This window comes from Lichenostomus cassidix, chromosome 2 (genome assembly GCF_008360975.1).
Source record: "Lichenostomus cassidix isolate B80296 chromosome 2, HeHo_3.0, whole genome shotgun sequence".
Lineage (NCBI taxonomy): Eukaryota > Metazoa > Chordata > Aves > Passeriformes > Meliphagidae > Lichenostomus > Lichenostomus cassidix.
Window position 1 is genome coordinate 45,080,518 of NC_139482.1, and position 288,358 is coordinate 45,368,875.

The window sequence follows — 288,358 nt, forward strand, 5'->3', positions numbered from 1 at the left end:
TTAGAAGGAGATGAGTTGTTTTTTTCAAACCAACAGAAGCTCCAGGCTAGTGATGAACTCTGCCATTTCAGCAAACACCTCTGAACTGAAGTCCATCTTTCACTCAACATTAGCATTTTCCCCTCTCCTTCCACTTGTTACAGCAGCCACTTGAGTCAGTGAATGTTAGACCATTTCACATCTCTGGGCCTGACTCTGGTCATGTGTTAGAATAGATTATTACAAAGATAGGAACAATCACTACAAAGAAAATAAGCTTTCCATTTCTTGGAAACCCTCTTCTGTGATAGGTTGTAAATCAAATGGTATCAGAAGTAAATGTTTTTCTACAGAAAGGGAGAAAAGGACAAGGCCTCTGCACTTTCTTATTTGGGATAGGGTTGGGTGGAAGAGCAGGAAAACTGGAACTGGAAAGTAACCAGCCACCCACAAAGGCAAAACTATATGTCTTTGTGGAGAGAGGAACTATGTCAGATCCATCCCAGAGGTCAAGCTTGGGAGAAGAAATGGAAGATGAGGCAGAAAGACTAGCTCTGTTTTTCAAGAGCATCTAAAGCTTTCCTGGAAGGGCGCCTCTGATGAGAGAAGTGTCCTACTCAGACTGCCCCATTCAAGGGAAGTTGCCACAGGCAGGAAATGTGGTCAGGAAAAAAATCTTCTTCAGCACTGGAACACAATCAAGACATGAAATTAAGGGGAAGCTATTTGCATTTGGTAAACAGGTTGTACTAGTGTAACAAAACCCCACAGTTAGACTAAATGTCGTGGACATCACCCACTGATGACGTCTCTGCTGTTCCTTATGAATAATAAAAACATATGGTCATAAAAAGCACTCATTTAATAGCACCTTCAGACCAGTTTGAGGGTGTTTGTTTTGTAGTCACTCCTGGAAAGACTGGGCTCTGAGTCAGATCATAACAAGGTCACTACTCTGTAACAGGTTAAAAGCACCTCTCTTTCTTAGCAGCACTCCCTTAGGTCTCAACGTTATGATTCAGGTCATGAGAGCAAGGTGATCAGTTATTAACAGACATCACATCTAGCTGGAAGATGGAAAGTTGAGCACACACATGAATGTCTCCCTTGAGTGAGTTTTGTCTGTGAGCTTGGTGAAAGGACTGAAGTGCAAGCGAAAGAAAGTCATTCTCATTTCCAGTAATATTTTATTGATTTACTTCACATAATGCAATTCAATAACTCATCCCCCAAATAGATGAAACTTCAGCTCCATATAAATAGGTATTAATCTCATGTAAATTACTGACAAGACTTAATTAAGCAATAAGATGGAACAGCCCATATAATCTGATTAATAGCACACCTAGGACATGCACCAGGGCACAGGGAGGCACAGGGCAAAATAAAGGGCTTCCTGTCCACTAGTGGCATGAAATCAATCTGCAGAACAGTAAACCCAAACACATCTTCCAGGTATTGGTATAGTCAAGGGCTTGACTGTTGCTCCAGCCTTGACCATGCAACTTCCAGCAGTTTGTTTAAAAGAAAACACGGCAGAAAATGTCTCACAGAAACTGAGTCTCACAGATTCCTCCAAAGCAGCAGGCTATGTGATTGCATTGTTGTTTGTATCTTTCTTACCCATCCAAATAAAACATGCCAGTAATAGCAGCAGAAGCATGGGAGAAGGTCTATAATGCAAGAAACTCACTAAGCAGAGAGATGCCTTTGCAAATCCCTGGAATAGGCTGTGTTCCTCAGCGCAAGCCGAAAACAATTCAGCACATTTTAGGGGGAATTGTTCCCATTTTGTTTATGGTGCTGTAAATTAGGAGGAACTCCATGGAGGTCAACAGAACTAAAAGACTGTGAAATTGATGTGAGGGGAAGAAAGTGGGAAAAAAAGCTCCATATGTTTCTCTCCCTGCACACTAGTGTCAGAGTCTGCTTCCTGGTTTATCAAAGCATGCTATAGCTCTTTCTATTTCCCACTAGAGAAGTAGACTATTAGCATACAGCTGCACCTCTAAGGAGAGCAAAGCCAGAAAGAACCAGAGTTCTGGTGGAGTGGGGTTTTTCTGTTGTTCTGTGGGGCTTTTTTCACAACAGGCAATACAAAATACACAGAAGAGTGAGACATGACAAAGCCAGTTCTCAGCTACAGTAATTCAGTTCATTTAGTCAGTGGAATTACACTGACTTACTGTAGAGGATCAATTCACCTCATTCTGCCCCCACTCCTCTTTCTCTCTGGGTCTAGTGAGGTTGAAAACAAGCACCGAAGAGAAATCAACACACAGGGCCAAAGAAACTCAAGTGGCAGACAACTTTGTGGAATGACAATGCATCAATATTTAACAATGCAAAGACAATGTGCCAGAAAGGGAAAAGGGAGACAGAGGACATTCCCTCAGAATTTGGATAAGTTTCCAGCAAAAAAGGCACTGCAGCTGAACAGTCTTGAACTGCTGCAGTCATCTATGAGCTTCTTCTGAGAAGGGGAAAAAGTAGGTTTAAGTGAGTAAATGAGGGAGTCCCACTCTATTCTACATGCTGAGATTATGGGTTCATAATTATATGAGCCCATTGATCACAGGTTCCCATTCCCTCCTTGCTCAGGGTCTTTGTGGTCTTCTGCATCCTGGGGCTCTGCATGCCTTCATTCCTGCTGCTGTCCCTCTGGCTAAACAGGATCCCTCCCTCCCACCACCACAGGGGCTGCCTGGCACATCCTTTTGGTTTTTGTTCCTTTCCTCCAATGTCCCTTCACCACTAATTTTGTGGGCTTTGCTTTATTAAGGCAGGAGGAAGAAAAGAGCCATTGGCCATTGATTATTGTCACCAAGCACTTCAGTCCCAAGGATAACTGTCCTTGCTGATTAAAGTACTGGCTGTGGCCATCAAATCACTTTCTAGCTTAATAGTACTCTTCCTGTGTGCTCTGTCCACCCTTCTAATCCATTTGAAAAAGTCCAGTGCAGGCAGGAAGCTTTGCCATTGAAAATCAGATCTTTTACAGTTACAAGTAAAGCATTTATTTGGAACAATTTCTGTGAATCAAATATGGTTGGTTGTTACTTGGGCAGCCGAAGGCACAACCAGGTCAGTGGTTCCATCGCAGCCTGCCTCCCACAGCGGTAAGCTCTGGCTGGGGTGAGGTGAGCAGGCAGAAGTCAGCAACCTCTTCAGCAACCTCCACCAAATCCAACAGACAGCACAAGTCAGCGGGTCTTGAACATGTCAGGATGCCCTGTTAATTTTTCTTCTTACTTCAGCACTTCGGGGGTTTTCACCCAAACACCAGAATAATTAGAACTACTTTTACTTTCACTATTCACTCTGCACTTGAGCTACCTTCCCTGCCCACATGCACAGATACACCACATCCCCATTCTCCATCTGAGCTACTGGCAGCCCAGTTATGTCCCTCCTGGCAAAGCTCTCCAGGGCAGATATAAGTAAAAGCAGCCAAAAGTGGTAGTGCACCTACCTTTGGGTAGTGCACCTTTTAGTCTGGTTCAGTGATATAAATAAACTCTGTCAGAAAAAAAGTGCTTGTTTTCATGCTTCATGTTGGTTTAACTGCAGCTAGCATAAAAACGTAACTGGAAATGTCACAGCAGAATCACACCCTGACTGACAATGAAATACCAACCAATCTCTCTAGCATAAATCTTGCATAAAGTACCAAGGTTTAATTGCCAGGGCAAAAGGAAGCAGGCAGATCTAGCAGGCAAGAATTTAAAGGAAAAGAAAGAAGAAAGGTACCTTAAAGAGAAAACAATTATATTATTAAACAGATATTCATTCATATATATTAGCAGATAGTGCTGCATCCCATTAGCAGTCACTCCTAAAACAGTAAGAATTTTTCTGTTTAAGGCCTCTGGATAAAGCTGCCAATTGTTGAATGGAAAAAGCTCCAATGAAAATATTTCATTTTGGCAGAGACAAGGCCACCTATGAGGCTTTCCATTTCCATTTTTTCTCCTCGTTCTCCCTCTTCCAACCCCCTTGCAGCCATTAATTTACTAGCAGCAGCTGTGATTGTCTGAGATATGCAGAGAAGCATAAGACCATTCTGTGCCTCATGCCAATGCTGTTAGTTCAGGAATATTACGGGATTATTTTTAAGATGTTCCTCCTCTTGTATGCAAGGATGGAATTGAAAAAAAGGAACTTAAGAGGATTTTCATGCAGTGTGTTTGTTATTCATTTTGTTGTTGCCACAGCATGTGGGATTTGTGTGCATTTAAGATATCAACTTAACTGTGTTCCCTTCATTTCATTACTTGTGTTTGCCAGCTGATGGGATGCCAAGGTGAAGAAACTGAATCAAAGAAGATTTAAAGTAAATACCATTTAGAATATAGGGCAAACAGTGTAATACTAGTGATGTGGCTAGGGAAGAGGGAGAGGAGGGGAAGAAAAGGGTATCATGTACTGTTGTAATAGAGGGTGCCTCTATAAAAGACTAATGTTGAGACAAGCCAGCTGTCCTGACAAAAATCATCACAAACGTTGCCAGAGACTTCTGTTGTCATCAGTCCCTCTTTTCAAAGGACTGCTGCACTCAAGTTTTATTTGGTTGTATCTTTTATTGTGTTCTGAAAGACATTCCAATCATTAGTTTTCCTTAGGAGGATTACTGAAATAAACTACTGCATTGTGCTGTAGATTTTTTTTTTATCCCATTTGCTTTTTCTCTTTACCAGACAGGCCTTATCAGTGCATGACCTTGAGATTTTGGCTTTCATCTTCTCAGATTTTTTCTTTACAGCTACAAGGAATGTAAAAACTAGATGCTTGGTATATAAGCACTCTAGGGCTTATATAGGGCTTACCTCCTTGTTTTGGAGAGCCCTATTAAGACCATTCATTATTCACACGGGGCAGGCATGGGAGATTACTGTCACTGTTTTCTAGCCAGGTAGGTAAAACCTACTATCACACACCTATCTAAAACTTCAGTATTTAAGGAGAGTGCTCAGTAGTAAAAGTTTCATAGAAGGGAATGAGATACCCTCTTCCAGAAAACATTGAAATAATTTGGATCTTGAAGAGCTGATTTCTATCAGGACTTGTCACTAAACTGCATTTTAGGCACTTTAAGGCCACAGCCAATTATTATCACTCTTTTAAATAATAAAACAATATTTCGCCTGGGAAACACACTACTGTGGAGAATTCAGAAAAAATAACTCTTTATAGCTCACTCCCTTCTCCATCCATATTTTGGAAATGAGAATATTTATTAACAGTGGCAAATTGGAAAAGACACGGCCCGGTGAAGGGGAAAAGTCATTGTTACTCCTTGCAAAAATCTTTCTCAAACAGTTTCAAAACTCATGGACCTGCCAAGACAGTATTAATTTGAAAGGAAAGGAACTGCAACTTCTGGAATCAGATAAATGTCCTGTAAAGCTTGAAGAGCTGAGTTACCATGCAAAGGCCTGATTTCAAAATGGCTCACTCAGTGCCATCCAAACCTTGCTACCTTCTGAGTTGCTGCTCCTAATATTGGATTTAGCCTTAAAATGGCATCAAAGAGCTGTGATTCCCATATTTCAGCTGGGGGGGCAGCACGAAGGCTGAGAGCAGGGAGGAGATGGAGGGAGATCTCCCAAGTGCTAAGTTGATGTCTCAACATGAGTAAAACTGCTCCTCCAAGCCCCTCTGAGCGGCACGTGCCACCCGATTGTCCCAGCTGTCACGGTGCCAGCATGCCACCGGCTGTGCCCAGACTGCAGCTGTGCCAGTGTACCTGACCTCTGGCAGCGAGGGAAACCACAGCAGGGAAAACGGGGGCAGCAGGGGCTTCGGCACATCGTAGGAGTCAAACCACACAACCAGAATCCCCAGAGTGTTTGCATGTTGGTTGCTAGCAAATGTTTGAGTCCCAGCAGTCCCAGGCACAGCTGCTGTCGCCCACACCGCTCAGGGAAATGTAGACCATGAAACAATCCCACCTGTGCTTTTCTCTGAGGCTTCTGGCCATCACTCTTGAGTCACAGCCCAGGGGCACTGGACAACATATTGGAGACCTGGCTGCACACGGTTTGAGACAGGTCATTCCACTTCTGTGCTTCTATTTTTCAAGTTTTTACAGCTCTAATAATTATTCCTACATTATCACTGAATCTTTTTGTTCTCCTGTTTACAGTACAGCTTACAGGGATGCTGTGTATCTTTCTCAAGTAGTTTTACTTTTTTAACCTCTACTGTTTATAAAACCCCACTTTAAAAGCTGAAAATAAAATTTCTTTATTGATTTCTTTTCTTTTTCTATTTGGTGAACATTGATTTTTTTTCCTTGTGTTTTTAATGGAGCTTGAAATTAACATGAATCTGTTTGTTCAGATCCCTGTTTGAATTAGTGCAATTTTAGTAATAAAGTTAGGTAGCTGTTACCTTGGAAACAGAGCTCTCTTTTAGCAAACACTTTAACTAACATTAGGCCCTACACAAACAGAAGCAGTAAAACCAAATTCCTCAGAAAGAGATTGCTAGATGTTGCTATCAGTATTTACCTTCAGCCCAGAACATGCCACCTGCCTGATGGTGATTGTATGAAGAAAGCATTAACTCAGGGGCTTTGGCTGTTTCACAATGTTCGAGTTTTTGCAAGTGCTTCTTTTCCCTTCCCATCGACTAGTGCCATGTTGTCAGTCAGTATTAAGGATTCCCTGCTTCTCACTATCCCTTAATTGCCAAGCTAATCTGAACTACTTGGCTTAGCTGTGTGATCCTGTAAAGGTGCAGGCATACTCTGATTCCACAGCAGTATAATATCCAAGGTACTGGGCACAACTGTCACGGCAAGGTGGCCACAAGGAGCTGATGATTAGCTGCAGGGATATACTATGCTACTACAAATACGCAGGTTTGAACAGTGGACCACATACTCAGAAATGTATTAGGCCTTATCGTCTGCAGAAGTGCAGGAGAGAGACTCAGATACTGAAGTCTCTGAGATACTGAAATGTATGTGACACTTCAGGGAGCAGTCATACAAACACAGAGGCAGAAGATGTCCCAAAACACAAAAGCAGTTGTCCATATACAACAACTTCACTGGACAAAACAAGAGATAGATCAGACTGAGCCAGCTGTGTTAAGCTTTATCACCTGAAAATTGCTATTTACACCAGTTAGATAACACTCAGTTTTCTCAATTTCTTTAGCTTCCAGTAACATTCAGTTGGTGCACCAGGATAGGACTACTCCTTTTCCTTCGCTCTCCTGAACGAAAAACTATTTAACAAAGACTAAAAATCCTCCAGAAGAGCAGAATTGTTTCTACTCCTCCTTCAGAGGTATGATTCGTGTACATGTGACTTTCTTTGACCATGAGGCTAAAGGTGTCTCAGATATGCTTGCTCAGATTCCAATTAAAAATAAATAAAAATAAAATGTTGAAGGAGACATGACATGCTGTTCTGCTGAGGTTTGTTGTTTTATGATTGTTTCTGGCTTCCAACATCACCTTCAAAAAATCCAAAACTTGTAGCTCTGCAAAAACACCAACTGGCAGGTTACTTTTTTAGCTCCATATATCTCTTGTGGACAGGCAGCAGAACAATGAAGAAGAAAAGATAATGCTTAGTGTAACCTCAGCATTAACATATGCAGCATAATAGATGAGTAGCCGCCACATTTGAAGAGCAGTTCATGAAGCAAAGTAGAAATGATGTGTGTGCAGGATATAATTACTGCAGTAACGTAATAACATTCCATGTTAGATTATTAGGGGTCTATTCTGCCCTTGACATGCCTACATAACTCTCATTAATGTTAATTGAGGTTATGCACGTGAATCAGCAACTGAGCAAATCACTAAATTAATTACATGTAAAGTACCTGTTTCATTTTTTTAAACCTGCTGATATGTTTGGTTGGTGCAAATGCTTATAGTCCAGAAATGAACTACCATAGGGTGGAGGAGAAGGCATGTGGGAAAGACTGCCCAGATTTTAAAACCCCATTAAATGAAATTAAGTTTTGAAAAATAGGCAAGTGATAGTGGGAATGTTAATTCCTAGACAGGCCTCCCTGTACATTCTTCAGAAACCCTGGGACTCTGAATAAGCTAGGATAGATTCTTGATTTTCTGTAGCACCTCCTGCAGAGAACTGGAGCTTTGGTTATCTGGAACTTTCATAAACAAAGGTGTTAAACACTGGCTCTGCAGGCAAAGGCAGCTGCTTTTGTGAGTGCAGCCATAAGAGCAACGACAGACTTGGATAAGGCATACAGCTACTTTTTTTTTTTTTTTTCTGCTTGGCAGTCACAACCCCCACTTTCTGTCCAGGAACGCTTTGATCAAGCAGATGTGATGACAAGGATCTGTGTGATGACAAAATCTTTGCATATGGTGGGAGAAGTTTGGACTTGAAATTCAAAGCGGGTGTTTCACTGAAGGGTCTCATTCTGCAAACATTTATCCCAGAGTTTGAAGGGTGGAGATTGTTATACAAGAAACTGAATTAACCTTCTCTCATTCTGTCTTTGTTTCATTTTTGGTTTAAGCACCAAGAGCTCTTGGGATTTCAGTAGTCCTGAGCTGCTAAAACTGGGTGCAAAGAACAGAAACGACTTCATGGAGAAAGGAGGGGAGTAGTAAATACCCTGCATCATCTGCACCTTTAGTATTGCCCCCTTCTAATGCTGCAATTAGAGCAGAGCTGGGTTGTCAGCCTTTTCCACAGCAGGGACTCCCCTGGAATGCCCTTCTCAGCTGGGCAGGATCTAGAAGGGATTCCCCCACCCATTTAGCAACCTGAGAAGGCCCAGATGGTCATAAAACTGCCACCTGTTTGTGGTCCCCCACTGGGAGGGAGGACAACTGCCCCTCACTCAGACTTCCTGAAATAGAGCAACATCCACAACACAACCAAGAGAGCCCCCCTTGCTCAAGATTAGAAAGGGTGCCTGAGCTTTTAAACCTTTATTTCACATGAAGTAAACAGCCTCTCTGGTTTCATCTGGACCACTCTGCAACAGCAGCTTCTGGAGTGGCTTTAGTTACTGGGAGCTCCGCTGCCCCCACAGATAGTTTGTGGCCCAGTTCCCTGTGTGTACAGGGTGGCACTGGAGCATGTTGGACGTGCTTAGCCATGTAAAGACGCCTGCCTTCAAAGAGTTACCCTCTACAGGATCAGCGCCTGCCAGACAGCCAACCAGGAACTTAAGTTTCACCTCAAGACAGTGTGGACACAGCTGCCAAAGCAGCGAAGCTAACCCTGGTCAGCTGCACAGCAGATGGGGTTGCCAATTTAATTATCAGTAGCATTACTTTCTGTAATTCTTAATAGATATTTATGCCCATTCATTTTCAATAATTTGCACTTCAGGAGTACCTTGTAATCACTGGGGATATAAAGAGGGCCAACCAGAAGTATATGTGAGGTGGGCAGTTGCCCAGGTTGGGAGAGAAACAGAATGGTAAAACTCCAGCTTTAAGTGAGATCTCAACTCAGTGAGATCATCCCTGTGGCATCATCCCTGGCCTGCACTGGTTCAGTGGCAATGGCATTGCTAGTCCCACAGGTCTGATTCTTCATGGGAAGTGAGGAGCAGTGATGGCTCTGCTGTCTTGGTGTCTGGCTTACCGCTGTCTCCCCCTTCTCCCAGACGAAGACAAACAGCCTATACAGAAATTATGCTTCCCAGTGGCAGGGAAATAAAGGTGGAACTGAAAAAAAGGTATCTAGAGACATGACCATATTTTTTCCTCCTCTCTCCCTGCTCTTTTGTATGTATCTCAATGTTGTCTGGATGGAACCCCATCAGCAGGACTATAGCAGCCAACCGTGGGGCTGAGGAAGCTGTGCTCAATGCCTCGAAATGCTCAAGAGACATGGTGCTTAAAGAAAGTGCTCTGCAGAAGCAATTGGAGGTTGTCATGGAGAAAGGACTGGTCTTTGCCACAGAAAGATACCTAAAAAACCAGTGAGAGTACGGAGAACAGATACTCAGACACCAGAAAAGATTTTTGATGCTTAACTTCAGACAGTCATCTTTAATAATACCAGATATATTTATTTGCTTGGGAAGCAAAATGTCTTGTTCATCGCTTGCTTTCATTCAGTTAAGGCTAAGATGTCTCCAAAAAGCATTCAAGGTTATGGCATTGATATTTTAAGAAAGAAAGGGGGACCTTGTGGACACAGGACTCAGCTTTCTACCTATGTCTACATTCCTAAGCATTCGGCTCAAAATCTCAGTGGCTGCTCACTTCTATTTAAAAATACAATTACAAAACAAAGAGAACAGCATATGAAAATGCTCACTGGCAGGTTTCATCATGTTTTGCAGAGAAGGACAGCTATCTTACTGTTCTCATTTCAAAAAAGAGGGGACTGGCACTCAAGAGAAGCTGTGAGTAGTCAGGCAGCCACCAAATGGCAGATTCATTTAAATGAGTTCCTGTTCCATATCATGTTGTGCAAGTTTCATCACCTGATGTGTGCATGGATCCTATTCCTGTAAGAGGTCAGATTCAGAGATACTAAAAAATCTTATCACCTCCAGATTTTATGTCTCCAGCAGGGCTTTATGTCTCCAGCACTGCCTTTTTAAGACGGCACCTATGCATACAGCCTCAGAAAGTATACATGGTCTAATGATTAAACATCCAGGTATCAACCATCCAGTAGCTTAAAATTTTACTCTGCAATTCCACAAATATTGATTAATTGACCTGAACTCTGCTGCACTTTATGGCATATTAGAAATCACACCTTACTAGGGTCACTGCTTTTGCATTACCAGTTGCACTTCAGCTTAAATATTCAACTACAGTTTGTTCTGCTTAATAAAATTCTGGGCACATCTGCGCTGGGAGATAAGTGATAAATAATGTGTACAGATAACAGGTCAAGACACTGCAAACAGAGCCAGCCAAATCAAAGAGAACTTGCAAGATTCAGATATTGATGATACTAAAGTTTCAATGGTAGCACACAGGATTGTGCTATGGCTCCCTCTCACCCATGAGGCTGTTACAGAGGCTCCCACTGCAGCCAACGGACACTTTTCACTTAACAAAGTTTTCAACTGTGTGTATAATGATTGCAAAATTATTACCTGCACGATTAGTACCCTACATCAGAAAGGAGTATCTTTTCCACTATGGTTTTTCTTCATTGAATTTTAAGTCTGTCTTGCTCAGCTTAATTTTTGGCCTTTTTACTGTGTGCTCCACAGACAGCCCCATATTCTTTGCAATTAATCTCCCACCCATCCGTAACCAACACAAGGGGCCTGACTCTGCCTTACCATCAGTTAGGTCACTAATCCTGGGTCGTGGTGCTCAGCGGCCAGAGCAGTGTGCAAGCCCTGGTGTGCCTCATCCCTGTCCCCATCCTGGCCCTGGAGCTCGCCAGCCTTGAGGCCCTGACACACTCAGTGAGGCACCCTGGGCTCCAGCTCCAACTCACCCATGGTGACACAGTGCACGGCAAGAACCAACAAAGGTAGAACAGTGAGAACTGGTGCAGCAGGTGCCCCACGGCGCAGCCATCAACAAGCAGCCACTGCTGGCAACCGGTGACAGGACCCGAGGGAATGGCCTGAAGCTATCAGGGAGGTTTAGGCTGGATATTAGAAAAAGATTCTTCACTCAGAGAGTGCTTGGGCATTGGAACAGGCTTCCCCAGGGAAGTCGTCAGAGCACCAAACTTGGCAGAGTTCAGGAAGCATTTGGGCAATGCTTTTGGGTACATGGTGTGACTCCTGGGGTGTTCTGTGCAGGGGCAGGAGCTTGACTCGATGATCCTTCCAACACAGAATGTTCTGTGCTGCTCTAATTCTGTGGAATACAAGAATACAGCTTCCTGACCGGAGGAAAGCATCACTCTATCTTGCCCCTTGCAGCACTCTGCTCCTCACTCATCCCAAATCAAATACAAACCCGAGCAGTAGGTGTTAACCTAGATACATATGAGTGAAGGGAGGGATGGAGAAAAAGGGAAGGCGGGAGAAAATAGAGAAACCCATGCAGAATAACCCCACCAACCCCCAGCCCCGCGCTGTGCGCTGACAGGGCAGGATAGGGCAGGATAGTGCAGGGCAGGGCAGTGTGGGGCAGGGCAGGACAGGGCAATGCGGGGCAGGACAGGACAGGGCCATGCGGGGCGGGGCAGGGCAGTGCGGGGCAGGACAGGACAGGGCAGTGCGGGGCAGGGCAGGGCCATGTGGGGTGGGGCAGGACAGGACAGGGCAGTGCGGCCGGCGCGGTGTCGCGGGCGGGCAGCGCCGCCGAGCGCTCCCGGAGCCGGCGGAGCCCGCGGGACAGGCCCGGCCCCGCTGCCGAGCCTGAGGCGCGGCCGCCACCTGCTGCCGGCCGGAGGCAGCGCCGGGCAGCAGCGGCCCGGCTGTGCGGGAGCGGGGCTAGCCCGGGGCGGCTGCGCGGCCTTCCTCACACACCGGCATGGCCTTGGCGAATTCGGGAAGGGTTTGCAAAATCCATCTCTGACGCTCTGTTCGCCTCCGATGGATTTCAGGCTTAAATGAAGGCTGAATGTGGCTACAAGCGAGCGCGAATCTCCTGGGTGCCTCTAGGCTAGGAAAACCTGAAACACCCAAACGGCACCAGCGACTGGTCAGGAGCAGCTGGAACTGGCCACTGGAGTATGCCAGGAACAGGGCAAACCCCACCACTTTTTGCTATTTCCCCCCTTTTCTTTTGCTTTTTACTTGCTAATAACGCTCGTTTCACAGAACAGATCCCAGGCTGAAGTACATAACACTACATCATAATATCCCCTCACATGCTCTCTCTGAAATGCTGTGGCTTCAGACTACTGCCTGCTATTCCCAAGGCTTAAATGAAGGCTGAAGCGTTCAGGCATCAAGGCACTTCAAGCAGGGATTTATTTCTTCTCCACTGTGTTGGAGGTAATAAATTGATGATGGACAAATAATTATCACTGTGGCAGCCAAAGAGCAGTCACAGGCTATTATGAGTGAGTGACTGATGAGCTGGACTATGGGAAGAGCCAAGACCAGAAGTTTTTCCTGATCCTCCTTTGGTAATGAGATGTAAATGCTATTGCCTCTCACTGCTTTGTTCACATACACAGGAGCCAGCATAGAGTCCCGAGGGCTTTACAAAAACAAAACAAGGCTGGAGAGGATGCTTACTTGATTTGAAAATATTTATTCCTCTGTACCAGTATTGATTACCTTTAGGTATGAATAGCAATGGCATTCTTATCCTCCAAATGTTCATTCTAGTCAATAACAAAATTAATTTGTATACCAAGAAATCCACACCTGTCCAGTGGGCAAATGAGCTCAATACACAATAGAGAGGAGAATTTTGGCAAAAGGGAGAGGGTAGAAAGAAGACTGCTCATAAGAATTATTGATAAAATAATTGTATGTTTAGAGAATCCAATTCTCTGTTTTGAAGCATTTTATACATTCAGTCCTCAGCGATAACTGCAACCATTTCAATAATCACTGTTTGCTGAAGAAAATTGATTTTAAAATCTCCCTGATTCATTTACAAGTTACTATTATTTTTTTGTACTAAAGTAGCACCCCAGAGTCTGTGGCTCAGATTAGGGCTCCCCTAGGGTAGGTGCTGTGCCAAACTCATGATGCATCACCAAGAAACTGGCTTTCTAAACCTCATAGTTCAACAAGATTCATGGGTATGCATTTGTGCATGTGGTACTGAATGACTGCACTGAAGTCAACACCTGAGACAAAAGCATTTATTTATTGGAACCTACATAGGCTCTTAAACACTGAAAGGTGCCTTAAGAAAAATTGCATCCACACATAAAAGTCTCTAACTCATTCAAACCCCAAATTCAGCTGGTGTTGCAGCCACCATGGACTTTCTGAACTCCCTAGAGGTGCAGAGGAGCTGGGGAGATTGGTAGAGAGCAATTCACAGGCACGTTTGGCCTCTGTCTGTGCCAACCCAAACCTGAAGGCAAAGAGGGCAACACAGGAGGTTTGCAGAGGCACGACAGGATGTAAGCACCTCAGACGAATGAGTTTGAGAAGCAGTCGTACATTGCAAATACTCACACTGGTTCTGCACAGGAGGTGCAGTGAACAGATCCCTTCATTCCTTGCAAGGCAGATTTGCTGGATGATGTGTTAGCCTTAGCGCTGGGGCTGCAGGAAGTAAGAAGAACTAAAGAGCAAACAGCCCAAGAAGTACAGGAAAAATGCATTGGGGCAGTCACAATTCAAAAAACATTGCAACCAAAAAGTGCCAATATGGAAAAACAGTAAGAAACAGTATTGCACAGGAAATATCTGATAGGAGCAGGAAACATCTGATAGGAGCAGGAAACGATCCCAGCTACTGTGTCTAAATAACAAGATTTACCTTCCTCTCAATTTCAATGTTATGTAGTGGGCAAAATGAATTAAACTGTCTTTCAAGGTCAAGTTATCCCTTACCACAGACTGTACCCACGGGGAAGAGAAAAGGAGTGTTTTGAGCAGTGCAAAGCACAAAGTAGAAGCAAGTGACATGGGGGAAATCTGCCCTCAGACAAAAGCCTGTGCTGAGCCAATGCACCTCAAGTTGAAACTCTGGGGGCACATAGGTTCTGGAGCACTGACCTGGAGGTGCACTTTATCCCACACATATACAACCACACCAGAAGCTGGGGAATACACACTCAGAATGCACAACAAGAAGGACCTGGGTGCACCAGAATATTTGTGTTTGTCCATCTACCTCCAAAATATGTCAAGGACATGTCTTGAGCAAAACAGATGAACAAATATGGCAGAAGGTACTCTGGGCTCTGATCCAAAGCCCAAGGCAATCAAGAGAAGGCCTCTATGGCAAACCACATGCAGTACCCACAACTGCAGTGCATATGATAGTCTATAACAAAGAAATATCAAAGATAGAGTAATGGGTGTCTCGAAGCATCCTGACGAACAGTTCACCATTATGAAAAATAACTGATAACATCCTTCTCTCTGGAGGATGCAATAAAACAATTTAATGGCCAAACATCCAGTTATAGCACTACGAGATTTCATGATATATGCTGAAGTTTTTCATCTCTCAGCTTCTGGAAGCATTATGTGAGTGTGCAAAAAGCCCAGCTTTATTCTGGTTTTGTTTTTATTTTTACTTCAGTTTTTATTCTCCATATAGCTGTAGAGAAAAACTCAAAAGCTATGCATGCTGAAAGGCCAAATTCAAACTCAAATATATAGTACATACATACATACATACAAACATACATGAATATATATATGTGCGTTTACATACATGAATATATATATGTGCATGTGTGCATATCTCTATCATCTATATATCTATACACACACACACACATGTTTACATACTACTTCATGGTAGTATGACATTGAATTCATTTGACATTGAGTTTTTTAGAATCCAAGGGCTTAGCAATACTGTGATCATCAATGGCCAGGCATGGCCTGTGGGGATAAAAACACATATGGTTATTTAGCTGAACACGAAGGTACTACCAGTCACAAAAGTGACAGCAACAAATTCTTGGCTGTGAGAAACTGGCATGGTTCCACAGAGTTTCATAGATCAGCAGCTGCGTCATGAACTAAATCCAGAAATCAGGAAAAATAGAAAATCCTGGGAATGCAGACTTTTCAGCTTGCTTCACACCCCTCCATCTTTTGTTAAGCTGCTTTTTTTTTTTTTTTGGCATTTGCACAGAAAACATGTCAGTGTGTCTTTTACAGCACTCCAAGGAAGAAAATTCAAGCTGCTCTGCCTGATATTAAAAGATGTGGCATTTGGTAATATTTGGATGCAATCCAACTGCTAAACTGCTGAACTGCAGTTTGTAACGCAAGCACTTCTTGAAGGGAAAGCAGCAAAAGAGATGAAAATGAAACTTATCAACAGGAATAAAAGAACATATGAGCAGAAAGCAGCAGGAGGGATATCCAGTGTCTGAGAATGGAAAGGACACCAAGCACATTAGCAGTGGTATTAGTTTATTTAAACACAGCCACATAATGAAGCTCAGCATTAGCATCATGATAAATTGGAGCAGAGGAATGAGCTTTGGAGTGAGCATTGCATGAGCCAAATGTGCCATGGCATGCAGAGTGAGAGCGACCCACCTGGAATGGGTTAAATGCTGAAGACCATTGCCCTCTACCTACTCAAGTGATAAAAAGGAAGTTGCAATATATAAGATTAATGCACATTGCAAAAAACAAATTCTCATGCTATTAAAAAGATCATAGTGTAGTCACAAAAAAACTCATAGTAAATACCCACAAGTATTTAGCTGTTGAACAAGTCCATCTGTGTTACATGTATTCAAGTGTTAGTAATTAAGGGTGGGATATCAACCTTAAGCTGATACCTTTTCTCAGACACTGTCAGTTTAAATCTTACTCTTGCCATCGCTCTAGCATGTTTTTTGCTTTTGAAAGGAATGGTGAGGTCCTAGGAATATGACATCAGCCTTCCTAATGAGAGAACCATAGAAAATAGGGCTGGAAGGGACCTTGCGAGGTCATCTAGTCCAGCCCTCTGCCCTAAGGCAGGATCAATTATATCCAAATCATTCCTGACAGAAGTTTGTCTAACCTGTTCTTAAAAATGTCTGGCAATGAAGATCCCACAACCTCCCCGGGCAATCTGTTTCAATATTTCACTACAGTTACAGATGGAAAGCCTGTCCTAATGTCTTCCTTAAATCTCCCTGGCTACAATTTAAATCCATTAGTTCTTTTTGTATTCCCAGTGGACATAGAGAACAATTTTACTACTTTCTCTTTGCAGCCAGCTTTACAAGTCTGAACACTGGTATCACAGTCATATTCCTTTCCCTTCATCTCCTTTCTCTAGGTGTACTACCCACTTCTTTCAGTCTTGCAGTTCATGTTTTCTAGACTCCTGATCAATACTGTTAATTTCTTCTGGAATTTCCAGTTGGACTGTATCTTTCTTTGTTGAAGTACAGTGCACAAAGAAAGTAGACACATCACTCTAGCTAAGGTCTGAAGCAGAGAATAAACAGGGAAAGATTATTTCATATTTCTTCTCCATGACATATTAATTTATAGAGCTGAAATTGCATTAGCTTTCCTCACACCATGGCCTATGTTCAGTGTTTAATTCACAGCAGTCACAAATTCCTTCCTGCAGAATAATGACTACAGAGTCAGAAGCTCCTGTTATTTATGTATATTGTTGGCTATAGGAATTCAGTGGCAGGATCCTAGAATGTCCAACACTTCTTTTAACCTCAGACTACCTTGTTCAGGTTTCGTAAGGAGCTCACGTATCTGTCAGTGTCATTTCGCTGAGAGAAATGCAGTAATATCAGTAAATAATTTATCCCAAGTTGCCCATCCAGTTCAGAGGAATTCAGAATGGGTCTTCCCATTAGTACCATGTTTAGTATTTTCATTGTGAAATAATCTGAAACACAATGATGTCAGTTTAGAGGAGCTGGAGCAGCTTAAAATACAGAAAATTATACATGAAACATTATAGCTCAGAGGTGTCCCAATTACATGAAAGGTCTCCAACCTACCCTGATGACCATAATGCCCAGGGAGTGGAAGGCTCTTTCAATCACCAATAATACCCAAATTAGGATGAAGTGGGAATTGCCCCCTATAATCTCTTTGTTACTTGTCCAGAAGGGAGGTTCAGTCTCTACTCATATCTGTAATGTATGGAAATATATTTGTCCCATTATATAATCTTGAAATATGCTATAAGGAACCAGCTACAGTTTCCCTTTCTGCTCTACAGGCAGATCCTTCTCTTTAGTAGCTGCAGTCATATTTGCAGATACAGTCTCAAGCAGACAGAACAAGGTTCATCAGTAATGGGGCATAAACAACAAAAGACACACTGCCATAAGAGAAGGGTTAACTCTACATGTGCCAAATTGTTTTGTCACTTGAAATAGAATTACGTTACCCATCCACTGTTTAAAAGCATATTAAGCATTTAAATGAAATTTCAAAATTGCTCTGAAATTGACCCCCCTCTAATTTTGATTTTTACTAAGTATTTTAAGCAATTTGGAATGATTAAAAATTTATATTGGAATACTAAGTAGCTCAAAGGAACAAATCTTCTAACTCCCATCAAATTCAGATACATAATTTCCACAGGTGCCTTTGAAAATCCCTATTTTCAGTGCTGTTGTCCATTGAATAAAGAGCTCAAACATCACTGGCTTTTTGCACAAACTTCATCTGCCTGAAATAATTTATAAAAATCATAAAATTGATTTAAGCTCTTCTTAGCGCTCCATAAATTTTATGTAGCCCTTAAATTATAGAGCTGCTGCTGGTGTGGCACTCATCAGAACAATGCTTAATCTCTTTTCTCAAGATAGTTGGCATGTCAGAGGAGAAAAGAAGGGACTTGAGCAGCTGAATTGTTTGTTTCAATTTAACAGGGCAGAATAAAACAGCCTAGATGCCAGGGCTCTAGTCCCAATGAGACTGTGTGCATCAAGGTTTTATTGCAAAAATAAGTTGTTCTAACCTTCCCCTGCCTTTCCTTGATTTTAAACCAGAAAATAGCTTTCATTGATTTCACAGGGACTGTGCAAAAAGCATACATCATCAGGTTTGTGATACTTGAGATGTTCCCTGCCTAATTTATAATCAGTGTGTTCTTGTTCTGATATACACCGATAAAATTCTGCATCTGTCCAATTACACATCGGTGTAAAAATGCTCTGCAAACCTCACTTCATCCTTATCAGATAGTGTCTCTCAGCCCAAAGCTGTATCAGAACAGGTAGGGTTTTTTCCTTTTACTAAAATCAGTTTTTAGGACTGTTCAGTTTATTTCTTTTTTAACTCTCTTACCTTCTTCAGCAAAGATTGAAGGCACTTTTGGAACTGTATATAACAGGGTGAAAATAAAGGCCTAACATAGAGAAACTATCTGAATTGACTCCTTTATCTCAAATTTGGCCTGGTAACATGTTTAAAATGAAGGCTGCTTTATTAAGATTTTGGCTTGTGCTAGCTAACTCAGAATAAGAGTATGCTGGTTTTTTTCTGGTGAAGTCTCATCTGGAGTAGCCTGATCTTCAGAGGCAGAGTGGTCTAGACTTTATTAGACTCACTCTTTTCAGTGTTTCATCCTGGGGATCCAAAGTCAGCAGCTAGAGTCTTTTCCTTAGCACTGACTTTCCAGCTCTTTCCACTCTCCTACTAACATTTCCTAGTCTGTCATTCAGACAGTCGTCATCTTTAAGGGATGCATTTCAACCTTTCTATACTCACGCTTTTCTCCCACGTAACCCTGTGAGTTTCATCCTTCCTCATAGGCTGTTTTTGCTCAGAGGTATACAAATCATCTGTGCCTCTAATACAATGTTCTTAAATAGCCTCCAGGCAGATCTCTATGGTTTTTAAGTACTTCTCTTTGCCCTTCAGCCTGCTGTTAACCATTTTCCTCGTAGTTTTATAATCTGCCTTTTAAAGTTCGTTGTTACTGTGTTGTCCCTAAGGGAACAACTCTTTCATGGTATCAAAACTGAAAGTGTGCAGTGATCACCGTTACCCCACAGAGGCTTGACAACACCTTCCTCTAGTAACTTCTGCTGCTTACAAGGTAGCTCCCTCTTGCCCATGGCCTTAACTAATCCGGCATGGCACTGAGGACTGCCACCAGAGTCAAGGAAAAGGAATCCTTTGCCATATGGATTGGAATGGCACCAAAACCACTTCACATCTCCTCAAAAGAGGGAAAAAACTGCTTTTACCAGCTGTCGCTTTACCTTCAACAGAAATGAAGAAGTTAACAGTGAGGTAAACAACAGTAAAATTCAGTCTTGTGTGATTTTTGTGACTGGTCCCATTCATTTTCCCCTAGAGCAATTTACTTCCCAGAGGCTGGCTCTGAGATTTTATAGGTTCTCAAAATCTTGAGGAAGCCTACAGGAGGTTGCAGTCACATAAAACCCTGTGGTGTGTCTCCCCTGGCTTTAATGGCTATCTTTGTGACTGCTGCCTGTGAAATGCTCTCAAGAAAGTGGGGTGGAAGGGAAGGTCTACAACATGAAAAATGTCTTTGCAGATTAATACCTTGCTCTAGGAATGGGAATAAAAGGATGATACTGAAGAGGCAGCTGATACACCAGCCTTTCTGTTTGCTGAATGCACAAAGGATTGATTTATGGCATCTTGCCACATGAGAGACCTATAGGTTATTAACCAACTTCAATGGACAAACACTTGCTGAGACTGCACATCATACCTCTTGTGCTGCACAAAAGGTAATGACTCATCTGCAGGCAAGCCTGATGTCCTTGAGAACACAATTGGCTCTGCACAGCCAAGTGAAGCATTACTTAGTTAATACACTACAGCATAAGGGAAACAATCAGCTGAAACGATGACATTGCTACTTCCTGCTTCATTTTAAATCTGCAGCTTCCTAACAGGATTATATACTGAAGCACTGTAAAAAAAGGACATTAAGTCCTGTGATGAAACCTAAAAAATGTGTAATTGAAACAGCTAAATACAGGCTTCTTGTGCTCAGTGTCTGCAAAACACAGCCTTTGATCCTCCAAACGATATTTCTTGGAAGTGCTAGACAAAAAAAAACCCTATCAGAATAGCATTCTGACTCATCCCTTCCTCTTTAGGCCAATGATATGAACATTTGCAGTACAACAAATTTGCTTTTATTTCAGAAATACAACCAAGGATATGAACTCCTGGGCCATCTGCCCACATGTGCATTTTCTTGCTCATTCTGTCCATCAAGAATGCAGCATTCTTGATGATTCACCTTAATTCCTATCATTTAGAGAAAGATCCTGGTTTTTTAAAAGAAATGACGGCGACAGAGCATCGCATATCTCCTAACATCCAAGCACCTTTGCAGTGTAAAAAGCCTCCACTATAAATGTCTATTGCTGCAATGCGACTACAGTTCACCAGATTTGTTGCACGTCACTGCTCAGCTCACACCATCAATAAAGGTTTTAGTCTTAATTAACTGGAAAATTTCAACTATTTTATTAATAAACTGTACAAGACTAGCATGTGAGGTAACAGCCCACATCTGACCAAGCGTTCTTCCTGTACTGTGTAACAAGCCTCAGCTACTCTCACCTTGCTCCTCCAGTACTTCTCTCATATTTAGCTGGGCAAGTTCCATGAGAAAATAAATACATACACATTCTCCACTACAGGAGGGGAAAAGGACTGGGAATGGGGGTAAGGAATAGCAAGAGAGAAGGAAAACTCAGGAAAATTGTCCTTTCCTCTCCTAGCCTCATGTTCCATGTACTTAACTTTGGCCTCCCCTTTATTAGAAAGTTGCAATTATTATTTTCCCATGGCCCACTAAGACAGGTGATTGCTTAAGAGTTTCATATTTCTTTCCTAACTGAACAAGTAATTGTTCTCTTTAGTCACAGGTTTCATGGGGAGTTGATGGTGTGTGTGATTTTTCCGGTGCGTCACAGTAAGAACACTGAATTTTCACGATTACCTGATTAAAATGCTTTTGTGCATCACTCACACTTCTTAATAAATATATCCCATTAGTTATTGTTAGGTGAACTGAAAATGAAATACAATGAATACAAAGATCTCCTCCTGGTCAGAGCACTACAAATCAGTTGGAATAAAGGAAAGAACTTGGGTTTCCGTATCCACCTTTCTTTCTCTTGCTGTGTTGCCTGAAGAACATACCTTTCGATATATTATTTCCAACTAAGCTCTATCAATTTATTTGCATTCCAGACATCTATAATCAAGTTGTAGAGCAAGAAGCATGATTAAGCAGAAGTACTGCACTCAATACTTTAAAGTAACCCTCTTTTTACTGGACTTCAGTCTCCCAAGTCTTTCACTAAAAGTGATGCTAACTTTTGTTTAAATACAATTACTAACCAGACTCAAAACAAGATCTCAATCTTACTTTGAACAAGTCGGATCAACTGCATACTTGTGAGGCCCCCTCTAATTTTAAGGTAAAACCAAATTCCCTCTGGTCCTTGGCAGATTTATCTTTATAACCATGTCTCCTAAACTGCCTCACAGCTCAAGTGAAGAACTTCCAGGCACTGCAAGAAAAAATGTGAGCAAGTGTATTTCTGTGCTGACAAACAGAGTTTAAGACAGGAGTCAATGCTTAATTCATTCTTTCAGATGAGACTCAGCAAGTCAGAGTATTTACTCAATTGTTGACAGATGCACAAATACTCCTTTTGTATGCTGGAATCCTAGATGATTACTCATGGGTGAGCATGTATATATATAGATATGTATATAAATAATGGATTTAAACAAGATTTAAGTATACAAAATAAATGGAAATACTGATCCCTGGGAAGCTTTGGTCCTGGTATTTATTCCTTCTAAATTTGTTCTTTTTTTATGTACAGAGAATACAGACAAATTACATATTTACAAATGTAACATGTCCTCATGGGAATAATCAAATTGTCATACAGCACCTCTCTTGCAATTCTGATATGAGACCAGTACAACAAGAAGACCCATTTATAGGTCTGATTTCAATTTTCTGAAAGGACAACAGATCTATTCATTTTTAAAAGCAGGGTAACATGTACTCACACAAACTGTGAAACAGTGTGCAGACTTGCATCTGATGTTATGCTGCAGGAAGCTGGTATGTAGGGAGACAGGCAGCAGGTACAGGAAGCTCCAATATCATGTGGCAAAAAAAAAATCTTATTTCATGTACTTAACTTTTCATTAAAATAACTTTGGACCACTTAAAAGAAAACATAATTTATTGTTTATTACCACATGAACAAACTAAAACCAGCTGTTTCACACAGCAACTTGAAATTTGCTCCTCGATGAAGCTTTACAGGCCAAATAATTTCCAATGTCCTGTCACACAGCAGAACTGGTTTCATATGGTTACAGAACACATCATACATCCAAATCATTTCGAAGTCACTAGTCACATTTACACCACCTAGTTCTCCCAAATCCCATCAGCTCTCAACGTCATTTTGAATTTCAGCACACCCTGTTACATAAAAGGTGCTGAAATGGTCACTTTCCTTCTACACCCATCTGCCCAAGATTGTTACTCTCCCTTTAAGACCTGCAGGTCAGAAGCAGAACTGGAAGGTCTTGCCCGGGTTTGCAGAGGCAGGAAGTGCCATGATTCCTTTAGAAGTAGCACAACACTCACACAGGCCTTTCTTGTGCTCCCACTGGCTACTGAGAAGCTGAGGCAGCACAAGGCAGAAGCTCCCCTTGGTTTTGGTCTCTGGGCCAGAGAGGATGTTTTCTTCAGGCCTTTTTTCCTTCCTTTCTTTTTCATTACTGTCACCCAGGACGGGCAGCCATGGAACCAAAATGGGAAAAACAGAACAGCCCCCACTCTGTATGGTCACTCCAGCCCACCAGCAGCGCTCAGCTGAAGCAGGAGGGCGCAGAGTCCAGGTTGCCCCAGCCATGTGCCTGTGATCTTCTCCTGAGGCAGAGGCCAAGTCCCTCCATGAGTTCCAGCTGCTGACCAATTCCAGCTGCCACTGTCGATGGAGCTGCTGCCACTGGGAGAGAGACCCTGTCAGGTGATGTGGAGCAAATGGCTTGGCAGTGTTTGACTGGTTTTGGAGTCCAGGTTTCTTTATGTTTTGTCCTTGTTCCCTGTTGGTTATTGTTTAAGGGAAGAGGGAATTTTATAGTAACAGAGTTTCAGATGCTGTGAGGTTTTTTTTCCCCTTTGGTCTCTCTCTCCACCACATGACTGGGAGAAGGGGCTTCTCTGCCAGCTTGTCTTTGTCCCCTGGCCTCTTCTATGGAGGCCACTATTTTTAGGGAGGGGCTTCTCTGCCATCTTGTTTTCTTTGTTCCCAGGCAGTCCATGGGATTCTACACCTTTGCATCTAGTGATTAGTACTGTTATCTTGCCTGTTGCTGTTTCATTTTTTAGTAAACTGTTACTTTTTCACTTTTATTTTCTTGTATTCATCTCTCCCTATTGGTGAAAGGGGCGTGGTTAAAACTAAAAGGGGCAGTAACTCATTTTGGAGTGTCTGCCCTGGAAATTGCCTTAAACCAAGACACACACAGCTATAGTGTGTGACTTGACTAGTCTTGACTTAAATTTCCTGTTTACAGCTTTGTACTTGAAGAAAACCAAAATAATAGTTTTCCACAGTGTAAATATTAAATACATTTTTAAAGCAAGCTGTCTGAGATCCCAAATAATTACAAACACATAGGTAGCTAATTGGAACAAATATACTTAAGAAAACCCCAAATACCACAAAACCACTGAGCTCATCAGTGCCAAAACCAAAGTGCACAATCTCCAATGATTTAGGCTTGTTTTGCATTAGTTGATACGATCAACTAGAATCAAAATTTTTATACCTTGCTATCACAACCAATTCAAATGAATTTGATGTTTCTTAGACTGCATTCACCAAAGACAGGATCAAGACTACATGACTTTAGCAACTGCAGCCTAATTTACTGCAAGGCTCTGCAAAGAGCTAATCTTGCAAACTACAAATGCAAAGGTTGTGCAAACTTTTGTTAAGCTGTGAGACAGAAAACTCCAGTCTCTGTTCCACACCAATGAAGTGTCTCTGTTTTGAATTTCACCACTAAGAGGTAAAAACCACACAACTGTCAACTAAGCCTACTGAATTATAGGGGAAATACATTTTACTAATGGAGGGCATTTCAAAATGTATTAACTGAAAATTTATAAACTGAATATATACAGGTATATTTTGGTACTCATTTGTGACCTCAAATAGCTTTTACATACACGGTTAAATTCTCTTTTAAAATAAAGACATGACATACAGTTCCAACTAACTGCAAAGACTTAGCTCTTGCTAATTTTATACTATATTTCTCTAGTTGGATTATAACAAAGTAAGAGAAGACTCAGACATCATGCTTCAATTTCTGTGAAAGCCCTCAATGCTATTCAGGTCTCTAGAAGGGCAAGTAAAATACAAAAAATACAACCCCTAATCATCATTTTCCTCATCATCAAATGAGAGAAGACTGCTGTTTTTTACTTGCTTAGCTGTACTCTGAGTAGCTGCTTCCTTCTTAATATTCTTTGCTTCTTTCATCTTCTTACTTGAACTTACGTTGAAGTCCAAACACTTCTCTGATGAACGTTTGGCTGGTTTCCTGAACATAATTTTGCCATCAGCAGGTTCTGGTTCATCATCTATAACAAAGACAGTGAAGTCAGAACTCATCTGCACATGTTCACAAACAAGTACAGACCTTCACTATTATCTTGAATCACCATGATCTTGAACCAGTATCAGTGAACCAGGATTCTGAGATAATAAAACAATCATGAAAATGTACTTTTTGGCCATAAACTCTGTATCAATAAACATCCTTCATGCACACACACTTACTCCATGGCAGCCAGCCCTTGAAGACAATCCTCCTGCAGTTCCTATTAGAAATGGGGTTTCACTAACCAGAGCTCTAACTTAGAAGAGACTGTGAGCAGTACAACTTTTCCCACACATTCCATTCATACCCACTTACCAAAATGGAGAGGACAACTTCATAGGATCCTCTCACTCCAAGTATTTGTAAAATTCACGACAACAAATACACTTATTTCAGAATTATGGTATCTCTTCAAATAACAAAATAGCACATATACAAGGAAAACTTTTTTTCCTTAATATATTCTGTCCTGCTGAGACAGCTGAAAAAGATCACATGGTAATAAACCTCCCCTTTATTACCATAACGCATGAAAGTCTTTCATACATTTCAGGGTCTCTCTGTATCTGCAAAATCACCAAAGCATGCCAGCTGACTAATTTTGCTCTAGTACATGCAGAGGAGCAGACAACAATCTTGAAAACAGAAGTCCCTTCCATGATTATCAGGCAGAGTGGGAAAGCTACTGCATAAGTAACAGCATCAGGGCAGTATTTCTGGAAGAGAAAGTGTAATTGTAAAGTCATGAATCAGACACAAAGGCTCATGCTGCAGTAGTTTGCAATTTTTATAATGCATATGTGACAGAATGTTAAGGAGCCATAGGTTCTGTGCAAGATATTTTTCCTAAATTACTTTTGTGAAATTCATTACTCAACAGAAATGTGTTTGACAAGATTATGTGCTAATTAATTATAACCAATAAATAACTTCTCTTTCAGACAAATTCTTTCCTCAGTATATCAGCACTATGGCAGAAGACTTAACATTTCAGTGTTATCTACACAGCACTGGCTGAAACTCTCTTCAGTGCATACGCAAAACAATACAGCTAATAAATCTGGTGTCTTAAGGGTGCTGTGGTACAAATGAAGACATCAACTTCAGCAGGAAATGTCACTTAGAATTCCTTAAGTTTCAGAGACCTTTTTTAAGAAGAAACCTAGCTTGAAAAACTAAGCACCAATTCTGTCAATGGCTTCTAAAGAATGCATACTCCCAAAAGGGGCATACAGTGATGAGCTGGAGCACAGGTCTTATTGAGTAGCAGCTGAGGGACCTGAGGCTGTCCAGTCTAGAGCAAAGGAGCTCAAGGGACACCTCATCTCTCTCTGCAGCTACCTGAAAGGAGGTTGTACTGAGGTAGGCATCAGCCTCTTCTCCAAGTAACAAGCAGTAAGACAAGAAATGGCTGCATGGGGAAATTTAGATTGCATACCAGTACAAGTTTCTTCACTGTGAAGGTGGTCAGGCATTGGAATGAGTTGTCCAGCGAAGTAATAGAAACACCATCCCTGGCAGTGTTCAAAAAATATATGGTAACTGGGGACATGGTTTAGTGGCAAAATGGCATTGCTAGGTTAGTAAGTGGGACTCAATGGGTCTTAGAGGTCTTTTCCAATCCTAACAATTCCTTGATCCTATGATTTTACACTAGTTTATGAGAAAATACTACTATGCAGAAAATAACTAACCAGGTTTGGGGAAAAATATTTCAGTCTTGGTGCATTAGAAAAGCACTACAGTTACAAGGAACTACCCACAACAATAAATTGTAGATATGAAAAGCATACTTCTCAATGGATCCATTGTGAACTCTGCATAGAGACTTTAGGTGTTTAGATGCTGTACATGTGATACAGAAGTTTAGGAAGTGCCTACAATAAATTCTGGGAGCAAAACAGAACTGAAAGCATATGACACCTTATGAATCAGAATACACTATGCATCGTTTTTCACAGAAGCTGGGCCCCCTTACTAATTGGTGCATAACTGCAATGTTTATTTGGAAACACAGATCTTCTAGTTTAAACAACATCTGAGGCACAATATAAGCCACATTCTGAAAAAAAAAAATCTGTAAGAAAAGCTTCCCTTATGTGCAGATACAACTGTCTATGTACTGCAGCCAGTCAGAGCGCCAAGTGTATACAGTACCTGTACAGCTGTGGAAATGGAACAACCAGCAACTGCATAAGCATGAGGAGCAAAAACACTAAACCTCATTGGACACTCTTTAAATAAATAATTTTTTTATTTTCTTAGAGTGGTAAATTTAAAGACCTAACCCCTAAAAATGTGACCAAAGCATATCCACAAAAGAAAACAGATAAACAGCTATGTATTTGTTACCCATCGAAAAACAGAGGACAAAAATTTTAATTTTACTCACAACTGCCCTGCTACCCACATTGTGAACTGTACTACATTATTCTGTTTTGCTAACCAGATAGAGGAACTGTTAAGTATCTTTGCAATATGAATTTAAACATCTAATACGCTAAGGGCACAAACAGCAAAGCTCAAAAACTCCTCCAAAATAGCAACTAGCTCAGCTTTGACCTCCAAGGCCACGATTCTATTTGCAGGTCATTCTGCATCAAAGGAAATTATTTTAGCTCTTGGCCTGGTTAAACACTATCAAAATTGCATTATGTGCTCAAGGACATTCCCTTCAGCAGGAAGCCCAGGCCAGTTTCAGAGAGTATGTGTTGGCAGTGCTTGCCAAAGAATGAAGCAGATGAGGAAACACAGTAGGCCTGGCCTTACCTTACCAACACGTGGAGAGAGTGAGGACAGATTATGCTTTTTGAAAGAATTTGATGTAGCAGTTCAAGAAATTTGTGTTGATTTGCTAAGATTGTCTTTTCCAGCTGGCAAAATGACTTCACTCTAGCCTTTGTAATTTTACCAGGTTCTTATTTGTCAGCTATCTTTTTTGTTTGTGTCAAAAAACTGACTTGTATTAAGCAATGCAAAAAAAAAAAAAACCAGACAAAAGAAATCATCTCAGTGTTGATAGCTTTTAAAACAGAGTCCCAGTAAAAGACTCTGTTAGTATTATAAATAATAGAAAGCAGGATTTCTGGTAAATACACCAAAATATACAAAGTAAAATACATAAAAGCACTACAGGAGAAATAATAAAATCCACTTCTGACAAATGAGTCAAAAACTACACTAGCAGTTCAAATTCCCACCGTTCTTAGTCATTGTTGATTTCTACCTGAATCACAACTTTTACACTGGTTGACCAAGACGAGCACAGTCAGATGTTGAGCTGAAAATTCACTTCACAAATGACATCAACTTAAGAAGCCACAAAGTCAGAAATTTCTTCTTTTCTTTTAGGTTATATATAACAACAAAAGTAGAAAAGAGTGTCCGAAAAATAAACACCGCTCTTCAGTTTACAGGGTTTTTTTTTTATTTAGTAGTCATATGTGCAGTTGGCAGCACCACTTTTCAGCAGTTTCTGTCCACATAGGTCAATGAAGCAAAAGGAAATACAAATGCCACAAAAACTGTCAGGAATAACAGAAGGAACAGTGGAAACCATATACGTCTATTCAAAGATAGAAGGTTGAGAAAAAAAATTACAATAACCTGGCATATTTCTTAATGGTTTCTAAGGTCAGAAGTTCAGGTCAACTGTTTCAGATGCTTGTTCCACTGCTTTCTGGCCACCCGTTTTCTATGCATGCCTTTGGAAGCATTTTCTCTAGGAACTAGGCACACTGGTGGTATGAAGACAAGAAGGCCATTTTTGCTCTGGTAGTCAGTCTCAATCGTTAATAAGAACACTTGGGAAAGTTTTCCTTACTTAAACACTGCAAAGTTAGCTTTGATTTAGGTTCCTGCTATTTCATGTGATGAAGAGCAGCATTAACTCTGTGAGATGTATCTGATGTAACAGCTGCTCTATCAGAACAGCTTGTGCTTAATCGGAAAGAGCTCCAATAGCCAAGACAGTACACACTGTATTCTCCTTGTCTCTTCCCCTTCCCATCCTTTTCCAGAACCCAGCATATTGAATGAAACAAGAATAATATTATTAGGCTTTAAACAAGAAAGGACACCTTTTGCCAGATTTGGTCATCTGTGTATGTCAGTGTCCCAGAGGCCAAATGAACTAGAAGAGCCTTAGGAAAAAAACCCTGATTTCAGAGACTATAACAAATGTTGGGACAAAATATCTTGCAGTAATTGACATATTTTCTTTTGTGCAAATTTAATTTTTCACAAGACCATTTTTCTTTGTCTCTGAACCAACAGGAACAATTTATAAAATGATGCATAAAACATTAAGCAAAATCACTGCTCATGAACAAAATATTTCTTTTTAAAAAGCCTCTAAGTCTTTGCTCCATGGAAAAAAATGTTTCAAAACAGAAGAGCATTTTCTCATGGAAGAAAGGTTTGGTCCTAAATAAAAAAGATCTCTATGACTCTACTTGCAAAAGCCAACAGAAAACTTCACTAGGATTTGTTCTGCCTTAGGAGGCAACTACAGGCAACTAGGACATTAATCAGCTGGTTTTACCAAATTAATGCAGAAGTGTTATTCATCTGTAAAAGAAAATGCAAGTCATGGGAACATCTGGTGTCTAAAATTAAAAAAAAAAAAAAACCCAAACCAAACAAAAACAAAACAAAAAAATTTTTAAAAAAAACCAAACCAAAACAAACAAACAAAACTGAAACAATCTTAAAAAACTGTAGCCTCGTCAAAATAGTTATAATGAGATATGGAAAATTCTACAGTAATATCCCAATCCAAAGCCTGAAGACAAGGTCCTTCAAATGAAGACAACCACTACAGATAAAAAAGAGAAGAGGGCAGAACCTCAAAACTGAGTACTTTGTGTGTTTTGAACAACTGTTTGTATTCACAACAGATAGTTGCACATTTCTTAGGGTCTATCAAAGTGTCTCAGCTTTGATGCCTGCTGGAAAGGAAGATTATCAGTTGGGAAATTTACTTCCCTATTACCTTTCCAGCTTCATGTAATTTCACTAATGATGTGATTTGGGGCTATACATTACTGTCTAGTAGCCATTATATTAATTTGACTTTCAACTCTGGGATAAAAATCAAAGCAACATGAAATGCAATGAAGTCATGCAGCACCAAACTTCCTTTATACTTCCCATTTTCAAAACTGACAACTTAAAAAATAAAAGAAATTCACATGTTACTCAAAACTCTCTTTATTAAACTAGAAGTAACCAAGTGTCTAAATAGCTGCCTCAGACTAGAAATCAGAATTTAAATCTAGAGGTCACACTGACAGTTCAAAAATGGCCCAAAACACAAAAAAGCCTTCAGCAAGCTGTAGCATAGTCATACACACCTCCCGTCGCTGAAAATTGCACACTGTGTTCTCTCCATAGCAGAGGAACACAGTAGCACAGTAGCATAAGTAGTAAAACTTATCCTGTTTATTCCCATAAGCCATAAAAAGGAAAAGGACACGAAGACCTCACAATAACTGCAAAGGCAGATGAATGAGTAGTAACACAATAATGCAGAACAGAGGGCAGCAGTCCCCAACACTCCTGCTACCTACTTCTGTGGATTTTTCCCTCCAAATGCAAGTTATTACTGAAGGGCTGAAGGGGTAATAAGCAGAGGTGACAAAGTCCTACAGGGACTCAATACTGCCATCCTCACTACATACAATTATGTCTTAGGAATGTCTTTTTCCACCAAATAAGTTCACTCACTCTATTCAAATACACTTCCATTTCACACTGTGTATTCAGCTTGGTAGCTCTTTTGGACTTTTTTCACAGCATGGACTCCACCTCAATAGATTCTAATGGACAACTACTTCTTTTTGCCCAGCCTTACAAAATCATTTTTCCTCCTACTGTGATCATTCAAAGTTCAAGTTGCTTATATGAAAAGGAAGTCAATGCTCAGAAAGAACCATGACATTTCTTTCCAATAAGTTGAAACTTCTCCCAATACTAGGAGGGTGAAAAGAAATTTTGTGATGACTTTAGAAACTGCAACACCAAGTATCTATATGCACTACACTTCAATAACAAGACACCAGGAAGTAAACCCAAAACTTCCAAAAGAGGAGTTCAAGTCACATAAATACTGTCCGAGTCCTCTACCTGCTTAGACCTAACAAATACATATCTACCTGCAGAAACAAATAGGACACAGTTTTAGTTAGTTTCAAGCTAACTTACATTATTAAAAATCAAGATTACTCATCAGTCTGCCTTTCAAAAAATGTAAGATTCTCAACATACTTTCTCCCACTACTGTTACTGACTTCTACATTTATACCATTTAAATTTTAACACATACATCTACACAGAGGCATCACAAACTTGAATTTTCAAATCCAAATGGCAAACAAAGAAGCTAAGGATGTCACATTGATAGCCTTTTGCTAGGCTTCACAATGTGCTCTAAATCCAATTAGCAGCTTTTGTAAATAGCCATAATGGCTAACCACAGAAGACGTCCAGTTTCTATGATTCACCTTTCCATTTTATACTTGTGAGGTTCCAGTCCTGTATTCTTAATTGTCAAGACATTTCCACTAGAGATAGTAGTAGTTACATTCAATCTGTCAAGTCTTCTGTCAGCAAAAGATAAAGCTACATTTCATTACACCCTGTGTGATGATTGAAGTTTCTGGACTCTCAAAGCACTTATGTCAATCATATCTGAATGATGAATACTGAGAGAAATTCCTAACATAACTGTATCCATCAGCTGTAGTTTCACTTTGTTATTGTCAAACTGCAGCAGCCCCTCCCACACCACTTCCATCTTTCCATTCTGTCTAATTCTTTGTACCAAAGAAACATTTTCTCTGTACCTTCCTAGTTTTTGGCACTATTGCATCATCTGTTTAGCTTTGCTTAATGTATTTGCAAGTCACAACACATCCTGGGATTGATTTTAAGCAAGTAAATATATGGGCCAGTCAGCAAAATGAACGGGTTCCCAAGTCACATATCTGCCATTCTTTCCGCTGAAGAACAGAACTGAGTCCTTCTGCCCTGACACTCTCTTTCATGAACTCATACAATTACCTTTAAAACATCCACTCCACTGTCAAATCTGGCTGAACTAATTAATGAGTTCAAAAATTATCACAGGTGATGTCAAAAGACTGTGCACTGGGATAATGACATGCCATTACATCAAAAAAAAATTAATTTGAGGTGGTATTTGGAGGTAGGATGGTGCACAATCAAGAGGCACAGAACAGCATCATTATAAAAAGCCAGACAGTCTGAATATGTACTTAATGACTTGAGATTAGGAACCACAAGTGCAAATTATTTAGGTGAAAAATTCAGAACTAATCAAAGGTAGTATTAAAAGGCAGAAAACTGAGCAAATATCAGGGCCCCTTTTATTGGCTATCTCTTTGATTACACAAAGCAAGAAATTAGTAGTTTGAAATTCACCTGATTCATTTGACTTTAAGGCCTCTTTGATTTGCTGTTTAATTTTCATTGCTTCTTCAGCAGTCAAGTCCCCTTCTTTCAGCGTCACCACTTGAGGCTGCTCATCTTCCTTGTCACTGCCGTTGTCACTGTCATCATCTGCAAGGGGAAGCTGCTCTCTCTGGACAAGAGAGAAATAAAAGCCATTCTGATCATCACTCCAGTTGTGGGCCAGTTCTCTTTGGTTTCACTTTTGCAGAAGGGTTACTGAGGAGACTTGGCACAGCTGCCAGAGCTGGGCCCTCCCAACAGACGTTGTCCAAAGGACAATCCAAATTTGAGACACGGCTTCCCATTGAAGGAAACAGCGAGCGAGTATGGGCTCCTTCAACTAGAGACCAGAACAGCAGGAACTTGGAAAGCAATTAATTCATTCATTTTGTTCACCACCTTGACTGCTGCCTGCCATGCAACACTATGAAGTTCAAATGCATGGGTCCAAATCTGAACTTGCTAAGCTGTACTCAAAACAGCATAAAGGGAAATGTGGGTCCATGGTGGCTGGGTTATTAAACTGCCTAAACAAATCACTGCAAGCAGCACTGACACAAGGAAGATCATGCTCCCGTTTCCCCTCTCTCAAACTTGTGCACTGAGACAGAAGAATCATTTCAGATAATTTTATTTACGAAATAAACCTGGCATGGAAACCTCAGTGCAGCAACCTGAAATTTGGCAATATTACAGGAACTGAAAACTTCGTTTTGTAAGGAAAAGTATAAGACAGTATTACTGTAATCTACTGAATTTACCAAGAGATAGACAAAACACAGTCTTTCTTGTGAAGTGAAACAGTTTGTACTAGACTCATTAAAGACACAGTTTATCTAAAATTCCAACTCGTGAAGTGGGTTCTTTTTAAACAAATAATTGTGACTGTTACTTTACTGACCACACTGGAGAGGTCAGGTGGTAATGGCTTCTTTAGGTCAAGATCCACCATAGATCTGAACTGAACCTTAAAAGGCAGTACAGGCAAATGGAGGCAGTGGTTAAAGTCAATACTTTGTTTGCAATAAAAGGTATTTTCACAGGTAACTTGTATATCCACAGTGGCATAAGTACAAATCCAGGTCATAACAATGGGCCAGTGGGAAGTGGGGGCTTTCTTCACTAGGTTCATCTTTGGCAACATACAGGTCAGGGTGGGATCATCCAAATGTTTGTTCAAGTAAAATTAGGTAACAACATAACTGCACAAATAGCACTACCATAGCTTAAGTTTAAATTTTCCTAGTCATCAAAGGGTTTTACATGTGCTTTACCATAACAATGATGGGCTCATTTCTTAAGGTATCCTGTAAAACCCCACTTAGAGGAAAACATATGCAAAAGCACACTGGAAGCAGAAAAAATCCTGTGCCTCAGGAAAGTTTGCCTTTTAACAAGTTGGCTCTGACCTACTGCCCCTGCCCTGCCTTCCCAGCCATCACAACACAGTTCATGACCACTGACCTACAGCAAGATGGTTTGTACTGGGAGGGAACCTAAGATCATTCTGCCATGGCCAGAAACACCTCCCACTGGACCAGGCTGCTCAGAGCTCCACCCAGCCTGGCCCTGCAGAGATCCAGGGATGGGGCATCCACAATCTCCCTGGGCAACTGTCTCACCACCCTCACAGTCAAGTATTTTTCATACATCTACCCTAAATTTCCCCTCTTTCAGTTCGAACCCATGTTAACTCCTTTCCGATCATTATTTTTACTGTATTTTTAGAACACTTTGCCCACACCGCCTCCCTCGCGCCTGGGCATTTCAAAGGCGAGCTCAGCTGGCCCATGGCCGCTGTTCCCGCGGTGTCCCCACAGCCCCTCGGCAGGCTGAAGCGGCTGCTCCGCCAGCCCACCGCAGCAGCCACGGGCAGGGGCACTGCGACTTGGCGCGGTTGTTTGCATCCAACACAGAAGCAGAAACAAGTTACACAGGCGATTTCAGTCAGTTTCAAGCGGGTAACTACGGCTCCCCCTCGCATTACAAAACCCGGGAGTGCTGCTTCCCCACCGCCCGCTTCGGGAGAAGGCAGGGGGCGGAGCTGGGCGGCATCAAGGCCCGGGAAGCGCCATGAAGCGGGCGCTGCCCCTTCCCACCCCCGGGCCAGGGCGTTACCTTGGTGTCCACCGTGGGGCCCTCCCGATACCCGACCCGCCGCTTGAAGCGGCTGAGGAAGGCGGGCTCGGCCGGCCGCACGTAGGACACCTGGTTCCTCTTGCTCATGGCCGCCCCGCGCCGCGCGCTTCCGGGCGGGACAGGGCAACGCGCGCCTCCTTCCGGAACGCCCGGCACGCGCGGGGGCGGGGCCGCTCTCAGCCAATGGCGAGGGAGGAGGGCGCGGGGGGACATGGCGGCGCCCGCGCTGGCCTCGGGCAGGGGGCGGGGCCGTGCCGCTGAGCGCCAAATTCAAAGGCGCCGCCATTTTGGAGCGGCGGGCGGGCGGGAGCCGCCGGGGCTGCAGCGACCATGGCTCCCGGCGTGAGAGGTGAGCGGGGCCGGCCGGGAAGGGGCTCAGCGGTGTGCCCGCGGTGCGGGGAGCACGCGGGGACCGGGGCGGCTCGGCGACGGAGGGACGGCTCTGCCCGGGGCAGGCGGGCCTCGGCGCGGCATCACCGCCGTGTGAGAGCGGACGGGGCCAGTGCGAGCGTGCTGGGAGGGCTCGGCTCCCCCGGCGGCCGGTGCTGCGGGGGTTCCGCCCTGCGGTGCCCGCGGGTCAGGTGCTGCCCCGGCCGTGTCGGGGTAGCTGAGAGTCTGCCCTTTCCCAGAAACGCCGAACGTGCTGCGTTCGAAGGGATCCGCAAGGATCAGCGAGTGCAGCTCCTGGCCCGGCACAGCACCGTCCCCAGGAGTCACACCATGTGCCCGAGAGCATTGTCTGAACCCTTCCTGAACTCTGTCAGGCTTGGGGCTGTGACTGCCTTCCTGGGGAGCCTGTTCCAGTGCCCTCTGTGTAAAGAACCTTTTTCTAATATCGAACCTAAACCTCCCCTGACACAATTTCAGGCTACTCCCTGGGCTGTGCAAGTACCTATCGGTCTGATTTCAGTTTTTAAAATGCACTCCTTTCCTTGGTAACTTGAGCAATTGAAGAATAAATAACTGAGTTAGAAGCTAAAATGTTTCTCAGATGTTGTGTGAGTCAAAGCAGATATAGGCTCACACAGCAGGATAGTTAGGTAGTATGAGTGTCAATGAGAAGGTTAGCACCTTTGCACATCCTTGTTCATTCTGCTTTTAAAGGCAATCCTCCTATACAAAAGAAACGGTGTCCCTTTAAAGATTTTACCAAGTCTTTGTTATTGGAATATCTTGAGGCATTATTTTTCATTGTTATTTTGCTAATTTTTAAATGGAATTTTGCTGTCTAGTTAATATTTTTACTATATTATGTACTTTCATGTCAGATTCACCCTTAATTAAAAAATAAGTCACTTTACCTACCTATGGGGTAACATGTGCCGTCTCCTTGAAATCTGAAGGTGTGCAAAATGAGGCTCATACCACAGAATCAATGAGGTTGGAAAAGGCCTCTGATATCATGGAGTCCAACCTATGAGTGATCAACACCTAATCAACAAGACCACGGCACTGAATGCTACTCCAAACACCTCTAGGCATGATGAGTCCAGCATCTCCCTGGGCAGCTCATTCCAAAGTCTCATCATCCTTTCAGTGAAGACATCCTCCGGATGTCCAACCCGAATCTCCTCTGGCACAGCTTGAGGCTATGTCCTCTTGCCCTGTCGCCTGGGAGAAGAGTCCGACCCCAGCCTGACTACAATCTCCTTCCAGGCAGTTGTAGAATGATGAGGTCTCCCCGGAGCCTCCTTTTCTCCAGGCTAAACAACCCCAGCTCCTTCAGCTGCTCCTTGTAAGACTTGTGCTCCAGATATGTACAGGACAGCTTTATGCATTACAGGGTGATCAATATTATTTCACAAAAATAAGAGTAATACAGCTACTCAGTTTTGCTCGTTTAAGATATTGAGGTTTTGCAGTCATATCAGGAGAGCTAAGTTGTGCTGTAATGGTTTATCTGTGTTAAGTCTTAAGTGTTTAAAGTATAATGGAATTTTTAATACTATCAAAATGTTTCTAATTCTCTGAAACACTTGCAAAGCCTTATATAGATTAAGAGCCTACTCATTGCACACACATTGACAAGTGTGTGCGTGTTCACATTACAGGAATGGAGCTTTCTCCACCTCTGTAACAAACTGAAATCTTTCTGCCAAAGGAAGATAATTACCAAATATTTTCATGCAGTTCTGGTTCATGCGCAAAACAAATATTTATAAGGCTCTCCATTTATTTCCCTCCGTACTGCTTACAGTATTTTCTATTTAAGTGGGTTTTTTTGAGCAGTTTTTTTATTTTGTGTGTTTCTCTTTTATAGGAGATTCGCGTGACTCTTCAATCTCTCTGTTGAACTCACCCAGGTAAAGCAGTATTGGCCAGTTCCCATATACGAATAATCACATTGCACAAAAAGTGCAAACAAAGCCTAGAATAGCTTTGTGAGATAATTTAAAGCTTTTTCTTTCAGTCTTTTCCTGCCTAAGATTGCTGCCTTTCTTTCTTAATGTCCTTATAGATGTAAAAAAAATTGTTCTCATAATAAAACTGTTGTGCTGACATGTTGGGTTCCTCTTGGAATGCTGCCATGCAATAAGTTCTCATTTGTCCACTAATTCTGTAGCTGGAGTCCAGAATTTATCTGAAGAAATATTCCACTAGGAATTTCAATTCTATGAGGAAGCCCAAAACTAAAACAAGAACCAAAAAGCCCTCCTCCAGCTGTGCCACAACTCAGAATACCGTTATACCATGAAAGCACATTTGGCAAATTAATTTGGTGTGCTTAAACCCAGTATAACATTTTCCCTTTCTCAGCTGCTGCTTGTGTTCTTAGCCCTTTCCTCTGTCACTACTCATTGCATTCATGAAGATGCTTCTCTACTTTTAAAACTGTTCTCTCCCTTTCTCTTGTATACCAAAAGTAAAAATAGCAGTTATAACACCCTGCTGCTAGAACTGCCTTTTGGGAAAGAATGCAGTAAAGTAAATCCAAGTTTGCTACCACTTCATGTAAGAATTTAATTCACTAATATTTTATGGGTGTATTGGTATTTATGGCAGAACTCATCAGAGCCTTAATGTAAGTCATGCACTTATTAAAGCTAAATTTACCTACTGATAAATGTGATGAAGTAGGTTAGGGATGTTTTAGATGCAGGCACTTGCTATGCTTTATTTGATTCATTGATGAGGAATTGATTCTTCTCCTTCTTGTGAGCACCAAAGAAAAATGCTAACAACTCTTTTGGTGGACTGTAGCATTATCTGCTTCATTTGTTTATTAAAACTTCCAGGACTAAGAAGGGCATCTCAAGTTCACTGTGCAATGTGTTGTTTTAGAGCTAAAGTTAGGTGCCACAGCAATAAATTACATGCAACTGCATGTTCTTTGTTTTTTAAATCTCCCACATTTTTACCTTTAACAAATCTTGTAGCAAATTGACATTCATCTACAAGTAGTATGATTTCAGGACAGACCTTTGTAAGACTTCACATGCTTAATGTGATTGCTGTGATTTAATTTTATCATCCAGCTGGTAGATCTATTTTGAAGTAATCTAATGCATAAATATTTATTTAGTGTTGAAGGTGATGCTATCAAAGTTTTTGTAAGGGTACGTCCCCCTTCAGACAGAACCGCATTAACCGATGGAGATCAAGGTCTGTGTTTATCTGTTCTCTCATCAAATACCATCCGCCTGCATTCGAAGCCTGAGCCCAAGATCTTCACTTTTGATTACGTTGCAAATATGGAAACAACACAGGTAATCATTCCAGAATCTCAGAACTACTGCAGTTTTCACCCAAGTTTTGGTAACTACTATGCTAAGCCTTTCTAAAGATATAGTGCCTTGGGTCTAATTTGGTCAGATTGGAAATACGTAGTTATAGTACAGAAATGCTGCACAGAATTTTGCTCTCCAATAGTTCTGATGTAATTTTTTTAGCTGTTAATTTCTTTAATTGGAGTTTAAATTCAAATTGAAAGTTTTGTTTGTAAACATTATGGTAACACCATAGATAGAACATAAATCTGCCTGTTGAGACAAACCTACAAAAATAACTGGCAGTCAGTAGCCAATATTAAGATGTGGTTTCACAGAATTGCAGAATATGCTGAGTTGGAAGGGGCTTACAAGGATCATCAAATCTTGGCCCTGCATTTTGTATTTAAGGCACTTAGGAGTTTATATTCTGTTTACTGTACTTCCTTCTTACACTTTTACCTTTTAAATAGATGCATTGCTCATCTGGGGTAAGTAATACTGGAAAGAAAATCCTTCAATTTAATTTCTGTGATACTGTGTTTGCCTTTGTGGAGATAATTTTAATTCTAAGACTTCAATTCCATTTAATTTCTTTTTTAAAAAACCCAAAATCTCCCAAAAACCTCACCTGCTGTAGGCTGTTATTAGTAGCTAGGCTTTTTGTAGATCTAAGAGAAAAATGTGAAAATAGATGAGACTAAGTTGTGCAGGTCTGTTCAATGTGCCTTTGTGCAGTGGCAAATGTTGAAAGCTCACTAGATTTTATATGTGTCACAGGCATCTGACCTACTGATGGTATAAACTGCATAACATAATCAAAACCACTGGATAAAAATTAATAATATATATTTGGAAGCTGCTACTATGATGCTGAATTTTATTATTTCTCTTCAGGTTTATTAAAGAATACAGTTTTTTTTTCAGAGAGAATGATTTATATCACAAAGACTTAAGATGTATTGTTTTGCTGGGAGAATTCCAGAGGTCGTGGTACATGTCTACCTTAAGGAATGCATCTATTGTAAACATTATAAAGTTATGGCATAGGCACCACTGATGTAAAAGATACTTAAACAGGTAGTGCCAAGTTCCTTCTCTTTCTCTTGTCCCCAGGAGTCTGTGTTCTCAAGTGTGGCTAAAAACATTGTTGAATCTTGTATGAATGGCTACAATGGAACCATCTTTGCATAGTAAGTAATTTCATAGCAATTACAGTAATTTCCTAGCAATGGCAACATTTAAGGAGATTGTGCTAATGAGTAGTTGTGGTTTTAAGAGCCAGGAGCCTGCCTAATGTTACAGTAAACTTTGAAAGTGCTTCCTTACTGCAGCACAGCATAGGGAGTGTTCTTGCAACATTGCATGGTATTCCTTGCTCCTCTTGGAGGAATCTTTTTGTCGGTGTTACGCTTTTAACGCTTAAGGCTAGTAATGTGAATGTAAACTCATTTCAATCTTACTATTATTTCCTTAAAAAGTAGGAGTTGCATTGTACTGTTCAAGAGAAAGCTAGTCGTTTTCAGTATGTCCATAGTAAAATGGAATGAAAATCACTTTAACTTGATATTTGGCCAGCTCAACTCTTGAGTGATTCTTGGCTGCCTGTGGGAAAACTCATGAATGATAATTTTAACTTTTAGAATATTTTCAAAGTAGAAATATATCCATGACTAATACTATAAATATTGTTATATTAACTCAATATTTTTTCATTTTGAAAACTGAGGAAGCACTTTGGTCAGAAAATGCTGACTTAAAGGGCTAATCTAATCAAAACCTTACTGGGTTTTTTTTTAGCATAGCACAACTTTTGCAAAACTATGAAGTCTACTTTGTTACAATATAAAAATGTGGAAAAATTATATTAAACTGCCCTGAAGTTTCTCTAGCGTGATTAATAACTACATTAGGAAAAAAAACTCTGAAAAGAAAAAAATACTTTTAAGTCAAATATATCCTTATGTACATTAGTGAGTAACATAAAACTCAAAAGACTGACCCAAAATTAGTTTTATGTATATATTTGTATATGTTATGTATATATTAGTTTTTGTATTTATTTTAATGCTAATTTCTCTTTTCAACAGAAATAAGGAAGAAAATGGTGGGTGGGTGGGGAGACAAAAGGTGATTTATCTAATGGGCTTTCTTGGTAAAATTTGCTGTTCTATTTTTATATCTCTTTAGCCGACGGATTTCTCAGTGTTCTCCTTATCTTCAGTTTAGAAGAATGTATTTTGTTTGTTTTAAACTTTGATTTCTCCTTAAAAAATGCAGATTAATGAAAAATTCAGAGCCAGAATAAAGTTTTACCTTTTTTTTTTTTCTTAGTGGCCAAACTGGGTCAGGAAAGACCTTTACTATGATGGGTAAGTGCACAAGAGAGATGAATCTTTCAGTGGTCTCTTAATTTTTTTTGTCTTGAGATGTATTCCTCATGTCAGCCACTACTCTTGAGTAGTACTAATTAATTTTTTTTTAATTTAAAAATCTCTTTAGGACCATCTGATTCTGATAATTTCACTCACAGTCTGAAAGGTGTAATTCCACGGAGCTTTGAATACTTATTTTTTCTAATTGAGCGGGAAAAGGAAAAGGTACATTTATTTTATACTTACTATTGCAGTGAAAGTAATGTCTTACAGTAAAAATTAGTTGAGGTTGGTAAACTGGGCGTGCAGCCATTAAGTTACCAAGATTATTGCCATCTTGCATCAAGTTTATTAATGAGAAATGCTTGCATCTCATATGCTGCCAAATTATAGTACAGTTTCTTCAGACACACCTGTGCTTATATTTTGAGTCTAAAAATGCATCTAGATTTCTGGATGTTGGTTGTCAGAAATGTATGGTACGCAGGATATATATGCAAACTAGTAGCTTTAGATACTTGTGAAAAGAGACTTGCCTGCCATACAATGCCAGACTTAATAAAGCAAATGTGTTTATAGTGCAAATTGCTCTGTTTTTCAGGCTGGCAGTGGAAAGAGTTTTCTCTGCAAATGCTCATTTATTGAAATCTACAACGAACAGATATTTGACTTGCTAGACTCTGCTTCAGCTGGACTCTTTCTCAGAGAACACATCAAGAAGGGAGTCTTTGTTGATGGTGCTGTTGAACAGGTGTTGTCATCTGCTGCTGAAGCATACCAGGTATTTTTTGGCACCTTTTAATATTTGGACTATTAATTTTGATGGTTTTTTGGTAAATACTCCTCTTTGATTACAGCACATTTTTTTGCCCATTTTTTGTGTTTGTGATACCTTCTCCACCTATCTCCATACTCCAAAGCACACTGTGAAAAAAGCTGGTTTAAGGCAATGACTGTCTATTTCCTCACTATCCCACACCTGTACAAAATCAAAAAAGTTCTGGAGTTTGGAATATATGATTGGCAATTACAGTAATCCTTCCCTAATGCTTGCCCTATGCATCTCTGAAATAGTAACAGAAAACTACATTTCCTGCTAAGTGGGCAGCACGTGTTCTGTAATTGTCAGGTTTATTTCTCCATGAATGGTACACATGAACATAGTAGTTGAGTGACTTTAAATTCTTTTTTTTATTTTGTGTGCTGCTAACATACACCAGTATGGGATATGTTATGCTTTCAAACAGCAATGGCACTTTTGGAGAAAAGAAGTGAATATTATAACTAGTTCTGCTACGAAGCTTGACTGTAGCTGTATCTTTTTCACTTTTAAAATACTTATGTTGGAAAACAGTAAAAAAGTCCTTGTCCTTGAGATTTTTTAAAAACCTGTAGCATGGAATTGTGCCTAGTGCTGCTTATGTCACCTGCATGTGAAGTACAGTCTGAGATACTTGAAACTGTGATGTCTTTTTCATGCTTAGGTATTGACTACGGGCTGGAGAAACCGTCGTGTAGCATCGACCTCAATGAACAGAGAATCCTCCAGATCACATGCAGTTTTCACTATCACAGTGGAATCCATGGAGAAAAACAATGAGGTTGTTAACATTCGGTCTTCCCTGCTAAACCTGGTAGACTTGGCAGGATCTGAGAGACAGAAAGACACCCATACAGAAGGGCTGAGGTTAAAGGTTAGTTCTGTAGTATCTGTGGCATCTTTCTCCTTTCAGATGCAGTGCCCTTTTCCATCCACCAAATCCATTCATTCTTGTTCCCTCCCTATTTTCAGGAAGCAGGTAACATAAATCGATCATTAAGCTGCCTGGGCCAAGTAATCACAGCACTTGTTGATGTGGGCAATGGCAAGCAGAGACACATTTGCTACAGGGATTCCAAGCTCACTTTTCTGCTACGGGTAATATATGGCCTCTGGATTTTATCTGATACTTGGGACGTAGAAAAAATATTTGGTTGGGGATTTTTACTATAAAAAGCTGAATTCAAGTATATTAAAGTTGTTTCAATATTGGGCAAGAGGAAGAAAGCTTGAAAAGTATCTTTTTAACCTAAACAGACTTCTAATCAATGTATTGCTGTTAACTGAAGACAAATCTATTTATTCACATAAGCGCCTACTCCATATTTGGAAGTTTTAATGAAAAAGAAGTACATATTTTCATCCTTATAACTCTGGAAATAATGTGTATCAAAGTGTAAAATTTAGAGATGTGTTGAAACATCTGGCATGCTTTCCAGAATTATGTGTGCTAAGTGTTGGTTAAGGATTAGATAAATTTACAGGTTCCTACCTGAGAGCTTATAGGCTCTTTTCAAAATGATCAGAAAACAAAGACAGAAGCAGTCAAAGATTTGTTGGATGCCAGCACTCACCAAAATTCTGTGAAGAGTAACATCTGTAATATATTTTTGTTTTGTGTACCAATATATTATAATACAATATTTGCATTACAATACAGTATTGTGATCACAGCAAAACTTCTCAATGGCTTGATCCTAGTTTTAGGTAGATTCCTGAAACTCTGAGGAATTATATTCTTTCAATTCAACCCAGAATACATAGAAATTGGAAGAGAATTATAACTGTATCAGCTGTTACTTTAAGTGGTTATTTTTTTTAAGTGTCTGTACTGTAAAGAAGTCCACAAACTTCACTATGGAGAAAGAGAATGCCATTGAGGCTTGTGGACTATTTTGTAGTACTACACTTTTAGTCTTTTGCTATAACTGCTGCCTTCTCTTGAGATTTGAGAGCTACTTGTTTAACAGCATTGAAATACCTGAAGATATGAACGTAAAAGGGAGATAATCCTTTTATATCCTTGGTCAAGAATCTGTTGGTTTGTGACTTTGTTCATTTGACAATTGCCACCAGAAGGAAGATATGTTGGAACAATCAACAGATGATGTTGAAAGCAGTGTGTGTGACCACTAATCTGCAAATTACTATGATTATTTTTGTGGTTGTTTAGAATTTTTTCCTCTCTGTGCTGTTCAGGTGAAACAAGCATCTCAAATTGTTAAATAAAGTCAGGGTTTTGTTACCCCAAATAAAGGCTTTATTTACAGTCACTTCCTTTATATCCACATTTGAAAAAAATTTGAGAAATTTACTGAGCGTGGATATTTGTTAAATGAAATTCCTTCAGCAATTTGTTCAAAATGACAGACAGTATGTTTTAGGTTACAGCTTCCTGTTGTCACCAAAAACATTCAAATAAAACTAACTTCCATGTTTTTAAATAGGATTCTCTTGGTGGTAATGCAAAAACATGTATAATTGCAAATGTTCATCCAGGATCCAGGTGTTTTGGTGAAACACTGTCCACTCTTAATTTTGCTCAGCGAGCAAAGTTGATTAAAAACAAGGTAAGAGTTACTTAATGTCTTTATTGTAGCAAGAGACAATTTGTTGTCATTTAACTTACATATCTGCAAGCAAGACTGCAGTACTCCTGTACTTTCACTAGTCCAACTTAATTGAGCTTATTTGAAAACACCAAATTTGCTTTCTTTTTTTTTTAAAAGATTAATTATTTGTAAAAAGGGCTTCTTTGCTCTTGGTTAGGAATAAAGGACAACAGCTGGGGACTAAGTAGTGGCTGTTAATAGTATGTATTCATTGCTTGTTTTCAGAGCACTTCATTAGAAAAGTAAAAAGTAAATCTGTACTAAAAATTAAAATGGTCATAAAAAATTCTGATTCAATGTTATTTCTGCTAACTAGTTCTAAATAAACGCTAGTGTCCAAAATGTAATTTCTCATGAGTGGGTTTCTAAAAGCATGTTGGGGAAACTGTCTCTGATGTGTACTGCTTTGTTGGTGAAAAAGCTCCAGACAAAATTCTGCAGAAAATATTACATTTTTAAACCTGTAATTCCATCCGAAGTGCAACTTGCTATTTCTAAGTGAACAGAACTCTGCTTTTCCCATGAGTTCTTCCTTTCCTAAGATGGAAAGGGTTCTCAGTAGTTTTACTGGTTTGCTTCCTTTGAGTTTGCTCTTAGCACTCAGATGTAGTTAGATTTCATTTATACTTTTTCCTAATTTTCTCATATTTATAAAAGGCTGTAGTAAATGAAGACACACAAGGAAATGTGAGCCAGCTGCAAGCTGAGGTCAAGAAGTTGAAAGAGCAGCTTGCTCAACTTACTTCAGTGCCATCTGTGCACAGTATTTCTGTATCACCAGGTAAGAGTTGGAGGTGATGGAGAGGGAATTTGCTACTTCTGAAGCATAGAATGTTGGGGACCTTCATTAAGTTCCTGAACAATTAATATTTTTGTGGGAACTGACCTACAGGGGTCACATTTTCCTTATGGATCCCATTTCCCGTACTTGTATCTGATACCTTGCAGGAATTGTTAATGTGCTTTTATTTTCTTCCTCATAAGTTTGAGTACTGTACTATGGTTTTACTATAGGACACTTAGATATTCTTCCACTTCATTAGAGATATGCTGCCTAATCCTTTAAGTAACCAAAAGTTTTGCTGTGATTCTTTGTACATTTAGGTCAGAGGGAAGGCACAAAGGAGCTAATAATGTTGCATTCTTTTTAAGTTCAGGACTGGATTTTTTTCCCCCCTTCTCTTTTTTGCCCCTTCCAGAAGAACCTAAGAGGAATGCTTACTTTCAATAAAAGTTTGATTTCAATGTAGGTTGGAGATAGAGTTTTTAGGTAATCTTCCATAAGATTCTCACTAGGCCATTTTATCTGCAATACAAATCCCAGCAGAGCTTCCTAGTATGTATGTTTCTCACTGAAACGTGCTACTTGATAATGTTTGATTGCAAGGTGGTAAACTTTGTCTTGTAACTCTTTCTGTTTTCCTGAGTCAACTCTTTCCTGACCTTGCCAAGAAATAGAAGATACAGCAAGAGAAGTCACTACAGAAGTTAGAAAGCCTTGTCTAATATAAAGCATCTGGGGTTGAGTTTTCCTAAGGAAAGAGTACTGCTCTGTTAGCATACATGTTTAAGTAGTAAAAACAAGTCAGTGATGAGCACTAGGACAGTGAATCATGGTTCATAAATGTATGAATATTGACAGAGGGCTCAGTGTTTAGACCCATGACAGAGTTCTGGGGGAAAACAAGTGATGATGCTTAAACACTGAAGAGTTTTGAGCAGAACCTAATATATCAGCTGTGTTTGTTCAGTGCTGTTAAATTATGTTTAATTATTGTAATACTCAATCACGCAAATATGAAATTTGATTTCTAGCTACTTCAGAAACATGATGGCATTATTTTAAAATATATTAAATTACAATAATGTAGTTATCATGCACCTAGATACTATGGTGATTAGTATTCCATAAATAAGTAGACTTGTCTGTGTTAGAATACTCAGAAAAGCTATTTTGAATTAATTTCTAAGTGGCTTATTAAACCCTTTTAATCCCTTGTGTGGACACTTTCCTTCCAGATTAAGCCACTAATTGTCCACATAATTCATGCTTATTTTCCTGAAGTTCTTTCTCATAAACCAGTCAGTCCACTTATAATATGTACAAACTGTACTAATAATGCTAATAATGGCTTAGTGTTATCAAATTAATTTCAGAGGGATTTTGCATTTTATAGATGTGCTTAGCTGAACAGACTGATTCTTTTATTTTAATAAAAGTTCATTGCAAGGCTCTGTAATGCTTGAAAAATTTTGTTAATTATACAATTATGTATATTAGCGCTGTTCTTTATCAGCACTTGCAGGTGACTAGGAATTACTGTCTAAACAGTGTGCTCTGGGTATGGCACATGATCTTTGTGGAAGAATTACACTGTTCAAAGAATTTATTTAAATTTTCTTTACACAATTGTTATGCTATATATGTAGAAAAACCTGGCTAAGTGATATTTTAATAAATATGGCATATTTTTCTTTGACTTCCTCTACATTCCTCTACAGATGCTGTTGAAAAAGGGAAGAACAACATAAATTACATGAACAACTTTCTCGAAGCAATGTTGTTCTGGGAGAAATCAGAAGGTGAAAAGAAGGTAAGAAAGCACTGATATTTCTAAGTGCATTCAGTGTACTTTCTGGTGAAAGACCAGTGAGCATATTGAAACTGACTCTCTTAATGATTTTCCTTGGTTTTGAATAAAAATGCTCTGTCCAAATTTAACAAGGGTTTGTAACAAGGAAACTTAGTCAAATGACATTTAAGATAAAATCTATAGTGCTCAGAAGGACTACAAGAAAACTAGCAGGGCCAAAGTCTAAATCGAACTTAATCTGGCCACTGCCATTAAATGTTTCTATAAATACATCAGCAACAAAAGGAGGGCTAAAGAGAAACTCCATCCTCAATTGGATCTGGGGGAAAACATAGTGACAAAGGGTAAGACAAAGGCTGAGTTACTTTATGCTGCCTTTGCCTTAGCCTTTAATAGAATAAGAACAGTTGTTCTCAGAGTACCCAGCCCCCTGAGCTGTAAGATTGGGATGGAGGAGCAGAATGAAACCCCCATAATCCACGGGGAAATGGTCAGTGCTCTGCTACACCACTTAGACACAAAAGTCTGGATATTGGGCAAAAACTCATCACAGAAAAGGTTGTTAAGCATTGGAATAGGCTGCCCAGGGAAGTGGTTGAGTTGCCATCCCTGAACGCATTTTAAAGACATGTAAATGTGGCACTTGAAGACATGGTTTAGTGGTGGACTTGGCAGTGCTGGATTAATGGTTGGACTTAAAGATCATAAAAGGCTTTTCCAGCCAAAATAATTCTATGCTTCTACTCTGTCTTTCAAATTCCAACAGTCCATAGGATAGTATTTCAATTGTAGGGGGTGAGGTTTTCATTGGGGTTTCCCAATTTAAAAAAATTGAACAGAACAACAAACTTCTGTTTTTCTCAAAATCGAGTGTGGTTTTGAGTGTTTGGATCAACAGCATGTTTTTTGAAGCAAACCTTCCAGTCATTCTCATTTTATTGTTCATCAGTCGTGGCGTAGTACTGAAACAGCCAAAGTGGATTTTTATTTTTTTCTAAAGAAAATAAATTGAAAGAGGCACTCTAGTGGTGTGCATCAGGGGTGCTTAACTGAATACTTAGTCTACCAGATAATAATGGAGTTTCTAAGTGCAATTTTTGTAATATGTTGTACAGTTTGGGTTCTTGGTAGAGCTGTTCTCTCTACACTGCAAATGGTAGTCAGCATATTCACAAAATTACTGTTAAATGAGTTTTTGCATGATTTGTCTGCCTGTACACGTGTATGTAAGATGTGCACCTTAAAAATTCACTAATCTGTATATGTACTGTCTAAGAATTTATTAGAAAAAGTTGCTCAGCTGGAAGAACTGTGTGCCAAGAAGGAAAAATTTGTTCAGTCCAATAAAATGATAGTTAAATTCCGGGAAGACCATATTGCTCGCTTGGAGAGATTACATAAAGAGGCTGGTGGAATTTTATTGCCAAAAGAGCAAGATGATCTCCTCAGTGACTTGAGGGAGGAAGTGCAGATACTCAGAGAACAGGTAAAGTCTTTGTTTTTTTTCTTTTCTGGAACAATTTTGGTTTGTGAGAATAGCTCATGTGTTGTAGTCCTGTGATGGGTGAATACAGGCTTTTTAGGAACAATAGGCAGAAAAAAGAGTATGGGTGGTGGGTTCTGTTATCAAAGCATCTCAAATCCAAGGAGTTTCCCTATGGAAGGGACAATGGCTGGATTTAGAGCTTGAGTTTGCATAAGAGGAGAGTTTAGTAAGGATGATGTCATGCTGGGAGCTTGCTACAGGCCACCTGATCTGGGTTAGGTAGAGGACCAAGTCTCTTTTCAGCGACTCAAGGAAGTCTCCAAATCACAAATCCTCATTCATATGGCAGACTTCAAGCTCTGTGATATCAGCTGAAAGGGAAGGACAGTACGATGCAAATAATGCAATAGGTTTCTGAAGGATAATAACACAGATGCCAGATGGACCAATAAGGGGTGATGTGGTCCTGGAGCTGTTTGAAGAACAGCTTTGGGTTATTCAGGTATCTGGTCGGTGTGATAGCATTTGTGAGGCAGTTTTGAAGAGCAAAGAAGCTCAAGAGAGAAGGCAAATTCTTGAAAAACAACTTCCTCCAAGCACAAGTAGGGAAAAGGAGTAAATGTCTTGGCAGAGTAGCATAAATCTGTAGCTCATACTTGAGCTTCCAAAGAAAGGGACGGGGAGAGGAAGTGAAGTCCAGGACAGTCTTGTGTTGACTACAGAAGCATTACAGTGGCATGCACGGATAGTGATAAGAAAGCCAAAGTTCAAAGCTGAAGCTGAATAGAGTATCAAGAGCAGGAAGAAAAGCATCGACAGCTTTATTACCAGTAAAAGAATAAACACATAAGATGTAAACTCACTGACTTATTTTGAGAGTAGATTCCAAGGCAGTATGAAAATCATCCAAAAGAAATTGAGCAGTTTAACCACTGTAGGGAACACCTTTTTTCCTCTTCCATTACAGTTTAATGCTTATTAAAGGTATTAGAGTAACAGCTAGATAGGTATAGCATTGTCTGGAAAATAAAAACTGTTGAGTAAAATATTGCTTACCACAGATGGAACAACACCCACGAATTGCAAAGTATGCCATGGAGAACCATAATCTCAGAGAGGAGAATAAAAAACTTCGTTCTTTACAGTCAGTTAAAAAGGCCCAAGAAATTGATGCTCAGACCATTGCAGAGCTAGAAAAAGCTTTTTTGGAAGCTTCAGCCACAGAGAAAAGTACTGGAGGTAAAAATATACTGATGTTTTTCAGTTAAATATGCTTATTGTATTTCTGTTGTGTGCAGCATAGTGTTGAAAATGTCTGTCTTGATGCATTTTTGCCTTCTTCAAAGTGGTACCTGAAGACTGATAAAACAATTTTACTTAATTTTATTCATGTTGGCCTTCAAGCAACAGGAAGTTTGGATTTGCATCTTGTGAAACCCATCTATAATCTCATCTTGTGCCCCTTGGCTATCATGAAGATTGCAGTAATATTAATTATTTTACTGGTTATCACGTGGACTGTTGCTAATACCTATTTTTGTCAATCTCAGATACTGCTATGCTGTTCAAAAGCCCACAGAATGCTTTCATTTTAGTAAAACTTCAAGTATTTGAGCTACTGTGATTTCAGAGGGTCTGTGTTTGTTCTTTAGGTCACCGCTTATACTCCACCACCATGGCAGGGGAAGGCAACTCGCTGGCATCTGTTGAAAGGCTGAAAGCTCGTCTGCTTCAGACCCAAGCTGAACTGGCAACTTCAAAGCAAGAATACGAAGAATTTAAAGAGCTAACCAAGTGAGACAAAACAGTATTGAAATATCTGTAATTAAATTTCTTTAAGTCATTACTCATATTGATTTTTGAAAGACTCAGATCCTGATTATACCAACTAGGTTTGCTCTTTGCATGTAAGACAGAGCCAGGTTAAGAGCAATGGCATGCACAGAGAGTATGTTCCTGTTGAACTTGGTTATTCCCAGACCAGGGAACAACCATTATTAAATCTGAAGGTATGTCTGCACTGTTGCAGATTTTTGTCTTTTCCAAAGCCCCACTTCATAGTAGGATGTAAAAAAATGCTTCACAACATGCAGGAGATGGACATACCCTTTAATTCTGATAGTTGCTTGCTTAACAGCACTGGGAGAGTTTGGCTTAGTTTCCATGTAGAGCAAATGTTTTTCAGTAACTGAAATATTACAGGGGAAGCACTGACAGGAACTAAGTGTTGATGGGGGTGGGGGAGAATGAGGGGGTATTTGGAGGGTTGTTTTTGTGCAACAGTAGTTTTCAAAATGGTCCCTTATAGTCTGCAAGTTTGTCACCATAAATGTAGAATCCAAGCACCCCAGAAAACTCTAGCTAAGCTGTTGGTTAATTTTTTTATCTCAATTTCAAAGATTTTTAAGAAGGCAATAATACTGCTATCTTGAAGCTTGTTATTGGAACAATGGTTTTTTTATTTCAAATCAGAGCAAAGACATGGTGTTAGTAGTACATTTGTCCATTTGCTTTGGCATCTAAACATGAGATAAGGGTCTACTTTGTCCTTTTTAATGTAGTAAAGAATTCACTGTTATTGTTCTCCTGGAGGGCAGCACAAGATAATGGGAAGGGCCTCACTAATATCTTCAGTGTTCATATGCACATGAATAATACATGACTTCATTTGATTAACCCCATTTCTGAAAAATTCAGATCTTGTTATTGCAGATACAAGAAAAATTGCATTTCCAGCAAATGTAATGCAAACCTGGAAGGCAAAAGGGACCTCATTTTTTAAATTTATTTTAATTTTTAGTTTGTATCAGACATTGTTGCTTTCTATTGATTTGAGTGAATACAGAGTGTAATTGTAAAAGCATCAGGCACAAGATAGTTCCATTTTTGCCTCCCTGCTTCTATTTTTTTCAAGATAGCTTTTACTGTCCTTTTTGCTTACTCAGGCAATTGTACAAATCTGTATTTTTATTGTTAGATTTCTGTGTAGCAAATCCTATGAACTTTATAAATAATAGTGTTAAAATTTACTGACATTATCAATTCAGCAATCCATCAATTGTCCCATACCCTTAATTACAAGAGTCCATTTATATTTTCCTATATTGATTATTTTTCTGCCTATTAGATATGTTGTGTTCCATGTTTTGTGCATGTCTTGCTCTCTTGATAGTACATGTGCATTTTATTGTCAATTACCAACTTTTTTTTAGTGGAGTGCAGTCAAACAGAAATGTGCTTTTCAGCCTCTGGAGTCACTAAATTTCACTAAATTTTAAACTTGTTTCCAGTTTCAGAGTAACTGGATGCTTAATTTTACACGCAGGTGTAATTATATGTAACTGAACAAAAGTAGAGTAAAATAGCAATTTCACAAAAACAACATATGCTAATTTTTCTGCTATGCAATAGCAGTCAGAACTAAAGTTCTATTCTGTTCCCTAAGTTTTGTTGCAGATGCCAAGAGCATGAGGGAAAATGATTGCATTAAACTGTCAAAAGATGAAATAGTATGTTTCCATTTGTCTGTAGGCTTTGACCCTACCATTATGTCAGTAATGCCAACTATCACAGTAACAGCATGTAGCTCTGCAAAATACTTAGTGAAAATTATTCCTAAATTTCTGCTCAACTGTTGGATTTCAGTTAAAGTACTCTTAGAGGGCAAAATAATCTTAACAGAGCAGCACTTTCAAAAAAAAAAAATAAAGTCTTTAAAGGATTTTCTTTAATCCTGGCAAGCTCCAGTTCAGACTTCTCATATAACTGGATAACATTTTTAAAGCTTAAAACCATATTGGGTATGGATGATATCACTTTCTCATAAAAGGAACTGCAGACCTCTCAGCTTATTTCTTACCATGTAATGGATTTTTTTTCTGACATGTTTAGTTATCCATCTGCTTGCTTCATTATGCAGGCACAAATAAGCTGCTTAGCTTTTTAATTTTTTATACGTTATTTTTACTTTTTAATACGGCAGTGGTGGCTTTCTTCTCAAAATAATGCATTTCAGTGCTTGGGTAAAAGTTCAGCTGCAGTTTGCTCATTGGCTATAGTGAAGCTTGTTCTTACTGATGGAAAGGCATACTCATGGAGTAGTTTTGACAGTAGCTATATACTTCCTAAACAGGAAAAAACAGATGGAACTGGAATCAGAGCTTCAATCCCTTCAGAAAGCAAACCAACATCTTGAAAACATTCTGGAGGCAACCAAAGCACACAAGCGCCGGGAAGTCTCTCAGCTACATAAGCTACATAGAGAAAGTCTTAAGGTATGAGAATAAGTTTATTAAAGTCCACACATACTTACTCCTGAGTTGTACGAGAGCACAGACGGTCATTTGTGTGATCCCTTCACCTAACAAGTGTTCTAGAATGTTTTCCATATGCAATAAACCAAATAGGCTACTTTTTGTTCCAGAGTATTAACTGAATGACTTCTACTGTCATCAAATGACAAATCTGAAAAAGCAGTAGTGGTTTAGAAGCCACTTTGAGCATTTTATTTCATTATTCTGCTTACAGAATTAAGAAATACAATACCAAAGTCTTCATTTCATTTTACAGTTAAAATAAAGACTGCTTTGTAATCTTTACAACAGAACATAACCACTCCAACTAAAGCTTACCAGCTAAGGTCTCGCCTTGTGCCACGAATAAGCCCAGACTATAATTCTGAAGATTTTCAGCATTCTGAAGAGATGATGGATGACATTCTGAAAGAGCCAGTTCCTCCAGAGATGAGTGAACAAGCATGTGAAGCCATTGCTGAGGAGCTCAAAGTGGCACAGGTGAATGTTTTGAATAAATACTGAAGTGTATGTTCAACTTTACAATAAAGTGGGCTTTGCCATTAAGTATTTCCCCCTACTACTGTAGTTGGTGAACTGCATTCTAATTTGCATGGGAAACTGAAGCACTTCATGAATGCTTTACACTAAACAGTTCTCTATACATTGTACTTGAAAGATAATTTACAACAAAAATACTGAAAGTGATTTGAGGGTTGGAGATCATAAACAGTTTAATGCAGGGCATTTGTACTTTCTTCTATTTTTACCTGGTAACTTGTCTCTGAGGAGTCCTCTTTATAAGTCATCAGCTACATTGGGAACAACACACCAGGTTAACATATAATATTGCATTATTTGAAGAAACCTGCCAAATAATGCTTGTCCCCCATTATACATTAATTGTCTTGTATCCTTTCTAGTGTGCAGGGAAGCTCTTTTGTCACCTAGAAGAGCACTACAAAGTTACCTGAACTACTCTCTAGTAGCTGGAATTAACTTCAGTGCATGTAAAACCCTGGCACAACTGCCAAAACCCCTCTTTGATGCTTGCCATAGTGCAGAGATCCTGTGAGGAATTTAGCTAGTGTATGTTTTGAATAATTTCTTTTTAAAGCCTTATTTTTCCAAGGTAAACATGTGTCTGAAAACTGTTTATTGGATTCAGTCCTTGTATTCACTGATGGATTTTCTTGTGTTTTGGCAGTTTAGTTAGAAATAGGAGAACTCAGCTACTTAAGATACCAGTTTATTTTTGAGTGTTCTGTTTTCTGTTGGTTCAGGTCATAAAAATAGAAACTTGTTGACGTTTTTATATTTAATATGCACAGACTGCCATATGGCATGTGAGAATAACTGGAAAATGGGTGCTCTAATTTTGAGTGTCTGTTGTGTCACAGGAGCAACTGAGCACAATGCAGACAAAGCTGGATGAAGAGGAAAGCAAGAATATAAAACTGCAGCAGCATATTAATAAACTGGAGCATCATTCTGCGCAAATACAGGAGGTGAGAGAACAATATAACTATAAAACAGTCATACTGCTGTAACTATAATACAGTCATACTGCTGCGTTGTCTGGTGAGGTCTAGCAATGTTACTTCCATTTTGACTTCTGAAAAATCTACGTAGCATCATAACACAGGTCTGTGCAGGAAGACAAGGACTTAAAATCATGGAGTAGTTTGGTTTAAAGGTCATTAATCCAACCTCCCTGGAGTTGGAGTGAGCAGGGAAGGTTCATTTAACATAACACTTCTGTTCTGATTTTGGTTTTGTTGTTTTAAATCTTGGGTTTCTGAGTCTGCTTGATCTTAAATATAAGCAAATAAACACTGTGGTGGTTGGGTTTGGCCGACTTCATGATTTGTAAAAAACAATAGTAACAAGGAAGTTTTAAACTTTGTAATGCTGAAAATGCTAGTCTCAGTTGGAACTACTTATCAAATATTTACAAGTCTTGCTTAATTGCTAGGGTTGATTTATCATAGAAAAGGAAATAAGGCCTGTGTTCTTTCTAGATCAGTCTCACTTCTGATATCTGTGATATCAGCTCCTAAGCTGTGTGTTCCTTTTAAATAAACTTTTTAGATAAGGTAATGTCTTTAGTTACATAAATTATTTTTTTCCTTGGACTTGTGGGGATTTCAGAGTCAACAAACATTGAATTTAAATAAAAATGTGTTTATAATCAGTTGATGAAATGCTTTAATACATCATTGTTACTGTTACAGCTTTGTGACTTAGCCACTCCTACACTTCCTTCTATTTAAAAAACTGTACTTTTCTTTTCAAGCTTCTTTCATCTGAAAGGAATGACTGGAGTAAAGAGCGCCAGGAGCTCCTTGAACAGATAAAATCACTTGAAAAGCAGCTTCAAGACAATCAAAGCAAGGCTGATAGTAAGTCTTTCTAATACTGAAATTTCATTAAAAGTTTTGCGGTGTCTTACTGTTTTAAATCAACAATAGCACACGTTGAGTAGCTATCTAGGTTGACATACTGGTTTGATTTTCTTTTTTTAATAAAGGAATCTTTAATACTTGCAGATTATCTTTGCCTAGTATTGCACAGTATACAATATTCAAAATGGTTCTGTCTTCACTATGAATGTGAAGGACGTACAAGATAAAGTATTTTAAAAGAAAATTTTAAATAAAAATAAAGGATAAAACCTCTATTGTCTATGGAAATTATAGTGATATTGTCTGGAATGTGTTTGATTCACGTTTACTTCAAGTCAGTGTTTCACCGACTTTTTTCCATTCACAAAGTCTTTTTGAATGTGACTTTAGAGATTAATTCCACTGAAAATGTGCAGAGGTTTGTGAGACTTTCCCAGCAGGTTCTGTAGCATTGTGTGTCCTGCATCTAGCACAGTTTTCCAAATAACATGTAAATTATTTTGTGGTTTTTTGACAGTATTAAAAAGTGAAGTCCATGATTTGCGTATTGTCCTACAGTCTGCAGACAAGGAGCTGTCTGCTGTAAAACTAGAATATAATGCCTTTAGGGAAAAGCAAGAGCAAGAAATAAGTCAGCTTTCTGGTAGACATATGGATGTACAGTTCCAGCTGGACAGCGTCAGGTATGTTGGCAGTTTGGTACAATGCCTTATCATCCCTTCGGGATGCATCCACTAATTTAGTCATCCTCTCCTGTATATGAACTTACATTCTATATGTTTTCTTTAAAGTTGTTTTGTGCTTTTCCTTTGCTTTTTTCTTTTTTTTTTTACTCAGTTCTTCTATGCCTATTTCAGGCAACCTCGTGAAATTATTAGAAAGAAAACAAAATGTGGCTGCTGTAATTTTGTTTTGCTGTATCATTTTCCCATTAAATAGGATATATCTATAAACTTGCTGCTCTCCAAAAGTTAAGTGGCTTAAGCGACAGTTTGTCAGTCTGGTCACATGAAGTAGGTGATATATTGATGCTGCTCTAAAAATACAGGCAGAAGGAAATCATAAAAAATAAATTTCAGTTTGAGTATCAAAGCCAGAAAAGCTCATTGCCTTGTCTGCAATAATCGCCATTATTATCAGAAATTGAAAATCAGTAAGGTTTTAAATTATTAATGTGATTTAATTATGTTGGGTTTTGTTAATTTTATTTTGTGGTGCTTTGGTTCTGTTTTGCGTTTGGGTTTTGTTCCTGTAAAACTTTATTACATTTTGCATTATAGCAGGTCTTAGCTGAAGTAATTTTTTGAGTGAGGCATTGTAAGACCAAGAACCTGGAACTGAAATTAAATGCTGTGGTTGCATTGGTTCATTCTGTGTTAGCAGAAATACTGTTTGTTTCTATACTCCCTCCTTTAATAACATGATTCATAACAGTTGTATAACAGCTCTTTTATCCCTCTTTGCTTTTCACTTTTGCAAAAAATTAATTGAAATTAATTTTCAATTTCAACATTCTCAGCAATTTAGAGAGGACTAACCCAAACTTGTCCAGAATACATGAAGATTTATATGGGATAAATAGCCTAAATATCAACTAAGCAGGTGTAGATACTGAGGATCCTTCTAGCCGAGTCTTTTGTCCTACAACTGGCTAAAAACCAATTTTTTTCATAATGATGAACTCCATTATCAGGACACAGGGACTGATATTTCAGAATTTTGTAGGAAGTAAATTATTTCTAGGGACCAGAAAAAGTACTCTGCCTTCTCTGCCAATACCACTTCAACTTCCCATGCACTTCATAAATTTGATGTCTGTGTTTAAAAAAATAAAATACATTTGTCAGTCACTTCTTTCTGTAGCAATTGTACTCTGTATTATTTGAAAATTTTAAAATACAGTCAATTGGATTATTTTTATAATGACACAAACCCTTACCCAAGTATTTGTTTGGGGCTTTTTTTAAGGCTAGAACATGAAAAGATTCTCGAAGAAAAAGCAAGCCTGCAGGATGACTACGACAATTTGCAGGAGGTAGCGAAGTTTGAGACAGACCAGCTGAAGCAACAACTTGAGGACAGGAAGCAAGAAGCAGAAGCAATGAAAACTGAGCTTTGTGTAAGACAGTCAATGATTTTAAAGGACTTTATTATACAGAACCCAGATTGTTTCATTCCTATTATTGTATCACTGATACATTCCACAGTGGTAATAATAGTTTTCTTGGTGATTTCATTTGGAAGATATACCCAAAATCCTTTTCCAAACTTAGTGCAAGCTTATAGCCACAGGCTATAAGAAATATCCAATAGCATTATGAAGTAGAAAGTTTTTAGGCTGAAGAAATTGCTCTGGAAATGTTGGGGGAGATGAGTTAATTAGTAAAGGAATAAGAAACTTCTTTGGAAAAGAATCCTGACATTGAAAGGCTGAGATGACCTTTTATCTCAGGCCTAGCCAAGACTAGCCTAATTATTATATCTTTACAAAGCAGTTTCTTAAAAATTTTCATAGTGGATGTGATCTTGTTAAAATGATCTATGGCTTGTGGTGGATCACTGTCCTGCAGTTTAGTTGATGCTGTCCTTGAAAGCTTGTCAGACTGCTGTGACTGCAAAACAGCAGTAAGGTTGCTCAAGGGCTTTTGCAAATTATTTTGCCCATGTTTCTGTAGGGTACACTGTGCCTGCTCAGGAAGTTTGATATAAATTTTCCTTATTAGTGTTTGAAAGAATGCTGACAGATTTAATATTATTGGTTTAAATTTCTTACCTTTTAATTTTTTAAACACATAAAGAATTTTAAAATGCTCCCAAATTAATCTACATTTGAAAAATCTAATTTTTCCCTTTACAGCCTTGGATAGTGAGGAACATTATAGCTATATGAATTTATTATCAATGGCAGATGAAAAGATATGATTACTTAATATTAGTAAGAGTTTACTTTTGAACTTGTTCATGACAAACTAAAGATCTTTCAGTTTCCGGTTAAGGTTTTGTTGGGTGGTTGGTTTTTTGGGTTTTTTTTTTTCCTGTCATCTTAAGGATTTGTTTTGATTTTTATTTTGTTTTAGATTATTCTTGAGACCTTATATTGTAATGTCTTATACTAAATACATATTTTGATATTCTAGAACCTTTTGCAACTTTTGAAAACAGAAAAAGAACATAATGAAAAACTAACATTACAATTACAAGAAGACAAAGAAAACAATTCAAAGTAAGTTTTAATTAGCAGTGGGATTTATTTTCATCTGACCTGATTGGTGCTATGTTTTGTATTCAGCTGGGGATCCCATTTGTAGAGGTGTTTTTCCCCAGATGGGTTTTTATTTTATCCAAATCAGAACAGCACATCATTTTAATGTAATTTCATTGTAAGTACAGTTTTTCATGCCAAAGATAAAGTTCTGCCACTGACTGCTAGCAGTGTAAGGCTAGTAACTAAACTTTTTGTCTTTTGTGTAGCACTGAGAATGTAATAACTGAAGAACTCTTAAAAAAAATTAAGTGCAAATAGAATAAATTCATTTGACTTTGCTCTTGTCTAAGTCCTCTGATGTTTTGATTATATTGCTCACTAGAAATGTGGTTTTTTTCACCAGGGAGCTCTTGAAAGTACTTGAAAAAGCACAGGTGGAGAAACCATTTTCTGAAACGGTGATAGTGTGTCAGCAGAAGGTACAACAGCAGATTTGAATATCGAAATTGTGTGTTCATGGCTTTGTTTGCACATTAATAACAATTTTATTGATGTACTGACTGTTAGGTTGATTGCCAGCAAAATAAAAGTAGAGTGCTCAGGTTGCATATTGTTTTGTTAAGCTACTGCTTAATTTTTTGGGTAAGGTTAACAACTTCCTTTTTTTTTTTTCATTACTTGATGCTTTATAAAACACACTTCAAAGGTAGGGAAGACTCTCCTTCACAAATATTATTTCCTCTAGGAAGCAAAACTGAGGACATTGGAACAGGAGCTGGCTGCTGCTGAAGAGACTATTGCTTCTTTGAAGAAGACAAACGATACAGATAAGGTTTGGGTTTATTTCTGTTACTGATACACAGTCTCACAGGTAACTATGTTCTGTAGTAAAGTTGAAAGCCCAGAGTCTTCCTGTGCTGCTTAGTAATTCCGTGCTTTTAGGCAATCCTGGCTATATAGCTAGGTAAAATAAATCCTACCTTTTCCTAGCAGGGAGTTAGGAAACTGGTATGCATTGAGAGAAAACACAAGTTAACTGAAAGTTAAACAAGAAAACTGAAGGTAAAGCTGTCTACTGGACAAAACATTCAATGCCTAAACAATGCGTAATTCCCCAGATGATTAACAGACCCTTCCAGTCAGGGCTATGTTGTAATGGGCAAATAGAAGAAGTAAGAAAGGTGATGTAAGAATGTGACTGTGCGGATCTTTATTTATAAAATCAAAGCACTCTATGTAAAGACTGTTGCAGTATGAAAGCTTAAATAGCCAGAGTTCCCCTAGTGCAAGTATATATGCTGTCTGTAAAACAGGCATAAGAAACTGCATGGTGTGTTTTCTACCCAGCATGATGCAATCTTGCTTGTAAGTCTTGCTTTTCCCATACTAAACTCAAAAATCTAACATGTGTAAGGTCAGAGTCATCTGGTATTGTCAGTGTCCTGCTGTTTCTTGAATGTGCCATTGCAAACAAATGTACCCTTAGATTATAGTAATTCTATTCTCCTATTAGAAACCCATTACAGCCTAAAACTAAATCAGTCTTCTCGTTTAATGACCACTGCAGTTTATTTAAGTCTTTAAGTGCTTAGAACAAAAGCTTGTGATTTAACAACAAATTTTCTGTTTATTCTTTACATGTGCAATTTGAGGACTCATTTTCACATGATTGACTGAAATTTGGGATTGACAAATTATACCAAAAAAAGTCCAGTGGTTTTATATGTATTTTATCAGGATTAACTTTTTTTTATGTTGCAGGAAGTTGTAACTGACTTGATGAGACAGATCCAGGAGCTGAGGTCTTCAATTAATCATAAAACTGAGTCCATAGATGGGCTGACAAGAGAGCTCGAGGATATTAATGTATGTTCTGTCATTTTGAAGGACATGGTATCATTCTGTGGAAATGGGAGGCAATGACATGTCTTATCATGGGTCTCAAACAGTATAACTTGCTGTACTATTTTAGAAGGAAACTTCTTTGTTTTGACATGTTGAAATCTTCTGAACATTTTATGCCTAAGGCTGTCTCAAAAACTGAACCCTCTCCACGTGGTGGGTAAAAAGCCATGTCTCTAAAGGGACCTATTCACATCCTGTAAACTCCACTCAGCTGACACTCACATTTAGATTTCCTCAGAAATTGGCAATTTAAGACCTCACCAATTGAAGCTGAATTGTAAATTCATTTTTGATGGAGTGAATTTTTATACTGCTAGTATTAGTATGTTCTACATCTGAAAACAAGTATAAAGAACTAAAACTGTGTATTTTAATAACTATGAATAAATATGATGACTGCTTTATTAAAATAGATTTGTTTTGTAAACTGAGAGCAACCAACAGAATGCTTTAGATATATTATGTGTGAACTATGAATTCAAAAGATTCTATAGAAAAATGTTGATGAGACATTTTTAAATATGGCTCTCTTTTTTTAATAATGGTTTTAGTGGGTAATGTGCATTAATGTGCTAATCCACATTGATGATCTTTTTGTGTCATTCTGACAACTAATCTCAAAAAACAGTTTGTATAATTTAGCAAGTACAATATAGCATTCTGGTTTCAGACACTGACACTGATTTCTAAATGTAGTTGTCATCATAAGATTTGTGATGTACATTTATTTGTCTTATGTTTGCCAACTTTACCTGATAAATTGTTTTTCTAAAGTATTTTAAAATCTAATTTAATGCTTTTTGTAGTGCAAGTATAATATTGTTCTGGCTGCAAAAGAAGAAAGTAAGGCAATCATAGAGGATCAGGAGAAGAAGATTGAAGAACTGAAGGAAGCCTTGGAAGGAAGAGAAATAGCTGATAACATTGAGGTTAAAAAAATTAACGTTGGTGTATTATGATTATTTGTTCAGCCAGACCAATTGGATGTGGTTTTGTTTAAGATGCTCACGTGAAATTTAACCTCATTTTAGTTCAAACTATAGCTAGTTAAGCTGTTCTTAAAAGAATTTTTCATGAGATACCTGACAAATTCTGTTAAATTATCACGTTACTTGACATAAATATTTTATAAGCTACTTCATAAAAGCCTATGCTAAGAGCCTGGTTTAATTTTGTTAAGGCCGCTAAGGAATCATCGGCTGAATTTAATGGCAGCTTTAGATGATGCAGCTGAGAAATTAAAATAGATAGAAGAATATATTATGTTTTACATTCTCTCTTCCCCCACTGCACTATATTCAGTAATATCTCTTCTTTACTCGTAATTTAAACTAAAAGCTCCACCTGCTGGAAACAGATCACACACACTTTTGATTCAGCAATGGTTTTGCTTTTTAATATTGTATCTTTCTTTAACTCCACCTTTTCTATTACTGTTGTCACTATTATTTTATTGAACATGTCCATCAGTCAAAACCAGTAGCACCTCCTTACCTGCAATTTCTGCAAGATCATCTGTGATTAGATTTCCTAGTCCAATCACGTAGCACCAATAAAGTTTTCCAGGGAATGGTGTGTTTCTCAAAGCACATTAAACATACTGGAAATCTGTTTAAAAATAAACAGACTATGTTCATGAATAATCATATCTAAAAGTGACATTCTGAAACCCAAAGCTGAGTTGTCTGGCAAATGGATCACTTTAGAACTTTTTTGTTTGGTTGGTTTTGTTTTTTTTACTGAAGTGCCAGTTCCTGTTTCAATGTTATTCTTGGGTATATCTGGCTCCTGATAAAATTATAGTGTTTCTCCTTGACTTTATACTTCAGTTACTGATTTCTTCATGCTTTCTTAACTGGACAAGAAGAACTAATCTGAGGTGGAATTTAAAATAAATACAGTTTCCCCTTATGGGTTAACACACCTTGTGTAGGTATGATGCCCACCAGACAGGGTGGGAGTATAGATCCTAGAATAAATCCAGAGGTATCTACAGAATATCAGTGCACTAAAAAAGCTGTAATCACTTCAGCACGGATTAAAATCTATGCATTCTCTTCTGGTTTCTTGTTTAGAGAACTGTATATCTTTTAAAGTACATAGTATATTTTAAAACAATGATTAATTCCCAAGATCTTTGACAAGAATCTTAACTGTCACTCTACTGTGGCAAAGTTCTCATTTCTGTTCAGCAACCAAAATCAAGAATATGAAAACATTCTAAAATAGCAATGCTATAGATGAATGCTTGCTACAATTCATGATGAAAATGTGGAAGGAAAAGGGAGATGCTTGTAGCTGTTAACAATCTTGGCACCAATGACAAAACATCTTGAAACTGACTTGCATTAACTTGAACATTTCTTTCTTTGCTCATCCAATGACTTAAAACAGAGGGACCTTCTGTGTGAAGAATTGCGTCATACTGCTGATCAGCTGATAAGTCTGACTGAGGCCTCTAAGAAACATGATGCATTGCTCCAGTGTGCACAGGAAGACATAGCAAAGAAGGAAGCTGTAATCCAGGAACTCAGGGAACAGGTATAGTAAAGAAATTTTCACAGTTAGTTCGTTGAGAGGGAGCTCTGGTTAATTGTAGCTTCTGAAAAAGGTTTCACTTGTCATTTTAGAGCATCTTGTACATAGTACAAAAGTACAAAAAAGAGCAGTGCTTCTTCTTGTAAAAGCAAAGTAGTAGTAGTTCAAAAATTCTGAACAAAGATTAGGTAACTCTTAATGTTTTGGAAATGTTGACTAGAGATCACAAAAATGTTTACTCTGATAGCAGAGTAAAATAATCAGTACCTGTAAGAACAGAGCAACCTGAGGTTATCAGCAGTGTAACCTGAGGGATTACTTTTTCCTCTTCATAACCCTTACCCACAAGCTGTATCATTATGCAATAGAGATAACAGCTGAGCTCTATAAATTATGCAGTGGTTTGGAGCTTCTGCAGACTAAATAGCTAGGTTAAACCTTTGTCCAAATTTTAGCTGTACTTGTCACAGCTATCATGGTGCTAAGTAATATATTTGTGTTGGCAAAAAATCGAATATGTTATTTTTAAAAGAGGAGTTCTTTTGTCCAGTTAGCATATTCTCTTTGGGGAAACTGATCAAATCGTGTTTTGATCAGTAATGTTTCACAACCATGTTCATAATGGCAAGTGCTAGCAAGCCCTTTGAAAGGCAGATCATGTTAGCAAGGCAAGAAAATCAAATACTAACAAGAACAAAATCCAGATTAACTACACAGTAGTTAGATGTACAGATGCTTTCAATAATGCTTATTGCATACAACTATTGAAAGTTTAACAGTGATGGGCTAAATGTAGAAGAGAGTTAAGAAAGTGAAGTCTTTGTTAATCTGAAATAACTTGTGGTGTACTTAAGCTTGCTCAATAGAGATCTGAGTGCTGTTTTGTTTCCTATTTTGTGTGTATTATGAGCTGCTTTTACTGTGTTTCTTATAGTTGGATAAAATGACAGAAGAACTGGAGAACAGAAAGAATGAATATGAACTGAAAATGAAGCAAATAGATTGCTTTGTGGACGCATCTTCAGTAACATTTCCTCAGGTATGGCATTTGAGAGAAATATTTTCACATAGTTTGCAATTATTGATGATTTGTCTGCCAGGAATTTATTAATTTATGTCTCCAATGAAGTATTAAAACATGTGTGGTTTGGTTTTTTTGATTTGCCAGTGTCCAAAAACTCCTCCTAATTTTGATGTGAATTTGGCCAAGATTTTGGAAACTCATGAGCAAGAAATAGCTGATCGAAGGGCCTCTGCAATAAATCTGGAGCACCTTGTGCATGAACTGAATGAAGAACGAAGAGCGAAAAATGATGAAATTCTAAGGCTGAAGGTACTATGAGTTAATCTCTGCTGGCAATTTGTAAGGTTAAAATGAGATAGACTGCAGAGTTCAGGTTTTTTTAATGAGCTTAGCTTATAGTATGTCCATTAAAGCAGGAAGGCAGTTTTTGGTTTTCCCTTTACCTAGGCTGGGAACAAGTGGTGACAACTTGCTTGAGATGTCTAAATCTCATTTTTCCCAAGGACTGTGCTGTTTTGGTGTCACGAATGTCAAATGGTAACATCATTTGATGTTACAAAGGAAACAGTTCTAACCTATTCTCAGTATTTTAATGCAACTGTGGATGGAAGGGTGATGCAGATATTTGCCAAAGAACTGTTCCTGTTTTCTGATAAATAATTTTGTCTTCTATTTTATTCAAAAGTATGTTCAACTGGAAATGAAAACAGGAATTGCAATTTGGTCTTCAAATAAAGTGTTTTAAATTTCACTTGCTTAGGAACAATTAAATGAGTTGGAAAACTTGCGTCTGGAAATGCAGGTATTGGTGGAGAACAACAGGAGTTTACAGAGCCTTGTAGAAGCTCAGAGATCAAACAAGAACAGGTAAAGTAAAATTTAAAAAAAATCTGTCATAACTTGAAATAATTAAGATAAAATTTGCAGTTTTATTTGAAATACAGTCTTACATATTGTTTGGACACCTAGAGACTGACTCAAACTTTTCTATGAAAATTGTTTACTGGCTTGTAAACTTTATGGCCCTTAAATCACAAGTTCTTAAATACAACCAAGTTTTATACAGGGAAAGGAAACAGAACATAAAGTCATTATACACATAGTCATTCCTGGGTATTATAGATCCAGTAGATAAGGAATGTCCAAATGAATGCAATGCAACTTTTAATACAGGCATAAGTGAACCTTTAAAGTCTGCAATATAAAATTAGCCTTTGATCTATTCAAACCATAACTCCTGTCAACTAAAAGGAGCAGAGAATTCTTAGTACATATCCAAATTATAGTTTAATAGGGAAAGCGCAAGCTGTGTACACAAGCAAAGCAAAACAAGGGATTAATTCACCACTTCCCCTGGGCAGGCAGGTGTTCAGCCATTCCCTGGAGAGCAGGGTCCCATCACACACATCAGCTACTTGGGGAGACAAACATCATCACTCCAAACATCCCCCACTTCCACCTTCTTCCCCCCACTTTATTATACACTGAGCATTATGTTATATGGTCTAGAATATCCCATTGTTCAGTTTGGGTCACCTGTCCTGGATGTGTTTCCTCCCAGCTTCCCATGCACTCCCAACTTCCTGGCCAGCATGGCAGTATAGAAAGCAGAAAAGCTGTTGCCTTGACTCTGTGTAAGCCCTGCTCAGCAACAGCAAAAACACCTCTACATTATCAACCCTGTGTTCAGCACAAATCCAAAACACAGCCTCATAATGGCTGCTGTGAAGATGATTAATTCTACCCCAGCCAAAACCTGCACAGCTGTCTAACAAACAGCTGCGTATTTATTACATTTGTAATTGTTGCCATTAAGACCATTAATTTCTCTATACTCTGATGAAAGAAAATCTGTATAAAAGTTTAAACTCTTCCAGAGTTATTTCATGATGCTCAGTATTTTGAGTACGCACATGTGTGAAAACAACCGCACACATTTACTGGTTTAATCTGGATAACATCCATGCTCGTTTAATCTGGATTACAACTGGTTTCCTCTCTTTGTTTTTCTCATTCTTGAATTTTCTAGTGAACAGAAACATCCTGATATCCAGTACCTCAAAGAGAAAGAGAAGGAGATTGCTGAAGAGCGACGTGCCAAGGTATATTATCCTTCTCATGTCAGTTGCTGTTGATCTGCTGTGAAGTACTAATGTGATTTTTTTTGTTGTTGTTTTGGTTTGAATTTTTTGTTTTCATGGCAGCAAAACAAACACTGATTTTTCTAGTAAATTCTAACAGGCACAGCCTGACACTCTGCTCTTAGCATTTCTATCTTGGCCTAACACCAGTGAATTGGGTGTCAAATTGCACAATTAGCAAAACCAGATTCAGATTGCTAAATCTGACTCATCTCCGGTGTCAGAAAGTGAAGATTGGTCACATGCTAATGTCAGGGCTCTGTCAAAGGGAAGTTAATGTCACAGCAGAGGTTGCCATGGATGTCCCAGACAGAAGAGCCCCTTGTTAGAGCTCTGCTGTGTGTGAGTGGGAAGAGAGACACCGCTGTGGGTCAGCTCTGCGTGGCATGAAATGGGAAATAAGTGCCTACAGCAAAGAGATGAACTTACAGTGAATATTGGAGATGTGAGCTACATGGCAGTAGGATGATGCAGAATGAGATATGTAGCATCAATTAAGTGACAAGTAATTGTGTGTGTGTGTGTATATATATATATGTATGTATGTTAAACATTAAGACTAATGTTTTTTAACTTTTACAGAATAAAGCAGTGGAAGAAATGCTGAAAATCAAAGCAGAGTAAGTCTAACTATTGTTCCTTGAACTGGAACTTGTATTAAACTAATTAAAGACAAAACCCCATATATTTAAGCAATAGAAGTTCAAAATCTGAAATTATAAAAGACATGATTTGGAAATGTTTACATTTCTGTAGGATACCCTGAATTCTTACTCTTTCTCATCAGTAGGTGGTAGTAGCACCTATTACTACATAGCATTATATCACTACAATACTCTCATAGGTAGACCTGTAAAAACTTAAATTGGAAGGATGCTTTTAATTGTTTAAAGTTATTTATATGCAGTGAATTCTAAGCACGCTCCTTTCAAATTAAATTGTACTTTTCATTTCTTTATTAATACTGTAAATGTTTTATCATTTTAAATATAATGTAATTATATTTGCTTTTTATGCTATATGTTTAAATTTTTGCCATTCAGCTTGAGTAATGAAAAGCTTTTATTATTAGAGGATTTCTCAATTGTGTTTGCACTACTGGGCAAGTAGTCCTCAAAATTCAAGTGTTTTGTACCTTGGATGGATAATAGCAAAGAAAGAAAATACTGAATTAGCAGATAAAAATTAGTTTGGAGATGTTGGTCCTGCTGTTCTTTTCCTAATCTGCATTGCTTCAGGATTTGTAGTGACTGAATTTCCTAACATGAGTTATTTGCATTTGATGGAATGCTTTCTATATAAGTAACTTCTTCTAAGGAGGAAGATAGTTTTTATGCACATGGTCATTTCAAAAGTAATTTACATTAAATTTTCCAGAAACCCTAGTCTGGAAATTAGGAATTATTTTGGTATTAGATGCATTGATTTTTCATTCCTGTCTGGTCTCTGAAACACGCTTTGTAACAGTGCTACAATGTCTCATACAAGCAAATAATGCACAAAGAGGGAAAAGATTCTTTTCTCATCGAGAAAATGTCTTGAGAAGTGATGCAAATGAATGCTGTTTTCATGGAGCAGGTGTTAAACACCAGGGTTCAGTAAAACAAAACTGATGACAAGAATGTAGTTTATGCAATATTTGAATTGATCTGCAAAATTACTCAAGTTCACATAACAAGTAGATAGGCTGCTAAGTTTGATGGCATCGCTTAATGTCCTGTGAATCTCATCTGCTGAAAATGTATTAATTCTATCCAAAGTGCTGGTCCTTCTATTATCACATCAAATAAGCTCAGACCATCTGAGCTGCTCAGAGATGTTTCTGAGCCACAAGACTACAGGGGGAAAAGCCACAGACAAACAAGAATTTAAGGGAAACTTGAGGAGCAGCTGAGTTTAGCTGTGAAGTTTACATTCCTTAGGTGAATTAACTCAAAGTGTTCTTGTAGGTGAAGCTTCTGTTTTCAATTGTGACTGGAGTTGTATATCCTGGATTGCAAACAGCAGAGTTCCCAAAGAGAAGAGCAACTCCAAAACACTGCCTAGTTGATAGTATCAAACACAAGAACGGTGAAGCAGAATGAAACTTTTCCTTTCCTTAGGGCTAAATTCTAAAGGAAATAGAATATCTCAAAAGAATGCTTTTAAAGGAGGCTCTGTCCATGTCCAAGACTAACTTAGTTATTCAGTTTTATGGCATTTATGTTGGTTTTTAATGTTTTATGATTCTTTTCTATTGGCAGATTAGATGAGACAAAAAATATCCTCAGAATCCAAGAGAATACCTGTCACAGAATGACTCTGGAGATGGAACGAACAAGAACTTTAGAACTCAAAGCATTTCATGAGAAAGAAGAAATTAGATCAAAACTGGAGGAAGCATATGAAGAAAAAGACAGGATTGAAAAGGTTACATATGTATAATTTTTTGTCATCTTTACAGTAGAATCTTATTTAGCAGAGGTACAGCTGTTTTATTTTGCAGTTTAGTTGTATTTGTGATGTTCTCTGCACTAGTGAAAGTCTGGGTGCGGAAATCAATGTTGCAATTCATAGTACAAATCAAATGATGCTCCTTTTTTTGCCCTTCAGAGGGATCTAACATAGTGTCTCAGGAGATATAAGGCAAATATGTATTTCCGGCATGAACCAACTCTTGCATCATATGTTACAACAAACTTAAATGTTAGTCTGTTAATAGCTCTAAGAAGCTATTGCTTCTGAAAAGAGGAGTACTAAGTACACAATGTATTTATCATTACAGGAAATAGAATTGCTGAGGAAGCAAGTTGACTCTCTTGCTGAGGAGAATGGGAAATTACTTGGTCATCAAAACCTAAACCAGAAGATTCAGTATCTTGTGAAACTGAAGAAGGATAATGCTAAACTTACTGAGGTAAGCTGCAGAGAAGATTATAGATGAAGAAATGGTCTGACATAGAAAAGAGCTAAGCTTTGAGAATGAAAAGTAAACTTCTTGCTCTTCTGTTGGAGAGGAATAGAGAGACCTCTGATTTTATGCAGTTGAGTAGGTCATGGCTGGTCTGTCTCCTCACAGGCCCCAGAAAAGGATCACAGTTTTATTTCCTCAAGTATATAGTGCATAAAGCACTTGAACTAGTCTAGATACCATATATTTAGAAATATTTTTAAAGTAAGGATAATTTTCTTAATATACCCATGTTTTTTCTGTTTTACAGGAGACTGAAAAACTTCGAATTGAAAATGCTTTTTTGAAAGAATCAAAAAAATGTGACATTTGTAGACATTATGATCAGCTGTAATGACCCAAATAAAACTGCAGAGCTGTATTTTTAAAGTGTACAGAATAAGCAAAAGCGAGTTGTCAAACCTGACTTTTGCTGTGGTTCTGGAATAATCAAGTATTCTGGTTTGTCGATTTTTTTGCTGGTAGTAACTCTAAGTGAAGATTGTTATTCCAGCTCCATGGGCAGCTTTCAATGACATTTTTTAACACCTTTTTGTAATTTTTCAATTTTAAAAACTGATTTTGTATACGTGCTGGTAGATACTTCCTTGAAACTTTTGTACCTTGCCAAGGAAAAGCTTTCTCACTGGGAACACACCTGGATTTTTGTCTCCTTTTGTGCTTTTATTCAGGTTCCTACCTCTTCTGAAATGCTACATTTTCCACCAGAGCCAAAATTTTAAAAAGCACAATTTCTTTGTGATTATTTCTTTACTTAAACAGAGGATGATTTTCCTGGGTTGCTTAAAAATAATTTTCATATTGAACTTTGTTCAATCAAGCATAAATGTGAATTTAGTAACAGGCTTGTAAATAGTACTATAAATATATTTTCTGTTTCTGTTTTTTATTTGAAAATAAAATGCTTTTTAAGCTTTTTTCTGTTAGTATAGACTTTAGAGTTCTATATTAGCATTGTAGGAAATTCTAAGTATTTTGCAACCATTTTCTTATCCGAGAAGTGAAAAATGTTAGGAAAGAAGATGTGAAAATATGCAGAACATTTTAGGAGTACAGCATAAGTTCATTTAATCGCACTTAAGATTTATTGCAAATAACTGAAATGTTTTAGTGGAACCCAAAACATTGATTTCTCTAGCAATATCAAACTAGCTTTTTTTTTTACAGCCACTAATCCTATAATTCAGGTTTCTGGCTATTTCATACAATTGTAGTTTTGACCACATGTGCTGGGGCAAAAAGGAATAAAGAGGAAAGATGTGCATCTGGTAACGAGCAGGATATACCTAATGACTTTCTACATTACTTGGCTGAGGGGAAGGAGAATTTCTACCTGCTTATCTATGAAATTTCAAGTTGTCTAAACCTGGAGATTTGTTCCCACTTGGGATGTGATGTATAGGAATAAAAAGCTGACTTTAAGGGGGGAGGTGTTGGAATTTGTTTTTTTCTGTAAGCAAGTATGAGAAGAAGTCAGAACTACCACGGCTGAGGAGCACTCAGACCAAGAGGGATTCATCAGGGGTGCTTTTATTTGGACTGCCCTGTTCTACGTTTACAAGTGTTCCTTTCTGTCTGTTTCTGGACTATTTCCATGTAGGCAGAGGTTTCTGCCCTTTTTCTGTGTTGTCTGTGGCTACAGCAGAACCCGCGTTGTCCTGCTCCTCCTTTGCTGTTTCAATAAAGCCTTTGTACATAAGCTAGCTAGCCCCGTGCCTCTCTCCGCTCGTTCCGCCCGGGCGCGGGGCGGCGCTGCCTGCGCGGGGCCGGGAGGGGCTGCCCGGGGCTGAGGCCGTGCGAGCTGCTGCCGGGGCCGGGAGGGGTGCGGCCGGGGCTGAGGCCATGCGGGCTGCCGCCGGGGCGGCGGCGGCGGTCGCGGGGGGCCTGGGGGCAGCGGCGGCAGCCGCGGCGAAGCTGGCGCTGGGCCCGGGCGGGGAGGCGGCCGGCGGCCCGGTAAGGAGGGACGCAGGCGGTGTTGGGCGCCCCGAGTTCCGGGGCGCTGGCGGCACTCGGCGCCAGGGTTGCGCTGCGGATCGCGGCGCTGGGGGCAAGGGGCGCGCCGGTTCTCCCTCCTGCGCTGCCGGGGGCTGCCCTGGATCTGCAGGGAAAGCGGGGCGGTCTCGGAGAGCGGAGCCGTGACTCACCCGGGGGAGCCCAGCCTTGCAGGGCTGACTAATGCGCGGTGCAGACGTAAACAGCGGGGCGAGCGCGGCCAGGCTGTAAGAGAATGAGCGCGGTGCGGGAATGCCCCAGCCAAGCCCAACTCTGCGAGCCCATTTGCAGTGCTTCCGCGTCAGCGTGTCTTTAGAAGCAGGATGTTAGTGTGACTGAGCATTAAACGCTTGTTCTTAGCCTACTGTTTCGCTGATAGCAGCGCCCTTCTTCCTTTTATTCTGTCTCTGCTCGGCCCTGACCAGAGCAGAGAGGTGGAGCCCTTGATTGCCACTCTGCTTCTCACCTGATCCTTGGATGTCCTTTGGTGATGATCTTTATCTCGGTCGTGTTTCTCAAAGCTCCGTGTGCTTGGGTTACATGAGGTTACATGGACTGCTGGCCCTTCACCTCAGAGACAGAGTCCTTACCTGCAGCAGTGACCTCTGGCACAGTCACCACAGAGGTGGGGATGTGCACGAGGTTGTGTGTGAGTGCAGAGGGAAAGGAAGGCAGCATACATGGGGGAGAGTCATTTAGGTATAGCTTGTTATTCACTCGGCAGATGTTTGGATTTGGAAGTCCAAAAGAGAACCCACAAGGGAAACTAGAGCTGAAATAAATCTACTCTTGCACCAGGCAAAAAAAAGAAAATTTACCTGTGTGATTATTAGAGAAGGTTACAGAGGCAAAAACTCAATGCCTGCCAATCCTCTTGATCCTTTCTGATATTTCAGAAAGGGTGGCAGAAAGGAGAACTAAAAAAGAAAATTAAATCCTGATAGTCTTCTCCCGCCACAAAAAACCCCAAATTGTGCTGTGCACTGACAGAATGGCAGAATGTGGAATGGCTGAAAATGTGGACAGCATCTTTTCTGAGTATTTTTCTGTGTTGAAATTTATAAGAATATTGCACGTTTGTTTGGGGGTGGGTTTTGGTGCTTTTTTTTTTTTAAATGTGCGATGACGAGGTGTCATATCATTGATGTGGAGTGTTGCCAGAAGGCCAAGGGAGATGATCATTCCCCTCTACTCAGCCCTCATGAGGCCACACCTGGAGATTTGGGTCCAGTTCTGAGCTCTACACTGCAGAAAAAGAGATGGAGCTACTGGAGAGCCCAGCAGAGGGTCATAAACATGAGAAAGGGACCAGAGCATCTTTCTTGTGAGGAGAGGCTAAGCGAGCTGGAACTGTTCATCCTGGAGAAGAGAAGGTTCAGGGAGATCTTATCAATGTCAGTGTGTCAAAATACGTGCAGGGAAGGTGGACAAAGGATGGAACCAGGCTCATTCCACTGGTTCCCAGTGACCCAGGGACCAGAGGCGATGGGCACAGCCTGAAACATGGGTGGTTCCCTTTGAACATCCAGAAACACTTTTACATTGTGCGGGTGACCAGGCACTGGCACAGCTTGCCCAGGGGTGTGGTGGAGTCTCTGTCTGTGGAGATACTCAAATACTGCCCAGACATGGACCTGGGCAATCTGCTGGATTGATGAGGTTGAACTAGATGAACTCCAGAGGTCCCTTTCAACCTCAACCATGCTGTGATTCTGTGACTGTTTCTTTTTTTCTGGGCAGATTGGTTTCTTTCCATTTTCAGGTCCATTCTAGGTGACAATTACTAATTAATTTTTTTAGTCAGTTTAGTTGTAAAACTAGCCAATTTTAATGCAAATGCCATAATCTTCTTAGTAGCTTAAATTGCACGAGACTGTAGACATTTAAGGGTTTCAGAGAGATCTCTTTGAGTCTTGCATGCATGTGGCAAAGGCATTTCAGCAGAGCAGCCATGAGGCAGCAGAGATTCCAGGGGTTTTGTGTTGGAGGAGGAGCTACAGAAATCCCAAAATAAGAGTAGCCATCACTTATGCAGCATGGAATGCGGCAGCAAAAAGCGTATTGACACTTCTAAAAGCTGATGATGCAGGGTAGCAGGATACTCCTCGGCAGCACAGGAACAGATTTCCTGGCCAGAAGGATGTGTTGTGGTGGCTCAGCCTGAGAGCAACCTGACCAGGAAGGGTCATTGCACTTGAACAAAAGTTTTTCTTTGCTTTCTCCGCTCCCCTGCCAATCTTCATCTAAAATTACTTCTGCCACTTCAGGAGTGATTCTGGATTATCTGAAATGTACACTGAAATTAATCTTTGCTTAGAAAAGCAATCAGAACAGTAATCCTTGACTCATTGGGGTGGCTCACCTGAGCCCTTAGCAGGGGAGGAATTTATATCTCCCTCCTTCCTTGTGGGGAACATGTAGGGATGTTCCTGTCTCTCTGTCTGTGTACCATTGCCATGACCACTCTGCTGCCCAGGGCACAGAGGAACTTGACCTTTCTCTGATAAACTTTCCTTCTGGGCATGTGCCACCTGCAGCTGATTTCCCTGGCTCTGCATTAGGAGATAAGAAGAACCCATGGGTTCAGGGTCACTTTTAAAGGTGACATAGTTTCTGTGATGGTGGGAGCTGGTTTTGCTTCACCACTGGTAGTCTCAGACTAATTCAAGCCAGGCAAAGACCTCTGGAGGTCTGTAGTCCAACCTCTGCTTATACATGACCTTCTCCAGTTAAGTTTTAAATACTTACGAGGTTGGAGAGCCTACAACCTCTGTTCCAGTGCTTGATCACCTTTGCTTTTCATCATAACAGATCAAAATTTCACTTGTTCCAAATTGCCTCTTGTCATATCCAAATGCACCTTGGAGAAGAGCCTGAACTCCATCCTGCTACACTCACGGGGTAATGGTCAAAGGCAGTAACAAGATCTCTTTTTCTTAAGGCTTTTTTTTTTTCTTCCAACAGTGTAGTCTCTTTCTGATCCAGCAATATACTGAATTTAGGTGAAGCACAGAAAATTGTTTTCCCCTTTTATCTCTACTTGTCTGCCTACTCACTAGAGGTGTGTGGATGTACAAAACTGCCTGAGGAAAGTAAAACTGCCTGGTCATGCAGGCAGAGGGTGAAACTGGGTGGCAAACCCCATCCTGTGGTGAGCCCAAACACAGCAGAAGTTCTCTTCCTCAGAGGAGTGGTAGTAGCTGGACATGGTTGTCCCTCTTGCCCATGACCACAGGGTTTGCCAGGGGGTCAGTGGGAAAGCAGTGCTCCACTGGTGGGAATCATTCTGATCATTATTGTTGACCTGATCAAGTTGGAGACCTTTGGCACAAGTGGGGCAAAATGAGGCCACACACCTGCACCATCCCTTACTGGAGTGGGAATAGCCTCAGAGAGCTTGAGCCAGCCATCAAGCATGGATTTGCTTTGCCTTATTTTCCTTTTAACTTTGTACTTGCTACATCACTTGCTTCAGAGAGCTGTGGCCTCCCCCACTGCTTGCAGTTAATTTCTTCTGAGTGGCAGCAGGACGCAGTTGGTGGCCCCCTGTTGATTTGGGCAGCTGGCAGGAGGGCACAGGGCAGCCATTCCCATGGGGCAGGTGCCACCTCTGAGCTGTGTTTGTTGGTGGCTTCACACCTGCATTTCTGTCTGCTTCAACATGGATCCCACCACGGACTGAAAGGTGACAGGCTATGAAACTGTGATTGCTACAGGCTTAGACAAAGCTTTGTTCTCAGTTGTCACTGTGAGAGTTGAGATCTGCCTGCCTGTGATCTCCCTTGGTGTGTTCACATCAACTATGTGGCACTCAGGGGCTGGGGAGATGGGCTCAGCTGCTTAAACTGAGAAGGGGTGGACGACACTCCGAATGTTGAAGGCTTTTTAGGTGCAACTGTGCCCTTTTTTCAGACTGAGGCTGTTATACATCTGGTCAGGTTATCTAAGGAGGGAGATTTTTTTGAGGCCCTTGAATTCAGAAGTGGTTCTGTTGCTGCTAAATGGTAGAGCAGAGACCTCTCAGTAAATCTGTTCTCCAGTGAGTGTGCAAAACAAGGCGTGAAGCCACTCAGCTCTTCCTTTCCTCCCAGAGACCCTTCTCTGCCCTCACTGCAGCAGTGAGGCAGGCCAGATCCTGAGAGCTGGTGAGGACAAGTGCTTGGGGACCATGCAGGTCTTAGCTCAAATTCACAAGAGTTGGGTCCTGGAGCACATGCAGTGCCAGTGTGTACATCCCTGGTATTTGTCAGACTGAATTTGACCCTTTTCCATACATCAAGTGTTAAGTGAAGGGCATTTATGGGCATTGCATGTGCGCTACGTTGTAAGCCGGAGAGCTTTCTGCACATTGGCTTCTGGCGTGGCAGCTGCTGCACATTATCCCAGCATTTTTCAGCTTGTAGTATAAGGCTGGACTTGCAGCAGGACATGGCAGGCTCACAGTATGTCCAGGCCTGTTTCCTCATTTCCATTTCCTTCTGTGATTTAATATATTCATCTTCATGTAATACCAGCTGTAATTCAGCTTTAAAAGCCCATGTCATTGGGTTTGGCACCAAAGTGCCCATGAATTATTGAGGGTGAATGAGTGGAGAGTGAAAATACAGAGACTTTTCCATTTTGTCCTGCAGCTGCCAGTGCTGCTTCGCCTCAGCTGTGTTGGCCTGGTGTTTGTGTGCAATGCAGTGATGTGGACAGTCTTTACAAAAGCCTTACGACTCTCCTCCTCCTCAGCTGCTGCCTCTGTGACAACAACAGCCTCCAACTTCATCTGTTCGGTGAGTAGACCCCTTCCTCAGGCACTGAAGCCTAAGGAGCACAGTGAGGTGGGAATGCCCATGCTGGTTGAAGCTCATCTCCCAGTGCAGCCAGCATCACTGGCCACAACCGGCGAGTTACAGGCAGATGTGAAATGACTGTGTCAAGCCTCAGCTGCTCTGATAGTTGTTCACGGCACAGGCAGTGGAACTTTACTGGGTGGTGCAAGAGGAAGGGTGCTGCTGCCCAGCACGATGCCTTGCAGCAGCAGCGCAGTTTACTGAACTTTTCTAAGTGCCAGAGGGAGCTGGAGCCAGGAGGTTTGCTTCGTTTTGCTTTTACTTTGCAGCAGTTCACTTGTGACAAGCCAGAGCCGCCCTAGCTGGGTATGAAGATGATCACCTCTAGTGACAGCAAAAGCATCTTTGATGTGCAGGTTTTTTCAGCTCGCTTTTCATTCTTGTCCACCTTGTTTCTGTGCTCCAGCTGGCAGACAGCTTATGGTGGTGTCCAAAAATTGACTGTCGTTGCCCAGTCAGCAGGAGATTTGGCTCCCAAGAAGTGCTGGGAAGGCAGCAAAGCACATGCAAATCTGCCAGAATCCAGCTTTGGGACCACAGTATGGCTGTCCTTGCAGGCTGGTGGTGAAGTCGGTCATCTCCAGCATCACTCTCAGCAGTCATTCCTGTTGGTCATCTCAGCAGGAGTTTCCTCAACCAGGTTTTTTCCAGGGCTATCTCTCCCAGCAGAAGTCCTCACATTTCTGGCAGCGCAGGAGGCCTTGGGGCAGCTCGGCCTAGCAAAGATTTGTGTCTCTTTTTTCCTTCAGGCTATCCTGGGAAAATTGCTCTTCGGGGAGACGTGGACGCCTCTGTGGTGGGTCGGCCTTGCCATGACAGTCTGTGGGCTCATGCTGCTGCACACAGCTGCACCCCAGCTGGTGCAGGTCCCAGCAGAGAAGAAGGAATGATAGCTGCTGCAGGGGTCATGGTGCCATGTTGCCCCTCTTCAGCCTTTCCCATGACTGCATCCCCAGTCCCCACTGGCCTCTGAACACATTGGCCACGGAGCTGCTAACCCCTGCTCCCTGCAGATCTGCTGACTTGCAGAGTCATGTTGGTCGCATCATTCCTGGTGGTGGTGTGGTGGCAGTGACAGCCTTAGAGGGAGCTGGTCAACTCTGAGTCAGTATTGTGAAAATCAAGACCAGAAGCTTATCTGCTGTTCCTCCTCTTCACACCCTGTGGCTGTGGAGCTGTCCCAGTTCGGGGAATGCTGAAAGTAAACATGGTGGCTGTGAAGGTACTTGTGCATCAGTATTTTTCCATGAAAGAACCTATCCCAAAATAGAAAAGCAATCCAAATTAGATGCTGAAGGCAGCTGATATTTCTGCTCTGTTGTTCCTGACTTCCTTTTCTGTCTCTTGAAATGGCTCTATGCCCACTGGTACCTGTGGAGCCTTTCATTAATTCCTTCAGCTTCCTCTATTAGTCACATAGACCTTTTAATTTGCCATTTGTATCTGTCATCTTTAATTTTCACTTACCCATTCCTGACATGTTACTCACTGTAAGGTAGCTGCTCTTTCCTTTAAACCCTTACCCAGAATTGGATTTTGATCACCATTCCTGCTTTGTGTAGGTCAATCTGTGATTTCGGGACAATACAACAGGCAGCATATGAACAGTCAGCTGGAATGTCCATGTTCAACACATTCCCCATCCCCACTCAAGGTGACAATTGCTTTAATGTTTGGTAAAAGGGAGTTTCTGTAGGCATGTTTCTTCTACACCTCTGGATGATGCTTATTCCCATTCGTGTGATGTGATCAACCAGATCACTGGTATCCAGGTGTCTGCTAAATTTTGTATCAGTGATTACTCCATGTTCAAGTGTCAGTTTGGTGAATGTGTCACGAATCATCATTTGTAAGGTATCGGCTTCATTCCCCTGGCCACGTTTTCTTTTTTCTTCAAAATTCTTCAGTTGGAATCCTAATTAAGAAATACAGTGATGCCTATAAATGTATGCATCATGCTGGTGATATCACTTGTTTGCTCTGGGCTTGCCAGGTTGTCTCTGTCATCTTGTAATGACAGAAGGTGAGTCATGGTTGTGGCATGTGCAGAAAACCTTAGGACGCATTTCTGTGAACGTCTGTATCAGAACCTGTCAGGTCTGTCATGACTGGCATGACTGCACCGTGTCAAGAGTAAAATAGACTTGTGGATGGAAATGCCACTGGAGTTGGGTTTGTGCCTTTTTATTCTTTGCATCAGAAAGAGGAAAAGTCATTGTCTTCCGGAAGAAGCCAAGAGCTGTTTACTCCATTCCCCAGCATCCTAGTTCACCACACCTGGCAGCCATGTCCCAAGAGGGGCAAAGCCTTTGCCTCTGCCCTCAGTGTGCTCTCAAGTCTTCCCCTCAAAGAGGGGAGCTGCATATGTGGTGGGAGAGAGGGCAGAGTGTTCTGAGTGCCTTTCCTGCTTACCAACATGAGTCTTTGCACCTGGGGAGCTCTCTGGGTGGCAGCAGTGGTAGGATGGGTCACATCCAGTTGCCTGGGAAGCTGGGACTTGACACAGTAACCTGGCATCCATCATAGATCTGCAGATATGACAGCCAGGAACCATGCATTTCTCAGTATATCAGATCTCCTTAGATCTTTGTACATGATGGAAGATGAATAAAGCCTGATCGATTTACCTTTTTATTAACCCTCAGCCAGCTCTAAACCATGTCGCCTTCATGCCAACGGCAGTAGAAAGAGCAGACTCTGGCTAATTTGGCTGTTGCCCCATTTCCTAATAAACCATATGGAAAGCTTTATAACCTGGACTATCCTAAAACTGACGTTTCTCTATTACCGTCATTGTTCGAGGTCAAGGTTTTGGAGGTGTTTGCTTGTGTGGAGAAGGTATGAACTGCACTTTACTTGGAAATGCTCACTTTGAGGTCGATGAATATAAACTAGGGCTGTAAATTCTTTCATAAATACTTGAAGACAGGAACGGAAGCAAGTTTTCCTCCAATTCCCATGGGAAGAAAAGATTGCCAAGCAGGATTCCTTTTATGGCAGAATTCCACTCCTCTTGTGTACACAGGGTTTGGCCCATGTCTGCCAGTGGGGACAGGGCTGCAAGGAAGGCTGCAATCACTGCATGGCAAAGCAGTGCACTTCTGGTAAGCAGTTCATGTGTGATCATCCAAAATGTGGCTGAAGGTAATAAAATTTTAAAAAAAGGAGATGCTAGCATTTCCAAAATAAAACAGTGTTCAAAGCTCAATGGCTGAAATTTTTTATTTAAAGATTTTTCAGACCACACACACACAGACAAAAAGTGATGTGAGACTAATGAGTGAGCGGTGTTTGACAAGTCCATGGTTCAGATGTGGTGAACCTTGTAAGGTGGCTGAAGATCATGGCCAACTCCCAAGACCTTGGTTTATCGGGGTAGAAGGTGGATTACCATTATGTAGTAACTTCAGCAGTGTGCTTGTGTGGAGTTTTTCTCAGTTGAGATGAGTTATTATTAGAGAAGAGTCTTGGCCACATGTTTCCACTCAAATTCCAGCAAAATACACTTCTGTATGCACATCTCATAAGAACATGTTTTTGTTTGCAATGCTGTGTCCACAGCATTGGTGGATAGGGGCAAAGCCATGGACGTTGTCTACCTGGGCTTGTGCAGAGCATTAGACACTGTCCTGCACAACGTCCTTGTGTCTAAATTGGAGAGACATGGATTTGATCCCAGGCACACCTACAAGTTGGGCAGAGACATGATTGACAGCAAGCCCTGTGGAGAAGGATTTATGGGTGGTGGCTGACCAGAAACTCAACATGAGCCAGTGGTGTGGACTGGCAGCCCAGAAAGCCAAACAAATCCTGGGCTGCATCAAGAGAAGCATGGCCAGCAGGTGGAGGGAGGCAATTCTGCCCCTCTGCTCTCATGAAATCCCACTTGGAGTGCTGCATCCAGCTTTGGTGCCCCCAACATAGGAAGAACATGCAACTGTTAGAGCAAGTCCAGAGGAGGCCACAAAATTGATAAGGGGACTGGAGCACCTCCCTTATGAAGACAGGCTTAGAAAGTTGGGGCTGTTCAGCCTGGAGAAGGGATAGTTGCATGGAGACCTCATAGCAACCTTCCAGTATCTGAAGGGGGCCTACAGGGATGCCAGAGAGGGACTTTTCATCAGGAACTGCAGTGATAGGACAAGGAATAATGGGTACAAAATGTGAGAAGGGAAATTCAGGGTAGATAGATGGAAAGAAATCTTTACTGGAACAAGTTGCCCAGAGAAGCTGTGGATGCCTCATCCCTGGCACTATTCAAGGTCAGGTTGGATGGATCTCTGGGCAACCTGGTCTAGTGGAAAGTGTCCCAAGAAGGTTTGGAGGTAGATGATCTTTAAGGTCCCTTTTACCACAAACCATTCTGTGATTTTCTCACCTCCTGAGTGCTGGCTGTAATGAGTCTTTCCTGCACCTACTTCTCAAACACAATACTAATTTTTCAGCATCTTGTTGATCATCAAGCATGGCCATACCATGTCATAGTTGAAAGAGTAGATGGCGGTGCATGGTTAACAGGAAGGCTCACAATGACACTCAGGGAGATGCAAATAAATATACTTGTATCAATCGTGGGAAGCATTAAAAAAATCCGTTGTATAAACAAGGTCCAGGAGTATTGTATTCTAAGGTAAATAATGTCTCGTATACTTTTACAAGGAACAAAGCCAAATGAAATTATAGTTTCAGTGGAACTTTAAAGCATAATTTGACTGATTAGATAAGGAAATACACATAAAAACTTTAAAGTGTCCCTGTTGTCATTGACAAGGAGTTACTGAAACTTGGAAAGTTTGTACAGAATCTCAGTTACAGCATATATTGAAATCACTTGAAGGATGGTATGTTTGCCAGAGCGGTAAGTATTTGAAGTAGATTCAATAAGTTTGGTAGGTTGTTCTGCTGAGTTTGGTGTGTTTAAAATTTTCAAGGAATTTGATTCAGTGTCCTCTGTTGAACCTTCAGAGACCTTAAATGATCACATTGCGAGAGTGTCCCACACACACACATAATTACACGATCTTGCAAGCAGTGGGGTGTTTTCGAAGAAGGAAGTCCTGTGACAAAACATGCCAGAAGTGTGGCTCTGACCTTATCTGGCACAGAAAAAACATTAAATTTAGGAATAAATGGGTACTAATCCTGACATATTCAGGGTGCCAGGTGCACTGCGTGCCTTTTGCAAAAGAGCAGCAACAGCCCTTCATTTTGGGGACCTGAGAGGTGCTCAGGGAAGTCACACAGGATGGGCACTTATCCACAGCAAGTGGTGTGGTACCTGCAGCTTACTTGGTCTTGGAGAAAAATCTGGGGTGAGCTCAGGTCAGTGGTAAAAGCCTTCCCAAGAGACCTAGGGCTTTGCCCCTAAAAATCAAGTGCATGGGGTGTTGTACCACGTGACTTTTTAATGGAAGGGATTGAAGAAGACAACATCCCTGAAAACATTGTCCTTCCTGAGGAAGGAACAAAGTATTTTAGACTGTAAATCAACACCTTCCAGCTTTAAGCAGATGCTTGTTGGGCTGAGTGCTTCAGTGCCCTTTCTAAGGCAAGCCTGTTTCTAGATACTTTAACACCAAAAAACAAAGGTCAGCAACTTGGTTGTAAAATCTGCAATGGGGTCGTGGGCCATGGGCAGGGAGGAGGGAGAAGCCCTGCAGGTCAGGCAGGGGCAGCCAGTCCCAGTGGTGCTCTCACAGTCCTTGCAAAGTCAATGGTTCCACCTGGAGTGTTTTTTCCAGTGCTGGACCCGCACGTTCAGGAGGCATATAGGAAATTTTTCTGGCTCAAGGATTCCAAGATGGGAGGGGCTTGCAAGGAGAGGCTGAAGGATGTGGGTTGGGTGGAGACAGGGAGGCTCCGGGTGACCCCATCAGCATCTGACATGTGCTTGGAAAGGAGTTACAGAGGCAACATAGATGTGGCCAGTACTAAATGAGGCAACAGGCGCAGGTTCTGTCTTGAGACTTTCAGGCTGGCCATCAGAGGCGAAAATGTCACTAGGAGATTAGTTGCCAATACAGGCAGTGGAGTCTCTGACCGTGGAGGTTTTCAAGATTCAGCTAGACAAAATCTCAAATGACTCAATCTAGTGTTGGTGACCATCCCATCTGGGCAGACAGTTGAATTTCCTGTGACCTAGGGGCTGATTTCATGATCAACACCATCTATAACTGGACACTGGTTTGACCTTCTGCCTCCATTTTTAGCAGCTCCTATTAAATCCTGCTGTACCACAGAAAGGAGGTTCCTCCTTGAGTCACCATGCAGACCTAGGCTGCCAGAGGCTTGTAGTCTAACCCCAGAAATAATAATGGACACTTGCATGTGCATTCATAGCCTGAAAACAAATTTATCAAAGGAGAAGGACTCCACAATAGTGAAGTGCTTTGTGAATTTGAGCCTTTGCTGGTTGAGGGGACAGCCAGGTGGGTGCAGTGTTAGCGATGGCTCCCAGGGCAGGGCAGTGCTGACCAGCTGCAGCAGCCCAGCACGGGGTGCCTGGAGCGATGACCAGGAAGCCTGGACCTTGTGGCACTCCGTCCCATAACTGCGTGCAGCACCACAGTGACCCATGTCCAGTAGCAGCAGACACGGGAGAGTCTTTGCCCTGGAGCAGCCAACCAGCCAATGCTGTTCACTCTCCAAAGAATTTTTTTTGGTTTCTGACTCTTTCATAGTGTTTTTAGTTGTTTCAATTTTCCCTTGAGGTTTAAGGAAAGGTGTCTGTGAGTGGCAGTTCTAGTTGTCAAGACTTCCTAAGCAGCTTCTTTCATGCCCTTGAAGTCCCGAGGGATTGCTGGTGCTGAGTTAAAGCCTGGGGAGCTCTGGGTGGGGCCTCCCACTCCCATTTTGCTGGGGGGCGATGATGCATACCCTGCTCAGCCCTGCACAGGTGTTGCGCGACACAGAGGCTCCACTGCACCCTGCGGGGATAAATCCATGACAATGGAAATAAGTGAGAGGGAAGGGCTGCAAAGAGCGGTAATAGGTGGGGTGCGGTAGATGGTACCACCACTTTTTGTACATTTTGAACCTGTTGCTCAGTCTCGCTTGGCTCAGAGGTCACTACGAGCTGTGGTTTCATCCTGCCCATGAGAGTCAGCGCTGGGGATCAGCTGTCTGGGCAGCTCGGGTCTTCCCTTGGCACAAGCGGAGGGAGCTGGTTTTGCAGCAAGAAGTGAGAGTCGGACAGCTCTGCTTGGCACTGTGACCTGCGGTGTGCAATGTCTGAACAGCAGCCAGGGCTTCGACCCTAATTGCTTTCAGTGAGCTAAGGCAACACTTAGGGAGAAATGAGCAGTGCCCCAGGGAAGGATGAGGCATTACGAATACTACATTTTCCGCTGCCAGTCGACTGTTTCCTCATCCACAGAGGAGGTATTTTAAATGACTTGTTCCCTTCAGGACACTCCAGAGTTAGGCAATCACAAGCATGATGCTGCCAGGAGCCAGCGTTGCATGAAAATGCTTCCTAGAAAACCTGGTGGGCAAGGAGTGAGAGCATCATGAGCTGCTGTGAAGGACAACAGCCTGGATGCTGTGACAAGGGGTGGGTGGGAGTATGCTGGCTTGGTTGCTTTTCAGGGTAGTCACAGATCCCTGGTGAGTCAGTCCCACCATAGCTGGAGACTGCCACATGACAGCTGCATTCAGGAGTGGGACAAAACCTTTGCACCTGCCATGCTTTTAGTCTGCTCTGGTGCAGCACATGAGCCAGATCCCCAGCACTGTGCAGCATCATCTCCTTCCTACAAACCTTGGTCTAGGAAGTTTCTCTCTTCCCGCCACATGATAAATTTCATCTGCAGTGCTGGCTGGCGGGAATGCAGCATGGCACAATGTGACCTGTAGTCTGTAGACCGTGTACATCTTGATGTATACAGACACACACACCCACCCACACAGACAGGTGGGAGAAGCTGTTACACCTCCCCTGCAGAAAGAAATGTTACTCGAAGACACTGGCATGCAAGTTTCTGTTTTCTCACTTAGACATTTGCAACCAAACACAAATCCTGTAGGTGGGAAGGTATTTGTTGAGTATTTTCCTTGTTCGCTGGAACTGTTTTTAATACATGGATAAACTATTTTATCCCTGATTCAATATTTGTACTGTTGATTTCCTTGCCCTTACCATTAATTTTTTGCAGCCCTCTTTTGCTTTATCTTTCCTCGTACCTTTTCATATTGTTTGCTTTAGGTGTAGGCTGTGGATTTGTGTTCACACTGCAATCAGTCAGTGTGGTCATACATGCAAGCAAGTTCATGGGTCAGTGGCAGTAGGGTGGATACAGCCCTGGAATAACTACACCCACCCCGTTGGACTCTTTCCAAACAGACACTGTAGGTTATGGGATGGCATGGTGAGAGGGGGTCCTTCTCCCCATTTCGGGTCTCTGGATAGGACGAAGTTGTGAGGAGGGAGTTAGTAGGCTAGAGCCCTTCAGAGCAGAAAAGAGACTGTGGTGGTTTGTAATAGGGGCTGAGAATACCATGAGTTGCATAGAGAAAGAAACCTGGAATAATGAAGAAAGTAAGCTTTCGATTGTCTCCTCTGCCACAAGGATGGGGACCAAAAAGGAAGCCAGGAAGCGTCAAAGCCAGAGGAGCTTCCTCTTCTTGCAGTGTGTCATTCAGCTGAGGAACTCCTGCCCGCAGGAAGTAGCAGAGGCTAGCTGGCTCATCAGGTTCAAAAAGTGGGCAATTATTTTTAAAAAAGCTACTGCCTGGAAAAGGTGACATGATAGAGATCTTTCTTTGTAATTTATTGCACAAAATTCTAAAGTGTTTTGCTGAGAAGCAGAAGTACCTTATGCTGAGTCGGTTTAGACTAATACATAATTTCTCGGCACTGGAGCATGCGTATTTCAGTGTTTCCAGTGCAAGAGTTGTACTAGAACTGAGGGTCAAGAAGTCATGTTAGTGAAAGTCCAAGTTCAACCTTCACACATTGTTGCTCCATATATCTAGACTAATATTGCAATTTTGCCTTTTGCAGTTCAGCAGGAAAGGGATCTTAAAAAAATATTTGAACATCATAGCATTTTGGCTTGCTCTTAAAGCAGATCTCTACTTTTCAATGGCGTCAAACTTCAGTTTTCTGTGATGCCCACAGAACTTCTCTTTCAGGGCATGGAGACCACTACACAAAAGTGTTTTGCCTGAGTAGCCATGAGTCTTCATTTGAAATATGTGTAGGTACGGTCATGGTTTGATCGCTGTCCTTGCTTTCTTCAGGATCAGAGCCCTTGGGTGGCACTGGGTTGGGCACAGAATGATACATTTTCATTCTTTCTGTAGGTAAATGCCCAAAGCCAGTCCCCTATATCCCTAACTTAGTTCCAAAATCCCTCTTTCAAATTTCAGTGGGAAGGAAGGAGCTGGACTTCAATGACCATCGTGGATCCCTTCCAACACAGGATATTCTATGATTTCATGATTCTATGAAACAATGGAATTTCCGTAATAATTATACTGGCATCAATCACTTCTCTGGTATTTGCCTGTGAGAAACTCATTACCAGGTATCTGGGTCCAGATGACTTGGAATCAGTTAAGATCTGGGCTTGGCCATCTTGCATCAACCCCTGACTTCCAAATGCCTGCCACAAGTTGGCTCTTGTTAGGTTAGAAGAGAATCTGCCTGCTGGATACACGGGATGCCCTGTGGGCACAGGCCACTGTCATGATCCATGGTCAATGTATGTGCATGAGAAGTGATCAAATCAATGCTCCTTTCAGACTAACAGAGACACTGGCACATCAGGATCTCTGATGTGGATGTGATGTGTCTCGATACTCGGACATTCCTAAAGACTGAGGTACAGCTTAATGAAATTGTGAGAACAGGACCGATGTAGCACCTCAAATCCAGCCCAAAAGAGATGGACCAGATCCTCAGCTGTTCTCCATCTGTGCTTTTTTGGTCTTTTTATTACTCCAAGACTTCTTACTACCTATCCTTCCCTAGGCTGTGATTCAGGAGGTAGCAGTGGTACATGTGGGAGCAGTCCTGCTGTGGTCAGTGGAGGACATCTTCTCACCATGGTGCCCCTCAGGACCCAGACGGGCTGTGTCCATATGTACTACACCAGATGCACTGCTCACACCTCAGAGCAAGTCTGTGGGAAGGCTGAGGATGAGTTCACCTTTCCAGAGTGCCAAAAAGGAAACTTGTGCTGCTTTTGATCTGTTATTTATTTTGAGTGTTACTCTGACTGGACATAGAAAAAACAAAACCCCGACAAAACAAAAGCAACTTGAAGCCTCAGGTGTTTATAAAATATGTAGCTCAGTAAATTGCTCTCACAAAAGGCAACTTCTTATGGGATTGCAAATGAATGAAAATGTAAAGCTAAGGATTTGTCTTTTCTACTTGACATCAATACTTGTGGTCATGCTCTGGAAGTTAGGCTGGTTTTGTCATTTTTGATACACAAAATAAACAAAACCTGAGACAAAGGGCACGCTTGTAAATAGGGGAGCAGTCACTGGGGAATTTTATTTTATTTGTTTGCATTTTATTACCTTCTGATGCCAGCTAATAAGGTGACCTTGCAACAGACAGATGCAGATAAGGCTGACCCCCTCTGTTGTCTGATTTTGCAAGCTGGGAAGTAGGTTGCTGAAATTCTTGGGAATAGGGAGAATGCCTGTGAAAAAAAATATAATCTCTTCCTTCTGTTAATTAAAAGAGTATAGCTTTATGAGACAGATTGAAGTGATTAACTGTTATTACTATTAGGGGGGAAAAAAGAAATTTAAATGGGCTGGTATTTTTCTTTGCTTCAAGAAGAAAAAAGCCATGGTGCTGAACCATAGCCAGCTGCTCTGACCAGCAAAATCAGAAAGAGGTTAGCCTGTAGAAAGACAGAGATCACCTGCCGACAACATGAAAGAATTTGAAACCATGTCTTTTAAAAACATTCCTGTAGTTTAAGCTGAAATTCCTTTTCTCAGACCTTGCCAACAACTCTTGGAGAGTATTAGAGTTCAATGGCCTTTCCTGGCAGGGCAAGCTTGTACGAGCCAGGGGCGGAAAGTTGTGTTGGGAGTGTGGTACCATGTGCCAAGTTTTGTTGAATTGAGATACTACCAGAGCATAGGGAAAAGATAATGGCAATGGGCAAGAGCAGCAGCTGCACCAAGCAAAAGGAGAACTGAAACCATGCCCCAAAGGTGAGAAAAACCCCTCAAAAAAGGTCTGCCACCTTCCAAGATAGAACAGGTTCATGGCAGGGCAGAACCCACATCCAGGTAATTTTTACGATCTTTCCTTGAACTCTGAGGTTTAAAGTGAGGGGCAGAACATGCACACTGTTGAAATCAAGCTTTTGCAAAACCCCACAGAACTGGAAGTATGACTGTTCCTGGTGAATACATGCCCTGCCTCCCCTGCTCACCCTCCAGCACACATCTACAAAACTACTTTTCAGAAACAAAGTGTTACCAACATCAATCTCTTCCTGTTTGCAAAAATCTGTAATTTTGCTTCAGGACTATTGTGTCAACACAGTTTAAAATGCCTGCAACCAAGCATAGAATAATGTATAGAACAGGTTGAAACTGGATTAGGAAGCTACAGTCAGTGACTTCAGATCACGTGTATTACTCTGTTGCTGCAGTTAAGTGGAAATCAGTAAGATACATCATAAATGTTCAGATTACATGCATTACTGGTTATGTTGTTGTACTGACATTCCATGTATACTTTACTTTATCCCATCCTGCTTCTAAACAAAAATGTCTTTCACCCTCTAGGAGGAAGGAAATGCAGAATAAAAGCAACCCTGAAAGGTAAATCAGGGTTGCAGTGTTTTTGTCAATAATGAAATATGTAGTTGCCAGCACATTGTCTGGTGCTGAATGGTGAGTGATGCTCTGTCTGCTAAGAACCTTGGTGGTTCAGATGTTCTTGTAGATGTCCTGCAAGATTATAGCTGTGTGCTGAACCCTCGGTGCCCTGTGATGCTCTAGTCACGCTCTCAAGTGAGGACACCCAACATACACCTGCCAGCAAGCAGTGACACGCTCAGAGGGTGGCATCTGCTAACTCAGCTCCTCGCATGCACCAAGTGGAACAGTCCTCCCATGTTACTGAATCGATGGAGAAGAGCTTTGAAGGCTTTCACAGGGAGATCCTGTTTAGGGAGAGCCTACATTTATATATGGCAGCCTTGCCAGCAGAATTCTACATTGCTGGACCCTGGGCTGCTGCCATTGAGGGAGGCATCAGGGGCTGAGACTGTTCCCACAGCTGAACCACCTGTACATTTCTGGGTTTCTTGGGACATGTTTGTATCTCTTTCTGGGCACTGTGCCCAGGTTGCTGGTGGCCTGTATACTACTAGCTCTGCCCTCTGTGGGGTAGACTCATCTCTCCATCTTTGGTCACCCCAAAGACCAGGGTGGCAGCGGGGCATGTGGGGTCCAACCACGTCCTGGGCAAAGACCTTTGGCAGAGCTGTCAACAAAGAGCAGCCAGCAAACAGCTCCTGTTCCACCACATTTCATTCTCTTCCTGGACATAACCTTTTTCACCTCTTTCACATTCAGTGTTCTCACTGGGCTGTCTCCCTTGACATCCCCCTCATCCCGTGGTGGGAGGGCCAGTGCTAGGATCCTTCGGGTTTCCAACCCACATGTGTAAATTTTGGATTTTAGCCCCCAACTCCAAGTATTTCTGTCCCAAATCTCATGACGAAAATCTCATTAACTTCAAAGAAAGTTAGACTGGTCCTGATGGGGAACTGTTCCCCTAAGGATTAAATGTTTGTGGGCTTCCTTGTAAAGTTAGCCCTGGATTTGCAGTCCTGGTGACCTGGATATTAGGGCATAGGTGAATTCTTGTTACTCACCTAGCCTGTGATTTTACTGTTTGTCAGTGAAGGGTCTGTCCACTTGTCATATGATTGTGCAAATTCACCTTCCATGTGAGTCGGGATCTAAGTTTCGCTGTTTTTCAGAGTCTGACTATGTGCAGAGGGAGTTGTAGTCATTTTTTTTTTTCCACGGGAACTTCCTTTCTCGAAACACCACCCCTTGGCAGTGGACCTGCTGACACCTCAGAGCAAGACACAGATAAAAGGGGCAGCCTGTCTTCCTTCTCCACACTCAGAGGCAAGTGGCAGAGACTACTCAGGTGCTTGGAAGCTGCTGGCATCGCAGGCATCTCGGGTAGAAACTCTGACAAGAACCATGTTCAGCAACGCTGGTGAGTTTTTAATGCTTGATATGATATGTCAGGTGTGAAATTTGGCAAATCTCCTGCAGGGAGGATGGCAGTTCCAGAGGTTCTCACCCTTCTGATTGCCATGGGTGATACCTTGAGGAAAGAAGTTTTGGTGCCAGTGCTGCTCACAGGGGATCAGTTTGCTCTGGCTGTGCAAATTCTGCTTTTGACAGATTAGTGAACTAACTGCAAAATGCAACTCATTTTTCATCACTTTTCTTCAACCTGTAGACAACCTCTTTCCATCAGTGATAATGGGAATAATAATTCAATGGGAATAATGGGGATAATGCAGCGCTTTTAAACTTGTTCCACGTCAATGTTAAAATAATTTATTTCTTTCAGGCTACTTAATCATACAGGTTATTGCTCTTTAGTAATGTCTGATAGCATCTGATGGAAGTTTCAAAATAACTGAAAGGATTTATTTGGCCTTTAGCTCTGTCCCATGGCTCTCCTGCCTGCCCTGTTGTCAGGAGATCCTCCACCTACCTAGAAATGTGCCTGGATCACTCCTGCAGCAGCTGCTGAACCACCACCTCTGGCCAGCCTAGCCCCAGGATACCCAAAATCCCTGGGATTTGGGATGTAGCTGAGCAGGTGCAGGTGTGGGCTGGGTGGTGCCTGCAGCAGGGTTTAGAGCAGATCTCTACAGCCTTCAGGAGGGGAGGGGTGTTTTGGCACTGCTCTGAGTCCGTCAATTTCATACCTCTGTACTCCGAGTGTGGATGAGCTGAAATTTTCCAGGAAGTCTTGGACAGCAGCATCTTTGGGATGTGATCTCACATCTCTGGGATGTGCGAGAGTGTTTGCCTGGGGGCTGGGCAAGGATCAGGAGTAAATGCAGGTATCCATATTATGTTCTCTCTTAAAAAACTACAGGTCTCATCCCACTTCCCTTCTATCCTTTTGGGCAGCCCTCATTCCCATTGAAGCCAGATATACTATAAATACTGTACTTGTATTAATAGCTTTTTTAAACCCTATCACCTCATCACTATCAAGGAAAAAAGGCCCCAGATACTTACCAGTGCCAAGCCTTCATGTTCCCATTTTTGATCTGGGTGATCACTGTGCTCTTGAAGCTCTGAAGGTATCTGAAAGTATCTTGAAGCTACTTCGGGCAGGTAGTAATGCAATTGGGCTTGTGGGTTAGCTTAGGAAGGAGCTCTGTAAGTGATAAATCATGGAATAAGGCGATAAAATGCTGACTTGAAATTTTTTCTATTTAAAAAGCGAAAGAAATCTGATAGCATTTGAGGTTTGGGTTTGCTTCTGGTCTGGCCCAGGAGCGAGCAGAGACAGGACTGCCTCTCGCAGCCTGAGCCTCTGTCCTGTGAGTGGGCACGGTCTTGGTATGCTCAGCTCCTCTATAGCTCAATAATTTCCATGTTGGCCAACTGAGGTGCCTGCAGGCAGCCGGACACAGGGTGTGTGGGGGCCCAGCTGTGTGCCCGGGGCAGGAGGCAGGGCAGGAAGACAAAAGCAGCAGGTGAGGGCTGCCCAGGGAATATGGGCTGCAGCCAAGCCCCCTCAGATGTGCTGATGGGTGTGCCACTGGCTTGCTCTGAGGCATTCCTTGGCACGGGATACCGTGCCAGTTGGATCAAAGGGTATCACAGGTGTGTTTGCACAGGAATAAATGCAGCATGATTGACAGGCAGCACTGAGTCGAGACAGGTCTTTGGCACCATGCTCAGCATGGTCAGGCCATAGTCCAGGGCAGCTGTTGTCAGTGGGTTTTTCCTGTGCATCCTCAACAGAGGTTGACAACAGTGGTCATGTCCAGAAATGGGATGGAAGTAAAGTCCCTAAGTTAAGAAATGCTGGAAGGATGGATTTCACAGGCTGCTTTCCCATAGCCATCCAATGTGTTCAACTCCCACATCCCTTTGCAACTCTCTCCCAGAGCTGTTTTCTGGTGTCTTCTCAACTCAGTACGGGGGTTTCCATAAAGAAAAAGACTGAGCAACTTTTGTGTTTGGAGATTTCTTAATTCTGAGGAAGATGCACTTCCTCTTTGTCTTCAAGAGGGTTAAGCAGCTAGTTCCAGCTGAAATTTTTTGACATAAATGCACACACACCCCATTGCGCAAAACATCAGCCCGAGGTTGGTTACTGGCATGCAGCAAGCAAACAAGAAGTACTTGAAGATTAAATTGGTTAACAAAAGGTGCTGGTCAATTTTAAGTCTATTTGCTGTGCCATTTATATCAGTTATATAATTAAGATAAATATGGTTTATATAGTTAGTAAGAAGAAACACACAGAGGAAGTAGTCTGGTGGGGATCCATGGGTGATCAGCTGAGTGTACCTGAGGCTGCAGTCACTGCCCAGCACAGATCTCTGTAGGAAGCACGGCACTGATTTCAGCCTGCCCTGGGACCAGCCCTGCATGTGGCATCTCTCACACCACAGCAGCTATCAGCAGATTTCAGCCTCTTTAGTGTCAGGGATGGCTCTTGTTAATACTCAGATTAACATGGTTGCCTGGTACCTTGCAAATCTGTCAAGACATTTGGTGGATTAATCTCTTCAACCATTATTCTTTTGACTTGCTAATTTCAAAGTTACCGTAACCTGCTTTTGCCTCTCCCATGTCTTCATCTGAATCACTCATGAGAAGAGTGCTTATGAGGTATTGTTACTCCCTACTGTTCACACGGAATTCATCCTTTGAGGATATTTAATGGGCAGGTAGAAGACATAAAACGCTCCCGAAGAACTACAGCTCAGCCACATTCCAGCATGCTCTGGCTTTTCCTGTCACAACTGGGCAGCCTGCCAAAGCCTGATGCAGTGACCCCCAAAGTCCCATCATCATTCAAAGCTGAGGGCCTTCTTTTTGCTCAAGTATATTACTGGGTTGTGCCTCTCAAAGCTGCACTCCTATGTCACAGCCCTGAGCCACAAGCCACTGGGTACAGAGATTCTGAGGCTTTTCCTGTCCCTGCTCCCATCAGAGTTGCGGGAGTAAAGGGCAGTTGAGGAGGCAGTCATTTTAAATGCTGTGTCTTAAAAATCAGCCGTTGTGTTGGAACTGAATGGGAGCAAGGTGCTTGCAAGGGATTCTTGCTGGGGTCTAAATCTGTGCTGAAGCCAAATGGGAAGAGCAGCAGTTGGCATGAAGAGGGGCAGTGCTCTGTGGTGAGTGTGCTGCAGCAATCTACCCAGAGTAGGGAGAAGCTCCTGCCTTGCTTTCCAACTATCCAGCCCTGGGCTGCTGCAGCATGATTCTGCCTCCTCCTCTCTGCCCAGGGAATCTGAGGTTCACCTCTAGGTATTTATTTCATTTTACTATCACATTACTTTATATTGTCCTATGCTAGATCACTTGTTACTCTAGATATTTTGGTAGCTCACATGGCTGCATTAAGAAGAAGAAAACTGTCTTTACTGAGCAATTTACCATCAATCTCTTCTTTTTCCTTTCTCCTTTTCTTCTGATGTCTTTCCAGGGACCAGTCTGAAGGTCACTGGGATTGACTTTCTCAAGAGCCAGAACACCCAGCAGCACCACACAGATGGGTACAATATCAAGAACCTGGTGGTGAGGCGTGGGCAGTCCTTCCTGGTGCTGGTCAGCCTCAACAGAGAGCTGAGGTCTGGCGACAAGCTGTCCCTGCGCTTTAGCATCGGTAAGCAGGATCCCCTCTGGGGCCACCAGGCAAAGCCAGAGAGCCCCAGGAGCATGCAGCTGCCTCTTCCTGGCACTGCACAAGCATTGCAGACCTGTGCAACCCTCCAACATATTGTCTTGGGTTTGTTTCTAGGTGAAAATCCAATGAAAAACAGGGGGAGCCTGCTGTCACTGAAACCAGAGCGAGAGGATTTCAATGGGTGGAAAATCTCCATGGTCAAGAAGGATGGCAAAGAGGTACAGCCTGTGAGCTAGGGGCCCAGTGCCCAGCACCAAGCCCATCAGAAGCTACAGAGCAAAGTCCTATGATATCCCTTAGTCCTATGATTTTAGAGGGGTAGCAGCCTTGCCCTGCTTGGTTCATTGCTCCCCCCAAGCACAGGCAGGATTCACCCCATCCCACTGCCCTCCCCTCTTTCCCTGCAGAGACTTCCATGGCCCCCAGCTTTGCCATTCACACCAGTCCTGTGGCACCATGTTTGTGCCATGCCTGTGGCCATGGTGGAGTCACTCATGCCATCTCTCCTTGTTGCCTCCTTAGTGCCTGCTGTCAGTCACCAGTGCTCCCAATGCTGCTGTGGGAAAATACAACCTGCATGTGAAGACTGGGACTAACATTTACAAGCCTGAAAATGGTGTCATCTACCTTTTGTTCAATCCTTGGTGTGAAGGTGAGTGGTCCTGCAACTGGGAATGATAATAACTGCTGCCAGGGATTGCCCCTGGTGGAACTTTTCCTCATATTTTCCCTCCTCTCTTTCTTACATACATTGCTTTTCCCCCATAAAACACTGCAAGCAGCATCCTCATGGAGCCAGTGGTAAGCTGGGCAATAGCAATGAGCCATTTCCTCACTGGACATTCTCCAGTGCTGGGACATAGAGGGAGATCTCTCTATCACATCTGTTTGTACCTCTGTATCACCCCTCTATTTCCCTGAGCCAGCACAAAGATTCACTGAGAGGACTGGGTTGGCTTAAAATCTAGACAAAAAATAACCAGAATAAAAAAATTGTGTAGTTGGTTGGCGTGAGTTCTCCAGTTCTCTCTGCTGTCTACCTAGTACACTACAGTGTTCAGAAATAAGCTTTTTGCTGTAATAAAAGAGTGGTCATGTAGCAATGGACCCACAGGGGGAAACTAAGTCTTATAAGAAATTCTTTCACAACAGGAACAAAAAAATGGGAGTGCTGCGTGGTCATGAATTGGTATGAATATTGCAGACCCTTAGTTACCCCAGTTTAGCTTTCCATGGAGAATTTCATATACTGTGTGCAAACCACCTGACATTTGAGGTTTGTTTTTTTCTCTCCAGATGATGTTGTCTACATGGACAATGAGGCCCAGAGGAACGAGTATGTGCTCAACGACACTGGATACATCTACACTGGGTCTGCATACAGCATATACAGCAAGCCCTGGAATTATGGGCAGGTAAAACACAGCTGTCTTGCCAGCCCTATTACCTTCATCCCTTCAGAATTGAGCCCATGAGTAGCTCAAGGTGCTGGAATGACCCTGCCACTTCACTGGGAGAGCTCCCCTGCTTAAAGTAATGTATGTGCCTACATGTTTTCCCCACCCACAGCTGGAGAATGAGGTTTAGTGTCACATTTATAGTCAGATTATGTGACCCCCTGGCAAAGGATGTGGAATCTGGGGACTGGGTATTTCTGGGTGAAAAAATTCCCAAAGGGGATTCCTGCTCTTATGCAACTGTAGGTGTTGTAAATCAGCTAATGAGACAAGTAGAGGGCCGACAGGGGAAAAAAATTTTATTTACCTATTGCATCATAATCGGGAATAAAAAGGGTAAAATTAGTGGCAGAGGTTATCACCTTTCAAGTGGTGCCGTCACTGACAGCTGTGTGCAGGGCACAATCAGCCATTCTCTCAGGAAGGGTGTTCCTGCATGCTGCCTCTGAGATATCTCCAGAGAGGTGGAATGTCAAATAGCTTGGGCTAGAGATAAGAGGTGGATGCCAGAGCAGATTTATTTGCACCCTGTAGCAAGCACACAGGCACCCAAGCAGAGCATCCTGCACCCTATCCAGAAATCCCCACCAAAAAATGTTTGAATCTGGGGATTTTTTCTGTTTCGTTTTGTTTTGTTTTATAAGTCTGCAATTTTTGCAGGATATCTGCAGAATATATATCTGCAGGATACACATAGCCCAACAAAGGTGCTCACACTGATGCCTTTACACAAAAAGGGCCAAAGGGCATCCTCTGTAGGGCTGTTCCTATCCTAATATTTATTCTGCTGTTAAACAATGAGAATTGATATTGATACTCTGACAAGCTTCATTGAATCAGATGTTTGACGTCTTTCTGAACTGGACCTCAGGGAGCTTTATCAGCAATTGCTAATTCGGAAACTTTGCTGTAATAATTAGCATTTATGTACCTTTCTTTTTTCCAAGGTTCATTTTGTACCTATGTCAACAGACTAAATATCTGCAGAGATCTTAAATTTTCATTACTCTTGAGAGCAATTTGCAGAGTTGTGGGGAGATGACGTTGGTGACTTTGTGCTACTCACTGGAGTAAAGATTGCTGGGTCAGGTTCTAACTGTATTTGCAAAACACATGAGACATGTTTTGTCTTCCAAGACTGGGTTTCATTTTTGCCCTTCTTTGGAAAGAACAGCTTTGGGAAGCCCCGCAGTCTTGAAAATTCATTTTCATAAAGCAAGTTTAGAAGTTAGAGCTAGTCAGACATTTTCCTCCAAGTACATGCTTTACAGTGACATGCAAATTCTGTTTTAGAGTGGCATATGAACATGTCTCCATTTTCTCCCCAAAACAGTTTGAGGAATTCGTCTTGGATGCCTGCATGTATCTGCTGGACAAAAGCAAACTCAGTCTGACTGATAGAAAGAATCCTGCAACTGTGTCCAGAGCAATGTCTGCTTTGGTAAGCCTCTTTCAGTGAAGGGCTTTGCCCCTCCAGTACTCCCTCCTCCTTCTTACTTGCTGTTCTTTCCCTGGGACCATTTCAGGAGGTGTCTGAAACGGATTCCTTTGGCAAGGATCGAGAGACAGAGGCATTTTGGGTGGAGGGAAGAGGTGAACAAAAATACAGCATGTCCCCATCTCCAAAGCTTGCAGCTGCCCCAGTGGTTGTCCTTCCTCATCAGCTGTATTGTCAGAGCCAACATTAGGGTTTTATTTTCAGGGGGTAACTGCTCTCTATGGTGGAGTCTCCTTTTGGAACCCTGTGATTTAGGATACATGATGCAGAGTTAATTTTGTCTGCCCTGAGCAGTGGTGCCACCTCCCTCTAGATATCCAGGTGGAGCCCCCAGACAGCACCAACAGCCTCAATGGGTCCCACAGGGCTGTGGAGCACCTAGGAAGCCGCGGGGTGGGCAGAGACCCCAGGGTTTAAGCCTCATTCAGCCTCATCCCTGTATTTGTCTCCTTTGTGTGTGTGTGGCCACAGGTTAATTCCAATGATGACAGCGGTGTCCTGATGGGGAACTGGTCAGGGAATTATGCTGGTGGAACATCCCCTATGGATTGGATTGGCAGTGTCACGATTTTGCAGAAGTACTACAAAACAAAGAAGCCGGTTCGTTACGGTCAATGCTGGGTCTTCGCAGGAGTTCTCAACACAGGTGAACAGTGAATCATCTCCCTTCTCTGACGCCCCAATTACTGTGCTAGTAAATGAAATTACTGTGCCTCTGAGCAATGGAGGTGGCAGGGTCTGTCTGTAAGGAGAGGCTGAGGGAGCCAGGACTGCTTAGCCAGGAGAAGAGAAGGCTTTAGGGGTCTGATCCTTCCAGCAGGAAGGAGTGGGGCACAGACAGGCTCTTCTAAGTGATGCCCACTGACAAGACCAGAGGTGATAGGCACAGCCTGAAACATGGGCAGTTCTGTCTGAACCTTGAAAAACAGCTTTTTTCACTGTGAGGGTGACCAAGCACTGGCACAGGGTGCCCAGAGAAGTTATCCTTGGAGATGTTCAAAAGCCATCTGGACACAGTCCTGAGCACCTGCTCTAGAGCACCGTGGGTGGGCAGAGGGGTCAGATGACATAATCCCCAGAGATGCCCACCAGTCTGAGTGATTTTGTGACCCTGTTTTTTGTCTGTGTGTGCTGCAGTCATGCGTTGCTTGGGAGTGCCATCCCGCTGTGTGAGTACCTTCAACGCGGCCCATGACACGGATGAGAACCTGAGAGTTGACGTTTACGTGAACGAGAAAGGAGAAAAGCTGAACTCGCTGTCCCTTGACTCTGTCTGGTACTGCCAAATGGGGCTAACGCTTCCTACCCCCTGGGCTGCCTTGCAGTGTCCTATTTCCCAGCCCCAGCAATTCCTTTGAGAATTTCACTACTGCATGGGGTTTGTTGCCCAGGAGAGAGAGAAAAACCCTGGGGTTTCACAGGGCTACCTGCAAATACCCATTAAATCTGCCCTTACTAAAGGATTAAGGGAGGAGATTGTGAGTCTTCAGGCTGTAACAGCTTGCTCCTTTTCTTTCCAATCCAAATGCACACAGGAACTTCCACGTGTGGAATGATGCCTGGATGAAGAGAACAGACATGCCAGCTGGGTTTGATGGCTGGCAGGCAATTGATTCAACCCCTCAGGAGCAAAGTCAAGGTAGGATTTGCCTAGAAAGGCTCTTCTGCAACTCCTGAGGGAGGCAGGGACATTTTGTATGAAAAACATGCTTCCCAGTCAGCAAGGCACATACCCCTCCCACTCATCTTCATGCACTGGGGCAGTGACAATCTAAAGCAGGAGCTCTCACTCCTGCCACCTCAGCCCAGGATGGAAGGAACAGCATTTCTTGGCAGGCAGAAAACCAACATTGTGGGGACACGAATATTGTTTCGGAGGTTAGAGCACATCTAAGTCATTGGGGTCAAGAGCCTGTTCATTGGTAGATGAGAGGAGTAACCACCAAAATTGGTGACTACACTCCTTGCACAGGTTCAGGGAATTTGCAGGTGGAAAAAACCCAAAAGGTTAATCCTCAGGGAAGTGCAGAAAGTGGAATATTGCCTAGAGATCAAACACAGGTGTCTGGACGCAGTTGAGTTCATAACCTGATACTGAAATCAGCTAAGGAAGAAACTTTCTAACACAAATTTGAAACATTAGAAAGCAGGTATTCATTATTGAAGCATGCTGGGATATCTCCTCTAATTGGGTGTATCATGAAACTTTACAACTAGTTATTTATTCCATCATGATCATACATATTCATCAGAGTGCACTTCCTGGCTAATACATAAACATCACTTCTCCTAGAACTAATTTGTATGCATCTTCCTTTTACTGGAAGGCCTTTTATGGTCCTGAAGGGTCATTTGAAGGGGTCTCTGGTGGTCATTCTCACCAAGTGGCCCCAACATTACAGATTACCTTGCCTTCAACTTCTCTTAGGGAACATGCTGTTGCTTCTTGTTAGATAACTTTGCCACAAAAGCCACTATATTCCTCTATCTTTTTATCCACTGGTTCAAGCTATGTTTAGCATCCTGTGTGGCTACTTTTACATTATTTTATCTACTTCTTTAAAACACGTTTTTCCCTTGTTTGGACAAGGCATCGTTATGTTCTGTTCCTTTTATCAAACCGAGCTGTGGCTTTCTAACGGTAAAATTATTTAAATGAGGGGAAACATGCAAAAGCTCCTACCAGACCTTGGTCATCTATAAAAAATTCCCAAGCAGCTGTGGGATAAATGAGAGGGTTTGGAGTTAATTATTGAGTTGGAAGACTATTTACTACTAAGTGTGAACTGCCATCACCACAGATTCCTGCTTGAGTGTGTCTGAGAGTGGAGCAAAAACTGGGGTCACTGCTCACGTTTGGAAAATCAGCTGGTACTGAATGCACTTTCTAGGTCGTTTCCAGTGTGGCCCGAGCCCGGTGAAGGCTGTCCGGGAAGGAGATGTGTATTTGCCCTTCGACAGCAAGTTTGTGTATGCAGAAGTGAACGCTGACAGAGTCTTCTGGATGGTCACCAACGTGAACGGCAAGGAGAAGTACAGCAAGATTGGCACAGAGACCCGAGACATCGGCCAGAACATCAGCACAAAAGCCGTGGGGCAGAACAGGCGGGAAGACATCACCCGGGAGTACAAGTACCCTGAAGGTAATTGCTCCCATCCTCTAACGCAGCGCCAAACAGGAGGCCCCTGACCGTGCAGGTGACCTCACAGCACGGGTTGTTTCCAGGAGAAAACTGCAGGAGTAGCTGCAGTACAAACCCGGTACTTACACGGTGTAAGGCGTGGAGAGCCTCGGGAGGCAGCGCTGCTCCCGAGCATCCTCATGCCCGCAGTGACACCTGTAGGCTGCTCTTCAGGGACACGAGCAAGCTTGCAGACAGTGAATGAAACGGGCTGAGTGATGAACCGAGTCATCAGACTGACCTTTGCTTTATTTCTTCATTCATTTTTGTTTTGTCTTTCCATTCCCCAAACCATATTGGAAAAAATAATCCCACATTTCCTCCCCGCAATTCTCAGATCCAGCCATGTTGTCCTAGACTGTTAAACCCTTCTCAGTGAGGAGGGCAAAAATATCAGGCTGAAAAATTTAAGAGCATCCATCCTCTAAATTGTCTCTTCCAGAAAATCCTTGCAGTCCAGAATGCTACAGTTAGATTTGGTGGTAGCATAAAACAAAAAATTGTCCTGAGCAGAGGCTGGAGGTGCTCTGACATCTTCTCTGCTTATCAGCAAAAGCATAAATAAAGGGAAGATGGCTCTGGGTGAGGGTTCTGAGATACAGCTGTCACCCGTATTTTTCTTTATCCAGGCTCCGTAGAGGAAAGGAAGTCTATGGAAAGAGCTTATAGCTTCATACGCCCTGCAGGAATGACACCTCGTTCAGGCTACGCTTCGACTGTGCAGACGCTGAGCGGGAACACCCAGCCTTTGATCCTGAAGGACCCAGTCACCGAGTCTGGGATCCAGCTTGAGATAAACAATACAGAAGCTTTGCTTCCTGGCAATCCCCTTGAAATGGCCATCACAGTGAAGACCTCTACTCCTGGGAACTGGACCGTTAACCTTATTGGCTCCTGCCAGCTGCAGTACTATACTGGAAAAGTTCAGGCCAATCTTGGAACTGTCAAGGAGACCATCAGTCTTGAAGGCAATTCTGGTGAGCACTAATCTTCTGGTAGACTAATTTTCTGTGTCAGTCTGAAGTTTGTAATGGCTCCACTATAGACCAGTGCATGGCTGTGTACTTTGTGAAGAGCAGAAATTGCCTGCCTGCAGCCTACTGCCCTCATTACTGCATTTGGAAGTCTCAGTTACAGACTGGGATCCCTCTGCAGAAGGGACCAAAACATGAAGGCCCTGCTGCAGCTTCAAGGAGGTGCTTAGAAATACATCATTGTGGGCAGACAGCGGTTTTCATGGTGTAAACAAGGTGTGCTGAAGCATCTCCCTCCTGTCCTCACTGTGTAAACATCAAAGATGTCACCACAGGCTTTGTGTGCATCTATGTGGATCAGATGCCTCACAGGATTTAGATGGCTGGGAATTTCAGCCTTTTTTTGTTCTTGTGTTTGCTGTGCAAATTTGGGTGGTGATGATGCTGGTGAGTGTTATTTTCTGAATTCTTCACCCAAGCAAATTCCCACTTCTCGACTGCCAGCCTGGCTGATCCCTGGAGCTGTTTGCTGCTGTGCTGTGCACATCTTTGAGTAACCTGGGTTGCATTTCTGATCCCCAGCAATGTAACTGAAATTTCCTAAACAAGTGACTAACAAGTGATGAATAATTAACAACCCTTGCTGATTCTAAGCATGAGTCACTCACAAAAAAAAAAAAGAAAAAAAGAAAAAGAAAAAAAAAAATCTTTGCTGTTGATGAGTGCTGAATTTTCACTCACGTACTTTTGCTGTCAAAATGCAGCAGAGTAGGACACAAAGGTAGCCACATATATACATGCATACATATATACATACATACACTTAGGGAAAAGGACAGGCATTTTTGGTTTTATTCTCAGAAGCCAGGAAGCTTTGCAGTTAAAGCAATGCTCAAGCACTAGCACTGCTGAATTTGCGGTTTTTCTGAGCCACTGGAAGGTTGTCCAGGCAATTAAAGATAAAATCTGAAGTGAAAGAAAAGGCAGCAATTTTATAGCAGGCAGAGACACCCTAGGGGGTACAGGCTTAGATGTACCCAACCTCCTGCTCCTCTGCCACCTCCTGAGTGCTGGGACAGCCAGGGATGAGGGCTGCTGAGGTGCTATGTGATGTGAGCCCAAGCCAGTGCTCATCTGAGCAGGGGGATGGTGGGACTCAGCCACCCCTTCTCGTGGGCTGCATGGGCCAAGGCACCAGCCACCCAGCCAGGGCTTCCCCCTGGGCTCCAAGGGGAAGCAGGGATGGTCTCAGCAAATACAGCTCATCCCACACCCTGGGACACCAGCCACCAGAGCTGACTTTGCCACCCAATTCCAGGGCATGTGATGAAGCATCAAGTTGTGTTTTCTTTCCTGCAGAGATGCTGGTTCCTCTGAAAATAGCACCTGATGCATACATGAAGGAACTGGCCTCCCTGGACGGTGAAGTGCTCATCCTTGTCACTGCCATCGCCGAGGTCAAGGAAACAAACGACAAACTCACCAAGGAGACCTCCATGAGATTCGAGTACCCCCCCATCACTGTCCAGGTGAGGCAGCTGCCAGCCAGGCTCCTGGGGGACAAGGGTTAAAGCCAGGCTCACTGCAGCACCGTGGTGGTATTAGCACTTCCAGGGGGATCTCCCAAACAGCTGCCTGCTGGGATGCTCAGTTCTTGGCATCTTATTTGGCTATTCAACCTTTTTTTGAAGGCTGAAACCAGCCATGAAATGCTGGAGGGGAGGTGATGGGAGAGGACAGTTTGTACAGGTCTTATTTCCAATCCCACAGCTCTCCCTCCTGAATGAAAAATGTGTTGAGAAACCAGCTGGAAAAACATAGTGCTTTCTGGAGGGTGGAAAGGATATGAAGGGGTTGTCCCTCACCATGCTGGTGGTGAGGAGCAAACTTGCAGCAACTCTTTATTACCCCTCTGACCCCCAGTCTTTGGGTTTGTTTCTCTCCTTCCTCCTCTGCCAGATGCCAGAAACAGCCACACTGTACAATGACTTCCCCTGTGCATTCATCTTCAAGAACATGCTGAATGTGACCCTGGAAAACTGCAAGCTGCTGGTGGAGGGCTTGGGCATATTTAAGATGACAACATTTGAACAGGGGTAAGGAGATGAGCCAATGAAATGACCATGGCAGGACTCTGCTGTGTTGGGGTTTTTTTTAATATCCTTTAAGAAGCAGTATGGGGTTCTGGAGTAAGAGGGAACTTTGCCAGCCGTGTTTGAAATTGCACCACATTTGGCCAGAAAGACCCAAACAGCATTTGGCAAGCTCAGGGCAGATGGGCATGACATGCTACTGCTGTGCTGCCCAACAAGTGTGAACACAGCTGCTTCCTTCAGAGCTGAATTTAGTGTTTCAGCAGTATGGGGAATTCTGGGGAAGGTCCCCAGGATCACCAGGAGCACCAGGCAGTACCACCATGCCAGGTCCCATTTGCTGCCCATTGGTCATGGGAGAAGGGAAACACCCACCCTAAACACATGTAGCAACTGTTCTTTTAAGTGAAATTATTCAGAAAAGGCAAATAACCCTAATTCATGCTGAGAGTTTGGTTTTTTGTCTTGTCCTTAGGGATATAATGCCTGGCAGGATCATGAAGTCTGAAGTAATATGCACTCCGACAAGACTAGGAGAGAAGAAAATCGTAGCGAAGCTGATCTCAGACCAAATCAAAGGGATCTCCACAGAGAAAGCCATCATCATCACTGAATAGGATCAGTGCCTTTTCGGGGTGCAAATGCTGGCCTTGCTAAATGTACCACATCACTAGACACTTCCTGTCTCGTAGATTGCTGCATAGTACTTTCAATGTAAAGAGCAAAAATGCCATAAAGCTAAGGGAATTACACTGACTTAAGAGGCACAGTTGTATTGATTGCAGTTAACTGTGATTCAATAAAGATTGTTAAAATTGACTGTGTGATTTGGTTTGATGATATCGTCACATTGGGATGGCTCTGAATCCACAAGGGGATGTTCCCATCTCAGACCAGGGATCAGAGCTTGTGTTGGTGCCAGCTGCAGCCTGGGCGGGCCAGTGGTGCTGTGGTCCTACCTGGAAGGACACACAGGGACCTCACTGCACCAAGGTCTGCTGCACAGCTCAAGGAACACTTCAAGCAAATCCCTTCTGGGCAATTCCCTCTTCCTCCCTGCTCATCATCTGAGGAACATACTGGCATGTGCCTTTCCTTGTCTTTAGAGCACAGAAAGAGTCTCCCAGCACAGTCTCCCCAAACACCATTTTTTATACATCTTCCTATCCCACTTCTTTTGGGGGTTTTCAGGCATTTTTGGAAGAAGTACCATCTCCAGCAGCATTATCGATGCTTCCCTAGAAATGTACAACTTCTATTCTTCCCTTTCCACCCTTAATGCTGCTGGACTATAGGTAGAAGAACCTTGATGGCAGTGTACATCTGGAGCTCTTCCAGCCATAGTCACACTGGACAAGACAACATCTGTGCACAGCTGGAGCCCACTGCTGCACAGCACACACCAGCAACTCCTGAGCCCACCTTTAGCAAGGGATTGCTCTGTCCCACAGCATGGCCAGCAGCAGAATGGTGCTGGGGTTTCTAGTGTTTCCACAAGTGAAGAGGAAATTAGGTCACACAGTAGTTTATGGGGTAATTTATTTGTTTATTTAAAAGGCAAATGCTCAAGCATTAAGGCAGTAGAGTGGAAAAAATAAACGGTGATTACATCTGGTTATGTGCCAGCCCATAAAAAGCGGGGGGCGGGGGGGAGGACATAAAAAGGCAGAAACGTTTTAACCACTCTCTTGTGTTTCAAAGATCTGGGGAACTCCCAGAGGAGCACACAGGCAGCTGTCAGGCCACAGAAGGGGGTCAAGGCTGCCCTGACCGCTGCTGCCCCTCTGCCCACTGTGTTCTGTGGTTCTACAGCAGCACTGGGTCCCCGAAAAGCCACCTCCTGTGGTGGCACAGCAGGGAGTGGGAGCTCCTCTCTCCACAGGCAGAGTGGGTGCAGGGTCCATGTGCATCATGTCCACAGGGTAGGGAGGAGCAGGTGATCCTTGGCAGATGGAGTATTAGTTCTTTAGTAAGTACAGCAGCGACCGAAGGCACAAAAAGGAGTTACAAACAGCCAAAAATATATTTTTTCAAGAAATGTAAATTCTCTATTTGCATAGAAAACCTGCTGTAGAAGACACCAGGTAAGAAGTACGAGAACACTTTCCACATTTTCCACGACCCTGTCCATCACATATTAACACCTCATGTCAGAGCAGTGATGGGATCTTCAGCAGACCATGTCCCAATGAGCAGTGCATGGGGAGCATCCTCCCCAGCCCCACACATTTAGGGCACCACAAGCAGGCTCTCCAGGATGCCTTTCCTGGGACCTGCTGAGCCAGCCAGGACCATAGCAGCATGGCCTGAACATGAAGGCATGCTCTAACAAAGGGCAAGAAGTATGTAGAGGGAAGGGAAGGTAAACAATGAGTTTAGTTTCAATTCCATGAAAATAATGTCTGGTCTCAAGCTACCAGTCAATCATTAAAGGAGGTTTATATGACAGCTGTGGATACAACAGATTTTTCCAACAGACTTCTATAATTTCTGACAGTTGTCACACTACATTGAGACAGAAAGGAGATATATCAAGGGGTACTGGAACTTTGGAAGGGGACAAGGGACACTGACAACCAAGAAACACCAGAACTGATTTTCTGGGCATAGGAAGTCACCCTGACACATCCTGGGGGCACCAGAGCTGGAGCTGGCTGTCCATGCTCTGTGTAAGGCACAGGGACACATCCCTGTCTCTCACTCAGACTGTACCTGGAGGAGGTGAGATGACTGTTCTGGCTCTCACCCTCCTCCTCACACTACTTTTCTGTTTCCTCTGTTAAAAAGAACAAACCCAGAAATGCCAGCACCTGAGGAGCAATAGGAGAGGCGGGAAACAAAAGCAAATGACAACTGTTCTCACGATGGAGTGAACCAGGTTTGAGAGCAGAGAAGAAATTAGGCTGCCCCCATCCATGTCTATCCAAAACCATGTTCCAGAGTGGGGTCCCTGCTCTGAGAAGCATCCCTGGAACGCAGCACACAGGGGTCTCTCCCAAGATGACATCCCTATATGCCTGCCTCAAGGTGATTTTCAGCCATGATCTAGTTTCTCCTTGTAGCACCATTCCCACTGCAGACACAGCACCAGAGGCAGGGATGTTAACTGGATGCAGAGGCAGAGCAGAAAGGCAAAATTAGAAAATATGAGCTAAAAAGGGCAGTCTTGCACTTCCTCCTTCAACATCCCCATTGCTCCCTACAGAAAATCCCTTATAGATCTGTGTATGTCCCTGATGTCCCTTTCCTGAGGAATGCTGACAGAGATGAATGTAGGCTAGTGCAGAAAGAGAAGAGCTTCTTCCCTCAGCACCACACTGCTGCACAGGGCAAAGACATTCAAGACCTCGTGTCTAAATGACATGAGAGGATACCTCATTTCCCCTTAACTGTGGGGTGCTTCCCTTTATCCCAAAGATTATAAATACAGTTCCTAATAATGGTTTCTACATCTATTTTTCACTGACTAAGAGAAGAGACATCCAAAGGGAACAGGGGATGGGATAACTATTTGGAAATGCCGCCTGGATGTTAGCCAAGCTCTGCTCCTAACAGTCAAGGCACTCTTGTTTGTTCCCAGTACCTTTGCCAGAAAAAGGGACTGCGGTGGCAGAGGACAAGTCCAGGAGAGAATCTCATCCCTCCACAGTAGGCCTGAATGTCACACCATCAATGTATACTAGAATGCCTTCTGAGGGTTAAAAAAACACAGAAAAAATTTGTGCACAAATTCCATTTCATATTATTCCTATAAATAATAAAAACTTCATATAGGTCTTTCACAACACCATGCTTTCATCCCAAAAACTCCTTTCTCTTACTTTTGAGAGGAAGCAGTTATCTTTGGTCCATGTTACAGGGGAGGGGGAGATAAAAGCAAGCATATTCTGTGGGGAAGAAACCAGGAACCCATCTCTAGTATCCTGCAGATTTAATCACAGTTAATCTAAGGGACATGACAGAATAAAAATTGAAAAAAAAAAAAAAAAGAATAGTTGAAAACCAGTCTAAATTAAAAGTACCGTGACATCTGCAGGATGCCAAAGGACATCTGAATGCAGTGGCTGGCAACACCTCTGTATGGCTTTGCTGCAGCTACTGCCACCTGCAGTGACGCCTGCTTCGAGAGATGAGTGTTCCTTCTACAGGTTCACCAGCATTCCCCAGGAGCTGCCTGCAAAATTAGTGTAAGGAAACCCTGTGTAATGGCACGTGCTAGTAGGACAGTGTTAAACCCCAGCAAGATTAAGAGGCACTATTCATTCTCTACCAACTCTAGCTACCAAGAAAAGAAGAGAGACATCTAAATTAGACAAGTCAAATGGAGAGAGGCAGTACCTCCATCAGCAGGGTGTTCACATCTCCCTCTTTTTGACTGCAGAAACAGCCCTGGACCACTTCCCTGCTCCCTGGGCTGCAGAGCTTGGACAGGCAGCTCCCACTCCACACATCTTACATATGAATGAACCACAGCCCCTGGGCAAAAGCTTTCCCTCATCAGCACCAGCAGCTCGACAACCTGGCTAACATTTGCCCACTCTCGGCTGTGCTGGCCATGGCTGAATGTTCCAGCCAGCCTGGCACCACCACAAACAAACCCACCAGCTCTGACCAGCACCACCAGTCCCGGGCAGTCCCAGATGCACAGAGGGAAAAATTTACACTTGGAGATACTTCAAAGCCCAAAGGAAAGACACCCAGGGTCCATCTGCTGCATCCACAGCCCTCTATCCACCTCTGCTAAGACCCACACGTCAGCAACTTTCATAACCCAGAGGCAGCACCTGTGGGATGAGATGGGCTAAACAGGATGCGTTTTTCACAAAAACCTTCAGAGCTGGCCTAATCTTGCCATCACACATTTAGTTCTCCAAAGGGCTGTAAGAACAAAAGATTAACCAGACTCCCTAGAATGGCACATTTCGGGGAACTGGAACCAATCTATCTGATAATTACAAACTGTCCTTAAAGGCCATGTAAGGAAAGCTCAATAAAGCAGTTGACACAGGTCTGAAAAGGAGCTTATGAACCCCATCACTTATGAAGCTCTCTCTGGAGATTTGCATTGCTTCTGCTAGTGCTGTACTGTCTTTTCCAGACAAATACTCCTGAATTTTTTAATGCACCAGAAAGAATGTTTAAAAACAACCCTTACATCTCCAGCGCAAGTAGTTATTAGAAAAAACCAACACCCAGAAGCTTCTCCTGGCATTGTGAAAGATGTTTTGCTTATTCATGCGACATTTGGATGGCAACATCTCGAGCCAGAAACTGCTCGATTTCTTCTTGTGTCATTATTTCAGAAGCAGGAGCTGCTGCCACTGCTTCAGCCGGCGCTGGGCTCTTGCAGTTCAGGTTTGAGAAAGGGTTGAACCAACCCAGGGAGAAGGCACCACCAAATGCCAGCTTCATTCCTTCCCAGCCGCTGATCTTCTCCCAGGTTGGCTTCTGGTTTTTAAGTCGCTCAATACCCTGCAAGAAGAGAAGAGTTTATGGTCGTCTCATGTTTATAGCAGGTATTTGGGCACCAAGCACTGTAGCACATGCAGAACTGCCTACCTATAGCCAGGCTGATACTATTCCAGTTCAAGTTAACAATGAAGACACATGCCCTGCATCACTGAGAGTTTCATCTGCAAATTCAACAGCAAAACCCTCAAACAAGACCAAATCTGTGGACTATCTGGATCTTGCTGATGTATTTTGGCATCAGCTGCTATTGATTTTTAGGGTACAGAGACGGCTTCTGAAAAGCCAGCCTTTTTTGAAACATGGATCTCTTCTCACAAGGCTTTTTGAATCCCTCCAAGGAGTGACAAAATACAGTCACAACTCAAAGAGTTTTGCTTTCTTTGGCCATTTTTTGCAGACACAGGCAAAATACTGCACCTTTTTTCCAGTGATCAGGAATTGACCACTGCCACACCTAGGCTAGTCACTAGAAGCTCACTCAGTGCCAATTAAGAGCAAATATTTAAGAACATATTGTCCATTTACCAAACTGTCAAAGACAAATCACAATGCAAGCCAGATAACCTGCTGGGAGGTGAGAAAATCTGTATGGGTGCAAGTGAAAGCTTCAAAATGGGACTGGAGCCTTGGTCTGTCAATATTCTGATTCATTCTCCCTCTAAGAACATCACTTATAGTAAAGCAAACACTTTGTTCTTAAAGAACAGATCCATAAAATTTGGGCAGCAACATTTTTTTCCTGGTAGTCTTCTCCATGTAGAAATAAGGAACTAACATTTATTTTCTTGCTGATTTTTTTAAGGCTACCACTGTGTGAAGTAGGGCACAATTTTTTATGCTCATCTTCAGTATCATGTAAGACAAGTCAGATCTGCAGCTGTGTATGATATACTCGTGATGATACACAAGTGACCACACAGAAAGGCTGTTCTGTTCTTAGAGAACACTGGATCCAAGTTTTGAGAAACTCAATGAAAGGAAAAAAGAAAAAAAAAAACCAAATCACAAATTCAGTTAAAACTGTAAGAAAGAAAAGTTTTAGAAGAGCTGGATGAACAGTACACTTGTCACATTCTAGTTCTACAGATTTTCCTGGATGACATAGAAAACATTCAAAGCTTTGCAGTGGGGGAAAGGAATACATGCAGCAGCACAGCAGCACCACAGCTGCACTCACTGTCAGCCTCACAAATACCACAACAGCAGCAGCTCAGTTTGCAGTAACACTGAGTCAGCACGAGAGACCCAGGAGAAAACACACCATAGACCCAGCACTGCGTGCAAAGCTTTTGTGAGCTTCATTCACACCCAGCTTCTCGTGCTGATTTAGGAGAAGCCCAGCAGTGAATGTGCAGAAAGCAATAATGCAACACCAAACAGGAATTCCTCAGGGCTGTAATTTGGGAAAAATTCAAGCCCGGAAAGATTTTGAATGCCTGCAGCACCTCACCCTGCTCCCAGGCTTGCAAATGTACCATTTGAAGTGCTCCAGGGAAAACCCCTTGCAACCTCTAGTCCCTTGGGCTGCCACACTTGGTGTGCCACAGCCAGGGCCTGACCTTACCTCCCTGCTGGGCAAGCTGCAAGAGGAGCAGAGTTCGTGCACAGCACATCCTTGGCAAAGAGCTCTAGCACTACCATGAGCTTTTCCTGCAGGATACTGCATTTCCAGCACCCAGTGGCTCTGCCACCAGTAGGCAGAGGCTTTGGCAGCTTAAAGCAGGAGACCACCTTCGGCTGTGGGCTGCTCCTTAGCGAACTGCAGAGGATTCCCATGGGTTAGTAACAAACTGGCTGGAGCACTGACTGTGCGAGCATCTGGAGAGAAGGAAAACAAGTAGCACAGAGCAGGAGGAGAGAGAGACACCAGGCATTTAAACCCTTCCCTGAGAGCACAAGCTCCAACCCTGCCCTCAGTCATTTGTATAATCCGTTCCAATCCCTGCTGCCATCGAGACTGGGAATACAGATTTGGAACACTTCTGTGCAGCAACCCCTCCTTTCCTCCCCAAAAAAACATTGCTCACCTGCTCCTAGCAGCATCTGCTAATCAAGGCAATAAACAAGGTCAGGGTGAGGTTGTGCTAATACCAATTAGGGAGCAGTTCATCAGAGCAGCCAGGGCCATACTTTCTCTCTCCCAACCTGACCTCACTAATCCCTTTACAGCATGTATTCAAAATAAGCAGAAGTTTTATAATTGTATCTTGATCTATTTTTGGCTGCCAGCCACATGGTCAGTAGGGCATGAGGTTATGCCTTAAAAAGAATCCAAGGGAGATGGAAGGAATGCACAGCTGTTGAAGACATCTCATTACTGTTTAATGAAACTTTAAAAAAAAAAAGTAAAATCTCTCACCATTATTTTAGAAAGTGAGAATTTTGTGTATTGAATTAAATCAACACCTGTTTCTCTTTCCCATCATGCAATTATCCAACTTAAAAAAAAAGTGCTCAGAAAGCACCATCTTTCCCTATTTCAAATGACATAACTTTGAATCAATACTGCAAAGAAAAGACACACACTGAGAAATATAAAATACTGGACACTCCCATTTAAGTAAGAGGCACAACATTGCAAACATGGGGACAGTAAAACAAGGTTGCCCTGTGACCACTGAAATGCTATAGGATATACCCTGTTTCTCCCCCTACTGCCCTCGGGATCTGCTCCTGCCCAGCGCCAGAGGAGGATGGTGGGCTGCATGGTCTGACCCAGAAGTGATCTGCAGGACAGCTCTTGCATGTTAGAAGAAATGCATTAATTTCTTTCAATGCATTTTTAGGATATGAAAGGAAAGAGCAAACCACAAAGACAAGCATTGAGATAAATCGATGGTTAAGGAAAAGACACAGGAAGCATTGCCATTGGAAATCATGATTAAGGCAGACTTTTCTTACAGCAGTTCCTTGCACTCATTTCTGCTTGGAGCACCACTTAGCTCCCAAAACAGAAGTGCTCTGATTGAGTTTGTCTTTCAATGTCTCTTAGCCACACTAAAACAGAACCAGCACCCAAAATCAGGTAGTCCTGACTGAGAAAACACTTTTCATCAGCAAATCAGTATGTCTGCCTTTCTCATATTAATACTGACCCACATTCAGTACCATTCCAATTGCATCAAACTGCACCACTGAGTCGAACAGTGCAAGGAAAGCTGAAGGCCCCCATTAACACCACACACACACACCAGGTACCAATGGCATTCCTGTGATGGTGCCTCATTTGAAAAACAAAACAGTTTGACTGAAAATATCAATACTATATAATGCTGTTTAGCAAGCTGCATTTGGTTTGAAACAAGAAAAACTTAGTAGTTACACATTTTTCCACAATGGCCAAAATGCCAGAAAAACGTAACCAAACTTCCTCCAAAATGCACAGCTAATAAGGGTAATTAAAATAAACCAAACTGGAATGTAGAATTTGCAATCAAAACAATTTTTGAAGTAGTGAACTATATCTAGAGAGATGCATTCATTAGTTAATTGTCTAGGTGAGTAAAGCCTCTCCCCTCGACATACCTGATTTTGCACCCAGGCAGCTTTAGGGCCACATTCTCCACCAGTTCAAATTATCACCTACGTGTGTCTCACTGGCTGGACTGACCATGGCCCAAGATCCAGCTTAACTATTAAGCTGGGAGCATTCTCTGAGAAACACCATCACATACTAAAACCAGAGTTACAGCCTCTCCCAAGTAGTGAAGTAAACCACTGATTAACAGATCAGTAGATTACCAATTAACTCAGTTTTAAACTCAGAAGTTGAACACTTGAGTTAATTAACCTTTATATGCTTCTGCCTGCTTGCATACGGAAGTGAAAGTTCAGAAAACCATTAGAGATTTTTCCCAAGATTTGGAGCAAAGAAAGAAAGAACAGCAAACAAGTTTTTGGAAAAGTTTTATTGCATTTGTTTTCCATATGGAAGCATTGACAGATTGAAAAGATGCAGCATTCACATTACTTCCAAAATGAGACATCCATTAAATTTCTCCTTCCCTGATTTCCCTCCCGTCCCTCGTGGCTTTGAAGCAGTCTAAACAGGTCAGTTTCAAAAAAAAAAAAAAAAAAACATTTTATTTTAAACCAAGGAAAGAAAAGATTCCTTGGAAGTCACAGATGCAGCTGATTTGTATATTTCCTTTGTTTGCACTTCATTTGATGAGCCCATGGGAGTTGTGAATCAAAAATATAATAAAATTCCTGCCTGAACACAAGATGTCAGTTGTAGTTACGAATGGTTTAGCTCTACCAGTTTTTTGGAATGCCTTCTGTCCCTCCCACTTTCATCACCACACAGTTCATAACAGCATGCATGCTCCTTACCATAAATATTTCCCAATTTCAAACCCTTACACATACATGTACATGTGTGTTTACACACATACACGTGTATGCATAAATAGGAGAAAAGATTTACAAAGGTCTAAACCAGGGCAATGCTAACAATATAGAATCAATCACCCTGGAACACTTACACATCCCGTCAATATAAATCTTTATAGTAATCTGGGCATTCATGTCAGTTTTTCACGTTAACACCGTTTAGCAGGCATTGCTCTAACAAGTTATTTACCAAGACAAACACACACAAAAAAAACATGATTCTGCTATTCTAAACACTTGAAAATTAGCTCACTTTCTTTCCTGGAAGTGTAAGGCATGTAATAATCCAAAGAATCTTCTAAATCTGCCACAGTTATCCTAAAAGGGCAACAATTTCCTGCACACAAGGGAGGGAACAGACAAAATAATGCCAGAAAGATGGAATCAGTTCTGTGGCTGGAAGGAAAAAGGAGGGTGGGGTGGGAATTGGTGTTGGCAACGTTTAAGCACTTTAACTGTCTGTGATCACCAGGTCAACTGGCTCTCTTGCTGTGTTGCCTTCTGGTCTTGCACCTTTTGGTACATGAAGTATCTGCTTCCCCATTCAAGTTCACTTATGAAAGAGCAATGTGCTCCTTCAGGAAGTCCAAAGGTGCCTGTGTAGGGCTGTTGGCACTCACATGTCATCCACAGAGCTCATCACAGTCAGGAGACAGCATGAGAATTTACTCAGGAGAGGTGGATCATAACAAAGAAGAGAGGATCCCCTTCACATTAGTTATGCCATACAGAAAGCAGAGAGAAACAAATGCCAGTAAAGTTAATGTGATAAAAAAGAAAAGGAAAAAAAAAAAAAGAAAATGAAAAGGAAAAAAAAAAGCATCAGCAGTTTCAGCCAGAGATACAGAATTATCTAAAATGGTGGAATACAGGGCTTTTTTTTCCTCTGCAATTATCAGCCATTTAATAGACATAAAAAAGTTCATTTTTCTTTTTTGTTTTAAACATTCATGGAAAATTTGTAACAGTAGTGCTGTAATATGTTTGTATTTTAGTGGAAATGCTGGTCAGGAATTCCTCAGACCACATACTGGTACGGGTCTGCTTTTCCTTGGTCTGGTGTTGCGAATGGGCTAAGCCATGCTATAGAGAACGGATGGCCAAATACTGCTTTCATGTTCATCCATTTTGTTTTTTTAGCCCATCTTCTCTCTTCCTTTTTCAACTGTTCTATTCCCTGAAAACAGAAATATCACATTTTCAGTCAAATACTCAGATTCTGTAGTTCTGGATTCGGGGAAAGGTCTACTCTCAGTTACCCCTTATCCAAAGGACAGAGTAAGAAAATGCAAATGCATCTGTACTGCCTTTCCTTTTCTTCTCTTCTAACTGTTCTATATTAATAAATACTGAAGCTAGAAACTGTTCCTTGCAAATAAAATTGCTTTCATTTTGTTCAGACCTACATACTTCAGATACATTTTAAAACCTGCCATCCAATTGCCTCTGATGTAAATAAAAAAACCCCACCACTTAAAACCAAACAAAAAGTATGTGCTTTAATGGCTGAATGCATTATGTGCTAACCAGATGGAAAAGTTTTAGAAGAAACCATTACAAGCTTGCAGACAAAAAAAAATGAAACAAAACCAAACAAAAAAACCCACAAACCCAAAGATAATCTCATTAATGCTCCCAGATTCACCAAGCAAATTCAGGAAGTGCCCATGGCTCAGTGTAGCCAAGTCTACCTGGTGCCTCCTCATGTGTCATTAGAATCCCTGCTAAAACATGCATGGGCTGACAGCAGGGAGACAAGGTTAAATAAGATACTGATTTGAAGAAATCATTGGCATTGTTTAGTAAAGGTTAGGGCAGAACAAAAATAAGCCATCAAGCAATCAGTTGAAACATTCACTAGTCAAACATTAAAAAAAAATACCCATGCTGTGTCTAAAACCCATGAAGTGAATTTGGTCTTTCAGAAAAGCCACATATGCCTGGCTGCCACAGAACAAAACAAGTAAGAGCAGTCACTGGAGAGCATCACTCTCCCACAGGCAGCAGCAGCTGACAGATGACTCTGTTCCTTGACTCTGCATCTTTTGAATGGTAAGGTTTCACCTGACCTACATGTGTCTCCCACACTACACATTAATGCACTGCAATACATCTGTGTGCCTCAAATTACTGATGCTGGGAGCTCTGATGAACACAGCATGGGTCAGCTGCAGGAGCTGTGCTGATCCCTGGTAAATGTCACCTCTAGAGACAACAGCAAAATACCAGGGTTCTGCGTCCCTTCAGGCAGAAAAGAACCATCGTGGTGGGACAGTGTACTCAAGATGAAGAATGCAGTCTCCCAGTAACTGGAACAGAAAGGTGAAAAAAGGGCAAGACACAGCCCTGCTTCTAAAATGTGAATTAAAATACCGCAAGGGAGCACACCAAGAAGCATTTCACCTGGTAATACTCCTCTGCTCAAAACAGATTGCTTTCCAGACAGCTAGCTTAATGCTAGCAAACCAACAATGAGACATTCCATGGAGCAAAGCCCTTAATGATACATATTTAACACCCCTCACCCCCCAAAGAAATAAAAAACCCATAACCCAACAGGGGGAGACCATATTTCTTTTTTTTTTTTTTTTTATTTTAGAATGTGGCATGCCTCCTTTAACATGTACAAGTCCCCAGAATTAGAGGGGAATGGAAAACCTGGGCACTTATTTAGGCGCCCAGCTGTAGGAAGCAGTTCCTAAAAATTCTTGACAGGTTTCAAAAATAGAGAAATTCAAATGATAATTTCATAGGCAGTATTGCTAATTTACACACTTACTGATGAACACAAGCTCAGCAAGATCTGTACCACACTGTATTTCTTCCTGGGGCTCTCCCCATCAGAAAGAACAGTGAAGTCTTCCTCTGAACACAGAAGAGCCACAGGTGGAACATCAGCTTCTTCCAGAAGCCAAGCATGGAAAAAAGCACTCTGCAAACAAAGACTCAGAGCAATGGGCCCTTACAGGATATAATGCCAGCCACAGCTGACAGCAGCAAAAACACCTGTTCTAGCTTCAACTGGCCATGGGCAAACAAGGGGAAAGAAATTTAAAGGAGGCAGGGGAGGAAAGAAGAGTTGTCACTCTTTTAAGACTGTCACTTCTCTCCAACCTCTCCAGTTAATTCAATTACCTGAGCATGCTTGGTGAAGACTGGAAGTATTCACAAGTGTGGGAACACCCCCAGGAGTCACCAGCTCCATCTTTACAGAAGCGGGCAAATACATGGATTTAGAACTGTAATATTACCATATAATCTCTACTATGCCACCTTTGAATTTGGGATGACTTGGTGGATTTGCAGCAGACTGTATCCTGCAGGCTTCAAGTAGCCTACTCCACTCCCTTTCCTTATTCCCTTTGGCAAGAGTTTTTGAACTGATGAACACCTAAGACTGGAAAATCTTCTAGGTTAAAAGAAGTCCTGTGTCTCTGTGTGTGTGTGTATTCCTTCCTCACCTACTCATATTGGCTTTCCAGCACATAAACCTGTGAATAGTGACAACCAGGACACACAGCTGAATTTCAGACAATACCAATGTAAAAGCACTTCATTAAAAGAAAAAAGGTTCTCCAATCCACAAGAACAAATAGTCTCTACAGAGTAATCCCAGTTATCTATGCCTACCTTATAGGAGGTATTGTCAACACAGCACCCCAGCCAACACACAGGTGTACACTACCTCCCACAGTAACCTTCAGAGAGCACCATCCAGCACTGTGCCAGCTCAGCTTTATTACACTGGATTTCTCCTCAAAGGGTACATGGCCTTCCTGTGCCATGAGGTAAAACCCTGTAGCCCATCACTGTTTTTACAAATGGTGACAGACAAGGTAGAGAGTGCAAGACACCCACCGTTTCATCAGTGCAGATGGAGTGTACTTGGGTTCCAAACATAACTGAGGTGAAGATGAGAAACAGGAGAGCCTCAAAACACAAGAGGATGAGGAGAATCACTGTAGTTGGTGGAGAGAAGGAACTGCATTCTGTGAAGACAAAACAACGGAGTTGGAAAGGGAGACATGAAGTAATGCAGCAGCTGCAAAACACCTGCTAAGCCACGAGTTTTCCATACTCAAACTATCAAATAAATTATATAAACAACATTCCCAGAAAGATACACAGGGAAGCTCTGACATTCTTGAGTATATTCAACCACAAAATGATCACTTCCTCATGTTTCAAAAAAACCACCAAAACCCCTGCAACACTTCAAGATTGTAACTTTCTTTTCCACTTCAGCGTTTCCCCAGCACACTGCCTAGGACTCCATTCTACTCCATTTCACCTGGAGCTTCTCTCTTAAACCTTAGCCTTAACAGATTTTCCACAGTGATAAGTCCATGAGAAATCTCAAGCTGGCAGTCAGGACACAAGGATATGTAGCACCAACATAAAACCAGGGTGTGCTTCCTTTCGTAGCTGTTCTAAGCCGTAACTTAAAGAAGGTCAGATAAAGTCAAATTCCTATTTTACCTCATACTCAATAGTGCAAACTCAAGCATGAACTGAAAAAGAAACCTCAAGAAGGTAATAAAAAAGGAGGAGCAGAAGAAAGGAGTGTTATAGAACCAAAGTCATAGCACTGAGTGCTGTAAATGTCAGAGGGTCTCCATATTTTTCTGAAATCTAAGACTCTCATCAAAAGCCTGCATGTTCCTCATGAGATGTTAGGCTTAAACAGACACCATAATCAGGGACTAACACAATCTGCACAAACACAAGGCAGGTGGAACAACATATTCATCTGTCGTAACAGCTCTGTTCTACCACCTAAACCTGGGACAGATAGGAAAGAAACAGAAACAGGCTCTGAGAAAGGATATAAAGGGAACTACCTTTTGATGTATCCTTTCTTTATGGCCCTGGCCACTGCAGTCAAATGCAGATGTTCTCAGTGACAGCTGACAGCTGTTTTAAAGTTTTGAAGTGCAGAACAACCCTGTCAAACTCAATTCATATGTGTTTCCTCTGCAGAATAATAAACTAAAACCAGTCATTATAATGAATAACACAACTGAAGTTCCAAGAATAACAACAAAACTCATCCTTTCAATAAAATGTCACAAGCAGTACACACATCTGCACACTCATTCTTTGTTTGACACTTTGCTGCTCAACTCAGCATTACCTTGAGGATTTCCTATCATCATTTGTGGCTTTAAGAATACAGATAGACTGGCTTTTTGAAAATTTACTCACTGGCTGCTTCCAAGTGAGTGCTGGGGTTTTTGGTTTAGCTTGAGCTGCTTGGGCTCTGGTTTTGGTTTGTTTGGTTTGGATATTTTTTGAGGAAAGGAATTGTTTGTTCTTGTGAGGGTGGATTTTTGGATCTGAGTTAGCATGTTTTCCTGGCAGTCTTGCAAGAATGATTCACATTGCCCTTTTTAAAAAGGCATACACATTCTTCTTATCTTGTGTTGGCATTCAGGAAATTAGTGGTGTGTTCATGCCAACAGTAGGTTACTGTACACATAATCCTGAGGTGTCTTTACATATCAGCTTTCTCCTAGGCACTATCAGGTGTAAGTTAAAACAGGACTTTTCAGGACAGAGATCCCAGCAGATTAAAAAGAATGATGAAGTTCCAGGACTGATCATTAAAAAAAAAAAAAAAGATAGTGTAGCAGAACCCTGATAGCATTCTTCTGAAATAAGCAAACTGCATTGTAAATTCTTATTCAAAGGGTAATCTGTTAATCTGTTATTTTAATGAGGTATTTTGTTTATACTCACTTGTCCAGTCTTCTTCAAAGCAGTACAAGAAGTGAAATCCCACCATGATTAGTGCATGCAGGGAAATCAGTGCTATATACATCTGAAAAATAAAGGATGTAATATACGTACCAAGTGAGTTTAAAGACCAAAATGCTAAATTTTCCCAAAACTTTAAATAAAGCATAGTGCTAAGATATCAAAAGAAAACCAAACCACAAACAATTCCAAAAACCATCAAGCTTTATCATCTCCCCTAAAATAGCACCATGAAGCTGGCAAATGCCAAGACTACACAGACTCATTCTGTCCTTACTAACAGCTCTGAGCAAACACAAGGGAGACTGCTGAATTCAAAGCCAGCTGCATCCAAAACCCAGCCTTCTGTGTCCCAGGGTGGCCTTCCACACAGCCAACTGTCCTTACCTCTGCTGAGTGTTGCAGAGAACACTGATCAAGGTATCATGCTGTCAAAGCTTACATCCTTGCTCTTGGCAGCACTGTAGTTTCCCAAAGAAACAACAGTTAATTTGTTTTACCCAGAAAATGCATTTTATCTGTTTTCCAGTATGAGGTTCAGAAAAATTATATATTTTAACAAGTACTTTTTCCTGAGGCAGACACTGGCATGGAAAGTTTCTCTCAGACTTTAATGCTTCGTACTTACTCATTTTTGGTTCAAACTAGGTCTTAGCTTTGTAATAAAAAGTGTACGTAACAAAAAGTTAGAACAAAAGCTATGTGCAATGCTACACATAGATTCTAATTTGCTAAGACAGGGCTAAAAAAATTACTCTCCTGAACCTACAAACTCTGACAAAGATAGGCAGATACTACAAGTGAGATTTTTTATTCTTTTTTTTACAAGAAACCCCTCTGAAAGCAGTAAAAGGCAATACAGGAGTATTCTGGTTTTCCTTGTAAGCTGAGCATGCTGCCATTCTTTCACTTCCTCCTCACCTGTCAAAAATAATTTCTGAGAACAAAACAAGCAACCCTTATTTTGTTTCACTCAACTAAATTAAGTGTTAAATACAGTCTGCTTGAAAGTGGATATCAAGTTTTAATAAAAACTGAAATCCTTTTGATAGGACTAAAACACCTAGCTCACTTCTCAAGGTAAAATAAAAAAACCCCTTGCTCATAGGAAAGAAATGGGATTCATTTTGTTCTGTAATCCACATCCTTGCAAACCACACCAGAGAACACTAAGCCTTTCCATTTAACTGAAAATCTCCCCCTTTCTGCTTGGTAATATGAGAACATACTTCCTCAAACCTACAGATGTCTCAAAAGATTTATTAATAAAACAGAGCATCACTGAAACTCAGCTTTGTAATGTTCACACTACTCCCACGGGATACTTGCAGTTCACTTTGATGAAACACATTTCAAACCTTCCAGAATATGCAGCATTCAAGTTTGTACTCCTGCTTTTTCTTACTTATGATGCTACAGATATAGTACAAAAAGTCAAACACCTCCTTGGTTTTCAAGTACAAAAATAAACCACTTGCAATTAAAAGGTGGATAATCCTTACCAAAGAGGATGCAGACTTCCCACTCCTTCTTTGAGATGAGGCAACAGCTCCTATTACATGATCCCACACAGTCACTCGTACAACTATAATGTTTAGGAACCCTACATATGGCCTGGGACCCTACCAGCCACTGGATGATGTAAAAGCATTGCCCCTGCCTCAAAGAGCTCAGCACACAATAACCTACTCACATTACAAAACAGGTGCTGAACAACCATCAATACAAACCTCAAAAACCCCTGGAAAATGCATCCTGTGATGCCTTTTCCCACTGCTGTGGACGGATGGGGGGGTGTGTGTGTGTGAGTTCCCTCATTAGTGAAACAGAAGCTGGCAGCAGCTCCCCATAAAGTTCTTCCCAATCACGAAGAAAGAGAAGGCCAGGCTTGGGAGCTGCTTCACAGATTACACACACAGCATTTCAGCACTTCCCACTGGACAACCTCAAGCATCACCTGCAAAATACTTACTGTAAACAGTACAAAGTACTTCTGGTTATTCTCTCCTACACAGTTATTGACCCACGGGCAGTGATGGTCCATTTTCCGAATGCACCTCTTGCAAACACTGAAAGAACACAGGTCTTTATTAACAGCACTTTTCATTCCAGGAATGCAAGATTTCTCAGGGATTTTGGGGACAAAGAAATTAAGGAAAAGTACAAGAGGTAAAATCTGAACCTAAAAGAATTTACTTGTCACCATATTTATGCTTGTGGTTTGCTTACTTGACTAAGCCTGTTCAAAATTAACTATACAATACTAAACCACCACTACAAAAATGCCACACATTAGTGGTTCTTTCCAAAATATGGTTTGAACAATACATTCAGGCAGATGGAAAAAATCTGTGATTTTGTTTCCTTTTAATTTATTTGGCCTGTAAAAATGTCCACAGATTAAAACCAAATGGTAACCACGAAGATATAAAGGCACAATGAATAAAGATACTTTTCAGAGTTGCTAATAACAGACTAAGGTTTATTTGCTAACATGTGCTGGTAGCAGGAACTTGCAAAAAAGGAAAATTAAATAAGGCATTAGAAAAGATTCCTGACATCACGGTAAGCCACACAGTAGCGGAAAATAGCTGTGGCAGTCAGTCAGGAAGATGGTACCACAATATACATTCAAGGTGAAATTAGATGTTAAAGCATTTCACAAAACCAGACTAATAAAATCAAAATTCAAATTCTTGCCAGCATGCACATTGTGGCTGGAAGTCAAATAATTAAAACATTATTACTTCGTCTGAACATCATTCTCTTGCTTAGTCAGTAACTGCTTCAACTCACATAATAAAGGAAGTCTTTTTCTCTGCTGCTTTCTCATATGATAGGAGACGAAAGGCAGTCTCCTGATACCACATTGCACAAACAAGCACAGAAATCAAATATGAAAAAACACAAAACCCCAAAGCAAACAAACAATAGACCCAGAAAGGAAACAGCTATTCCAGAACAATTCTGGCAGCAACGACACAGAAAGGACTGAGCACTCTGCTAATTTTATTTTTCTTCTTATAACAAAAAGCATTTTGACCTTAATATAAATAATAAACTTCAACACCAAAATACTTAAGGGAAACTGAAATGAAAATATAAACATGTTCTTATCAGCATGTATGAACAAATAATACAAAACCTCTCTGTCAGAACAGCCTTTCACTCATTTCACACGGTGGGAGGGGATAATCCCCAAGGGTATGTGCTATGCCTGAAAAACAAATGAGTTGCTAGAGGCCTGATCCCAAATGAAAGTCCAGGCAGGCAGGCTCCAGTCTCCCAGCATGGGGCCAGATCAGGAGCTGCTTGTCCTCAGGCAAGCCTGGGTGCCCTACTACCTGACAACCCCAGGTCCAGTGGGAGACAAGAAAAGGCTCATTTATTTGCCAGAACAATCAGCTTAAAATTATTTTGAGCTATATGGGGTCTAAAATCAGCAGGCACAGTAAAAACAATTTATCTGTCAGATAATGTACTTTGTGTAAGTATCTATCATTGTGATTTAAAAAAAAGGAGGGGGTAAAGGAGGAGGCAGGTGGTAAAGGAGGAGGATGCCTCCCTGTGTGCAGGTGTGCACACACTTCCCTTGGGCTCTGAGAGAGCTGAGTACTCAAGCAACCCTTCAATTGCCCCTGGATACTACTTCTCCAGAGGGACAAGCCTGGAGCAGCCAAGCCACAGATGTGAAAGAGACAGGAGAGAAGGCTGGGAGGAGAGGTTTTACTCCATGAAGACATACCAAAAGCAGTTGGATGACAAGCAGAACAGGATGGTGGAAAAGGAAGCACAAAAACCACAGCTGAACACTACAGGCAGCAGGGACTGCCCATACTCAGACACTTTCCCCCACTCAACCATCCAGCTTCCAAATGCTGGCAGGACTAGTTTACTGGGCACGGGGGACTCACTAAATAGCACATTAATCAAAAACACCCTGGTCCCTCTGGCACACAGCTAGCAGTATCTCCTGCTGACGCATATGCCCAACCTTGATGTGTTAAAGTCTAATAAATCTCTCTAGGCCGCAAAAAAAAAATTTGACTGAAGATTCTCAACAGCATCAGTGCTCAGTGGATCACCTTCCCAAATCTTAATGCCTAAAATCTTATCTTAAAGCATAGAAAACAGGACTATGGTGACAAAGTTCTGTGTTCAGCCAGAGTCTTTTTCGTTTACCTATGCTGCAAGTCATCATCAAGACAGCATTTTAGATGTGAAGTTTCATTCATAATTGAAAAGCTGTCAGAGGGGATTTTACAGTAGCATTAATAAGTGATAGGCATGATCACATTGCTCCTGCTGAATAACCAACTCCTGATTTTCATTAAAATTAAAAAAAAAGAAAAGAAAAACATTTGCAAACTAAAGCTCTGAAAACAAATATGAAAAAAGCAAACAGCAGAATAAGTTTGCTCTGCTCATTAACATGTACCTCCCACCCCACAAAACCGCTGCATGAATCAGCAGTAACCCTGGTATGAGCTCTCTCTGTATTGGTTTTTGAGCAGGTAAGGAAGGAAGTGACACCAGTGCAAACTTATTAACTACTTACTGGAAAGCAGGTTCGCTTGCTTTAAAAGCAGAAGAGAATTTTAGGAAGTAGTTACTTTTTTGCTCACTGCCTTTAGTACTAAAAAGCTCACTACCAGTAACTCTCTTCCGGGAAGTTTATCCTACCAGAAAAAGAAAGGACATGACAGATCAGTGGGCATACTGATCTATCACACAGCACAAAACAAAGTCACAGCACTCAGTGAAAATGTGGAAGTCAGAACTCTTAAAAAATATATACAGTTACCTGCACTTTAGTGTTAACTTAAATACCCCTTCTAAATAGAACATACAGACAAATGGGTTTGTGAATAAAAACAAAAATGGAAAAGACATTGACCCTTTGGGAGGCCAAAATACATTTTAAGGATTTCTGTGCATTCTGTATAGACGGTATGGAACGTCTCTTTTCAAGTCATGTTTACATGAAAATTTATGGAATGTCAGTTAATAGTCTGGAGCCAAGGCAGCACCCAAATATTTTAAGTGTTTCTCAATTTGCACAAAGTAAGCCCCAGCCTCCTATATATGAAAATTTGTCAGAAAACATATAAAATATCTTCCAACAAGCTTAAATGTGCCTGGTACTATTGGAAACAGAATTTGTATGCCAATCTCTCAACTGACCCAGTCCAGTCTCAGAATCCAATAACAAGGCACACTGGTGAATAATTCTTGAGATCTTGATAAAACAGCCATCATCAGAAAAGACTTTACCTGCAGTGATGTGCTCTGTCGGGTTTGATGCTACAACACTTTGGGCACTTGTAAACCACCTGTCCTGGCTTTAGCTGTAAACTCTCGATGAACTCTTTTGTGGCATTACCTTTGGGTACAGCACCCTGCAGGAAAAAAAAACAAACCAGGAGATTACCCTGTGGACATTCCATCTGCTAAGAACAACAGGATGACTTAAAACTATGGGAGGGGAAGGAAGAAAAAGAAATAAAACATTCCCTGAGATCAACAGTGTTTCAAGAAGAGCAAGAAGATTCAGAAAAGAAATTTAGATGTGGTCTTAAAATATGGAACCACATAATTAAACACAATTTTGGTGGGGCTTTTGCTGTTTTTTTTTAACATCAATAAACCTTCACTTAAGCAATTAGTCTTTTGTAATCCTACAGTAACTTTAAAATATTTAAGAATCTTCATCCCCCTTTTCACATGAACAAATTTATCATGGCAATGTTTCGTATCACAAACTGAAAACCACAGATGTTTTATGCCAGTAGAAGCAGCTACTTCTGAAGTATCATTGTGTACACTAAGAGTTGCTGGTAAACAACTCATGTATTTATAGTTATGCTTCCATTGTGTATTTGTTATTTAAATTAGTGTTTAACATTCGAACAGTGAACACTAAGAATCCTCACACCTGAGTAAGACTAAGTAAAACATTCTTTGCTGTGCAATTTCCACTTTAAAGTATATCTTTAAATAGGTAACATATTGCTGCTGCAGGAGTCCAAGTTCATGAATTTCCAGTCTTTATAGGGACATAAATTTGCTCCAAAAAACCCAAAGAAACTCTCTCTGCTCAAAAAAAAAAAAAAAAAGCCACAAAATGCTGTACGAAATCACTGCTGGTACATTGGCACAATTCACCACTGTGAATTTAAGGCTTTTTTTAATTGAAATAAAAACAGACATGCAACATTTCTACAGATTTCTGATGTCTCCTTTTAACACATCTATACAACCTTCTAACAGCAACAAACTGGAATGATACACATCAGTGAGAGGACTGCACATTAATCCAGTATTAAAAGGCTTTTTTAAAAGCAGCCTTTGGGAGTTTTTCCCCCACAAAAACTCCCAACAGGCCTGACTAATTTAAAAATGACCAAAACCAATTTCCACAAAATGCTACAACTCATGTTCTCTCTCTTCAGTATGCAGCAAAGCTCAAAACTTTAGGAATGTTTTTAGAAAGAATCCACTGGAAGCAGTTCCTGAAATGAAGCACACACACTATCAATTGTAAGAACTGAAGTGTTCATTTATTTATAATAAGAATTCTGCTTGTTTGCCTCAGCAGTGCTTTCTGTTTCATTCTGATCCTAGATGTGCCCCTGGTTCCCCATGTCCTGGAAGCTTCTTTAATCCCTGAGTCTCACTGTCTGCCAGATGTTACTGCATCCCTTCTCTGTATCTTCCCTCACGCATTTTATTTAGCTGAATTCCTCATTAAAAAATGAAACAAAGTCCCACTGGCTCTCGCCATCCACATACATAAATCCCACTTCACACCAAGAATTAAGATATTTTTTCCCAGTTACTCTCAACAGAGATTGTATCTGCTTCTCCAACACTGCTTGCCCAGCCTCCTTCAAAATACAGTTTTTGTTTCAGAAGAGCTGCTGCTAACTCTGCAAAATAATTCCAACGACCTGAAGGTCCCAAGGCATAAAAGTCGCACAACATACAATAATTAACAACCACCCGTAGGATACAAACTATCTAACAAACTGCTGCAACCCTCTATTCACCAGTTCAACGAGAAGCTTCAGAGGCTAAACTACTGCTTGCACTTCTGCCCAGCAGCAGTAGAATGCAATTCAACAGTCTTTACCATAAATTGTGAGATTACCCCAAAGCTATTTCTGCAGTGCTGTGGCTTCTGGAAGAGCTGGAATCTAAGAAACAAATATTATACTGCAGTCTTAATGGCACCTAACAAGGTTTCAAGAGGGAAATAACATTTGGAAAGAACAGACTATCAGAGGCACAGCACCACTCCCTACACCAACAAGAACATTTGTGAGGAAGGGGACAGGAGAAGTCTAAGCTTGTCTTCCTTCCACTGACTTGTGGAGATGGGGTTTTGAATTGAGTCTACCATCCAGAGGTTATTAACCAAAACAAACCATCACAGGTCATTCAGAATTAGCAACATGGCACTAAACTTGATCTGGTCACAAACTGAAAGACGAGAAAGCAGCAGATCTGATCTCTCAAAGCAATGTCCTAAGGATACATACAAGGGCATCTTACAACTCTGATGCTTCCCCAACTTGCCTACGAACTGCCAGCTCTTAGCATGCTCAGACAGTATTTATTTCAGCTTGTCCAATACACTCAACAAAATCAGTAGAATGGGAGATGGTAACACGACTTTTCAAAACAATGCATGATCTGCTCTGCTTCTGCTGAAGCAATACTTGCCAAGGCAGACAACCAAAACCAGCTTTTCCAGCTTTCCTGTTTCTCAAGACACAACAAGCCACAAACATGAGATCTGCCATTGGGGAGAAAACAGCATCAGAGAGAAACATTCTCCTTCCCCGTGCAAAAAGAGGAGCTGCTCACACACTGGGAATCTAATGCTGGGTCCTTGACTTTGCATCCGACTTGAGTGGGACGGAAAATTAGCATACCACATCAGCAGCCTCACTCAGCAGGCTGACACACAAAAGTTATTTAAATCTGCCACTCACTCAGCAACTGAGTTACCCAACATCTAGCAGACAAGAAAAACACTGCCTGTTTCTTTCCGAGACACACAGAGAGAGGTGTATACTTACTGGATCTGTCAGCATAGCACGAAAATGTGAAGCCAAAGCGAGGAAAGCCAAGGTGTTGAACAGTGTGCCATTGATGACACTATAAACATAATCTCTCGATGGAACTAGCATGACAAGAAGGACTACAAAGTCGGCATAGAACACCAGCATCCAGGTAACGACAGCACATGCAATACCACAGCCATCTCGAATAAACCACATTGTTCCCAGGGAAGCGCGGCTAGGAGGTGGAACACACTTTTCCGGCTGGAGGTATTCAGGTGTCCTTTCAATATCTCTGAAGCGGTGGACTGGAGTAATCATCATAGGCTATTATGTCCATACTTGCATCTGAAAGAGAGTCAGAAACAGTGCTCACTGCTCTGCCAGACATCCAGACCTCTGTTCGTGTAATGGCCTGGTCATCACATGAGAAAATTGCAGAAAGTGAAATGAAAAAGAAAAAAAGGTAAAAAAAAGCAAACACAAAATAATGGATTGGGAAACCACACTCCTGTGCTTATCGGAACACTCCTTACTCAGAAGACTCTAAGTGCTTTTAAGTGCTTAATTACACACTAGGTCTACCTGTGTGCCACTTCCATCTCCCTAAGTGGAAAGGTAACAAGCATTTTAATGAAGAAAAAGTCATCAGGTAGGAGCCACCAGGAGCTGCCACAACAGGAACTGAAGCAAGAACTTGACGCTGTCATGTGAGGGAAGATAAGAAAGTCCTGGCACAGCTGGCAGGGTCTCTTTTTGCTGCTTCAGATCTGAGGAAGGGAAAGGTCTTTCCTATACATACTGGAAACTTAGCAAGTGGAAGAAATTTCCTTTCTCCTTACCCATTGACTCACAGCTTTGGGGTGAAAGTACAAAACCAAACAGCTGTAAAGTTAGATTTGGAGGAACTGATTAAGAAGCAACCCAGAAAAGATCTTGACAGGAACTTCTAGTCTTGCCTGGATGATGTCATTTCCCAACAACAGCTGTGTCCCACTCTCACCTCCTCTCCTGGCCTTACATCCCTTGGAAGTCTTCTCCTTTGCCATGCTTCTCTCACCAGCTTTGCTCCATCCCTCAATGGCATTTGTTTCGCCTCCCCTTTATCATTTCCAGGCAACTCCACTCTATTGTAGCAAGAGCACCAACACTGACATTGCCCTCTCTCCTCTCCTCTCCTCTCCTCTCCTCTCCTCTCCTCTCCTCTCCTCTCCTCTCCTCTCCTCTCCTCTCCTCTCCTCTCCTCTCCTCTCCTCTCCTCCTCTGCAGACACCTTGTCTATCCAGAGGGTAAGATCTGTCTTGGAACCAGGAACAACAATGCTTCAGGTATGCACCGTGCTTGCTGTAGTTTCACTGTAATTCCCACCAAATGCAGGCATTTGAGAAAACAGGAAAGGTGCTCCTAAGTCTTTGGCAAGGGATCAATCCATCTGCATTGTGAACAAACACCACTCAATGCTGGAGCACCCCTGGAATGCTACACTTTGAAAGCAGCTCTTTACACACCCAGCAACCTCTTCCAAAGACACTTCTTCACAGAGTATTTGCTCAGTGCCCCAAACACTTCATAACACTACACCCTCTAAAAACCCACCTTCTGTAAAAATGGCTACAATAATTCTGTTAACAAATACACTGAATTGCATATACCTGAATGGAAGGGATCAGCCTTCTGCTATTTCAGAATGTAAGGCTTCTTCTCATGGCTTTGCAAAAAAAGTGTTCATTATACCATTTTAACTCAGAGAAAATGTACACCATTAATTATGTTTTCTGCCAAAAAAAGTTCACGCTAAAGCTATTTTTGCCATCAACTATTTAAAAATTGATATTTTTTCAGAAAACACAGTGAGAGAATTGCAGAAGTCTCTAGGACCTCAAACTTTTCTCCAAATTTTATGGCTAAGTTCTACCAAGTACAAGAAGAAAGGTCTACTCTGCCTAACGCCAACCTAAATGGAGATGTTGTTGCCCCTAGCTCAGCAGGGGAGGAGATGATAGTTCATTTTTCAGTTGTGTCCTCAAGATCAAATTCATAAGAAGACAATTGGTCTTTCATGGCCAAAGAATAAAGTTGTTAATGAGCAGAATGATTAAATACATCTAAGCACACAGAAGTGATGAGTTTGTGCACCTTAGTGCGAGTGACATGGAACAGAGGCACTGAAACTGCTATGGCCACAGTGAGAGGCAAAAGCCAGGAGCACCAAGTGCCTAGGTGCACAAAAGCAGATGAATTAGACCATTTACAATGTCTGTTTTCTAACACAACTGGTATAAATAAAGTAGGAGAATCAGGTGTTTTCTTATCTTTCTATTTTGACCATGTAGTATGCTGCCAAGCAAGTTTATGATGGTTTATGGATCTGAAGAAAGTCACGTGGATTAATGTCAAAGCGTATCAGTCTTGTATACATGTCACACAGAACAGACAAATCAAGATAAAAATGTCCTTGTGAGGCTGTCATTTACTTTGGCAAGAAAAAAGCCCGTAACAAAAAGCCCTCTCCTAATTCACAAAATTCAAATAACACGTAATTACTCTGTATTTTAACCACAGCTATAATTTAGCTTCATGATTCCTGATATTTAGGAAGACAAGTGATACAATTTTCGTAAACAGTGATTACTCAAACAATCTGGTGGTCTAAGTTCAGATAAGTCAATACCAACTAGAAAATCCATACCTTTTCTCCAGTTTTTCACAATTTCTGTAAGGACAATTATGTATTCATACATCCACACAGACTTAACAAGTGTTTCTACTTGACTCCATCCTGTCACTCCCTCAAGGAAACAGGTTAACCTTCACTGCAGTGTTTAATAATCTTATTAAAATTGTTATGCTTGTTTACCAGCTCAAAATATAACTGACATAATTAAAGACTCGCGCCTGACAACAGCATTTAGTTGACAAGAACATCATATTACATTAAAAAGTAAGAAATTAAACTGTGATTTAGGTGTTCAGTTTTCAATTGAAAGTTTAGACTTGACACATCAGGTGCAGTAACAAGCTGGGGCAGCCCTGAACAGAGACTCTCAGGATTTTGTGCCTAGACTCTGAGCCTTTTTTTTGCCTAAGGTTTTGTATCCCAAAGCAAAGGAATCAAACAGTCACAGGAAAAGCAAACTCCTATTTAACAGAGGAATTAGTTTGACAAGTCACTTTAAGGTCAGTATTAGCAAAGACTGACTGAAAGCTGAACAAATACACAGTGATTAAAGCTGTGGGTTTAGTCCTGAACAGCACACTTCAGCAGTGAAATAAAAATTAATCTCTCTTGCAAGTGCAGGAAGTGGTTTCACTCCAATAAAATTCTACAGCTCTCTCTCAGAAATATTGAGCTGAACTGGGGGAAAAAATAAGACAAATCTATAGCTGTGTAACTGTCTAAGGAGAAACTGGAGGGAGCCTTCAGCCCCCCTCAGTGTGAAAGTCTGGAGACTCATTTCTGCAGTGAGTTAAGAGGACACAGCACAGATCCCTGATTATGGCCAGCGGACAACTTTGTTATTTAACATACTCTGCCATTTAATGCTTGCTTTAGAGGCCTCATTAGGAAACAAAATTAAAAAATCAGTAACCAGTACATAAACACCACACATTATTTGAGAAACACATATGTGTTTTAGTGTTCATTATCTTAAGAGTCAACTATAGGAGCTTAGAGTCTCAGCATCTCTCCTACATGACCTGGTTAGTGGGGGGTTTTTAATTCCTTGTTCTCCCATACACGAACATCTGGTTTGCTTTATGTTGTCCAACTTTGTATTTTCATATAAATAATACAACAACAAAAAAAAAATAAAAGGTTGTAGGGGCGGAAGCAGTAACTTGCCCTAACTGGTCTGCCCTTCAATCATGCTGCATAGAACTTAATTTATAACACAGATGGAATATGTCAACTCCTCCTGCTCTGAAGCAAACAATATGTAAACAATGTAGGCAGAGGGCTTAAGGACTTAATCTTGGTGTCAGGCTACAAGAGAGGCCACTAGGTAAATGTGAGATACAATGACAATACACACATCAATTCAGCTTAATGACACGACACAGCAAAGACCTTTTTTTTTTTTTAATCTGGAAGGCATTTGGCAGGAACAATCAAAAAACATGTAATAAAAATCAAAAAACAATCAAAAAACATGTAATACATAAATTAGAAATGCAAACAAAACAAATGAAAATCCACTTCCTGCTTCAATGAACACTAAAAATATGCTATTACACCCTATATAAACTGTCTTTTTACCTGCCATAAGACATGTCAAAAAAAAAAAAAAGGTTTTTAATGGCCTGTGACCGCCAAAGAATGTGCCAAGAATGAACAAACAAATTATGTGGGCCTTCACCCAATAAGTACCTGAAAGCTACCTGAAGTTCTGATGTAAAATTTACAAGCTTAAAACCACCATCATCGTGAACCTGCTGATTTTCATGTAATTACTCATGCTAGTGAAGTCAAACACCCAGTATGACTTGCAGAAGTACAGTATTGCTGTGTACATTGCAACCATTTCCTCTATTACAAGTCCATTAACATTGAACTTTGGGAAGAGGTTATATTTTCCTTTCGTCATATGAACTAAGTGAATTTCAAGTTCTGCCAATTACATGAAAACAATAGTGGGGGAAAAAAAAAGAACAAAAGTAAGAGAGACCAGGGCAGATCATGGACAATTTTTTAGGTTTTCAGTTTGGGATTGTATTTACTTTAAAGAAATATTTCCAAACAGCTTTTGTGACACACAGAGCACCTTGAGGGCTGTCAAACAACACTAAAGTTAACCTTTTATCACCAAAAGGAAGCAAGCATACATAACTAGTCATACTACATTCACGACAGCTAAAGTAGGCAATGTAGATCCACAGGACAGATGTCCTTTTAAACAAAATCAATCAGCTCCAGATAGATAGACAGACGGAAACTGCAAGAGAATAAATTTTTAAGTTCATTTCATTTTTCCGTATATAAAACTGCATATTTAATCCTATTTTGCAAAAGACATGAGACAAGGTGCATTTTCTAACTAAAAGGGTATTTACCTATGCTTCTCCTGCCATACTTCCATACAGATGAAATCTAACAACAAGCTTGTCAAAACTCGCCAAAGCAAGCTCTAGCAGGGATAATAAAAAAATATCAGTATTTATATATATTTTCCTAATGGCTCCTGCACAGTCTTAAAAGCTTTATCTGATCAGCAGGAGTGGAACAAAACAGGCCAGCTATGCTGAGAATTTTTGGCAATCTCCTGCAGATTCATCCAGATATCCATCAGCATGGCAGTTTCCAACCCCTGGTTTACAAACCCTGGAGGGTCAATGGGACATTTCTAACAGGTCTGTGAAAGGCAGCTAAAAAAAGCATGCCTATTATTAGTAGGCTCAAATTTGCTATAGAGAGCTGTACTTCCACTGGAATACTTTCGGGACTCCACATAAGGTTAAAAAAACCAACCAAACAACAAACAAAACAAACCCCACCCCAATTCAGGCTAAAAACCCCAAAAGGTAAAAGCCTGCTCTTGGGTTACAAGGCAAAGACAACAGGGAGAACTGGGCACGGAAGTTAACGCTGTGCTTACAGGACACCCGATGACTCAGATCAAATTATCACAGGGCAAAGGCAGCACTGCCAGCCCTACTCCAGCTACCCCAGGAGCAGGGAACAGGATCGAGCCTACCACAGATACTTTTTCATTTTTATCCTGGAAATTCAGGCTACATTAAGGAGTATAGTTACTGCCTAAATACTACATTACCAGCTATGTGTTTGCTTTTAGCAAGAGGTTACAAACATCCCAAGACTCTCCTGAATCCTTTGGCTCCTGAAGTCCTGCAATTTCAACACTGTCAGTTCCCATGCTAAAGAAAAATGGCATAAAGAAATCTTTAAAAAATTACAAGGCTTAAAATAAAGTCGTGTTTCCTGAGGGTGAATGCACAAGCTTGGATTTCTTCCCTTCAAAAAGGGAATAGAGAGCACATAAAACCATTTTATAACATTTTTCTAAACATGAGGGGAATTAGAAGCTGTATGACAATGCTTTATAGTCATCGTTTAGAAACTGTTTATAGCATTAACTATTTTGATGTTTCTTTCTAATTTAGTTCTTACTTTCAAGAGGCCAGATGTGAACAAGACCTCAGTAAAAATGGATCACACTGCAATCATACTTTTATTTTTATTAGAAGCATCTTATTAGAAGGGAAGATTTAATTGAAGTCATGCCTTTCTGAAGAACACGTTTGAATAGCAGTACAAATACACAGAAGGAACTTCTCCCTAAGGAGAGCAAGGGGAGGGGGAAATTACCTCAAAGACATCTGTCAGATCCAGAAACTCCATCCTGAGGGCCTGCATCGGGCTGAAAGTGACAGGCTCAAAAGAGATGCAGCCACATAAGGCACAAACCCCTCAGTCCTCCTCTAATTTACATCAGTGTAGACAAGAAGCAATTTCAACAGTGCCAGAGGAATTCCATTAGTAGAACTGTAAGGAAAATAAGGCCATGTTTCCTGAATTACAAATACAGGGGTTTCCCTATCCTGATGTTTGTGGTATGCTGTCTCTCAGGGCAGTAACAGCTTCCTGGTTAATGCCTGTATCATTTCTGTTTAACTAATGGATATTTATTGTATAAATAAATTATAATGCAATAAAAACTGACCTAAGAGTCTGAGTTATCTGGTAAGTGACTGCACCCCCACTGAAAGGCCTGTCAGCTGCTGGCCTGGGCAAAGGAGAGCACAGACAATGTAGTTACTGTCCAAGGTACAAAAACACTGGACCACTATGGATGAGTGACAAAATTGGGGCAACATGTAGGAACAGGGCACAAGTCACAAGGGCACCAGAGACTGAGGTCACACTTGAATCCGGCTTGCCCTGATCACAAAGTTAGTGATCTTAATAAGCCCCTGTTCACAGACAGAAGGTACTTTATAAAACTGTCATTAAGTAATGAACCATGACACAATAACTGGTAACTTTTTAACTGTCAGAGCTGCAAGGGGAACAGAGAAACTGTCACTTCAATCTTACAGTTTCCCAATAGACCAAATACACACAAGCTACTTAACCTACGTCAAAAGAGAAATATTAATCCTGAACATACCATCTTTGTTGCATTGCCACCTATCTGGAGCTAAGCATCAGAAGGAAAGAGCAATCTTGCAGGAGAGACTGCACCAGGAAACACAAAACAACAGATGGGGATGTCATGCTTTCCCACAGCATTGCAGTTATCCTGAATACACAGCCTTATGAGAGACAAAACAGGAGAAGCTGCCCTGGTCTTTTAGAGAGCTTTGCAATTTACATGCTGACTCAGGACTTAAAACAGCAAGCCACCAGATTTAGGGAATGTAAATTCTCAATTTGTCCTCTATAAAATTCTTCTTAAAAAAAAAAAAAAAGACAGACAAAAATGAAAGGGGACTGTTTATCTACAAAACTGGTATTATTTTTAGCACCTATTTCACAAAACACGCAACTTTCACGGCATAAGGAATATGTTTTGCAGAGCAGGAAAAGAGCTGCAGCTTTAAAGTTTTAATCATAATAAGAAGCTGGCAGAACAACGCTAGTTTAAAAAAAAGTCTAAATACTATCTTTCAAGGCAGAAAGAGCACTTTAACTATCAGACATACGTTTTCACTCAAGATGGTCTAACGCAAGATTTGGCTCTCACCTGCTTCTGCTACAGCCCCCTCTTCACAAGCATGAACAAGTCACTCACTCTCTGGTTTTATTCCCCCGCTAGTAGTTGATTCTTCCTCCTTGCCACACAGGGGTAGGTAAAGATATAGGCATGAAGGCTGTAAGGCATTTAGATTTTAAATCTACATACTACACCTAAGCAGATCCCTAAGCCAACTATAGAATGTACACAGGGCATACATTAAAATAGCACATTAATAACACAGGGGCCAAAAAATTATCACCTCTATCCTGCAAAGTTAAAAACACAACTAGAAGAAACATATACTGCTGCTTCAGAGAACTGGAAAAACCTGCAGGTTCAAAGTTGCTGCATGTTAAAGCTTTTGAAACATAGCAAAGAACACCTGAGTTGGCAAACGAAGCATATCTTGTTTTGCTCACTTTTGCACTGGCAAGCAGAAGAGATCCCTGCTGCCATAAAAAATACAGTTTCTGAATGTAAACCTTAGTTTTGTTATCCTTTGAAATACAGAGAGTTCAAGACAAGACCAGCTACAATATATAAACCATCTTGCTCATCTATTCTATGCTATATTGGACATCAGTAATTCAAATAGTCACTGCAAAGAACAAAGCCGCATATCACATTACTATCACCTGCTACAGCCCTCTTTGTATCTATGGTATGGTACTACTACCTTCCCACTAGGCCTGTATGTCTTTTTTTTTAACTTTCTTTCAATAGCATAGTACTTAACACTACCTTTACTCACACTGTTTCAGCTTCACCTCACTTTTTTTAACTTCTGCGTGTTGCACCACGTTTAAGATTTGCCACCTCTATCAGTTCTGCATTACTGGAAAACTCACAGCTGAACATCACAAACACACCATCCACCACTGTCCCAGCAGCAGAAACATCAACAAGGCCCTTGCATTTCCCCTCATTCAACATTCCTCTGTTGTCCAAGGATCTTAACAGTGAGTTTTCTGTGTCCGTATTTTACTTTCTGTTTTACTTGCTCCTGGAATAGCATTTTCCCAACATTCTTCTGGCTGAACTGTGCTGCTGTACCCTTCCCTCTCACTTCCTTACCTTCCCATCCCTAACCTCTGTGTCTTTTTTTCCCTCTTCTTGCACTCCTACCTCTTCTCCTGTAACAGAGCCGGTTCTGTATGAGCACCCTGTAGCCTGGTGGTGCAAAGAGATACGGGGCTATAAGCCTAGCCAGATCTCTCACTCCAGTCTCCAGAAGCACTCCCAAGCACCACATAAGCTGGGGGCACAGCCAGAAGCAGGCGACAAGAGTTAACACGCCAGTGCTCCCGTGCAGTGAGCCAGCAGCTAGCTGCACCTTGCCTCTAACACCTTGTACCTCACTAGGGAACTGCTGCCATATGAGGAGGTCTTTGGCACCCACAGCCTGCAGACAAGCTGGCTCGCTCTTTTAGATTCCCTCTCAAAAGGACAATGTGTGAAGTGTTACTGGCAGACTTGCTGCACTGCAGCTCCAGGCAAGGGCTATCTTCTTTCCTTATTGCCTGCACAACGCAGGAAACACACAGCTCCAACTAGGAAAGCTTTAACTTCTCATTTTCTTGAACACAACCTGAAGCAAGCTTCAGATTAGTTACATGCAAGCACAGGTCAAATACGATGTTCCAGGTACAATCAGTCACATTTCGTTTGCTTCAACCAGCTAGACACAGGACAGGGAAAATAAAAACTGACAACAAGCTGTTTTATCGTGTCATATTTTACATTACCTGCTGTCTTCTGTCAGGAAGGCAGAAAAACTGTATTCCAGAATATTGCCCTAAGAAAAAGGCCATGTCTACACTGCAGAGGAATCAGAGAAAAGAGTAAACTCAGCCAACTAACATCTGCAGAGACTGACTGAGCTACAGCCAGTCCATTTTCAGACTGACACCACTGTGGGTGCCCATCTAGTCTCCTCTACAGGACAGATGCCCCATTACAGCAGTATGGGAAATGTCTGCACAGTAAAACTGGTCCCATGAGTAAATCTTCCTGAAATAATGCAACACGAAGGTTTAAACTGCATGGACTGTGCAACACTGCTTGCTCCTGTTCTGTTGGAGGTACACACCAATGCACCCACTGAGAAAAGTAAATTCATATTAGGTAAGAAAAAGAGATTCACCAAAGCTGAGCAATCATTGCCCAAGATACACACATACTGCTGAAGACTGTCAGCTGTTCCCCTTTGCTCACACAAAGGAAACTGCCCAGAAAAGACACATAACCACTTGGGCACAGCAGACCTGCATCTGCTGAGGAATTAAGCATTCGTCTTCTTGCAGCCTGCTCCCATTATTTGGATTAAACTACATTTGTGTATTTTTATCTACTACCAAACAAGCAATTTCAGACTGAAATACACACCCTTGCCTGTAACTACATCACCTAAAATGAAAATTAAAAGAAAGCAGAAACATACTTGAAAATACCCAACAGATGCTATTGCTATAGGTCCTAAATGTCACAAGTATTTTGGGTTTTAGGCAGACCTTATATGTGGCCTTTCATAAACCAATAGCTGCAAAGAGTTTCTGGGTCGAACTTTCTAAATCTGAATGAACATTCAGTGAGACACAACTTACTACCACCAGCAGGTCTCGCTGGCATGACAAACACTATTGCATCAGTGAGGCAGCACCAAGAGCTAAGCTGACAGAGTCACAGCCTTTGAAGGACTGGATCTTTACTGCACATGGGGTTGCATTTTTAAAAGACGTAAGAATGGCGTGGCTCCTCTTATGATGACTCTTACCACTGAAATGCCTGTAACACTGCACAAGAGATTTATTTGTTGCTTTCATTAAGCAAAGAAAAACATGGTCCTCACTAATGCCTTGCTATCTACACCCCAAGACACCCAATGCAGTCACTCACTGCAAGTCACCAGTCCCTTTCTTCTCTGTGATTCCACTGTATCAGAACAATTATCCAAATTTGGGCTCCTTTCCTAAAGGACTGACATTGCACGCACACGGTTACTGTGCCAGGAATCTGGCACACAGTTGCTCTCTCGCATGCTGAAAAACAGAGTTTATCTTTTCTGAATCAGGATCAAAGGAAGGAAACCTAAACGAGCCTTGCAACCCTCAATGGCACACAGGGAGTGGAGAGCGCATCAGGGACCAGACTGCTGCCCCCTCCTCCCCAAGGCCTGTTTTCTTGAAGACTATTTTCTAATGAGCCTCATGAACTTTTGCTTCTTCTTAAAAATTCACCTTACAGAACTACTCCAGTAACAGACAGAAACTGCCGCTGTAAACCAGTCCGGATCGCTTGCTACTGCCATATAAAACTCACCACCCATTTCAACTAAACCCGCCACACGACAGCGCCATGGTTTCGACACGGATTACTGCCGCTGCCGAGGTCGCACCTGGCCGATGGTGCCATCGGACAGCCGCAGCCACACGCCGGCTGCCCAGGGCCACCTCGGGAGCGACAGGGCCAGCTCCACTCGCTGTCCAGCTGCTCGCTGGCGGGCACGTCCCACCGCTGCAATGCATTAGCACATTACAGGACCACTGCAATCCACTGACAGGTCACAGCACCCTGGCGAAACCAAAGCTGGAGGCTCCGACTTTAAATTTCCTGCCAAGGGGACTCAACGCTGCTCCGAAAGGCCGCGGAGCAGACCCAAACCATGTATTTAGCCCGATATTATTTAACGTGTTTAGCCTCCCGGTATATCTGCCTCCCGCTGGAAGGCGGAGAGGGCAGAGCGGGAGCCCTCCTCCCGTTTCCCGGCCGATGCCCACGGCTCCTGGGGACGCCGCTGCGGGACACGACCCGCCGCCCAGCCCCGGCCCGGGGCCCCCCGAGGGATGCGGAGCACCGCGCGGCCCTAGGGCGGCCGCGCCATCCCCGGGCTCCCGCACGGCCGAGGGGCGCCAAGGGCCGGGGACTCCGGGGACTCCGGGGACACCGGCGGGGCCGGGGGACGGCCGGTGGCGCGGCGCAGGCGGCGGCGGGATGGCATCCCCCGGCGGCCCTCTGCCGGTTCCCAGCTCTCCGCTCCCAGTTCCCGCTCCCGCCCCGTTCCGCCGGCGCACACACCTGCCCGCCCCCCAGCACCCCCCGCCCCGCGCCGTCAGTCGCACCCACCTACCCCAGTGGCCGCCGCCGCCGCCGCGGGTCCGGCGCGCCCCGCCGCCCCCGCGCCGGCAGCGGCACGGCTCGGCACGGCACCGCACCCCCCCTTCCGCCGCCCGGCCGCCCGCCCCTTGCGCGGAGGTGGGGCGGCCGCCGGGAGGAACCAGGAAGTGAACGGCGGCGGCGGGAGTCAGCGCGTCCCCAGCCCTGCCCGTCCCCGTCCCCGCCCCGCCGCGGGCTCCCCGGCCCACGGGCGGCACCGGCTCCCGGCCCCGTGTGGCTGCGGATCGCCTGTGCCCACGGCGCGTCAACGGCCCGGCGTGCGGGTGCCTGCGGGGGGATTGCGGGGTTTGTGAGGAAAAAGAGCCCCATACTTTTTTGGTTTGACGTGGGAACTGATGGCTGTGCCTCAGCGGGCACCTCTGAGGCCAAGACAGGTTGTGGTTTGCAGGTGTCCAAAATCTTTTGGCACCCAAGGAGGAGCAGTACGGCGCAGAGCAATGAGGATGTTTGCGGGACTGGAATGTCATTCCCATGAGGAAAGGTGGAGGGAGTTGGGCCTGGTTAGCCTCGAGTACTGAGAGGAGACCTCAAAAATGTCTAAAGGAATGGGAGGTGGGGGCCAAAGAGATGGAGGCAAGCTCCTGTCGGTGGTGCCAAGCAATGGGATGTGAGGCAATGCGAGGCAGAAACTGATGCACAGGAAGTTCCACCTGAACATGAGGAAGAACTTTACTGTGCAGTGACCATGCTACACTGGAACAGGTTGTCCAGGGAGGTTGTGCAGTCTCCCTCACTGGAGATACTCCAGAACCATCTGCAATCCTGTGCCGTGTGCTCTAGGATGGCCCTGCTTGGTCAGGGAGGTTGGACCAAATGACCCCACTATGGTCCATTCCAACCATACCCGTTCTGTGACTCTGTGATTCTGTGACAGAGCACTCCACTGCAGCTGTCATGTTCAGAGCCAGAGCAAGGGTGGAGTTTGCTTGACACTCTCCACCTCAAGCCACTGCTTCCAGTCTTTGCGGCGTCACCAGGCATTAATCATGCAGTGCAAATCTTCACATTTCAGGGGGTTCCCTCAGGCTGCTATATTTGGGGCAACGCATGTCATTCATTTACCATAATAACATTAGAGGAAAAGACGTTGCTTTGCCTTTGTTAAAAAACAAAAGTAAACAAACCCAAGAAACAACTGCCATCCTTTTTTGTATGATAACTTTCACTATGGCCTTGTGCTGGAATTTATATGTCCTCAGAAGTGCTCTTCAGGGCAAGAGGATGCCTTCTGCCCTCCCCGAGGAAAAATGAGCCAGACCTGGGCTCTTCCAGCCTTTGAAAAACTGTTGTTTGCATGTGAACAAGATTTGCTGGCTGAGCCTCTGGACTATGCAAGAATTTGACTAACATTAGGTAGACTTCAAGCTGGGATGGCAGAGGTGGGAAAAAAATTAACAAATCACTCTTTCCTGGCAATTGGAACTGTTAGCTGCTGCGGTCTAAGCCATGAGATAGGCAGGAATTGAGATGAGAGCCAGAATGTCATCTCCCTGTGCTACCACTGGAAATCAAAGGGTGCATGTGCATTAACACTGTGTTTCAGATCAAGAATTCACTCACTTTTTCAGGGACTTTCTGATTTCGTCTTACTTGTGTGGTTCACACTGTGGAATGTAAGCACACAAGTATCACACTGTGAGTCAAACAAAGGGTCAGTCTGTGCTGGACAGCAGCACTGGCAGATGCTAGGTAGAGAGAATATACAAGCCAGGGCCCTCTCATGCATGGGCACTACCTTTGTATGGCACTCCCCTGGCCCAGGAAGGAGACCTGGCCCCGCTCACCTCCCTAGGGTGAGTGGGGAGGACAAGCACCCAAGCTCCCAGCTCTGCCAGGCTGCATCGCTGGCTCTCCCCACCAAGAAGCAGTAAGCAATTCCCATGCAACAACCCTAGCGTGCAGAAACTTGGCTCCTTTTGGATGCAGGTAAGCCATGAGAAGACTCCCAGAAATGCATCAGCTCTGCTCCAATTGCTGACAGATCAGCAGCCAAACCAAAGCTAAAACCTCCAAAAACAACCCTTGCTCTTCAAGTTTGCTCCCACTGCACCACACCAACTTGCTCAAGTAGGCACAGCCACGAATGATCTGTACATTTGATTGAGCAAGGAATTGTGGAAAGCTAGATAAACTCTGGGAATGTGCTGTGTGATCCTTGGGAGCCATGGGTCATTTTTATCCAAGCAGGCATCAGTGTGAAGTCAGATAGCACCTTTTAAAATACCCTGAAAATTATACACAGGAGCTGTGCAAAAACACATGCAAACTTAGATTAACGACTGTTATGAAACTTTCAATTAAGGCTCTCAAAAAAACCCCCAACTCCTAATTATTGTTTTAATATATACTGCGAGTTTTTAATTACATTTCCCACGCCACTTTCCCAGCGATATCTGGCACAGGACCAACAGAATCTCCTCAGGAAAGCGTTTGGTTTCTTCCCTCCTCCTTCCCCGCGCACCGCACCTCGCTTGGACCTTTCTGAGGTAAAAGCTCTGCAAGGAAAATGAGGAAACGCTGAGCACTATCATTGCGCGATCCTTTCTGAGCACTGGGGTATTTCCACAGCCTTCTTCAGGAGTTTTTGGCAGAAAGAGGAGGCTTTGGTTTAGCACGAGGGCCAGCTTCTTGGGGGGGACGTTTTCCCGGCTGAGGGGTGCCCAGTGGGTACCGCGTCCAGAGCGCTGCGCCTACTCCCGGTGAAAGGCTTCTGTGGCTTTCCGGCTGCACTCCCCGCTTTTCCCGCAGGAAGGGAAAAGCTGTGAGGTGCCGGTGCCGGCTGGGCGGGCGGGACACCAGCTATGGACACCCGGCAGCTCTCCCGCCGCGGGCGGGCGGATGGAAGGCAGGAAGGCAGGGAGGAAGCGTGGCACTGCGCAGGTGCGGCCGGGAGGCGGCGGGAATGGCGTCCGTGGTGCTGAGCGAGGCGGAGAAGCTTTACATCGTGCACGGCGTCCAGGTACCGCGGGCGGGCGCCGGGCGGCAGCGAGCGGGTTGGGCTGGCTAGGAGGGAGGGGAGGACTCCACCGTGGTGTCTGGAGGCGAGCCGCTGGAGTAGTCATCATCCGAGCACCCTGCGCATCGGAACGGGAAGCACGCTGAGAGCAGGACGTGGATTTGTTTTCACAGAATCACAGAATAAGTTGAGTAGAAAGGGATCCACAAGTCCAACTGCCAGCCCTGCACAGAACACCCTAAGACTCACATCGTGTGCTTGAGAGCATTGTCCAAATGCTTCTTGAACTCTGTCAGGCTTGGTGCTGTGACCACTGCCCTGGGGAGCCTGTTCCAGTGTCCAGCCACTTTTTGAGTGAAGAACCTTTTCCTAGCATACAACCTAAACCTCCCCTGACAAAACTTCAGGACATTCGCTCGGGTCCTGTCGCTGTTCACCACAGAGAAGAGATCAGTGTCTCTCCTCTTCCCCTCACGAGGAAGTTGTAACTGCAGTGAGGTTTCCCCTCAGTCTCTTCCAGGCTGAACAGACCAAGTGACCTCAGCTGCTCCTCACCAGGCTTCCCCTCAAGGCCCTTCACCATCTTCACTGCCCTCCTTTGGATGCTAATAGCTTAATATCTTTCTTGTGTCCCCATTTGCTCTTCTTTCCTGGCTCTGTCCACCTATTCCCTGGCTGTTTCTCAAGGTATTGCCATTGGATAGAGTTTTAGGCTGTCACTTAGCGAAGCAGCATGAGTGGACCAAGGAGGAAGAGCAAAGGGTGTCTAGGAAGAAGCTCTAAAGATAAAAGAACTGTATTTTTACCCAATTTTACTGAAAAAGAGCCTGTTTTTATGGGAACAAGTTGTATAGTATCAGAGGATGCATAATACCTGCTTTTGAAATACAAGTTGGTGGAAGCATTTGGAAGACTGGTGTATTATTTTTGTCTGCTGGGGTTCTAATTACTGGTGTAAAAGTACAGAACTTGCCTATCCCAGGAAAGAGCCAGGTTGTGTTGGGTAAAGGACCATTTAAAGACATGACCCTTACATTTTTGGAATATGAAGTTTTCTTTTGGGAATTGGAGGGACTTGGTGCAAGTCATATCTGCCTGCAGACTGCTTTTTGCAAGCTCCACATAAATTAAATACAAAGGAAAAGGTACCACTGATTCTTTTGTACTCCATGATGAAACTATGAGTTGTTGCTTTTATATCCTTTTTACTGTTGAGTTTGGTATAGACAAGGAAAGTTTAAAATCACAGGAGCTTTGGGTTTTGTGTGTTTTTTACTTTTCATTACTGATTCCCTTAAGTGCCATATATTGATTGTCATACTTAGGAGGACCTTCGTGTAGATGGTCGTGGCTGTGAAGACTACAGATGTGCAGAAGTAGAAACAGATGTTGTATCAAACACAAGTGGATCTGCAAGAGTAAAGCTGGTAGGTAAATGTCTTAGGGGTTGGGTACCTTGCTGATGAAGTTTCTTGTTCATGTGACTAGTTAAGCTGATGCTACTTGTAGATGGGTTTGTGTGTGTATAGCAGTAACTGAAACTATGGGTTATAGAAATAATGACAGGATATATTATTAATGCAGACTGACTTGAGCTGGATTTACAGTGAAGTGCCTGAATAGCCTTCGGTCTGAGTGAATCTAACATTTAATCTTGACAACTGAAGTTGCCATTGTGCCTAATTCCTGGGGGGGGACAAAAATTTCTGTGCCTTTAAAATGAAGCAAAACTACTTCTGACATGTTGATGTGAAGAAGATAAACCTACTCTGCACCATTATGAAGGTTCTGCAGAAAGAGTTGTTTACAGAACCAGAAGGACAGAAGTAGTCTTGGATATTAAGAGTGTCTTTTTAACCTAGAGAAATGTAATATGGTAATTATATGAAGAATCTTCTTAGGCCTAGTATTGTCCTTCGAAAATGTTTTGTTCTTTAAAGAAAAAGTTCTTTTAAGCTCACTGTGATAGAATGAACCGATAACTGAAAGGCAGAAATGTCAGCTTACCATAGACATTTAAATTAAACAAGTAGCTCTGTAATTATAATTCCAGTTGTGTGATATGTGTTTGTTTTAATAGGGAGAAACTGATATCTTGGTAGGCATAAAAGCTGAAATGGGGACACCGAAGTTGGAGAAACCAGATGAAGGTTACCTGGAATTTTTTGTTGACTGGTTAGTATACTAGAAAAGAATGAAATAGATCTAATATTTGGAATAAATGACTAATCAGGTCTTGCCATTCTTCAGAAGTTTATGCTTTCATTCCACTAACCTCTTCTAAGGGTTTGAGTAATAGAAACAAGTTATTTTACTGTTTCAGTAGCAGTGAGTGTTGAGAAATTTTCTGCTGATGCTCAAACCCAAAAGAAGCAAATCAATAGGATTAAAGTTAAAATCAATAGTTAGAGGATGAAAACAGGGTAAGTAAAACAATCCCAAATTGCATAGCATCAGTGCAGCTGGAAAAGAGTAATGGTTCAAATACACATGCATGTAACATGACTTCATTATTAAAATGTCAGATGTTGTTTTTTACACGATATAATGGAGAAAATCTCTTCCAAAAAAAGAAAGTTGGCTCTTTAAAAAAAGGAAAAGAATTGGCTCTGTCTGACCAATGTATCTGTATTTTAGCTGTACTTAAAGGTTTGCTTACTTTGTCTGTGAAAGTGGTGGAAAAAGTTTGAAGTATGTTTTGTACAAAACTTTTTTTGGTTAAAAAAAGAAAAATCCCCAGTATATGCTTCAGATGCGAAAACTAATTAGAAAATCTAGTTATATATTTTTCTGTGAATTGATGTTTTATTAACTAGAAGGGTGTTTGTTTTTAATCATAGTCCTTATGTTCTGGTACAAATGGACTTTGTTTATCCTTGCAGTCTTCATAGTGTTCAAATTATGGAGGAAGGTAGAGGAAAACTGAGAACTCTTGTTTTCTCGTTGCTCTGAGACAGAACAGTGACATCTCAGTGTTAATCTGGACTGCAGTCTGAGACTACAGTATCCACGTCTTGCAGACTTCCCAAAACTGATCTTTGTGACATAATGTGCTATGGGAGCCTCTCACAGAAGCCTTGGCAGTGTCAAGTTGGCTGTTTTGCATGTGAAATTTCTTTTTATTTTTATTAAAAACAAAAACTGTTGCTATTCTGGCATTTACCCAATATACCAATAGGTAAAGTTGACGTATGAGAGCTACTAAGTAAGTGTATATCTGATAATATTTCTGACCTAATTATCTATATCTGCCTTAACATTGGTATGTCACATTAGGCAGCCTCATCAAAGACTGGCTGTGTACATCACCATGTTCTAGTTAACTGTGGAAACTTACACTTTGTAAAGGAAAGTGCTTACCTGTGAATCAATAGTTTATTTACTATTGCTGTTCAAAAAATATCAGATGGGAAGATGATCTTGAGTGTGGTCCTGCTGTTAGAACTCATGTATGAAGTATCTTAAATGGTACATGTTTATTGGGCTTTTTTTTCTGGTGATTTCTATATGAAGAAAGTCCACTGGCTGCAGGGACATTTCCTTACTAAAAAAAGTGGTCTGTGGCCATGTGGCAGCTCTGTGGCACTTCCTGTGTATGTAAATAAATGTTAGAAAAACTTCAGTTCATTAGATTAATGTTAGATTGTATTTTCTGTTAATCTCTGCTTCGTAAGATGGGAGGGAGATGTGCACTGATATTGTGGGAGATGGATCTTGTCAATTCAGGAAATAGGTAATCTTTAATTTCTGTGACAACAATTTCTGGCCAAAAGACTGAACTTAAGAGAAGTGTAGTCACTTCTCACATGCTTGTGGCATGAGGAAAGGTGTCCTTTATCCTCTAGAAAGATCTGAAAAACAAGAAGTGGAGACAGCTTGTTGTCTGTCAAGGGGAATGAGCTGCTGTCAGTACCCTGATCCTTTTCCAGACTGCCACTGGGTGGTAGTAACTGAGCATAATTTGATACCCTGCATCTCCTGATGAATTTTCTGTATGTTCTACTTGGAATTTATATTGTTGAAACTAATAACAAAAACGCAGACTGCAGTGATTACTATTTTAAAATACTTATTTCCCAAAACTTTCATGGTTTCTTTTACTGATGAAAATAATCACTTGCTGGATCATGTATATAATTCTCTGCTCCAAACTCCTAATTCTCTTTGTTCTGCTCTGGGTCCTTTACCTAAAATCTGAGCAGCAGGTTTAATCCCATTTTGAGACAGACTTTAATGTGAGTCTCTGGAAGGGATGATTTTTGGGGCACTGATTTTTGATCCTAGAAATCAATTATCATAAAACAAGTCCATGTCCTATGTGATATTCTAACTGCCCATCATCACTGGAGAAGACATTTATCCTGGCCTTTGATGTTGAAAGACTGCTGTGTCTACTTTTCTCACATCTGAGTTTTGTGGCTGATCTGATTTATCGCTTTCAAACTGTAAGAAAAAGAAACAACAAGAAAAGCAGGCATCTGAATTTCTTGAATGTATCAGATTTTGCTTGTGGAATTAGGGAAGCAAGGAATACATTTGTCCAAGTCTGATTTTCTGTAGATTACAGTATATTAATGGCCTGAGCAATAGGTGGGAAATATTTACTAATTGTGAGAGAAAGATTTTGACTGGTGACAGGAAGAGTTTGGAAATTCAGTAGAGATTTGTGGTAGAAGCATCATTGTGCTTTAGGACGAATCTTAGATTGTTAGGAATGTCACAATGAAATTATTTTGATAATCTTGAAAATTACATGCTATTTGGGAGTAGAAATTCTGAACCACTACCAAGTCCTTTCTATGCTCCATAAGCCAATTTTTTGGCATTTTCTCTTTCTGGTCTGTTAAGACAAACCCTTTTCAAATTTTTTCCAGTGTAAGTTACTGCCATAGTCTGTAGGCATTAGGTGGCAGTATTTACCATATAGTTATAATAATATCCTGCTAACCTTCTTTATTTCACTTTGATTGCAAGGAACTGAAGTGTTAAAATAATGATAGAATTAAGATGCAGTGAAATATACAGTATATTCCAGTTGAGTCCTAGGTTCTTCCCACTCACTGTCAAAGAAAGTGTACATTTGTAATCAAAAAATACAACTTTGTGTTTAGAAATAATAATGAGGCATAGATTGAAGTTTGAATAATTCTTTTCAACTTAACCATAGAGATCATAATGCTTGCATAACTATGGTTTAAACAGAATGGTTTAAACAGAATGATCTTGTTAACTTGCATAAAATCTGCTTCCATGGATAAGTGCTTGTTTAATATGACCTGAAGACCTGACAGAGCACTGAGTTTTACTTAGATATGATTCTATCTCATAAAAATGGTGTCTAATAACTCTGAATATTGTGTATCACGCTTGCAGTGCTTATTCACGTGGTTTGGAAGCATAGATCAGTGCTTAATTGGCAGTAATGTTTTTCTCTGTATTTTTAAGCATGTGTAGTGCTGTCTGTTTATAGTAGAAGCAAATAACTTCTATAAAATCCAGTAGTTCTTCCTGACATTCGGAGTTTTCAGCAACTCTGCAAAACAACTAGGTGGGAGAATTACGGTGAGGTAAGAATAACAGTAGGTAATTACATGTAAGGTTATAGGTTCTGCAGTATTGTTGGTACAGCTCACTTGATGATTTAAGTCACTTTATTAAGTGCCTTAATAAAATGAATCTTTAGCTGTTTAGGGTTTTTTTTTAAGTGAAGGGATTATATTCCCAGACTTGTTTTCTGCTGTATTTTTGTGTGCTAAGGTTTCATATCATCATACAGACACAGAACATACATGAGAAATTGGCCCTGTGAGGTGCCACACAAAATGTGGGGCTTTGCCATAACAGATTTCGAATAGACCAAAACTACTTCTGTGGAACCACATCCTTTGATATGTTCTGCAATGAGAAACTAATTTGGTGGAGGTCTGACTATTTTAAAACAAGATTTGCAGTGCTGCCACAGATCCACTGCTTGAGAATGTTCTTGCCTTCTCTATAAACCAGAGGTTGGGTTTGGAATCTTTGCTCATTATTTTGCCGTATATGCATCTCTAGACATTTCTGCTCTGTTTTATTGTTCTTTGGAGGATAGGCAATTTTTGTTTGGTTTGAGGTTTTTTTTTTTTGGTTGGTTGGTTGGTTTGATTTGGCTTTTGTTTGTTTAGGGGTTTTTTTGTAGGCCTGTTTTCTTTTATTGTTAGAAGTTTGTTCTTAGCTGTGTACCAGGCCCCAGCACCCAAAGACTTTCTTGCATGACTGCTCATAAATAAAGGTTGTTATGTTGGAATCAGGGAAGTGAAGACACACTTTGTCAGATCCCTTCAGGAAAATACATTCTTTAATTGCTGGTCTCCATAAGCTGCAGTTGCTGAGAGTAATGACCTGCTTTCCTTAAGGGGCTTGATAGCAGACAATGCACTCAGTAAAGAAATTACCAATTAAGGTCAGGCAGTCATGTTACTTTTAAGAAATTAGTATTCTACTTGTCATATCATCGTATCTCTCTCTCTCTCTCTCTCTCTTCTTAGCCACTCTCTTAATAATTTAACATTCAACTCTTACTAGGCTGTCTTGTTAGCTGTTGTGAACTTAGTACAGCTTTCTGTCACTTTTGTTTTTTAAGAGGGTTGAGGTGATAGAAGGTGACAGTGCTTAAGAAATAATCTCTGAGAGAATTCGTCCATTTTAACTGTAACTTGGGAGCTGAAGATACTAGTGGGATTTAGTTAGTATTAGTATTTGGAACAAAATGTCAGTATATTATCTGCATCAAAACCTTCTCTTATGCAAAATGGAAATAATTCCTTTTCATATAGGGCACTTATTCTTGTACAAATAAATCCTTAGATACTTTTAATGCTTTATATTTAAGAAGTGTTCTTTGGGTATTTGCTGTTTCAGAAGTGAAAGTAATTTTTTTTTTCTTTATCTAGTTCTTCAAATTCTCCTGAGTTGGAAGGCCGGGGAGGAGAAGAACTTGGCACAGATATAGCAAATACACTGTACAGAGTATTCAGCTGCGAGAACAGTGTAGACTTGAAATCCCTTTGTATTAATCCCAAAGAGCACTGCTGGGTTCTCTATGTGGATGTATTGGTAAGTACCAAAATGAAAACGAAGATTCAACAAAATTTTTCTAAGGCGGAGACTGACTTAGCATAACCTTGCGTATTTTCTTATATTTAAAAAAGCTTCTCCTAATGTGATATAATGTGTCACAGCATGGATGGCCATTCTCTTCTGAATCTACTTAGAGCAGTTAATCACTAATTTCAGCTTGCTCTTTTTCTACTCTTCTTGATGCTGCTGTTCCTCTGCAGAACTAATAAAACATTGAATACTCCAAATCTGTCCCAAATAAAAATCAGTGATCTTATGCTGACAAGGAAATTGCCACTAAAGAAAGGTACACTTTTCTTCCAGGCTAGATGTATTAGCAAATATATTGTTGTAATGAATGTTAAGTTATCATGGGTGTATGTTGGCCCTAACATAACTGCCCATCCTCTCTGCTTCTTTGCACTTGTATCACTACTAATTCAGTAAAGTAAAATAGAAACTTTTCTGGCAAAAGCTAGATTTGGCCTAGGTGCTTTTGATGAAAAGTTTATACATTATTGAACACAGAAGATAAACTGAATATTTGTTCCCATGAGAAAAACAGAAACTGAATTTTATGCATACGAATCTAATCCACACAGCAGCACAATCTCCAAAATATGCTGCATTAAAAGCACTGTGTCATGGGAATTTTAAAAGAAGTCTGCAAGTCAGACTCCCCTGAACATTATTTCCAATTCTTATTGGTCCAAATTTGAGTTTCTGTTGGTCAAATTAGGAAGTGAAAATATGTTGAGGGATCTTATTCACAGGAATCCATTAGTGTCTATGAAATAATATGCAAAATATTAAGCTGTATGGACAGAAAATTAAATATAGGATTTTGTTGAACAAAATAGGAACTAAATATTTCACTAAATAATTGTGAAAATTAGTTCATTAGGTGTTTAAAAAGCAGTAGCATTAGCTTAATTATGGTAGATATGGTACATGCCACGACAGTCCATGTACAGAATGATGGAATGTGTACCTCTGCTGAGTGCTTTAACAGCCTAAGTCACTGGCTTATTGCAGCTTGGCATGGCTTAATGGGGAATGAAGTGTTAGTTCTGAGAAATCACACTGGGGCCTTTAGTTACTAGGTAATTACAAGCAGAGGTACAGAATATTAAATGCTGTGCTTATTTAAGCAGCATGCTGCTTAACATTGCATAGGCACTGCATAAACAAAGACTTTCATAAAGCTGACTGCTTCTGTATATATACATGTATACTGTATACTGTTTTGTGTAGCTTTTCTATGAGCTATAGCTGGTCATTATCTGATTCTTCTTGGACAGATTTGTTGATTGTCCACAGCTACAGTGAAAAACAGCCTCAGTGTTTTCATGCTACTATTTGTATTGAAATTATGAACATCAGGACATATATTATGTGAGGGATTTTACATTTAGCTCTTTTTACAGTGCCAATAAAGAATCTGTTGCAGGTTCTTAATTGAGACTCTAAACTTGATGAGTCTTTTAATGTTGTATTCTGCAGGGATTTTGTGTGTGAGCCATTGAAGAGCTGTTGGTACAGTTAGAACAAGATACTGTTAATATTTCTCTCTTACTCTGTTCCACCCCCACCTTTTTTTTTCTACCTCAGGCCTCTGTCTTCACTTTTTTTGTAATATTGTCTTTTCTAAATAGTACACATACATATTACATGTGATAGTGTATACTTAATGTAGGTGCTTGACACCTACATATTTTCCTGAAGCTGCTGTTGGTGAATCATTCCTATAGAATTCTACTTTAATAGAGTGCGGTGGAAGGATGGCACTTCGGCTAATATAAGGAGCAGCTCGTATTATTTGTCCTTTGAAGAAGACAGATTCTGAGCATAAAAACAATACTCATGGAAAGTCCTTTGGGTGATATTTTCCTTCAGAATTGCTGGAAATTGTCTACATTGGTGTTTGAGTTGCACAGTTAAATTGGAGGGAAAGTAAGCCTTAAATCTGTCATAAGGCTGAAAATACTGGTACCTTGTGGACAGGTGCAAAGGTACTTGTCTGGAAGACTCTTGTTCTGAAAGACAAGGATCCAGAAAGAATGTTATGAGCCTGGAAATACTCCATTGCTATGCAGTTTAGCCATGTGTACCGTTGACTGAACCATCTGTATTTAACTCCTGTGTGTAAACAGAATTTGACACATGCAACCTCAAAAGAGAAAAGAGTGTGTTTTGCGGAGTCACGCAGCTTTATCGATGAAAAACATCTCTCAAATATTTTCTAGTGGTCAGTGTACTTGTGCTGTGCTATAATTGTGTACAGTCAGACTGGAAAAAACATACCTTCAATGATGCACGCCACAAAGATGCAGACATATACACATTGAGATATATGTGTCAAAGGTCAAGAATATATACCTTGACCTTGCAAAGTATATGCATTCTTTCTTAATAATGGAAGGCATTCCACTCCCAAATAGTAGCTTATGAATGTGGAGTACCACAAAATCATGTTCTCACTCTCTCTCTGTTTCCCTCAGTTTCTCCCCTTTTCCAAGCAAGCCATTGATGTCAGAAATAAACTTTTAGGCATTTTTGAGTGAGTTCTGATATATATGTATAGCCTTCTCCATACAATTTTGCCCCAGCAGCCTGCTGTGCTAAGCAAGGAGCATCAAAGTGTGCAATCTCTTACTATTCCCTGCCCAGTAACAGTGGATTGTGTGTCAGGAGGACAGGGTGCATTAGGTTCTCTTGAAAACTTTGCAATTCTCTGCTGAGCACCTTCTAGGATTTCCTCATGTTTTCTATTGCCCCCCAAGTCTGATTAAAAAAAAAAAGTTAGGAATCTCTACTTTTGGAGGAAAGGTTTCTCTGAATAAGGTCAGGTTTACAATGTGTTATCTTTTCTTTCCATTAACTTTTTCACTTGCATATCAGTAAATTAAAACCACAAAAGATTCTTCTGCTTCCCATAACTCACAGTTGTGCAGACTTTCTTAGTCCTAAAAATCAATAAATAAATGGGAGGATCTCAGTACACAGCACTTCAGCTGAGAAGTGTTTATTTCTTTGTGGAGGAATTGTTGCACCATGCTCTGTGCAGGCTGTGTTCCTTGCCTCTAGGAGCCACTGTAGTACAGATAAGGCTTCAGAGCAGTAGCCTGAACACAAGCCTAGCAACAGTGCAGACACAGCCTATTACTGTGTTTTAATAACAAAGATATTGTGGGGCTTATTGTGTTATCAAGTAAAATCCAATAATGACTGAAAGGGGCAAGTTAACCTCTCTGTATCTAGCAGCTGTTTGCAAAGAAATAATCTGATCACCTTTATATTTAGTTTTCTGTCCCAGCTTTTTGTCATTCTTTTTACACTATTGAGTCTGTCTTCATAAAAAGAAACTGTCTTTACAGAATATTTCATTTATTATTTGCTCCCCGTGCAGGAGTTTATCTCATTTTTAAATAGATTTTGAAGAACAGTCAATGCAATCAGCATTGCAAAACTTGCTTTGCTCTCATCATACAGCATAGATTGATGTCATGGAGAAGCATCCACATGTTCTTGCTGAAGTTGTTCCAACTGCCTGCTCTGTGTGTGTGTATGTTCTGAAGAAATAGTACTGGCAGGTGAGAGTGGAGCTTGTCAGAGAAGTGACAGTAAGCTATGGACAGAGATCTCTGAGTTGTCTGGCAGCCTGCAGAAGGTATTAGTGGTTATGGGGGCCCTCCCTTTTTTCCTGGTATGCAGTGCTGCTTTTCTCTTTGACTGTTTTCTCTCAATCTTCATGGTTAGAAGCTGAGCTAGACTCCCTCCACATGCTTCACTTGATGGTAACATTCATTTGAAATAGACTTTGACATCAGGATTTCCTTAGATCACTTTCAGCTACAAGACACACCTGACCATGACTCTTTCCCATAAAGAGAATAAATCACGATGTGCCTTCATAACTGTACTTTATATAACTAGCTTTCCATACTATGTTCTTGGAGACAATTTGTGTTTCTTCTTTGAAAGCAATTCTCCCAGGTGGTTTTGTCCAGCTGATATTTAAAAAAAGGCTCCTCTTTGAAATAAAATATAGAAAACTGATTGGCTTGATTTAACATTAAAAAATTAATGTGATGTGTTTATAAAGAGTATTCTGGTCATAGTCTAGTTCAGAACCTTAGCACAGGAAGATTAAGAACAGTGGTGGTTTCATTTCAGCTTCTATTATTAAATTTAATCATTAATTTCATTATGAAGTGCATTAACTCTTCTGTTTTGCATGTATAATACAGTTAGCTGAATCTTAATTTCCTATCTGTTTCTTTTCATAGATAGACTTTAAAGACAACTTTGTTTTTTAAAAACCTGTTCTGGTAATTAATTTTCTTCCTTTTCAAGTAGGTTTAAATAAAACAAAGGCTTCATTTAAAGGCAGTAGCCTGATTGTCTTTTAAAGAGATTCTTCTTTTTTTCCCCAGTTATTGGAATGTGGTGGGAACATCTTTGATGCAATCTCTGTTGCAGTGAAGGCAGCTCTCTTTAACACAAGGTAAAGCACAGATCTCATTTCATGTGGGTGGAAGTGGCATGGGAAGTGGAAGAGAGGTACTCTCTGTGAGCAAAGCATTTTTAATGTTTAATTATTTAAACAAGAAATACCCAAGACAGCCTGCATTCAGATACAAAGCAGTCATTTGCATGCAAGTAACATGAACTAATGCTATTTTAATTCAATTTCTAACAATCAAGTGTCATATTGCATGTTATGCACAATCATGCTCACAATATAACTTTTGTCTGTAGCCAGATCCAGAAAAAAGTCTTAACCATATGCTTTTGTTGCAAGTAGTTGGAGACCTTGGTGTTAATGCCTTGTGGGTTTGAAATAAGAAGTATTTACTGGTATGTGATGCTGCTGAATAAGAAGCCCTCTGTCAGTGTGACTGTTGATTTGTAACTAGCTCTGATTTCCCACTTTTTATTTCACTCTAATTAACTGTCAGCCTAGAGTCCTTTTTAAAACAGAGAGGAAAAAAGTGGTAGTGAGAGATTGTAGGGAGGGGGAAAACAATGTGTCTTTAAAAGAACTTTATCCCATGCATTTTAATTCAAAGAATGGAAAAATAAAATCTATTAGAGTGAATGATGCAAGTTTTCTCTGTGTGTTTTTAATAAGATTCACTACTATTTTTTCTATTGTTTTTAATCTTCTTTATCCATAGGTAAAAGGGAGTACAGAGTTTTGTAGCACCCTTGAGAAAACAGCCTAGTGAATGGCTTTGCTAACAAACTTACATGATAAAAATAGCTGGTAGAGGTGCAAAACCTAGACTCCTACAAGCATAAATGTTTTAAAAGTGGATCTCAAATTGTTCTTCAGCATTAAATTAGAGGTCTGCTGAAGTCACTAGTGTAGTTCTGGCTTATTTATCAGCGAATCAAGGCACAGTACTAGATCTGAAAAAATACATGCAAAAAGAAGAGGAAAATATGGTTTTGAAGACAGGCAGTGTATCAGGTTATAAACACTTTAAAAGGGATAAGGGGAGAATCCATCTGAGACTAGAAGTTGTATATGTTGCTGAGAAATTTCCAATGTTAATCAAGTTCTCAGCAGTAACTTTTAACAGTAGGTTGTTTTTATAACATTAAGAAATACTTTCAGCAATGTAATGGCTCACAAAGGAGTTGGCAGTACACTAAAGAGAAGAAATGCCTGTGTTTCTGTGTGTGAGTTGCCAGGATGCAAAAGTCATATAGTTAAAACAGTTACTAGCATGTGAGTTGTTTTGCAGATCCAAGGCTCATGCTTTATTGATGAGATAACTAGGTCTTTTTTCTTATTTTAACTAGAATAAAGAAGATCATATAAAAAGTAATGAATTAAATAAGTGAATAAAAGAAAATCTGTTGCTCTGGGAGCATGGACAACATGATGGAGGGTGTAATTATTTTAATGTTCTTTATTTTTATTCCTTTGACAGCTGTGTCCTTTATATAATCTTTAAACTGCAGGCAAACATTGTGACTGTTGTTGAAGTTGGGTATCACATCGAAATGTAGTACAGTATGACACAGTGCAGAGCCTGTTGATCTTTTGCATTTGAAAACCCTATCTTACTGATTTGAGCAGGGAATGCTAGTACAGCTCATCTCATACAAGCCCAGAAAGTCAAGAGGTGAAATTCAAAGTGAAAGCCTGTTGTTCTCATTCACTATTGCTCTTCCTTTCCTTTGGTAGCTACCGGGTTTTCTTTGGATTTGACATAAGGTTGTTTAAGAGTTGCTGCCTGTTCTCCATAAAATATTTTTCTCCAAACAAGACAAGATATCAGTTTGAAGATTGCTTCAGATTAAGTGTTCTGAACTGTGCTCAACATGTGTCCCTCTTCAACTCTTACTTGTTTTTCCTACTTTGTTTCTTACTTTGTTCTAAGTGTTTTCAGATCTTTTCCAGCCTTGACTTCAGCCTTGGAACACAGAGCAGCTGTTTTTTCTTTGAAGCTACAAAATTTTAGATATTCAGATAGGTATTTGAAAACTTCAGCTTCAATTTAAAATCTTGCTCTAAGCATTTTTGTAATATCTGTGGACACATTTTGCTTTAGAGCTAAATAAATCCAACATCATGGTTTAAGGAATTTTACGCACGACAACGGGATTTAAATCCTTTGAATGCCTGACCTGACTCATTCTTTCCCCTTCAGGCATGGAACAGTAACAATAGGACTGCTTTAGGGAGAACATTTACTCCTAACAGTTTTGTGCAGTTTTGTATGGTTCATCACGCTCTAAAAACTACATCAAGATCATGTGCACAACATAGCAGATACCAGACTTTATTCTTACCCATGTCTCCCAGATATTTAAGGATGGATTTATTAAAGATGGAAGTAGATATTGCAAAATGTGCAGATAGCTACCGTGTCAGGACATTAAACTTTGTCCTGTGGAATGTGCCTACTTGCAACCGAGGCTGCAGAAAATACACAAGTTACAAAACTGACAAAATTTATGGCACAACAGCCTTGCAGATACGGAGTTTTTCCTGCACAGCATGGTAGAGGCAGAACTGATGCCTGCTTGCAAGGGTGGGACTGGTTTTGCATTTTTGAAATCTGGATCTGCACACACAGAAAAGAAGACTGTTTGTTACATGACTGAGTCTTGCTGTACAGATCTCTGCCCTGATTAGTTGCAGGAATCAAAACAGAAAAATAAAAGTTGCAAAGTAAACATGTGCAGCTATTTCTTAAGATAAATCTTCACAAACTGGGAGAGGAAATCTACAGTGTTCCGGAAAAGCTTTGTGCTACATCCGCTTTGCATAGTTTTTGTGTCCATATAGCCCCTTTTTGTGCAACTGTGATGCTTGTGTCTGATCTTTTTGCTTTTGCAGTAGTTCTAATTTATCTCTTATCAGTTCTTGGCCAAAAAAGCTCCATGCAGGCATTTTTCAGATAGTAATTCTGGCAACGTGTTCTTGCAGACCAAACACTGCTCTGGTTTCAAAGTTGTTTTAGGTTGGAGTTAGAAATTTCTTAATATCACAGATTTTCTTGAAATCTTGCTTTGTTTTTTAAACACTGCTCTGGCACATACACTTCTTGCTTGACTAGGCTGTTGTCCAGTGTTGTCCATTGTCCTGTGTAGTTTGAAGGTTAGTCACCTTGTGACCTTATTCCATCAACTTCTAATGAAATATTTTAAACTTGAAAATAGGCTTCGATGCATTTGTAATGAGGAAAACATTTGGAGGTTCATTTCAGAAAAAAAGTGCACATCACAATTGTTCTGCTTGCTCAAAGTCTCAGTTTTGGGTTGGCTCAGGCCAGTATGCTTATAGGGAATTTGCTGTCACTGGAGCAGGGTTAGCTGTTTTGAAGGACTTGCCATTAGGACTTTTAGCCACAAATAACTAAAATACTTTTCCAAGGAACAATAAAAATCACTTCGTGTTAGTAGGGGGAAATGTTCATTAAATCAGCCCCTATCTCCCCCTCTTTTTAGAGATTTGTTACAGATGACATAAAAGAATGTAACCTCCGGAGTGTAGTTATAAAACACAATGCTACAGTAAAAGCACTAGCATAAAACCACATTGTGGTTACTGAAATTAGCTGTCTAGGGACATCTTGAAATATTTTGTTTCCAAGTGCAAATGTATGGAAGAGAAAGTAGTGTAGGTGAGCTCAGTGTGTGTTTTACTGGACAGTAATGAATGCCAAGTCTCTCAGTCAGTACTCCATCCTAGCAGGCACCTGGATAAATGAGGGTGTATAAGGTGCTGACATTCTTGGCAGCTTGAGATACCACCTTCTACTAAATTGTTTTAAATTACTTTACTCATTATGCTAAGAAAACTGCCTTAAATCATCCCATAAAACTTCCATTAGATGGCTATCACAAATACAGTGTATGTACGACTGATAAGGAGCCTGTCTAGCTCATTTGTGAGAGAGCTCATCATTCACAACTGGGAAGAAAGCATTTCTTGGATTTCTGCCTGATTTTTCATCACTGCTTTGTCCTGATATGTTACATATCCCTTGTATATCTGCTCTTAGAACAGTAGAGTATCTTGCAAATCTTCTCATCTCACTACAGAAAGGATTTTACCAATGCCCCCTTTTCTTTTTACCCCTAATCTCCTTAGCTGGTATTCTTTTCTGGACAACTTTACTGTTGTCTGCAAGGTTGGGAACCACAGTACAAAAGGATTTAGTCTCGGTAATTTGTCTCCTATACATCCAGGCAGGAACACAAAGAATTGTTCAGAACTGATCTGTACAAGTTCCAAAAGAATTTCTCCCTGTGTAATAGTGTAAAAAACAACTCAAATTCTAATTATTTCAATGATGTAAATATGGTGATCTTATCCTAAATATCTTCCCACTTACAATATTTTCTTTATAATCTCAGGGAGTAAGTTGTTACTACTTTGATTGCATTCTGGATTGTATTTTTAAACATTTTGCCTCATTTAGGAGAGCAGAGGATTCCTGAAGTTGTGACTCTAAAACAGCTATATTTGTTCCATGTTCTGGCAATGATTTTGCATCTTTTGTTTCCACAGAATACCCAAAGTTCGTGTTCTGGAGGATGAAGAAGGCACCAAAGAGATTGAGCTTTCTGATGACCCTTATGATTGTATTCGACTCAATGTAGATGAGGTGCCCTGTATTGTCACACTAAGCAAAGTAAGCCTGACAAATTTCTGACTTTCTGTCTAGAGACTCCAGTTTCTATTCATTTTGCCTGCCATTTTTTTTTCCCCAGAGATAAAATAAGTGCCACAGAAATGGTTAGTGTCTACTATGTATATATTTGTTTTGTCTTTGGCCTCCTAGTTAAGAAGAACTTTTACCAAATAAGGGGTTTTTTTGCAACTCTTGACTTGCAGGTTTCTACTTTATGCATTTGTAAAATGCATCTTCTTGCATGTAAAGGAGTTACTATTTTTCATCTGCTCCTTACTTAACATCCAGAGCAGCAGACACATCAGTATGTTAAAACAAGGGGCTATTGTGTTCAGGTGTAGAGGTTGTATGATCTGCCTGGAGTTATATGATCAGTATTTGTCCTGAGGACAGAACTCCATTTTCACAGGTGCAATACTGTCCCTTTCCTTTCAAACAGGTTTTTGTCCTCCATATATAGCACACAGTTAACACAGTTGATTTTATGGTGTAACACATTGCAAGTGTTAGTGATTTGCTCAGTTACCTGAAAGTTTGCTTGGCATTTCTTTTAAGACAGTTGCATAATAGTAGAGAGGCCATTGCTGAAGTGAGGGCTCACCTGAGTCTATGTGATTTTGAAAAATGTAGTTTTCACATAGAGGGGAGCAAAGTCCGTGCTTGGAGTGGCAGGGAAGGGTGGATGTGGAGTTTCATACAAATGAAAGGACAGTAGAGAGGAAAACAGTATGAAATAGTGACATTTTTATCTCACCTCTGTTGTTTATGTACACACAATTTGGGGTCAGAGGCTGTTTAAATCCAGTGCTATCAGGTCAGTCTCTGACCACTTCCAAAGGTCACATGATGTTAGGATGGGAGGCTGTGGATAAGTAACAAAGCAGCACTCACAGTTTAATTTCTTAATGGGGGAGCTTTGAGAACTGCAAACCAATCAATTGTTTTGTCACTAACTCACAGATTGGATATAGGCATGTGGTGGATGCTACTCTTCAGGAAGAAGCCTGTTCTTTGGCAAGCCTGCTTATTTCTGTGACCAGTAAAGGTGCCATCACTTCTATGAAGAAAGTGGGGAAAGGTAGCCTGGATCCTGAGAGTATTTTTGAAATGATGGAGGTAAGAAGTTTTGAGCAGTTGACTGTCTTGGATGATACTGGATGAACTGGAACTTGGGTGTATGGAAAGCTGCAGTAAGGGCTTTTAGAGCAGAGATCTTGGTGCTTTGATTTGGTGCACAAGGGACTTCGTGAAGGTTACAGGCAGTTTCTTTGAAATGGATTCTAATGTGAATGGACACTGTCTAATACTTTTTCATGCCTGAAATGCATGGTACTCACATTTGTTTCAGGCAAGTACTTCACAGCTGTAAGACAGTAAAGCTTAAGCTGATAAACTTTGAGAATATTTTTAAAGAACATGTTTCCTCTTTTATTGTTTCTTTTGAAGACTGAAAGAGCAAAACTTCTAGCATGGTAAAGTCCCCATGAAAGTAGAGATGGTGTTTTGAATTGCTATTGCATGGTATTCTAGCACAACTCATTTGTTTTATGATAAGCTTACTGTTTTCATTTTACTGTTGTTTTTCTTCTCTTCACTGGGTTTCTGATCTGTCCCTATTTAATAAAAATTCTAGTATCTGGATATTGTCCACATCCATGTAAGAATTCCATTTAAAACCCTTCTTCAGGTTCTTCCTAAATCTGTTCTCCAGTGTAAATTCTCATGCCTGTGCTTGGCCTTGAGCATGAGACAGAAATGGGTTTTGAACTTGAAAGTCAGAATGAAAATTAGATACTTAAAGGTGGCTCTGTTTCCTAGAAACACAGCCATTTCTGCATGGCTCTAGTGAGGAATGCTGAAGTTGGAGCCAAGTTTGACAACAGCTGGTCTCAAGTGGTAATTACAGCTGAGTATGACACTTGACTGTGTCATGATGTCAATCCAGAGTGCTAATTCCAGTGGTACCAGTGGGCTTTTTATTTGCATTCAGACATGCCTTTTACTCCCCTTACCTGGGTAGAGAGCTCTTATCTCTAATTCCTTTGCAGGAGTGAGAGATAAAGCTGATCACAAAAAAACCAAGATGTTTTCTGTAAGGTCAGAGATAATCTGTTTGATCCTGCCTTATACTCAACACCCTGATTAGGATATCAAGAGAAACAAAAAGGCCTGGGAATGCCCAGTGGAGGAGCTGAGTAACCCACGTTTGACACCTCTATCCCTGAATGGTTTGGCTGCAGGTCAGAGGATGTTCAGTTTTTCCTGACTGGTGGAGAACAGACATTCTAGGATGTATCTCTTAGGAAGGGAGTTTCATGGGAAGGTTGTGAGAAGCTGCCAGCATTAGGCTTTTTTTTCACTGAGTTTATGATCCTTTCCACTAGAGAGGCAAGCAGCAATAAGATGGCAACATCTTATTGTACTGGGTCAATACTAAAATTCTTCAGTTTTGACTCATTTTGACCTGGTGTGAGTGATGTTGTCTTACATTTGAGGAAAAGAAAGTGTATCACCCCTCGTGACTCCAGGCTGCTGCAGTGGTCCTTGTCCCAGTGCAGAGCTGTAACAGTTGTGTGCTCCCCTTTATTTAGCATGACTCAGGATGTCTAGCATTGACAGCTACCCTGCTGCATCAAAGCTCTTCCCAGATTTCCTTTGGTACCATGGGCCATATTCTGTCACGTGGCTCTTCAATAAAAATGCAGTTTGTTTTCAGGTCTGTGCATCCACGGTTTCAGTAGTTGTCACCAGGAGGTGAAACAGAGTTTTGTGTCAGCCGTATGGCGGGCCTAGGCTTTGCTGCATAGATCAGGAGCCAATAAACTCATGTTAATGTAAACTGCCTTTGGCTCTTTAGGGATGGGTGGGCTCTTAATCTCTGTTTGGAGTCAGTATTTCAGTCATTTAGAGAGACCTTGGGAAAGCTCTAATGGGCCCTGCTGCCTTAAGATCCTTGCCCTGTGTTTCCCTGCCCTGTGGCTTCCACAGTGCAATGGGCATGTGGGAAGAGTAGAGGTCACTGCTGGAGATAATCCTGATGGGTGTTCACTGCTGGAGTTTATTTCTGTAAAGAAAACATTCTGTTAACTCCTTTAAGGTCCTTGGACAGTGCAGAACTGCACATCACGTGGAGGATGTGACCGCAGACTGATTTGGTGGTGCAGCCAGTGTGCATTTTGGGCTTCTGTGGACACAGGACAGGATGTTGAGCTGGTCTAAATTCACTCTGCTGATTCTGAGCACATTCAGAAGAGCTTACTGAACTTTCTGTTAGTAGGCTGCTTGGCTGGTCAGGTGTCTCTTGTCCTCTCGCTGCTAGAATATTGCTTCATGCTCTGTGTTCTCGCTAATTTGAATGTGTGCTTGTGTCTGATGTAAATTTATTTTGTATTCCTTGGTGATCCAGTGGTGCACAGATCTGGTATTAATGATCATGGAATGCTTCTCTGATGAATGAGAGCACTGTCTTTGTGTGTACAGTTTTCCAAAACCTAATCAAGTTAAAATGAAACTTTCACCACCATTATTTTTCTAAATTAAAATCACATTTTGTGATACCAGCTGGTGTGTATGAATCATCAAAGGGAAAATATTTGTCAAAAGGAAGTGTTCCATAAGAGTTGTCTTCCTGTTAATAGGCATATGTCTCAGGTTTGTTTTGCTTTCTTTGCTTTGCAGACAGGACAAAGAGTAGGCAAGTCACTGCACATAGCCCTGCAGAAGATTTTGGATGAAGAAGAGAATTTGGGAACCTCACGACCAAAAGTTGGATTTCTAGGATGAGTTTTTATTAAAAGTTCAAAACTGTTTTTAATTGATTGTGCAATCTTGTCAGTTTGTATATAAAGAAAAGGTTATTTTTTTTTGTTCCAACACAGTCATCCTTCTGGCCAAGAGGCTTTCAGAATGTTACTAAGCATAAAGAAAGCTACAGTTAAATGCAAAAAAGCAAATTTGAGGTGCTTTCCATACAGGTAACTGCTGGCACCTAGGAAGTGCACCAGCAGCAGTTGATGCTGTTGGCTGGGAAGTGCTTGAGTCTGTGTTGCAGAGTGACTGGTGTACTTTCCACTTAATTCTGTTTGCATGTGTTTCACTTCTGTAAACCAGCTGCTGTGTTCTAGAATGTATATGGGGTTGTCTTCAGTGCAGCACAAATGAGAACAGCAATAGGTGGAAATTTTCCTTCAAATTACTTTATTATTCTTTGAATAAAATGTAGTTAGATTTTATTTATAAATACAACATGGTCCCAAGTTCCCAATTCATATTTCAAACCAAAATTTATCTACAGCTACCTCACAAGGGGAAGCAGAGGGGTAGGCACTGAACTATTCTCTCTGGTGACCAGTGACAGGACTCGAGGGAGCAGCATGAAGCTGTGTCAGGGGAGGTTTAGGTTGGATATCAGGAAAAGTTTCTTTACCCAGAGGGTGGTTGGGCACTGGAACAGGCTCTCCCAGGAAGTAGTCACAGCACCAAGCCTGATAGAGCTCAAGAAGTATTTGGACAATGCCCTCAGGCATGTGGTGTGACTCTTGGTGTCCTGTACAGGGCCAGGAGTTGGACTTTGATGATCCTCGTGAGTTCCTTCCACCTCAGCATTCTATGATTTTCTCACTCCCTAGAGCTCTACCTATCCATTTTGGCAACAGGTACAATAGTAACCTAGCCAAAACTTCTCATGGTGGCTAAGGAGAAGGGACATGGCCAAGATAAATGGGAAAAGAAGTTGATCTTTAAGAGTGTGATAATTCAGCTGGAAAAGTGTAATGGCTGTCAGTAATGATCCTTCACAGGAGAAAGCAGAGGATGGCAGATAAGGCATAGAAACAAGTTGCATCACCCAGTGTTGAAAGCAGTGGATTCCTTCCCTACATTAATTGGTTGGCCCAGCAAAGAGTAAGAGCTGTTTATTTGGCATGATAGGAAGAGACAACAGATGGAAAAAGTCAATGGAAGAAATTGATTTTTCAGAAGTTGATATTTCATTTGTAAGTGTTAAAGATCACTTTGAACAAACTTTGTGGCAGAAGTTATTACAATAATCCAGGAGTCATTTGTCTCTTACTTAAGCATCATTTTCTGAATTTTTTGTTTCAATTTTATAATATCAGATTAAGAATATTCTCTTGACTATTTAACATGTTTGGTGGGGAAAAGGGAAGGAAGGCTTTTGCTGAAGGAGATGTAGATACAGGACAGAACATATTCAGCTCAAACTAAAAATCATGATCACATTAAAATATATAGAGTAAAGTCCCCAAATCTCTTCAGTCCTTTTGCTAGAGGGACTTTTTTGCTTTTCCATACACATAGTTATTCAAGATGACTGCAACAGTACTGTGTATTTCAGGTATGTGTAGCCACTGCTATAAAATGCAGTATAACAAGCAGGCAGGTTGTTAAAAAAAAAAAAGTTGTTCCCCAAAATTTGCCCAAGGTTTGTATTTTGAAGAGTTGGGATTTTTTCAGAACCTTAAGTAATGGGTTAGGTAGGCTGTAATGGTGTTACACAGTAGTAGAGCCAAGAAATGACAATGAGTGTACATATTGTCTTTAATCTCTTCAGCAGAGTGTTTGCCTGAGGCAAACAGTAACCTGACATCAGCTTTACAGTAGCTGTGATCCACTCCCTGCCACACAAAGCTTTCTATGTAAAAACATAGAGAGAAAGAAAACGGAAGGAAGAAAAACCCTTTAAAGTACCTTAGATTTATCACAGGCAGTTTTTGTTTGATCACGTATTCTCTAATGTTTCAGAAAATGGTTAATCTAAAAGAGATTGCAAGTCTTGAACCTCCGCCATTCTCTGAATAGCTGTTGCCTGTTTTATTGCAGATTTGTGGTTGGATACCAAAAGGCTGCCCTGAGTTACACTCAGGGTGAATTTTGTAACATGAATAGTGTATTTCTACACAGCCTTCCAGCTGAAGGATCTCCAGGCGTTTTGCAAGTTACATCACTTAAGATGCTTTTTGTCCCCTCTCCAGATCCTTTTAATTTTAAATATATTTTTATGAGAGCTGGAGGTGGTGGTGGGAAAAGAAACATCACTGTGTTTCAAGTGTGTGAACTGACACTTCTGTAGAGAGAAGTACATGTGCACTCCCTCCCCATTTCTTAATAAGGATAGCAAATATTTAGCCCTCCGACATCCAGGCTGTGTGCTCGAGACAGAGACTTGGTGCCAAGCACTTCCTCAGAGCAACACTGTAAATTAACGTGGTGCCAGTGTCTGCAGTGCCCCCCTAAGTGTGTGTGTTCTCCCCCAGGTCTTCTCCAGCTGGGTATGCAGGCACAGAATGAACTGGGGGTCTCAAGGTTCCTTCTGTACCACTGCTTTCCATGTGCTGGCATGGAAGAGCAGTGGGGTAGAGTGTGACCCCAATTGAGATGGGGTCTGCTTCAACCCCTGAGATATAAATAATGAGCCTGGCCAAAAGTGTTACAGAGCTGCTAGTTGTTCTCAGCTGCCCCTGCAGCTTTGCTGCTACCAGCTCATGTCCCAAATGGGTAAACAAAGCTCTGACAGGGGTAAAAGGTCCTACAGCTCTCCCAGTTGATACACTATCTGCCAAGAAATCTGGGAGACTGTGTTTCTCAGGCATGCTAAGGGCTAATTTCTATTTTCTTAGCTCCCTTTAACCCCTCCCTTCTCTTCCAAACAAAAATAGCAGAATTTTAATAGAGACTTCAACTGAGAATGCTCCTGTTCCCATCTGGGCTGGTGGAAAGTTCCATGTGTTGCTGTGCAGATACTGCCACGTTTTCATTGACTCGAGTCCAGTAGAACTAAGAGGAAACATCTGTGGAGTGGGATAGCTCTCTGTTTGTCCCAGAAATTAATTGCTTCTGCTGGGAGTGTCAAGAGGCTGAAAGCTGTGTACTGGAGGAGTCTAGCAATTCCTGCTAGGCTTCTACTCATGGTGCCTAAAAAGCACACACCTGCAATTTACCTGTTTCACAGGGACACTATTCCCCTCAAAGCAGGAGAGGGCTAGGCCGTAGGTCAGTGGATCTGGCAGATTTACCAATCCCGGGAATCCTGTCAGCCCATGTTTTGCAACTACAGTTCAGCATTGTAATTGTGTAGTTTTATTAATTGGGGAGAAGAGGGGAGCTCATTCTGCCCTGTGGGCAGTGGTGGAGGCAGTGGGGAGGAGGGTGCCTATGCCACCTGCTTTTAGACAAAGCCTTGCTTCTGCACAGCCTGCTGTAAAGACAAACTGGTGTGAGCCAGAGCTGGCTCATGGCTCCCATGAGACTGGAGTGTGCAAGTCTCCCTTCAAGGGATTTGGCACCTTGATTTGACATAGAAAATAGGGTGTTTCTGCATTTGCTTTGTAAACAGCAATTACCTGAGGTTTACCCACTTTCTGCTAGGACTGCCTCCAGCTTTTCTTTTGAACTTCAGCAGATGCCACTGCCTTCCTCAGCAGTGGGATGCTCTCCAGCCCTGCTGTGGCACTGCTTTACTTTGCCTGTGGTAAGAGACCACTGGCACCCAGAGAGTGGAAGAAGCAAAGCCATGACTGATGAGACCTGAGAGGTCCAGTCCTTACCCCTGGGGCTTGTTCTCTTCTTTAGCACACTGGAGCAAAATCCAAGAGCAGGTCTGCAGCTGGTACTGAATCTCTTCAGCTGTCAGCCTCTGTGTGATTTCTCACTGCTCCCCTACCTCTCGTCTCCTAGTGCTCTCCTGCCTGTGCACTCCCTGCCCATGCAAGGCAGCTTTTCCTTCTAAGGCAAAATGTGGCTGCTCCTCTTAACTTTGCCTCACAAAGGCTCCTTTTCCTTTGTTGGAAGTCCCAGACTCACAGTGATAGTGCTCAGCCACAGCAGGGCACTTCGGTATGGGTCTCCCCACAGAGAAACTGCAGTGCCTTGGGTTTTCCTTAGATTTGCACTTCTAGCTATTTTCTTGGAACTGCATTTCTAGCTATCCAGGAACAAAGATGTTTTTGCTGTTCCTGCAAAACATCATTAGAATCCCAAACATGCTGTTAATGACTCCCTGGTGATGGTTATACCTCCATTTCACTGACTGGAACACTTTTTAATAAAGCTGTGGTTATCTTTCAAGCTCTGTGAACATCTCTATTGCTATCCTGATCTCAAGATTTGGGTAAGATCAGTTTTCATGTCACACCATTTGTTGATGAGATTTGATTTTGTTTATTTAGACAGAGATCATCATAGTTGCTGCAGTCACTTAGCTTGTACCTTCAGAGGGGTGAGAGGAAATCTCAGACCATTTCTGATTTCTTCTGCCCAGCTGGCTAAGGCAGGGATCACAGCCAAGCCAGTGTGCTCAGACATTGGAGGTACTTGGAACCACCAGCCTGCAGACCCTCCCTTTCAGAAGAGCTTTCTCACTGCCCCTTCTCTCTGTGTTTTGGCAAATGGTAAGTTTGGGTATTTCCACAGTTGGAAACCTACGCGTTGGAAAGTTGTGATTTAAGCCCTACCTCTCTTCCTTCTTTTCAGCAAGAGACCAACTTTAACCTAATGAGGCTTTTCAAGGTCATGGATTGCTTGCTTTCTGCTGCCTGATCATGCAAACTTTTCTCTAAATTCAAAAAATTAAGGAATTCACAAGGCTGAAGTTGAAATTCTCTTATAATCCATAATTCAGCGTCCACAGAGATATGAAAGCAAACCAATGCTCAAAGGTGAGAACGACATGAAATACGAGCCTAAGCAGAACCGCTGTCTACTTGCCAGTCCTAAAATACTGACTTCAAGTTCAGTGGTGACCTCACTTGAACTGATTCTGTGACAGGCAGTGGACCTGGACAGTTAAGAATTCCTCCAGGGTTTTGGTGTTAAATTTAGACACTTCACTGCAGTTTTCCTTTGGCTGTTTGGACTTCGGGATTTGGATGATGGGCAAACACAAAGCAGCGAAGAAAGATTACCTCTAGCCTACAGGAGCTGCAGTCTCCAAACAGAAGGGAGTGTGAGTCCTTTGGTGCAGCTCCTTTGCAAACAGAAGGATTTTTAAACAGCTGATACTACTTGAACTCAAGTGCCCCACATTTGTGTCTAGTTTAAAGCCCAAGAATCTACTGTAGAATGGATCCTTCTGTCCTGTGACCCTTGGTGACCATGGCATAGGGATGTGAGCCATGCTTGCCATGGGATGTGATGGAAAGGTTCCCTCCTTAGGCTCAGAGCCAGTTTCCTAGAGTTGATGCTGGGGATAACATTTTGGCAAACTCCTTGGTTTTCTCCATCATTGTCCTTATGAAAACCGCCCTTTCCTGAACTTTTATTGACCATTTCTTCTCAATTAGTCTCAAAAACAATGATCCATAGATTTGGCTCTCTCCATTTTAACCTTATTCCGATGTTTATGTTGGTGGAAATCCGGAATGATGCCAGCACAAATTTAGGCAGCGGCTAATGAGTATCAGAGATTTTCTTATGTTAGCCACACATCTCACAGAGTGTCTTTTACTGTCCACTGCTATCTCTCCTGTTCTTCTCTGAGGTTACTGCACTGCCACTGACACATGGATCCTACCTGCAGAGTGGATGTCACTGAACCACAGAATATTCCAAGTTGGAAGGGACCCTCAAGGATCATCAAGTCCAACTCTTAAGTGAATGGCCCCTACAGGGATTGGACTCACAACCCCGGCATTTTTAGCACCAGGCTCTAATGGACTGAGGTAATCTCAAGGGAGCAGAGGTGTGAAACCCAGTGTGCTGCCCCAGCCACGGATCACGCCACCGAGCTGCAGGGCCCCCACACATGAAGAGGGTTTAGGTCTCCTCTTTGCTCTCCTGCTGTCAGTGCTGGTGGGGGAGGCAGGAGTCTTCCCAAAGGAGGGGAGACTTAAGGCAAAGAGCTAGCATCATTCAGCATTGTGGTGGCCTGCCTTTGAACTGGTGACTGTAACAGGTCTGGTAATTGCTGATCTTGATAATAACCGTGTGAATACTGTTATCCAGTTCACCCGTGCACTTTCCAGCCATTGTGCAGCGGTGCTGCCTCATTTCTTGGCTTGGCCATACCTGCGCTTTTCCTAGGAGCCAAAGCAAAATAGCCTCTGATCTCGCTGCCCGTTTCCTTGCCTAGCTGGGCATGAAATCACAGGTCTGCATTGCTGCCAGGAGCATCCAGCTTCCTTTCGTGGGCTTATTCCAGCTACTGTTTTGCTAACTGAAAGCCTTCCAGATTCAGTGTCGCTGCCTTCTGGGTTTCCCAAAGCCACGTAAACTTTTCCAACTTCTTCCCTGCAACCCTGGAATGGTTTCCATAAGCATAGGTTCTTCTACCCTCTTTTTTTTCATCTCAAACCAGTTAACTTGCAATTAACAGGAGCTGCTCTCTAACCAGAAGACCGGGCTTGAAACCAGGGAGTAAAGTGCTTTTACTGGGAAGTAAAATCCATAATTACACAGATGTTTAAGATCATGGACAAAACCCTGGTTTCTTGGCATAATTTTAGCATTTTGCTGATGACTTCCAGCTCTATTAGTTCATCTAATAAAAAGATGAACCTCTACTCACCTCCCACACCTCTCTTACATAAGAAGCATGAATCATCAGGATCTCAAAAGCAAAAGACCATTGAGAGCCCCATTATTTTACTGGAACCTCTGGCCTCAGCAGGAGCTTGGGCAGGGGATGGGCTGGATACAGGCTTTTAGGTGGTTGTTCCCTGTAGCATCCTCATTCTGGATCCAGTGCAGAAACACTTCAGCTTGCTCCCATCAGCTGGGTTGGTGGGGGTTTATGAGCTTTTCTAATGTCAAGGTGGTTTTTTTTTCCAGTCTACATTGGACAGAACTGGGGCAAGGCCCTCTGTGGATAGGTGTTACAGCTGGAGACAAGTGTTTCAAATCTACTTATTTTCATTTTTCAAGAAAAATTAGGGTGGCATCTAGCACAGGACCTGCTGGCTGCTGCAGGGAGAGGCCCCTTTGGTGTGGACCTGTTCTTCAGGGACTAATGGAAAGCCACCCTGCCCTTCTTGTTTCAGCTGGGCAATGCTCCAGTGGGTCCCAGCCACACGGAAATCTGCGGTTAGGGATTACTGTCAGACTCCACACAACAGCCATCCATTTCATGGGCAGCAGCAAAGGGAGCATTTTGGTTTTTTCCCCAGCTTGGCAGCACATGAATCAAAGCAAAGGCAGGCGAACATATCTGGAGCCAAGGAAAACTGGGAGGTACTGAATTACAAAAAGTACTTTCAAGTGTCAAGGAAAGGGAACATGTGTGTGTATGTAGGTGTCTGGCATCTCTTAGGCTCCATCCATCCCATTTTGGGATAGTCCAGGCAGGAGAACAGTAAATCCCCAAAATATATATTTTCTGGTTTAAATTTGAGTGAGGGCTGGTGCATGTGATAAAGGGCTGTGGAAATTAAACTGTTACTCCTATGCTTCAAAAGCTTGAACTGCAAGAGAGCTCTCTGCTCAGGTAGGATATCAAGGCAGGATTTTCCTTATTCAGCAGAAGTGTGAGGCAGGGTAAACACGGTGGTTGCCAGACTAACTCAATGGCAGCTCTTTTTCCAGCCACATCCGTTTTTCTCGGACATTTTATGCTCCTACAACTCCAGAGGTTCACATTGTGCTGGGTGGCACCTTGCTTAAATTATCAAGAAAGTTTCAAGGTTAATGGCTGATGTCTGGAGCACTTTGTTCTCCAAAATGCCCATCCCTCCTCTTCTCCCTCTACATTAATTTCCTCCATTTGTTCAAATTGCTGCTGTTCCTCCTGCAGGAAGGACTTACCTGCTTGTGCTGCAGCTGCTAAACAACCACACCACCCAAAAAAAACCCCAGGCAGTGGGCTTGGTTTAGGCCACAGAGCTGCTCAGCACAGCCCAGCTGGTCCGAGAAGGCAGGCTGGGAGCCTGCAAAGGGGTCCTGGGGAGAATGGCTTTTTGTGGAACATGTTTCCCTAATCCCCAATCCCAGTCATCCCATGGAGAAGCAATGATAGCAGGACGACTGTACCAAAGCCACGGTGGAACTGTGTTTTAGAGGACTAAGAGCCACCCTACAATTTGAGCAAGAAACAGGGGTGCTCAGTTCCCCCTGTGCTCCTTTCCACCTCTGTTGGTGCTGGCACATTCCTCACGGGCATCCCTGTCCCCTCAGCCGCCCAAACGCTGTTTCACACCTCACGTTGCTGTTGCCATCGCTGACATCCGAGATCAAACTCATGGCATTTTGCTAAAAGCCATAGGAAACCATTCCAGCTATACTCCCAGCCCTTCCTTATGTTTAGCTTAGCAGACTGTCGGTACATTCATTCCCTTTCTTTTTTTTTTTTTTTTTTCTTTTTCTTTTTCTTTTTTTCTTTTTAACAAAAACAAGCGGCGTGCTAAGAGCTGCAAGCCCTCTGGGAGGTTTTCAGCCTTGGCCGGAGCCTGAGCCCCCCCGGGGCCGGGAGGCTGCCGCTGGCCCGGGCTCAGCGGGAGGCTTTCTGGGACAGTCCCTCCCGACTCCAGCCGCTGGCTAGGGCAGAGCGGAGCCGCTGCAGCTCCGCTCGGACCAGACGGCAGCGGCATGGCGCTCCGGGGAGCCTGCCTCCTCCTCTGCCTCCTCTCCCTCGCCCAGGTCTCCGGCCAGCAGAACGGCAAAGTCCGGCCAAAACCGGCAGCTGCCAAGAAAGGTAAGGGCAGCGGCACCTTCCCTGCAAGGGAGACCGGCAGGGCTTGGGGGGATTGTAATCAGCCCACTCGTTTGGTCATTTAGCTTTAGCAAAACTTCATTAAAAGCATCTATGAATTTAATAAAGTGTCTTCCCCCCCCATCCCCTGCTTCCCCCCCCCATGAAAATGATTGTGTAACTCTTCTGTAAAATAGAGAGGGTATTGAAATGGTTTTGGTGGGTTCCTACCTTGAATCAATTTGTTGGGACAGCCTGGTCTGAATTTCAGGGGGAACTAATTTTCCGTATTCCCCCTAAGGTTCATCCCAAGCTTTTCCTCTACTAAACTCTCCCTTTGTATAACCCCCCACCCCTCCTTGTTCATTTTTCAGAAGCAAGTAAGTGGCAGATGACAGACAATTTTGGAGACAAGAGCAGGCAGAAAATACACAATCCATTAAGCATCAACAGGGTTCTTCATTTAAAGCCACTGGCCTTGGGTGTATTTCACACCATCCATGAGCTCTGACTACTCAGGCTTGCCAGACAGCAGTGCACACAAAAAGGTGCCTGGGTTTTCTGTTCCCTAGTGGTTTTGGTTTTTCTTTTCTTCTGTTTTCCTCCTGTCCCATCCTTTCTCCCTCTGACTCGATGCACATTAGGTATAAGAGAAGGCAGATGAGATAAGGAAGCAGCAGGTGAGCTTGCCTGCCCGACGTGTCCGACCGCAGTTGCGTGGGCTTGGTCCACTTCTGGCAGGCACTTTCCTGCTTGGAAAAAAGTGGGGAGCAAGGAAGAAGCATCCCTGGAATTCACTTGGCCAGGCTGCTCTCTACGCTCACCCAGTGGCTATTTTTGTCAGATTCCATCCTTGAGAAATGTTTGCCTTTTCTCCCATTAGATCTTTCTATGAATTCACAGCACAGCTGCTTATTCCACATCTTAATCTGCAGGATGTGGAATAACAGAGAAAACAGTCTGTGACTGTTTTCTAGAGCAAAAACTTTGGGCTCATATGGGGCACATGCATGCATTGCACTCACTGGAGGTACCAGGAGAGAGACATCTCTTGAGGAAGTCCTATTTTTCTCTAGGTGTCATTGCAACTGCTGTTTGTAATTGATTAGTGACAAGAAGGTGGGAGAAGAATCACCTTTTTGACAGGAAAATTTGGCTCTGATTTAAAACCTTTTGAGGGGATGTCCTGAAAATCAAGCCCTCAGGACCAGCTGGTGGCAGGTTTTACTCAGAATTCCTTTTCAAAGGAGAGGTCATATTTTCTGTGGAGAAGAGGGAAAACTACAGCATACAAAAAATACTACTGGTATTTTTTGACCAGTCGCACCCAGCTTCACAGGGGATCAACTGCCCTGCCTTTACTGGAAACTTCCAGTATTTCTTGGTTAATATTTTTCAGATTTTTACCAATACCAGGGGGTGGGGAAAGAGGGAGGAAAGCCCTAAAAATCCCCCATGAGGCTCCTCATCGCCTCCAGCCCCTCTCCACATCCAAGCCTGCCTGCCCAGCTACCACAGGGGCCAGGGCTCAGCCACTTCGCTTAACAATGGCAGGATGGCCCCATCCCATTCTCATCCAGGCCTCCAGTACCCCCATCCTGGTTCAACCCCTGCACTTTGCCTGGGAAGGTCAGGCAGGGCAAAGCCGCTGGAGGGTTGGGGTGTTTGGCTGGATTTATTTTTTTTAATCTATGCAGCCAAACCACAAATGTTAGAAAAGAAAGCATTGATTTGAGCCAAGCTTTTTATGTTTTTTTTTTAATTATTGCTTATGTTTGGATTTGCTTCAGAATGAAAAATGATGCTATTTCAACATGAAAAAGCCAAACCACAGTATTTAGAAAATGCTGAGACAGCACATTCACTTTGCCTGCTGTTGTGTTTTTCCCCCTGAAATTACTCCCCAGTTATTGTTCCAAATGCAGTGGCTCAGCAATGGGGTACAGATGGAATTTGCCCTCATCTTGCAGCTCTGGAGGTCTCATCCAAAAGAATGCCCAGGGGAGGCAGGCACTGGCATTCCTGTCTGGGGAGCGTTGACACCTCCTGGCTTGGGGGTGCAGGTGTTAGTCCTGGGGGACTCCCCTTGGTCACAGCCATGGTGGGGTGCTGGGATCAGGGAAGGGAGCATCTTTGCACAGCTCTCACATGTATATCTAAGGTAACTGGAGACAGAAATTGGAGTTTGGATGCTTAAATCAGTGGATAGGGACTGATTTGGGCTTCATGCCTAATGCCACCTACTGCCCAAAATTTTGGTGTACTCTTGTCTGGGTGCTCTTCCCTGAAAATGCCTGTGAACATTTACACTGCTATAAATCCAGAGTGGGTGTGTTCAGTCTCCTCCTTTGATCCAGGGACAGACTGCAATATGGGACCTGACTGTTCCACTTGGTATATTCGGGGAAATGCCTGGTGTCATAAGAAATGCTGATGGCCAGAGAGGTTTGATGACAGACATTGTGAATCAGAGCAATGCTCATTTCTTTGGGGGACAGAAAGCTGTTTGAATCTCCAGGCAAAGCTAAGCAACTCATGTATATGTATATATATATCCAAATTTCATATAGGAATAGTTAAAACATTAAAATTAAGTACAGAGGGATTTGCTCGTTATTTGGCATATAATTAGAATGGGTGAGAGTTCCCATTTGCAGCATTAAATACATTTCTGGTCAGGCTTTCAAACCAACACACTATTGCGACCCACATCCTTCTCTGAGTCTCCTTTTGGTCTTGCCTCTGCCCACACTTAATCCTTCTGCTCATGGTTAGCACAAGGACCTGCTCCAGCTCCCATGGGAGCATCGGCATCCCGCACACCAGCTTCCGTCACAGAAGACCCAAACTGTAAACAGGCTTGATCCCAGGCTTCAGGAGGTGAGCCTCGAGGAAATGACAGCACAGAAACAAAAATCCATGGCATATAATAATAAATATGCCATGGATATGGAATGGAATAATAAATGGAATTAAATGGAATAACATGGAATAATAAATATGCCAAGGAATAAAATAGAAAACACAGTGTTGGTGTAGCCATGGTGCTCACTTTATAGATGAAGGGCAAGTTAACCAGTCCTGGTTCTCCGTGAGACATCCCAGTGAATGCACTGCTGTGGGAACATCTTGTGGCCCAGGACTTGGAAACGAGTTAGTGAAAAGGGATAGGGCTCTTAGGTGGTTATCAAGGAGACATGTCACCTCTGATGGTGGGGACCCTCAAGGTGGGAACCTGCCAGCAAACCCAGCTGCAGCACCATAAGGAGCTACTCCAGCAAGACTCATTGGCAGTGTCCTGCCAAGGCCTTTGGATGTTACTTAAACCTTAGAACATTTGCTCTGCTGCAAGACAGGCTTGCATGGAAAAAACCCCACAATTAATTAGCCATTTCCCACAAAGTGTTTTCATCAAAGGCAGCAAAATTATATATAGTGCCTCAGTGTTAAGTGAATCCAGTAAAGTTAATTGAGCAATGAGTAAAGCAGCTCCATGCCCTCCTCCTGAGGTGTCTGGCTTTTCATATTCATGGCACCATGTAATCTTTGGGTTGGTGGTTTTGGTCTGCATCCAGGCTGCTTCCCTACTTGCCTGGATTAGTGCCTCAGCTCCTTGGTCCTCAAAGAAGCTCCTCCTACTGCATTCCCCTTTCACCCTATGTGAACTGCTAGATGCTTACAACATGAGAACTACTAGATGCATACAAATGCCTCAATGTCCAATCTCCCACCACCTTCAAGGTGTAAATGGTCCCTTTGTTCCTGTCTAGGAGAAATCCAAGTACTGATTAATAACTGGTTGGAGCCATTGCAGAAGCAACACACCTTAGCAAGATGTAGGCTTTAGTAGCCAGCTGCACCCAACTCCCCAGCCAAAGAGGCATCTTCTCACAGCAAGAGAGCAGCTCTGGGCAGTGTTTGGATACCTACATTGGGGGTGATGAAGGTAGAAGGGGATGAGGCAGAAGCAGCTGTGATGGTCCAAAGGATGGTGTGGTTGGTGGGCAGAGGCTGGTGGCTGGTGGTGCAGAGGCAGATGTAGTGGAGGTCCTGCAGCCCTTCCAGCCCCTTCCTGCAGAACATCAGCCTGGTGAGCAAAATGCTCTCCTGCCAACCCACCAATGACAGCAGATAAGAGATGGGTGCAGCCAGGAGTGCATAGAGACATCATGTGTTTGGGTGTTTAAGGGAAGCCAAGGGGGTGTGCAGTTAATAGAGAGCACGTTTATGAGGAATTGGAAAAAGTAAATCCTGTTCATCATTAGCTTCAAGTTGCCCACAAAACATTCATGTGTGGCAGGACTTCTGTTCAGGCAGGGCAGCATCAGATGGTGTCCTCCTGCATTTTGGGAGCTTGACCGCAATGCAGCACCACCCCAGACAACAGCTCTACCCAGGGGTGCCGGAGACAAGCCTGCACCATGCAATGCTCATGCGTGTGACCTTCTCCCCAACATTGTAGTGGCAACCCAAAGGGTGACACCTGCAGCAGGAAGCCCCATGGGGTGCACAGCCCCAGAACCTGAACCAGGAAAACAAGATTGTTTTTGATGGTGGAACCAGGCTGGCAAGCAAACACTCACTCTGATGGATGTGCAAGGGGACACAGGTGTTGACTTTGTGGACGCTCTTTTATTTATCCCTCTCTCAGGGCAAAGAAACATGGAGTTTTGATGATAGGAACAGATTTGGTTGCCTCTCCTGGGATGCAACCAATATTTGTGCTCTTTCTTTGATTTCTTCAACAGATGGTGTGAGCCTTAAAATGATTGAAGACCTGAAGGCCATGATTGACAACATCTCTCAGGAGGTTGCTTTACTGAAGGAAAAGCAAGCACTCCAGACAGGTAAAGAACTTACTGAAGAATGCAAGACTTCTGCTTTGAGAGAGGAGCTGCTCAAAAAGCGGCTGCAGTTGCTCCACACATCTCTATGAGAGATGCCCAAGCACCCCACAGCAACAAGCCCATCATGGGGAGATAAGCTGGGGGATCAAAGCAGAGTGTTGGCTCTCTGCACTTCCTCCAGGATAGTGAACCTCCTCAGGCAGTTAATGACAGGAGTTGTGCAGTGTGGGGCTCCTCTCTTTATGTGCTTCCCATTTGTACAGCCATGGATATTCCTATGGTGCTAAGCTAGATGTTCATTTTCCCTTATGAGGTGGAGGGATGGGATTTGGATTAGTCTGTGCTTCAACCAAGTGCAGCTTACTCTTTTGTCTGAGCCCCAGTGAAATGGTGACCTGGTCTCTTATACATACTATGGTATTGCCCAGGGAGCTGCACTGCAGGTCAGTCCTGCTTTATTAATCAGACACAGAGGACAGTCCCAACATGTCCATCTTCCAGACTTGCTCCATAGTTACTCTGTGCAAACTCCACCGACATCAGTAGGAGTAGGATTTGCAAAACATGAAGCAGAAATGAGACGAAAATGCAAATTAAGGAGAATTTTCTCCTTAAAAGAAAAGGAACACAAGCAAAATCAAGGCTTTAGTTCCAAGCTCACATTCATTGAGAAGTAATTTGTTTAGATATTAATGTGTGGCTCTGATTATGTATTGTTTGGCTACAGTACCCTGCACTCTCAAGGTTTAGAGCTTAAAGAAAAATGAAATAAATTGATATCCTTAACACTAAAATCAGAGGCAAGTAGAAATTTCCTCTGAAGACCTCAAGCTATGCGAGTGCAACGCTTCTGATCAAAGCTTATTAAATACTTTTTTTTATCTTGCATAATTACGATGATTTAATTGGCATGCAGGCTTTTTCCCAAAACACTCCAACACTCAGCAGTACCCACGACAAACCTTATTTCCAACAAACTCGTCAGAGAAAGAGTAGCATTGGCTGGGGAAGAGCAAGGCCAGGAGAAGGGGCAAGAGAGCTATGCTGTGCCTCTGCTCCATCAGCAGCAGAGCCCAGAAGGGTGGCAGGGGCACCCCAAAAATCCATTTCACCTGATGGTTGGCAGAGGGGGAGGGCATGTCCCCAGTGGCTGTGTCCCACCTGCATAGGAAGGAGAGGGCCCCTTGGAATCCCATGCTGCTGAGGGTCACTGTGCAGCCTAAGAAGTGAAGTTTGTAGTTTGGCTGCTGGACTTGCTGCTGCTGCCTCTTCCTGGGCACCATTTTTAAACCAAATTCTCTTTCTGTCTTTTTATTCTGTTCATGTGGTAACCTCTCAGTTTGCCTGAAAGGCACCAAAATTCACCTAAAATGCTTTCTGGCATTTTCGGAGACCAAGACATACCACGAGGCCAGCGAAAACTGCATCTCTCAGGGCGGCACGCTCAGCACGCCCCAGAACGGGGAGGAGAACGATGCTCTCTACGACTACATGCGCAAGAGCATCGGCTCGGAGGCTGAGATCTGGCTGGGCCTCAACGACATGGCCGCCGAGGGCAAGTGGGTCGACATGACGGGCAGCCCGCTCCGCTTCAAGAACTGGGAGACTGCAATCACCACCCAGCCCGACGGCGGCAAGCTGGAAAACTGTGCGGCTTTGTCAGGGACCGCCATCGGCAAGTGGTTCGACAAGAGGTGCCGAGAGCAGCTGCCCTACGTCTGCCAGTTCATGATCGTGTAGCTGCGGGGCCTCCCCAGCCCATGCTGGCCCGGATCTCCCCCTGGGCAGCAGGGTTCTGAAGCTGTAGCTGTGTGTCCATGTACATCCTCACACCCACGTGCACATGTTCTGGTAGAGTCACCCTTTGCAAGAGAGTCGTCACGGCTCGGTGTCGAGTTTAGAGCGCTAGAGCATTTCCTTAGGTCGCATCCAGCCCTGTTCACAGCTGCACTGCTCTTTCTAAGGCACAATTTATAGATATATTTTTTTACACAGGGAATTTATTAGGACGGCTCAGTTGTTTTGGCAAAGAACCAGTGCAGCAGTGCAGCCTGGCTTACAGCTGCCTCGGCTGCCCAGGGCTCTCACTCTGCAATGTCCTTTCCCATTTTGCTGAGTTTTGTTGGGACACCAGCATAGCCAGTTTCTGCTTTCTTTCCTTGTTTTGCCTTCCCCGTAAGCCCTGGCAGCAATCCGTGGGAGCTCCTTGTTTTTCCCAGTGTCCCAATTCAGCCTCCTGAGGATCAAGATCCTGTCTCAACGAGCAGAGGGAGTTACTCTTGCATTGCATTGAGAGGTACAATTGGGCTAATTTGGCAGGGTACCAGCTGCTCAAAGGGTTGTCCAACTAGTCGAGTTACGTGCATAAATGAATTAGCAAGTTACAGGCATGTTTGGTCCTTTTCTCACCAGCCAGAAGCCAGTTTCACTGACTTCAGTGGGAGAGCAAGACCCACTGCCAGGTCCTTTGAAAAAAAAACCATCAGAAGCTTTATTTGTACTGCAGTGTCAAGGGGAAAGCAGCAATTACTTGGAGGATAGTTAGTCAAATATATTATTGGAAATAGAAGATGTATTTATGTATTACATAAATAACATAAATGTAGTACTATTGGGGAATATGTTGCTGTATAAAAACAATTTATGTATTGAAAATGAGCCCTGGGACAATCAACTCCAGTAGCTTTAGGAATGACCTGGCCTGTTCATATGACAGGAACCCAGATGAACTAGTCCAGTCTTTGCTGGTCCAGGTAGAGTCCTTGGCAAATGTAAATCTGCTGAGCACTGTTTGTGCCAATATAGTCATGCCCAGCTGAAGTTCTCGCCTCAGTGATTTTTTTACTGAGAAAAGGTTTAAAGTAAAAAAAAGCCCAAAAACCCAGCAATGATGGGAAAGAAGTGCTGAGAAAGTCACCCTGGCAGCTTCACAAAGCTTTGCTGGCTAATGGCTAAAAGGTATCAGTGGTTCTTTGCACTCCAGTCCTTGCTAATAACCCCTCCAGTTTGGGTCACATCCCCTGCACTTCCAGGTTGGAGACGTCAAGACATGATCCTGCCCATGAGACAGGTATTCCAATTTGCTGCTTTGTTTAAAAGCAGCATGGTGGAAGTTCCTCCAAGACATCAAGTCGGAGCCAAGCTGGAAACACACATGCATGCACACAAATGCAGAGTGCACGCTTCTGAGGTTGTCACTATTGCCAAAGTCTCCGCTGTTCAAATGACTATAAAATAAAAATATCTATATAGCTTGCTGAAGGAATTGAATTGTGTCAATGTGATTGGAGTGCTTTCGTCTCCTTGTCTTTCTCTTCAGAGCAGCTCCAGGGATCTCTCTGAGGGCTGGAGATAACAAAGGAAGAGGGGAAAAGCAGAAAGTGAGAGCCTCCCACCCTGTAATACACTTTATAGGATTCTTCCCTGCCTGCCCTCTTATCGTCCCAGTCACATGCCATACACAGGATGCAGGCAAGGAATCCTTTTATAGGAAAATAAGATTTCCTTCCTCCCCTCCCCTTGCTGCTGGGAAATTTCATTCTGAAATACAAGCTAACCCAGAAGGAAGGTCCCTCCCTCAGCCCTGTTTGGCAGCAGTAGTGAGGTAGCACCTCAGGTCCCAGCATGGAGCCAGTCCTTCCCAGGCTGCCTCCCACCTCCTCCACAATGAGCAGAGCTGCAGTGGTGCCAAGAATGCCTCTCCTTCAGCCACTGAGGCAGTGATGATTTCTCCTTCCTCCTCTTCTCCAGCCTCCCGTGTAGGAGAGAAGACCATCCGTGTAGAGCACTGTGCCTCGCACCAGTCTGTGAAGTTGCAGGACTGCATGTGAAATGAGGTCTCTTTTGCACAGCCCTTTGGGGAGCTTTACTTTACTTTGAAAATCCTGACGTTTTCCAAGATTCTTTGCTGTAGATCATGGTTACACCCTACAAGCCAGCTTGTTTCAATAGAAATCCTCTAGTTCCTTTGGCAGATGTTCTCTCCATGTTTTGAGATGCGCGTGAAGGCAAAGCAGCAATGCTGGAAGCATTGCTGGCTTTAATCCTGACTGGTCATAAACCACAAGGTCTTAAAACACAAATGTGTGGTCAGAGAAATAAACAGAAGGCTTTTATGAGAGCCCAGGAATGAAAGAGGAACAGTGTGAAAGCCATGGACCCTGGCAATGCTGAGCTTCAGGGACGTTGTGGGTGCTGAAACTGGACCATCTTTGTGTGGAGTGCAAAGCTGAAAAGCAGCCATGGAGATGGATGCCAAAGGATATTCCCAGAGAGGACACGAAGGAGTCAGTCTGTCAAATCTGAAAAATATCAAGTCGCTCTCAGCAGATTTCTTGCTTGTATCTCTCTTGCTCTCTATTTTCACATAGCTAAACTACTGCCAGCACAATTCCTCATAGATGTTTTGCTCTTCTGAAGCTGGGAGGAGCACAGGGAAGGGTGGTTTTGCCCCTCTCTACTTGTTGGATCCAGAATGACAAAACCAACCTTGTAGTTCCAGTGCTACATTTATAAGTTTAATATTATTCTTACGATCTTCTTACTGTACATGATGAACTACAAATTTTCTTTGAAAAGCCAAAGAGAAGGAATTTCTAGAAGATTCCTCATCCTTGCTCACCACAGCAATTGGGTTTTTTTGTTTTGTATTTTGTATCCAACCCTGTGGTTTGTGGTCACAGTGAATGCCAGCATGGAGGGGTTGGAGGGGGGACACTTGCTGCCTCCATAGGGAAACTGTCCTGAGCACATGGGGTCCATCTGCTGGGGGCCAGGACCAGCATCATTTTTGATCTTCCATTAAATCCTTTGGCACTCAAACCAGAGTGGAACATCTGCTGTCCACGAAGTGTGGTCTCAACCAAATGCATGCAGACTAATGGAAAGAAACCTCAGGTCTTCCCGCAGGAAAAGAAAATGTGGAAGTGATCATGTCTGAACCAAGGCACTGTATGCCTGCAATCCCTAATGAACCTCGTGTTGTGATGTATGGGAGATGTTGTGTAAGACCTTATGCCACTGATGGCACCACTCAGCTGCTTGTGGCTCTGTGACACAGCAGAGGAAAGATGAAGCATGAAATGTACATATATTTATATAAACAAAAGAATAAAAGTTACTGGGTGAGCCTACAGGAGTTCCCCCAGCACTATGCCACCCACAGCTGACTTCAACAGAGCTGCACTGACCCACCCCACTGATTGCCCCCACCCCAACTCACCCTGGTCCAGAAGTTCAGGACCTGGAACAGGTCTTTGCCTGAAGGTCCAGGAAAAGCACCAAATGGTTCAGAGTGAAACAGGTAACCACAGAACAGGTAATACCTTTGTGAAGTCTCCCTCTGCACAAGGGCCAGAACAGCACAATATTCACAGACCTCAGAAGGTTGCTTTTGGCTTCAGTCAGTGAAAGGGCTGGGTAGGCAAAGGTGGGTAAGAATTTGGGAGTTGTGAGCTAAAAGCTTGTTTTGAGCCTTGAACATTTTTGTGGGACTTGGTCCTTAATAGTCCTAACAAGAAACCCAACCCAATGGCTCTGCTCCTTGTGCCTGTCTGTTCCTCCTGAGCATTACTCAGACCAGAGGTTCTCTCCACATCAGATGCACCCTTTCCCTGTCATCCTTTGTAAAGAACAATCCCCCAACACCTCTTTTCTGCCTGACACAGGGGAACACACTTCCCACCTCTGTGGCTGTGGAATGAGACCATTGGTAGAATGAACCTCAAAAGGGAAGGGCCTCCTCCACCCTGAACCACTGAGTCTTGTGATTCCTATAGGCTTTGCTGTTTGCTCCCACTCCTGTGTAAGCACTGAACCCTACTGTCAGTCTCTCCTTTTACAAATAAAACAAAAAGCTAAATTAAAGTTACATTTCTCCATCTCAGAAGCCACCACAGACCATAGGGAAGAAGTGCAGATTGGTGAGACTCAGCAAACAAGGGTAAGCCAAAACACCCCTGGGAGTATAAATATAAACCAGCTGGGGGTCACTAAACTAATGGAGAGCACAAAAATAAACTCCTTGGGGACAGAAGATAGAGTGGATATCAGGCTATGGTGTACAAAACAAAAAAACCCCGATGTTTTATTGCTTTTATATATAGAAGCACCCAGAGGGAGTCCAAAGACAACAGCTGGGGACTGTTCCAAATACAGCTGCAAACAAATCACAACAATTTTAGCCTCACACCCAGCAGCCTCTCCAGTCTGTCCTGTGCTGCACAGACAGGTCACTGGCTGCATCACGTCCCTGTGACCCCCCTGTCCTGCTGTACTAGAGCCTGGGGACATCCGTGATGGCAGCAGCCACAAGGGACCCCAGTGCCTGCAGCCTTCCTCCAGAAAGGCAAGAAAAACCCCAAGATGCTGTTGTGCCAAGAGGTGAGGCCAGCTGCTGATGGCAGAACGTGGCTGCTCTCCCCTCAGCCCTGTTAGAAAGCTGGCCCTGAGCCTGAGGCTGAGAGCACAACATGCAAGCCGCTTGCCAACCTGGCAGTGGAGAACGTCTCAAGAAGCTGTGTTTAGAAAACACTCTTTGGGAAGCACTGCAGCTTGTAAAAGAAAATGCAGGAAGGGAAATAAAACCTACAACCCGTACTGCTTTGCAGAAATGCCACAGGGCCATCTTGGTTTCCCACTGCAGTAACTTCTATTTCTATCACGTCCATTAACAAGGATCCCAAAAGTGAGGTCTCTGAATTCAATAGTTTATGTGTTTCTCAGGATCAGTGAGGTCAACTCTGGAGTGCCAGGTCTAGTTTTGGGCTCTCCAGCACAGGAAGGACACAGACCTAGTGAAGTGAGTGCAGGGAATTAGAAGGGATTGGGGAGCTGTTGTGTGGGGAGAGAGCGACAGCTGAGAATGCCCAGACTGGAGAAGAGAAGGCTCAGGGGATCTTATCTTAAATGCCTGATGGGGAAGAGCAGTGAAGACAGAGCCATGGGCACAATTTTAAATACAAGAAATCCTGCTGGAAGAGAAGAGAAGAGAACCCTTTTTCTCTGTGAGGGTGGTCAGGCTCTGGCACAGGTTGCTGAGAGAGGCTATGGAGTCTCTACCCTGGGAGATACTCAACACCTGACTGGACATGGCCCTGGGCAATGTGACCTTGCTCTGAGCAGGAGGTGTAACCAGGCGATTTCCAGAGCTCCATCAACTTTTCTGTGCTAACACAGCCACTGAGCAAGAGATCCTACCTACATTACTTATTCCTCTTCTACAGTCACAGGAGAAAAACAGGCATTTCAGGAGCAGACAGATGACCTCAGACACCTGATGGATAAGCTGTCATGTAAAAACCTTCCTACAGAAAAAGGTTAGCAAGAAAGCCAATGAAAAAATCCCTTGTGGGATGTGATTTCTACACTGTAGTGCTGCCAGAGCTCTAGATACTAACTAGGTCTTGCTGCTCTGCCAAGTGTGATCAGAAGACAAGAGCTGAAACTTCATATAGTTATTCAACCAAAAGGAAACTGGAAAACAAACTCTACAAGTGAAGCAAATGAAATATATTTTTTAATATTAAATATTCAGTCCAAACACACAATTTAGGGGTGCATAGATGCAGATATGAATCAGCTCAACCACAGTGACAGATTTGCTTTACTGTTAGAGCAGGACAGTCTAAGGGCAGCTTGGATTTCATCACCAGCACAGAGGTGCTGCTACACACATTTATCAAGGGAGGCTCTCACACTTTGTTCTATAATACATCAGAACAGAAAGCCAAACCCTTAAGTGACCTCAAACCAGTCAAATTTTAGGAAACACTCCAGAAATTGCTGATTATAAACAGAGTTAAACAATCGGTTCCACTGAAGAGTGAGGACTTGGAAAGAGCTGTGTGGGTGGGGTGCTGTGTACCTACAGTGAGTGACTGGCAGGTTTTCTACACAGAAACTGGAAACTGAACTTGCTTTGAAAAAAGAAGCAGAGAAACAATTAGTGGGGTTTATTCCTAACTTAAAATGTATGCACCAAAAAGGATGCAAACACAGCAATTAGCTGTAGTGTATTGCTGGAAAAGGTAAGCAATCCTGAAAGCATAGTATTGAGGAAAAACACCTTACATAAAATACTGAAAGCTTGAAAACAGGCAAAAAGCATCATTGCTGAGAATTTTCCCTTCTTTTAAACATTCACATGAGTGTTTTGCCAGCCTATATGAGTAGCCTATTTTTAAACCTGCTGTAACTACAGACATAGTTCTCTACAGCCAGATATAAAATCACCTCATGACTTTCATCAGGTGATAAATGTCCATTAAAATAAGAGAGCAGACGGCCCTGAAGGCCAAACTGCAGTGAGCAAAGCAAAGATTCAGCCTTTAATTCATGTGCTAATGAGGGAGCTGGGATGACCCTGGAGGTCCCTAGAAAATCTTGGTCTTAAGTCTCAGGAACTGATCACATCAAGTGAGGTAGAGCTCACAGTGGTGGGATAGTGCCTTGTGGTCACCATCCTCTCACCATCCCTGCAGGGCTAACGACAGCATTCCTTTCCTGCTCTCCTTGCCCTTTCCCAATGCCCTGAACTCAGACTCCTTGGGGATTAAAGTTGATTGTTCCAAGGACAGGGACTTGAACTTGCATTAAATTTGTCTATTGAAAAAATAAGAGACATTATGGCTGTAAAGCTCTGGACCTTAAAATCAGGAAAATAAGATATACCAGAATGAGGTGGAATCACCCCAAAAGGAAACATACAGGAAAATCTCTACCCCAAAAATATGCACTAAGTTTCACCCTAACGATTACAATTACAATTGGTATCTGAGCCTTCAAGAGTGAAGGGATGCATTATTCTGACCATTTTTTCTACTTTGCAGTGGCAGGAAGGGAAACATCTCTCCTTTGTTTTGCTCCTCAGTGACAGAAAGCCACCAAGCCATGACCACTGCATCACCTACAGCACAGTGTGAATTGGTGGAGAGGTTTTTACTACAGTCGGTGTTAGTGAAGCAAGAACAGGTTTTGTAAAGCATTTTGGAAAAAGGTTACTGGTGGAAATATGATTCATTGCACCATTCATGGGCCTGGGTTATTGTTCTGTACCCTTCCACCTAATTTGGTGCATAAGTAGGTATTACTTACACAAGAGGTCATTAATGTCAAGAGAAGCAACACTTTCCAGACTTATTTGAGTTTTTCCTACATGTATTACTGCTTTCCTAAGTACCTCTGCAGCTACTTGAGATGTCAACTACTTCAAGTACTGCCACTTCATTCAGTGCTGAAGCAGCTTTGTGGCTGCTCTGTGGTGAAACCTGGGTACCCTGTTGTAGCAAACTTCACTCAGCAGCTTTGCTGTATTCCAGGTTCAGGTGAGGCAAGAGTAAGAAATGTATTGTAGACAGAGGTTTGTAAGTATTTCACACCAACACTGAGAGAATTTCCACCAAAAAAGTCCGTTTCTGGAGAGCTCTGTCTTGAACTTCGTTGATTCAGAGTGTGGAGAGAAAGGCAGACAAGACAGGAAAATACAACAGTTGGAAAAGAAGGGATGGTGATGACAAAAATCCATCTCTGAGTGGTGTTTGGAGCACCTTTGTTGATGCATGGCTGAACCTCTGGGGCCTGAGCTGCCTTAATTCCAGAAGTGCTACTTTACCTGTTACTGGAAAAGTTACTTTAAAGTTACCTGGGCACAGATTCCTTAAACATCCCCCACAAGCTGTATTGGGAAGCACTCTTGCATTCATCAACTCCTCAGCTGAAGCTGTTATCCTGTCCTTTAACCCAGATGGTGACCATAAACCTAGGGAGAACGTGAGAGAGTTTGACCTGCAGAACTGATCAGCCAAATGTATCAAATGTCAGAATACAGAAGTATATAATCAATTGTCCATTTTCCTAAGATGTTTCACTAGCAAGGAAAAACATCGTCTTCTGGGATATTAGACACGTGCTTGAACCCATATGCCTAGCTGGGTTGGCTTAAGATACTTAGAAATTTGTTCTTCAATAACTCAAATAAGAGAAATTAGAGAGGAAGATCTAATCACTTGCTGCCTTTTTTTTTTAATTGCCCTGAAAGATTAACCTATAAAATGTTCACTGAACAATACTAGATAATTTTATTAGGCCTTTGGTTACTTTTTAGGGCTTGCCTCTTGTTAAATAAACTCTTATTACCTCAAGGGAACTATGGGAAAAGCTATTAACCTTTTATAAGCTTTTGAATGGGTAAAGCATTAAGCTGTGAAAGGAATTAACAAGTATCTAAACATGTTTGGTTTGGCACAAAGTAGAATAGTTTTAATTTATTATGTAAATGTGAAATCTATGAAGATTCAAGCTGTTGAGCTTGCATCTTACTAAAATGATAATTCTTATACAAAGACATTTATCAATAAATTTTTCTTTAAAGCCCTCATTTCTGAGGATATCAGGACCAGGGACATTTTTCCAAGTAGCCTAACTGTAAGAGTTTCTGCCTTTTCAGGAGAAGCTGCCAGGGGATGTTCATGTCTTCAAAGTGGAAAGCTTCAGTCTGTCATGCTGTCATGCATGAAGTGCAAATGCAGAATTTAGTATGAGCAAACTCTTCTTAGCAACTTAAACTGTAGAGCATTTTTTTTTTCCCCTTTGAAGTTACAAAACACCACCTCCTTGCATTTGTTCCTGGGTTACTTTTTCCAGAAGCCAGCAATTAAAAGTAGCATTTTGAAAAGAAAAATGCATCACTAGTTTGCTTCTCCTTTATTTAAAAAAAACGCACATCACCTTTTAAATTAAATGTGTTTGCAATGATGAATTTGAAGCAGATGCTCTAACAATTTGGCTTAAGAGCCTGCAGTTCATACTCCTGAGACCAAGTGGTGAATCTCATTTAAGAGATCTTCTGCACAGAAAACTAAATTTACACACATGTAATTGGTAGCTGCTTTGCCACAATTAATCTCATGTATGAAGGGAGCTGTTCATATGGGCTCTGTCTGCCATTTTTTAGCCCTTAAGGTGAAGACCAATGTGGGATATTTTTCCCACCATGGCAAGAGGCAAACATTACATTACCTTCAAGCAAAACCATTCCCAGGGTTCCTAAGGAAGAAGAACACTCAAGCCTGTCCCCATTTAATTTAAGGATGTGAAAGGGAAGTGCCACCTTGCTTCTCTCCATATCTACCCAAACCAGCCCACTGAAGGGTGCAGCCTCCAAAATGAACGGCAACCAACAGTGCTAACCAACAATTAAAATAAAATTTCAAATAAATACAATTTAATAAATTAAATCTTAAAGGAAACTAAATATTAAATACATGCAATTTCAAACAAAAACATTAATTTAATTTTTTTAAATTAATAGCTAAAATTTATTAATTAATAGGGGGAGCACATACTTTATATGAAACATTTAGCTGGTTCTTAATAATACTTTCCCGAATCAAATGATCTCCAGTTAGAAAAAAATAAAACAGTTTTGTTGCAAAGATGACAGGATACTGCTAAAACATTTTCTCTCATTTTCTTCTGAGAAAGCACTTTTCAGAAAGTAAGGTAATTTCTCCTGGCCTTGTGTCTAAAAAAAAAGTGCTGTGTGCTGAGAGAGTGCTGGTGTGTTGGAGTATCCTTGACAGGATGCATCATGGCACTCTTTCCACAGCTGTGAGTGACTGCAGCAGCTGTACCAGGAAAGATGCACATAGCTCAATACATCATGCACTCACAAATGTAGCAAGGAACAAAGCAGTTCCTTGGGTTTTTGAAGATTCATCTTGCCCAGAAGCGTAAAGCTCCGTTTGTGTGCAGCAGTGTAGCAATTCTTTAACACAAGAAATGGATGCGGCCCAAACCACAAAAACACCTTTTATGTGTTAAGTGTTGCTAATTGAAACAATTTGCCATGCTTAATTTATGTCGAAGAAACTTCTGGCATGTTGTTTCAAAGTCCTTATAAAAGGACTTTCCCTTCCTCCAGGCTGGATCAGTTCTCCACACCACAATTCCCCGGTTTCAAAGAAGATCACAAAGTTGGATGTAGAAAGTCATTTACACTCCAGAAATATATCCTGCACTTTCATTTTTGTTTTTGTTTCCGAATTCAAAGTTTTGGGTGAGGCAGATTTGCTCCCACCTTTGTAAATCACAGTGTGCAGTTAGATGCTGCCTGGTGAAGATGTACACATGGATGAGTGATATTTGGTGTTATGCTTTCTCTGTGCTCCCCCCAAAACATTCACAGCCTTAAATGTATTCTCTGTCACACTCACAGACATCCCAGGGTAGTTTCTTCAGAGTAACATCATTTTTTTTCCCAGCCTAAGGTCAAGGAGTTGAAGTCTCACTGTTAGTCTGGTGTCAACAATAGAAATTACTTTTTCATTTCCTGCTGGTGCTCTACAAATTTTGCTGTAATCCAACAAAACAGTGGCTTTTGATTTATGTGGAAATTTAACTAGACTATTCACAAACAAAAATAAAGCAACTACTGAGTATTTTGATAGCTCAAGATTGTCCAAACCTTACAAATTCAAGCCCAAGAAGCAAGAGGTATCTTTTCAGATTTGTTGGTCTAGGAAACAAAACCGAAATTCTTTGCTCTTCAAAAGCAAATTACATTTAGACCAGGTGTTTTGCAACTGCTGTCCTCCTATGAGCCCTCACCTTTCAATTAATGGATAACTAGACTTAGAAATTTTCATTTTTAGAGAAATACCTCCACCAGGGAATTACTCCAGGATGGCACGACTGCAGTAAAGATACAAATGATAAGCACTTACATTTACATTGGTATTAAGTGGCAGTTTTGGAGAGGGCCTAGGGACTGGATGATCCTTGCCATGTTTCCCATGCCTTCCAAGAGCAGATCTCATTAATTAAGCCTAGGATCCATCTCCAGCAATTATTGGGACCCTCAATGGTGAGGATTTCAAACATCATTCTCTGCATGCATTAAACTTGCCCCAAAATAACTTAATAAATAATAAAAAACCCCAAAAGAGCAATCAGTATGCACTGATTCCATGAGCTTGTATTTAGAACAAAATGGGCTTCACACATTTTCATAAGGGTCACTGCTGGGCTGAAGGACTGTTCATAAAATATGCTTCTATCCCTGAAAAGAAATTATTTTGAATTCAATTGTATGTGTCAGCTGGGCGTGAATAAATTACAAACATCTTGACCTTACTGAGAAGCTGCTGAACTGTTTATTTTTATATTAAATCTACAAATATTTGACAATCCTTCTCCTCAGTGATCTGAACATATGCTTTTAAAAACACTAATTAACAGCATATCAGTGGCTACACAAGAATAAGGACATGCACAGAGAGCATTCCTATTGCCTAGGGTGAGGGCAAAGCTGCCAAAAGGCAGACATCAAAATACTTCAGCCTGAGTTCACACACACAAAAAAGGAGACACAATACTCCAGGTACTCCAGTTGGCAGTAGCATTATAATTTATTTCTTTCTTAAAAAAAACATTAAGTCACAACTTTCTCTTAATGTAAAGCAAATTGAAATCTGTGCTTAACTCTTTCTTTAAACATAACAAATTAGCACAGTGAAAGTCAACCTTAGACTGGAGATATCTGTAAACTAAGGTTCATATTGCCACACCAAAAGCTGAGTTAAAATATAACACATAAAAGTATCAGTCAACAAGAATCATATTCTCAAGGATCAAGAGGTTGTGAATAAAAGCCCAACCTCCATTATGTTTTCTTCAGTTGGTTAGACAGAACATGAACTAAAAATTTCATCTAAGGAACTGCAGAAATTGAGCTAGAGGGATGAGAAAGCCTTGAATTTCTTTCACAGGCTTATTACTTTTCAATAAAACACAATTGAGGAACATTGAACAAACAAATGCACAATTGGACTACTCTGATAAAAAATGATTTTGGCAATTCAGTTACCTGAGAAAAACTCATACCACTATTGCAGAAATATTTTTAAGTTCTCAAATGACATCAAAATGATCCAGTACACTTTGAAATACATGATCCCAGTGAGTAGCCAGAGATCTAGGGATACACGTTTCTGTATTAAAAGTGATAAAAATGAGCAGGAAGATACCTGAAACAATTAAAAGGCACTTTTAGCTGGCATGTGTTTTGGCATATGCTACAGAAAACTGTGTCAGATATGACTTTATACTGAATCTTGTAGTGGTCCAAGCAGTATAACACACTGTTAAATACAAGCACTTGACCAAGCATAGTTAACACATGAAGAAATCCACATTTTTACTTAATGTAAACACTAAGGTCTCTAATAAAAACAGTTTTATTTTAAATATTATTATCTGTTTAACATGATTGCATGCAACACTTGTCTAAAAGTTTTGCATCACCTCTGTGTATCACTAGGCCAGAAACAGTCACTGTAAGATATTTGGAGAGAAATTCTCCAGTTGTCGAGTCTAATGCTGCACACAAAGTTACAAACACCCTCAGCAAACTGCACACCTGGACAAGGCAGATGTTTGTATATAAAAGGCAACTTCATTCACATACCCACAAGGATCTGACCCTTAAGTTGTAAAAGGCACAGAAACTGGGGCATGCTAACTACAGCACCTAAAATGAGACCTGGTTTTGAGAGATGCCTTTCAGGGGCAGCTAGATAACTGAAGTGTAAGTTCTGCCAGAAATCAAGAACTGTCCCCACCATCATTTCAACATGGTTGCCAAATTCAGACTGATACACAAAAAACAATTTAAAACATCTACGTTTTTCTTATGGATTCATTCTTTGCATTTCAGAGACGACAGCTGCTGGAAACAATTTACCCTGTATTTTAAACCTTAGTAACAGGTGAAGTGAGAAACACTGGTAAACAGCTGAATAACCACATACATCATTGTTTATTTATTGAATCATTACTCTCACTTGAACTGAAAGTGCAAGGTGTTAGTAAAATGTGAATGTCACAGGCACCTGAAAAGAAGCACAAATTGGTTTAGACTTTTGAAATTATTTTTGTAAAAGAGAAAATAGTCTTTGGTGTAAGCTCCCATGGTGCAATCCAAGTATAACAACATCAGCTGAAAATTAGAGAAAACCCATAACTTACCTTCTGAAGAAGAGCCCAAGCTCAAGTGATCACACTGATTTACAGGCACAGAGCTCTTCCAGGTGGCATACATGGATTTTCACTACGTTCACACAGCCACTGGCATGCTAAATATGGTAGATTTTCAAGCTGCAAGTGATGGAAAGGACAGTGTCCCCACCTTTGGTCAGATATTAGCAGATTGCCTAGACATGTGCAACCTGGAGCTGCCTTGAGACAGTGATGCAGTCTGCATCTTCTAGGAGTCAGCAACCAACACCCAAATAATGACTTGTGAGAGGAGGAAATACGGGACAGAACACTCTTCCCACTATCAATGGCCACAGTTTTAAGCTGGTGGTTAGGAATTAACTTTCCTGATGCCTTTATAGTAAAAAGCAGAAGCGTACCTTTGGCACCTATTTCAAACCAGTCCTGGAGAATCCTGACAGGTATTGAGCTTGCTAGGTGTTCACTTTAAAACTGAAAGCTATCAACAGTTGAAGTTAAAATAAAAAAGACAAAAAAACACTGAAAAAATACACACAAAACAAAACAACATAAAAACATATTAAAAATTAACACTCCTCTTCAGTATTTTTTTCTCCTAGGCCACTGTCCTTACACCTGTGTTTCCACAGGAAACTGCTATACCTGGGGTAAAATTACTCCACTAAACCATCCTATTCCCTATTTTCCAGCAAGGGCACACTTGTATCTCCCTTATCCTTTTCATCTGCATCTCCATTGTCCTCCGATTGCCCTGATTTCTGATGAGCAAATGTGTAGTTGTCTTGATCTGTGTCCATCAGCGGTGAAGGTTCCTCCTCAGTGTTAGAAGAGTGTTTAATGTCTTTTTTGAAGGAGAATGGAGGTGGAGAAGGTGGCAAGCTACCAATGGGTCCATCAAAAGGCCGGTACACATCAACTTCTGGAGCGACTGAGCCATTGGTCTCCTTCAGCAAGTGTCCATAGACCCCAGCATCATCAATAACTGCATAGACATGAGTCTCACTGTTTTGCCTTCCTTTTTCAAAAAAGACTTTTTTTCCAGGCATCTGGGTATTCACGTTAGTATTGTACACTCCCACCATGGGATTCTGGGTTTTCTTCTTCCTGTTACAGAGTTGAAATTGTTAACAGGTCAAAAACAACACGTCTGGTGTGCTGGAACTCGGTAACAACAGCCTCTGTTTACTCATCCCAACCACACAGTGTCAGGCAGCCTACCTGGATTAAAGGCTTCACTTGCCATTTTGGGAAAAATAACTCTTGAGACTAGACATGCTTTTTTAACAGAGCAGAAAATAACTTCACGCTGTTTGGTTACCCACTGCTGCTCTGCTGACCCAGAGGCTTGCAAGATTAACTCCAATGGCCTCCCAAGCTTTGACATTAATAAGACCCAAAGATCCCTAGATCCTCACAAAAACAAGGCTGAGTGTTACTGAAGACAGGATAGTGGGTCAAAATGAAAGTCAAATGAGCTTTTCTTAGTTATGCTTTTCTGTGTGACCTTCCCTAAACTGGAAAGAGAAAAGGCTGAACTGAGACTTTTAAGCCCTGTATTTGTAAAGTCCTTCCTGCATGGCAGGAAAATGTGCTCCTAACTGCATTAATCACCATATTGCATAAATTCATTCCAGCTCTACAGCTTTAGGACCCAACCACCTTGACAGCACTGAGCACACATGTATCAGAAAGCCCAGGCTACCAATGACTTCATTGGTCATACTTGTATGAGCAATGCCATGCATGCAAGCTTTGCACAACCCACTTCTCTCCCCAAGGGCTCATCTCAGAGAAAAATGCTCCCACTTGATGTGCAGACTCCAGGAGAAGTTGCTGGAGGTTGTGTGGATGAAAGAAAGCTCTCAGTGTATCTGTGTACATTCACTGGCTGTTTGACCAGACCTGAATAGAAACGTGAAACAGCCACATTCATTGGGATTTCATGCTGCAGGGACTGCTGATGAGGTCCAACCAACACCTGACTTACAGTACAGCCAAAAGCCTGCACTAAGGCCAAGGTAAGCTGTGATCTGCAGGCTGAAGTAATGTGAGTCCAGGAATGGCGCTTTGTTCTTGAAGCCAGTCAATTTAGCATAAAGAAGCATTCCCGGGGTCACACTACTTCCACCACCACTGCCTACCTCATGCTTTAGGCATTGGTTCAAGGGATGTATGACATGTGAAACAGAGGGCCCAGCAGCTGTCCTAAAATGCCTTCTTGAACTGCCAAGTTACACATGCTGAATTATGAACTTACTTCTTCTTAACACAGCACACAGTCAGTCCAATCGCTGTGAGAACTCCAGCGCCGGCCACCACAGCAAGTATGATTCCAAGGTCTGCAAAGAGGCAAGGAACAAGGACACTGAGCAAAAGAAAGAACACCAGTTTTATCCTAAAATCTGTCTGGGTTTGAACCCCTTCAAGAGCTTCTAAGCATAGCAGGCTGCCTGCAGAGCAGGTGCTACCAAGCCATGCTTGCCACAGGGCAACACAAGCCATTTCCAAGAGGTTGCAGGCCAAGCAACAAACTCCTGCTGTTGGCAGTGGAGCACAACGAAAAAACCCAACCAACCCACCTCCAATAGTTTGATAAAGCTCATGCACTGCTGAACTTACCCACAGCACCTCACACGCCTCTGGCTGAATAGGCAAAGAAGAGATGAAAGCACAGAAAGAAACAGAGAAAGATTCAAAAGAAGAAATAGTGACATTTCCACAGCTTCCCCTCAAAACCATCCTTTCCACACAAACATACAGGTTGTGTTGACCTAGGGTTTTCTAGGAGTCATAAAATTGATTAGGAAAGTCCATGCATGAGCAAAGAAAAATGCTGCATGTTTTAAAAGAAGTATACATTAAAAAAAAGGAAAAAAAATTAAAATTAGAAATGCAAATGTGAAGCAAATTTACATAAGCAAAGCCTACCCCAAAAATGCCCTCTCATCTTTTTTTTAGTAACTGTTTATGTTTCAGGGAGATGAAAGAGAACAAGAATGCAGAATTTGCTGCTAGCAGTCAGGGCCCAATCTCCACTAAATGGTCAGACCTGTCCTAGGGAGGATTTCTTGCTCCTGTGAAAACTGAGACTAATTGAACTGCTAATGTGAAGCACTTGGATGAATAAGTTTGCATAATCAAATCCCAAGTTGTTCACCAGGTCTGTGACCTTAGAAGGGAGAAACATCACTTGATCTTATTATACATTCTGTCTGTTATCTCCAATTAAAAAAGCGAAATTTTTTTTTTTAATGGAATCTAGTCTTACTACCCCTGGTCCCTGCAATTTCTTGTGTCAGAGGAAGAAAACCCAGAAACACACCCCCCCGCCCCCCAGAAAATCCCACTACATTAAACCCCCTGCTTCCTCCCCAGCTCCTAGAAGTAACTAGCCAAAACTCTTGGAAGCTTTTGGGGGACAGACATTTTCAAAGGCAGGAATCTCATACACTGCCCACATCCAAGGAGGACCACCATCCATTACTGTCACCCCAAGGGGAAGCAAGGAAACAAGCAGCAAACAAACCACCACGGCCTTACAGGACTCACCTATCTGCTTGTCAGCAAAAGTCACCCAGAACTGCACGGCCAGCTGTGTGTTATCCACAGGTTTACAGTTGGAGATGTTCACCCAGAAGTTGTGGTACATATTTCGGGGCTGGGGCAGGAGCTCGTCATCGAGGCGCACGGTCTCCTCTGTTCCCGGGGTCTCCTCCTTGATGTTGAGGTAGGCACGGCCTGTCTCACAGGCAATGCCCATGCGGTCCTTGGTGAACCCCAGGCGGGCAGTTTGCTTGCTGGGCACGACGATGAACCAGGATATGGAAACGTAAGGAGGCAAACCGTAAGGCGAGTTGGGAGTCTGCAAGTAAACTTTAGCTTTGGGATTTGGACTCACAGTGAATGTACACTCATCTGCAGCAAAGGGAAAGAAGAAAAGAAAACTTAAGTTTTGATAATCATCATCCTTTCCCACATCAGTATTATCACAATAAACACAGACATATCTGCAGAATTTCCCACAATCAACTATCCACTACCTGGAATACAAAGCTCCTTCTCTCTTCCCAAAATAACAACTCTAGCTCAGATAAAGACTGATTCTAGAATCTAGTCCTAGAGCCATTGCTAAAGAATTGAACTTTTAATTTCTGTTTATCCTTATGTGCTCTAATAAGCCTACTGAGAGATCTATCACCGTACAACAAAGTAGTATAAACCCCACGACCTTACCTTTAATATGTGGCACAAAAGACATTTTCAGATCCTGACGGATAGACTCATTGACGAATCCTTTACCAAATCCTTTTAAAGATATGGTGATATTATTCCTCATCTGGATCTTTTCAATAGATCCACCAGGACAGAATACACCAACATTCAGCTCCGTCTCTGGGGTGGCACTAACAATGCTGTAACTGTAGCTCGTGTTGCATCTCTGCTCTGGGACACTTTGCTGAAGTTTCAAGGACGGAGATGTAATTTCTACGTTGATCATATCGGTAGCCAACAGCTTCCAAATAAACCTATGCAGTCGAATTGGCAATTGGGTTATAGCCTTAGGCACTGAAAGGGAATAGGTCTTCCCCTGACACCAACGAATATCCACACAGCCTGCAAAAACAAAAACAAAATCCCAAGGGCTGGGTATTTCTTGCAGAGAAAATACCTGGGCACACACAGGGTACTGTCAGGTGTGCATTACAGACACAGATAAGCATCTGCCTAAGAAAATATCCTCTCTTAGTAACCTTTACCCAAACATGTACTGTTTGTATTTAAAGAGCTTTCCTTAACGGGTGCAGGACACCAAAGAAACAATCAGAAACATACTGGAAGTCCCTCACTCAAGATCCCTGCTGACTGTTCCAGACTAGGCAAGGCACAGATACCTTAAATCTCTTTTTGACCTGCAGTTGAGAGCATTTAGGAAAATCCTACATGAAGGGGACACGCAAGCAGCACAAGATACACTCCTCATGGCAAACTTGGTCCTGCATTTCCATGGGCAGATTTATGGCTCTCTGGCACTGTTTCCGTAATTTGCAGTGCAAAGATTCTTAGGTGATTTCTATCTCTTCCCTTCTAGGAATACCTATGCAGTTTCTATTCTTAAAGGTAGAATGATGTACTGAACAAGGTCACCTCCCAGTTCATTGGTACCCATCTCCCAGCTGGCCAACACCTGGTTTCCAACCTCAATCCATTTAAAGCCAAAGTGAGGGAGAAGGTTTTGCTGACCCCTGGGCAAAAAACATGTGAAACCATTCCCTAAGAAACAGCATTAAGCCACTTTTGTCATACCTATGCCTTTTTCAGCCGTGATCCTCAGCCGGGACAAGTCCTTGCACAGGAAGGAGATCCTGTAGAGAGCACCAGAGGCTAGAGTCAAGACACGGTCGCAGGTGCGAGGATCCTTGCAGATCAGGCACATGGGCTCAGACATGAGAGGCATGTGGCTGGGCCACCCTTCCAAGTGAATTGTCACAGTCACGTTCCGCTCCTTCCTCAGGTCCACCACATGGGTGATGTCTGCAAGGAAAAACATGCCAGAGCAATTACAGGCAAGAAACACAGTGTGATGCAGAACTTCCTTCACCTCTTCTCACCCTCTATATGAGCAGCTGTTACAGCAAATACTTGGAACATCCAGAAGAAATGTAAGGAAAGAGGAAAAAATGCAAGATTATAGCTCACAGTGTAGTTCATAAAGATTGCTTATCACGTGGAGAGATATTGGATCCACACAACATCCTGGTGCTGTTAACAAGGCACATCTCTCTGATGTCAAAGAAAGCAAGCTGGTCTAGTGGAAAGTGTCCCTGCCCATGGCAGGGGGGTTAGGTACTGGATGATCCTTTGATGTCCCTTCCAACCCAAACCATTCACTGATTCTATAAAGGACAGGGGAGAAAACAAAGAGGAAATACATATATGTGTGTATATATATGCACACCCACACACAAACACCCACATACCCTATTACTAATCAATTTTCTGGTTTTAGCTTTAGCTACGGATCTCAAAGTCATACACAAAAGGTGACTAAAATAGCTTTCTTCCGTGTGGGAAATCAGGCACACAAAAAAGCAAGCGGTCCAGTGGAATTATCCAAGTCATTGGCACAACAAAGCGCATAACCTAGGATGCCTACCTCAAGGTTATAGTTTTTCAGAATGTGGTTTCCTGCAGCAGCTAAACACAGGAAGAGTGAGATCAAGAAGTTATTGCGACTGGAAAGAGCTATATTTTCTTCTTATTTAATGACAAGTACCACAGACAGCTGCGGAATACCCAAATGTTTGGGAAGCTTTGAGAATATGCAGATACCAATGCATTTTTAATAAGAGCAATGTTGCAGATGGCAACCTGAGGGCTGAATTTGAATCTTTGATGGAACTTATGTAACTAAAAAAATCAATCATGAAATCCTGTAAAATCCCTAGAGAAACCACTGTTGTCTCTTAAATCCAAGTGTTTTATTACTTGCATTTCATTCACGGAATGACAACCTGCTTTTAATTTTTTAGGTGATTATCATCTTGTCTACTGGCCATAAATATATTAAAATTCTTTTTGTTTTCCAACGCAGAAGGGAGATGATAAAGCTGATTAACTGAATATAATGCTTTCATTCCGTCTAGCTTCCAAAATGCAACACACAATAAATGTAAGAAAACATGATTTTTTTTAACAACAATTCTGCGAGGATTTGCTGTTCATAAATGGAGCCAGGCTAGACATACAAAGAACAACGAATTGTAATGGTGAGGTACTACAGATGCTTTCTGGATATGTTACTTCAGGGCCCATTCAAACCTTATTCTCTCTAAAATTACTTAGAAAGCCTCTAAGTAGATCCTGACACAGAGGCAGTCAAGTGTGGACTTTCCTCCACCTGCTCTTCTGCAGTGAGTGCACCTTGATTATCAACCTCCACCTTGAACTGAGGTCAGAGCTACAAAGTCAGAAGCTAAATCACTAACTCCATGGATCATTACCTAGACAGGCCTTTTATTTCTGTTTTTACAGAAATGCTCTGGTATTACAAGTCATTGTGCTAAACCAATCTGAATTTTGGGCTGGAAAACAAAACAAAATATTCTTTTCTCAGTGTAGAGAAAGAAATGTAAAGAGCATCCAAATATGTAGGTGATATTATTAGTAGAATATCTTACTGACAACTTTTGTGACTAATGGGACTTCTTCACACTTGTTGATGTTCAGCCTTCTCTAGGAACCAAAATAAAACTCAAAGGACAAAAGGAAGGAAAGATACATACTGATGCCATTAGTAATACAGAGACAATTTTTCATCTCTCATTTCACCAGTTTATGCCACAGATCTTGCTATCTACTGTGACAACAAATTTCACCTTGATAAGCGCTACTGCTCACGTAGGGAGCAGAAAACTTGGCTCACATTTTAAGAATGATCTTTGAAATGTTCATCTTAGGTCTGAAAGTAAAACTGTTAAAGACATTTTTCAATCACATGAGACAGGTGCTAGAAAGGGAGTTTCCATTTATAAGATACAGTATAAAATCTGCAACAGCACTTCATACTTCACTGCAAATTTCAGCATCACTGCTTGCATTGCTGTAATGGTGGCTGGTGGTACCCCGGGCAGTAAAACAGCACTCTGCGTTGCTTGGCAACCTCAAACTCACAGAAGGACCAAAGTTCAAGGAAAATAACAAAACAAAATTTCTCTCCCTTGTGGCGCTCAGTCCAGATATCTGTAAGCTAAAGCAACAAAAGGGGCAGGCAGATACTTACTCTCATCAACCTGCGGGTGCTGAACGATGACTTGGAAGAGCAGGCGAAGGATGCCTGGGTTCTGGGCATCCTGATCACAGCCCTGCAGGGACATGTTGAAACTGCCAGCAATATTGGCAGGCTGGCTGTCACTCAGCTTGAACACCTCTGGGTTACTGGGGGAGCCAGGGATGTAGTACTCCACTCTCTCCTCCTTCCTCTCGCAGTTGGAGAGGCTGTAGTTGTGGAAGAACACACTTGCTCTCATGTTGGAAGGAATCACAAACTGCCACGTCATAAGCTCATCTTCTGGAAAGCCCAGAGGGTAGTTGGGGGACATCAGGGTGATTGAAGACTCCCCCTTCAAAACAGATTCAATAATGCATAGCCCTAAAACAGGGAGGGAACCACAATATATAAAACAAGTTCCAATTAATGAAGACACACTGGCATATCTAGCACCCCAGAAACAGAGTATTTTTATTTTGACAGTGAGATCACCCATTCCAATTACAGGTTAGGTTATTACAAAACACTCAGACTAAAACATATACTTGAGTTGATTCTTTTGTCTTCAATTACAGAAAATATAAGGAATATATTAATACTGCATTTTCAGTTTAGCAAGTTAACCTTTCAAGCACATGGACAGACAAGCTTTTATTATTGGCAAAGGAAAGATCCTAATTCCTGCTTCTACATCTGGCTTTGCAAGAGCAAACACACAACCTGGTAACTGCTCTGCTTCACTGGGTTTTGGGAAAAAAAAGATGTAATCTTTTATACCAGCATGTGGCTCTCTTTACAAAAACCTCCTAAATCTAACAAAAGCACATCAGCCTCAAATAGGCTTCAAACAGGCATAATAAAACACAAATGTGAACTGTGCAGGCTGTGTAAGACACTTTATCCTTGGATGACTCTTGGCAGTGTGAAGCTGGGTACACAGAGATTATGGCCCCACTCTAGGACTCCAGTGATGATGTGCAGCTGCGAGGAGTGCCAGGAATTACAAAACACTCATGTTCTAGAAGCTTGAACCTGGACCAGGTTTCTTTTATAACTGATAGCAACAACACTAGAATTCGAGTACAGAGCAAAATTTGTTATGAGATCACAAAGTAACCCACTGATTGCTGTATAATATTCCAGGTATTTCAGGAAGACTATTACACAATAGTCTATGCTACTGTGCAGGTTGAAACAGATAAATGTATTTAAGCAGCCTCATGTGCCTCCCAGGCACTGCTTCACCTTTTCCCACATTCCTCTTCTGGTTTGAGTCTCCAGAAATTAAAGAAACTTTATTTAAAAATAAACAAGACCAATTACACACTGCAACCAGCAAGGACCTCTCTGCCTCATTCTAATTATACTACCTAGTCTCACCCAACTGAAAACACACAAAAAGAAGAAAGCAGGTATGTTTAATTTTTAGGAAGTTTAAAGAGATTTAAAATTATTAATGTGCACCAAAACCAGCAACAGAACAGTTTTCATAATTAACAATCAACCAAACTAGGATACTTTGACTCCAGAAGAGCACCATCTAATCAAACAAAAAAAATCATACAACAATAGTTTTCAGAAAAGATGAAGTGGAAGGGACTTAGGGATAGCAGTACCAAAAGTAGAAGGTTAGCTGTGAAGAAAGGTCGAAATAAATTCTGCTGCAATTTGCAGGAGGCAATTGCACTACCCTGTACTCACGTTTTATGGAAGCCCTGTTAGCTATGCTGAAGCCTGAGGTGGTGAGAAGTGAGTGCCACGGGAGGAGCAGGGACATGACAACTCCTCCCAGCAACTTGATGCGAGACACGGAGCCATTCCTGCAGAACGTGCCAATGTTGACCGTGGCCTTATCAATGCAGCTGTTGATGTTGTAGCTAATGGAATCTGGGCACGTCTCTCCTGGTTCAATCTGTCTTAGCCATGGGGTAGAAAATTTTAGCTCCAATCCAGCTTTTGTACTCGCCTTCACATCCCAGATGTAAGTCCTGTTAAGGCGAGGCAGTCCCGGCGGGTAAAGATGAACATCTCCAAAGGGACATGGGCCTGACACACAGTCTAAACGCAGAGACAGAAGAGCTGTCATACACTCTGGAAAGCATTCCATTAAATGGGGAGTTTGATACTTCCCCTTCCTTGCTATTATCACAATTTTTAGGTTGCACTTAACCTTTCTTGTACGTGCACTAAAAGACACTCCTGTAACATGGTCAGATGTTGCCCACAAACAGGACTCCCAGCCCACAGAATAGACAGGATAAACCTGCTTTAGTCAGGCTGACTAATAGAAGGGATTCATTGTCTCTAGTATTCCACCCTGTTTGCTGAAGAATTTAGAAGGTATTTAGTGAATAGGGTAGAGTCTGAATGGGCAAAAGGGAGAAATGCAGTGTCAACAGAGCTGGAAATCACAGATCTAGAGAATTCATTTTATCCCATCTCCCCCAGTGAGTTCCTGCAAGTCATTCATCTTTAATTTTTTTATTGCTTGCCATGAATTGTATTTTTGTTTGCTTGGTGCCCGGGTGAATAACAACAACTGCCACTGCAGGATTCTGGCTGGAACCCAGGAAACTTTTATCTGAAAAATTCAAATAATTGACTGACATTCAAAATAAGTATACTTTAATCCATGTCTAGGCTTCAACTTAATAGAAGAAATATCTCAAGTGCATCTTGCAAATATATAATGAGATATTGTGAGCGTTACTGTCTGCAGAAATCATACGAATAAAATTCCAAAACATGAAGAGAATTATCCTTGAACATCACCCAAAAATAATGAAGATGTTACTAAAGACTGAATACCCAATGAAGTTTGGGATCTAGTTGAGAAGTAGCATGTGCCATGCCATTAAAGAGTACATACACCAGGGATAATATTCAAAGCAAAAGAAGCTTCAGTTACACTTCTGAATTTACAGCTTCTTGACTTCAGTAACATTCATTAAATATAAAGAAACGTGCAGGTCTTCAATGTCTCTGTTGTCCTTATAGACACAGTCAAGCTGTTCAGCAAATACATAATATATTATTATAAGTGTTCAGAGGCTTTTGACAGGAAAAAAAGATCCTTTGATGGGTTTATAAATTGTGGGAAAAGGAAAGGCAGCAAGAAATTGATGCAACAATCTGCTATCTAGCTGTTTCCAACATAGTCAAGTCAACATTAATTCTGCCATCTGCAATACAGGCTTCTTTAGCACGCATAGTAGCAGTAATTCAAGGTTATTTATCAGTGCTCAAAGATTTCTTCTTACCTATGATGATGGCAGATACCTTAATACAGTAGCAGGGGAAAAAGCATGTGCTTTTACTGGAGGAAAATTACCATTGGGGAAAAATTAAAAATCTACATCTTACCAATATTTTTCTGAATTTCCGTGATGAAATACTTCTCTGGAGTACTACAAGTGAAGGCAAACGTGACATTCTCCCCAGGCTTTATCCTGAGTTCAGACCTGATGCCATTTTTAACGAGAATCCAACAGCTTGATGAAGCACCGGGTCTCACTTTAATTGTAACTGTGGTGTTGTCCACTTTATGAAGAGAGATTGTAAAGGTAGCTAAGAAAGAAAAGATATATAGAATAGAGGTGTATTGTTACTAGCATGTAAGAGTGATACCAGGCCCTCCACACACCCCCACAGATGCCACAGTGTCTGAAGCAATATTAGCATCCCCATTCTCAGGAGCCTCTGGTGTTGTACTAATAGAAAATGCCCCCTCTCTTCCAACACAGACAACAGAAAAATACGCTGGCTGCAAGTGCCCAGGAGAGGTATACAGAGAATTTGTGCAGAACGAGTTCTGCTCCAGTTTACCCTTACCAGTGTAATTGACTTAACATTTAAAAAGTAGCTCAGCTATTCCTTTGAAATTTTTGTTCTCCTGGTTTTTGCTTTCAGCCTGTTATCAGACAGCTTGCTTCAATTCTGAAGGCACCCATCAAGTCACGACTCAGTTCAGCAAGTTTACTAAGCAGCCAAACAAAAAAAATTATCTTCAACTTTAATCACGGACAACGCTAACAGGTGAATCTCTGGGTACACCTCAACAATTACTGCAGGCCAGATTTCCAGCGATACCAGCAGACATTTTTACATGCAGTTATGACCCTCTCCCACCCTCCAGAACCCATTCCCTGAAAGTACAAGATGCCTGTGCAGTGCCCCTCACCAGCACAGAAGGCATCTGTGGCCTGAAACAGACTGTGTGTGCTTGGATACCTCCTCTCCATCTCTGACCAGACCATCATTGATTCACAGCTTCTGGGAAATACTTCATAGCTTTGAACCTATCCTCAAGTACTGCCAGATGCAGGTGCAGCTCTCACAGGAAATTCTGGAGTCACTGAATAAACTGCGTGTTGAAGAATCTTTTATTTTATGGGTAGCAGTTTATAAAAAAAAAATGGCTCAAACCTGACTGTCTTCTAAAAATATACACACAATATCAGACACCAGGGAGCACTGACCAGACATTCGATGACTATTATTAACTCCAGTTGGATGTGAAGCAAATACTGAGCCCAGCGCCCTGGCTGAAGTAAGTCAAATTTGCAATGAAGTCAACCATACCCCAGCCCCAGGTGAAAATCTGAGGAAGGTCAGTCAGTAAGTTTTCTGCTACTTGTTTTCACTGCTCTTCCTTCCTTGTTTCAGTGTATGGAAGACAGAACCACAGTGTCTACAGCATTTGAGCTTTCAGTGTATATGAAAAAAAAAAATGCATATAAAAAGTAGTAAGAGATCTAGAAATAAAGGTACCCCAAGTTTTGTTCAAAAACGTCTCTTCCTTGAATGGGACATCACACAGGGCTGCATGACAAAGCTCTGCCCATGTGCCAGGTCGGGAATCCTCTTGCTCATTAACCCCAATGAAGAAAGATTTACGCTGGCAAATCCAGCAGTGCAGCACCCTGAGGGGGCCCCTGAAGCCATTCCAACTACCAGGCAGCATGTCGGGAAGGTGGAGAAGAACAGCTGGCTCACACACATCTGCAGGATGCCCCGGGCTCTGTCCAGCTCTCCAACATCCCAGTCTGGTCCATGTCAGCTGCTGCTGGCTCAGGGCTGATAAGGATGCTGGTCAAAGCCCAGAGGTGTGGGGAGCAGGGCTGAGCACACCATGGGAACCCTTGATCAGCAGAGCCCTCTAATGGCACTGAGCACAGCAGAGACCCTCAACAAATGCATCCACCTGCCTCAAAACTTCACTCATCGCAGCTGCTGAAAGCAGCTTATTGCATTAGTGACTCGATTTCACACAAAAACCATCTGTTCTATTGAAGACAGGTTTAAAAACCTCCTATTTTTTACAGGAATCTCATGGCTATGCAGAGCTTGACTTTCACTGCAACACTTTTCAAAAGCCCTGGAGACTGAGCAGTCAGCATGGTCTGTGCCTGCCACTGGAAACATTGCAGCTCCAGGTTTGCCACCACCAGACATCAAAAATCCCACTGCTAGGGCAGAATAGAAAGACATACCCATCATCATGTGTTTACCTGAGTTTTGTTGGCTCAGACCTTTTTGCAGCCTTTCTAGCTTTTCCACACAATGTTGGAGGAAAAATATTTAGCAAGTCCTTGAAACTGCCCTACCTATTTGCCTCCAGGATGAAAGGTTTTAAGTTAAAATGTCAAACACCACGGGGCTTGCCAAATTGCAGCGCGTATTTTTAACCACAAGTTTACCAGCCCTCTAATACCATCAGTAAGAAGCTGGTCACTGAGTAACTTTCCTACAGCTTTTAAGTGACGGGACAGTTCTCTGACCTGAGACCTACACTGAATTCTCCCACCTCTTCCAATGGCTGGCACACTTTATGTCTGGGTTTCTGCCTTAGAAATACTTTTGCAGAGGTTTTCAATATGGGTTTTTGTGAGGAAATAAAAAATATGATGGTATAGCCTAGGAACTGCCTGTGCAATGACCTTCCAAGCACACAGGGGCCAATTGCAGGGGCAATGTCCATGGGGTGGGGAAGAGAGCAAAGCCAGGCAAGCCATCAGTGCTGCCCTTCCTCATTCTTCAGGAGGAAGCAGTCTCTAGATGGGAAAGTGAAACAACCACTTCCAACCCAGCCCAGAGTTTTGCTTCCCATACCACTGGATTTTTTTTGGGTTCTCTTGGGGTTTTTACTTACAACACTTAGTGCACAAAATACCTTTAACCATGATGGTCATCATTTTTTTTTGATGTTTAAGTCATCCAGATATGAAGTGTTAATAGCATAAACCAAATAATTAATAATAGCAGACAAAACAGATTTCTTTTCTTGCAGATAGTTTAATTGTCATACTCATCGTTTTTTAAGTATTACTGAAAAGCCAGCTCCTAACTCTCTGGCCAAACATATATACAATATACAAAATATAAATATAAATATAAATATATAATATAAATAGTTATCACTATTCCTTTTCCCATCCCTGGGACAGCACAGCCATATGGCCAACCTGGCAGGGCAGAGACCAGAACCACTAACAGCCAGCACTCCTGCACCAGAAGCTGGCACATGGCTCTAATCTTTAGTCATGAGGATTGAGTTTAAGCTTAGCCTTAAGCATGTGACTTGTTTTAAATCAAAACAAATATACACCCTGAGCTGAAACCAAGGAACATAAATTTTCAAAGCCTTCCTACAAGGGTCAAAACAAATACCATCTTCCCCAGCCCTTGGAAGACCCGTATTTTGCTGCCTGGGCTTTTTTTCCTCTCCCTCCTCCTCCTCTTTCTGACTTCATGACCATAAATCATTGTTCATTTGATCTCTCTGCAAGAATATCAAACATTTGTCAGATCAATATATACTTTTCCAGCAAAGATGTGTCCCATGCCTCAGCTTTCCTAAGTAGGACCTGCCCAAAATCACAGAAATGTTTTCAGTGATCAATATATATCATCATAGCAGTAGGCAACAAGGATGCAGATCTATACCAAACTAGGCCAGCAAAGTTGGCCTGCTAGAAGCCCACGTGAGAACAGACACCTTTAGTGCATAAACAAACAGGTTGCACAGATGAAAATCCTCAGATAATAATTTTGGCCAAGAAATAAGAGCGTGGTGCTGTAATGCCAACAGCAGCCAGCGCCTAGGGATGTGCTAAGCTAGATTAGACTATAAAATCTAATTGGAAAAGTAGAATAAAAGAATCACACAAAAAGTATAACCAGTGATCCCAAAGTCACTAAAAATAAATGCATAAATGGCTAAAACACCCCAAACTACAGCAACACATGAGCAGCATGATAGAGAGACTACTTAAAGAGTACCTTTATTGGAGAGCTTTTATAAATACAAGTGAGTTTCCTCATGACTCACACTTATCTGTCTATGACTCCCACCGCATGCCTTATTATTAGGATTACCAGTAACTGGACACATTTCTTGAAAAGAAGCAATTTTCACGCCTCATTGCTGCTGCACAGGGATGACACACAGGATATCCAAACCAACAAGAGGAAGCATTGCCAAGCTGGATCTCATCTCTGTCTGTACAACAATGAAAACGTTCAGCTAGAGGATGTTAGAGGTAAAGCCTCCAGTCCTGAGGTGGTTCACAGATGATGCAGACAGCTGATCTCACCCTATTCTTTTTTCTGCCAAGCAATTACAGTTTTGCAGCCTCCCTTGAATATTTTTTCAACTGCCCTAGTCTCAGTCAGCACCCTCCCTTCTACAACTGGATTTTTCTACTGCTCATCCTCACTTCAGAACGCACCTTCATGAATGTTGTCTCATCACAGCATCCCTCCATCACTAGAGTAATGCCCCTCTCTGCACAAATGCAGCTTTTTTTCAAGTGCATTTCCAAACTTTTGTTACTGCTCAGAGCTCTCCCACTGCGGTTAGAAACAAAATATACAGCGTAAAACAAGTTCGATTACTCTAGAGAGTTGAACCTAAATTTATTTACTGTGTTTGCATCTGACAATCTCATAGTAATTTTAATATGTACATATAAATGCCAGAAGGACATATTTTCTGTACAAGAGGGGTGCAATATAGAAAACAGCTGGTGAGTAGTCAGGGCAGTGGCACTCACAGAGTGTGTATGTATGTACAAGCAAAGGACTTGGCAGAACAGCAATTTTATGGCTATGTAAAGTGCCTTGCTACACAAAGCAGGAGCTAGAACAGAGTCCAACTAGTTCTGGCTTGACAGCTGCATTTTATTGCGGTAATTTACCCATAAGGATCTATGGATTGTTTCACTTGACTTGACTGGCTGGATTAAAACAATCAAAAAAGCCCCAGACAGACCAAGAAAACAAAACCCACAACAAAACCCCAGATGTTAATTTATCCAAGAATTATGTACAAAAACCTGTGGTTTGCTCATTGCGGTTAAATCATGGGCTTGTTCCATTACAGCCATTTTACCGAAACCCAGTTGGATGGGGCTGACTCAGACCCCATTCATGAGCTGGAGGAGACAAGCTGCTGCACAAGACGAGTAGCAGCAACGCTCGTTCCAGTTATGAAATACCTGTATCCAAACCCCTGCTCCGCCTGAGGGGGATCTGAACCCACACAACCAACACACTCTCCAGAGAACAGACTCATTCACTCCCATGTATCTTGCCACCAGCTCCGTACAAGGACAGCACAGGGATGCTGTTTGCCTCTACAGCTTGGCAGGCTCTGCTGGAGGTTCACTGCCTCTTCTGAGCCCTTGCTGACCCCAGGCACACTCAGAGCCTGCTGAGGTTATTCCACTACGTATCATCTGCTGCAAGAGTCATGGCAAGAGGGTGGGAAGCAAAGAGTACAGCACAGTAATTCAGTGTGGTGGTGCATCACCTCCAACATAATTCACTGCACAGTTCATTCAAATTTGCCAAAAACACATCAAAGAATATTTGAAAGAGTAAACATCTCCATGCTGTGCCAACTCAATTGTTTTGCACGTGTCTTATTAACAACTTTTTTGACAATTTGAGTCCAACGCTCTGGTTCAACTGCAGCACCCAATTACCCAAGCATCATCCACTCCTCCAATCTCATCTGAAATGTCCATCCAAGTAACAGCCTTCACATTCTTCAAGGCCTTAGCAAACTTAGTCAGGGACTCACACACTGTTTGGACTCCTCTCAACTACTAAACAGTGCTGTGAGCAGCAAAAGGGAAATCACAAGCACCACCACAAATTACAGCCAACCCTTCTTGCTGCAAGCTGTTGAAATCCCGTTTGACTTTATATACCTATCAGGTTTTCTGTTTACATTTAAAATGTAAACTACTCTCTACATTACATGATTATTTCCTCGTATTTGGACCTGTCTTCCACCACCACACTTGTCTGGGATATGAGGTCCATATTCTGTGAAAGGATTGCTTTCAGGCAATCACCCAGAAAATTAAAGTGATAAAATCTGCAAAGCTTGTAAACTCTTACAGACAGATGCTGCCAATTGCTATTATGCCATGGCAACCACATCTCAAGAGAGGGCATCTGGGGAAGAATACCTGTCGCTGTTGAGCAGCTAGCAGAGTAATGAAAGCACCAGTTCTCAGTGGCAAGAAGGAATGACCTTTATTGTTTTGATTTCATCATATATATAGAGTTTTCAAAAGTCACCCAGATTGGTCGGTCAGAAGCTTTCCCCCAGGCCTGATTGGCCAGGCCTGCACCATCCAAGTTCTGGGACACTGTTCCAATAACATCCAAACTTTATCTTTATTTATAAAACACAAGAAGAATTCTCATGGGAAAAGCCTGTGCTAGCCACAAATACCCATTCTTCAGCCATCACAGTACAGCCCCCTAATCTTCACTGATTGTTTAAACTGATAGCCAGAATGGGGATGCAAAGCAGGCGAGATGTCAGACGTTTCCCTCCTCATCAGGGAGGAAAAGCAGACACTTCTGGCATAGTGATGTTACAAGCCATTCCAGCACAGTTCACCAGAGAAGATCTGTCAGCACCCCAGGCCAACAACACTGCTCACTCAGAAGTTAATTCATTCATTTGTAATACCTAACAAGGAAGGAAGGAAGAAAGTACCTTCAGATTTAAAATAACAAAGCCAACAACTATACTTATCTGTATTTCAACCCCTTTCTCTGGAACCTTTTGGGAAGATAATTAAGACACTCATATAATAGATTTTTTAAAAGAAGCTTTTTTCAACACAAGTAGGAAAAAGTGTTGACTCTGAGCTGCCTTTTCTTAATTATTATTTTATATATATGAAGTGTTCTTGCTTCTGTATGGGTGAGATGAAGAGCTCAGCAAACACTGTCTGTGAGCTGACCACCAGCCAGCATACCACATACAAAATGTACAACAAATGGGTCTGCACAACTTGATGAGAAAAAGTCACACTGCCTCGAGGAACACTGACACCACACAGGTCCCTGCAAGAGCCTCCCTTGATCAAAGGGGTGTTTGCTTGCATAGTTTTTATCCCTACCTTGATTTAAGCCAACAAGAGGACAACATCTCAGAGCATGTCTGAGCAGCTCTTTGGTCTTGGCTCTGGTTAACAAAGGTGTAAAAGCACATTTCGCAATCAGGGATCCCTCCCACGCCAAACATCCTGCCATCAGCTCTTAGTCTCTCACTTCTGAGGAGCTTCAGATCATCCCTTTCCACTCCTTAAAGTTGGCTCTCTCCTTATGCTAATGTCTCTCAGCCAGGGACTCAGAAAAGACAGGACCAACTCCAAAATGCCAGCATTATTGTACCTCCCAAAATAACAGCTTGATCCAACGTGAACTAACCACGCTCACTTTGCTCACCTAAAACCAAAAGGCACAGCTCAAAGTGTGCTGCCCCATGACACCACTGTGGTTGTTAAAAGGTGTCTGATAGACTGGCAAAGTAGAGACTTTTTCCCCTGTACAGGAGACAGATTAAAAAAATAATCACTTCTCCCACAGTATTGGCAGCCTGGGCACTCAGAAGCAGACTAGATCTTACTAACATGCATGAAATGCATATCTGCTAGACATTATGGAACAATTCTTCAGCTGCCTTTTCCTGAAGGTCTTCCAGGAGTTCCCATCACTACTATCCACACTAGGCAGGCTCAGCTGCAGGCAGCAAACCCTGACCTCTTTCACCAGCCAATACAGAAACTCAAAATGTTGCTCTGACATAACAGCCAGCAGCCACCAATTTACTAAACAAAGCCCAGCCCACGTCCCTTCCTTCACACCCTGGTGGCACAAGCAGATGTGAAGCAAGGAGAAACTCCATGGTAACACCTGCAAGAGATCTGAGAAGTTTTCAAGTCAAGGGATGGTGACCTGGCTCTGTTGGCTGAATTCTACTAAGAGAGCAACCAAAAGTCAGCAGCTGCTCTGCAGGAACTGGTTAATGGTTTGTTCCAACAAGCCAGCCCATGCTGCAGTGCTGTGTTGTCCTGTCCGGAGCCCAGGTTTGACAGAGACACCTGAGCAGCATCAGTGAGTTGGATGATGTCCCAGAAACTGCTGGAAGTGCTTTGTTAAGGTGACATCTTCAGTCTTCCCCCAAGTCAGGCAAAGGTTTATAAATTACTGGAATTATTAAACGTGCCGATTTAAAAAAAATATTTTAACAGAAGCTTACAAGAGTAGCCAAAAAAGAGCTCATTTAGATCAAAACTGGCATCCAAGAATATTTTCCTCATATCCTCTAGCCTAACACATGCTTTGCTGCAGCTGCATCTTTCTAGGTCCTTGGTGCGAGGACACCAAGACCAGAAAACATCCAAAGGCAGAGCTCCAGGGAGCACCCAGAAGACAGCAGGAAGACCTTGCTGCTGTAAGAGAACTACTGGTCAGCTCAGCTCAGAGGCACAGCCCACTCGTGGCAGTGGTGAGCAGCACCCAGCTCCCCCCACAGCCCCAGGAATAACCCAGCACCACCAGTGATCCCACCCCAGCCACAACACGAAGGGATACAACTCCACACACATTCACTGCTCTTCTGTACCATTCATCTATCACTGCCCAGCACCTGAAGAAGGTCATGTTTTGCCATCAGCAATTACAAAAAGCAAATGAGAATGTGATCAATATGAAGAAGCTGGTGAAGAAAGATAGGAGTGGCTTAGCCATCATCTACACTGATCTGCAAACATGCCATACCCCTGTCACGCACAGCTTTAGTCAACCCAGCTAAAGCCAAAAGCATCTTGACTTTGCTCTCAGCATAGGATGGTTTCTCATGCTATTTCAAATTTGAAATATTTCTGGAATGCACTAAGTGCAAAGTTGTTCAGCCTCTGCCTAAGATTGAGGGTTTGGCAGCTGTGGATCACAAAGCTTTTCATTTCACATATGCTTGTATAAATATCAATTAAGCTGGGTGATAAGGGCTGCATTAATAAACTGAACTCCAGCAACATTTATTTGTGAAAATAGTCCTGCTGCTATTACGTATTTCAAGAAGCCAGATTATTTTTCAGTAGTTTTTCTCCTACTTTTTTTTCTATTCCAACACTATTTACAGATAAGACAATTCATAAAGCAAATAACAAGCCTGAGCACTACTGACCCAAATGATATGTGACATCAGGTGGGGAAAGGTTCTTCCCTTATTTCACAGAGCAAGCCCTGACTTCTGTCTAGAAACTCTCACTGCAGTACAGCAAGACAACACACAGAATTGTAATAAAAATGAGAGGAGGACAACCTTCTAGCTTACAAACAATTTCCTCCATGTCACAGGTCCATGGTGGTACTCTGAACATGAGATTCAGCAGCCTCCAATCCTCTCACCTTGTTTCTCCCTTGACTAGTCCTTTGCCTTGAGCTAGTGCCAAAAAATAATCCTTTTCAGCCTGCTTTCCGCTAATTATTTTTTGGCTGTTGAGCCACCACAGCTCAGCAAATGACTACCCCAGGCACAAAAAATACTCCAGCACCTAAAGAGCCAGGCTCAGGAGCAGGCTGATCACATCTCATTCTCTTCTTGGCCACTTTGTAGCCAAACGGCTGCTTTTTGCTGGTATTTCCAGTTTCGTGTACAACCAAGCCTGTGACCAAGAGCACAGCTCTTAGAGAAACTTCATTCACACAACTCCAGACACCACCACCTTACTGAGCATTTTGACTGTGGGGAGGAACTCAAATTCATGGTCATTTGTGCTGCTAAGGACAATGACATCAGCTCAGTGTACTAATCCTCAAATATTTTCATTCCCACTTCCTCAGACACCCATTCAGGCCTTCACATTACCTCCACATCCCTTCAGACTTATAGATGAAAAAAACCCACACACAGACGAGGATCACCTCTTAAAAACAAACATCTCAAGCACACAAAGTTCTGGAATTGTGGGGGAAAAAAATTAAGGGTATTTTCTGGTGGAGAATTTAAGGTAGTAGTACCAGAACTGAGTCACACTATAAATAAGTAATTTACTATAAGCACGTTAGTTTCTAGAGAGTAAAAAGTTAGCACTCCAGACTGACAACAGCATGAGGCAAGCAAAAAAAAAAAAAAAAAGTTGCAACACATGTACATTGGTTGTAGTCTTAAAAGGAAAGGTCTCTGTCGAATGAACAAATGGTGATTCAGAATGGAAATAATCCAGTTTCCACTGACTTTCAGAGGAGAACAAACAGGGCAGTTATTTATATTCTGTCAGAGCAGCAGAAAGACCCTGCTAACAGCTTGGGGTTTTTTTATTTTATTAAATGAAGCAGCTTAACATGTTAAGACTGACGTGTGATTCAAATTAGTCAGTTGCCAAGAAATAGGTAACTGGAGGGTAGAGCAAGAATCAACATGGCACTATCTCTAAATTCACTTACTGTAACATTTTAAAGACAAAGCCCAGAGTACATATGCAGATTTTATCACATGTATAAGGATACTTTAAACCTGAAACGTTTGTTTATGTTTCATAGACAGCATAAAAGTCTGATTAATTTCATTATTAGTGCCTCAAAGAAACACATTTTTAGTTGGAAAACACATTTTCAAAGGTCAGATGCGCAATACTCCATTCACACTCCCACGTCTGTACACAGCTATCACACCAAATACTTCTTTCTGTAGTTTTAAAGCTATAAGTTAACCAATCTTTCATTTGAGAATTTACACATTAAGTGCACGTCAAGAAAACCCACAAGCTCCTCTGAGGACAACGTGATGAGCCATGCTTACCTACACCTTCCCACAGGAACACTGCTGCAATACTGTACCTGTTGGGAAAGGGTGGAGGGAGGCGGAGAGAGGAGAAAGAACTTCATCAAGAGTGACGAGACAGCTTTAGAGACAGGCACACCAAAATTTGCAGCCATCCCACCAAAACGTCACCACTCTCCAAGAAGAGGCTCATGTGCCTCATACATACCCCATGAGCACACCCAGCCTAAACCCAGCCTTGCTGAAGGGAGGAAGCTGCAACCAAGGAAAGGGAGGCAGCCGAAACACACCACCAGCAGAGCCAGTACCAACGTCAGCACCAGGAACTCCTCAGAAATTACAAACTACATAGGAGTGTAGAGGAAAATCTTAACCTGAGCTGTCCTGGGCTTTCAGGACAAACCTTTGCTCAGGGAAATGCCCCAACTACAGTTTTGGTTGTGCAATAACAAGAGCAGCTCCCACTGGAATGAAGGACACACCAGATCTCATGTGCCAACAAACCTGGGAAGGCACCATTCCCCCTCCCACCATCACAACCTTCAGCATGCCAACCCATGCTGCCAGTGTAGCTGAGACTGATCCACCTCTTTTTTGTGGGACTGGGTGTTCACAAAGAGGAGGAAGGCACCACGTTAGAGAGTTTGAGAGGATGACAGAGGACCTGGCACACAGCAGTGGAGGTGCTTGTGCAGGAGACAGACCAGCGGGCAGAAACACACAGTTGGAAAGGAAGGGACTGAAGGATGTAGGAAGAGGGGTCACCATCAGTGGCAGCAAACTGCTGGGTCTACCAGTGGTGCTTTGAGCAATTGAAATGCACCAAAGCATTTCACTGTTACTAACTTTGCTTTACAGAGCAACTTCAGGATTTGCCAAAGGACAAGGCCACAGGCTAAGGAGCTCTGTCCCCCAGGTTCCTCTAGATAAAGCTAGTATCCTTGGAAAGTCTACCTCCTCTGCTTCTAGCGCTGACCCATCTAAGGTTTTAAACATTTGTTTACTCTGAAAACAAAACACAATTAACCACTGCATTATATTCTTTCTTTTTCCTTTGAAGAGACTTAGAGAGGCAAATCGCTGTTATTCACTCAAGTCAGAGGCATTATATTAAATGCAAATATTTTACTTAAAAGACTACACAGCTTGAAACTTCAACCTCAGGGTTGCCCAATTTCACAGGAAACATTTAGAGTGTATTGTTTATGACAATAATGGCCTGAGCCCCACTTCAGCAGAACCAGCTGAAGGTAAAAGAAACATTAAAAAGGCAAAAATTTCACATCAGACTCTTAGGGTTAATCACAGTCACTGCAAATAACTCACCACTTTTTTTGCACATAAGGACTCATATTTCAAGAGCCTTTAACAGGACTACTGATAGCAGTAAAACAGACTGTTTAGACTTGAGAATGGGCATTTTTTGCAATCAAGCAGCTTTGGAAATTGAGGAGAACACCACACACTGTCTGTGTGTCCATAACTAGAATTCTTTTGTGGTCATAAACACGGTTAGATACATGGGATTGCAACAAGCATCCAGGATTTTCAAGAGATGCAGAGCTGGTAGTGAGCAGCAGCCCCATAGAAGTCATTCCGTTTTCCTTCATCTACAGTTCACCCACTGCTCTACATAAATAATACCATTCTCCTTGCTGAGAAGCTCAGGAGACTGCACAGTCCCACAGACCACAGTCCTAGGAACTTCTGCTCTTTACAGAGAATTCAGCTGCCCCTCTGGCGTCCGGGGAAAACGACTTTGTGAAGTTACTTGCATACTCAATACTCCAGCAAGCGAGGATGTAAAGATCAAAGAATTTATCTTGTTAGCATTTTCAAAGAGAAAGAAAAAGGAGCGTTCAGACGAGAAGTGCTGAAACTGAAATGTCCCACCGCACAAACATTACGGATGCGATTCCATCCCAGCCCCACCACCACCGCCGTCCCTTTTAAATAAGTAATAATTAAATCAGCAGCAGCGCACGGGAAAAAGGCAGAGTCACCAACTCGCCTACGGTGCCGCCAGCCAAAGCGAGTCCGGGCTCAGCGGCGCAGCGGGCGGGTCCGGCAGCCCTCAGGGCGGTGCGCAGGGCACGGGCAGCTGAGCCCAGCCTGGGGCTGAGGGGGAACCGAGCCCAGCGTGGGGGGCCGAGCCGGGGTGGGGCAGGGGTAACCGAGCTGGGGACAGGGGAAGCCGGCCCACCCCTGTCCGTGTCCCTGTCCCTGTCCCTACCTTCCCGCGGGGGGAGCTGCGCCGAGGCGGCCAGCAGCGCGGCCAGGAGCGCGGCCAGCGCCCGGCCCGCCATCTCCCCGCATGGGCCCGGCGCCGAGCGGGCGCGGCTCCCTCCGCCACCGCCGCTTCCTGCTCCACCTCGCACCTGGGGCAGCGGGCCGGGCTGGGCAGGGCAGGTGAAATCCCTCCCCTTCCTCCCGGGCGGCGCGGCTGTCTCGGCCCAGCCCGGCCCCAGCGCTGCCTCGGGCCGGCCCCGGCGCGGCGGGGTGGGGCCGGCTTGGCGGGGCGCCGGAGGTGTGGGTCGTTGTCACGGAGGTGTTATTCCTGCCCTGAGCGCTTTTCCCTGCCCATTCCCGGCATCATTAACACTTAGCGGAAGGGGCTTGAGTTGTTGGTCACCAAGCTCCCCTCTCCCCCTCGGAGGGTGCCCGGTGTGTTACCAGGTAAAGATGCTCCTCTTTAAGCAACTCTGAGCTTCGATGCTTAAAGGGAGCTTAAAGCTGGGGACAGACATTTTTGTAGGGCTTGGAGCAATAAGACAAGGGGTGATGATTTTAAACCACTAAGGCAGATTCAGAACAAATATTAGGAAGTAATATTTAAACCACTAAGGCAGATTCAGAGTAGATATTAGGAAGAAATATTTCGTGATGCAAGTGGTGAAACCGTGGCAGAGGCTGCCCAGAGAGGTGGTGGATGCCCCATCCCTGGGCACATTCACAGACAGGTTGGACAAGGCTCAGAGCGAGCTGATCTATTTGAAGATGTCGCTGCTCATTTTTAAGGGGTTTGGACTAGATGGCCTTTAAAGGTCCCTTCCAATCCGAACCATTCTTGTCTGGAAGTGCCATGTTTCAGACAGAAGTCCATGTTCTTCCCAGTGAACAGTAGTTTGTATCCTGCTTGTTAATGATTTCGGGACTTTGCAAGGGAAAACTGAGCAGAAACCATCATGACATAGTCCAGAGCAGATGTTTGCCCAATGACTAAATTTCTTACTAAAGTCAGACAGCTCATCTTCTGGTAATCCCATGCTTTGGAGCATTTGTTTCTTTGGCAATATCATTACAAAACCCCAGTACATTTATGCTAGCCCAGAGCAGCACCTGGCAATTATAGGAATAGATAGGAATGTACACAGGAGTATTCATGTTCAACGAAGGAGAAAAGTCATAATAACATCACAGAAGTTCACAACCTGTTGCAGATTTGAGACCAAGCTTTGGAGAAGATACTTCGCTCTTGCTGATTTCAGCTGGCAATGAGGATATGCAGCTCTTCTGGAAGATCTTGACACTTCTTTTATAAATAAATCTATTTTTCAGTGATCTTTTGCATAGTACGGCTTTTTAGTTAACAAAGAATATGCAATTAAAAGAAAATGTATTTAACAAAAAAAAAGAACCTTTAGAAAAGCTGTGCTAATAAGAAAATAATTAAGTGGTTATATGACTGCAGAGAAATTAATGGATAGGAGTTTTAAAGTCACATTAAGAGGAACAGAAAGATTCTTAGGGGCTTAAATCAGATCTGATGCCACTTCATTAATCTAAGGAAATAGGGGAGGACTAGAGTTTTTCTTTTCTTCTACTGGAGAAATAGGAAGGCTTTTAGTTTATGTTAATTGTATCTTATCAGATTTCACACCTTCATAAAGTTCAGTATTTACCCACTGAAAGTAATTTTTATCTCAGCTTTACATTACCTTACAGTTCCTATTTTCTCCCCCCGCCCTGCCCCACCCCCATACCTAAACATGGAAAAAGCTTAGACTTCCTAAAATGGATGTGGGTTTATGTCCATTACAAATCTTAACACTGCTCTGTCATTTGTAATTCTGATGTAGGAACACAGAACCACAGATTGCCCACCGTCTGACTGCTCTTATGCTGTCCTCAGTCTTCCCAATGGTTTGCTAGAATTTCCAAACAAGATCATCATCTAATCCCTTTGTAAACTCTATATACATTTACTGGCCAGGCTAACACCACTTCTGTGATACAGTTCCCTCTGATTTGGCGCTGATGTGCTGAAGGACAGTCTGTACCTGGTGTGATAAGGGATGGACTTTCCTGCTGTGATAAGAGAATAAGTGTTCCTCCTCTGTAGGGTCCAGAGGGCTGCATAGGATGGACTGGCCAAATATGAGACTCACTTCCTAGTAGATTCAGACATCTGCTCTTGCATAAACAGTGTAGATAGCTGGATTAAGATATTTTAAATACTTGGCATGGGAAAGCATGCAGAAGCAACTTCTTCAAGTCAAAGAAACATTGACTGTCAATACATATAATTTCACGGTGGAAAAATCACCAACACAAAGTGAAGGCATTTTCCATTGACTTCACTGAGGCTTGGACAGCTAATGCAGTTCTTTACAGTGGCAGCAATCCTGGTGGCTGTTGCTGATCAGCTACAGTGGAGTCACCCTCCATCATACATTTTGTCTAGACATGTCAGGATGCTGCAGCAGAGGCTTGGAGGTTGGCAGAGTTGCTTAAAGGGTTGTTCCATGTGTGTGGCAGGATGACTCTGACTAAATGCCAGATGCCCAAAGCTACTCCATCAGCTGGGCAGGGGAGAGAAAATAGAGTGAAAGCCAAAAAATACTTGACTTGGGGAAATTAATTTAGTTTGTTGCCACTCAAATCAGAGTAGGATTATGAGAAACAGACCTGAATCTTAAAAACACCTTCCCCCATCCCTCCCTTCTTCCCAGGCTCAACTTCACTCCCAATTTTCTCTACCTTCTTCTCCCCTGAGTGGTACAGGAGGATGGGGAATGGGGCTTCCAGTTCAGGTCATCACATGTTGACTCTGCTGCTCCTTCCTCACTGTGCTCTTTCCCTGCTCCATCATGGGGTCCCTGCCATCAGGTGCAGTTCTTCATGAAGCACTCCATCATGGGTCCCTTCCAGTCACCCAGGAACAGATTGTTCCAGTGTGGGTCCCTGCAGGGTTACAAGTCCTGCCAGCAAACCTGCTCCAGCATGGGCTTTTCTCTCCATGGGTCCATAGATATTGCCAGGAGCCTGCTCCAGTATGGATTTCCCATGGGGTCTCCTTCACGCATATCCCCCTGCTCCAGCATGGATCTCTCCACAGGCTGCAGGGATCTGTGCTCCACCATGGCCTCCATAGGCTGCAGGGACACAGCTGCCTCACCATGGTCTGCACCATGGGCTGCAGGGGAATCTCTGCTCTGGTGCCTGCAGCACCTTCTTCCCCTCCTTCTCCACTGACCTTGGTGTCTGCAGGGTTGTTTCTCTCACATATTCTCACTGCTCTGTCTGATACTGTTCTGCGGGTTGTTTTCCTTTCCCCTTCTTATATGTGTTATCCCAGAGTGCTACCACTGTTGCTGAAGGACTCAGCCTTGGCCAGGGGTGGGTCTGTGCTGGAACTGGCTGGCATTGGCTTCTAGCAGCTTCTCAGAGAAGCAGCTAGAAGCCTGCTACCAAACCCTTGCAACAAATTCAACACCTCTACCCCAAAACACCCTGGCCCTCAGAGTACAGGTCAAATGGAAGTAGACCATCCTGTGTGATGATATCCGAGCATCTGGGAGGTAAGAAAGCATGCTCTGAAGGTGAACCCTGTTAAATAGGTACCCTGCTAAAATCAGACTTTCCTTCTCTGCAAAGAGTAAGGACCAGAGGTAAAGAACTGTCACTCTAGTGACAAATGTTGATCTGCTAAGCATAAAAGTAACATAATCTGCTTTGCTATGACCTTAATTCCTTCACCTTTGTTTTAAAGATGAAGAAAGAGAGAAAAAATTGAGATACTGTCAATTCATCCACGTGTCTATTTTGGCTGTTGCAGCTGATGAAAAATTCCCTATCTTTTTATTGAAGACAATGACTTTGTAATTGTTCCATCTTAATTTTTTTTTTTTTTTTTTGCTCCTTAAAACACTTCTGTTTTTCCTCTGTTTTTGGTTATGCCTATATATTGGCAGTGATGGGAAGGATCTTGATTTTCAGTCCTAATGTATGTTAAATATGAAAGTGTTTGTAAGTAAACCTACCATCTCAGGCTGGAGGCAAGCAAGAGCAGCACATATAATTTTACATCCTTCCTCCTGGCTCTACAGTGATTTCCCAGAAAAGAACAAGAGTCAGCTGTGTTAGGTTTGAGGGCTAGACTTACTGGATCAGTTTGACATGGTGTGCAACTTGCTGGATTGAAGCTCCCATGGGTTGAAAAATAATCACATCTGCAGTCAGTGTGCGCCCACACACAATGAAAGCTCCATCAAGAACGTCTAATTTGGCTTTCACCTCTCATTAGCTTAATGCACAGTGCCCTGGTCCAGCTGGAAAATCATACAGTTTAATCCTCATTAACATTATTTGTCATTTTTATGGTATTTTTCTTCTGCAAATCTTGAAGCGTGTTGTAGCAACCATTTCACGTGGGCCATGTACTGTGTCTCACTGGTGAGCTTTGCTGACTGGCTGACCACAGTGATGTCAACACACTTCTGAGAAAAGGCTTGGATTAATTGTCATGGATATGTAGGTTTAACAAGGCAATCCAGGGAAGTGGAAAAAATGGGATAAACTAAGAAAAAATATGTATATGCTGGTTAGTCAAAAACATTCCTATCCTTTGTTTATGGGAAATATGCCTTTCCTTTGTGTATGGGAATTATATCCTTTTCCTGGAAATACCCTATAAATTACACATAGCAAGTTGCAAGAAAACACTGAAAAGCTATAAAGGGAAGCACATGAATTCTGAACTATATGGGTTTTGAGGAGCAAACATCCCACTTCAGCTTCCTTATCCCTCCATCCAGTGTTTGTAACCGCTAAATAAACACCTCAAAGACTGAGACAGTGTCATCCCTACCAGTTGTTGTCAGTAAGAGATTCTGGTCCCTACTTTTTTCACCTAGAAAGAAATCATTAAAGTAATAATCATGAAAGCACACGGCCACAGAACCTTATAGTCAGCCTGGGGAAAATTCTGCTGAGAAAATATCTGATCACCTCACACTGAGAGAGACAGGTGCTCTGTGTCCTAATGAGACAATGTTCACTTGAGTAACTTTTAGGATGGTGCTTTCTACTGTGCTCTGACTCTCAATACCAGAACAAGCTTGGTGGATCCTGAACTGACAAGATGTGTATTCAGTGCAGATGTCCAGAGGCAGGTGGTAGAAGAACCAATGCAGACTACAAGAGAGCAATCAAGATGCAGTTCGTCGTGCTTGAAACACAGCTGCTGTATGAGATAGTATTTGCTTTATGCTGGGTAAACCAAAGCAGCCTTCAGCCAGTTGTGCAACACTCATCCAGCTGCCTAAAGAGCACCACACTCATGGGCACCATGCCATGAGTGCCCTAATTCTCACCCCAGGCTGGTGAGAATTAGGGCACTCATGGGATGCTCCTGCTGAATTTCCAAGTATTTAATCTCTTCTGTTAAGATCAGATCAAGCAGCTGATTTATGACCTTATACCATGGTTATGCCTAAAGACCTTACTTAACGCGGAGAGCTCGGATTTATCCCTGTGCTGGCTCTGAGAGTGAGCCTTACTCCACAGAGCTTGGAAATGCATGAGCCAAGGGTGGGAGAAGCCCATAATGGAGAAGAGGATGTGTTAGAGGGAGCAGAACCCAGGCTGCTGGTGCCGGTACCCACCAGACAGGGGTGAGTGCAGCTACACATCACTGGGGTCTGATGTGCGGGGGAAATTGTTGTGTGCTGGCTCCCCTGTTCTGCTGCAGCTGAGAAGAGCAATGATGCACAGCATCTGCTTTCTTGGGCTGGAAGCTCAGCTCAGCATGGCAGGGGAATAGTAAGAAATACAGCATCTCCTGCAAGAGCACAGGAAATAATGCATTTTTCAATCCTGGCAAATTTTTGGTGTATTTTTATCTGTATCTGGAGCTTATTGGAATATCATGAATGTACTACCTCCTGAAGTAGGCATGGAAATATGTAATAGCATATTTATTTTTTGAGTTAGTTTTACTTACCATGCTTCATGAAAGTGATCAATTCCCCTTGTACTGTAGTTGCATCATCCTAGCAGACTAATTAAGACAGAGCAGGTTAAAATTAAGGAAAGATGTGAGAGGTTTTTATGATCTCTTGTCTGTTCAAGAGAAGCAAAGACACTGTTTCCTCTGCTTCAATCCTAGCAGGAACATCCAGCTGTGGTAATACAGCACATCTGTCACAGCACTCGTGGGATGTGACTCCTCTCTGCTGTGCATGGCAGCTGTGTGGAGAAGAAGGAGTTGAAGTCTCATGACTGTCTCCACAAATATGGAAGGAAGGAGATGGGATTTTTATTGCCTGCCAGGCGTACAGCTCCACATGGTCTTTTATGTATTTGTGAAAATGTGAGCCACATGAGCACATTTCATTCCTCGATAACTTCTTAAAGCAATTCTTCTGCCAAAGAAATTCTTCTGCTGAAGTGGTTCCACAGGCTAAGTCTGCCCCAGCACCCCTGACCAGGTCTGGTGAGTCAGTTCTTGGGGGAAGCAAGTGACTCAGGAGCAGCAAGGGAAAGGAACAAACATAAAGGCCAAGGTGCATTAGAGTCAAGACCCTTCTGAAAAATGTAGGTATGTACTTAGAGAATTATGTTATCAGCATGATCAATGTCATACTGACATAATTATGTTATCAGCATGATCAATGTCATACTGACACTCGATGTAGTCCACTCAACCCTCTGGACACAGGATACAATCCATCTCTGCAGGATAAAACAGAATTTTCCACAATAAAATAGAATTATTTGCATTGCTTTCGGCATAGGATTGGAAGAAGTCTCCTGAGTCGAAGTGTGTTTGGGATCTACTCTATTACAGTGTTTATCAAGGATACACATGATGCTAAATAAGCAATACAACTCTGCATGATCTATCATACTATATAAATTATTGATCATTAATTTTAAAAAATGTGTGCAGCTCTACTAATGATCCATGGAATATTTTGGATTCAACAAATCAAGTCTATAGACTGAAATTATGCAGCACATAATTTTGGTCAAAAGCTTAATTATTTCCAAGTTATTCGTGGTGGTTAGATGAATGGTAGGAAACATAGTGCTTACAGCACTTGAATGCTGATTCTGATTAGTTTTTAAACATGAGTGATATTCAGCGATGCTTGAATGCAGAGCTTTGAGCCAAGGCTTGTTACCTGAAAATACACCCACAGAGCACCTCAATAGCTTATAGAAATTTTTCTCTTGCCAAAACATTTAAAATGTTCTTGTTGATATCTCTGAATTGACTTGGCAGGTCTGCACAGGGAGTGCAGAAACATTTGTTACTGCTTATTCAATGATTTTACACCACAAAACAAACAGCCCCGGAGCTGACTGGTTACTTTGCCGTCAATTAGTTACCGTAGGGCTTTTTCCTCTTCACAGCCTTGATGTGAAAATGATGAGACAATCAGACTTGTGCAAAGACTGCAACTTGTATGTGCAAGGCCTTATCCTGTCATCTTTTGCCCTTTGCCTGAGACGTCACAAGCGGGGCTGGATTGAGCGGCAGAGCAGAGTGGGATGCGAAAAGCTGGGCCCTGAGCCTGGGAAGGTGGGTCACAGACTGCGTGCCAGCTCTGCCCCTGGCCAAACTTCTCATGCAATAAGGCTCACTCATTCACGTAATGAAGACAAGAGGGATTTACCCCTGAGCACGCTTCACTAAACAGATAGCCGGTAATTTTCTTGTGAAACTGGGTGTGAAGAATGTGGAGCTGTTACAGTAGAATGAGAGAGAAATTGCTGCCCCCCTGCTAGGTTTTCGTTTATCCTTGGTATAAAGTTACTGTTTTCTTCTTGATCACAGTTTAAAGAGAATTTACACAGGAAGGGAAACAAGCAGGATTTCATGAGGGGCTGCCTTCCCCACTTCTGCTTTGTGCTATGATAAATGCAGGGGAAGAAAAAAACATACCAGTAAGCCAGAGTGGCTGTTTGGCTGGTTTGTATCCATTTGCTCCCAAATGATTGTCAGGAGTGGTTCGGCAAGAAAAAAGAAGTATTGCCTTCCCACACGAGACACTGTGGCCTTGAAAGGAGTAACTTGCTTGCATAGGAGGGGAGCGCTCATCACATATCATACAGCCAGGCAAAGGAGACAGCAGAGACAGTCTTGAGGCTCAGGCATTTCTGAGCTGCTGGGAAGAAACCCAATTTTTTGTCAGGGAGAATTCATATTCCATCATCTTTATCTGTTGCTAAGTGAAATCCTAACAAACCAGCTTAACAGCAGGAACATTTCTCATCATGTAAGCTCTGGTTATTTATTGCATGCTGTATGGATCTCTGTCACTTTGTACAGACATCTCTGGTACAGATGTTCAGGCTCTGATAACAAAAGTTATAAATAGTATGTGTGATAAACAACTTGTAGAACAGAATACCACTACCAAATAACACATATGCTGTATGTGTACTTAGCAGAGACAGCCTGAGTCACATAAGGGACTCCAAGACAAAACCAGCACTTCCCCATGGCTCCCACCCTGGCACGTATGAAATGAGTCCTTTATGTATGAGAGCTATTACTGATGTGCCTGAACTATCAGCTATGTAGATAAAAACATGGTAAAGCTGAAAAGAGCTTGAGACATTGGAATTTCCTCCTTGGGGTGCACACACCATTTAACATTCCCATGCCTTCGTAAAGGCTTATGGCTTTGTTATGAAAGTGAACCAGGTGTCTACTGCATGATATTCTGCCTTTAAAGGGTTGTGTCACGTACTGAAATGATTCTATTCACAAAGACACTGATTGTGCCTGGCACTGACAATCTTTCCATCATGGATTTATAAAGTTCCCAAGCAGGGGGCTTGCATCCCAAGATTTTCTGTTGTCACTTATACCTGGTCCTATTCTGGCAAAATACTTGCCATTTCAAGTGGACATGAGAGAAAAAGGACTAGGTCAGGGATTAAAGGCAATTGTGGACTTGAATGAGATTCAGTGGTGCTGTTAGAGGTTCAATTGCAGCATGTTGTCCAGGAAACTGAAGCTAAACTTCTTATTCCACATGTGGAAGTGCTAAGACTTTCGTGGAAATGCTTAATGAGAAAGAAGTGAGCATATGTTGAAGCTATTTTAAGTCATATGGAATGTATTTTTAAAAAAAAGTGAGATTGTGCCCAACAGGATAACGTGAGGTGTTAAAGTTTTGTTTTAATCAGAGTCTGCAGCTAGATCCAGTTGTCAGCAAAGCCAGCAGAAACGTTCTGTAGAACCTGCTAATATACAGGCCTGGGGTGAGGTCTAGTTCTATTTTTGTGTCTACAGCTTATCCACTGCTCTTTTGGGTACTAACTTCAAAATGCATGCTGTTGTACTTCTGCCACAGAGATGATACATTCACAGATTCCAAAGCTTATATATTACAGACCGAAATTCAAGGGAAAGGCACATACTAGAAAATCAGCATTTCTCAGAAAATAATTGCCATACATTGCCTATGGTGATTATAGGAAAACACAGGATCTGCAAATCACAATGTATTTACCTGGTGCATATGCTGACTTTTCCAACAGCAAATAATGTTTCCAGCAAAACGAGCTTTTCCCTAGGATTTCAGAGCTGGACTTCAAAAAACATCTGCTTCACACTAAAAAGACTTATCATCCTTAGGAAAAACACAGACTAGGTGAAAAATTACTTTACAAATGTCCAATTTATTTGACAAGGAGAACATGCTAGTGACAGCAGGCTATGTAAGATCCTTCTGCCTTAAAAGGCTTAACATCTTTTTTAACATCTTTTTCTTTCCTGATCCCTGCCTGTGCACTCAAGCTCAGCAAACAGCACCAGACCCTCTCAAATGAGCCTCTACAGACTGGGCCTGCTATCTCCTCCTCTTAGCAAAGCTGTATATAAAACATGAATACAGAGGGAGCATATACTCTAGGACACAGCATCTCTACCACAAATTAATTGTGAAAGTCAATTGGCTCTCACTCCACATTTAAAAAAACACAAAATCACATCTTCCATCTCAGAGAAATACTTTGAGAAAAGTAGGTGCAGAACATCTCAATTTAATTCCATAACAGGACATAGTGTAAGCCTTTAGTGTATGGCTTAAATTCTATTATTTTCCTTGCTTGGTTTCATTTGACTCTTCCTTTGTGCTGTCAAATATTCCTGCTGTTCTACACAGGTAGAGTCAGGTGGATGTAAATGTCACTGCTGCAGAGATCTGCACAAATCTATCCCCTGCTGGAACATCAAGCCCTTTGTCAGCTTCTTACGTCAGGGGAATTCACATTCATGGAAGACAGCAGGGACAGATCCTGGTATGATATTTATACCTATCCCCTGCTTAAGTTCTTAAACTTTCTTAACTTCAAATTCTGCACATTTGATTCTGTAACACATTCAAAGCAGAGGCCTTTGGTTCAGGTTTGTAGGGAGAAACAGGGAGATGATTCACCTTTGCTGTCCCCTCTTTCCCAGCATTATGCAGCAAATGTAGAAAAACTCCTTGGGTTTAGAGCTGGCATGCAAACTCAGCTGAAAATCCCAAGGAGTGTTTCTAAAGCTTAGCCACTCTGAAGCATTTGGTACATGGATGCTAATTGCCTCCTGAAATATTCTTGAATATCTTCATGCTGTCAGACAGCTTTTTTTGGAGCTACACAAGATGGCACAGCTTACAGCATCCCTTTGTGCCGCCAGCGGCACCTCCTGATCCTGCTGGGATTCCTTACATGCTGGCCTAAGGATATTGGTGAGGCCAGCAGGCTTCTTGGAAGGGAACAGAGACTGCAGGGGAGATTCAAACTGATTGCTTTGCTGAATGCCACATTCACTCTGTGGAGGCTGAATGGCCCTTGGGTTATTTCAGCAGAGCAATAACTTAGATAAAGTGATGGTTAGTTCATTTCAGAGGGAAACTATGAGAAATGGAAAGTCAGTTTCTCATTTCTCAATAGACAACAGCTGCACAGAGAAAAAAATTATTGGTGCCCAGCAGTTCACTGGGGCATATGTTCATTTGCAGACATCTTACACAGGTAGTATGAACTAATGCTGGATCTGCCAAGGTCCAACATAATTCCTTGCACAGAGGAATTTTGCTTCTTTAATAAAATACCCCAGTGGATATATGAAAATATAACTTCACAGAAAGAAAATCATCATCATCATCATCATCATCATTGTTCAAGGAAACAGCTCTGTACTGTGGGAGGTCCACATAAATCATACATGGTATGTATTAGAATATATGACTTTTACCCATTATAGATTGGGAATCACACTTTCTGGTAAAGATTGTCTGATGCTTCCCGCTCTGAAATTGTTCTTGATTGTTTGTAAGCCTGTCATAATCCTGGTGCTGAACTTTTTCATGCTATTTAATTCATCCTGAATTCCTTGAGTACATTCTGGCTAAATTGATTTAACTTACTCACTAAACTCATAATTTTATTGCCTGTAAAAAAATGGAGAAAGCATGAAAAAAAAAAAGTCTGCTGTTCATATGCTTTGGAGCATGAACTAGAAATAAAAATGGGGGTGGTTTGTCTGTCTAGGGTTTTCTAAAATTTCTGGCAGCCTGAAAGCTCTTTGGCTTCTGTTGCTGATGCCATGTAGTTTTCAGGTGTCCCAGTTTGCTAAGCCAAGAAGCTTAAGGCAACAAGCTCTAGAAGAGATGTGAGAAAGGAAACAAGAAGGCAATATGCTATAGAGGTGATGTGAGACAGCGAACAAGGTAGGAGACATGGCAGCAGTGTTGTAAGTCAAGGTAATGCTGTCTCAGGCTAAAGCAGCAGAACCAAGATTTTTGATAAAAGTTTGTCTTATCTGAAAATTTCACTGAACCAGATCGCAAAGCAAATGCCAGAGACAACCCCAGGAGGAGATATATGGCCCTGTCTTTAGAACAGTACCTGGCATGGAAGTCACAAAGCTTTGCTGTCCCAGTGGGAAAAAACCTGGAGGATGATGTGCTGGCACTTCCAACGTAACCATCACTGCTCCCCTCTGCATTCAACACCTCCTTCAGGAAAGAGGTCTCAGGAGCTCAGGGACCACCACTGTGTATTGTCATCTCTCAAAAGCTGCAGGTTACATGCTGAGAAGTAAAAGAATTTTAATTTATTTTTGCCACATGCTCGTGGATCCCCAAAGCATAGAATGTTTCCCCTATCACATTGGTGAGAATCAAAACAGCTCATTTGCAAGCTTCACTTGCATCCACATATACATGCACCTTCTCTAGAAAGTGTATTTTGTCACCTAACCTTTACATGGATCAAATTACACTTTATTTTGTGTAATTCTTCTTCCAATTAACATTTTAATCAGTCAAGTTTTCAAAAAGCATGTCTGTTAAAAAGGGTCACTACTGCTGTGCATGAGGGCAGACAGAAAAAAAAAAAAATAAGATGTCCCCAACACACTTAAAAATAGCCCCAGATTTTCCAGCTCTTTCTCCAGTTTTGTTTGCTTTACCATTTTTAAGGAGAGTAAGTAAAGTTTCTTTGCCATCGTTCTTCCCTCCCTGAGACATAAACATATTATCAGTACTTACCACAGTTGAACAAAAAATTAAAAATGAATAATTTATACAATTAATGCAGTCTTCGCTCCCATTTATTTAATAACTGGTAGAGGATCACAAATTTCTTTTGCATTTATCCCTTAGTTAAGTTTATTTGCTACAGCTTAATGATCCTAGTGCTCTGCAGATTGAATGTTAATTTTAAGTAATTATTCACACTCATTAATATGCGCATTGTTTTCTTGTGGCTGGTCAAATAAATCAAATTATGTCATTTTTATTTGCTGGTTGAATACATCTTCAGTCACTTCCAGTACAAACATTCATAAACATGAATGCAGTGCTTGTTTGTTTGAACAGTTGGGCATACGAACTTTGAAAATTCTCTTCTGAGTTTATTTGAACTTGGAAACTGTAATTTCCCCCATATTCTCAAGCAAATGAGCACAAAAGGTGTGGCAGCACAGCTACACCAAATGTATTTAAAATTCAAATAGATATTAACTTGTGACTTGATTATTTGTACATCTTTTTCCAGTTCTTTCAGTGCAACTGGTGCATTCAGGCCTCTGCATTAGACTGCTGTATAAAAGGCCTTATTCCCTCCAGGTTCTGACATCTTCCTTTCTCTAATGCATTCCCAGCAGATAAACAGCATTCTTTTATACTTCTGATAGGCATTTAAGAGCTTCTTTATCCAGTTCACAGCAGTAATGAGAAATAAAAATTACTTTCCTGGTACTGCGTGGCCGGGCCACAATGACCTGCTTTAATGCGAGCTTTTCTTTTGACTTCAGTGGCAGATGGATCCTGCCTCCTTTCAGTAGATGGTTACTTTGCTCAGAAAAATCATCATTTCTTCAGCAGCAGCATGCAGCCTTTAACAGAGGGAGAATCATACCTACCTTCCCAGGGTCTCTGCTGTTTTTAAGAGACAGCGGCTTTTTCATGTTCAATCAATCCTCAGATAAACCCCTTCTCATCATGACCCAAAGCCCCTGGGAGTGTTGTTGCAGCAAGTGTGCCTTGAAAGCTAAGGGTTAGAATCTCCAAAAAGCTGAAGCACAACTGTTGTCATCAGCTCTCACTCTTTGTGAAAATTTGAAGTGGGATTTTAAGTCAGTTAAGATGCTTGGTATTACTGGAAAAAAATATTATAAACCCCAATAAAATACAACAATCCAATAATGCTACAACACATATGATATCACATAATATAACCCCAAAATTACACCACCAGAAAACTATGTTAGTGTGAAATCTACAAGTACTGTGGTTGGGGAAAGTCCTCCCTCTGCACCCTGGAAACCTCTTTTCCAGAGGAGTATCTCTGCAAAATCTTTTCCACAGCAATGCCATATACCCACCTTTGTAAACATCAGTAACACCTTGGGTTTTACTGAGGTGGTGAGATGCTTTGTTCCTGTCAGAGAGCCAGGCTAGCTACAAAATAGTTTTAATTTCATTGACTTGCATTAGTAGGCTTGAGGCCAGGCTAGCATAGGTTCTAGCAGAGGAGCAGTACACCAGGAGGTGCAGGCAGACATGGAAGGAGTGATGCCTACAGCTCCAGCTGGAGGTTTGCCATGGTTGGTGCAATCCACTGCCCCAAATGCCCAGCTCAGTGGTGTGCAGGCACTTCGTGTTCAAGCCAGGATTTGAAGCAAGGGCTGCAGGGAGCTGAGCTCTTGTACCAACTCCGGTTTCTCCTTCCCCACTGGCACAGAGCTCTCATTCTCTGCAGATTTTTGCTTTTCCAGAGATATTACTCACCTGCCCTGCCTTTGTTTTCCCTTCAATTGCTAACACACTCAAATATCCACTTGATAAAGCACTTCCCCTCTGATTCCACCTCCTCCAACTGCTATTCACCATGCGCCGCCTTTCCAAGGGTATCCAGTTTAACCGAGATTCCTCCTGGGATTAATCATTGGAGATCAGCAGGACAGCCTTGCAAGGCACCATGTCTTTTGCAAGTCTGACTCTCCTGCTGCTATTTGTCCATTTTTTGCATTTTGGCTCATCATTATTTTTTGCATTTGTAGTTGTGAGTGCCAAAGCTCTGTTGAGAGAGGCTTAATGCTGCTATAAGTAGATAAACTAAGGGAGGTTTCTGTGATAATGATTTAAGAGTCCACTTGTAGCCAAGACAGACCAGAAGTGACCTCCATGGTAACCTAGAGGGGCTGAGCCCACAGCAGAGTGTCCAACCAACTGGAGACAAAGCCAGGGATCAGTCCCTCCCCTGCTCCTGCCAAGCCCTGTCCCCTCCTTGGCTGAATGGGTCTGCTCTACCATGCATATGACAACAGCCACAGCAACAAGTTTATGAAGAAGCTTGAGCATAAAGCGTGTTGACATGAATTATTTTATAAATATCAAGATTAATCAGATGAATGAAAAATGTTATAAACATTATTAAAGTCATTATAGGGGAATAATATTTTGAGCTCAGGAAAAAGTCTCACAAAATATCAGAGATATTTTTGTCCATATATCAAATGAGTAAATAACCTTGAGAAGAAAGCAAGCAACTTTAAAAAAAATATTTTATAAAAATATCACCATAAATATCCTACTTTGTACACACGGATACCAATTATTCTTACATACACATCAGGCCCTCACTCTTTGGAAATGGAAGCATACATTTGTTTTATATATAAAACTCTCGTGTTTAGTTAAAAAGAATTCAAGGAGGCTATCAGACACAGAGGCTCTTTCCCTCAAGGTTTTAAACAAGAAGGATTTTCACTAATAGGGAAATCTCCGTTCAAAGCACTCACTCTACATTTTCTCATCATCTGGGAAGGGAAGCATTGCATCCACATGGGGAGCTGCATCTATCTGAGCACCAGCAAATCGAGCTGTTCATACTCAGAAGCAGGCAGCTATGGTCTTTATTTTGTTTTTGAAAAAGGTGCTGGGGCTGCAGGAACAATTGCAGGGTTAGCAGGTCTCTAGATAACGATCCTAAAGGAAGCTTTTAGCAGAATAGATTTCCCGTTATTGTAACGCACCTACTCCAGAGTTATAATTGTTCCAGATAGATCTAATGCTTTCCATTATGCATCACTCAGATTGCTTTGATAAACAAAGCATTTGCTCATGTTGATTGTAAAATGAGAAGGAAACTCACACCCTAATCCAATTTAAAATACAGCCAGGAGGTGGATGTTGATTACAGTGTGAATATAGACACTGTCACATCAGTGTAAACCCAGCCACTGGATTAGAAAACAGCAGTTTGGTACCTACAGCACTGGGGGAAAGGGGTGGCACCCACTCCCAGTACCCCTGGGAGTCTCAGGGCTATGGATTTTTCCTAATCTCCCTTCATTACGCAATACAAATGTGCTCCTTGGTGTGTTCAGGCATTCTGCTTGTTTCACCCACAGAGAGGTGGGATGGGAAAAGTACATTTAGGTTAAAATACAAGCACAGACCAGGAGTCACAGTTTGTGAAAGAAGGCTGTGATTCAGCAGTTAGCCTGCATTTGAAAAAATTCTGAGAACTAACGGATGGAAGAAAATAAAAGTAGGAACAGTGAAATAGAAATAGGAAACTAAGGGAGAAGGGGAAGAAAGAGGGCAAGCAAAAGACAAGGGAAGGTATTATTGGGAAGCAGCAAGAACATTAATGAGAAATGATAACCCTAACCCTCCAGAGAACCAGGATTCCTATTCACTGATCAAAACTGTTAGAAATATAAAGACTTCACTCGTTGTTCAGTTGCTTTTGTTAAGACAAAGAAGCCAGTGGTCTTAGTTTGTTTCAAGTCTCGATGCAGTTTCCATATCATAAAGCCACCTAAACCAATGGCCTTTTTGTTACCAGCACAGATGTCAGGAGCTGCAAAATCAGAAAGCCTTCATCTTGCTACAGGCTCTTGCCTGGCTCAGTAGTGCCTCAGTGGAGCAATAATCCCATCTGACAGATGGGAAGAGAAGCAGAGGGATGCTCAGGTTCAACCAGGCAGCCTGCATGAGAGCAGGGTTTGGATCTGCCCAAGCTCAAGTCCAGCCTTCCTTTCAGCCATCCCTTCTTGGTGAGGGATACATGCACTGGAGCCTCTGTCCTCTCTCCTGAAGAAAACAGGGCTGGTCCTTCCTGCAGAGCAGCAAGGCACCAGGAAAAAATTCTTATTAGCTGCCTAATGGAGTTTTACTTGGGAGGCATTTGGTTTTGTATAGCTGGATTATGGCAAACAGTATGAACTTCAAATTAAAGGAACTGCCTTTGTTTTCCTTAAAAAATATGTTTTCAAAAGAGTGTACATAAGATCCCATGAGACTCACTGGCTCAACTACAGGCCAGATTCAACTCTCAGATTATATAAATGGAGACTAACTCAACTGCTGTCCGTAATGTTGCTGCAAACACCCTGTCAGCCAGCAGAGAACAAAGTCCACTCCTCAGCGTTGGCTCAGAATAAAGCCAAAAGGAGAACATTTTCAAGAAAATATAATTTCCCCTGAAATCTCGTGGCCAGCTACTCCAGATATTACCCAGATTGTCTGAAAACCATCTTTCTATAAGAGGCTTGGACTAAAAAAACAGTGATAAGACAACATGGGGTTTTTTCAGCTTGTTCTGGTAGTGCTCTGAGCCAGGCTGAAAGAGCACAGCCAGTGTTGGACCTGCACCAGATTCAGCCTCTTGTAGGATGGGGCTTCTGCACTGGACTCAGCTCCATGCTGATTTCAGCTCTCCATCTTCCATCTTGGAGCTGACTCTCAGAGCACTTCCTGAGCTCAATCATGTAGGGATGCAAATGCCCAGAGAGATACATGCTTGGAAAAAAGCACAGAAAAGAGAAGCATAAGGTGGGAAACTTTTCCTGCACTCAGGAGAGTAAGATGTAAACAGCTGTCTCTGCCTTCTCCCTTTGCTACCAACACCAGAGCATGGCTCCACCAGAGAGCATTGACAAAATGAGTGCAGACCACTGGATATGATGTGGTCCAAATGTGATACTTCAGCACCTGGGCGGAACTCACTGGTTCACTGCTTTTATTTTGCTTTGTCCAAACAATCCACTTTTACCTTATTTAGCCCATCCCAAAAGATCATTTCAACACTTTTGGCTGTAGATCTGCCTGCCCTTCTCTCTCTCAGCAGCAGCTAGCATGGCTTGACTGTATTCACCTCTTGTGTGGTATCCCCGTGTGTGGTTGTGGATGCTATGCACAGGAGAAGGAAGAAAAGTGAGGAGGACCAGGAGTACAACAGTAACTATCAGGTTTGCTTTTTGTCTCTAGTTATGGTGCTAGGTACCATGGCTGGTTTGAGGATTTATGCCAAGAAAAGCAATGGACCTGGGGGAAGAAAGTGTAGGAAGGGGATTCGACTGCAAAGTCCACCAGAATGGTGTATGAGCTATATAATCATACAAACACAAACACAAACACACAATATATGTATATGTATTAAATACAAAATTCTCTAGCAGTCAAAAAAAGAGTAATAAAAGACTGCTGAGTATTAGTGGAAGGGCACTTCTGAAAGCAGTGAAACAAATGTAGGAAATGCTTAAATATTAGACCACAAATACTTTTTTCAGCACAATTCTTTGCATATCCCCCTCAAAACACTGTGCCTGGAATGAGGATAATGGAAATATTGATTGCAGTCTTAAATTCTCTTTGTCAGCTTCATTTCCCATAGTGCCCTGTATTTAAAAGACAAAGGACTTGAACCCCAATACTGACATAGTAGGAGGAACCCTGACTATTAGCTGGCTTTGGAAATTCTCTCTTTTTTTAGGAACAGAAGATGCAGAAAATAGTTCTCTGTCAAAATAATTTGGTTAAACTTGTAGGTGCTAGTTCATTTTTTTCTGTGGTTTTTTCATTTGGTTGTTCTGTCACTTAACATACTTTATAGCATAAAATGAACTCTGGCCAGGTAACGGTTGCTTATTTACCACAAAACATAGGGTTCTGGTTACCACTTGAAATTTTAAGCCTCCAGATAATTCTCTGCAAGCCATTTGCATGGAGCAGCCAGCCTGACCTCCAAGTTGTATGTGCAAAGCTGAAAGCCACCACACCTGACCCACATGGCTCAGAGAGCCTGGGAGCCCCAGCAGTGACTCACAGGTGAAGGAGAACTGCTTTATACTTGTGTGTGCCCTTGAAGCTTGCAAGACAGAGCAGGGTTTGGCATGCCTGTAGATCCAGCTGCAAATTCCAGATGCTCAGCTCATAAACTATGAGCCAGTCTCCCTGGTCTAAGGTTGTATTAGGGGAGCCAGCCTGGCTCACTTTTGGGCTGCTCAGAAACCATCACAGCTGTACAACAGCATTCTCTGGTGTCTAAATCCCAGCAGTTATTAAAGCTTTCCTACCTGGCAGCTGTTGCTAGGCAAGAGGCATCCTGCAAGTGCTCCATCACTGAGGTCAATTAAATGCTGTCCTCAAGCAAGCTCCTTTGAACTGAAGTCTGTGTGAAAACAAAGAGACAAGATTCTGGTTCTCTTCATTAAAGAATGATTTGAGTTGTTGATAGAGACAGGCCTTAGTCACAGCTTTTAATTTCCTCAAAGCAGAAAGGAGGTTTAGACAAATTTTTTAGGCCTGAGAAAGGAGACTGAGTTTTTAAAAAGAAAGAAAATGCATCTGATATACATCATTTGAAATAGCAATGCCCACCCCCTCCTCCTTTGCATCACTTTTTCATCTGAAATGAGTGTCAATGTCAGATGACACCATAGTTCATGCCCATGTAAATGGTAAGGTCCCAAGCTGTACCAACAGAACAAGGCATATTTTTACTCATATTTGGGATTTTTTGCAAGAGGAGGAAAAAGATAGGAGAGTTGTTAAGGTTTGAAAGAGAGAGAAAAGCAGAGAAAGTGAAAAAAGGGAAGGAAAATATCATGTGTAGGCTCAAACGTAAAGGCTGTTTTTCTCACTGATAATAAATGTGCCAAGAAGGCTGAATTCATTATAAAAGGTCATTGGGAAAAAAAGTCAGATGAAAAACGTTTTGATAATTGAAATCCAAAGTTTTGTGCATGTTATTTCATCCTGGGTTTCTGTCAGCTCAGCCAACCACTTTCTGGGCAAGCAGCATTGAAGCTCGGGAAGGAGCCAGTCTCAAAGCTAGGACAACCCAGATCCCTGCTGGAAGTAGCTCTGCTCAGTTCCATAAGGCAGACACAATCAGGAAAGGAGTCCTGGACTGACCAAAACAGCTCAATATCCTGGGGAACTGCTTGCCCTGGGACTGGGAAAATACTTGGGGCTCAGCTAGAAAAGCTGGAAGTGGGGTTGTGTTTTCCTCATTTCAAAGTCTCTGGATTTCCTTTCATTCCAGCAGGCAGAATGTTATTTAAAAAAAAAAAAAAAGTTGCAATGCTAAATTATTTTTGTTTTTTTTCCTGAAAAATTACAAATCAGAATACTAATGTAAGGAACTTTTCATGCCTCATTTAATCCTAGTGGGTACCTAAATTGATTTTTGTAGTAAATAATTTTTTTTGTCAGTGAGAGACTGTTTAGGAGCCTCCCTGCTTATTGAAGTTTCATGTTCAATGTTTTGAATAATTCAGGCAGAAAAAAATATTTTGAAAATGTCAGATCATTTTACTTTGAGATTTTGGTGTTTCATTCTGCTGCAGCATTGTAAAGCTAAAGGAAACAGAGGAATACACTTGGTAATGTCAAATCCTTCACCACATTTGGCAGTGCTGTGGGAAAATCCACATCTTACTACTCCGTGAGTTGGAACCCACCTGCCCTTCACCCACTGAGCCTGGCATCACCAGGTTAGGGAGTTGCTGGCTTAGTGTAATGTCAAGTATTTTCCTGTATATTTAAAGACCTGAATTTTGGAGATGCAGCATTTAACCCAGAGATGAGGAAGTCCAGCTTTGTCCTCTCACCTCTAGGGTGCATGCCCCAAAATGCTAGGCTGCTCTGGGAGGAGGGAAGAATTATCATGATGCTGTCAGTCTTCAGTATCCAGAACAAAGAGCATGATGCTGTACCTGAATATGAAGAATTTTGGAATTTTTTAAAGAAACGGGAATGTCACCTTTCCTCTTGCTTCCTCACAGCTGTATTCCACCTCCTGCTGCTCAGGCTGCAGCAGAAGCTGCTAAAGGCCCCTGTGAAATGCTTTATAAGTACTTTCATTTAACCTGAAACACAGTTTCTCAGCCTTTTCTTTTGGTGTGGAAACAAGTGCTTGATTTTAGGGTCAGTCCAAAAGGGATAGTTCTTTATTGCATTATAATCCTGTAGTAACACAGTGCATTATTTCATCCCCCCTCAAATAGCTTTCTACCAGGAAAAAATGAAACACTTATCCTTCCTCTGATTTCTGTTGAGGCATCCCGCTGGTGATAGCAGCCAATTAGCTATTTGCCATAGGATGGCACCATCCTGAATGCATATCTCAGCTGGTGAACCACTTGTCTTTTGAAATCTACACTCTGCACCTTCTGGATATAGTTCACACCCCAATCTAACACTCTGGAGTAACATGGGCTGCCAATATCATATCTGCAAATATCAAATCTGCAAATATAAAAATGTGAAATATCTGAATCTGTGGGCTTAGTTCTGACACAAAAAAGGTACAGATTTTTTTTCCCCACCTGTCCTTCCACTCTGAAAGACCCTCCCCAGCTTGCTGCAGCTGTCATGTACAGGAGAAGGCATTCACAAACCCTTCTTACCGACTGCTTTTCTCACCAGTCATTTTCAAGGGTCTTTCCCCAGTGCTGTGCAAGTCCCTACAGGTGATGTGCCACAGGAGACCTTCAGGCTGCTGGGAAAGTCTTATATAGAAGCCAGTGAGATTTTAGAGCCAGAGCCAAAACATGGTTTGTTCCCACTGCTGGGGCTGCAATCCTGCCCTAGCAGAAGGAGCGACAAACATTGCGCATGAGAGAAGAGTGTAGTACATAAAAAATCATTGGGTAAGAAAACAAATGTAAATTATGTAAGCTAAAAAGAACCATCCAAAGAGAAAATGACAGACAACTGCTGAATTTTCCTACCAGTGCATCTCACTCCATTTTATTGCTAGAGTTTCTTGTAAGAAGAGTTAAGCTGCTCACATATGTCAAGATTTGCCAGGCTTTTCATTTTTAAAGTTGTGCCAGAGGGGCAGGTGGCAAAGGAGCCTGACAGTGGTTTATCCAGCTTTAACGTAAAGTGGAACCATAATGTTCTGGCAAGGAGGCTAAACGGGGGAGTCAAGACATCACAGCACATAGTTTCTTGCTCAGCCTCCTCATGCTTCCCTTTTACTCCCCTCTGGACAAGCCACTTAACTGCAGTCATCTTGACTTGCTTTATTTTTGTGTTAGAGACAGAAATATCTGTGCCACGTTTCCATGCCTACTCATATTTACAGAGTTTCTTCTGAAATCCCAAGCTGCAAAATCAAAGGAAGGGCTTGATAATGATGTGACAGCAAAGCAACTACACCTCCAGCATCCCTTGTTTTGCCCTGAGTCTTTTCTTCCAGGAGAACTGTTATTCAGAAAGGGAGGTCAATAGAACTCTAAACACAAGCAAACTGAATAGTTAATATTTCTTATTGTCTTTTATGCTGTTCAATGACATGAAATTGTTACCATGGAAACTAGTTTAACAAAGGTGTTATATGTGCTGTTTCCGAGGTTCAGGCAAGGCTCCTGCCTCTACCAGAGAAGTTTTAGAGGAAGGAATGACTTTTCAGTGTCTTCATGGGTGTCTTCACGTACCCAAAAATCCACAGTCCAGTAATTAGATGTTTGTGGGACTTCACCCAAATAGGACATCCACTGTTCCTGGCTCCTTCCCTTTTAAATAATCAGTATAAATTTAAGATACTATTAGTTGAAGACCCTTCAGGAAATGCTAGAACTGAGTACAGCATGAAAATGGACCTGCCAAATCAATTATTTTCAAGTGCTTTGCTGTAGGCTATATGAGAACAGAAGAGATATGATTTGGACTTTCAAGATGGTGTTCATCTAAAAAAAGTTAGATGCTGAGGAAACAGAATATTCTGCATCTTTATGTGTTTGATGATGAACTTCTCTCATTTCCAAAAGACATATCTCCATGGAGCATGCTTCTGAATTCCATCCAGAGCTTAGAGGAGGCTATTTATTTTTCATAGGATATAATTCCTGTCATACTCCATTCCTATTCCATTTTTTCATATAATTTTATTAAATAGCATGAAGAGAGAGAGAGAGAGAGGAAGCCTGCAGCAGTCAAGGATAAGGGATTTGCTTGGGCATTCCAAACCCAGCAGTGGCTATGAGTGGCAAGATCATCTGTTGTACCAAGGTAAGCACAGCTCTGCAGGAACCTCCAGAGCAGGTTTAAGGGTGGCATTCATCTAAGCAAGCACAAACATCTACCATGCAAATACTCCATCTAGGTTTCATCCATAACAGTGGAAAGAAACAGTCATTTACAGAGCACTGATAGTCTCACCCTAAAATAGACATCTAAAATAGTGCTTTCACAACACCTCGTGCTTCTCATACACAGCAAAGCAACCTGTTTCTTGCATCCAGCACTTCCACACTGACTCCTGCTCTCACAGCCATAAACACTAAAGTTTGCAAATGAACCCTATATGTGGGATGGGCTGCTAACTCCACTGATCCTCATTTTCTGAGGCAAAGAGTAGACCGCAGAGCAGGCTGAACTGCTGCACCCAGTTAGTGCTGTGACCAGGGCCACACTTAGCAGCTGAGGCACATCCCTGTGAGTGCCAATGACCAACTTAGAAAGACCACGTGTTTATGCAGAATATAAATGTCCCTGTTGCCTCTTGTCACATGCTGGGATTTGACCCTGGGTCATGCTTCCTATGAATCCTTTCAGAGGGACAAGGGGAAGAAAGGAAGAGGGAACGTTACCTTGGTGAAGGGCAGGTTTTCTCTTGCACTCTAAGCTGAAGGGACAGCACAGATGTCTGTGCAGCATTGTGGTTTTTGAGATGTGGAGAATTAGTGTCTGATCACCAGGTTCTATATAATCAAAGAAAAATTACAGCTTAAGTTGTCAGAAGATAATAAATTAAACTACTCTCAAAATAATACCTTTCCTTCGACACGCTATGTTCCAGAGATGCACCTCTTTCTTTTTATGTAATTCTTTATTCCAATATTACCCATGTAAAAGGCCAGCAGCAGAACTGTCCTCCTTGCAGCGAACACACACACACACACATACACACACGCTCCTTGTTCCTTTTCATTTGATAGTGCCTGTAATGAAGATGCAGGGACACTCATAAGGGCTAATGGTAATAAGGGGTGCACATTAGTACATTATTACTGTCCTTATAGACAAAAAAGCAAATTGCAACACCTGTATCATGTGGAAAGGAAAAAATCACTCCAGCCAGAGCAAATGGAGATAACTGTGCATTGCCCATCTCTGTTCTAAACTACTGAACTCAAAAGGGATAAGGGTTGGTTTTAGTGATCTCTTGATGAAGTACAACACAGGATACTTTTGCTGGCCAGAAAGTCTAATCTCAGTACACATTTTGCTTACAGAAACACTCTGAACATTGAGCTATGGATAACCCACCCTGCCTTTAAAATTCTGGCAAGCTTCCATATATCTGATCATAAAAATAAATAAATACCAATCAAAGGAGCAAAGAAACAGCCACAATCAGTACACGGAAATCAGGTCAGCTCAGTGGTACTTGTAAAACACAGTAAAAATACGTTACACCAGCAGCACAGGCGTTAAATCAATACATGGAAAGATGAGGTGTTATCAGGAGGCAAGAAGCTATAGATTTCTTCTAGTTTAATTGTGTTTCTGCACCTCTGTAAGCTATTAGAGGTGAGTAAATATGCCAGTGTAGAGGCTTCATGATAACTTACTCTAGCACTTCTGTAACACTTTTCATCTTCAGAATGCCACCCATCTGAGACATGTAGGTAAATATTAACCCCGCTCTGCAGCTGACTTATTTATAAGCCATCAGCAGGCAGGTTATGCTGGCAGACTGCAGAGACTAATTTATAGCTCAGCTGAGGGGAGTTACTTGGTTTGCCTGCACCCAGGAGTAATTTCATATCGCCACCAGTCCTTCTCCAGGCTGTAGATGGAGATTTCCAGGTGAGCCAGCTGCTGTGGAAGGATAACAAATAGCTGGCTGCAGGAACCCCACCAGTCTCCTCCCCGCTGGATTTCATAGCCAGCCCCAGGATGCCAGGCCAGTTTGTCCTCTGACATTTTACCAATTGCTAGGGACAGCCAGGGGCACTTTGTCTTGCATGTGGAAGAGCTTGCTCTTACTTGCTAGAGAAAAAAAAGGTCCTGACCTCAACTTCTCTAGTGTAAATCAGGAGAAACAATGCTGAAACCACTGGGGTTGCAGCATTAGAAGCAGAGTGGTTACAAGGGAATAATTCCTTGTTATTTATTGATTATGCAGAGGATTTAATTTTTGCTGTGTTACAAAGAGTCAAGCAGAGAAGAAAGGACATTTCATTAAAGAAAAAAATGTTTGGTGGGGGTTGTTCTAGAGGCTAAGGCACTGCATAACAAGTGATTTATAGCAATTTTTAACATCTTTCCTACTAGGCTAATAGCCTTGTAACACACAACATCTATCCTTTCCTAATTCACTACAAACAGTTAAAAAGCAGGTCTTTAAAGACAAACAGGTGATGCTTTCTGGACACTGGCTTATTGTCCTAATTGTTCTTGCTGTCTTGGAAACAGGATGATCAGGGATAGATACACAGGCACTGCGGGGAGGATGGCACCCAGCCAGCCACACGTGGATGCTGCCGTGGGCAGCCTGACTGTGCAGGGAGGGAAGTAGCCAGCAGAGCATGACAGGACGTGGCTCTGCTCCCGGGGTGGGGGAGAAGCCTGCACAGGGATTTGGTATGCAGGCTAAAGCACACACAAAGGTTTATTACTGAGGTAATAAACCGATTTGGGAAAGTCTATTGAGCCAGCATATACTGAGGTGTTCATGGGGCTTTACGCCACTGTGCATTAATGGGACGACTGGTAAATGCACATTTTCATTCCTTTTCTGCTATTTAACTTGCTAATGAGTCACTTTTGCTCATTGCACAGGCCAGTCTTTGATGGCATCATTAGAATGTGATTACATCATAAATCACACCACTGTTAAGCAAATACCCATCTCTGTAGAGCAAACAAAAATGTGCCTTGTGAATGTCTGTATTTTTGTGAGTCTCTGTCTTCCTCGAGAAAGCAAGGTATGTACAGTCCCATTCTTCTCTGATGTACTTTAGAGAAATCATTCTTTTTAGTTGCAGTGGCTACCTAAACTTCTTGTTTGCTCCTTTTAACTTTGTGAATTATTTGCATTCAAAATTAATCATGAGTCATGATGAGGTAGAGAAGGGAACAGCTATCTGCTCTAGAGGAGCAAGTCCTTCAATTTTCCAAGTCTGCTATCCGAAAAACTCATGTCCCAAGAGTCAGGTTAGGAGCCTGGAATGGCCAGAGGATGTAGAGAATTATGCACTCAGGGATCAAGCAAGATCAGATGAAGTGGTTGGGAACAGAGAAGCAGATCAGAGCTAAGCTGTTCAGAAGCAGCAGCAGCATGCAGAATCAAAAAGCAGGAGACTAAAACAATGACCAGGAACAAGAATCTGGAGCATAACAGCAGCCAAGAGCTGTGCTAAGCAAAGTCAGGGCATCCCAGCAGCCCCCTAAGGACAATCTGGGGGCTGATAACCAACTGCAGCTCGACTGCCTGGAACCCACAGGTTGGGCTCACAGAGGCCCAGCTTTCATTAATACTGCCTCCAATTATTATTCAAACACATGATTTTTCTATCCATCTCATACATTCATTTTTTATATCTCTTAATATGAAAAAGGTAATACGATTACAACTTTGACCTTTAAGACAAAGATTGTTTTTTAAATACTATTCTCAGTACAATGTACACATAAACTTAACCTTATTAGGCATTATTACTGGTTATTAATGACATGAAGCATAAATATCTGTGCACAGAGACTATATCCAGATGTACTCCTGAATTAAAATACCAGACCTGTTACCACTAATCACTCAGACCTTTGGGCACAAGCAGTGCTCACGTAACAAAGTTAGAGACAGGAATGGATTCTTCTTTGAGAACAACTGTGGTATTTGGTTTATCTTGCCATCATCTTCCAAAAAGGGGTCAGAGAAAAGAAGATTCAGGATATGCAATGAAATACATTAGGAGAAAATACTTTTATTCAAAAATATTGTGCATGGAATATTCTGATACATGGGTTGGGGAAAACAGGTAACCATCAAAGTCACGTTGGGGTCTAACAGCCAAACCACCAAAGGGGAAAAATAATGTAGGGAAGGAAGTGTGAAACCTTGAAAATGCAAAATACCTGGAGTACTGGAACAGGCAATGTAAACACAAACGTCTTTCAGCCATGACATTTGGATTCCACTTACACAGCACATTCAGGTGCAAACAACTGCAGAAAATCTTGCTCAATTGAAATACTTCTTAAAAATTCTGGCCCCCATGAGTACGTAACAAAGCAAAAACATCACAGCATGACTGAGCATGGCAGGACTAAGACAGTGATCACCCCCCTGTACTCAACACTGGTGAGGCCATGCCTTGAATCCTGTGTTCAGTTTTGGGCCCCTCACTACAAGAGAGACATTGAGGTGCTGGAGTGGGTCCAGAGAAGGGCTACAGAGCTGGGGAAGGGTCTGGAGCACAAGTCTTATGAGAGGCAGCTGCAAGAGCTGGGGTTGTTTAGCTTGGAGAAAAGGAGGTTTGGGGTAAACCTGGTCACTCTCTACAACTCCCTGAAAGGAGAGTGCAGCCAGGTAGGAGTCTGCATCTTCTCCCAGATAACAAGCAACAGGACAAGAGGAAATGGCCTCAGCCAGGCAAGGTTTAGATTGAATGTTAGTTAAAATTTCTTCCCGGAAACAGTTGCTGGCATTGGAATAGGCTGCCCAGGGAAATGCTTGAGTCAGTGTCCTTGGAGGCATTTAAAAGGCGTGTTGTTGTGGCACTTACAGATATGGTTTAGTGATGAACATGGGGCGGTGCAAGGTCAATGGCTGGACCTGAGGATCTAAGGGTCTTTTCCAACCTAAACAATTCTATGATTCTATGGAGATTAGAGCTAGTCAGAGCAGCTCTAAGTGCCTCTTTAGACCAGCCTAAACACATGGCGACTGTGCTGCTTTCTCTGAAGCAGCGCTCCCACCAACAGCCATGGCAGCACAACATGGCAGCTCTCACCAGGCAGCCACACCAGGGAAGCACCTCCTCAGACCTATTCCAGCTATCTGCTCTTTGGATACATGCCCACAACTCATGGCTGCATGTAGGGCTGTGCCTCCAAGGTGGCACAGGGATGACCCTGCGGCAGCCACAGTGGCTGCTGCCCTCAGCCCTTGGCTGCCCTCTCTCAGAAGCTTCCTCTCCTGCCCACAGAGAAGGCTCAGCCACTCAGCCATGTCAGTTTAGTGTGGCTAACTGTCACATACTGCAGCATATGGGGTGGGTCAGTATGAGATATGGGCTGCTGTGAGGTATTTTACATCGGAAATGTTCTCATGGGATCTATTTTTTCAGTATATATATATATATTCTATACTTTCTCTCAAGTAACTCAAACCCATCCATTTCAGTTGTCTGAAGTAACATAAAAACCTATGGTAATGTGGAAAGTTACACCCCTCAAATTCAAAACAGAGGAGCTGATACATCCTCCTTTCCGTATGCTTTACCCAGACTGACTGCTCAGTGCTTTGAACTGACAAATAAAGATCAATTTCTTAAAAGCATTGCAGCAAACATTGATTTCATGTTTCTCTGAAGTCACACTCCACACTTGACAACAGGCAGTGTAAGGAAACCATGCATGCTCTGTTCCTGTGTTAAATCCAAGCCTATCAGGATTAGTATTGCTTGTAGCAAGTTTTTACTGAATTGCTCACATATTCCACTGCTTCTGGAGCAACCACAACTATAAATATGCTGAGTAAAACTAGACAGTACAGCAGCTGTATGAAACAAAGGCAAGGAAATGAAGATGGTCAAAGTGAAAGAACATTTTGTACCTTTTAAACCCTAGTATTCAAGAGAGTCTTATAGGTAGATGAAATATCCTTGGATCATTGAGGAACTCGGAGTAGTAGTTTGATAATATTTTATGCGCATTGTCACGAAAAACTGGTTTTACTGTGAATGTGGGATTGGAAGATTATTAGGAAGCAGCTAAGCACAATGAGTATTTGCCAAGCAAGAGCAGACAACACATGCTTGTGAACTTGTTGTGAATGCTTTCTGTTGCTACAGTCAGCACTAAGGATTCTGGTATTTTAAATATATTACAGAAATGTATTAACTCTTTGGTGTTTCCCAACTTATGAGCTCTCTGAATACCATTGTTAGAAGGATTTAACTGCGATTTTAAGCAGTTTTTTGATCAGAAATGTCATTAACACTATTCATTCTCATAGGTTTCGCATTATCTTTTTATATTTAACAAAAGAAACATAGAAATAGAGACCATTTGATTGACACAAAGATATTAAATATAGTGCAGTTATCAGATGAATCACAGGCAATTTGATGAAATTAATTGGAAAATGTTCAAAAAGTGATCCTATTCCTGTCACTATGTAAAAGAGTTTCTAATCATGCAGTTAAGGAGGACTGTTCTCATGGCAATCGGCAGGAGTTACATGCACAGGAAAAGGCTCTTGTTTTGTTTTTGAAGAACTGGATCATTCAGTGTCTGTGCTTCAGGGAGTTTGTTTTTCTTATACTGGTAAAGTCTCTGATTTCTGCTTCAGTGTGCTCTGCACATGTAGGAAAAGAGATTAGCCAATGTTGTCTTCTTTCTGCACTTTGCGTGTGGGAGGAGAGTAAATCTCTCTGACCCATTCCACCCACAGCACTTCAGTTAGCATTGGGCATCACCATTATCAATCTCCCTGGCTGAATTCAGGGAAATCAGAATTTACACAGGCATGAAAAATTCCAGCTGTAGGAAGAAAATAAGAGTTGTCTTCTTCTGTCTTAACCCAGCATGGGCTGATGCCTTTAAGTGTTACAATGGGGATCTCATGGGGAGAGGATTGGAGTCTCTGTTTCAGAAATGGAGATAAGTAAGTGACATTTTGGAGGATGAGTTTTGTCATAGGCAATCCACTGTAACATGAGGATAGCTATAGCCAAGCCTATATTTTATAGGCAGGTCAAAGAAGTATTCCCAGGTAGTATCTACAAATCCTAAAAAAAACCAAAGCAGTCAATTCTGGAAAAAAAAGAAATAAAGTCAAACTCTAAAAAAAAATAATAAAGCAAGCAAAAAAGGCCTGCAAAACTTTGAGTATAGGATAAAGACTTCAGTACATGGCTCATATAATGCACAGACATGCCTGGATAGCTCAACTAAATATCTTTTCTGCTCAAAATTACTTTTAGGCCAAGCTTAATTTCATTTCCAAAATGGTGGATATGGTTTTCCTTAGCCCCACGCAGACCTGTAAGGAGGAAGGTCCACAGCCATGGAGATTGGCTGAGAGCATTGCACAGGCATGGAATGTAAACAACTGAGCAGGAGGAATGAGAGGTCTGATGGCAGTGATCCTCTTCATAAACACCTATATGTACAGCTATATTAGTTTTTGTGACAAAATGCTGCTTGCATGGGCTTGCTGTAAATTTATTCACAGTAATGTCCACCACAACTGTGTTTCCAGGAAAGAAGGAAAGGTCATGTCTGGCTGGGGTAGAGTACAGAGGGATATGACATCAGTCTTCATGTTCTCAGCCCCTAAGCAATCCTACAAATAGATAGCAGGGATTGAGGTGCAATGGGAAATGCTCATCTTAGAGACTGGATGAGGTGTTGCATATAAACATCATGCCCCAAAAGTGGGTTTCTCTGTGTTACGAAAATGATGTGACCCTGCATCATTAAGTGCTGTACGTGTCCTGGAGGAAAATGAAAAAAAATCTCAAGAATTCATACTAAGTATTGCCTGAAGAAAGTACTTTCCAGTTTCCATTTAGGAGCAGCTACATTTCTGGCATAATTAGGCACAGCTCATATTCCCCAGAGAAAATGTGATGAAACACAAAGTGCAAGAAAAGAAATGGAATAGCCCCATGATTAAATCTCCACCAGCTACCTCCACACCAAGTCTTTCATATAATCACCTCGTAGAAAATATTTTTTACACTTTGGGGGATTATTTCATATTCTTTTGGATTAATTACAATCTCTTCCAGTAACATTCATCACTTAGTAATGATTTGTTTTAATATGTCTGCTCACAGCAACACCTTTCAATGGGAAAAGCATTTCCAGAGTACAGCTATTGACTGTTAAATTGTGGTCAGAATTGTGCAGAATACCTTAATTTAAGAACACAAGGCTCAATACATGCCCTTCAGTGCAAAAATGAGCACAGAAGGAATAAAATCATGTTCATGCTTTGCATTTTGATTGTGCTTCACACACTCAAAATGCCATATGGGATTTACCTCATTAATCCTTTCACTACCAGTATGAAAAGTATAAATATTATTTGGCCCACAGCTAGAGGGACACAGGCATATTTTCATAAGTCTTGAGCCTTACAAGCTCCAGTGTGAGCTGTACACATTTATCATCTTATGAAAGGAGGGCTGTGGTGAGTTAGCCACGCAGCCATTTGCTAGTAAAGCCACAAGGCTACTAGACCAACACTTGAAAAATCTGCCAGATCTGCTGCTCACATAACTTTCCCATATGCCATTATCCAGGGCAAGAGTGTTCACTCTCTGCAGAATCCAAGGTTTAATTGGAAAGTGATGGGTTTTGGCCCTGTGGTTGCATACCTGAGCCGAGTGTAACTTAAAATGCTGATCCATTCCTAAGTGAGATCATTTCTTCTCTGGCTTTGAGACACCTACATTTGGTTGGAGCAGAAGGCAGGATGAGACTCATCCTAACATTTCAATTGAGGATACGTGGGAAAACTGACATGTGAGGGCTCCCATGATGCATGAGATAGGGGTTTGGGCAGGTGCATGAGTAGAGGGTGATTCAGAGATAGGACTTTGAGAAATTAAGGAGGACGGACCTCTTCAAATGGGTCCCTTTTTCATTTACCAGAAGACAAAATAACTTAGGGGCCTTGCTCAATTTCTGGGGCAAATGTGTGGAAGAAGTCCTGTGACTACAGGACTGGTGGGAGAGACAACTTTGTCTCTCTTTATCTTTGTTTTACCCTCAATACAGGGTTTCCTGTTCATCTTTGTCCTAGAAGTGTAACAGACCAAAGGCATAAGAGGTACAGTCTGAATGGGTGGGAAGCAGAATGGAAAAGCAGAAGAAACTGACAGCACAGTTTCCTGAAGTACTTTTTTGGGGCTTGATAATAAAAGACATACTTGTGGGAAAGACAGGTAAGAAATCTGAAGGCAGAAAATGTCAAGATAAATACATGCTATGGAAAGAGAGCAGGGAAGAGGGAGATACCAAGTAAGAAAGAGCAAATCTTAAGAATGATTAATTTTCAATGACAGAAGACAAATGGAGTGAAACTTTTGAAACAGTGAAAATAGGGACAAAAAAAGGAAGATCATATAGGTAGTCATTAAAATGTTTGAGTGAGAAAGTATTGGCAAGACAGATCAGAATGCCATCCACAGCATTCCAGCACGTAGCCTTGTCTACAGCAGTGACCTGACCCAGCCTGGGACACGCAGTCACACCAGCATTGCTTCAGTCCAGGTGGAAAGCTTTAATACAGTTACGATGAACATTCCTGCACTGGACAATGAGAAACATATTTTTAGCATGGATCAATGCAAGATGTGATGGAAGAGCCATACCCATGCCATAAAAATGATATTTTAGCATGTTGTGCTTACAGCCTCAGAGAGCACATGAAGCAAAACTAGACCAGAATCAGAACCAGAGAATCACAGAATATCCTGAGGTAGAAGGGACCTGTGAGGACCACCAAGTCCAGCTCCTGGCCCTGCACAGGACAACCCCAAAAATCACACCATGTCTCTGAGAGCATTGCCCAGACACTTCTTGGACTCTGGCAGGCTTGGTGCCATGACCACTTCCCTGAGGTAGAATAGATAACATATGCATGAAAGTGCCCTGCCATTTAGTTGTTTAGCTGCCAGAAACACATTGAGTATCTCTCTTTTTATTTACGGTATGGTGGTGTCAGTTCCTAATTTTTCTTAAGCCTCACATTTCTTTCCAGGCTCTTACTCTCATTTGCCTCTAGTTGTGCCATCTGGGGCCAAAACTGCAATCAGTTGTTCAAGCAAAGCACTGAAAAGTTTGAATATGGAAAGATTGAATATGAAGTACATAATCAAGTTCCTAATTCACCTTGTGTCAGTTTTCTTTTTTCTCTGTGATCTTAAATGATGTCTTTTTCCCAGTTGATACTTCGTAACTTCTTTGCAGGTTATGCTGGCACATTTACTCCCTTTTATGCTTTTTCTATGTCTCTTTTTTTTTTTTTTATTCCTCCACGATCTTCTTCTGTATCTCCATTTTAACCACTTCATGTTGCTTAGCAACATCCAGAATGACACCAACAAGGTACAGTCGCACTGTTTCCAACAAGTCTCACCTTGCAAGGAACAAAAATATAATTTAACTTCACACTCCCAGTGAATTCACTTCCTCAGAATTCACTGATCTCTTACTTATGTCTCATTAATCTGATGTTTTCTATGACAGCTAAGAACAAGTCAAACATGCAGAAACACACAGTGTTTCGTAGGATATTTGCATCTTCTAGTTTTGCTGTTTTGTTCTGACATTGTTAACCTGCTGAGATAATAAGAATGTGGAAATAAGATATAATGGTTTAGATCCTGATTTTCCCAACATGCAGATCCAGAGATTCTGACATATAAATGCTCAAATTGCTACAGTCCGTTATGAACCCAAACTTTATAAAAAGTTGGAGATGTGATTGTGAGACTGAAGCCTGTCCACTGATCTAATTAAACATCATCCAGGTATTTCCAATAAACATCTTTCATTTCCCAAATTTTATACCAGACTGCTTTCTTCCTCAGCGCAGTAGAGCAGAAACACAACGTATGGGCTAAGCTACATTTTGTTTATTATTATGATTTACAATTGTTTTGGACAACTTATTTAACCAGAGCTATTATGAAGATGGGACAAGAAATACAGTAACTTATCTGTCACAAGCTGTTATCAATTCCAAATCACAGAAGAGAATTTTTTTTTCCACAAAAATCACATACAAAATCACAAGATGAAACACTCAAATGCACTTCTGATCTTCACTGAAATGTTCAGTTTCTGAGGGAAAAAAAATGAAAACTGGGGTTTTTTTGTTTAAAAATATGCTTTTAAAAATCAGTTACTGATTAAAAAGATTTTTTACGCTTTGAAATCTGAATACATTTGGGATTTGATATTTACACATTTTCCCAGAATCATTACAAATGTTTTTTGCAAAGTCAAGGCCTCTCCCTGAAATATATTGGAAACAAAATTACATTTACTGAGTAAAATTCCTTGAAAAAGAACTGACATTTTTATACTAGCTTCAGAAAGAAGCTAACTTCTGAACTGGCAAGGCCCTGCATTGGACTGAGAAATCATGGCTTTGGCTTTATAAACCATATGTATAAAAACCAAATAGGAACAACATCATACCTACCCTTACATCCAGATATATATGTATCTTCAGGATAAATGATTTGATCTCCAGTCATACAAAACTTCAATTAACTATTTGATTTCATTAGGCTTTTGTTCAGCCCCTGGGATCATGTAATGTCAGCCCTGGAGATACTTTTATTCAGCAAGCAGATGTCATGATGAATAATACTTATTCAGCCAACTACAGTTTTTAATTAGGTTTTTTTAAGGTCTGGTTCAGTAGCCCTTACTCATATTGAGTAACATTCACTGCACAAATAGTCCTGCTTTTGCAGTCTCATTAATCATCAAAAGCACTGGTGAACTAAGCCCTGAATAAGTAACAACTCTACGTTTAACCTAGTTTGGCAATTTTGCCCCAAATATCCACACACATCCTGACATATAGAAATGCTTGATTACTGACGACCTATTGAGCAACAGTGTGCTTACATAATATATAACTATTATTAAACTGTACTGTATTTTTATATTTTTATTATTGGAATCAATGTGGTACTAAGTAACAGCAAAACTGTGTCCATGCTAACACGACGTACTCCTCTGTGTACTTCTGCTTCTAACACATCTATGAAACATAACTAAGAAAATAGGCGAGAGATTAAATTCTGAGGTCTGAATACACAGAAAAAATTATAGCAGTCTAACACTAGTAGACAAGCCTAGTACCTTGTAATGCTGAATCTCGAGAGTGTTCCTGGTTCCTGGAATGAAAACAAAATTTTGTAATAGAGTTGAATTACATAAAAAAGAAAAATCAAGAAACTACCTCTGTTTCAAGGTATCCCTTGCTTTCCACAAACACTTGTAAGTAAATAAAGTCAGGATAACTTACCAGGAAATATGATCCAACATATAGTGAAGGAAAACCAGTACTACTTCCTCAGTATTATTTGTTTCTCATCATCCCTTTTCTCACTTCTGCTTTCTGTTCTACACTGTACGTCCTCATATATAGATAGATAAATACAAATATACACCCTCCCTGAGTACATAGAGAATTACACATGGTGACTAATCTGCTCTCGTGCTGACCCTGCTACCAGCTGATCTTAAAAATAAGTCCGAATGAATAAAAATGGCTTAGAATCAACTCCAAGAGACAATAAAGCTCCACTGCCAGTGAAGAGGAAAATTAATAGACATTTCAGGGTCTAAACTTGGAATCTTAAACTAGCTGGTGTACAGATGTATGATTTCACATTGCCCAGGGTTTGTGTCTTCTGGGTTGCATTTGGATGCAATTCCCACAGATGAAGGCAAAAGTTACTCAAAATTAGAGTTTACTTAGAGTCATAGTAGCAGCCACAGCTACAGAAGTTATTGATGTTATATGTAACAGCGACTGAAGAAAGCTCACAGCTTGCATAGTGCATTTCCACTCTCTGTTCTTTACAGGAGAAGCCCTGCTGCCACCTCACTGAAACCAGAGAGTTCAGGGAGTTAGATCCAGGCTAAAGCTTGTCCAGCAGGTAATCCCTGTGCCCCCTGCTGTGCCTTGAACTCCTCTTTAAGGCACAGAACACGGACTGGCCTCTCTCTGCAAAGGGAACATGCTTAGTCGCAGGGTTACTGTGATCTAAGGAAACACCTTCCCTAACCCACAAGGGCTCTTTGCACATCGTGTCTGAGATCAGTACTCCTTGGAAACATGGCAGCTTTTTGTATTCTGAACAAGATTTGCCTTTGGAGTTTGTTTGCTTGTTCAATGCCATCCCTGTGTTCTAAACATTTGTGTCTCAGCACATTTTTAATAATAGCTCCAGATGCAAGTGTATTTCTAGAATAACTATGAGAAAATCCCTCTCTTGTATCCTGTTTTTTAAGTGAAGCAGCAAAATATTCTGAATGTGGCACTGTCTAATTCACAAAGTTTGTATTCAAGCTGACATTGACAGAAGTTAGAAAACACAAATCATTTTGTACCAGTTTTGGTGTACCACCTGCTAAGTGTTAGCAAGAACTGCAAATAATAAGCCTTTAATAACTGAAGATGCCTGTTTCAGGCAGTAACATCATTCCCTTGCTTATGCCCATGCAATTCAGGAAAAAAAGCAATAGCATCACTGGTGAAATCTCTGGTGAAACAAGGATAAGCAAAAAAGAGATTCCACCCTTCAGTGTAAGCACAGGCTGCCTGGATCACAGTGAGGACTATACACCGTGAATTAATAAAGCCAGAAAAACTTCCAGTAAAAACAGTTAATTCTCTGCCTAAATGCACCTCATTCAAAAGGTGAAATTCTTCCCTAGCATGGCAACTTTTCTGAGGTCTGTTCCATATGTAGAACATTTCTCTTCTGAGAGGGTGTTAGCACTATCTTCATGTTTTCCTGCTAGCCCTGCCTTTCAGAAGGAAGAGGTGTCTCTGTCACACAGGACATGAGAGGCAAAGAATTGCTCTCTATCATGTCAAAACTCTGTGCACAGGAGTTTGCAAAAGGTGGAAATGACACTATTCTGCACATCAAGGAAAGAAAATAGGGGCTCTATAAGCTAGGCATACAGGGGCAGGTGCCCTTTGGATCTACAGGTCAACAGAACACTTCTCACAGTGACTGGATCCTCTACTTTCCAAAAACAACTCAGCTGCAATGTTTACTCAAGTGACAACCCCAACAATAGGATTACCAGGAGAAATAGTGGGTGTAGAAGCAGCCCAGTAACATGGAACATTTTTAAATCTTGATTTATTTCTGCTGTTTGTCAATCTTTCTCTCTCTGCCTTTTTTCCCAGACAGCATACACACAGAGCATGCATTTATTTTATTTTGTTCTCAATTAAAAATATAGGAATACTAAGAATTCAGTCCTTCCAGACTTGTCATCCACTCATTTCCACCATACATTATGAATCCACCAAATTAGCCCCAAGCAAATTAGTGTGCTCCTAGCAAATTAAATACATTGATATCGACAAAAGAATGAGAATACCTACTGCAGATATTTGTCACTTAGCTCATATTTTGGTTTTAGAAACTTCAGCTGGACTAATCTAATGTCTAAGGCAAATAAAACAAGTTATTGTAAGGCTAAACAGTTGGAAGTATACAACAAATGGTATTTCAGGCTACACAACTGTCTGCTCAAACAAGAGAGAAGAAGTCTTTCTTCTTTGCATGCTTGCACAGCAGCAGCTGGAATCTAGTTCTGGACTGGCAGCTCCTGCCTTCTCACCCCACAGACTAGCTGTGAGCAACCCTGCAGACTGGTAGATGAAGAAGAGGTACAGTATTACTGTGTCTCCAACAAATACACTGCACCTAAGCTGGTTTTGAGGAATGAACTTTGGGGAAGTCAGAGACTTGCCCCACGCCGTTTAGCAGAACTCAGAGTGGGCCTTATCTTCCCAGGACTGAAGCCACCCGACCTCAAACTGAGGAGAAAGCCATAGTCTGTGGAGCTGTGCAGATTAAATTGCCTTGGATGATCTCTGGCACAGCTGCGCTCCCCACCCCACCCAACAGAGGTGTAGGCATACAGACCCATCTGCTGAACAGATAGGGCAAACACCAGTCAGAAAGGGTTTGGGATTCTCCTTTTGCCACCAACAGCCCTAGTAACACCATTTCACAGGGAAAGGAGCTTCGTGGCAGGTCTGCAGACAGGAAAGGCAGCCAAACCCTCTGTTCCGCCCTGGAGGAAACAGACCAACAAAAGGCTACAGTGGCTCCAGAAAGAAAACTTCTGTATTAAAAGCCAAATAACGCGCAGCTACAATAATAAATACACACTATCTCAACCAGGAAATACAGTGTGAAAGGCTCATTAAAGTTCAGCTTCAGCAATAACAATATATATACCGCTTCAGTTCTCCATTCCGTCAAAGAGAGACATCCCTTTCTGTCCATAAAGGAGAAACCCGTTCACACGACATCCTATACAAAAACGCTACTCCGACAACAAATGCAGCCAAATAGGAGGGTCTTTGATTTCCTCCGTTAAATTTTTACGGGGGGATTTTTCTTGCCTGTTTCTTTTTCGGGGTTTTGTTTGCTTGTTGGGGGTTTTTTTTTGTTTGTTTATTTGGGTTTTTTTACTAAAAGGTTCGTTTAAAACGGGTATTAAAGATACAAAACGCGCACATACGGTGTGGTCCCCTCGGGGCCGCTGCCCTCGGGGCCGGGCCGGGCGCTCAGGCAGCCCCACGTCCCGCCGCGCACCTGTGGCACGCTGCAAACGAGAAAAACACGACTGAGTCCGTCCCGCGTCCCGCCACAGCACAAGAGCAAGAGAAGGGGGGTCACCGGGAGAGGCTACTTGGCGGCGGCGGCGGTGGCGGTGCCGGCGGTGGTGCCGCGGCGCTGCTCCATGCCGTTGGGCAGGAATCCGGCGATGATGGGCACGGGCCAGATGAGGGCGGCCACGCTCCACACGATGATGACCAGAGTCATGAAACACGCCACCAAGGTGGACTCGATGGGCTTGCGGTTCATCCGCCAGCCCGGCTCGCCCTTCAGCTCCTCCAGGCTGAAATCCAGGCAGCAGAAATTCAGCGGCTCCCCTTGCAGCCAGTACTGGCCGGGCTCCGCCGCCGGCGGGTAGGAAAGCGAGGAGGAGGAGGCGGAGGCGGAGGCGGCGGCGGCGGCGGCAGCGGCGGGGGGCTGTGGCGCGGCGCCCCGCAAGCGCCCGACCCGCCTGCCCCGCACCCAGCTGCAGCCCACGCAGAGGCGCAAGTCCTGCTGGGCGCCGCCGGCCGCCAGCCCCAGGTGCTCGATGAGCAGCGGCGGCCCCACGCGGTGGAAGGCGGCGGAGAAGAAGGCCCGCCCGTGGCTGTTGGTGGAGAAGAGCAGGAGGTCGCACTGGATGCCCAGCGGGCGGCTCCAGCGCACCAGCAGCGAGCTCAGCATCTGCCGCTGCACGCTGATGTTGCAGTGCGGGTCCTCGGCGGGCTGCGGCTGCCCCTGCGGCTGGGGACGCTGCTGCTGCTGCTGCTCCTGCTCCTGCTGCTGCTGCCCGGAGGTGGTGGGAGCGGAAGGGAAAGGCTCTTGGCTAGGGGCAGCCGGCGTGCCCGGGCTGTCGGTGCTGCCTTCCTCCTTGCTCGCTGCCCCGTCGAGGTCCATCTCGAGGCTGGCCAAGGAGCGGGAGGAGGAGTTGGCAGGGGGCAAGAAGAGCTCCTGCTCCTGCTCCTCCTGCCCGCTGGCAGCCGCCGAGGGGCTCCAGCCCTGGCAGGGCGGCAGGCAGGCGGCCAGCAGTGCCGGGAAGAGCAGCGGCAGCATGGCATTAACTTAGAGCCGGAGAGGAGGGAGAGGAGGAGGAGGAACGGGAGGCTGCATGGCGCTGCCGGCTGCCATCTGGGAAAGGAGGCACAGTGCTCTCGCCGAGCGAGCGAGAGAAAGGGAAGGAGGGTGGAGGCAGGCGAGGGGGTGGGAGCGGGGCTGGGGCTGCTGCGGCGACGAGCCGAGCGAGCCGGGAGCCTCGGTGACGGCAGCGGCTCCCCCCTTCCCCGCCTCCTCCGCCCCCGGCCCGGCCCGGCAGCGCCCCGGCGGGAGGAGCCGAGCGCCCGCCCGGCCCGCCGCCGCGCCCGGCGGAGCTGGCCCGGGGCAGCCGTGCTGCCCGGCCGACAGCGCTGCCTCCCCCGGGGCGCGGCCCGGCAGCGGCCGCCGCTGTCCCCTCGGGCGGGGACCCTTTCCCCACAGGAGCCCCTCTTCCCCCTCGGCCGTGTCCGAGGGGAGAGCCGCAGCCTCCCAGCCCCACCGCCGCCGCCTCACCCGCGGGGCTGCCGTGGCGGCCGCCGCTCCCCTCCTCGGTGGGCGAGGGCGAGCAGAAGGGGCTGGCAGGGGCCGGGGCGGGGGCGCGGATGCGGGAATGGCATCCAGGAACCGACCGCACACGCTTTCACTGCGACTTTATAGGAAGCGAGCGGGACGGGACGGGACGGGACGGGACGGGACGGGGCAGACGCGGAGGAAGGGAATTCACACTCGGTGGCTGCGCCCTTCCCAGCGGTGCCCTCCGAGTCCGGACTCGGCCCCAGGAGCTGCTCCCGCAGCCGGGCGTCTAAATCTGCCTCTGGACCACAGGCATCCCACCCATCAGACGGGCGCTGTCGGTCCTTGGAGCAATGATTTAAACGAGAAAGCTGCTTGCAAGCAGCACAAAGCTGCCAAGAGTGGTAGCCGTGAGATTTGGCAGCGTTTTTGAAACGCTGCTTTATAAGCACGATCGTTTATAATCAGTCTGTATACTCCAGCTTGTTTTGTGACCCTGTGCTTTTTACAGTATTACTCGTGACATGGTTTGAGGCTTGCTGTGTTGCAGTTTGACAGTTGGAGACTCGGGCAGGGCCAGAACTAATGACACAAATGATCAACGTTTCTTAGTCTTTACTTTGAGCAGAGGATGGGGTAGAGTTACATTTTCCTGGCAAGCATCCAGGACTGAGACTATTCTTTGTCTTTGCAGCCGTTTTATTGAAAAATGCAGATGGCAAAAGGGATGCACTAGTCTTTCCCAAAGGACAGAGCTAAAGTCTATGAGGCTCTCCTTTGAGATTGGCATTGGTCCCATGTCAGACGTGTTCCCACGTCAAAGTGACACATGGACACATTCTCACTTGGAGAATGAGTTCCTGTAATATCAGCCTCAAGTCTGTCAGGTGAGTGAGGGTAGTGAATGAGGGTAGAGAGTAAATTTTAAATTTTATATTATTCAACATGAATGAGGGTAGTGAATTGTTTTTCTTTAAAAAACCTGTACCTAAATATAACATGACAAAATCCAGAGTTGTTTGCCTTCTGTTCAAAAGATATCTGAGCAGCAAAATGTGTTTGTGTTTGGTACCAAATTAGTCCAAAGGGTACTGGCTACCTATAGTTTGGCTAGGTTTTTGGTTTTGCTTACTACAGAGAAACATGCCTGATGAAACGTTCAAAGCAAGCTGTCTGCTTCCAATTCTGGGCTTGTTCTCAAATGTTGCAAAACAGTTAATACATTTCTCAGTGTGTCCTATTTAAGAGTTCGCTGATATTTTTTATTGCCTGTTGAATGTGTCTCTACATGCATCTCCCGATGTCATTTGTCATATCCACACTGCCACATGTGTGGGGCTATAGCACATCTATAGACCCCAGACCAGATTAAGAGAGGTCTAGTGTGTAGCAAGTAATGTCAAAACTGTGCAGCCACTCATGTGCACAAATTACATTGCACTGGGATTTTTGGCACAAAGGACTGGAAATGAAACTAAGCCTCATAAATAAGATTTAGCTCCTGAACACTGTTGCAGTATGTGGGTGGCAAATGTTCTCAGGCAGAGCTTCAGTTCTTTTGCTTTTCACTCCCAGCATCCAATTGAATGCAGTCAGGGGTATTTGCGAAGCAATTGCAGGGGGGAAGACTTGAGCTAAGTTTCTTTTTCTGCAAGTAAAGATAACCTGCGACAGGAAATTTGAATGCATTCAGCATCATTTAGACTTCCATGGCAAAGAGCTAAAAGACAGCAATTTATTTCAGGTTGGAGATGCATGGGTGCCTCATACCTATTCCTCTTCATCAAGGAATAATTGACCAAGTGGGTGGAAGAAGCAGAAAGTATGTTAGATCATTGATTGAAAAGCACTGTCCAGCAGGGCCCTTTACTGATACTTTATTTCTAGGTCTATGAGATAGAATTAATCTCTGCATGGATTCAGTCATTCAAAGAGGTTGCAGTACAGTTGAAAATTTTGTAAGCAGTATTAATATATAGCTCTAGTCTGTTGTTTTCAGCCATAAATCTCAAAGAACAAAGTATTTTTATGGCTGGGGAGGCTGAAGCACAAAGAAATTGGGGGCCAGCTAAAGGTGACCTACATGTCACTGGCAGATCAGGGTGCAGGTTTTGCAGGTTTGACTCTACAGCTCTAACTAGAGCTATAATATGTACCATAGGTCACAGTTGCATTTGACAGTATGGTAGAGGAGGTGTGAAGTGGGCTATAATGATAAAATTTTAGAAGGGAATAATGAGGTAACAAGACAGTAGGATTTTCATGAGACAGACTACAGAACTGTTGGGAGGGTGAAGATTAATGGTAAAGGATGATCAGAATCTCTGGAATTGTTCTAGTGACATTTTAACTAAGCATTTTTATTAAAATATTGCTTGTGAAATACTTCAAGTAAGATGAAATCAAGAATAAGTATTTCTGCCTAAGTGCCATTAAAATTGCTTCTCATGAGGGTGCTGTTTCAGAGCTTCAAGTCTCATTGCATCTTGTGAAAATTGATCCTAAGCAGATACTGATTCCAGAAAAAAAACCCAAAACACGTAGTTGCATTCAAGTCAAAAGCTTGTGATTCCCAGGCAGTGTTTCTCAACTCAGCCAACTCATGTTGATCTACGCAGAGGAAAGGAAGTAACTATGGAACTCTTCTTGACAGAGAATATGCTTTTGAGGTTGTCATTTCTGAAAGGAGTTGCATGTGGGAGAGAAGACAGGAAAGTAGTGGAGTACAGGGTTGGATATGCAGCTATAACATCACAGAGATATTTTTCTGTGGAAAGACACCTACTGTCAATTACAGGGAAAAAAGATGTCAGGACAAGTAAGTATAGTGATGCATTACCAATCTCTGTAAAACTGCCAGGTAAATATGGAGAATTCACAGTCAATAGCTGAAGAGGGAGGCTGGGCCAGGAGAAAGAAGTTGGTACTTGAGAGTCCTCTCAGAAAAGAAGCACTTTCAATTCTGTGAAAGGAGTATGATCAAATCATCCTAGGAATTGTTCTGAGAGATATACACGTTTCCAGCTGAGGAAAAATGTTTCTGTGATACAATTTAGAAGGCTTGGTTGGCTAATGGTTTCACAGCTGATGTGGGGAGAGAGTCTCAGAGTAATGCAAGGAAGTGAACTGATCATATAATGTCTGTGGAATGTGTCCTTTGAAGAGTCATCAATAATCAGTGGTTAGCTGGTTGAGGAAGGAGCTAAGAGATGTTTCACACTGCCCACTGATGTGTTTCTTTGATTGTAAGTACAGTAATCAGGACTTTCACTCTCCTTGGTTTTTGCTTGGTATTCTTGTGGATCTGCCAGAAATTATTTGTGACGAAACACTTAAAGGCCACTGAAGCTTCTGAAATAGATAACAGAAGCTGGTTGGAGTAAGCAGCTTGCTACTGCTACATCCTGTCAGAACGATTTATCTGCAGAGAACAGAGATCGTGTGCTGCACACAACCAACCAGGGTCTGGTACCACTCCGTACCTAAATATCAGAAGCCCAGACAAAGGGAACAGCAAGTTGGCAAGGAGGCTGACAACAAGGGCACAATCTCTCCAGAGAAGTCAACACATCTCTCTTGGTAAAGACACTAAGCTCATCATTTCACAGGCATTTCTATCAGCAGCAGATACTGCCTCTGCACCACCCTCTCAGTTGTACAAACAGATGTCCCTGAAGCCATAAAATGACCCACGTGCAAGAGCTGGGGCAGATGACTGCAGTTTTAAAATAACTTTGTTAATCATGCCCTATTTAATTAAAAAACCGTAAACATTTTCAGCCCAACCTAAAGCACAATCTTTAACCCCTTATCCAGATCACAACACACTCCTGTAAAAAGCTGTACCTGCAGAGCTGAGGGATGAGGCAAGAGAAGGGGTTTGAGCAGTGGTGGCTGGGGATGTTTACTGAATGTCAAATGGGCTCTGGTGGGGCTGCCATGGTCTGCAAGCCACACAGATGAGGGAAGTGTGGACCAAGGGAAAACAACCACCGTCAGAACTCCTAGAAGGAGTACTGAAGAGGAACTGGGCATGACAATTAGTACAAAGTGTAATCCATCTGTAAATACGATTGCTAGAAATCAGGAAAACATTTTTTTCAGAGCATCAGGTGGTATCAGTAAGATAGAGGGCCTGCTGGATGAGGGCTCTGGGAGCTTTGAGGACTACTTATGAACACATCCTTGGGATTCCACCAGGCTGCGTGTTGTACTAGCACAGATTAAAAAGACTGTTTCAATTCTAAAGATCAGCGTGAAATATATGCAGAGAATGCTAACGGGAATGTATTAATAGACTTTCAGAACTTTTTTTGTAGCATGCTTTATATAGGTTGAGGCTTTAGACAAACATCAAAAGGAAAAAAACAGGAAAAAAAGATTCTATGGGAATGGGTCTAAGAGAGTATTCCAGGGAAGAAATTTTGCACCTCCAAAGCTGAAGGTCACCTTGAGTTAATCGCAAAATATAAAAAACCCCTATACTGTAGGTTGGATAGGTCTAGCAGGCCTCCAAATAGTGTTAAAAGTGTTATTTTCATGTATTCCATTTATACAATGACGTTTTTAAAATTGGATTTGACATGAAGCAACGTTCCAGAAGACTGGATTCATGTTCTTGCCTAGGCTCCCACTTGCAGGTTGATAAAAACCCTCACTCATGTGAGACTTCCTCCCAGCTGAACTTCTAAAGCTTAGGCAGGACTGAGCCCTGCACTATATTTATTTTGTCTTGTAACTACCACGCTTGCTTATTTTATACTTTATTGGCCAGGAGCCTGACTATAATTATAACCTATTTGCCTCATATTTATTTCACCAGCCAACCTATCCAGTGTCAGAGCTTGGCTGAAACTGGCAAATTTAGGATCTGATATGTTGGGAAAAAAATTCCAAATTAAATGGTGCAGGTAGAGAGAGCAGCAATCTGGATCATTTTAAAGCAACCTCAGATAGGGCTAAAGGGCAATGTAAGAACCTTGTTCCCACCAGAGTACACACATTTCAGGACTCTGGCTTAGTTTCTACCAGTTGCTAAAGGCCATTGTAGCGTGAGTTTGACCAGGTGTCAAACTTCATGTATTTTGGAAGCACAGATGTTCTGAACATCTAAATGATCCCTGGGATTTTGGCTCACAGCCATTCTTGAAGGAAAAGAGATCCAGTAAAGCAGTAGTTGTTTAACGCCAATGCTGTGGAGGAAGCAGGAATGGAAAAACATTTGGTGTGATTACATATTAAATTGTTCTGCAAAATATTTGTACATAAAATAGCATTCCTTAATGACTATTTTATGAGTTTTTCTTTGGAAAATCTAAACATTTACTACAATAATACACTGAAAAATAGATCCCTGGAAAGCATTTAATTCTACAAATAATTTGAGTGTTTCCCAGCCTGTTCTGAACATGGCTCTAGGGCTTGTCTTTACTGTTATTTATCTCTATAGAGAAAAAGAGACAGGTGAAAAAGTCTGGTATTAGTCTGCTCTAAGCAGACGTGGGTTTGGCACTTACATCCAGTATTGCCTCAGTCTCTCGGTGACTTTAAAGTGCAGCTATGAAATATAGAGCCCTGCTTCCCAGGAAGCTGCAAGGCACTTGGACTGTGAAGCAATCCTGTTCCACAGGAGAGAAAGACAGGCTAGTTCACAGGTCATTTGAAACTTGTTTTGCTCTACAGAAGACACACAAACACGAGACATTGTCGATGGCGATCTATATCCTAAGGAACTTCTTTCAAAATAGAAGTGAGTATAAGAGAAGCTGAGTTCAGGGCATCCTGTGTGCAGCTCCTTAGCCAACCTGCAACCCTGACCATCCTCTGCCTTTCTGTCACTAGCTGGCTCTTCAGTGCTGTATGACACATGACAGAGACATTATAAGAGAGTCTACAGCACAGACTGAACTGGTTTCACTGCAGGTTTTTTCCCCAGCTGTAAAGGAAAGTGTAGAATAAAGAAGGAAAAGTGGAGGCTGCAATCAACAAAGTGAGGGTGGGTGGAAGGATAACAAATACCAGAACTGGTATGAGGCATGATTAAATTGTGAAAGGCTTTGAAAGTGAGAACAAGGAGTTTGCATTTGGAGCAGCAAAAGAGGAGAAATGACAAGAGAACTGTGGAAAAAGAGTGATGTGCCCAAATGAATGAACAGTACCAGATGGTGTAGCCAGAGAGGAGATTACAAAAGGGGAGATGTACAGGCCTTGGCTAGGACTTTCAGCAGAGCAAGCTGAGATGAATTGTGATACTTTGGAGATGCTGCATGAAGCAAGTCAGTGACATTTGAAGTACAGCAGCTTCAACATCATCAGTAAAATTAGCAGTAAGAACTAAACTCCTCCTTGCCTCCAGACTGTGCATCAATGCCTTAGACTGGGGCTCTCAGAGCTGCTGTAAGCTGTTCTGCAGAAACAAGACTTGAATTCTGGAGCAGCACACAGGTGCCACTTGTGGTGGTCAGCGGAGCAATTATGTGTGTGTCCCTGCTATGTGCCTTGCCTGCTGTCCCTTCTCCAGTGAGACACTTTTGCTGTACATCAAACGGGAAAAGAGATTCATCTGCCTCAGTGAGTCAGCAGAAGAGCATTAACTCTTTCTGGAAGTGTCAGTGCCAGCAAACGGGGCTGAGTCATCCGAGCAGATATAGCTAGCCTGATGCCCACCCTTTCCTTCAACTGGGAAGCAGTGCTGAGGTGCCAAAGAGAAGATGCTTTTGTTTCCCATTCTACTGATCAGTCCAGCATCATTACTTGCAAAACAGCAGACAGTTTCTAATGTCAGATTCAAAAAATTGTCAGCTGTTTCTGGGTTAGATAAGAACCAGATTTAAAATGAAACAAAATGTTCTTCGTTTCAAGGGAATTTGCTAGTTCATATTACTTATTTTCCCAGCAATGGCCACAATCAGTATGAGCCATAATTAGTCACTTGAACCTCAAGACTTATGCTTTTTGCTAACATGAAGTAGCTTCACGGAAGTCCAGGGAGTCAGAGGTTTAATTCCTAACTTTTAAAGAACTCTTGTCCTAATCCAACAAAGTCAGCACATGAACAAGGGTGGCTGATTGCTTTCAGCAGGACTCTGCACTCATAAATGCTATTCTGTATGGTATTACAGGCTCGAGCTTAGTGCAGGAGTATGCAAGTAAGAACAAATGCCTGTATGCCTGATGTGTTGAACAAGCAGCAGAGGAACACCAGCTCTTCAGAAAAAAAGATCTATTTTCATGCAAATGTTCCTGGTGTTCTGAAGCAGAAGGAGGTGCTTAGAAAATACATGCAGTGCAAACTGCTTGCTCTCTAAGAGTTTCATATTCACTCAGCATTACCTGTTCTTTCCATGAGCTAATAATCGAAAACCATGTAAGAAATATAACCTCTGATGTTATATGCCTGGTTCTTTGCTGAGCTACTCAGGTTTAGAAGGTGTGCCTGCACATTTGTGATATCTTGACTTGATTTTGCAAATTAAAGAGGGATACATCTCAGCCCTAAGATGTGTATCTTAAATTATTTTGTGGGATTTCTTGCTTAAACCATCAAGTCAAATGCTACTATTTCTAATATTATACACAAGTCCATCTCCCACATAATTGAATTTGCCCTTGGCTCTTTTTACTATGTTGCTGTAGAACACCAAAGCTGACAATTGGGTTTTTATCTCCTCATGAAGAACTGGTAGGTGGTAATCTGTCATAACTGTATTCAGGCTCCTCTTCTCAAGTTCTAGCTATGAATGAATGCTTTGTTTCTCTTCTCACCTATACCCATACACTATGCCCAAATTCTGCTGCAGTCCACAAACTGTGCTGGTGGAACTGCTATGGCCCCCTGGCTTCAGGCTCTGTTATCCACATCCCAAACTCTCAGTTATGAGAAGGTGGCATAGGCATGTTTGTGCTTTTGGTTATATCCATTGTAGCTAGATAAAATCATAGACGTAAAAACAGGATTTAAAAATAATCCCCTCTACTCTTACTGCAAGACAGGAAAACTTAATTAGGCTCTATGGGGTTTCCATGTGCCATGATGGTCAGGGATGCTGACACCATTGGACCACTAGAATAAAGTGGATAATCTGAGAAAGAGTTCATAATACTTTAATTAGCCTAATGCCCTATGAGAATATTATTTCTATTGAATTGTCTGCATATTTAAATATTGAATTAGCTTTCATCACTGACATAAAATGCTCATTGGCTACATTTCCTTCTTCATGCCAGATCAATAGCATCTGCAAACAGCAGGTTAGTTCAAAATCTGTTTTCCCAGCTTTACTGCATATGTACAAGTACAACACCAGAAGAGAAAGTATTATATTCTACAGGGAAGCAGTTTGCTCAGAAATTTGATTCAGGATTACCTGAATATCCTGGTTTAGAAGTTCTTCAATTTCCTTTCTGTTAACTTGTGTTCATGCTTTTGCCATTTGATTCTGATGTGTGTCTCTTGACACTGATGTCTGCCAATGCACATATGCCTGCCCACAGTAAAACAGATGGCTTCTCTGTGCTACAAAGTGATAGATGTTAATCCACTGATCATGACTTTTGAAATATCTCTGAATGGTTGGTGGAGCCTTTATGTGCAGAGCCATATAATATATAGAGTGTAACAGTATAACTTTTTTTAAACCCCCATTGTTTTTCTTGGACTTTCTGTTTTCAACTTTGCTCCTTCATCCCTGTACAGTTTTTGTTTTCTAATGTGCTGATGTCAAATCCTTGCTCAGAAGGCTGGATCTTGATTTGCTCATGCTTTGAGGTTGCAGAAGTTTTCCCAGGCAGCATGGGTTTTCTGTTCTCAGTATCTGAACAAATACTCCCAGCCCCTCTCTTCTATGATTTGTACCTACCAGTTCTGAGCCAGAGTAACTGGAACTCCAATTTAGGCATCTCTCACTAAATAAAGTGACCTGTTATAGTTTATTTTCACTTTCTGCCAGCAACTCTGCTTAAATGGACCTACTGGATGGCTGGTCTTAGGAGGCAAGGAGCCCAGTTTCAGTTTAGGGACATTTTTATCTCCCTTCTTCCAGCCTACAAATTGGAAGACAGATTTGATATGTCGGCGGTGATAAGAGGGAAGCCGCAGGAATGTTAAGTAAAGGTAGTTGCTTGTTAAACTGGTAATTGCATAAGGGGAAATACAGAGCTTAGTTCCATGTTTTGACAAAAAAAAATGTGTTTTATAGAGAAAATCACATTATAGGGACAAAATTAGGAAGAAGTATGGAGCATAAGTCTTAGTTTGGCAGAATTTTTGTGTTTTATGTGGTTGGAGGAGGTGGATATTAGACTCTCCAGCTGTTCTCCCTGATGTCAAGCACACCGGTAGCTGCTTTTCTCCAGAGATTTTACGAATGCTGATGCTATTTTTGTCCCATAATTTTATACCCTTGAACACACACATAAGGAACAAAGATTAGTTTAATGAACAGGACTCACTGAAGCTCTACTGATAAGTGAAAATTAATATAGTTAACTTTGTAGCATTGCTTCCTTATTCAAAATAGTGTCTTTAAGCATCAAAGAGTGACATGATATGGTATAAGGATCTCCCCAGTGGTAAAAGAAAATTATATAATTTAGAAAAGTTGTCTGTATAACATGAATCTGAGGCTTAACTGACATAGGTGGTCTTTTGACTGTCTTTGGAAGAAAATTTGACACAAACTGGTATTTTTTTGTGTCCCTCTTGAAAAGGGGAACTTGAGATATGCTTGAAAAAGGCATCTTCGAAGGCAAAGTCCAAAAACACCTCCACAGCAGTAGAGCATTTTTTTTGGTGAAAATTCTTCTTTACTATAATTAGAACTGGTTTAGGCTGAGACCTCTTCCACAGGCAATTCTGACCTTAAATAAATGAATTTAAAATCATTCTGAAGTAGAACTGAAAAATTAAATTCCTCAGGAAATTAAAATTCAAAATAAATTTGTTTCCAAGCTATTGTTATATGGATTTTAAAGGGCTGGCTTACTACTGTCATGTCAATAACAAACTGCTTTGTGCCAGCTGTACTATCTTGATTAATTTTGCATAGACTTTTCATCAAATTAATGTCTCAAATATCCCTCATCTGCATTATCATGTTTATATATTATCTAATTATTTAATACAAAATGCAGAAGATAATACATGCAAAAGCCAATGATCAAGCAACGCCACCAAAAGCATTTTATTAAACTAAGCACTTTTACAAGATCACAACAAAACTGAAAAGGTGAGAGGGTTGCTTACATCATTGAAAACTGAACTAGGAAGTGTCAAGATGTAACTAAATGGCTTGATTTTGACAAAGACACATTTTATACCAATTTTGTGGGCTATGCTTTTTATGCTTCATTTACACACCTAACACTGCCCTGATTATAAGCTTTGACAGAAAAATCCTTTGTAGAGACTTTACATCTGGTCACTCACAGATGGTCAGATTCTTCCAGCACTTATAATATACTGTGTCCAATGTGCCAGGGCTACAAAAAAGTATGGCTAGGAATGCTAAACAATTTATTCAAAAGGCCATGCTTTCTTTAGAATAAAGGGTTTACATCAACATCAACCTGTTGATTTTGACAGAGATATTTATGATTAAGACATAGAAGAGTGGACAGGCATGAGACCATAAGTTTGATTACAATATGGCCAGACACCTGCTGAAGTAATGGTGTTCTCTGTGATTTCGGTAGTAATTTTTTTGGGTCATGTTTTTCAGCTACTAGAAACCACTTTTGAAGTCAAATCCCTTCAAAAAGGATTTGCTCCTGAGTCCCACAGGGTCTGTCAGCACTAAATGAAGATCTCCAGGAGCTCACCACTGAAGCTGATCACTGTTTATATTAATAGTATACCTGTAGTATTACTGCACTTGGATCCATTCAGCTCTCTTTAAAGAACTTGCAAGAGGCACTAGAAAAATAAGTAGATGATAACTTTGGCAGTGCTCTTATACACAGGTATCCCATGAAACTATTCCAAGAGTTGAAATCCTATACCTGAGACAGGAGGACCCCATAAATACACGTACACTCATGTCTATATTGTTTACAGATAATATTCCGTTCATATGAAAGCTTATTTTCATTTTTCTGTGAGTTTTCTATAAAAGCCAGGCTCAGCCATGCACTGAGCAATGTTGAAGCTCATTGAAACAACTGACCTCTGAACGGGAGGCAGTTCCTGGCCCTCTGTATTCTGTCCCCACCATGGTCTAGTGAAAGACCATATCCAAAAAGGCCCTGGAGGGAATCCTAATTCTTTGAGCAACTTTTCTGGTAACTGGGCAGACCAGGATGCTTCATTCTGCCACTTCTTCCTTCAACCTGTGATGGCAAACCTCTGGGAATATGTCCTGCATTTCGCTCTATACAAGCAAGAATGACTAAGTTAGAAGGCACCATTGGACCACTTTGTCCAACACTCCTGCTCTGTTTTGGGTCACCTAAAGCAGATTGTTCAGGGCCATGTCTGGTCAGGTTTTGAGTATCTCTGAGGATGGAGATTCCACAGCCTCTCTAGGCAACCTGTGCCAGTCTTTCACCATCTATTTAAGTGGAACTTCCTTTATTTCAACATGTGCATATTGCCTCATTTCCTTCAACTGGGTAGCACTGAGCTACAACTCAGTGGATGTCACTACAGCACCTAGCACAATGAGAACTAGTTTTGGGGATGCTGTGGGTGCCCCTGTAGCCCAAAAATCCCACACAGAGAAACAGCAGCAACAGTCACGTGGGATTTCTCTCCCCAACAATCCCAGAGGGTTCCAGTGCTTTTTGATTAAATTGAATACATAATTCATTTGACACCATAGACATTGCTAAAGATGAGCTGAGTGCTGATGGAGTGGGAACTAAGAGCATCACCACACAGGAACAGTGTGAATCTTCGTGGTTGCTGGAGCTCCTACTGTGCAGCAGAGGGGAGGAAGGGAGAGAAAGACAAAGTGAGCCTCAGGCACTGGAGTAACAACACATACCTGTTACTGTGGGGTTACCTCTCCTGTGGGACAGGAGACCTTCTGCTGAACACTTGCACCCCACTTTGGAAGCTGAAGGCTCTGCAGAGTGTGGAGGGGCAGGCTCAGTATTCTTCTCTCCCCATCCTTTGCCTGAAGTTTGCCTTAATTTGAGACTAAGCTTCATTTGTCAGGAAAGAATGAAATGATCCCTAAGGTTAGCAAAGCACTCAGAGACCCTTTGGGAAGAAAAGTGCTACGTAAATAGAAGCTGATTCCTACAGGTTATTAATAGATGTATCTGCAAAAGTAATGTGAAATCTACAAAGGAAAGATCATTCTGAATTAAATTACCATAATTTTTTCATTGCTGTCTCTTTTCAGGAGACCTGGATTATACTGCTAACAATGACAGGTTTGAATAAGAGACAGGGTTTGTGTGGGCCAAAGGTGGGAACAGAGAAGGAGACTAATTATATCTTTTTTTAACCTTTGTATGCAGCTGGGCAGGATAAAAATGAATTATGCAACCAGCAACTGAGCTGTTATCCCAGTGGAAGTTGCAAAATGGGTGCCCAGGTCATCTAGAAACATGATCTAACCTGTTCTATTTCTTCTGGATCTAACCACTTTACAAATCATTAAATAAAATTGGTATTTTCTGCTTGCTTCACATAATGCTCATGTAATTATCCTATGGACAAACCAAAACAGATTTATCTTACTTGCTCTTACCTCAGCAATGCAGAGGGTGAAGAGCAAGCACTGATGTGGTCTGGAAGAGCTAGAAGTAGCACTCTTCAGTGTACCTTTGGAACCTGAGTTTAACAGGGTAAAGATGATGGCACTGCCATTACAGTCACACAGATGTATCATTTGAAGACTTTATTGTGTGGTATTTATTCCAATTTTAATGCATGTTTTGATGTGAAGCTTGGTTCAAAAGTCAGAAATGGATGGGAAGGTGTAGAGGAGCCTTTAATGCCTGTGTTACTCAGCAAAGTAGCAGGTGTCTGACTAGAAAAAGAACCTCTTTGCAGGCAGAAATTATGGAGAAATATGTTTCCATGAAATAAGAACTCTTTTCTCTCTTCTTGACTTTCCTGCCCCATATTCAATTCAAACCACAATTTCATCTAGCTGGTCTATTTCTGATATGCTGTAGCTGTACCACTTTTAAAGGGGTCTGGCATGAATTGGAGTAAATCCCAAGCAAAGAATTTGACCTTCCAGTCTTGAATTTTTGCAAACTCTATTCATATCATTTTGCAGCATCATCTGTGCCCCACAACAAATTAAAGCTGTCTGTGTGACACAGAGGGCTTGTTCTGAACAGAGCTTTTATATGCTGCTCCATAACATTTCAGCCTTATCAGACTTGAACTCTGGAGGTGGAATGAAGTGTCTTTGAGAATCTGAACCCAAACTTTGCTCAGTTTTGTATCAGTTTCCCTAGTTCTAATGTGGTCCAGTACCATATTTTTTATGAATGATCCAGGACACTAAAAGGCTTTAAAATTTGCAGCTTCAGCCAATTTAACCAATTCAAGAATTTTGGCTGCTTCTTTTTATTTTCACTTTTTTTTTTCTCAAGGAAATAGCATCCATTATGTCTGTGTTTTGAAAAGAGGGTAAAGAATATGATGCATTTGTTTGTTATTGACTTATAGAAAAGAACAATATATCACTAGAATAGCTGTGCCTGATGGTGTATAAAATACACTGATAGCTTAAATCTTCCTGTGGATAACCTGATACCTCAAAGAAGGCTACATGCTATTTCTTTTCTTAAGTAGTGTAAAAAAGCAGAAAATTAAGTGGAAATACTGTACTGAATAAATTACAAGACAAATTCTGTTCCTGGAAGGTCACATTTTGCTGAATTGGGATTTCCCCCCATTTTTCCCATATATAATCTGTGGCACCTTCTGCTATTTACAGTCAAGAACCTGTGACTTTGTAATTATTTAAATGTTTTAATGCTAGGTAGCCTACTGCCATCTGAGTGACTGAATGCATCCTCACTAAACTGCAAATAATGACCCAGTTAAAGAGTAGCCTGCATCAGTATCTGTAAAAAAGGCCAAGTCAGTTTTTGTACATCATCCCAATATAGCAGATCTGTTGATAATTAGGATATAGTATAAAACACCAATGCTTGTGTTAGGAATTTCCCAGTCAAAACATCACACTTGCTTCTCTAGAGGTATCTGTCATTCATTTGTCATTCACTTGCTGACACGACCTTCAGAACACAGCCTTTTCCAGAGCCCTCATCAGGGCACACAAGCATCCATCACAGTGGGAAACAGTCTCCAGCACCCAAGTCTCCTGGATTTGGCCCTAGGTCACACAGTTTGTGTCCTCCCAGCATGTTCAGTACAGTGAGATGAATGTGACTGGAGCTCCTGAGCTTGTGAAGATCCAGCATGTTAAGTACCTATAGCTGTTGGCACTATCAAAGCAGCACTCAAGATGAGCAGGATGGTGCTGCCTATTTGCCATACCCAGACAGATGCTTGTATGTGCCAGAAATATAATCTTTATTCTAAGTGAAGAAAATTATCCCCACATAGACAAAAATTAACAAAATGCATATATTTCATGTGACTTCAGCAGGAAGTTACACTGGAATTAAATCGCTTGGTGCTCCTTCCAGCACAGGTGCCACCTCCAAAAACAGTTCATTTATCCCTGAGCCTGGTGTGGTTTTCTTTGCCAGCCTGTCTCAAAGGCACAGTTTATAATGCACATGGAAATGAGGCCTTGACTCCAGCTGCAAATAGCACTGTGGAGCAGGGGAAGGCCACATAGGTGGATCTGGGGAAGGGGAGGAATGTCTTGCAGCATTGCCAGGAGCCACTTGGTGATGTCAGGGTGCTTGTGGACCAGCACCACTTCTGCCAGCACCTGGAATGCTCACCATGGCTGACAGACAGTGGGTGCTCATTGGTTTTTCAGCAGTGGGGGTTTTTTCTGAATGGGAAACACAATCCTGAATTTCTTCTTTAAAAAAAAAAAAAATCCATTTTGTCATTCCAAATCAAGATAGAGAAAGCAATACATACCCTACACGGGTTCAGCTACCCTTTGGGGAGACAGATGTTTTCCATTCTGGGTACCAACAGAGGCTCTGCACTTCAGCCATCTTCCCAGGCAGCATTTTTAATTAAAGTTGTAACTTATCCCAAGGAAGAATCCAGAAAATATCTGGATCTTTCTTCCTTTTGTCAATCCTCTGCCCTAGGCAAGGAGATAATGAACTAGTCACTTCAAAATAGTGCTCACCGTGAGCTAATTTATTTTGTTATATTATTGAGCTTGAGGGTTAGTACAGACTGCAGATTTCTCCCAGAAATGACAGAATATTTTGAGCTGACTGATTTGAGACCTTAGTGGCTTTAGTTTTCTCCCTGCTTGAAGCTTTCTTCCTGCTGGAGAAACAAGTACAGTGAGTCACTGGGAAGGGCACTGCAGTCATGGATTGCATAAGGGGCACACAGAGAGAGAGAGAGACGAGGTCTCCCATGAGGGATGTGTTGGTCCCATGAGATGACAAGAGTCACAGCACTGCAGCTGGGATGTGTGTTTTAGCAAGGCTCCCAGGGGCACGAAGCCCCACCAACAAGCACCATGTGCTGTGGAGCAGTGAAGCTGCATTTCTCTCAGCCCACAATGTCAGAGCAGCTGCTCTGCCCAGCTCCAATGAAGCCAACCTGGACATGTAGTGCAGGGGATCACAAAGGTGGGGAAAGGCTGTGGAGCTGCAGAGATACCTGAGCCTTCAGCAGAGACAGGGGAAGACATTGCATGAGGACTGATGCTTCTGGAGCAATGGGAAGGAGATAGAAATAAACTCTTAAAAGGTGAAGACTGTGGCCTCATTGCAGATGTGTTTTCATGAAAATTATTCTTATAGATGAGCTAAATATAAATCTGTTCTGCCAGGAAACTGATCTAAAGTTTAGCTATGCTCATGTCAAGTTTAGCTCCAGATTTACAGACAGCAGGGAACCTTTCTACTAATTGGAGTCTAGCACCAATTGGGGCTAGCAGAATTTTTATACAAAACCTTTTAAGGGAAGAAAAACTTTTAAGGAAAACTTGTGCCATTTTTACCAACCAGACATTTTTGTGTGTTACTCGAAAGTATGTGAAAGGCAAAAAGTGAGAGTAAACAGCAGGTATCATCTGTGATCAATTCACTTCCATTATTTAGACTTGGGCACTTGTGGAGCTGAAACTTCAAGTAAAGCTCATAAGGGGATGGAATCAAACACATAAAAATGCCTGTAGGAATCTCAAGAACAAAGTGGCTTTGTGAAGTGTATTTTTGGTCTTGGAATATGGGAAGAGTTTGTGAAACCTAAGACAGTCTCTACTGAACTAACATTGATGTCCAACCTCCCAATGAATTCAGGCTCTCATTTCCATTCATTGATGATTTATTTAGACCCTTTCCTAAACTTCAATCCATTTCTTCAGAGGAGGAAACAAATTCCTATCTCCTGTTGGACACACCTGCTTATATCCCATCAGAACCAGACACGAAGAGATAATCTAATTCTTTATTTAGATTTATGTAATCTAATGCCTATATTTGTGCATTTCTTGATGGACTTATCTAGATTTTCCTACATAGCAATTCTCTTGTGGTATATTTATATCAGATTATCCTGTTGTATATTTATATCACCCTGCAGAGTTTCCATTAACACCACCAAACACTCAACCTTGAGCAGTTACAGTAACTGCACAGGACCCGGAAAGGAAATCTCTCTATTTATAGTTTAGTAAATCAGAAACCTACATGGTAACACTTGTTGTAATTCAACAGTGGATTTTAAAAAATGTAAACAGAAACCAGAGCAATCAAATCTAAAATAACATTGATTTTAGTTGAAGAGAAAATATATAAAGATGTGGAAATCAATGAAAACCTGCCTGTTCACTGTAGGTAAACCTTATTTTTGAAAAAAGAAAAAACATATAAAAAATGGTATGACATTCTTTTTCTGAGTGAAGTATACTACTAATTATTGCCCTTTTTTATTCAGTAGTTGTGATTTTAATGCAAGTTCTGTCTCTTTTCATAGTTCAGCAGGTTGATTTAGTAGATCACTACAAATGCTCCAGGTTCAACTCAGAGATGTTTTCCAAACAGGGTCATTACTGTTGGGTGATCAAGATGTTGTCAGCTGTACGGTGAGCTCCCAGTCTTCTTCTTGTGCTCATATCTGTGCATGGCTCTGGGCAGCTGTTCTTTCTTGGTTCCAGCAGTGCTGCCTGAAAACAGCATTGGTTCTGCTCGTGGCTGTCTGCAGACTCAGAGCTCCCCAGCACCTGGAAGTACCTGTTTGCCTGCCCCCTGCTCTGTCAGCTCTGTTTAATCTGCCTGTGACTGTTGGTTCACACTCATCCTTAAAAGTAGGATGACCCCACCAACATTTTTCTCTGAAGCAGGTAAGGGAGCATTCACAAGGTCCCTTCCTCTGGCAGAGCTGAAGCACTGTCAACCAATACACATAGAGTGACAGGCAGATGGAATGGTACAGCTGTTTAAAGTGAATTTCTGTGTGGATGTATGTGTATATATAGGTATGTACATTTTATGGTCTGAGCATTTCTCCTTCAGAAGAAAAATGGTTCACAGTCTGCAGTGAGCAGACTCACCTCTGTAAGCTATTAAAGGTGCTGTTTCTGCCACAGTCAGAGAAAAATAATGACTCTTTTTCTAAAGAAGAGCTCTTTGAAGCCAATCTACCATGACTTTGCAGAAGGGTTAAGGAGCTTATTCTGTTTCTTTTACCAAGACAAAGACTTCCCTGAATGAGTCACCCCACCCTACACCCCAGTGTTGTTCTTCTGGGATGTCTGAAGAATGGAAGAGGATTGAGTTTTTATTTTTAACATACCCATTTTCTTTGGCTGTGCTGTGAGTTGAAAAACCTTCATTTGTTATTTCAATGCTGTAGGGCAACTAGTTTCCTAAAATTCTCCAAAAGCAAGAGATGTGCAGTCATACCTTATTACATGTTTATAGGAATACTCAGGAGGGCTTGCACGACCCAGAAGTGTTTGCCAATATTTAAGGGGATTTGCTGAACATCGAATGGATCTCTCTTACCATTTCATTATGATTTTCTGCAGTCCATATACTGCTTTTTATCTTGGTTCTTGTAATAAGACATCTCTTCCCACATTCACCTCTGCTGTAGTATGCATAAACACTTATTTAGTGTCTGTATTTCTGAATATTGAATTATTAAAATGCTAAGTTGGATGTGTTCAGTAATAACTCATTTTACCATCAGATTAAGTCCTCCTTTTGTTTTCATGCTCCATTCTAAGAGTACTTGGCATACTTATTTTTGGCAGCACACTGAACCCTAAGTCAGTGTTACTTAATTTATAGCTTATCCTTGATGCATTCTGGTCCATTAAACAAAGGAATGTCTTCACAACCTCTTCCATAGAGGAATTATAGCACTATTTGAGTGTCTGCATTTGAAACATTCCTTTGCTGTAGCCCACGTAGGACATTCAGTTCCTTTGATCACACTCCCATGTGGAATCTGCGTAGCTGTGCTGCAATGGTAAATCCTGTGCTTGCTTTATGGAATAAGCTTGTCTTCAAACTTAAACAAATGAAAGGTGAAAATTTTTTCCTGTGCTAACAATCCTTGTCTTTGGCTTGCAAAAGGAAAAATAACCAAGAAATGCTGAAAGCAGGAAAATCTGCTGGATTCCAAAGGTATTACTGCCAAGAACCCAAATATGTAAAACACAGACAAGTGACTAGTCAAGGACATCTTTTCGTATCCCACATAACTCCAAATAATTTCAAGTGTCTTTGTTTTTCTGTTATTAGGAGCTTGACTTGTTTTAAATATCATGAGATGAAAATATAGTTTCTACTATAGGACATATATATTTATGTGAATAACTATAGGACATGTACAATTACCAAAAAAACCCCTTATAATTTTGATGAAAATGTGTAATAGCCATAACTATATATTGGGATATGTAAGTATTTATCATACATGTAAAGAAACTTAATTTTTGCTGGCAGATGAGGCATTTAATTCTATTTCTATTCCTTTCCTAACAAACAGACATTTTCTCATTCAGTGCAGGCAAGTTGCATTGGTGTGCTTGTCAGACATGCATTTTCTCAAAGGTATTTAGGCAACCCTGATGTCAAAGGAAATTTGTTTCCTAAAATTTCACAGAGGATCTGGGCATAAACTCCTCACAAAAAAAAACCCAAACCACCAGGATGAAGCATGTTTCAATTCCACTAAATTTGGTGGCATTGCCCCATGTACAAATAGCATAATTTGGACTGATTGCTGTTTGCATAGTTGGTCAAAAAAGCTTGGGGGGGGAAGAAGAAAGAAAGTAGGGGTGAGGAGAAGCAGAGAACAAGAGCAAAGAGTCCTGTAATTGTAGAGAAAAGATGAAGAAATTCTTTGAGGATTGGAGAAAACTGAAGTAGGAAGAATCCGCAGATGTGGTAAAGAAAAGTCCTTGCAAGACTTAAAAACAAAATTTCAAATGTTAGCCATTACTTTCAAGGTGTTATCAGCCATCACTGGTGTGTTGTCATGGGGAGAAAAAGGCGTTGCAGCATCAAAGGAAACAAGGAATCTAATGAAGAAAGAAATTAAAGGAGTAATTTGCATCTATTTGGTGGAACAATCTTCAGAGGCACTTTTGTTAATTAGAAGGTTTGAGCTGCACATATTAGAGTGCTGAGAGGCTGGTGGAAGTCTCCAGACATGTTTGGAAGCAGCAATTTGTATGGTCATGGAACAGCTCTATAGCATCACAATTTATCAGTGAAATGAGGTATTTTTCTTTCATCACTTGAAACTTGATACTCAGAAGGGAAAATGACCAGCCTCTTGCAGGAGCCCATTTCTCTGAGCAAACATAATACTTAAAAGCTCATCTTTTCTTCCAGAACTTTTTATACTCCCTCTATCCACTGGGGTGTGACTATGAGTGTCCCTAGTCTTAGTTGTGACTGTTTGTTCTTCTCATGTTGTGGGTTTTATTAATTTCTTATTATAGTTTTGTGAGTGTTTAGAGGTCTAGATATCTGTTTTGAAGAAAGTAAATAAATAAAAAATATGTAAAGGGAGAGAGAGACTTATTCCCTGCTCCACTAAGTTAATGAAGACAGAACAGCAATCAAATTTAGCATACTTTCTGGTAGTGTTCAACGCTTCAGATGTTAGTGTGGTGGATTTTTTTTACCATTAGCATCTAAAATTTCAAATGACAGAAGCTGAGTTCTTAAATCCATATATATTTTATGAATCAAGAAAAGTTTTGGTTTATTGAGACTTCTTTACATGTAACAGATTTGAGTAAAACCAAATTTGTTTCTCTGCAGACTTTTTTTAACTATAGACATAGACCTTTTCATCCTTTATACAGGAATTCCCACAGTCTGAATGCTTTTTCCTTCCTTTTTACCTCTTATTTCTTTCATCTGTAACTTCTCTGGTCTGCATGTTCTCCATTCCCTGGCTGTGTCTCCTGCTTCAGAATATACCATGTCCCTGCCCCTTTCCTGTGCACCCTGGTCTGTTCCTTTGGTCGACAATTGCCTGCAAACATTTCACCCAAAACCAATCACTTCCTATCCAGTCTCATATCCTTGCTGGAGTCAAATTGATTCAGAGCCTAAAATTCCCTGAGGTTAACTCCACCGACATAAATACAGGGGATTTAATTCTGTGTTTTCCTTTTAAACATGGTTTTTTAAAATTTCAGTCTTACATATGTTTTGAAAACATATTTTCATTGAAAAGTATGAAAGCAAAAGCTCATTCATTCCCTTTTACTAATACCTATTCTTTGCATCCAGCAGCTGTGGCAAATATAAAAATCTTTTTTTTTTAATCAAAACAAGCAGACTGCTTTCGCAGCTTACTTGCTTTTCCCCTCATTACTGATCTTTTGCTGTAACCATAGATCTATCTGTAATGACGTGTCTTGTGTGTACTAAACTTTGTATTGCTGAAAGAGCACTGACCAAACTTGCCTGGAAGTCTCAGATGAAGATTGCTTAAAGGATGTGGCTGAAACAAAAAGGTGTTTCTACCATTCCATAAATAAATGCTGCTAAGTGTAAATTGTGACCGTTCCTCTCTCCATGTGAACAATTCAGGTTTTTCAGAGAGCTGCTTTTATGTAAGATTAGAGAGCTGTCTCCATGACATGATGCTCTGCTTCTCTTCACCATTAGTTGGGCGTTAGTTGTTCTGGCTGTAAATAGACAGGCACAGATGGTACCACGACTCTCCGAGCCTCCACACATCTTGCACTGCAGGGATTTTTGTTATTCTTGCTATGTCTCTAGCAGCTCCTACTCTTTCCTAACAGTTTGTTGAGAAGAAAAATGGAAGGCTAAAAAACAATGATTCCCTTTCCTCTCTAGGATTGCTGAGGTCTTTAGGCAGGACAGCAGCATTCATTTTTACTTTTTTTCTTTGGTGGGGGAACCCAGCCATGGGCTCATCAATGAAGCAAAATTTCTGCCTTCTTCTCTAAGTGAAGTCAGTCCTCCCCAAAACAGTTGAGGTGCCTGAGACAGACTAGATGCCCCAAAAGCATTAAATTGTGTGATTCAAATGGTACATCCTCCCTCAGTTCCCTACAGCTCTGATTACCACAGTTAAAGCACCATGACAGATAAAAGAGAAGCTAGTATCTTGAAAGACTGCCTCAGTGCACAGGAATAGCATTTGCAGGAAAACAAGCTGGAACAATTAGCAGCGCTGAATCGGGAGAGCACATGGGTAAGGATGTGACAGATTCATATTCCCCACTCCCCATGGGTAAAATGGGTGCTGCTCATTACCTTTCACATAACAGACGAACAAGATGTTAACTTAAAGGCAACAAATTGAAATCTGATAAAAGGAAGTCAGTTTTACTGAAAGTACAGTTAACCTGACACAATAACCATTGAAGCAAGAACTTAATGAAGCTATAAAAAGGATGTTTCTATATATTATTAAAATATTAATTAAATATTTTCTCTGTCCCATCTCATGTAAGGTTATAATCTTTTGTGTCTCTAGAGAAGCCAATTTACTTACATAAAGATAAGAAGTAGTCTCCCTTTCTATGAGCAGGTAAATCTCCTGTTTGTTTACTGCTTGGTTTTTCATTGTCTTCCTCTACAGTCTTGTGGAATGGAAAAATTAGTGACACGGTAATGGGCTGAACCATGGTAATGGTTCACTTGTTCCTTGACAGCAGTTCCTGCATTTTCACCTACAAAGCTACTAACAAGAAGAAAAATTATAAAGGTTAGTCAGTTGTTCATTAATGGCTCATCTCACTCCTGGGCCTCATAGGTTTTGTTTAAATACGTGCAACATTTTTGGGGGGGACTAAGCTTTTTCAGATACACTAATGCCATGGGAATAGACAGAGGAGTAACAGCTGTAGATGGAGAGCAAATTTCTCTTTTTCCACCCTCCTTCCTCCAAAGAAAGACATTGAAATAGCAACAATGCAGCTGTGAGCTTGGTGTGGTGAAATACAGACCAAATCCACTGGGTTTCATGGCCAGTGGATGGTTTGTTTGGTATGACTGCAGACTTCTTTGGTATGACTGCAGACTCATCCACTCTGTAATGATACAGCTTATCTTTATCCAGGTACTGTGGCAAGACAGAAAAATCCCTCCTCTTGTAGGAAGGCCAGCCATGGTCTCTGGCTGGTCCCCAGAGACCTGTGGGCAAGCAGGAGTAGTGTCAGAGCCTAGACCACCACACACAGGGCTCTTCTTTCCTGCTACTCTGCCCTGCTCAGGGGAGTTTATCTACATCTGTATTTATCACCCCATCAAAGCCCTATCTTAATCAAGACTGCAATATCCTCTAACAGGGAACAGGCTTGCAGGAGAGGAGAGTGTGATGAAAATATCAAGAGAAGGAACATCATGGCTCACCTCTTTTTAATGAAAGGATTTTCTGAGAACAGTCCATCAAAAGGACTCGACACCAAAGTGATAGATGAGTTTCCTAGAATTGCTGTATTTCAACAAGGAATGCAAGAACACCTTAGTACTGAATAGAAACTGTGACTGTCATGTAGAAATAAATCTATGACAATCTGCAGAGGAAGTAGTTGAAGGCATGAAAAGCCTGATGAGATTATAAATAATATCATATATTGCATTACACCATGCTCACACAATTTGTGTTTCCTCAGCTACTCAGTATAGACTGCTACCAGTTCACCCCTTATCTGCTGCAGACTTTGGCAATCTCTTGGCTCCCTCACAAACGAGACAGTTTGGATACTGACATAGAGAAATAGGAGGTGTCTCATTGCAGATGCCAATGTAAGTGGCAAATCTGGGTGAAATCCTGACTGCGTGAATGGCTCAGGATATGCCAGCATGTGTTGGAAAAGGCAAATAGAGTTGCCTTTTAGAGCTCTTTGAAAATGTGAAGACAAATAAATATATAATTCACTTGATGGAGTCAGTGGTGATGACTTTGAAGTCTATGGAGCTGTTTTGCTGGTAGTTGGCTTCTTCAGGCTTTTCTTGTTCTTCTTCCCGGAGACAGTGCAGGCATTCCCAGGGAAGCTTGCAGATGTCCTGCTGCAGAATGCAGGATATGGTCAATTCCTCTGTGCTTGGTGCCTACCAATTAAATCCATCTGCCTTCTTGTGCATTAGCTGGGTGCATGCAATTAGGATCAATACAGAATTGCAAAGGGAAATTTATGGGCATTGGCATCCAGAGCCACCTAAAAGCAATCCTCACAGATTTGTGAGGCACTCATGTACTCTCTTGCTTAGCTGTCTGTGTCACCAGCATGCCCGAGCTTGCATTTCAGAGTTGGACAAAAAGCCTGGCATCTACAACAGCAGCACCGCAACAGGGTGAGCCCCCAAGGAGGTTTGCTTTGGAGGCTGCTGTGGAGGTCTTTAATAATCCCGATTTTTTTTCTGATATCTGCCAACCGGACGCTGTGTTCTGACACTGAAAAGCGCAGTTAGAGCCAGGTCCGCGTCTGCCACTTAAACCCTAATGCTTTGGCGCTGAAGCGAGCTGCTTGCAGGAGTTGCTAGGTAACTGTAACCTGCTCACAGCTTATGTGAGCCAGTGAGATACTTCTGATGATGTCATGATTCAGATTTGTATTTCATCTCTCAAAAGAGTTTTCTCTCCGTTTCTACAAGAACAGGTGCGTGGGGGAGTTCTTCAGTGAAGCAGAACTTCTCTGGTCTAACTTGCCCATGCAGCTTAATTTCACTCTTGCAAAGACTGTAATAAAGCAATATTGACCAGGGCTTCTCCAAGCGTGATTTTAGGGGAGAACTTAGAGCTGTTCAGGCTTCTTTTATCTTCTAGACACCAATTCAGTGGAAATACAGATATCTTCGTTGGCTACTCTGCAGCCTGCATCTGAACAAAATGATGGCTTACTTTTTGCTATTAGTGACATATAACAGGAGTTTTGTGATTATGCTTTTCAAGAACATAAAAATCCAAACATTATGTGCCAGATATAGACTAAAGCTGGGAGTTATGTTCCTTTCAATACTAACTACATGCCTAACTTTAATACTTATTACAAGAGTCTAGTTATTGCAATATATGACATTACAAGTGTGTGTAGCACATCACTAACAAGGCAAAAGCTTCTCCACCAAGATGCTTCAAATATGTTGTGGTGAGTATTGGATTGATGAGCAGGAAACCCTAGGATTGTGGGAGATCTAACAAGCTGGGATTCAAGAGACTTCAGCCCTAAACCTGGGCTGAACAAAGACTGCAAAGTGTGTGTGTGTTTCCTCATTCCTAAACTAAGAGGGAATGCAGTACTGCAGCATGGTGAGTCTGAAGGCTTTTTAATGTCTCTCTGCCCGTATGGGAAGGAAGGGCATGAAGGCAGGGGACTGACTCTGTGTGTGTGTTTGACACTCACTGGGGCTCTGCAGATGCATTTCTCATTTCTCCTGGTTTCTTTCCCTGGCCTGTCAGTGAGAAACCTCTCTATTTCTCACTGAAACCTATCCTTTGCCCGGAGAGCCTCTTGGGTTGGAGAGTGTTCTGTAATCTCTGAATAGGCCAGTTTGCCAGGAGCATCAAACTGAAGCAGCAGTTGGTGCAAGCAAGGAGAAATCAAACCCTTTGTTTCCTGTCCTCTGCTTGTAACACTCATGAATCCTCTGGGAGCTACTGCCTTCATCCCTGACACTCCTAACTCTATCTATTGGTTTTTCTCTCCCTGTTTGCCTGTCTGATTTGATCTTCTTTCTCTTTATTTCTGTCTCTTGCTGTCATTCTCCCCATGTGTGCTGCTCTTCCCTGTGTGTGCAAATGCCTAATCAGTGCAGATCTCAGGTCCTAGGCGTGTGCTGTGCCAGGCTGCTGTGACAATTAGCTAACATTTGGAGAGTGCTATGTCTCCAGCATGCTATTTTAAGATGTGCAGTCTTGATCACATATACGGGTCTACCTGGCAGAAAAAGAACTGAGACAGAGCATACAGCTGACATTCCCTAGGCTCTGGATAAGTGCCAGTGCTAAATGTACTGTTTAGCACAGGGAAGACCATTTTCTGCAGAGAGAAGTCTAGCAGGCACTCATTAGGACAGGCAGAGTCCAGTGGGAAGGATGATATATCTCACCATCAGCAAGTGCCTTGGTATCTTCACCTATCCAGGGAGATCAGAGAAAAACCCCCCTCCCTCACAGATGAGCCACAGGAACATATTCTTTGTGTCAATTTCACAGAAATCATCAGGATTATTTGCATAAATATGCAAGTGGTAATCAAACCTGGGGAATTCAGCTGGTTTATGGTACATTTTTTGTACCTGCTGTGCATAGAAAGCGAATAGATTTTCACTCTGTTTAAACTGTGCAAGGTGACTGAATTGAGTAGGGACCAAGTAATGGAAGGAACATTTTTATCCCCTGCTTCATTCCCCTCTCCCGAAACATAATACATTTTCTGTCATGGCCAAAGAGCAGAGCAGACCTGCCAGTCCTCTAGTAACTGTCCTGTTCTTCTGTCTGCAATTTTTTAACAAGTTGAAAGCATTAAGTAAATGAGAACGATTACAATTGCTGATCCCATTAGGAGACTTCTCTTTTCATCTATATTTTACATACTGAGGCATTCTGCTAAATCTAATTAATGAGCAAGAGTCTATGAAGAATTAAGTGACTGAGAGTCCTCATTCTTCACATTTTCATTTTGTTTTCTGCTTGATTCCTTGTGTGTTCTGATGTTCAAACCAGAGATTAACACACATTTCACAAAGCTTCCTGGTATTTTACAGAAAGTACCCAAAGTTTCTGTACAGCTCTCCAACAATGGCAGTGCAGAGGGCTTCAGAGCTTTACAGAATGATCAAATGTATAACTTGAGTCATGTCAGTTTGCATATCACTAAAACATGGAACTGAAGATTTGATGATTTTCAGAAGTGAAGTAAATGAAAAACAATGAAAGAACTGAACCAAAATAAGGATTTAAGTATATCCTTCTCCTAATTACCCTGTCATTAATAAAAGGCTTAAGTGCCAAGTAAAAGGAAGTCAGTTACCTAGAAAACTGGTAATCATTTATTGAGCTGTCTAAAAAAAACAGCACTTCCCAGTAACACAGTGTAATATTTATGACTTATGACTTGTGGTGATACTTTCTCAAGGCAGATGATCAGACTATACATAAAATAAATCAGACAGCAGTAGTTTAGGAAGGTATCATTAAAGTCCACCTTTAAAATCTCATAACTTTCTGATGCAATCACTTTGGAGAATGAAGTTTTTCATTGCTTAGTTCTTTCCCAAAGATTATTCCTTTTATATGTTCACAATCATTCTGGCTTCATATCTACATTTGAAGAACACAGTATATAAGCATACTGTTTTGTATGATTAGCAGAGGTATCTGCTGATGAAAAAGTATGGTGACACAGGGTAAGGGATGGATTTAAGAGGATACATGTAACTCAGCAAATGTTGCAGGCCAACAGTAAATGCTTCACTCTATAAGCTGAGGCTGGCAATCTGACACATTCACGGAGGGAAAACACTTTTTTATTGAAGATAATTTTTTATGCTATCTTGTTTTGAATAATCTGTTTGTTCCTAACAGGAGACATGTGAATAAATGTTTATTAAAATACCACAGAAATTATAAGCAGTGTTTGAGCACTCTTTCTTGGGATTAAGGTTTCGAAATATTTCTCCCAAGGTTTGTATTCTGTTCTCATCTCATCGTTCAGAGACAGCTTGCAGAAACAGTTACGATTTATTATACGCTAAAGAAAACAGCTTACCCAGATGAAGACATTAAAATCAGCTGGGCTTTTATAGTTCAATTTGTGTTTATGTTGTGACAGTTAGTTACATTTTTAGGAAAAACCATGTCTGCCCTGGTATGATTTTGAGAATTTCTGTGGCAGTTGTCCCCCAGTGCTGAGGACTTGAATCAGATCACCTTGGGCGTGGAGCAGTTCAGCCCTGCTCTGTCCACTTATGACAAGGAGACTGGAAGCATGATAAAAGGTGCTTCTCCCCAGTCTGCATGGATATTTACACTTCCAGAAAAATTATTCTGTGTGATTAAAACAAAAGTAGGCATCTTATCCCAGTTCCAAACACTGTTTATGGCTGTTCATTAAATTGCAAAGCTCTTCCAAACAAAGCTTTTCCAAAGGGGTAGCTCTCCCCCAGCATACATCCATCCAGGGAGCTGAAAAGCACTGATAATTTAGAGGTCCCCCTGAAGATGCCAGCAGCAACCACACAGGGCTGAGGCTTGCACTCCCAAGCACCCTCCACAAAGACAGGGTGGGCATGCCATGCTGCTGCCACTGCTCGTCCAGGCAAGCATCACTGCTGAAGTTGGCTACAGCCTCTGAGGAAAATGATGATCAGTTGCATTTTATTTTTGTACCCTGAACTTCCATCTTTACACTGATAAGGGAACAGCTGCCTCTAATCTATCTTCGAAATCCTGGGCCTAATATGGCAACCTCTTGGGCATCATGAATGCTATCCTAAACTGGCCAGTGAGACTCAAATGCCAGCTATTATCCCTATGGCAACTACGTGTGGCATTAGTTGTGTGTCTTTTTTTGCTGCCTGTTTAATTTTCTCAGTAGCAGTTGGGTCGCAGGAGTCAGGGAAAAGCTCTGCAGTCACTTATCTTACTAAAGGCTGAGATTCACTGACCAGTGGCATGCAGGGAGTTGTCTGGGGCTGCTTTGACATTAAAGGTTTCATTTCCAAAGATTGTCACACAACGATGCAAACTGCCAGGGAAATTTAAGCACACATGATTAATGCATAGTAAGGTAACCTGTGGACTGGCTGAGCTGTTATTCCTCCACAAAGGCTGCCTTGTAGTAAGTCATTTAGATAAGAGCAGCAAGATACTCTGGCCTTGGAAGTGCCATGGCTTGAGTTCACCACTGCCATAAGATATGTGAAGGGGGGCTTTCTCGGCAGAATAGGCAAAATGCAGCTTTCCCACTATGGATGAGACTCAGCAAAGACCACAGAGGCAAGGCTGTGAGAAGCTGTTCTGCTCTGTAGATCTGGTCCCACAAAGAAAAGAGTCTCCATACACATCACCCTGTTGGTATAATTTCCCTTTTGGAAAGTAAAGAGGGGACCTGAATCTCAAATGATTGTAAGAGTGTGGAAACAGATCTATCATGAGAAATTGTTCCTCTATCTATTGGGGACAAGCTAAACACAGGTGAAAGAATTATTTCCAATTTCTCTGAGATCAGTAGGTAATCATGAAGGGCATTCCCTCTTCTTTTTGCTAACTTTTGCTAAAAGTAAGGAATTCCAAAAACTTGCCCACCACATCCTTCTGTGTGGGTCAGTGGAGGCAACAGTGAGTAAACCCAACTCCTTTGACTGATGAATCAATGCCTGGAAAAGAGATGTGGGAAAGTACAGAGCAAGTGAGGTACAAGAGACTGGGAAGAGGTAATTTTTGTCACAAAAGAATTTTATAAAGGGCTCTGCAGTTGGTGCTTGTAGCCAGATAAGATTTAATACATATTCTTTCTGATTGTGATGAATTGCATTGGTTAGAAGAGATCCTTTTCCATATTTGCAATCAGTAAAAATACAGAAGTCTTGGAAGGAATATTTTTGGTTAAAATGACTGGAGCAGTAATAAAGCTGCAAGCTGACAGCATGTCTTCAGAGGTAGTGGTTTATCAACTTAATAGTCGTCTTCCAGGAAAGCCTGTGTGCTGAACAAAGACCAGGCATTCTTTGTGTTCCTGGCTGTGGAATGTGTTTGCTCAGACAAGGAGGGTCATTCTCATGACCCCCCTTGCCCAGCCTTTACCACACAGAGAATATAGTATGTTAAAATGTGAGATATCTATGTGATAGCAGACATCAAGAAGAGCGAGTCATGCTTAAAAAATGAATTCTTCTCCTGTCTTAGATTCACCAGCCTTCTTGTCTGAGTTTACAGCCAGAACTGCTGAACACCAGCGGTTCATTTGAAGATGGTTCTTTTATTTAAACAAATATATGTACAAATGTATGCAGGGAGACATCTACAAACATTTGCAATTCACTGTAGTGACTGAGGACATAATTCAAATGGCATGAGGGATGTTGAAATTATTTTGCAGAGAAAAGTGCCATAACTTCAGCCTCATACAATTCCTACATATTTAACATGGCCTCAGTTGTTGTTTAGTAACTCACAATATGAGCACTTTTAAGAAGTTGTAAAGAAGCTATTTATTTCCTTTATCAGACTAGGTAACAGCAATTAAAGTAGCTTCCATCTCATGCATAAGCAAGGCACCAGTACATTCCTGGTAGCATAACCTTGAGATGCCTAGTTTTCCTCAGGGCCATGCTCCAGTGATTCATCCACAGTGTTCAGTCCATCCTATCTCCCTTCTCTCCCAGAGTCATAGCCATTCTGCTGTATTGTAGGCACAAAGAAACTTCCCACCCACCTACACTAAACCTAAAAAAAAGCCAACAGAGCCTTTGGGCCATGTATTTTCTGTACTCAATATACTGATTTGTGTAAACATACATTAGTTTTATTTCCTCTGCCAGCAGATTGTGCTGCTGAAAGTTCTTAATATTTGTCCTGCTCGGACTGGGAGTGGTTCTGCTCACCTGTGGTATCCCAAACACATCTTGCTTGCTGGGATGGGAAAGGATACAGAAGAGAGTAACTAGGGCAGAAAAGTCACAGGTCCCTTTCACTAAATGAAGGTTGGATTAAAAGGGCAAATGCCCAACCTGCTGAAATGGAGACAGGAAAAGTAGTGAACTTTTCCCTCCATCACCCTGTGCTGAGTTCTGTAAGGGAAAAGGTCTCAGTGTCTGCTGGCTGAGTTCTTGGGCTTCTGTCTCATCATGACCTTCCCTTTATCACTGTATGCAGATTATTTTTCTTTAGACTTAAACAGTGAGGGAAGGTGGGAAGGGTAAATGAAGAGGAAAAAAAGAAGAGAGGCAAAAAAAATTGAGTTTTATTGTTCTTGCTCCTGGGTTTTGTCTATTATTCTTGAATCATCTTGGGACTAAGTCTCTTTAGAGATATGAAGAATATCTTCCTTAGACATAATTTACCCGCACATACTTTTCTCTGAAAAGCAGATCATTCTGAAATACATCACCTGGGTTAACACTTTATTTTCAACTGCACTGGTCATGCTTGGGTACTCTTGATTCCTACTCTTCACAAGTTTGTAGTTATCCAGCAATATTAAAACGTAAATGCGAAAGCCTTTTACATCAGCACTGCAGCCTGATCTCTTGGGACAGTCAAAACCTCAGTTTTATTTACCTGCTATTTCTTTTCCTCAAAAAGCAAGGTACCAGTCCATTGTTTGTACCATTTTTTTTTCTACAATATACTTGCACAGCAAAAGCTAATCTGAAAGATGTGTTCATCAAGCACAGCCTTTCGCAGTAAGCATTTCCAGTTAAAGCTGTTGTGTCCCTCTCGTTGTTTGTCTGCCCATCTAAGAAAGTTAGTAGCTACTTCACTCATCTTGAAAAGGGAGAAAGTTGACAGGAGGCCCTTCAAGACCCTGTTCTCCTTCTGCTGACTTGCAAGGTAGTTCTGAGCTAGTATTTCTCTAAAAAGTAAAATATTTTATTTTGTCTCATTATTATGGTTATTCAAGATGGGAAAGAAACCAGAACGTGTCTATCTGTGCCAGAAAAGAAACATCTCTCTGATTAGTAGGCAACTCATTCATTAATTTCCATTTCAAAAAATGTTTTCATTACCCAATTTTGTTTCTGCAGCTACAACTAGCTTGAGAAAGATTGAGCTGTTTATATGCAACTTAAGATGGATGCTCAAGACATTGCTTTATTAAATAATTGTTTTGTATTGCTGACTGATTTTCTACTGAACAGGCACAGTTATATGAAGCTGTGATATTCACACTTTGTCTTCTGTTCAGTTCCAGGAAATTTGTCTCGTGAGGATTAGACATGCTGCCATCTGCAATACAGACATTTCTATCAGCGGATATGGCCAGGAAAACCTGTTTGTGAGTAATTTCTTTTAAAAATAAGTACTGCCTCTTAAAAGTGAACTGGGAGAGTGACATGTAGCTTTAAAACTAATCTTCTGGTTAGCAGCAGAAAATAACCAACATCTGTAACTACCGGTAAGGCAAATAGTGTGGGCATGAAGAGGGATGCTATTCCCCCCCCACCCCAGCCCAAATGCAGCTTTTGAGCCTCTGTTCCTCAACAGTGCTCAGACCATTGCCTGGGAGCATTGGCTGCCCATTCTCAAATGCCCCCTTGCGGGTCTCCAGCCACTGCAATTGCAAGCAGCGAGGGAAAGGCACAAACACTCAAGCTACTAAAATGGGAAGGGAAAGTCAGCATGGGTGAGATTAAGGGTCAGGATCAAACAGTTTCCTCATCCTACAGGAGCAACCTGGGCAGGCATTGAAGCTTTCATATGTGCCTCTGAATGAGGCACAGACCTTCTATCACAAACTGCTAACCAAGGGAGTAAACCAGCGATTATAATCAGTAAAGTAATATATGACAGCTCTTGTTTCTCTCTTAGCATCAGGGGTTTTTGTGCCACCAAGAGATAAATAAAGTGACATCAGCTCCTTAATATACTTGCTCTAGTAACAGGGTGTTTGTCCCTCCTAGCTGCACTCTTGCTCTAGCTTCAGACAGGGTTGTTACCTTTGTAAATACTGCTTGGGCAGTAATGCATCAGGCACAAACAGCAACTACCAATTATCATCCTTTCCCACAAACCCACAAAGGGAGGAGAAGTTTGTCCCCTCTGTCAGAGACAGGCCATAAGAAGATCACTGTTTCAGTGCTGGCACAGCTGAGAGGGCAGAGCCCTGTGGCCAGGAGGCTGGGGGCAGAACTAGGGCAGAAACCTCTTATAAAGGCAATGAAAAGGTCAACTACTTTTAGTTTGTGAAAATGATAAGCGAATAGTCCACCACTTAACCCCCTACTTCTACTATTTTACTGAGTCATTAAGTCTTAGTGTGACAAATAAAAAAAAAAACCTTGTTTGCAGAAATGCCTATTGTCTGGTTGGTCTGAGGGAAGCAACCTGAGAGGTTTTTTAAGGCTCTTGTTTGATTTTAAGGCAGGGCAAACCTTGTCTCTAAAAGATATGGCATTCTATGGGGGCACCACTTTAAATCTGGCAATTTACACTTCTAGATCAGAGAAACAGTAAGTACTGGCACTGAAAACAGAGAAAACATCTTGCCATGCCCATAAGTTTCCCTGTCCCTTTGGCAAAAGCTCAAGGACAGTCCATTGTCCACCCTCACTCAGGAGTCAGAGTGACATTTCTGGAGTCTTGTACTACACAAAGTCCATGGAAGAAAAATAATCCTCTTGTTGTCTGGGCTAATGGGAGAACGTAATATAAAGTACTCCCCTGTGTTCTGAGAGCAGGACACATATGGGCTGATTCAATTTCCATCTTCCAAATTGTCATTCTTATGCATACACATCTCCTAGAGCCAATCTAGTAAACAAAAAGGAGCAAGTTTTCACACCAGGACTCGGAGCAAGCACAGGCGAGCCTGCTGAGCAGAGGCTACTGTGGGACCAGCCAAGGGGTACTGTCCTGCAGTGAAATGAAATCAACAGGAACTTATCAGGAGAGCATAATCTGGAGGACACATGCATGACACAGAGCAGGAGAGAGCTGGGAGAAATTTGTGTAAAATCAGCAGAAGAAAACAATGATTGAGAGTAAAAAAAAAATTCTTTACAAAGAAATGATCTAATCAAAGAAAGTGGTAAGAAATACTGGCCTCTTGAACTCAGCAATTACTTCGGGAGAGGAGAGAAATACTCTGCATTGGCTGAACATGTTCTTCATCCTTCTGAAACCAGAGCTCTGGGGCAGCTTTTTCATAAATATTTCACTGTACAGCTTGCTATGCAGCCTGCAGGCTGAGGCCAGTTATGTGGCCATTCCTGTCCCTAATGGCCTGATTCACTACAGCCCATGTAAATCAGTGAGAAATATTCTCATGGGAAAATGAGGTCTTGAAAAAGACTCTGAATATAGCAGATAAATCAGCAGTAGTGTTGGCATTGCATAAAGGGCAGGGTGAATATTAATAGCAACAAAGAACTCCCAGCATCCTTAAAACGTGCCAGGGGTTAGGATTTGCCACCAAGACAGTGGTTCAGGAGAGATTTAAATGTTTTGAAGGAAAACTCAGTAGGGCAATCATGCAGGGAACTACTAAAGGGCTCTGTTCCAGCTGCAGCCCCGGGTGTTGGGCTCTGGCTGAGGATGCTGCCACAGAGCATGGCCTCTTAAGCACTTCTCCTTGCATTCCAAGCATGCACATCTTACAGTCCACCACCCTGTTGCATGTGGTTCAATTCACACTGGCAGGCTGTGAAAACTGAAGCCTGCTCCTCAGAAGCTTGTAAAAAGGTGCTTCCATCAGCCTGCGCTCTGGCCAGCTCTTGTGACCCTCTCTGGCAGCCACCTAGGCCATTTTCACTCAGTGAGTGACTACTTTTCCTATGAAAAGTCAAGGCTGGATCTGGAAGCTCCCAACATCCAAACTCACCCTTCACACTCTTGTTGCAGCATGTTGCCAGAACTTCCTTTGCAGACCCCAACCATGTTCCCACCGGCCACTGTATTCACAGCAAATTCTCCCTGTATTCCTTCAGGCAAACCAGAGGGGAACATATTACCACAGCCATCTTCGCTGTGCACTGGCTCTTTGGAGTATGGACAGACTGCAATATTCTCAAATGTTCTTCAATTATTTTTTAATTTCTTCAACAGTTAATTCTTGGTTTGTATCCTGACTCACTGAGTTCTGTATGTCTCTGAAGTAATGCATGCTAATGATCATCTCCTCTGGATTTCATAGCTAGTAGTGGTGAAAGATGAAAGCCCAATATTGCCTATTATACTAGGGCTACAGTCAGATATTAAAAGAAAAAAAACCTTTAAGATGACATCTGTTGTAGCCAAAGTTCATACATTCCTTCATGAAAATTCAACTACATTAAAAAAAACTTTGCAATAGATGGAGGATGATTCACTCTTAAATATACAGCTGAAAGCCACTCAAAATTCTCTCTTTTCTCTACTTCCTGCTGTTTTGTGAGTCCAGCAAAAGAAGAACTATGATCAGTGATAATAAATCTCTATTTTCTCACCTTGCCCTTCAGCATTTCATCAGAGATAACAGTAAAATCTGGTGCTCTTTTGACATCACACAAATAGCATTCCCTGTCTCTCTTTTCTCTCCAGTCTGCTTTATCTTTCACTGCTCAGCAAATCTTCACACAAAACTAATGTTTAGCTGCAAAAAAGGATACGGAGGATATGCATGAATGCAGAAAGTAGCAAGACTGTTGCTGAATGGCTCTTTTTGGAGAAATTGGCCCCGTTACAGTGGTTAGTGAACAGCTGCTTCCCAGCCGAAATTGATCAGCTAAAGACAAGGTGATACAAAATTTAGCAAAAGACATAGAGAGCTGTGAAAACTGGAGGGCTTCCTTCTGGCCGTACATTGGAAGTGCATGAGCCTAGGCATTACACCCCAGAAAAGGATACCCTGGGTGTGTATGAGTAGCAGACCTGCTCCCTGCAACTCCCACTGGGAACAATCTCCCTGCAGTGAAGGGATGATGCTGCTGAGTGCCAGCTAGTAGCAGAAAGCAAAGCAGAATGCCTGAGGCAAGTGCCCAGATTGATGTCCAGCAGTCTCCTGTATCACTGAGCTGCAGAAGCAGGTTAGAAGCTTGAGAGGGAGACTGTTGCATTTTTATCCAAAGTAGCAAGTGCTTCCTTGGACAATCCCTGATTTACAGAC

At 42.0% G+C, this 288,358-nt stretch overlaps 9 protein-coding genes across 14 annotated transcripts; 5 read left to right on the forward strand and 4 right to left on the reverse strand.

The window, feature by feature from the left end:
- Positions 1–22,688: 22,688 nt before the first annotated feature.
- On the reverse strand, positions 22,689–34,908 carry KIAA1143 (KIAA1143 ortholog). 2 transcript variants are annotated; one of them, XM_085051350.1, is made up of 4 exons: positions 34,741–34,908; positions 32,593–32,752; positions 25,047–25,129; positions 22,689–23,580 (listed from the first exon to the last, which is right to left on the reverse strand). In XM_085051350.1, exons 1-4 carry the CDS (start codon positions 34,846–34,848, stop codon positions 23,344–23,346), a joined length of 588 nt encoding a protein of 195 aa, XP_084907476.1. In that variant the 5' UTR covers positions 34,849–34,908; the 3' UTR covers positions 22,689–23,343. The 2 variants fall into 2 exon arrangements, with proteins under 2 accessions (XP_084907476.1, XP_084907477.1); XM_085051351.1 differs by lacking the exon at positions 22,689–23,580 and having other exon boundaries at positions 24,646–25,129; positions 34,741–34,906.
- Positions 34,909–34,976: 68 nt separating this feature from the next.
- Positions 34,977–70,514, forward strand: KIF15 (kinesin family member 15). The gene is made up of 35 exons (XM_085051349.1): positions 34,977–35,110; positions 37,022–37,064; positions 38,285–38,468; positions 39,585–39,661; positions 40,803–40,840; positions 40,971–41,068; positions 41,445–41,624; positions 42,328–42,537; positions 42,636–42,761; positions 44,111–44,233; positions 44,933–45,056; positions 46,778–46,869; positions 48,146–48,355; positions 49,417–49,594; positions 50,008–50,149; positions 52,488–52,629; positions 52,960–53,148; positions 54,048–54,155; positions 54,944–55,049; positions 55,570–55,735; positions 57,021–57,171; positions 58,190–58,275; positions 58,661–58,736; positions 59,003–59,089; positions 60,019–60,123; positions 60,969–61,091; positions 62,557–62,703; positions 63,635–63,739; positions 63,869–64,033; positions 64,485–64,591; positions 65,754–65,826; positions 66,448–66,485; positions 68,109–68,274; positions 68,630–68,761; positions 69,066–70,514. The coding sequence occupies exons 1-35, from the start codon at positions 35,092–35,094 to the stop codon at positions 69,147–69,149; spliced, it is 4,200 nt and encodes a 1,399-aa protein (XP_084907475.1). The 5' UTR covers positions 34,977–35,091; the 3' UTR covers positions 69,150–70,514.
- Positions 70,515–70,619: 105 nt separating this feature from the next.
- On the forward strand, positions 70,620–78,853 carry TMEM42 (transmembrane protein 42). The gene is made up of 3 exons (XM_085051352.1): positions 70,620–70,768; positions 75,439–75,585; positions 76,395–78,853. Exons 1-3 carry the CDS (start codon positions 70,658–70,660, stop codon positions 76,533–76,535), a joined length of 399 nt encoding a protein of 132 aa, XP_084907478.1. The 5' UTR covers positions 70,620–70,657; the 3' UTR covers positions 76,536–78,853.
- A 9,876-nt stretch (positions 78,854–88,729) lies between these two features.
- Positions 88,730–102,562, forward strand: TGM4 (transglutaminase 4). Its single transcript, XM_085051353.1, has 14 exons — positions 88,730–88,861; positions 92,339–92,518; positions 92,654–92,757; positions 93,062–93,191; positions 93,836–93,954; positions 95,330–95,437; positions 95,966–96,140; positions 96,632–96,770; positions 97,030–97,133; positions 98,386–98,637; positions 99,306–99,653; positions 101,010–101,179; positions 101,610–101,746; positions 102,219–102,562. The coding sequence occupies exons 1-14, from the start codon at positions 88,846–88,848 to the stop codon at positions 102,358–102,360; spliced, it is 2,124 nt and encodes a 707-aa protein (XP_084907479.1). The 5' UTR covers positions 88,730–88,845; the 3' UTR covers positions 102,361–102,562.
- A 706-nt stretch (positions 102,563–103,268) lies between these two features.
- ZDHHC3 (zDHHC palmitoyltransferase 3) lies at positions 103,269–137,380 on the reverse strand. 5 transcript variants are annotated; one of them, XM_085051354.1, is made up of 7 exons: positions 137,254–137,380; positions 125,449–125,778; positions 122,639–122,763; positions 119,337–119,433; positions 117,347–117,428; positions 115,466–115,596; positions 103,269–107,215 (listed from the first exon to the last, which is right to left on the reverse strand). In XM_085051354.1, the coding sequence occupies exons 2-7, from the start codon at positions 125,752–125,754 to the stop codon at positions 106,973–106,975; spliced, it is 984 nt and encodes a 327-aa protein (XP_084907480.1). In that variant the 5' UTR covers positions 125,755–125,778; positions 137,254–137,380; the 3' UTR covers positions 103,269–106,972. The 5 variants fall into 5 exon arrangements, with proteins under 5 accessions (XP_084907480.1, XP_084907481.1, XP_084907483.1 ...); XM_085051355.1 differs by having other exon boundaries at positions 137,250–137,380; XM_085051357.1 differs by lacking the exon at positions 137,254–137,380 and adding an exon at positions 131,756–131,899.
- A 2,276-nt stretch (positions 137,381–139,656) lies between these two features.
- Positions 139,657–160,326, forward strand: EXOSC7 (exosome component 7). Its single transcript, XM_085051359.1, has 8 exons — positions 139,657–140,259; positions 141,582–141,683; positions 142,337–142,431; positions 147,189–147,351; positions 151,791–151,861; positions 156,389–156,512; positions 157,473–157,628; positions 160,191–160,326. Exons 1-8 carry the CDS (start codon positions 140,203–140,205, stop codon positions 160,293–160,295), a joined length of 873 nt encoding a protein of 290 aa, XP_084907485.1. The 5' UTR covers positions 139,657–140,202; the 3' UTR covers positions 160,296–160,326.
- An 8,609-nt stretch (positions 160,327–168,935) lies between these two features.
- Positions 168,936–177,261, forward strand: CLEC3B (C-type lectin domain family 3 member B). The gene is made up of 3 exons (XM_085051360.1): positions 168,936–169,152; positions 173,898–173,996; positions 175,336–177,261. The coding sequence occupies exons 1-3, from the start codon at positions 169,047–169,049 to the stop codon at positions 175,734–175,736; spliced, it is 606 nt and encodes a 201-aa protein (XP_084907486.1). The 5' UTR covers positions 168,936–169,046; the 3' UTR covers positions 175,737–177,261.
- A 10,117-nt stretch (positions 177,262–187,378) lies between these two features.
- On the reverse strand, positions 187,379–213,323 carry CDCP1 (CUB domain containing protein 1). Its single transcript, XM_085051361.1, has 9 exons — positions 213,111–213,323; positions 200,143–200,346; positions 198,481–198,837; positions 196,792–197,160; positions 194,316–194,543; positions 193,245–193,625; positions 192,561–192,926; positions 191,269–191,350; positions 187,379–190,115 (listed from the first exon to the last, which is right to left on the reverse strand). Exons 1-9 carry the CDS (start codon positions 213,181–213,183, stop codon positions 189,683–189,685), a joined length of 2,493 nt encoding a protein of 830 aa, XP_084907487.1. The 5' UTR covers positions 213,184–213,323; the 3' UTR covers positions 187,379–189,682.
- A 37,659-nt stretch (positions 213,324–250,982) lies between these two features.
- Positions 250,983–252,748, reverse strand: TMEM158 (transmembrane protein 158). Its single transcript, XM_085051362.1, has one exon. The coding sequence runs from the start codon at positions 252,528–252,530 to the stop codon at positions 251,568–251,570; it is 963 nt and encodes a 320-aa protein (XP_084907488.1). The 5' UTR covers positions 252,531–252,748; the 3' UTR covers positions 250,983–251,567.
- Between the last annotated feature and the right edge of the window lie 35,610 nt (positions 252,749–288,358).

What these genes read in the sequence shown, in the direction of transcription:
- EXOSC7 (XM_085051359.1), top strand. Translation starts at nt 140,203, where the DNA reads ATGGCGTCCGTGGTGCTGAGCGAGGCGGAGAAGCTTTACATCGTGCAC. An exon ending in GATCTGCAAGAGTAAAGCTG is followed by an intron (nt 141,684 to 142,336) that starts GTAGGTAAATGT and finishes TTGTTTTAATAG; the next exon opens with GGAGAAACTGATATCTTGGT. An exon ending in GTATTTTTGAAATGATGGAG is followed by an intron (nt 157,629 to 160,190) that starts GTAAGAAGTTTT and finishes TTTGCTTTGCAG; the next exon opens with ACAGGACAAAGAGTAGGCAA.
- KIF15 (XM_085051349.1), top strand. An exon ending in AGCTCACTTTTCTGCTACGG is followed by an intron (nt 42,762 to 44,110) that starts GTAATATATGGC and finishes GTTTTTAAATAG; the next exon opens with GATTCTCTTGGTGGTAATGC. An exon ending in AAAAAGACAGGATTGAAAAG is followed by an intron (nt 68,275 to 68,629) that starts GTTACATATGTA and finishes TTATCATTACAG; the next exon opens with GAAATAGAATTGCTGAGGAA.
- CLEC3B (XM_085051360.1), top strand. Translation starts at nt 169,047, where the DNA reads ATGGCGCTCCGGGGAGCCTGCCTCCTCCTCTGCCTCCTCTCCCTCGCC. An exon ending in ACCGGCAGCTGCCAAGAAAG is followed by an intron (nt 169,153 to 173,897) that starts GTAAGGGCAGCG and finishes TTTCTTCAACAG; the next exon opens with ATGGTGTGAGCCTTAAAATG. An exon ending in AAAGCAAGCACTCCAGACAG is followed by an intron (nt 173,997 to 175,335) that starts GTAAAGAACTTA and finishes GTAACCTCTCAG; the next exon opens with TTTGCCTGAAAGGCACCAAA.
- KIAA1143 (XM_085051350.1), bottom strand. Translation starts at nt 34,848, where the DNA reads ATGAGCAAGAGGAACCAGGTGTCCTACGTGCGGCCGGCCGAGCCCGCC. An exon ending in GCCCCACGGTGGACACCAAG is followed by an intron (nt 32,753 to 34,740) that starts GTAACGCCCTGG and finishes TCTCTTGTCCAG; the next exon opens with AGAGAGCAGCTTCCCCTTGC. An exon ending in AGAAGTGTTTGGACTTCAAC is followed by an intron (nt 23,581 to 25,046) that starts GTAAGTTCAAGT and finishes AATAACCAACAG; the next exon opens with GGAACAAGGACAAAACATAA.
- TMEM42 (XM_085051352.1), top strand. Translation starts at nt 70,658, where the DNA reads ATGCGGGCTGCCGCCGGGGCGGCGGCGGCGGTCGCGGGGGGCCTGGGG. An exon ending in GGGAGGCGGCCGGCGGCCCG is followed by an intron (nt 70,769 to 75,438) that starts GTAAGGAGGGAC and finishes TTTGTCCTGCAG; the next exon opens with CTGCCAGTGCTGCTTCGCCT. An exon ending in CCTCCAACTTCATCTGTTCG is followed by an intron (nt 75,586 to 76,394) that starts GTGAGTAGACCC and finishes TTTTTCCTTCAG; the next exon opens with GCTATCCTGGGAAAATTGCT.
- ZDHHC3 (XM_085051354.1), bottom strand. Translation starts at nt 125,754, where the DNA reads ATGATGATTACTCCAGTCCACCGCTTCAGAGATATTGAAAGGACACCT. An exon ending in GTGCTATGCTGACAGATCCA is followed by an intron (nt 122,764 to 125,448) that starts GTAAGTATACAC and finishes TTTTTCCTGCAG; the next exon opens with GGTGCTGTACCCAAAGGTAA. An exon ending in CTTTGAAGAAGACTGGACAA is followed by an intron (nt 115,597 to 117,346) that starts GTGAGTATAAAC and finishes TTGTCTTCACAG; the next exon opens with AATGCAGTTCCTTCTCTCCA.
- TGM4 (XM_085051353.1), top strand. An exon ending in TCAAGAAGGATGGCAAAGAG is followed by an intron (nt 92,758 to 93,061) that starts GTACAGCCTGTG and finishes TTGCCTCCTTAG; the next exon opens with TGCCTGCTGTCAGTCACCAG. An exon ending in ATGACAACATTTGAACAGGG is followed by an intron (nt 101,747 to 102,218) that starts GTAAGGAGATGA and finishes TCTTGTCCTTAG; the next exon opens with GGATATAATGCCTGGCAGGA.
- CDCP1 (XM_085051361.1), bottom strand. Translation starts at nt 213,183, where the DNA reads ATGGCGGGCCGGGCGCTGGCCGCGCTCCTGGCCGCGCTGCTGGCCGCC. An exon ending in GCAGCTCCCCCCGCGGGAAG is followed by an intron (nt 200,347 to 213,110) that starts GTAGGGACAGGG and finishes TTTCTTTCTTAG; the next exon opens with CTACCTTTACAATCTCTCTT. An exon ending in TTTTGTGCCACATATTAAAG is followed by an intron (nt 192,927 to 193,244) that starts GTAAGGTCGTGG and finishes CCTTTGCTGCAG; the next exon opens with ATGAGTGTACATTCACTGTG.
- TMEM158 (XM_085051362.1), bottom strand. Translation starts at nt 252,530, where the DNA reads ATGCTGCCGCTGCTCTTCCCGGCACTGCTGGCCGCCTGCCTGCCGCCC.